Source organism: Macrobrachium nipponense, chromosome 4 (genome assembly GCF_015104395.2).
Source record: "Macrobrachium nipponense isolate FS-2020 chromosome 4, ASM1510439v2, whole genome shotgun sequence".
In the NCBI taxonomy this organism is placed as follows: domain Eukaryota; kingdom Metazoa; phylum Arthropoda; class Malacostraca; order Decapoda; family Palaemonidae; genus Macrobrachium; species Macrobrachium nipponense.
In genome coordinates this window covers 22,165,291-22,400,290 of record NC_061100.1, presented here as the reverse complement: position 1 = coordinate 22,400,290, position 235,000 = coordinate 22,165,291, and the positions used below count along the sequence as shown (strand labels likewise).

Here is a 235,000-nt window from a genome sequence, read left to right as displayed (position 1 = left end):
TCTTCTGCATGAGTCCTGGAGCTACTTCAGCCTCTAGTTTTTTCTAGATTCCTTTTCAGGGATCTTGGGATCGTTCCTAGTGCTCCTATGATTATGGGTACGATTTCCACTGGCATATCCCATATCCTTCTTATTTCTATTTTCAGAATCTTGATACTTTATCCCATTTTTTCCCCTCTCTTTCTCTTCCAACCTCTGGTGTCCCATGGTATTGCGACATCAATGAGTGATACTTTCTTCTTGACTTTGTCAATCAACGTCACGTCTGGTCTGTTTGCACGTATCACCCTATCCGTTCTGATACCATAGTCCCAGAGGATCTTTGCCTGATCGTTTTCTATCACTCCTTCAGGTTGGTGCTCTGTACCACTTATTTTACTGCAATGGTAGCTGATGTTTCTTGCACAGGCTCCAGTGGAGGGCTTTTGCCACTGAATCATGCATCTTTTTGTACTGGTTCTGTGCAAGTGCCGGGCTATTCAGCTTTGCTATGTGGTTTATGGTTTCATTTTTTCGTATTGCACTTCCTACATATGGGAGAGATGTTATTTCTGTCTATCGTTCTTTGAACATATCTGGTTCTTAGGGCCTGATCTTGTGCCGCTGTTATCATTCCTTCAGTTTCCTTCTTTAGCTCTCCCCTCTGTAGCCATTGCCAATTGTCATCGCTGGCTAGTTCTTTAGTCTGTCTCTTGTATTGTCCGTGCATTGGTTTGTTGTGCCAGTCCTCTGTTCTGTCTGTCTTTCTCCTGTCTCTGTATATTTCTGGGTCTTCGTCTACTTTTATTAGTCCTTCTTCCCATGCACTCTTTAGCCACTCGTCTTCACTGGTTTTCAGATATTGCCCCAGTGCTCTGTTCTCGATGTTGACGCAGTCCTCTATACTTGTTATGTATAGTCTGTCAGTATTTGCTCTTGGGTGTTGTGCTTTGTGTATTGTTATATGTTTCCTGGTTTTCTGATCTATGCTGCGGAGTTCAGCCTTCGTCCATTCCACTATTCCTGCGCTGTATCTGATTACTGGCACTGCCCATGTGTTTATGGCTTTTATCATATTTCCGGTGTTGAGTTTTGACTTGAGTATCGCCTTGAGTCTCTGCATATATTCTTTCCTGATCGTGTCCTTCATCTCTTGGTGTTTTATCCCCTCCCCTCCTTCCATTATTCCCAGGTATTTTGTATCCTGTCTCATCCATGTGTTTGATGTTGCTCCCATCTGGTAGCTTTATCCCTTCAGTTCTCGTTACTTTGCCTTTTTGTATGTTGACTAAGGCGCATTTTTCTATTCCAAACTCCATCCTGATGTCCCCAGATACAATCCTTACAGTCTGGATTAGGGTATCTATTTCCTTGATGCTCTTACCATACAGCTTGATGTCGTCCATGAACATCAGATGGTTGATTCTGTTGCCTCTTTTCTTGAGTTGGTACCCGGCATCCATCATCTGTAGTACTTTTGTCATGGGAATCATGGCTACTACGAAGAGTAGTGGGGACAGTGAGTCGCCCTGGAAGATCCCTCTCCTGATATTAACCTCTGCTAGTCTTATTCCAGAGCTTGTAAGTATTGTATTCCAGTTGCGCATTGTATTTTTGAGGAAGCTGATGGTGCTTTCCTCTGCCCATATATTTTCAGGCATTCTATTATGCCATGTGTGTGGTATCATGTCGAAGGCTTTCTTATAGTCTATCCATACCATGCTTAGGTTGGTTTTCCTTCTCCTACTGTTCTTCATTACCATTTTGTCTATCAGGAGCTGGTCTTTTGTGCCCCTACACTTCCTTCTGCAGCCTTTCTGTTGGTGGGGGATGGTGTTTGTCTCCTCGAGGTAGTTGTATAGCCTTTCACTGATGATACCTGTTAGTAACTTCCATATTATTGGTAAGCAGGTGATAGGCCTGTAGTTACTGGCTATGTTTCCCTTACTCTTGTCTTTTTGTACTAAGGATGTTCTTCCTGTGGTCATCCATTTTGTTGGGTGCTTGGTGATTTGAGATACAATGCTGGAGTTGTTCTGCTATTCGTGGGTGTAGGGCTTTGAAGTTTTTGAGCCAGTATCCATGGACTTCATCGGGACCTGGGGCTTTCCAGTTTGGCATTTTCTTTTGTTGGTGTCTGACTGTGTCTGTCGTGATCTCTGTGAATCTTTGTTTTATTCTCCCTGTTTCTTCTTCCTTGACTTCCTTGACTTATTATTATTATTATTATTATTATTATTATTATTATTATTATTATTATTATTATTATTATTATTATTATTATTAAAAATACTCATATTAGCATGAGTCATAAAATTGTAAAAATTATCCACAGGTGTGTAAGTGTACAAATATATTGAAGAATTAAACTCTACAGAGTTTTAGTTTTGAATATATTATTATTATTATTTTTTTTTTGCTCTATCACGGTCCTTTAATTCGACTGGGTGGTATTCATAGTGTGGGGTTCCGGATTGCATCCTGCCTCCTTAGGAGTTCATCACTTTTCTTACTATGTGCGCCGTTTCTAGGATCACACTCTTCTGCATCAGTCCTGGAGCTACTTCAGCCTCTAGTTTTTCTAGATTCCTTTTCAGGGATCTTGGGATCGTGCCTAGTGCTCCTATGATTATGGGTACAATTTCCACTGGCTTATCCCATATCCTTTTTATTTCTTATTTTCAGATCTTGATACTTATCCATTTTTCCCTCTCTTTCTCTTCAACTCTGGTGTCCCATGGTATTGCGACATCAATGAGTGATACTTTCTTCTTGACTTTGTCAATCAACCTCACGTCTGGTCTATTTGCACGTATCACCCTATCTGTTCTGATACCATAGTCCCAGAGGATCTTTGCGTGATCGTTTTCTATCACTCCCTCAGGTTGGTGCTCGTACCACTTATTACTGCAAGGTAGCTGATGTTTCTTGCACAGGCTCCAGTGGAGGGCTTTTGCCACTGAATCATGTTTCTTTTTGTATTGGTTCTGTGCAAGTGCCGGGCATTCGCTTGCTATGTGGTTTATGGTTTCATTTTTCGTATTGCACTTCCTACATATGGGAGAGATGTTATTTCCGTCTATCGTTCTTTGAACATATCTGGTTCTTAGGGCCTGATCTTGTGCCGCTGTTATCATTCCTTCAGTTTCCTTCTTTAGCTCTCCCCTCTGTAGCCATTGCCATGTGTCATCGCTGGCTAGTTCTTTAGTCTGTCTCATGTATTGTCCGTGCATTGGTTTGTTGTGCCAGTCCTCTGTTCTGTTTGTCATTCTCCTGTCTCTGTATATTTCTGGGTCTTCGTCTACTTTTATTAGTCCTTCTTCCCATGCACTCTTTAGCCACTCGTCTTCACTGGTTTTCAGATATTGCCCCAGTGCTCTGTTCTCGATGTTGACGCAGTCCTCTATACTTGTTATGTATAGTCTGTCAGTATTTGCTCTTGGGTGTTGTGCTTTGTGTATTGTTATATGTTTCCTGGTTTTCTGATCTATGCTGCGGAGTTCAGCCTTCGTCCATTCCACTATTCCTGCGCTGTATCTGATTACTGGCACTGCCCATGTGTTTATGGCTTTTACCATATTTCCGGTGTTGAGTTTTGACTTGAGTATCACCCCCCCCCCTTGATCTCTGCATATATTCTTTCCTGATCGTGTCCTCATCTCTTGGTGTTTTTATATCCCCTCCTTCCATTATTCCCAGGTATTTGTATCCCGTCTTATCTATGTGTTTGATGTTGCTCCCATCTGGTAGCTTTATCCCCTCAGTTCTCGTTACTTTGCCTGATTATTATTATTATTATTATTATTTATTATTATTATTTAATTATTATTATTTTATTTATTATGATTATTATTATTATTATTATATTATTATTATTATTATTATTATTATTATTATTATTATTATTATTATTATTATTATATTATTATTAAAAGTTCTCATATTAGCATGAGTCATAAAAAAAATAATCCACAGGTGTGTAAGTGTTCAAATATTCTTAAGAGTAAAACTGCAGAGTTTTAGTTTTGAATATATTATTATTATTATTATTATTATTATTATTATTATTATTATTATTATTATTATTATTATATTATTATTATTATTATTATTATTATTATTATTATTGGTTTGAAAATACACAGCCCCATACCTTCGTATTTCATCTACTTTTCTCCAATAACTTTAACAATTTTTTTTACTCAAAGTTCATCATCATCTTAAGATTAGATGAAAAATGTAAAATGTAAGAATAAAATAAAAATAATTAATTGGGGATGATAGACGAAATAGAAAGTAGATAACAGACACCCGCCAGCACCCCACCCGCCTAAAATACACCAGTCAAAAAAAAAAAAAAAAAATATAATGAATAACGAATCTGTCTACGTCGTATGTAAATTCAGGATGCTGTTCACTTGTTGGCAACTATACTCTGTTTTTTTTCCATCTGTCCATCCGCCTGTGGTGTTTTAGTATGGTAAACACTGCGTCCCGGGCTTTGGATAGTTACATTCAGCTTATATTCAACAATTATAATAATATCCTATTTCGAATATTAACGGTGTAATTCGAATACAGTAAATTATTAAAACACCTTTCAGTTGCAAATGTACACCCAGATATCCTTTTATTTACCTAAAACTTACACATAGCGTAACTGTCTAAAGCCCGGTACGCAGTGTTACCATACAAAACACCACAGGCGGGTGGACAGATTGGAAAAAACAGAGTATAATTACTTTGTTCGTTTAATCTGACCCTTTTAACCCTTGGCTCTTCCATTTCTTCTTACGTAACTCATATTAATCCCCTTTTTTTTATCAACTTTCTTTGACTCTCTTCGTGAACCCACAGCCAAAAGGACTTGGGTAATGTTTATATATACATTGATATAAAGTACAGTGGACTTCTCTTTTGCAGTAGGATTGGGTGACATGTAATTGTGTCTTCTTCAGTTATTATTTTTTTTTTATTGTTGTTGTTGTTGTTATTGTTGAAGTAACCCACGATGATGTCAGTGGAAAAATATATTTAAAATGAATCTTAAATGAGAGCTTTCGAGAACCTGCTTGATTCGCCTACTGATATAGATAGATATATATGAATATAGAGAATATTATAGATAGAGATATATTATATACATATTATTTATATATATAATAATAATATTATAGATATATATATATATATAGTTATATATATATATACTCTATATATATATATATATAGATATATATATATATATATATATATATACTAACATATCTATAATATAATATATAAATATATATATATATATATATATATATATATATATATATATAGTATATATATATATATAATATATATATATATATATATATATTTTATACTTATATCATATATCATCTTCTATACACACACACACACACACACATATATATATATATATATAATATATATATATATATATATATATATATATATATATTTTACATTGACACCATTGTGGATTTCTTCGCCGTTTTAATGACATGCGATTATTATTATTATTATTATTTTTTTTTTTTTTTTTTTTTTTTTTTTTTTTTTTTTTTTTTTTTTTTTTTTTTTTTTTTTTTTTTTTTTTTTTTTTTGCTCTATCACAGTCCTCCAATTCGACTGGGTGGTATTTATAGTGTGGGGTTCCGGTTGCATCCTGCCTCCTTAGGAGTCCATCACTTTTCTTACTATGTGTGCCGTTTCTAGATCACACTCTTCTGCATGAGGCCCGGAGCTACTTCAGCCCTCTAGTTTTTCCAGATTTCTTTCAGGGATTCTTGGGAATCGTGCCTAGTGCTCCTATGATTATGGGTACGATTTCCACACCGGGCATATCCCATAGTCCTTCTTATTTCTATTTTCAGATCTTGATACTTTATCCATTTTTTCCCTCTCTTTTCTCTTCAACTCTGGTGGGGTCCCATGGTATTGCGACATCAATGAGTGATACTTTCTTATTTTGACTTTGTCAATCAACGTCACGTCTGGTCTGTTTGCACGTATCACCCTATCCGTTCTGATACCATAGTCCCAGAGGATCTTTGCGTGATCGTTTTCTATCACTCCTTCAGGTTGGTGCTCGTACCACTTATTACTGCAAGGTAGCTGATGTTTCTTGCACCGGCTAGGCAGTGGAGGGCTTTGGCCACTGAATCATGCCTCTTTTTGTACTGGTTCTGTGCAAGTGCCGGGCATTCACTTGCTATGTGGTTTATGGTTTTCATTTTTCGTATTGCACTTCCTACATATGGAGAGATGTTATTTCCGTCTATCATACTTTGAACATATCTGGTTCTTAGGGCCTGATCTTGTGCCGCTGTTATCATTCCTTCAGTTTCCTTCTTTAGCTCTCCCCTCTGTAGCCATTGCCAATTGTCATCGCTGGCTAGTTCTTTAGTCTGTCTCATGTATTGTCCGTGCATTGGTTTGTTGTGCCAGTCCTCTGTTCTTTCTGTCTCTTCTCCTAGTCTCTGTATATTTCTGGGTCTTCGTCTACTTTTATTAGTCCTTCTTCCCATGCACTCTTTAGCCCACTCGTCTTCACTGGTTTCAGGTATTGCCCCAGTGCTCTGTTTTCGATGTTGACGCAGTCCTCTATACTAGTAGTCCTCCTCCCTCCTTCCTTTCGTGTTATGTATAGTCTGTCCGTATTTGCTCTTGGGTGTAGTGCTTTGTGTATTGTCATTTGTTTCCTGGTTTTCTGATCTATGCTGCGGAGTTCTGCCTTCGTCCATTCCACTATTCCTGCGCTGTATCTGATTACTGGCACTGCCCTTGTGTTTATGGCTTTTATCATATTTCGGCGTTGAGTTTTTTGACTTGAGTATCGCCTTGAGTCTCTGCATATATTCTTTCCTGATCGTGTCCTTCATCTCTTGGTGTTTTATATCCTCCTCCTTCCATTATTCCCAGGTATTTGTTTGTATCCTGTCTCATCTATGTGTTTGATGTTGCTCCCACTACTGGTAGCATTTATCCCTTCAGTTCTCGTTACTTCTGCCTTTTTTGTATGTTGACTAAGGCGCATTTTTCTATTCCAAACTCCATCCTGATGTCCCCAGATACAATCCTTACAGTCTGGATTAGGGTATCTATTTCCTTGATGCTCTTACCATACAGCTTGATGTCGTCCATGAACATCAGTATGTGATTCTGTTTGCCTCTTTTCTTGAGTTGGTACCCGGACATCCATCTTCCGTAGTACTTTTGTCATGGGAATCATGGCTTACTACGAAGAGTAGTGGGGACAGTGAGTCGCCCTGGAAGATCCCTCTCCTGATATTAACCTTGCTAGTCTTATTCCAGAGCTTGTAAGTATTGTATTCCAGTTGCGCATTGTATTTTTGAGGAAGCTGATGGTATTTTCCTCTGCCCCATATATTTTCAGGCATTCTATTAGCCATGTGTGTGGTATCATGTCGAAGGCTTTCTTATAGTCTATCCATTATTATTATTATTATTATTATTATTATTATTATTATTATTATTATTATGCGTCTTTCATCTTTTCCTTGCATACTCATGACAGTTTAATTTGATAATCATTAAATTATCAGCTTCGTATTTACATGCCTAAAAGAATTCATCAAGTTCTGTAGAATATATTCGAGAAGAAATTGAAATGGTTTTCCTCGTAGGGGCTTATACACTAAGATTGAGAAATTTGGACTTGATGGTACCATTAGAACAAAGGTTGAACTAGGTTATCCTTTCCAAGAAGTTCCATATCCTGAAGTTAGCAGACCAGCTTCAAGGTTGATTGATGTTGAGTAGCTGCCTATAGAAGATTCACATCAACCGTGCATCTGATGTCTAGGCCAGTCCCTCACGACGCTCCTGATTGGCTGTTGATAAGCCAACCACAGGGCTGGAAACTCTCAGTCTCTCTCGAGAGAGTTCACATAGGCAGGATGATGTATGTTCCACCTCTCCTGAGGGATACTTTTGAAAGACGTGTATCCCTCAGGAGAGGTGGAGCATACATCCTGCCTATGTGAGCTTTCGAGAGAAACTGAGAGCTTCCAGCCCTGTGATTGGCTTATCAACAGCCAATCAGGAGCGTCGTAAGGGACTGGCCTAGATATCAGATGCACGGGTGATGTGAATCTACTATAGCAACTGTGACAGCATATTGTTCATAATTATGCTTTGGTGATGATGTGGTTATTGATACATTTCATTAATACCACTGCAGAATGGTGATGATGAAATTATAGCAATTCCCTTTTAGTAGGCGGATGAATAATACTCATCTGTTCCAATAACGATTATCATCGAAATAATAATAAACAAAACAAAATGCAAAGTTAAGACAGAGTGGGAAAAACAAATGTTTTCGTTTTAAGCAAGTTCAGTCTCATTTAGAGTAAGTATAGCATTTGTTTATTTCTTATTTAACAAAGTACTGGTTTTAAGCCTCGGTCAATAATACTCATCTGTTCCAATAACGATTATCATCGAAATAATAATAAACAAAACAAAATGCAAAGTTAAGACAGAGTGGGAAAAAAAATGTTTTCGTTTTAAGCAAGTTCAGTCTCATTTAGAGTAAGTATAGCATTTGTTTATTTCTTATTTACAAAGGAACTGGTTTTAGCCTCGGTTCAGAATAACTTTCATAAAGAACTACAGAAACCGAAATACGAGGTTAAGGCTAATTAATTCATGCGTGGGAGCCGTTACAGAGAAGCTTCCCTTCGATTACTACTACCACTACTAGTGTCCCACTTACTTTCACTCTATTATTTCATCCCTTCGACCTCGACGCTAATCGCATCTGTTAACCTAGAAAGCTACGTTGCCAGGTTATAAACTTACAAAGCAATGCAAAGCAACGCTGCCAGGTTGTTATAAACCTACAAAGCAACGTCGCCAGGTTGTTATAAACGTACTAAACAACGTTACCAGGTTATAAACGTACAAAGCAACGTTGCCAAGTTGTTGTAAACTTAAAAACAACGTTGCCATGTTGTTGTAAACTCAAAAGCAACGTTGCCAGGTTGCTATCAACCTACTAAGCAACTTTGCCAGCTTATAAACGTACAAAGCAACGTTGCCAGGTTATAAACTCAAAAGCAACGTTGCCAGGTTGCTATCAACCTACTAAGCAACTTTGCCAGCTTATAAACGTACAAAGCAACGTTGCCAGGTTATAAACCTACAAAAGCAACGCTGCCAAGATTGATATGCAAGACAAACGAGAATAGACAATAATAGCTCACAGAGAACGATGCAATTGGACGAATAATGAGAGAAACTAAAGACCACGAGAGAGAGAGAGAGAGAGAGAGAGAGAGAGAGAGAGAGAGAGAGAGAGAGAGAGAGAGAGACTTGTGGCAATCAACCGGACCCCACGTAGCGAAAATCGTCTTGTCCTGAATGCCAAAAGGGTGATCTTTTCATTCATTGTCGCTCAACGGGAGCGAGGAGCAGCTAGCTCTCTTGAATATGGAATGGCGATTTGGATGATGGCAAGAATGCTGATGATAATGATGATGATGAAGGGGAGGAGGAGGAGGAGGAGAGGGAGATGGTGATACCAAGGTGCATACAGCCATACCTTAGGACGAATAGAATAACAACTTGCAGGCAGCTTTTTCAGGCTGGGATACTCATAAAACAAGCTTGGAATGAAGCAGGTGGAGTTCATTGTGATATGAATGCAATCTAATATTGAATTTGACTTTATTTTATAATAATTATTAATTATTTTACGAGAGCCTGTTCTACTTATAAAGAGTAAGAGCAAAGCTTAGCATACAGTAGGAGGAGTTCACTATGATATGAATGCAATCCAGTATTGAATTTGACTTTATTTTATAATAATTATGAATTTATAATAGATCCTGTCTTACTTCTAAAGGGTAAGAGCAAAGGGGGTTATCTTAATAGATCAGGGATAACAGAGGCACGAGTAGAATTCCCCAGGAGTATCAAGAAGAACCCAGTAAGACCTAAAGTCTTTGATGTCCATAACTGATCAAACATTAAATAAACAATACGATCTGTTATAACTGACGATATATAGCGTAGAAAAAAAACAACCCAACTGAACGAACAAAACAGACAGAGAACTAAAAATAAATAAATAAAAATAAATAAAACTTAAGGTCATTTAGAAGACAACCTCCGACAACGAGATATTCTGGCAAGAATCTGAAAGAGAATTAAGTTCCTTCAAGTCGAACGTATATGGAGGAGGAGGGGGAGGTGGTTGCCAGGTTACTCGTTTATAAAGTCGACGACAGATGTCAAACGAATGTGGGGCCGAAGAAAGAATGTGTGTAGGTATACTTTGACTCTGTGTGTAGGTACAGTGTGACTGTCCCTCTGTTCGAGGTCTTAATAGATTATTGCTTTGAGAAGGACCGACGGCAGCATCGGCCAACTGTGATCGTTATATTTTTTGGCATCGGACACAGTTTATGAGACTAGTATTCTCGGTGATGCGCGGGTGGCGGACGCATCGTTGTTCTGGTTAATTTCGGCTGTCATAAGAGAAGAGTGGGGTGCGGGGGAGGAAGGGGGAAATAAGGAAGTGTTAGGTATGGTTACTGGTTACCCGTTCAAGTACTGACCACGTTTGAATTCTCTTGCAAGTTTCTGTAATTATTTCGTGTTCGATTGTTTTTTTTTTTTTCAATACATGACCCTTCAAAAATGAAGCCATGACCCCAGTACATTATACAAATAATTTAAGCAGAATATTATTTACATTCCAAACGCCCCCCCCACCACCTAACCCCCCTTAAACCCCCCCCCAACAAAAAAAAAATTATAAGCTTACTCCTTATCCCATCCTTTACCTGAGATTGGAATCAATATGACTGAACAAACCATAATGACAGATTTTTCTTTATATATATATATATATATATATATAATATATATATATATATATATATATATATATATATATATATAAATTATCACTTTTCATTCATTATCTTGTCATACATTATCACTCATTAAATTCCCTTGTCATGATATATCACTTTCATTCATTTCCCTTGTCATAAATTATTCACCCTGTCATTTTGCATCAGAAATTAACACATTCAAATCATTTCTTGTTAATATATCACCTTTGTCATTCATTTGCCGTTGTCATAAATTATCACTTGCATTAATTTCCTTTGTCTCACTTTCATTCAAGTCATAAATTTATTATCCACCCTTGCATTTACCTTTGTCATTATCACTTGCATTATTTCTTTGTCATTTATCACTTGCATTAGTTTCCCTTGTCATATTTATTTCACCTTGCATAAATTATCACTTGCATTCATTTCCCTTGTCATAAATTATCACTGTCATTCATTTCCCTTGTCATAAATTATCACTGTCATTCATTTCCCTTGTCATAAATTACCAACTGGTCATTTCCATTTCCACTTGTTTTTTTTCATAAATTATCAACTTGCATTCATTTCCCCCTTGTCATAATTATCACTTGCAAAATTCAATTTCCCCCTTGTCATAAATTATCACTTTCATTCATGTTTTTTCGCCCCTTGTCATAGATTATCAAAACCTGTTCATTCATTTTCCCTTGTTCATAAAATTAATTTCACTGTTTCCCCTTTTTCATATTTCCCTTGTCATAAATTATCAAAACTTTCATTTTCATTTTACCCTTGTCCATAAATTATTTTTCACTGGTTCATTTCCATTTCCCTTTGTCACATAAATTTATCTAAAAAACTTTTCATTCCATTTCCCTTGTCATAAATAATTTGCACTTTTCCCAATACTTTCCAATTTCCCTTGTCATATACTTCTGACATGATGTAATTCTATTACTCACCAGTAATAGGGTTTCCTGTGTACAGGCTGACACGTCCGTCTCCTATCGTTGCTGAAATTAAATTAAAAAAATCATTTATAATCAGAATACTTTTGCAAACTTTCTTTTAATAGTACATCTATCGGCATGCTAGGCTACCATTCGTTATTTTATAGTCAACTTTTTTTAATAGTAATACATCAGTAGGCTAAAATATAATTCGTTATTTTATACAGTAAACGTTTTTTTTAATAGTACATATATCAGTAAGCTATTATATCTTCAGATATTTTTTCTGCTTACTGTATATATTCATACCAACATTATTTTCATTTCATATTGTATTGTTCAAGGAATTATTAGTTCTATAACATGATTCAGAAATGTTTTGGTAACGAAAGTTACGAGAAATTTAGTAAAATAAATAGCATACAATTCAGATGTTTATTCATTTTCGTGTATACTTTTAGAGGACATATTTATCCCAAAGACTGCTCAAGTCACATCTTTGATAGAATAAAGATGCTCTCTAGTCAGCGCCAACTGTGGCTTAAGAAAAAAAAGCTGATTAAAGATAAACAGCAGCTTTTGTTTACAAATTCCACAATATTCCCCCTTCTTTTGCATTGAATTACATCATTTCAAACATTAATATCTAAGGTGAGATTTAAACCTCCGTAGGTATTGCTATCTTGAAATTTAAAAAAATAATTATAGACGAAACTAAAAATACATATTTGTGATTATTTTGGTAGTTATAGATATTGTGTTTTCTTAATGAAACTCATTTATCTCTGGCGCTAAGACTTACTTTTTTATTATTCCTTACATCATTCAGTACATGCTGTTTTTTAAAGACAGAGAGAGAGAGAAGAGAGAGAAGAAAGAAGAGAGACGAGAGAGAGAGAGAGAGAGAGAGAGAGAGAGAGAGAGAGAGATTTTACTCATGAATACTAACGTCAGAATAGGTCATATTAATGATAATGTATTGATTTATAATGAGTCGTATACTTACTGTTACTTTCTTCTTCATTATCATCAGCGTCATCACCGTAATGATAATAAAAATAATAGTAATAATCGAAATTATTATTATTATTATTATTATTATTATTATTATTATTATTATTATTATTATTATTATTATCACAAAACAAGTGCTCTCAAGTGAAAGCAGTCACGATATTATTGTTTCCTGTTCTCGTCCACCAATTTTTTGCTGCATCAACTGTTAATTGAGAGAGAGAGAGAGAGAGAGAGAGAGAGAGAGAGAGAGAGAGAGAGAGAGAGAGAGAGAGAGAGAGAGATTCTGCCACAATGTGAGGACGTTGACATCACCCCAAAGTTCCTGTCCCAGAAGATTTTTAAAAAATTCACGTATTTTTATTCATATTGAGAGGATCCCCGGGCTCTGTAAAGTCTACGGATAAAAGACATATATTTTCAGTCACTGTCGTGTCAACTGTTTTTCAAAGTAAGGAAGCGATAAGTTTCCCATTTGTTAAAATGAGGAAACAAGATGTCTGTCACATTTTAAAATGCAAACAGGGGCATCTTCCCAACGTGTAAAATGAGGAAACTCATTTTCCTTTTAAAAAATCAGGAAAATTATTGTTTTACTTTAAAAAAAGTAAGGAAAAGGAGTATTTTAACTCTGTGAACATGAGGATAAGAAGTTTCCCTTTGTCAAATGGGCAAAAAGGAGTTTTTCCTTTCGTAAAAATAAAGAAAAAGTTATTTTTCTCAATTGTGCAAATATGGAAAAGAATGTTTAACTTCCATGACGAGGAGGTAAAGTTTTTTTTTTTTCCTTCTCATGAAACCTTGGTCAATAAATGAAGAACACAGAGAGGTGTTTTTTCCATCATAAAAGTGAGAAGTTCCAACTTTCCATTTCGTCTCTATGACCTCATAGGTCCCAGCGCTTGGCCTTTGGTCGGAATTTTACGTTCCCATTCCAGTTCCATCTCAGTCGTAATAAAGTTATCGCCAGTTTACGTCCTTCATTTAATGCCAAATCTCTCCCAAGCAACCCCCACCCCCCACTTCAATTAAACTCCAGACAGCACCTCCTTACGCGTGCTTAGGGCGTCCCCAAGGACATAATATGACCCCGGTGGGCAAATAACCAAGATGTATGCTAGTATTGCACCAGACCCGGTTATTTTGCCATGCCCTAGGTCAGGTTAGGTTATGTCAGTTTAGTTCAAACTTGACCTGTAAGTAATTTGGGTGTGGGAAACATAATGAGACGATTTTCGAGAAAATTCTTTGGTCAGTTTTTAAGAAATGGTGTCCCATTTTTGTTACGGTTCGGGAATATATATATGCGCTTGGGGCAAAGTTAATCTAATGGTTTATTAGTTAACACACGGCGACCTCGAGAACAGATGATACCTCTTACAGGGAGAGAAATCCGGGCGGTTTAATGATAATAATTTTCGTTACAAATCTCGTTAATTTTTTTTTTATTTATTCGTTCCACTCGGAGACGGGGTATTCATTCTCTCGTTAGCTGAGAGATTCGCTTGTTTTCTTCTTATTCAATGTTTGACGATCAGTTGAAAAGTTGCAATTGTATTTAGGGGGAGTTTTTTTTGTGTTTTTTTCCAAGGTCAGTTCGATGCAGTGAATTTGTTTTTATATTTTTTAATTGGCCATTATTTGGATATCACTGTTTTTTTTCTTATCGGTGTGACATTCATTCCATGATTATTGCGTATTCAGCACCTACACATACGTACATATTACATATATATATATATATAATATATATATATATATATATATATATATAATTAATATAATATATTTCTATATATACATATAATACATATATATATATAGATATATATAATATATATATAATATCTATATATATGTATATTATATATGTTAATTCGTACATTCATATACACACTGATTTTGCGGAGAATTTCAGTAATCAACTGAAACCATCATAATTAATAATTTGGCCACCATTGTGAAGTACATGGTGTCCATAAAGTCCCAGTACCATTACAAGTATTTATTGCTCGGAAACCAGTTTTTTGTTGAGTGTTCTACATTTCCTCAAGTTTCCATTCAAAACACTTCGTTCTGCAGAAAAACTGCATTACTCTATGGTATATGGTTTCTGAGTAATAAATAATTGTAATGGTACTGGGACTTTATGGACACCCTGTATAACTCACTTGCGAGGGCTGTATTTCATTACTACCCTGAAACATGCTTATCTAATTGTCTATTTATTGACTTGGTGATTACTTTGTTCTTTTCTAATAACTAATCTCGTCCCTCTGTAATAATAATAATAATAATAATAATAATAATAATAATAATAATAATAATAATAATAATAATAATAATAATAATACATTCTTTGGAAGTTTGAATTTCAAGTCAGTGACCCCTTGGTGGGCTTGTTCCACATGGATAGGGTTCATCTTATGAATAATAATAATAATAATAATAATAATAATAATAATAATAATAATATGACTGCCTTCCTTACCAGGAGTAAGGGATCGCGTTGGCATAAGGCCAGCTAAATCTACAACACAGCACTTATTTTATCATTAATTTTTTTTTACCTTATTCACCTTATTTTATGTGGAGCAGATATCTGCCGAGAAAATATATTGGATGAAAAAACATTGCGAGAATTCTGTGTATAGATTTTAAAGCAATTTCTATATTTCTCTCCTTAAATAAGGAGAACTCTGTTGAGACCGAACGTGTGTAGCTACTTCGTACGTTAAGATAATCGTCGAACGATTTTCCCACAATTATAAAAAAAAAAATGAAAATAAAAATTATGACCACATCTCGGTCGGTTAGCCAAAGGTCGGCAACTCTCACACGCCGCTTAGACCTGAATAAACAAAGCAGTTTCTTCTTCTTCTTCTACTTCTTCTTCCGCTTTTTTAGTCTGTATGATCCTTTCCTAGTCTTGGTTGCGTCGTTGTAAGTTGCTCTAAAACACACACACACACACACACAATATAATTACGTAAATTCTTTATTGAGGACAGGTTGAAAACATTCAAGAGTATTTTAAGAAAACGTATTATAGATAAAAAATAATAAACATGAACTGGATATAACCGAGTTGATTCTATAAATATAAATAAATTGATTAATAGATAGATAGATAGATAGATAGATGAATGGATAAATAAATAAAACTAAACAGATTGATAGATCTACGTAAGTGGCCTTAGGTTTAGAATTAGATGCAGTTAACTCGAATAATCGTAACGGCATGGATAAGGTCAAAGTGAAGACTCATATTTTTAGTCCCCACCTACCATACACACCCGCAAAAAAAAAAAAAAAAAAAAAAAAAAAACTGGGCGCACCGCTTACAATATCTGAGTAGGTATATGAAACAGGTTTATAAAGCCGATGAGTATTTGTTTTTAGTAAAGGTTTGTTCATTGTTATTCATCAGTTGGAGGGTAGGCGATTCATTGATGTGGATATTTATCTGGAGCTATTTCGTTATAGGGGAAACCGTTTTTTTGTTTTTTTTTTTTTTTTGTTTGTGGGGGGTGGGGGGGGGGGTGGGGGGGGGGGGGCGACGGGGGACATAGGGCATCCCGTTAAAGTATCTCGTGTGGGTATCATTTTGAAAATGTGATGAATTTAGTAAATATATATATATATATATATATATATATATATATATATATATGTGTGTGTGTGTGTGTGTGTGTGTGTATGTTGTATATATATATATATATATGTATACATATATCTATATGATATAGAAATATATATATATATATATATATATATATATATACACAAATATATACACATATGCATACATACATACATATATACATATGTATATACATATATATATATATATATATATATATATATATATATATATATATTTATATATATATATATATATATATATATATATATATATATATATATATATTTATATATATACACTTGTATCATGCCCACGTAGCGTCTAAAATGATTTTTAGAAAATACGAAAGAAGCAGCTATCAACCACAAAATAAAGTAGGAAATGACAAAGAAAAACAAGAACAGTGAAGGTAAAATAGAATTCCAAAGCCTGGTAGTAAGGGGAAAAGACGACCACCAAGCAGGAAACACACACACACACACACACACAAAATCCCCAACACACAAAAAGGCATTGCAGACGACAAAGGATCCAATTAATTGAGACAAATGGGACATCTCCAGCATCTCCCAGATTTCCCACAGCAGATGATGTGCCCCAAGGGCTCCCTTGAATGACCCAGGGGTATAAACACGGCCTTCACCTTGAACTTGAAATTGCTGTTTATTGTGTCTCCTTCTCTTTTACGCTTCATTTCTTGTCTGATCGGGATTCCCTTGTTCGGTGGTCACCTTTGAGACGAATAACGTCAGTTGAAAGTCTCTCTCTCTCTCTCTCTCTCTCTCTCTCTCTCTCTCTCTCTCTCTCTCTCTCTCTCTCTCTCTCTCGCCAAATTCCGTCTTCGTAGATATGTACGAATTGCTTCAGATTTGGAGATCTTGAATTTCTCTCTCTCTCTCTCTCTCTCTCTCTCTCTCTCTCTCTCCACAAGCACGAGGGGCAGGTGATAAAGGAGACCTCTAAAATATAGTGAAGGAATCCCTTTCTAAAGATCTTTACATACTATTATTATTATTATTATTATTATTATTATTATTATTATTATTATTCGTTGTTGCTTAGACTGGCGAGCAACGCACCAAAGGGCATGGTAAAATTCGGAGAGGTGCTCTGACCGTACTCAAGAGCTCGCAACACCACGATAAAAGGAGATGGACTCTGTGAGCAAGAAGCCCGTGCTGGCACAAGGCCAGCTTAATCTTAAACAACAAACAATCACTGGAATTCAGTCCCTCGAGTTATCGCTTGATAATGTCCTGTCGATCAGGAGGAAACGTCGCGTTAGAGAGAGAGAGAGAGAAGAGAGAGAGAGAGAGAGAGAGAGAGAGAGAGAGAATTGTATAAGTAATAATAAATCGAATGACTCAACCGAATATTATTATTATTATTATTATTATTATTATTATTTATTATTATTATTATTATTATTATTATTATTATTATTATTATTATTAGTTTCCTTCGTTACTGAGTTTGATCAGTTTTGCTTACTTGATTGATAACACAATTATGTACCATATATATATATATATATATATATATATATATATATATATATATATATATATATACTATATTATATATATATATATATATTATATATATATATATATATATATTAATAAAGGTTTTACCACAGAGGAAAATGAAGGGCGAGAGAGCCAAGAAACTTTCGGTCTAACACGACCCTTTACTTAGTTGTGCCTAAGTAAAGGGTCGTGTTAGACCGAAAGTTCTTGCTCTCTCGCCTTTCATTTTCCTCCGTGGAAAAACCTTTATTTATTTTATAGCATCACGTTTTATATATACTAAATGATCAAGTTATTCATATATATATATATATATATATATATATATATATATATATATATATATATATATATATTGTAATGACTATTGTTAATGACTCTATCCATGCTTACCTTGCTGGGTAATGACACATCCTGTAATGAGGACGAACCAGGTAAACACTTCATTCGCACTCATTTCGAGTCCTGAAAAGAAAAAAATTGTTTTAGTGAATGATATTTGTGTGTATGAATATATATAATGTCATAGGATTCTCGTAAACAAATCGTTTCATATATTGCTCCCTCCAATGATTGTCCTCTATTCAACATGAAAATGTAAGATCAGCTGAGACGATTAACCGAATTGTATCATGGCTTGCGTAAGATCTTAGCTCTTCTCGGTTCTTACATATAAGAAAAAAAGGACGCTGAGGAAATGGTGTTGGTCTTTAGAATCTAGAAGCATTTAAAGGTTGTTCATAATTGCTGTTCTTACTGACTCAATATCTGGCGTATATATATCTATATTTAAAGTTTTTTCATGATCGCTCTTCTTACTGAGCCAATATCTGTCGAATATATATCTATAAAACAAGAAGACGTTTACTGCCGTCTTTCCATTGTAAGTGGTAAGTCTTTGTACACAGTATTGCACGTTTTCAATGCCAGTTGACCAACGCATCAGAGTGTAAAGGTTCGGCCAATTTGCATAAAAGTTTGGCCGTTGCCAGAGTCGCGTGTCGAATATCAAAATTTTTAATTATGCTCCTATTGCTTGTACATTGCATAAGTTTACTCTTGTCACGTCATTCACTGACCAAATCCCTGGGGTGTATGCATTGTGTTATGGGTTAATTCTCAAGTTAAAACAGCCATTTAGTAGATAGCTTGTGGACGGAAAATAAGATGAAATATATTGAAATAAACGGAGATAAAAGAACCACTTGGCGACCTTAAATTACGCACACAGTTCTGACTATATATTTTAATTCTGATTCAGTCACTAAACCGTATTTATCTTATTTGCGTCTGCTTCCATAACAAGCGTTTGAAAACAGCACCAAGTTCCCTTTATCTACAGAAGACATCTCAAGTCAGACAGATATACCGAGAGAACTGCTTGTTCATTTACCAAAACAATGAGTTTCAGCAAGACCTATTACTACTTTTTTCACAGATAGCACAAACCATGCATGTATTAAAAGAATATTCACTTTAAAATCGTCAGGACTTTGTTTTTATTATTCTTTCATTTATTATTATTGATCGCAATTACGCGTAACAAAGTAGATTATTTTAGGTGACGATGGCTACAGCCGTTGCGACGACAGGTTAAAGAACTAAATCAGTCAATCGGTTAGACAAAAGCATTTGCACATTTAATGTCCAGTATGATTCAATCTCTTTAATTTTCAACATGTGAGCAAAAATTTGGGAATTGTAAGAAACCACAAAACAAAAAGTCATAACATAGCGTTGTATTGATGAGTGTTTCTATTTTATACAAATAATTCTAATCAATCCTTTTGGAAACTATAGAAATGTACGTATGTCTGCAACAGGTGAAAGGTGCTATATCTTCCGTTAGCTTTAATAAGCGCAGAGGCTACTGAGTAGCCCAGGCCCAAAGAGAGAGAGAGAGAGAGAGAGAGAGAAGAGGAATTGAACTTCCTTCTCCTCACATAGTAGCAGGTTCAAAAGTCGCGGAAAACAGAGAGGCGTGGATACGAATTACAAAAAGCTCTCGGAAATATCATGTACTGTTATTTCTTTGTCTTCCGAGGCTAATCGTTGTGGCTCCGAGGGGCCAGCCCGCCTCAGGCGCCGTTGGTAGGACTCAGGGCTGTTTTACCACGACGAGGACCGCCCCAGGAGGAGGAGAAGGAGAAGGACAGGGACTCCCCGGTATCCTTTAGGATCTATTGCAGGATTTTGAAGCAAAGGATTTTTTGGGGTGGGGTGGGGTAGGGCCTTGAAGACGGCAATTAGCCAAATTGTTTTTGATGAATTTCTGCGCGTTTTATGTTTGTTTCGCGGTTAACTTATATTAATGTTCTGTTATATTTAGCATTTATGATTCATCACTAAATAGCAATTCAGATTGTTTAGGTATCTCCTTGACATTTCTCTTTTGAGGGCTGTCCTATTATCCTATAGCCACTGAGATTTGCTAATCACGCGTATTCAGTGGTACAGAAGTAATCTGAGGCCTTGAGGCTGCCAGGACTATATTTTCAGTGTTCCTAAAGGTGCCGCCGAAAAATATTTTGATAAATAAAGTGATTAAAGTCACACAAACGAACGAAATTACATTTTCCTCATATTTCCATCACGCCATTGCCTTACAGTATGTATACATAAACAACTAAAAGAAATCAAATCAGTTCTCAACCCTGAGAAGTGTCGAAAATCTGTCGGCGTCTTTGTTACTCAATTGGCAAGTAGTCTCCTTATCAGCCGTTGGGCTCATCCCAGAACGGTAAACAGGATATGCTCTGTGACAGAAATAACCGGCCGGGGGGGGGGGGGGGGGGGGGGGGGGGGGGTGTTGGGCGTTTGGGCGTGGCTGATTGAATGAGTGACACTTAGTTGTCACTGGAATAAGCCTTGACTCAAAAAATGAACAAGAAAAAAGTTGGCAATTAGTTTAGAAATGACTAAGGCGTCATTTTGGTTAGGCTATTTCTGTAGCCACTGATACACTTGAATCTATTTCAATCCTTTTTTATTTTAATGCTAAAATTGTGGCTTTTTGCTGAAGGGGATTGTAAGTATTTAGGACAAGGAAGAAACGCAAATGAAAATAAAAAGCCAAAAGAGGACCAGTGAACAACGAATGATTTGGCGCCAGACCTACCGTGGCTACTGGCGCCGAGTATGCAAAGAGAAGTAGGAAATTTAATTCTATTATCTATACTTCCTGTATAAGTTTCCTGCAATGATACCAGGCAGTTTTCTCTTCCTTTCTCTTTCATTATCTAAAAACACGGTTCGTCCAATACTCGAGATTTTTAACTCATCTTTTTTTTTATCAGTTCCCTTATCAGTCGCTTTCTCATTGTTTCATTTGTATTGGCGTATCTCTGATGTCATCTTTATCATATCAATAATGAAGTTAATGACGACTTAATCTGCCCAATAAAAAAACATATCCGCGTATCTCGAGTCAATGATAATAAAGTCCTTTACAGATGATAACATCCATAATCTTGCATCATATTCAGCATATGCTGCACATTCAAGGTAACCACTTAATTTGCCGAATAAAAATACATATATAATAATAAAACTACCTGAAGGCAAACTAACCTGGGCTACGAGCGTTCTCCCCCAACCTCAAGGTAAGTCTGGAAAAGCCTGGAAAACTCATCGAGCATTCCAGGTGGGTTCCACCTTTTGTCCTTCTCCAGCCGTGTGCGCATGGAGTGACCGCGTAATTGTTCGTTATTGCTTAAGTTTTTGGGTGGAATTAAACGGTAGAGAGAGTGTATTGACAAAGGAGCATCGCTGGAAAAAAGGATATACTGGAATTATTCTCATTTTCTCTCTTTTATTCCACTCTCTTTCTAGTTTGGGTTCAATATGTCATGATTAACGATCTGAAGACTGTCTAGAAATATTTCTCTCTCTCTCTCTCTCTCTCTCTCTCTCTCTCTCTCTCTCTCTCTCTCTCTCTCTCTCTCTCATGGGTATGTATACACATTAAGTTTGATTTTGGAATGAATACGAACAGAGGACTGTCTATAAGCATTTCTCTCTCTCTCTCTCTCTCTCTCTCTCTCTCTCTCTCTCTCTCTCTCTCTCTCTCTCTCTCTCTCTCTCGATTCAAGAGCCAAAAGCAAGAATGAGAAATTATCGTCTAGAGGTGAGGGAGAATCTGTTATTTGCAGTTCTAATGATCAAAGTTATTAACACCTTTCCTGTGAGGCTGTTCATGTTCTCTCTCTCTCTCTCTCTCTCTCTCTCTCTCTCTCTCTCTCTCTCTCTCTCTCGGATAGGTAAAAGCATCAGGTTTCACAAACACAAGGGACGAACCAGACTCATTATATTATCATTCTTGAGCGTTTTGTAATTTTACAAGGCGAGTAAATAAACAAATAAATTTGTAAACAGACAAATAAATAAATAAATGTATATGTATGTATACGGGTTAACGTTTTTCTTTATTTCTAAGATAGTAAATCAAATTAATTTTCCAAATGTGTTTCTCAACTACCGTATTCATTGCCTAAGGCATACCACTGAATTCTTACAAGGAAAAGAGAACTGGAGTATTTCAACACTTAAAAACTTTTGCATTAAATAGTATGGTAACGGAATTTTATAGGAAATTATATCCGTCTGTCTTGTATAGATTCGGTGGTAATATGTAGAACACACGCACAGATTTGTTCACAATCCACTGAAGTATGTAGAAGTATATGCAACGGAGTGCCGTTTTGCACATACGATTTGTTGCATGTTCAGATAGCTAAGGACGTCGGCATATTGGTTCTCAACAGAACACGCCCAACTTAATACAGACACACAAACACATACACACACACACACACACTTTATATATGTCTTGACACTGATGAAAAAATGCTTGAAGATCTTGTTACGTTTTTCATCGGTAATTTTTGAAATATCAAAAAAAAATCACATTTATGAGCCTACACGGCCAAATTTTAACAGGTTCTGATTTAATTGCAATTGTTCAATTTTCTTATTCTCTCCGACGGTTAGATTGTAGCTTTCCATACTGACTAAAGATTGTATGGTACTTATTTTTATAGATCATAGTACTGTTTAAGTGTCCTTGACATTTCATGCAGAACTGACTTGTAATTCTATTAGGATTGTTCTTTTAGCGTAGCTAATGTTTATTTATATGAGAGAGAGAGAGAGAGAGAGAGAGAGAGAGAGAGAGAGAGAGAGAGAGAGAGAGAGAGTGAGAAAATAATATCCTGATTAGACGCTTTGGAACTATGTCACATCCTACGATCACATTGTAATTAGCAAAGTTCACATTCTTTTAAAATCTTCCTCGATCCTTCACATTCCTCCACAGTTTTTAACAATCGTTCACAATCTTTCAAAAGCTCTCACAATCCTTCAAAATATCTCACAATCTTTGACAGTCCTTCAAAATCTCTCACAATCTTTCACAATCTCTCGCAAACCTTCAAAATTTCTCATAACCCTTTACAATTTTACACCACAATCCTTCACAATCTCTCGCAAACCTTCAAAATCTCTCATAATCCTTCACAATTTTACATCACAAAATATCTCATAATCTTTTGCAATTCTACATCACAATCCTTCACGACCTTTCACAACCCTCGCAATCTCTCGCAAACCTTCACAATCTTCCACAGCACATCAACATCCCTTACAATCCATAATCTTTCACAATCGTCCTTTAACAAACCCTCACAATCCTTCACAATTCCTCACAATCCTTCACAACCTTTCGCAGTTCCTCACAATCCTTCACAATCTTTCACAGTCTCTCACAATCCCTCACAATCTTTCGTCACAATAACATCCCGTTCCTGATGACCTCGCGTCATGCACAATCCATCGTAATTAATCCTTTTATCGCAGTTCATCCGAACGCAGATGTCACGGAGAGGGGGGAAGGGGGGACGGGGGAGGAAGAGGAGGAGGAGGATGAGGAGGAGGGTGACATCCGTGATGTCATCCTGGGTTGCAAATCTGCAATGAACGTTGCACAATGGCTGCCTCATTTGATGACGGCTGAGTCGAGGCGGTGATTCTGTTTTCCTTAGACTAGCTATATCGGCTCTGTAGCTACTACTACTACTACTACTACTACTACTACTACTACTACTACTACTACTACTACTATTATTATTATTATTATTAATGTTATTATTATTTTCGTAAATGTTTTCCTACTTGAACACACGTTAAGATTTTCCAGTAGTTTCATGTACTTTTGGACGCGTTAGGTGGGAATATATAGACATTCTCAATAATAATAATAATAATAATAATAATAATAATAATAATAATAATAATAATAATAATAATAATAATAATATTGGGACTATGGTATCAGAACAGATAGGATGGTGCGTGCAAATAGACCAGACGTGACGTTGATTGACAAAATCAAGAAGAAAGTATCACTCATTGATGTCGCAATACCATGGGGCACCAGAGTTGAAGAGAAAGAAAGGGAAAAAATGGATAAGTATCAAGACCTGAAAATAGAAATAAAAAGGGTATAGGATATGCCCGTGGAAATTGTACCCATAATCATAGGAACACTAGGCACGATCCCAAGATCCCTGAAAAGGAATCTGGAAAAACTAGAGGCTGAAGTAGCTCCAGGACTCATGCAGAAGAGTGTGATCCTAGAAACGACGCACATAGTAAGAAAAGTGATGGACTCCTAAGGAGGCAGGATGCAACCCGGAACCCCACACTATAATTGGAGGACTGTGATAGACAGATAATAATAATAAATGTTATTATTTTTTTATTATTATTATTATTATCTCTGTGATAGACAAAGATAATAATAATAATAATAGTAAAATTGCCATATCTAGATATCTCAACTTTCTAGAGAAATATGTGTTTTCTGAATGCCAAAGGTGGTACAGTAATGACATTTATCTATCTAAAAATCTAGCAACTAGTAACGAGAAACTGCATGTAGTAGTCACTCTGAATAATAATAAAATTAATAATAATAATAATAATAAATAATTAATAATAATAATAATAATAATAATAATAATAATAATAATAATAATAATATCTGTAGATATTTTAACTTCTTAGCAAGATGTTTGTCCTGAGTGCCAGAGATGGCATATATATATAGATATATACTATATATATATATATATATATATATATAATATATATATATATATATATACATATACATATATATATATGTATATGAAGTATAATTATCCAAAATTCTAGTAACTAAGAAACGGATTTTTCCTGTTGAGCTGTTTTTTCAGTGTGTGAGTGTGTGTGTTTGAGTGTTTCTACGTCATTCAACGGCTAAATGCACCATTTGAGAGCGTGCTTGCTTGCGAGACAGCGATTATTATTGTTTATGATATAGAAATGCCGTGGTTTGCTGTCTTGATAATGCAACTCTACTGAAGCGATGTACGTTATGCATGTGTTTGCGCTTGAAGGATCGAACTAGATGGCTAGATTTACAATCTGCACATTGAGAGAGAGAGAGAGAGAGAGAGAGAGAGAGAGAGAGAGAGAGAGAGAGAGAGAGAGAGAGGATAACGATTTGTAGATAGTGATAAGTCATGAGAATTTTCAGAGCACTGAAACTTGCGTGTATATGTATAAATATATATATATATATATATATATATATATATATATATATATATATATATATATGTATGTATATATGTAAATAAATTCTTCTGTTAAAACAGGATACGTCTCAAGTATAAAAGGCCCATTAAAACACCGGTTTAAAGCTAGCCCACCGAAATATAGTCCTTAGTTTTAAACCAGAGTGTTTTAATGGGCCTTTTATACTTGAGATATATATATAATATGCAGTACTTTGATAAATTCTTAGACGTACAACTATTTCCAAATCAGTATTCTCACTCTCTCTCTCTCTCTCTCTCTCTCTCTCTCTCTCTCTCTCTCTCTGGGACGATATTCAACAGGTAGCTGCTGCTCAATAGAGCCAGATAGCAGGAGGCGTTCCTGCCAGCAACCGCGTATCAACAGGTAGGAAGGAAGACTACTTGAATATCCGCTGCCAAGTATCGGGAGACACATTATCTCCTTCGCGAGCGACAAAATCTCGCTGGATTCGATTTTTGTTGTATTCAATTCATCTCCACGTTTGTTTATTTAAAGACGCTCACTGTAAATTCTCAGAGTAATCACAGCGTAATGGATGGGTGACATTAACTACGTCTAACAATTTCGTAATAGCAATGTAGATAATATAGTTTTATAATATTTTTTCACGTCGAAAAATCTCGAATTGATGCTTTTATACGACAAGTGACGTAAATTCGGATGTTGTATTTGAACACGTCGACACATTTATTGCCAGCTGTACTCGTAACTATACGAGCCCTTACCTCACTTATAAAGTTCCTCTCCCGTCAACTGCGTGGCCCCCAGGATCACTTAGCGGCACCACTTACAGAGTAACACTAACGTCGCTACTCGCTGCGTTTGAGTCTCCTCCTCCAATCCTCCGTTGGGGCAGAGGCACGATGGGTCACGTGACCGCCGGGTCTCATGACGTCACTATGACAGCCTGGCAGTTGCCGCTTAGCCTTTTTGGTATTATTTTTCTTTGCCATTCCCTTCTTAGATGCAAAAGGTTATAATGGGATAAGTCGGTTCGCTCCAGTTTCATCTGTTACCGATTTCGTGATGTGACATTGTCCTTTGTTTATGGTTGTGCTTGAAGGTATATATAAATATCTGTTAAGGCTTACGACAGGGCTTACGCATGATGCTGCGTCATGATCGTCGAATTTATTATTCGTTTTTTGGGCATATGTACTGTTTATCTAGTTCTCCCCAGCAGCTGTCTCTTTTAACCTTTTGACATACGAAAACTCGAAGCTGTTTTTGGCCCATTGCGATCAAATTTGACGCATCACGTAACCGAGATCTGTTAGTCATTTGTTCAACAGGAAGCAACAGCATGTTTCCTATTCCAGCCCAATTCACCTGAACGTTTTCCTATTCCAGACGTAGTAGGTAGTTCCTGGATTTCCCTTGCGTCCTGGAACCAAGGCGCTGTGACGTCAGCTAAATAGGACAATTTCCGGCCTTGATTTTCATCGATGGAACCTTACTGGACTTGAAAAATTGGGAGTATAGAATAAAATTTACCTTAGAAAATTAACGATGATAGAAAGGAAAGCAACTGAATTCCCCTAATATCTATTTTATATTTATTTTTTGTAATTTATCTTTTTCCTAATAAGTGACCTCTTCTTTTTGTATTCCATTTTGCCTTCTGTTATTTCTTTCAAACGAACACCACATTTGTTTAATAATAATAATAATAATAATAATAATAATAATAATAATAATAATAATAATAATAATAATAATAAGGAAAACCAACAAAGATTCCATTGCACCAAGAAAAAAGACAGGGACGAAAAAGACGCGATAGAGAGAGAGAGAGAGAGAGAGAGAGAAGATGAAAAAGCAAAAGCAAAAACTCAAACAATGCCCTTTGTCAAGAAGTGATAATACCCAAAGCCTATCATTTCCCAGCCAAGGGGACACAAACACACACACATACACACAAACACACACACACAGAGGAATGACAGCAATCGTCCCTCTCGGCTAATCATTCAAGGTCACCCTCGACGAAGTGTCCCTTCTCCGTCTCATTCGCCCCAGTTTCATTCGACAGTTTCCTGGGTAGCCCAGGGGCGTAGGAGGGGAGGACGAAAGTCGTTTTTGAAAGGCTCGAGCGAGGCTCAGAGACATCCTGTCTGGGCATAAGGTGGGAGAGAGAGAGAGAGAGAGAGAGATATGACCCCATCAGCATTGCGTCGAACCCCAGCGAGACTGCCACAATTGAGGGCCACTTGTCCCTTTGAAATCAATACTAGGGAGTATATAAGTTGTTTATGGATGACGGGCGTCACAGTTACGAGGGTCACTGACGAATACAACGAGAGGGGAAGGTTTACAAGAAAAATAATGAAATGGGAGTATTTTGGATGTTCCAGAAACTGACAGTAGGGGGATAAAGTTATCATATTTGGCTTGCCTACAAATCTTATTTATATTTTGCTCTTTTGGAAAGCTTATTTAAATTAATTTTTATCGTACGTAATTATTATTATTATTATTATTATTATTATTATTATTATTATTATTATTATTATTATTATTATTATTATTATTATTATTGTTGTTGTTGTTGTTGTTGTTGTTGTTGTGTATTAAAGAATATTGTTTATGTTTTCGCCTTTTCCCTCTTCTTTCTCTGTCTTTTATTATTATTATTATTATTATTATTATTATTATTATTATTATTATTATTATTATTATTATTATTATTATTATTATTATTATTATTATTATTATACCTTCTCCTCTTCCTCCTCCTCCTCCTCATTTTTATCACTTATGTTATTATTCGTACCATCGTACCACTAGGATAGTATCCCACAGTTTTTTTTTCCTAAAACAGGGTCATGAGGCCAGCGCCCTCATCCCAAAAAAATCAGTGCTTAACACTCGCAAAAGACTCTTTAGTAGTTTGGTGTGAGCAGCAGCGGGTTACAACGTGGCCAGAGAGGCAATACCTATTTTAATACTCTCTCTGATGCGTGGAGCTTACGTATAAATACATCTGTCATGTATGAATACACGCGTATCTACGGTACATAAGCGGGTATTTGGCATACGCTCACGTACATACACACAACTGTAAGTGGAAATACAGGCTTATTTACAATACATTATCGCGAATTTGTAACGCATTCACGTCCATACGCTCAGCTAAGTGGATATACCCGCCTATCTACAATACGTAAGCGTATATTTGTCATACGCTCACATACATACACGCAAATCTGATTGGATGAAAAAAATCCACATAATTTGCAGGTCGCTATATAGATTGTCATTTTTTTTATCACTCCCAGACAAAGGAATAGTTAAGAATCGCTTTCAATTTACAGCCCTTTGTTCAAATCACACTTCTTTGACGCGTGTTCCCCACGCCTCGAGTGTGTATGTACATTGTGTGTGTATATACTTTCCAGCAGGTGTGTCCTTAACCTTAATCTTCAGCCACGGAGCAAAAACATTCGAGGGGGCACGCCCGTGTGGGCGGCGATTTTGGAGCATTCCGTTGTGACCTTGCTTTTCCTCAAGGGACGGCGCCTCGGGAATCCTCGGGTCAATCTGGCGTTAGAAAAGTCTTCGAAGAAAAGCTCCATTTGAACCCGGCGTCAGTTACATTCGAATGGCGTCAAAAGATTTATCAAGAAAGGTCTGGCCATGCGTCGCACAGCTTCTAAAAATTCCAACCTGTCATTAGACAGTGACTCGGAGATATAACCTCGCTCTTGGGTCGTAATAAGTATAATTGGGTCTTGGTCTCTAATTCCGCCTGGTGTTAAAATGGGCGTGTCCAGCCACAACGTCCAGATTTCCTTCCTAACGACGTATATACTACATCTGTTTCAGGGTCCGCAATGTGCTCATACTGACGTCATACTTCTATACGTTTTATCAAAGGTAAACCGGTTTACGTTGCTAATAGAACACTTGACAGATATAGTGTCTGTCAGCAAATACAAAAATAAACAGGTAAAAAACCGCGCCAATCGAGTTTTCTGTATGAGCCACGACCCATGAGGCTTTCAGCAACGACCCAGTGGTGGCCTGTCATATAGCGTTGCCAGACGCATGATTATGGCTAACTTTACCCTTAAATAAAAGTAAAACTAATGAGGTTAGAGGGCTGCAATTTGGTATGTTTGATGACTGGAGGGTGGATGATCAACATGCCAATTTGCAGCCCTCTAGCCTCGGTAGTTTTTTTGAGATCTTGAAATTTTCTATGAGACCATATTTTTGAAAATATCCCTGACCTCACTTTGCCAATCTTATGAACTTTCTCATTAAATTTCACCTTACATCAATATCAAAACACTTACTCCCGCGGAAGGTAACAGAAATTGAAGCGGATTAATAATAACAAAAAAGCTACTTTACTTATGATTCATGATTATTAAAAGTTGGGTGGAGTAACTGAGGGCGGGGGGACTATGGTCATTTCAAGTATTGCGGGTCTGATTCATGGAACTTGAGGACACTTGTGGACCAGTTCTCTAATATGCAACAGAAAAAGACGCCTGAGCAGAAGTTACACCAGCAATTCATAGACCTTGCATCTAATGGGCTAACAAAATTCCTTTTAAAAACAACAAAAATAATTTACGATAAACTCGGTGACATACGTTTGCGAAATTTTCAGGCAAAACCTCAAACCATTTCTAACCAGGCGCGTCAGCCGCTTGGTTGGTATGGTATTGGCGTCCCACCTAGGTGGTCGCGGGTTCGATTGTCGGCCATTCCATTAAGGAGTGTGAGAGAGGTATTTCTGGTGATAGAAGTTCACTCTCGACGTGATTCGGAAGTCACGTAAAGCCGTTGGTCCCGTTGCTGAATAACCACTGGTTCCATGCAACGTAAAAACACCATACAAACAAACAAAAAATATTTCTAACCAGATATGGCAGTCCTTCGTCAGCTGGTCGGTCACTTACATATCGCAAAAAAAAAAAGGATGATTCACCCGTCTGGGACTTGTTATAAACAGGTATTATTCATGTGCGTTGTTCTTACAGGAAATTCTTATCAGCATCGGCGGTCGATTTCTTCCTACATGACCTGGCATCTTGCAAGGCAAGCATCCTGCAACTGAGGTCTTCACCCGTACGTATAGAAACAGGCCATGAGTATTCCCGAGAATAAAAGTCGACAGTCGGGTTTTTCGATTAAGTCATCACATCCGTTCTACTCTAGCTCTCTCTTTCTCTTTTTCTCTTTTATTCCTTCTTCTTGTATGAAGTTATGCCTATTGTCGTCACGGTCTCTTGCTTATAAGAGCATCCCTAAATAAATATGTATATATAGATATATATATATATATATATATATATATATATATATATATATATATATATATAATTATAAATCATTAACTAATGGAAAACAAAAGGTTAAATATTCTTGGACGAGGTTCAGGTATTCGATACTGAAGAAAAGGTGCACTCTTTGCCTTCATTCTTAAGTGTAGGCGTGTTTTTTTTTTTTTTTTTTTTTTTTTTAACTAGTGATATACCAGTTCTCAGGGTCGGAGTTGGGAGCCGTCAGCTGAAGGTGACAAATAAATTTCGTAAGTGTGAATGAAAGTCGAATTGAATTGAAGAGTGTGTATGTATGTATGTATGTATGTATGTATGTATGTATGTATGTATGTATGTATGTATGTATGTATGTATGTATAAACGCCAATGTACTTTTAGCTTGGCTCCAGAAATAATTTAAATCTGTCTCTACAAGTCTTTTAGGATGAAATATTTGGCCCCATGACCTTTTTCACCTCAGCTGCAACCCACACCACTGGACTAACAACTACAGTCTGTATAATTTAGCTACATAGGTACGACGAGACACAGCGGATCCATCATGAAAAATGCTGAATACACTTCTCCCCTACTGGGATCAATCTCGTTTCAAGAAGAAGAAGAACAGCAACAATAACAACGGTGGATGTTTACCTTGGAGGATGCTAGGTCATGCCAGAAGAAGTCGTCCATACTGTAGATAAGAATTTCCTGCAAGAACAACGCACGCGAGTGAGTGCCAGGTGAGAGAAGGTATTGAATATTCACAGATGAATTAAGATCAACGTTTTAGGCAAAGAGCAGGGCAAAAATAACGGAAAATGGCATACGACAAGCAGGGAAGCGGTTGACTTTGTTGTTCAACTGGGCGAATGGAACACAACCACAAGTCTGTCATTACGTAGTACAACAATTCTATGGCTGCAGACAATTGGTATTAGGGAAGACAACGCTGGTCCCTGGTACCCTACACTATACTCCAAGACACTACACACACACACACACACACACACACACACACACACACACGTTATGCAGTTAGCAAAATATATAGTTCTCCCCATTAATTTTAGTCACGACGCCGCCAGCTAGCTTTAATTACTCAAATTAATCTTTCCCAAAGTCTTATGAGGAACTAAATGTTTTAGGGACAGAATAGAACCAGTTTCAGCATTTTCGCTCTCTGCGCGAAGAGAACGAGGAGGCAATCTATTTCTCGTCTAGCCATCTGCAAAGAACTAAATCACATTTGTACAACGTTAAATAAATTTTGTACTTATTTTTTCTTCATCTATTTCTTTGATATAATCAATTACTAAAATATTGATAAGAATTATTGATAAAAAGAGGAAGCAGTTTCAACATATTGGAAATATATGTATATATATTTTGCGACCTACTTCCTTCCTGGTCCTGTTAAATTCATCATTGGATTACGTTTTATTCTCGTGATCTGGCTGACATGGATGACCTTGACAGTTCAGAATGGCATGAAAGAACCCACTCGGGCATCTAATAAGTTGTTATTCCTTCTTCTTCTTCTTCTTCTTCTTCTTCTTCTTCTTATGTCTGACTAAGCAAGAATCCTGTCTGCGTTTTCTATGTTTGGGAATTCGCTTCTATTCGGCGAGTTCGTCCGTCAGCTATCATCGCGATCTCTTTATGAAATGACTCTTTAAATGAACAGAAATATGTATACATCCTCTATTTCTTTTGCCAACTAGTAGAACAGAAAACAAAACTACAGACTGGCCTCTGTTCGTTCGTCATAACAGTGAAGAACTCGAACGCTAGATAGTTGGTGATCTATAAGCATGCAATATGTATGCAATGACACGCACGCATGCACACTTGTTACTGGCACGGGAGCAGTCAGCTGTGTAAACTCGTATGCACATAAAGACGTACATAGATGTAGGTATATGTTGTTAAATGGGCACACACATACATACATACTGGATACATGCACATGCAAATAGACCATAAAGGCATGTCGTAGTGTGTGTGCGTTTAAGTTCATTTTCATATTTGAATATATATGTACAAGCATGTGCATATAAATGCTAATTTTGTGTGCACATTTGTACTACTTTTGAATGTGAACGCGAAAGTGCACACACACACACACACACACATTTTCTATTAAATCGTTTTTTTATATACTTGACGTGTTCCTGCAAAATTAATGGTAAGACACCAAGAGAAATCATTGGAAGTCATTATGATCAAACTAAACCTATAATAAAGAAAATGGGGAATATAGAAAACGAATCTGTTACGGTTAAGAAATGGAAAACTATAAGAACATGTAATTTTTCATAGACTGCCCATTCATGTCCACGTATTTTTTTTAATGCATTCAGCAGGCTTTAGTTGAATTTCATTGAGTGGTGAAAAATTATCTATGAGGAGTAATTTTCGGTCAACGTACTCTATTTATCACGAAAAAGTCAGGAGTTTCATGTATATGCATGTATATATGACAATAACTTGGTCACGAAAGGCATTACCTTTGCTTATGTATTTATGTATGTACGTATGTATATGTATATATGAGGAATGATAATGGACCATCGTAAAATGCAATTGAACTTGAAAGGAGGAAGACTTATAATTATGTATTTGCTAGCAATATTAGCCTACCAGATTCATCCATATCAAACTGTATACCTGTGAAATGAAGGAATCTGGTAAATACTAGCAAATACATACTTATAAGTCTTTCTCTTTTCAAGTTCGATTGCGTTTTACGATCGTCCATTGTCGTCCCTCATATACAAATATACCACACATATCCACAGGTGAAAAATAATAGACAGGTTGTAGGTCCTGACCGGTTTCGACTTTATTTTCAAGCCATTGACAAAGGACTGATGTATAGTATTAGAATTCACAAGTATATATACTACAGAGACAGTACTTACGAACATACACACAACCTTTTGAGACTGCAGATCCACCCACAAGCAGGTGTCAAGGTAGGAGTGGCTGTCAAAAATCATTTGGCTAAAATTTACAATAAATTCTCAAGGGATACTACCGATTAGGGTACTCACCAGACAACAAGTCTACACCTGACAGATGTCAGGGAGGCGGGGTTGGACATCTCATTACCACTACTGCCCCCTTACTGTGTTTACAAATATAATAATCCTAGTTCCGTACATTTCTAATGCCTACCTTAAAATTTAAACAGTTTACAAATTTCTTTTGATATTAAAGGATCAAGTTTATACATTCCTTGACTGATGTTCATATTATTATTGTAACTTTATTTTATAAAACTAGATTCAATGATATTCCTTTCCATTGCATTATTAGAACACACCAGCTTTTTTGCCCCTTCCCAGTTAATAGCATGATTGTTCTCACTAACATGTACAAAAATACCACTATTTCCCAGTGCATATCTCACACATTGTTAATGTTGTTCTATTCTTTTTTCCAGTGCTTTCCCTGTTTGACCAATTTGTAAACTGTTTAAATTTTAAGGTAGGCATTAGAAATAACGGAACTAGGATATTTGTAAACACAGTAAGGGGGCAGTAGTGGTAATGAGATGTCCAACCCCGCCTCCCTGACACCTGTCAGGTGTGGACTTGTCTGGTGGGTACCCTAATCGGTAGTATCCATTGAGAATTTATTGTAAATTTTAGCCAAATGATTTTTGAAAGCCACTCCTACCTTGACACCTGCTCGTGGGTGGATCTGCAGTCTCAAACGGTTGTGTGTATGTTCGTCAGTACTGTCTCTTTAGTATATATACTTGTGAATTCTAATACTATATATCAGTCCTTAGTCAGTGACTTGTAAATAAAGCCGAAACCGGTCAGGACCTACACCCAGTCTATTATTTTTCACCTGTGGATATGTGTGATAAACGAATCACGTGCTAAAGTGATTATAATCATACAAATATACATATATTCATACATGCATACATATTAGAAACACCAATGAAACTCCTGGCTAGATGGCCATTTTCGTGCTGAAAATTGTACGTCGCCAGAAAATTATTCTATAAAATAATTTTATAAGCAGTCAATAAAATTCACGTAAAGCCTCGTGAATGCATCGTCATAAAATATTAATTAAGAACGTGACGAGTAAGGTACAGTATATAAAAATTTATATGTTATTATAGTCTACCATTTATTAACTGTAACAATTTCGTTTTCTATGTTTCCCATTTTCTTTATTATGTTTAATATGGTTATATGGCTACCAATTCCTTATCTTGAAGCACAGTTAAATATTCACTTATTAAAGAAGTTTTAGGGAGGGCCTGTTACCATGCTGTACGAGCTGCATAAGAAAATAATTAATCATTTGCTTTAGTAATAAGACACAAACTAATGAACCAAACAAAAACTTCTTTCAGTTTTCTTCTGAAGATTGAAAAAGAAACCCACAAATTCAATTTGTAACTTGTTTACTTCTAAGTATTTACATTTAGTTGAGTGTGGAGTAAAACTAAATGTAAATACTTAGAAGTAAACAAGTTACAAATTGAATTTGTGGGTTTCTTTTTCACACAAACTAATGATATCCAACCTAAGAAACATGAAAAGTTTGAAATGATACAAACTAAAAATCCGGCTAACTTTGGTATCAATAATCTATGAAATCTGTTTCGCGTAAATTTGCTTTGAAGAAAATTGTGTAAATAGTAATGGAATGCGAGCTAAATTGGAAGCAATGAACACTAAGAATTGTGCATGTAAATGACGTAATACGTTTTGTAAAGCTCGACATTTCACTCTCTCTCTCTCTCTCTCTCTCTCTCTCTCTCTCTCTCTCTCTCTCTCTCTCTCTGTTTATATATATATATATATAGATATATATATATATATATATATAATATATATATACATATATTATATATATATAATATATATATAAATGTATATATATAATAATAATATATATATATATATATATATATAATATATATATATATATATATATATATTTATATATATATATTATATATACACTTATATATACACACACACCTTCAGTTTATTTTCATATCTGTTTATTCGTGTATAGGTAACGTTGAGGACCATAGGCTTCGTAACACCAACTTACAAAATTGATCTAATCAGTCAATCATTCTCTACTCGCCCCCACCCCCCACAAAAAAAAACAAAAAACAATGAAAACAAACAAGAAACTTTCTCTTAGAAGTCTCATGCCATCTTATAGTATTGGATCTAACATTTCCTTCGACATTTTTAGAATGTACGAGTTCTTTGTAAAGTATAACCATTTTAAAACCATTTTTCATAGTTCAAAATACAAATGAATATCAAGATAATCATATACAATTTAATTTTACACAAAAATAAACCTGTTAATATATTTATGATAAGGAAAATAGTGAATGGTTATGGGGTAATGGGGCGAGGCAATGCCCTTACAACGGCGCCTCTTAGTCGTATGAGTATTTGTTATTTGTTAAGCTCTTTCATTCTTTTTTTCCTATTTTTTGTCCACATCTGATTTAAGGTATCTTTTCTTATTTTGATTATGTTCTTCTTTAAACAGGAATTGTCCAATAATATCACTTGCATAGTGACTAAGACGCTTTCGAACACCCGTAAGAAAAGCGTTTGTGCTACGTAATGCGACTGATATACGTAAGTTCCCGAAGAGTTTCGTCATCCATCCACCGGTCACTCACATATCTTACCTCATTTCCCTCCTACCCCGTTTATCTACCAGTGCCCAGTTTACGAAATTGACCCTGCAGAGGCCCGCCGTGTCCAAGATGGCCACTTTATTGAAATTAAACGCGGCCAGGGGCCTGAGAATAGGGAATTTAGTTCCCGAAAATGGCAAGTGGCTGCTGACCCCGATCTCCTCCGTCTGTTCCAGAGGTCTTAATACCTCTCCGAAGGACAGCAGCGTCCAGGCACAGGTAGCTATAATTTGGCTATTTGTCCGTTTAATGTTTGTTTTCAGGCAGAATTTATGTTCTGTAGGCTTGCAGGTTACGGGCTGTTGAATGTATAGGCTAGGTGTAATAACCAGGCCAAGTCCGTAGATAGGTATCCTTTTACGAATCGGGGACCCTCCCTGGGTAAGGCTAGGTTAGGTAAGGTGGGGTCCTCCCCCACCCTACCCCACCTTGCAAGGCCGAGAGACGTTAATCAATCTTGGGACGCTTTTAAGCGGAAATTCTTCGTAAGATCTAGCCTAGCCTAGCATCTAGGGTAAACAACCAAATGACCACTTTTTTTCTGCTCTATTTTTAATTGGTGACACAACGATACAATTACATCTTTAAGCGTTCCATTCAAAAGATTGAAACTTAATCTTTAGATAAGTATGCTTAAAGATGTACGTAATTGAGTGAAATGGTGGCTATTTGGTCGTTTACCATATGTCTAGTTTTCAGTAATTTGTGAGGTAATGTGAAGATTACTCCCCCGCTCCTCAGGTTGAAGGAAGATCTAGGTAATAACCCCGCGTAGGGTATTTCTTTGAAAATAATAGTTTCCTAAAGTATTTGGGTTGCTTAGTATTAAGAATTAACCATTAATTTTGGGGGTCAACTGTAATTAACCCCCAGGGGCTAGTACTAAACATGGCAAAATACATTTGACACCCCGATCCCTAGTGGGTGTCATACTCACAAGAACGTTCCTTGCAGTTCGTATGGAATTGTTGCCTAGAATTACCGGATTTAGGGGCACTTTTAAGCTGAAATTCTTTGTTTTCAGTAATATGTGAGGTAAAGTGAAGACTAATTCCCCTCATCTCAAGTTGAGTAACTACCAGTTTATGAGCCAAATGAGCACCTTGTTTAGTATCTGCCCTGGCAGTTCTAAGCAATTACTCCACGCAGACTGCAAGGAAATGTCCTGCGAAAACGACAGCCACCAGGAAATGGGGCATCAAATGTATTTCGCTGTGTTTATTACTGCCCCCCTCAGGGTTAATTACAGGCAACCCCCCAAAAACAACAGTTAATACTTAATAAACAACCCAAATACCAAAGGCAACTACCTCAGCCCCTTAGGGATGAACGTGAAAACATAGCAAAAGATGGTAAATACCACATGTAGAAACAGTAGACATAAACATCAACCAAAGACGGTAAGTATTATGGTTGGAGACAGGTGGGAGTAAGGCCATGGTAATAGTTTTCATTTTTATCAATTTTAATGGGCCGTACCTTTATCTTGTAAGGTATATATGATCTTTAGGCTAGTTGCTAGCCTAGGGCATATCTGATGATGCAGTTCTTCTGTCAAGTATTTAGAATAAACTTTGAGTATTTCTGAAAAAAAAAAAAAGTGGTTCTTCATGTATAGTAGGAATTTATTTTTTTTTTTTCTCTCTCTTTTAGCATGTAATTTTTTTATTGACATTTTTCAAGCTGCTAATATTTTAAGTCAGCTTTGAAATGTGGCTTTTTTATCAATTGTACTTGGCCTATACTTATTTTTATTTCCAGTTCTTGATTGTCCCCCAACTATCAGTTTCCATTTGTAACTTAAAAAATAAAAGAATTTCAATTTATCGAATTTTAAACATTTTTGTGGTGCTTTTCAATAAATTTAGGTTGAAGGGGTCAGGGGAAGTGAATCCACGTAAATACCTGGCACCCTAAATTATGTTAGGTTATGATACTCCTTTGCAATTTGCTCAGTGACTTATTTGCAAGTTCTGGCAGGCACAAGAGAAGGTGTCCACGAACACCTGTTCAGTCTGGGTTAGAGCTTATGAAGTCAGGGTCAATGCCTTCTCCATGACATTCAGGAGGAACTTTCAAGTTCAGTATTCTACCAAAGGGATGCCATAATAAGCCCTTAGATCTCTACTTAGAACCTATGGTTGATCTGTTAAAGGTTGCGTAGCTTAGCTATCCAAGTTCCACATGAGCAGAAAGCATCTTTCTTGAGGTAGGTACACGAGTTGAGTAAATACTGTAGTAGAACACCAAGTGACTTGCTTTTCTTTCCCTTTTCCCTTTGTGAATCAACTGTTGAGCTGAGCACAATCGGAATGGATTTGGATGTAGGCAAATTATGTAAGAGTATTATATCTAAGAGCTTCAGCTCAAAATATGTCTCCCTTATCCCCATATGTTGGTATGAGTTAGGTAGTATTCATGGTATGTCTGTGTCAGACTGTTTTTCTTCATCACCAATGAAGATTTTAAATAACTCAGATGTTGAGAGATAATGGTAAAAATTCCATTGTCAGTTTTCACATTGATTTTGATAGTGTATTAAACCAAGGTATTTTGTTTTTTTAGAGCCCAGGGGTAAGGTATTTACTCTTAATTATTATCTTATCTGCTGATATTTGCTGTCATTGAGGCAATGTCCTCGGACTTTGGTTTTTCTTATCAGTGATTCAGAGTTCTATGACTCTGGTGTTTACCATTTTGCATAAATGGAGAAGGAAAGTTATACAGTGAATGGGATGAGCATCCATCACAAGATAAACTGTTGCTTGTAAATTTCACATACAGTAGTTGTCCTTATCTTTATAGGAAAAGATAACCTCATTAAAATAATAGTCATGTGAACTGCAGTGAAGGCTTAGCATAATATTTATTGATCTTCATTATGTAAATAAATCAGATTTTAGTCCTCTGTACTGAACATATTGCAGTGACTGTTCATGAGCTTGTGAATGGGATCGAGCAGGTTTTGCTATACAAGCTGGCAAACCAAATAGAAATTTAATTGTAAATTTAATTTTGTTCATGAAACTTACCTGTCAGATATATATATAGCTGTATTCTCCGACGTCCGACAGAATTTCAAAACTCCCGGCACACGCAGTGGGCGGCCAGGTGGTTAGTACCCATTCCCGCCGCTGGAGGCGGATATCAGGAATCATTCCCATTTTCTATTCAGATTTTTCTCTGTCGCCGGTCGGTAAACAACTGTGTACAGACCTCCGCCTAGGATTTTGAAACTTCTTGTGCTAACTTGAGTATTCTGATTGACTTTTGGTTTTGATTTGGCTTGTTGGCTTGGCATACGTGATAGTGGATTTGATTTGGATTTGGCTTTGACTTTTCTTTGGTTACGATGTCTGGATCTAGCTCTGCTAGCTTCAGGGTGTGTAAGGTACATGAATGTAAGGTGAGGTTGCCGAAAGCTTCGGTAGACCCTTATTCAGTGTGCTCGAAATGTCGTAGTCATGTATGTATGTTGAATGATAGATGCATCGAGTGTGAGCAATTGACTGAAATTGAATGGAAGGCATATGATTCTTACGTGAGAAAGCTTGAGCGTGATAGAATCAGGAGGTCTTCCTCTAGGAGTGCTTCTGTGAATAGAAGTCAAGGTAGAATTGTATCTCCATTAAATCCTCCTGTAGATGTAATTCAACCTAATCCTGTTGTATTGCCTCCGAACAATCAGGAAGTGTCTGCAGAAGGAAGCGTATTATTTACGATCATGGAGTCGATTCGCGCCTTGGAATCTAAAGTGATTGCTCTACAGTCAAATGTGAATTGTGATAAAAGTGTTAGTGCATCTAGTGTTGTGGAAGGGGGGTCAGATCGGTCCATAATGCCTATAGGCCTAGGCCCCTGCCGGACTCCCAGGCCTTAGGGAGAGGGCAAGCCGAAAGCCGAAGGAGGGTTACGGGATCTAATGACCGGTCTGACGTCCCTTCGGCAGAAACTGAGGACGAATCTCAGGCTGCCGGTGTTCGTGCACGGGCACGGATACTTAAAGAGTGCTTCTCTTCTTCCGAGACTTCCTCTCCTCGCTGAGGTTGGGACGCTCGGAAGACCTCTCAGGGGGAGAGCGGCAGGGGCGCAAGGTGTCGCACAGGCGGCCGTCGCCCTTGTCGCCCTCTTAAGAGAGGTTTCAGAGAAGAGGACGCTTCACGTCCTTCTGATCATTACGTAGATTCATCACCTGAAGATTTTGAAGCTTTTCCGCCACAGAAAAGGAACAAGACTTCATCAGGGGAGGACTCTTTCGAGCGTCCAAGTCGCTCTAAGCATGTTCCTGAGTTGAAGGAAAGGGCATCCCCTCACCCATCTTCCTCGCACAGGATGAGTCCTTCTCCTGATTGAGAACTTTCCCCATCAAGGAAAATGCTTTGGGAAATGCAGAGACAGTTAGCTTCCTATTTTGAGAGAAAGGAGGCAGAAACTAGTCATCGAAGGAAGGATAGGTGGCTGCCTGTTAAGAGGACTAGGCAGTCCCCGGCTCCTCCTCCGCGTTTTTCGGCCTTTGAGTCTCCTCCTAGTAGCCGACGCATTAGAGAACGTGATTACGTTCCTCATGAAAGGGCGTCTAGGAGAGACGAATTTGACAGAGACGTGAGTTGTCGCACAGGCGGCCGGCGTCTTTGTCAAAAGGCCGAGAACGCTCAAGGATCCATATCGGAAGTTCAAGCTTTGCATGTTGATGATCACGCTCGGCGTCTTAAGCAACGAAGCGCTTACCAGGACGCTCGAGAAGACGCTTTTCAAGACGCGCGGAACGCTCGCCAAGACGCTCCAGCTGACGCTGTTCAGGACGCACGGCGTCCTACACATCATGACGCTCGAGCTGACGCTGTTCAGGACGCTCTGCAGGACGCTTCTCAGAACGCGCGGCGCCTTGCATATCGGGACGCTTGCCAGGACGATCAACAGTTGAGTCCGAAGCGTCAGGATGTTTCTCATGTTGAAGTGTCGAAGTCATCGCGATCTTTGAAGGGCGCTGATGACCGAGAGAAGGATTCGTCTAGTGATCTCTGCCCTACGGATGATGACGAACCAAATGCGTCAGCGTCGTCAGACTATAAGACGTTGACGGATTTACTTAAGAAATTGTTCCCAGATAATTTTCAAGCGCCCGTTCCTTGCTCTCCACCTTCACAATTTGCCTCATCGAAGGCCAGGAAAGCTCCTGGCTTCGTTAAGATGGCCACTTCGCTCTCTGCGAAGAGAGCGTTTAAGAGAGTCCAGGATTGGATGGATTCAAGGAAGGTTAAAGGGAAGACTTCGTTTGCACTTCCTCCATCTAGGCTGAAAGGGAGAGCTGGGATCTGGTACGAAACAGGAGAAGAAGCAGGATTGAAAGCACCGTCTTCTTCTCAAGGAGATTTTGCCAATTTGGTGGACGCTCCAAGGAGGTCTTATTTGTCATCGGCTAAGGTTTCCTGGACAATGACGGAGACAGATCATCACCTCAAGGGGTTATTTAAGACGCTAGAGGTGTTTAACTTTTTAGATTGGTGCCTCAGGGCTTTGGATGTACAATCGAGGAGTCAAGACTCGATTTCGCTGGAAGAGCTTTCGAGTGTATTAGCTTGTATGGATAGAGCAGTAAGGGATGGCTCTGATGAGTTAGCATCTCATTTTGCTACAGGTCTGCTAAAGAAGAGAGCTCTCTATTGTAGCTTTGCGGCGAAAGCAGTTTCTCCCGCTCAGAAAGCGGAGTTATTATTCGCCCCCTTCTCTACGCACCTATTTCCGCAGTCCATGATTAAGGATCTGTCGGTAAACTTGCAAGAAAAAGCAACAAGGGACCTCTTGACTCAATCTTCCAGACGACCTACTCCTCAGGCTTCTACTTCAACAGCTCCAGCACCCAAGAAGAAATTTAAGCCCTTTCGTGGAGCACCTTCCTCTAGAGGTTCTTCGAGAGGAAGGGGGTCCTTCAGAGGTAAGATCTCTTCTATCAAGAAGGGAAAAAATTGACGTTTCTGCCCTTCAGGCACCTGTAGGTGCGAGACTCACCTTATTTGCTCAGGCATGGAGGACGATAGGGGCGGACACCTGGACCCTAGATGTAATCGAGAGAGGATACAAGATCCCTTTCCTCTCTGCGCCTCCTTTGAGCACGAAGCCGATAGACCTGTCGCCCGCATATCAGTCAGAGAAGCAACAGATCTTACTCGACCTTCTAGATCAAATGTTGGAAAAGAAGGCCGTAGAGGAAGTCCTGATGCTGGATTCCCCAGGCTTCTACAACAGGTTATTCCTGGTTCTGAAGCAGTCTGGGGGATGGAGACCTGTCCTAGACGTCAGCAGACTGAACATTTTTGTAAAGAGAGAAAAATTCAGGATGGAAACTTCTCAGTCTGTGCTAGGGGCCTTGAGACCAGGGGATTGGATGGTGTCATTGGACCTTCAAGACGCTTATTTCCACGTCCCGATCCATCCCCAATCAAGGAAGTTCCTGAGGTTCGTCTTAAAAGGGCAGGTCTTCCAGTTCAGGGCTCTGTGCTTCGGTCTGAGTACGGCGCCGATGGTTTTTACTTTCCTCATGTGGAATGTGGCGAAATGGCTTCACCTATCGAAGATAAGAGTCTTGTTCTACCTGGACGACTGGCTAATCAAGTCGTCTTCGAAGTTAAGGTGCCTGGAGGACCTTCAGACGACATTACAGCTGACGAAGGCCCTGGGCCTTATAGTAAATTACGAGAAGTCCCATCTGATCCCCACGCAGTCCATCGTGTATCTGGGGATTCAGATGGATTCAGCGGCTTTTCAAGCTTTTCCATCAAAGGAACGTCAGCAGAGATGCTTAGAGAAAGTGTCAGCCTTCTTAGGGAAAGAAACATGCTCGGCAAAGGAATGGATGAGTCTGCTGGGAACCATTTCTTCGCTGGAGAAGTTTGTTTCCATGGGGAGGTTGCGCCTCAGGCCACTCCAGTTTTTTATGGCAGAAAACTGGAAAGACAAAAAGAATCTAGACTCGACTTTTATTATCTCAAAAGCGGTCAAGGATCAACTGAAGTGGTGGCAAGATCCGACCAAACTCTTGGAAGGAATGTCCCTTAAGCTTTTGAGCCCCGACCTAGTGTTGTTCTCAGACGCCTCCATGGTGGGCTGGGAGCAACACTAGGAAAAGGAGGAAGTGTCAGGCCTCTGGAGAGGGGAACAGAGGTCCTGGCACATAAAAAACAAACTTAAAAGAGTTGGAGGCTATTCGGTTGGCTCTTCAGTTCTTCGAAGAACGATTGGTGGGCCGAGTTGTCCAGATCAACTCGGACAACACTACGGCTCTCGCTTACATCAAAAAGCAGGGGGGGACACACTCTCGATCACTGTTCATGATAGCGAGAGACATCCTTCTATGGGCGAAAGCTCGAAACATAGTGATCCTAACAAGGTTCATTTCAGGAATTCAAAATGTTCGAGCGGATCTTTTAAGCCGTCAACATCAGATGCTTCCCACAGAATGGACCCTACATCTAGAAGTTTGTCAAGAGCTATGGAAGTTGTGGGGACGGCCGCTAGTCGACCTCTTCGCAACCTCGAAAACTAAGAGGCTTCCGATTTATTGCTCTCCAGTTCTCGATCCGGAAGCAATAGCGGTAGATGCCATCCTATGGGACTGGACGGGGATGGATGTGTACGCCTTTCCCCCCCCCGTTCAAACTCTTAGGAGAGGTAACAAGGAAGTTTGCGGCGTCGCCAGGAGCGAGAATGACTCTGATCGCCCCCTTTTGGCCCTCAAGCGATTGGTTCACGGAGGTCATGTCTCTTCTGGTAGACTTCCCGAGAACCCTGCCAGAGAGAGTCGATCTTCTCAAACAGCCCCACTTCGAGAGGTACCACGGAAACCTCTCCGCTCTGAGTCTGACTGCGTTCAGACTATCAAGAAGTTGGCCAGAGCGAGAGGTTTTACAAGATCAGTGGCAGAGGCTATTGCCAATGCGAGAAGAGCTTCCTCTCGAGCAGTTTATCAGTCGAAGTGGGCTGTCTTCAGGAGATGGTGTAGGAAGAAAGATATTTCCTCCTCCACGACCTCTGTGAACCAAATCGCTGAGTTTCTCCTGCATTTGAGAAATGTGGACAAACTAGCAGTGCCCACAATAAAAGGATACAAGAGTATGTTGTCAGCTGTCTTCCGTCACAGAGGATTAGACCTGACAAATGATAAAGATCTTCACGATCTTTTGAGATCGTTTGAGACAACCAAAGTACTACAACCGAAGGTTCCATCATGGAACCTTGTGATGTAGTTCTAAGGTTCTTGATGTCGGCTCCCTTTGAACCTCTGCATGCTGCCTCATTGAGAGACAACTACTAGAAAGGCGATTTTCCTAACTGCTCTTGCCACGGCAAAGAGGGTTAGTGAAATTCAGGCAATTAGTAAAGATGTGGGTTTCAGAGGACACAGTGCAGTGTGCTCCTTGGATCCTAATTTCTTAGCGAAGAATGAGAACCCATCTAACCCCTGGCCAAAAACCTTTGAAATCAAGGGGTTAGCAGAGTTCATCGGACAAGAGCCAGAGAGAGTCCTGTGCCCTGTCAGGGCTCTCAAATTTTACATGCAAAAGACCAAAGATTGTCGGGGTCCTTCTGAGAACTTATGGTGTTCTGTTAAGAGACCCGACTTTCCTATGTCGAAGAATGCACTGGCATTCTTTTTACGAAGCACCATCAGGGAGGCCCATGCGTCCTGCTCGGAGGTGATATGAAGCTTTTGAAAATAAAAGCCCATGAAGTGAGAGCTGTTGCAACTTCAATGGCATTTCGAAAGATATGGCACTTAATGATATCATTAGCGCTACTTTTTTTGGCGAAGCAACTCTGTGTTTGCTTCACATTACCTGCGGGATGTGAAGACGGCATATGAGAACTGCGAGTCGCTTGGACCATACATATCCGCAGAAATGGTGTTGGGGGCAGGGAGCAGCACAAATACTATCCTATAGAAAAGGGGTAGGTGTGCTTTTTAATTTTGGTGTTGGTTTATGGTTGAAGGGTTAGTAGCTTGAGGCGCTTTCCCTTTCTTTAGCCTAGAAGTTTTGGGACTAACTTCGATAGGTTAGGTCAGGTGGTGGTTTTTAGCTTCGTTGCCCTCACAGTATGGTCAATATGGTCTAGTCACATTGTGGTCATGCCCCCGTTGACAGATCATCTAGAGCGCACCAACTACACAGGTCACTACCTTGTTGGCAACTCTAGTAAAGCAAAAGCAGACTTCGGTGACAGTAATCAAGAAGTCAGCTATGCTAACAGGTAAGGAATCAAGATGTCAATCATCTGCACTTGAGGTGTTTCCTAATCCTTCTATTCTGTCCCTTCCCACCTCCAATGGTGGGATTCAGCTATATATATATCTGACAGGTAAGTTTCATGAACAAAATGTTATTGTTATGATACAATAAAGTTTGTTCATACTTACCTGGCAGATATATATAATTAAAGTACCCACCCACCTCCCCTCAGGGGACAGTGGTATGAAAAATCTGAATAGAAAATGGGAATGATTCCTGATATCCGCCTCCCAGCGGCGGGAATGGGTACTAACCACCTGGCCGCCCAAACTTTATTGTATCATAACAATAACATTTTTGTGTGAATAAAGTCATTGTGGATAGGAGGGAATACTTTTTCTTAGTTTGAGAGTAGCAGACAATCTCTTAAATGCTTGCATTATAATATGAATTTACAACTCCATATATCTTATTCAGTTTTTCCTCTTGACACGAGTATAATTGTTGGGATGCTGGCTTAAGCAGGGAGTTATGTATTCAGTAAAAATTTAAATGTGGGTCCATAACAGGTAACAAATGCTTGCATATTGGGTGAAATCGTGATATAGATCAGCGACATTTTTGTGGGTTTGGTTGGAAGGTTGCTAAGCTCTGGCAGATGTTGGTGATCTCCAAAAGTTGCATAAATAAGATTTATGAAAATATGAAAACTATATTGGAAATTTTCTATTAAAAAGGATTAAAGAAAGTTCCAAAATGCTATTGTTCCGATACGTAATACAAACCATCGGTCCTTTAACAATAGGAAGTAGCTAGCGGCAGCTGGAACGGTCGTAAGCTTCGAACAAGGGGAGAACGGTAGTTAACTGCTTGTCCGACAGTCGCGCGCCGCGCGACTGGGAGGTAAACAAATCACTTTTGCTTTCGGCCGCGGGTGTGAAGGACGTGTTCGTCATCGCTCTCTGCCCGCTTCATCGTCGTATGCTTTGTTTATATTGTGTTTTCTACTAATGGTTTGTTTAACTTGAAAATGAAACTGTAAGTACACTGTTTTCATTTTCATTACTTAATTATGGACCAACATGGAGCTATCGCCGTAGATGCGGCGATTTCCTCTCTTTTCATGAATTGAACCCTTGAATTATGTCTCGGTGCCGAGGGCGGGCGCGCTCGCGCCGAGTCATGTATTTTGGGCGAAAGTGTGTAATTTGTTAAATGTAAGTACTCTTTTCATTATATTTTTGCCCTGTGCGTTCGTTACCGAGAGTGTGATTGCGCTCGGCACGAGCCTTTTATTTTGTATAATAGAATGCAATGAAAGTGGATTCGCAATTGCAATATTCTTTCATTTTCATTTATTTATTTGCATGAATTTAATTTGGATCAATTTTCGTTCTTACCCGGGAATTGATCCTTACGTTTTTATGTGAAAGTGAAATCGTGCAGTATTCTGTTTCATTTTCATATATATTTTATGATAGCATCATATTATTTTGGATCAAGTTCCTTTCCGTTCTTACGCGGCCCGGGAATTGATCTTTTCTTTTCCCCTTTTAAGTTCTATGAAGTGAATCGCAAGGGCAGTATTCTGTTTCATTTTCATATTACTTTTCACTGCTGTGCGGGGGTAGGGGAAGCGAAGGTCTGCCAGGGAGTCGTCGGAAAGCTCTCCCGCCCCGACTCCCTTGGTATCGGCCGATTCTTCCGTCTTCCTTCCTGCCCCCCGCTCAGCTTCTTCGTTGTATTTTATTTGGGGTCTTCCTTGCGTTCGGGGTGGGGCATGTCTTCCCCCCGTTTGTGAGGGAACCCCTCTTACTAATCTATCTATGTTACCGCAGGTGCTACATCCGTGGGAGACGGACCTTGGACAGGTATGGAGCCGCCGCGGCAGGGCGTGCCTAGCATCCACGGGCTGCTGCAGCGTTTAGCGAGGTCTGGGGCGGTCTCCACCTACTACTACCACGGCCGCTTATGCTGCTCCCCCCTCCTGGTCTACACTCCCCATGCTGTGTCGGTGACGCCGTCTGCCGCTACTAGGGCCGCCGCCGTACTGAGGGGGTGTTGCCGCCGCCGCCTGTTTTCTTCGTGTTGCCTGCCCCAGACTTCCGCTGTTCCAGCAGCTCGCCCCTGGACCGGCCGCCAGTACCCAGGTTCCGCTGGCTGCCGATGATTCTATGAGGCGATCGCTGGGCCTGCCGTACCTGCCGCTGATGTGATTCCCGCTGTTGGCTTGGCTGTCCCTTCTGGGTCTACCGCTGCCGCTGTTCCTGCCGCTCCTGAGCTGGTTGCTGTTCCTGTCCATGCTGGTCCTGCCCACGGTGTGTCTTCCCCAGTCCCAGGTCCTTCCGGACAGGTGCAGTCGGGCCGTGTTGCTTCGGCAATAGCCCCGGCTCCGGCCTGGATGGAGGACCTGACGACTGTCCTGCGTGAGCTGACGAGGAAGAGGAGAAGAGGAAGCTGTCATCTTCGTCTTCATCATCTGCTGCTGCCTGCCTCTTCCCCTTCGACTTCTAAGGCCCTATAAGCTGAAGAAGAAGAAGGCTGCCTTCCCCCCTAAGAAGTCTCCAATTCTGGGAACTTCTAAGGGCCCGTCCCACCCCGGTGGGGACGGGGGGTCCTTCTGCTGGTCCTCCTGCTCCTTCGGGAGCGGGGCCCGTCCGCCCCTCCGTAAGGGGAAGAGATAGACGGGGACCAGAGGAGGTATCGGGGGGGGGGGTTTAGCTCTGGTACTTCCTCTCCGTGGTGCTAGCGGCGATGCCGCTACGCCAGGTTCGGCTCGGAAAAAAAAAAAAAAAAAAAAAAATCTCTCTCGTTCCCGCGAGAGATCCGAGTGTACGTTCTCCCTCGGGAGACCGTGCAGCCAAGTTTCGGCGCCAGAGTTCACTCGGCGCCAAGACGCGGCACGGAGCAGAAGGCTGGTGAGAGACGCTCGGGTGACTCTTGCCAGGCCAGCGGCCGCTTTTGCAGCGACCAGCTGGTAACCCGGGTTTTCCCCCCTAAGAAGACTCCTTCGGGATCTTATAGGGCCCGTCTCGCTCAGGCGAGTCGGGGAGCTCTTCTGCTGGTCCTCCTGTTCCTTCGGGAACGGGGCCCGTCTCTTCCTCTGCAAAGAAGAAGACGACGGGGACCAGAGGTGTACCAGCCTCGGCTGGTACGTCCTCACCTGGTGTTAGCGGTCCTGCCGCTAAATCAGTTCCGTCTCGGCCGCTTCTCGTTCGCGAGAAGTACCAAGTGGACGCTCTTCCACGGGAGACCGTCCAGCCAAAGTTTTGACGCCCGAGCTCGCTCGCCGTCAAGACCCACCGCGCGCGGAGCAGAAGACTGGCGAGAGTCGTGCACACGACTCTCGCCAGGCCAGTGGACGCTCTCGCAGCGACCAACTGGCTGCTCGGGTTGACGTGACGGTCGCTGACCAGCCACGGGTTGAGGCGAGGAAGGGGTCCCCGCGGCCGTCGACCAGCCACGGCTGGTACCAGCGGCTCGACGCGCCGAGAGGACGATGGCCGGTCTCGCCGCGACAGAGAGCCTAAGCAGGTCACCTGGACCGCCGCTCCCATAGGGAGAACCGGGCGGAGGACAGTAACCAGCAACAGCTCGCCTGACGCTAGAGATCAGCGTCAACGTTCTCAGCCGAGCCTCTAGCCCCAGGCGAGCGGCAAGGCTAGGCCTGCTGCTCGATCGCCACCGCGGGTTGACGATCAGCAGCAGCCCTCCAAGCACGCTGGTCCTGCCAGCGAGCTAGGGGGGAGCGTCAGGTCTGCCTCTCCTGTACCTTCAACCTCCTCGGGCTACACCGGGAGGAGCGAGGTACCTACGACTGATCACGAGAGGTGCACCGCTCGCGATCCCGCTATGACGCCGTATGGACCAGGCACGGGTCTAGGACCGACCAGGACATACGCGCAAGTAGCTGGAGACGACCGTCAGGGGCCTGCCGCTGTTCCTCCTTCTAAAGGAGGAGTATCTCGGGATCTTTCTTCTTGTTGGAGGGACTGGACGGTCCTACTCCGCAAGACGCGGTTTTACACCCGAGATAGAGGAAGTTCCAGAAGTCATTAAGCTGATTCGTCAGCATAAAGACCTTGCGGAAGGATTGCCGCTCCCACCAGCAGAGCCCACGTCTCTGCTCGAGTCGTTTTGGGGCCCGAGAGGGAAACCCAAACCGACGGTGGGTCTGCCGCGATCGGAGCTTGCCGATTCTGTCTCGAACCAGAGTCTCTCGTCTCCGGACAAGAAGGCTCTCTCGTTCTATTTGGCCGGTCGATCAAGCTACTTCCACCTCCTCTACTGCGACAGCGGCGTTTCTACAGTGTCTTCGGACACGTATTTAAATACTCCTTCGGTCCTCCTGAGAGGTTTCGACCTCGACGAGGACTGGAATGAGTCGGAGGACGGTATCGGCTCTCTCCTGCTCAGGTGTCGATCAGCCCCACCCAGACGACGTTCACAGTGGCGGCAGACCCTTGACTACAGTGAGAGTTCTTAACCCTCCGCGGGAAAACGTTTTCTCCTGACGATTCGTTTTCCCAGACTCTGAGAAGCCATCGCCGCGAGGCGATGGCTGTTCCTACTCTTCTCCAACTGCTAGTTCCACTGGGAAGGCGAGCGAGTATCCAATTCCTCCCCCATTCCCTCCCTCTCCTTACGGCTACGGGAGAGAGGAGGGATCCTACAGAGATTTCTCTGTAGGATCCCAACGTTCGTGGGACTGCGCTACCGGGGGGACCTTCGGGTCCTACCTGACGTAAGCCCGGTCGTTGAGGAGGAATCCTGCCCCATTCTCGATTTCTACGGGAATCGAGAGGACCACCAGCCGATATCGTTTGACGAATTCGGTGGGGTTTCGCAGACTGCTTAGAATTCTACGGAATTTCTAGCGCATTCAGAGTGTTCGAGTTTTTTTACGATCTCCAAACACTTACGCGAGACCCACGGTCCAAAGTGAGCGAGACGAGAATCCCCCCGATATGTTACACGATAATCGGGAACCTCGCCCTATGCTCGAATTCCTGGAATTTCTAGCATTGGGAAGAAGACTGCTGCAGAAAGAAACTATCTCACAGTAGGCGACCAACCTGGAATAGAGGAGATCGGACGGGAATATCCAGTTTGGCTTGAACTATCGTCTTAGTATTCTCGTTCACCATTGAAAGCTTTCCTTGAGGAAGACTTCTCCTTCACTCTCTTTGAAGAGAACGAAGGTGGTCGATCTCCAATCCTTATTTTTGTTTTTTTTCTTGAAGGAAAGAATTTAGGATGGAGATCGTTGTTCAGAATCCTACAAATATACTACGTTATATTCACCTCGCGACATGATTCTACTAAGCAGTTGAATGGTCCGAGGGTAGGCCGCATATCCTAGTTAATCTACGGATTGCGACTTATAAGAGAAGTATCTAATTGAACTGCAACTCGGGGTTGCCTGCAACCTCCAGGAGTTTTCAGTTTCAATTTTATATACTTAGGTGTCACGACAACACCATTTCAACTTTTATATTTACCGAAATTCGTTTCGCCTAAATATAATTACTCGAGCATATCTTTTATGCTCGGTAGTAGTTTTTTTCTAGCCGATAATGCATTCCTTCGTGGAATAATGGATTAACCTGGCAACTCAGGATACGAGTCAGTGAGAGCTCAGGCTCAACTTACTGCGTATTGAAACTGCCTGATAGCAGCTCAGTATCAGCTGGGCCTCCGAGATTCACGGTCATGTATGTCTCTCTCTCCCCTGCTTTGATTGACTACCGAACCGTATCTCTGCCCAACAATCATGGACTTAGGTCTCTGATTAACGGGGATTCTCGCAATAATGAAGGACCATCTACTGCTGTGACGCTAGATTCCATCGCCTTCGACATTGCGAGAATTTTCAACAGAGATATCTCTTGGACTCTTTCATCTTTCTGTTTACCGCACGGTAACAGAAGTCTGTACAAGTCTCCCGCTGCATCGCACTGCAATAATGCGAATGATTTTGCAGACATCTGAGTTTGTCTTCAAAATATCTCGTATTCGTAGGTGTACAATTGTTCATTGTTCAACCCGAATTACTAGATGTGTCAGAAGACATCGCCTACTCTCCGACCTGACAGCTCTACTTCCAAATGTTCAGCCCATGAGAAGCAGTTCTTCAGGCGGCTTTCCCCTGTGTTTTTCATTACTGAAGAACGCCCCGCTTTCATTGCAACTACGACTTCTCACCGGACAGCAATGAAATAGCGGTTAGACGTTTTCAGTCATTTGTAAGCACAGGCTATGAATCTTGAGAATCCTTCTCTCGATTCATCTGTGAAGACGTAGGTTGCATTCAATATCTACCTTCGTCTTCAACTGTACATAGTGTTGTTTCTCCTTAGCTGAGATTCAACAACCATGAGATGTTTTACCTTCAGGGACCTCGGTTGGGCACATGCCTTAAGAGAATCATCACCTCGCTGTCCGGCATTGGTGACAAACAAATACATTATTTGTTTGGTCTCTCGGCATAACCCTTTAAAGGCGAAGGTCACGTGACTTACTCGGATGCTTTGACAACTTGCCTCCTACCGAACGCAGTCAGTCGGCAGCTGTCAGAGCGCCCGAGTCAGTTACGAACTACGCTGTTGACTTAGTTCGGTTGTTACAAAGCAACCATTACTTCGTTTTAAGAGCTTGGTCACAGTACCATACCATTGACACCCACCATGGAGTGTCGGTGTCCTATCCACTACCGAGAACTTCGCTGCATGGGGATAGGAGGATGCGAGAGACTTCGTGGCAAACGGATAGACCAGTATGGGTACTGGACATCACCGAAGTAGAGAAGAGGGATAGGTCATGCGACTATTTCCTTCTTTTCCTCTGAGGAACTGATGACTTCTCCTGCGAAGTCAAGCATCCAGGGGATGGGGATCCGTGACGCTCGATTTCGTACCGAACTTCGTAGCGAAGACTCAGAACCCTTCGGTCCCTGACGATTGGTTCGAGTCGTTCACAATCCCTCCCTAATGGACTTCAGCCGCCTTCGATGCGAAGGAGATGCTGCCTTGTCCGCAAGAACTTCTCCGTGGCGCAGGTACTGAAGGCAGGGGTCGGGGTGGTCCAACCAGACCACATGCCCTTCCTTCTACCTTCGGGGATATTGCCCACAGGTCCTTGGATCTTTTTCCTTGGGACCCGTGGTGGCTGCTCAACACGTTGTGTAGCGAACCCAGACCCTCGCAGGCTGAACAGCATCGAGTCCTGGTGTGACCGTAAGATGGATGAGTGAATGAGAGGTGTGACTGGCTCCTCTTCCCATCTTTTTCTTCCCCTCTACCTGTGGTTAGAGGGACACGGTCGGCACCCTGCTGGATAAGGACAAGATGCAGGTGAGCTACTCAACAGAGCCCCATCCTATCCCTTTCACTAGGGATAGGAGCGTATATCCACCACTTCCTCCAACAAGGGGGAGGAAGTGGATGCCAGCTTGAGACAAAACCATACTTTATGTTGCCTCTTGCAAACAGGAACAAGTTCTTGCTTGCTGGTACGAAGAGATACGCTTGCCTCTCTCTTAGTACTCGGCCCAGAGGTCTGACCATTGATCCTGCGGTGCACACCCCGATCAATCGGACAGAGGCTTGGATCCCTCCCTCGCTCTTATGACCAGGGAGGCATTCCAGGGATGGACGAACACCAGTCTGTTCATCAAAAGACTCAGATTCCTCCCACCAAGAAGTGAGTCTTCCTATTGTTAAAGGACCGATGGTTTGTATTACGTATCGGAACAAATGACAATTTGTCGAAAATTGCATTTTTCCTAACTATACAAACCTGAGGTCCTTTACATATAGTCCCTCCTCATGCCACCCCTCACTCTGCGTATTTTGCATGGGCCAAAAGCAAAAGTGATTTGTTTACCTCCCGCGCGACTGTCGGACAAGCAGTTAACTACCGTTCTCCCCTTGTTCGAAGCTTACGACCGTTCCAGCTGCCGCTAGCTACTTCCTATTGTTAAAGGACCTCAGGTTTGTATAGTTAGGAAAAATGCAATTTTCGACAAATTGTCATTTTAGTACTTGATTTTAATGTTTGCCCAGCACGCCAACGATATAGTAAATACAATATGTAAAAATATTTCAGCTCAATAAGCAAATGCACCATTATTACCTGTGTCACCATGACTATCGTACAGGCAGTCCTCGGTTAATGACGACCCAGTTTTATGGCGCTTTCTAGCCCCATAAAATCGGCGATTGATGACGCCATAAGGGGCCAAGTTTTGGTTATCGCTGCTATAAGGTGCCGATAATAGTGTTATGGCACCATAACAAGGCTACCTAACAGAGGCGCCATCAACCACTAATTGGTTACGTATAAGCGCCATAAATCTTTGCGTTTCTGTTAATGCCGGTTTTCGCTTCTCAGCACCCAGCCAATAACCGGGGACTGCCTGTATACAGTAACACACCTTTTTTAACCTTGACTGGAAACTTGGAACTGTGATATAACCATCTCTATACCAAAGATGCATTTGCATTCATTATTGTGTATGAGTGATACTGCAGCCTGTAACATTTTAATTTTTTTGTATTTTGAGAAAATCTACATTGCTGAGTTGTAAAGTATGTCATAAGTTGGGGAAGAATTATTCTTTTAATCTGTTAATGTGGATTTGAGGTCTCCTTTTTTTTTTTATAGGTACAAGAAATAGACGATACTAAGCACACTATTTCCAAGAAGCCTTCAAAACCACCGTTCCTGAAGAATGTCTTCCTCGGAAAGTAAGTGCCCTTTGAGCTTGTCCACAGGTTTAAGCATTGACAACTGCTACCATTGGTGAAGCAGGTAATAAAATGGTGTTCAGAGCAAGCAGTAATCCTAAAAATGTGCATGACTTGTTTTTATTAGGAGCAGGTAATCTTACTCCTCTGAGAAGCAGTTGTCTCCATTCATGGTGTTCCGTAGGTGGCAGAGTATACTGTATTATGTATACGTACCTTAGTACTATTATAGATGATCTCTGAAAGATAGTCATTATCATTGGTAACCATAGTACTGGTAATACCAGTATAATTAAACTTATTTGGCCAAAGAATATTCAAAGATTTTCTTTTCTCAAGAGTATATGTTGTTTATCAAATACTTACTATAATTTTTTATGACCATTTGTTGGCACACCTGCATTACCGTTCTTTGTACTTGTTCTGATTACATACATAGTGACACAAAGTCAGTGTGCCTGATGTTTTTGGTATATTCAGATTGGATTATATTAGCCTTGTTTAATATCGGCGTTCCTGCCTGTAGTAATTTGTTTTTTCAAAATAATGACTTCCCGCTGAGAGTTCTCATTTTGTAACTTAGATGTTGTAGATTATGATAGCTCTCAGCTTACCATGCACAAATGTCTGGTTTATGGGTTTTTCCTGAAAGGCTATGACTAAGGAATTTCTTTTAAAGTAAGGCAAACAAACAGTGTCATTGGACTCTTAAATGTATTTTGTAACATTTCAAGTTTGTGGGACCATTCCTTGCATTTTGCTCACCTTGTTGGTGATATTTAATTTTGAATAATAATGTACTGATTTATGTATTGATGTCAAATACAGGGGTTCCCCTGTATTCGGGGGGGATGCATAACACACACACACACACACACCCTGCTAATGGTAGGAACCCCTATAAAAATGCTTAAAACCTCCTTTGTTCCGACACGGCATACAAACCTTCGGTCCTTTTACAATAGGAAGGTACTAGCGGCAGCTGGATAGGTCGTAAGCTTTCGAACAAGGGGTTCGGTAGTTAACTGCTTGTCCGACAGGCGCGCGCGCGCGACTGGGAGGTAAACAAACCACTTTTGCTTTCGGCCTGCTGGCGTGTGGACGTGTATCATCGCTCTCTGCCCGCTTCATCGTCGTTGCTTTCGCATGGTTGTGTTTTTCTTTTTCTATTTATCTAGTGAAACTGAATTGTAAGTACAATAATTTCATATTTATTTCCATTGAATTCAATTGTGAATTAAAGGATCTTGGTTTCACCACGCCCTCCGATTACCCGAGTGCCGGGACTGAAGGGCGTAAGTGCGGGAATTCATTTTCCCGAGGAAATGATCCTTCGTAATTGTGTTATGCTCCCCCCGGTTGACCGAGGGCGGGAGAGCGCTCGCTCCGAGAGTATATTTTGGTTGGAAATGTGTAGATGAAAATCGTAAGTAAGTGCTCTTTTCATTTATATTTTTGTTCTTTTTTTTTTAACCTGTATGCATCCGTTGCCGAGCGAATGCGCTCGGCACGAAAACTTATTCTGTATGGAAGTGGAATCGCAAGTACAGTATTCTTTTTTCATTTTCATATATATTATTTTGATTGTAGCAATACTCATTTTGGATCAGTTTCCGAGCTTACCCGGAAATTGATCCTTTCCCCTTTTTATTTGAATGAAGTGAAATCGCAAGTGCAGTTCTTTTTCATTTTCATATTTTATTGAGATTGCATTGTTTACTTGGATCAATGTTTCCGCTATTTCCCGGGAATTGATCCTTCCCCTTTTTATTTGTATGAAGTGAAATCGCAAGCGCAGTATTCTTTTTCATTTTCATATATTTTGATTGCATCAATTCATTATGGATCAAGGTTTCCATTCATAATCGGGAATGGATCCTTTTACCCTTGCGCTCGGTACCGAGGGCGCAAATGCGCTCGATCCGAGCCCTTATTCATTGTGAAGTGAATCGTAATGCAAGATTCTTTTTTCATTTATTCCTTTTATATTGATTGCATCAATATTATTTGGTTCAAGTTCCGCTCAGTCAGGGAATTGATCCTTATGCCCTTGCATCGGGCAGAGGGCACGATTGCTCTCGGGCTCTTATTATTATTGTTGGGTACATGGGTGCTGTGCGGGGGTGGGGAACGAGACCCCCCCCCCCCCCGCTCCCCCCCCCCCCCCCCCAGCTCAGCTCCCACAGATGCCCTTCCCCTTGGGGGGGGGAGGTTATCTGCGTTCTTCTCCTCGCCCGATCCGTCGAGCGCGGAGAGGGCGCTCGGTGCCCGATGTACAATTGTATTCGGGGTCTTCCACTCGTTCGGAGAGGGCTCACCCCCCCGCGCGAGGGGACTTCCCCCCCACTAATCGCTACTACTGTTATTTCCGCAGGTGCTACTGCCACGAGGGTGGACCTTGGTGAGGTATGGGCGTCCTTCCATTTGCAGGGCGTGCTAGTGTCCAGGGGCTGCGGTTCTGTCTGGGCCTACTGCGGTCACCCATGGAGTGGTGACCACGCTCCAGGTGACGACGTCCCTCCTCACCTGGTGTACTCGCCTCACGTGGTAACAGTCTTGCCTACAGCCGCTGTGAAGTGCCGTTCGCCGTACCGAGAGGGGGGCGTGCCGCCGCCGCTCGTGGTTGCCGCGCTGCCGCGACCACACTTCCGCTGCCCTAGAGCTCGCCCCTGGACCTGCCGCCGGTACCAGGATGTTGCTGGCTGCTGCTCCACTTCCTGTGTTTCTGGTGCTGCCTGCCGTACCTGCCGATTCTGGGCTGACTGTCCATGCAGTTGCTGCGCTGGCTGTCCCTGCCGTTGCTGCGCTGGCTGTCCCTGCCGTTGCTGCGCTGGCTGTCCCCACCGATGCTGCTGGCTGTGCCTCTGTTCCTGAGATGCCCATACCTGCTGACGTCGTCCCTGTTCGTGGTGGTACTACCCCAGACTTTGGTCTGTCTGTACAGGTGCGTCACCGGGCCCTGTGGCTTCGGCTACAGCAGCCCCGGCTCCGCCCTGGATAGCAGATCTTACGTCTGTCCTGAGGAAGCTGACGAAGAAGAGGAGGAAGGTGTCGTCGTCGTCGTCTTCATCTTCTTCATCGTCGTCGGCTGCCGCCTCTTCCCCTTCGACTTCTAAGGCTTCACAGCCGAGGAAGAAGAAGGTTGCCTCCTCCCTCCTAAGAAGTCTCCCTCGGGAGCTTCTCGGGACCCGTCTCACCTCGGTGGGACGGGAGGGTTCCTTCCGCTGGTCCTCCTGCTCCTTCGGGAGCGGGGCCCCGTCTCTTCTTCCGCAAGGAAGAAGACTACGGGGACCAGAGGGGTACCGGCTAACACCGGTATCTTCCTCGCCTGGTGTCAGTGGTTCTGCCACTGCATCAGGGTCCGTCTCGGCCTCTCGTTCGCGGGAGGTACCGAGTGTACGGTCGCCTACCAGCGACCGTGCAGCCAGGAACCAGACCTCTGAGTCCGCTCAGCGTCAGGTTCACGGCACGGGCGGAAGACTGGTGGGGACAGCCGCTCACGCGACTCTCACCAGACCAGCTCTCGCTCTCGCGGCGACGACAGCTGGCTACCCGGGGACGTGGACGGTCCACGACGGCCACGAGCTGAGGCTGGGGAAGAGGTCCATACCGTTCGCCGGTGCCAGCCACGGCTGGAAACCAGCGACGTGACGTGCCGTGAGGACAAGCACCGGTCTCACTGTGACAGTGGAGCCTGCAGGTCGCCTGACCGTCGCTCTCACAGAGAGCGATCGGGTACGGCAACCAGCACAGCTCTTCTGACACTCGAGATCGGGGCCGCTGGCTCAGTCCAGCCGCTCCACAGCGAGACGGTTCGACCAGGCCTGCAGCTCGATCGCCACCGCGGGTTGACGATCGCCTGCAGCCCTCCAAGCCTGCTGGTTCTGCCAGCGAGCGAGAGGGAGCGTCAGGTCTGCCTCTCCCGTACCTTCAACCAACCTCCTCGGGTTACACCGGGAGGAGCGAGGTATTCAGGAGTGATCGTGAGGGGTGCGCCCCTCATGATCCCACCACGACGCCCTACGTGCCAGGCACGTTTCTTGGACCACGGCCAGGATGTATGCGCAAGTGGATGGAGAAGACCGAGAGGGCTGTCGCTGTTCCCCTTCTTAGGAGGAAGGTTCTCGGAATATGCTCTTGTTCGAAGGGCTTAACGGTCCCACTCTGCAAGATGCTGTGACTTCCAAGATCCAGAGGAACTTTGCCGAGGTTATGGCGCTGATTCGTCAGCACAACGACCTCGGGGAAGGATCGCCGCTCCCACCAGCAGAGCCACGTCTCGGCTCGAGTCGACCCAAATCGACGGTGGGTCTGCCGCGATCGGAGCTTGCCGACTGTGTTGAACCAGGTAGTCTCTCGTCTCCGGACAAGAAGGCTCTCTCAGTTCTGGCCGGTCGAACAAGCTACTTCACCTCCTCTACTGCGACAGAGGCGTTTCTACGTGTCTTCGGACACCGTATTTGAATACCCCTTCGGTCCTCCTGAGGTTTCGACCTCGACGAGGACTGGAATGAGTCGGAGGACGGTATCGGCTCTCTCCTGTCAGGTGTCGATCAGCCCCACCAGACGACGTTCACAGTGGCGGCAGACCCTTACCTACAGTATGAGTTCGTAACCCTCCTCGGGAAAACGTTTTCTCCTGACGATATGTTTTCCCAGGCTCTGAGAGGCCATGCCGTAAGGCGATGGCTGCTCCTTTTTCTTCTCCAACTGCTAGTTCCGCTGGGAAGGCGAGCCAGTATCCAATTCCTCCCCCATTCCCTCTCTCCTTACGGCTACGAGGGAAAGGGGAGGGATCCTACAGAGATTTCTCTGTAAGATCCCACGTTAGGGGCTGCGCTACCGGGGGGACCTTCGGGTCCTACCTGACGTAAGCCCCGGTCGTTGAGGAGGGATCCTGCCCCTTTCTCGATTTCTACGGGAATCGGGAGGATCACCAGCCGATATCGTTTGACGAATTCGGTGGGGGGTTTCGCAGAGTGCTTAGAATTCTACGGAATTTCTAGCGCACTCAGAGTGTTCGAGTTTTTTTACGATCTCCAAACACTTAGGCGAGACCACGGTCCAAATTGAGGCGAGAATCCCCGATAATTGTTACACGATAATCGGAACCTCACTTATGCTCGAATTCCTGTAATTTCTAGCATTTGGAAGAAGACTGCTGCTGAAAGAAGAGTATCTCACAGTAGGCGATTAACCTGGAATAGAGAAGAACGGACGGGAACTTCCAGTTTGGCTTGAACTATCGTCTTCGGTATTCTGTTCACCATTGAAGCTTTCCTTTGGGAAAGACTTCTCCTTCACTCTCTTGACTAGAGAACGAAGGCGGTCGATCTCAATCCTTATTCTCATTCCTCGAGAGGAAAAGAATTTAGGATGGAGGTCGTGGTACAGAACCTACAAATATACTACGTATATTACCCTCGCGACATGATTCTTTTAACAGTTGAATTGTCCGGGGGGTAGGCACATACCGTAGTTAACTCTACGGTTTGTGACCGAGACGAATTGTATCTTAATTGAACTGCAACTCGGGGTTGCCTGCAACCTCCCAGCAGTTATCAGTTTCGATTTTAGATACTTGGTATTGTCATGACAACACCAAATCAGCTTTTGTATTTACCAAAATCCGTTTCGGTTAAATATAATTGCTCGAGTGTATTCTTTATGCTCGATGGTTCTAGCCGAACGCATTCCTTCGTGGAATAATGGATTACCTGGCAACTCAGGATGACGAGTCACCGAGAGCTACTGCGTATTGAACTGCCTGATAGCGGCTCGGTATCAGCTAGGTCTCGGAGATGCACGGTCGGTTACGTCTCTCTCTCCCCTGGTTTGATTGACTACCGAACCGTATCTCTGCCCAACAATCATGGACTTAGGTCTCTGATTACGGGGATTCTCGCAATAATGAAGGAACATCTACTGCTGTGACGCTCGATTTCATCGCCTTCGACATTGCGAGAATTTTCAACAGAGATATCTCTTGGACTCTTTCATCTTTCTGTTTACCGCACGGTAACAGAAGTCTGTACTAGTCACCCGCTGCATCGCACCGCGATAATGCGAGTGATTTTTGCAGACATCTGAGTTTGTCTTCAAAATATCTCGTATTCGTAGGTGTGCAATTATTCATTGCTCGCCCCCGAAGTAACAGATAGTCAGAAGACATCGCCTACTCTCCGACCTGACAGCTCTACTTCCAAATGTTCAGCCCATGAGAAGCAGTTCTTCAGGCAGTATTTCCCTGTCTTCATTACTGAAAAGCGCTCCGCTTTTATTGCAACTACGATCCTCACCGGACAGCAATGAATAGCGGTTAGCGTTCTCAGTCTTTGTAGCACAGGTTCAGAATCTTGAGAATCCTTCTCTCGGTTCAGCTGTGAAGACGTAGGTTGCATTTTCTGTACACCTTCGTCTTCAACGACACATAGTGTTGTTTCTCCTTAGCCGAGAATCAACTATACTATGAGATATCTTGCCATCAGGGACCTCGGTCTCTAGAAGGCAATTGACTTTCGCCTGTTGGGCACATGCCTTAAGAGAGTCATCACCTTGCCTTCTGGCATCGGTGACGAACAAATTATTTGTTTAGTCTCTTGGCATAACCCTTTTAAGGCGAAGGTCACGTGACTTGCTCGGGTGCTTGGACAACTTGCCTCCTACCGAACGCAGTCAGTCGGCAGCTGTCAGAGCGCCCAAGTCTGTTACGAATTTCGCTGTGGACTTAGTTCGGTTGTTCCATAACAGTCCTTTTTCTTCGTCCTAACGGCTTGTCACAGTACCCATACATCGACACCCACCATTGAGTGTCGGTGTCCTATCCACTACCGAGAAGAACAACTTCGCTGCAGACGGATAGACCAGTATGGTTACAGGACATCACCGAAGTCGAGAAGAGAGATAGGTCATACGACCATTCCCTTCTTTTCCTCTGAGGTAATTGCATGACTTTTCCTGCGAAGTCAAGCATCCAGGGGATGGGGATTCGTGACGCTCGATTTCGTACCGAATTCGTAGCGAAGACTCTGAACCCTTCGGTTCTTGACGATCGGTTAGAGTCCTTCACAATCCCCTCCCTAATGGACTTCACCGCCTTCGATGCGAAGGAGATGCTGCTTTGTCCTGTGAAAGCGCGACCGCGCTCGAAGAAACTCGACATCCCAGGCTGAGTGTTGAAGACTCTTCGTCAGCACCAAGATGACCTAAAAGTACACTCCCTCGAGTTACACAAGAACTTCTCCGTGGCGCAGGTACTGAAGGCAGGGGTCTGGTACAACCAGACCACTGGCACCTCCTTTTACCTTTTGGATATTGCCCACAGGTCCTTGGATCGTTTTCCTTAGGACCCGTGGTGGCTGCTCAACACGTTGTGTAGCTAACCCAGACCCTAGCAGGCTGAACAGCATCGAGTCCTGGTGTGACTGTAAGAATAGATAAGTGAATGAGAGAGTGACTGGCTTCTCTTCCTATCTTTTTCTCCCTCTCTACCTGTGGGTAGAGGGATACGGTTATCACCTTGCTGGATAAGGACGAGATGCCGGTGAGCTACTCGACAGAGCCCCATCCTATCCCTTTCACTAGGGATGGGAGCGAATATCCACCACTTCCTCCTACAAGGGGGGGGAAGTGGATGCCAACAAGAGACAAACCATAACTTTATGTTGCCTCTTGCAAATAGGAACTTGTTCTTGTTTGCTGGTACGAAGAGATACGCTTGCCTCTCTCTTAGTACTTGGTCCAGAGGTCTGACCATTGATCCTGCGGTGTACACCCCGATCAATCGGGGGGGGAAACCAAAAAAGTAGGGGGGGGGGGCCCCCTTGGATATCCCTCCCTCGCGCTCTTACGACCAGGGAGGCATTCCAAGGTTGGGCGAACACCAGTCTGTTCACAAAAGACTCAGATTCCTCCCACCAAGAAGTGAGTCTTCCTATTGTAAAAGGACCGAAGGTTTGTATGCCGTGTCGGAACAAATGACAATTTGTCCAAAATTGCATTTTTCCTAACTATACAAACCTGAGGTCCTTTTACACATAGTCCCACCTCATGCCACCCCTCACTCTGCAGTTTTTGCTTGGGCCAAAAGCAAAAGTGATTTGTTTACCTCCCAGTCGCGCGCGCGCGCCTGTCGGACAAGCAGTTAACTACCGAACCCCTTGTTCGAAAGCTTACGACCTATCCAGCTGCCGCTAGTACCTTCCTATTGTAAAAGGACCTCAGGTTTGTATAGTTAGGAAAAATGCAATTTTGGACAAATTGTCATATTTTGTTAGTTAAAACTCTAGAAGATCCTTCAAAAAATTTTTATACATCGTTTTTTTTTATAGTTTTATCACAAAAAGTTCATTTTATGATGAAATTGATGAATAAAACAGGAATTTGTGGATATTTCTCTTAGAAAAATACCGCAATTAGGCGAATTTTCCAGGAATAATGAGGGGAAATGTTCCAGAGAGAAATCCGCGAATGCGTGAGTCCGCAAATACGGGGGTTCCACTGTATTCATAAGATAGTCTCTCAGATCTGCAGTGTTTATTAAGTGTAATTATTTGAGATGAATCTTACCTACTGTTAAATTTAGCTATATCTCCCTGCCGATTAGGCGAGTCGGCATTCAAACAAAAAAGTCGAATGGCTGCCCGGATGACTGTCTTGTTTACCTGTTCTCCACCAGGTGTGTTTCGAATGTTTTAGCTCGTGTCAGAATTCTCCTTGCCGCTATTGCGGCTAGGCGATTGTTGGTATTCTATGAAGTTTGGCAGTTATACACCTGTTTACGGTATACGTATTGTAATTTCATTTTCCTAGGATATCTTCCACCGGAAGTAAAACCAATAACATCAGGCTATGTAGGAATGTTTTGGTGTAACCAGGATGGTGAAATTGGAAGTTTATCAACATTCCTTTGTACTGGCAGGGGTACAGGGTGTGAAGAATGTAGGGAATTATTCTGAGAAATTTATGCCTGAATATGTCAGTTATAGGAAGACTGGAACTAACAGATTGCGAAAGCAATCAGTTAGTTCAGGGCTTAATCCTGTCAGGCTATCCCTACTCAGATTAGGCATTTTAGTAGGCTAGTATTGACTTCCATTGTAACTCCGCCTTCTACTCCCCATTCGGTTCAGGAAAAGAGTAACGAGAAGTTAGAACATTAACCTATTTTTAGTTCTAATACAATTTGAACTTAGTTCGTGACGGGAACGTTCCGAATCCCTCCAGTGTGCACTCATTTTCGTGTTCCCTGTTAGAAGTACGTAAGGTGTTGGTGCCCTCGTCTGTACATAGCCCAAGCCTAGGACTGCCCTGCGACAGTTGGAAACGTCCGCTGCCAGGGAACCGGGTCAGTTCTCAGGACGATGGGATTCTGTGCTCTCCAATACCTACTTCGCCCTTTTCATGGTCTGAATCTCGTTTAAAGCATTCGCCAAAGGACCGTTAAAGAGTTCACATAAGAACAGTTTCGGTAAGCGTTAATGCTCGCTCCGTAGGCGCATTCTGTTGTCTTCAATGCCTAGTCTGAGGTGTTAGCATGCATAGGCTTAATAATATATGATATAGGTGTAAACATTTTATTGAGATGATAATATATCTGTAGCAAGTTTTACACGTTTAGATATGTCGACTCGGTTGACTGTTTATCTCTCAGATTTGGTTATTCTAAATTCTTGTATGCTAGCATATTCCTTTTTCTTCGTAATGCTTGTGTTTGTTCTTTGCGTGCTTCCTCTTCGGCTATTGGGAAATCTCTTACTACTGCCTCGATTAATGTTCCTCTTTCTTTCAAGTCTACACTGTCTGTAGTATCTACAGTTCTCGACGAGTTAGATATTCTAGCTTCAGAGATTTCTAACATAGTTTCATATAGGAATGCTTTCAAGTATGTACGATCGCTTTCGGATTAGGCGGGAGCGTTGTTGTAACTTCTTTCCCACCGCCTCCCACTTTTGGCGCCTCGTTCTCTCTCTCCCTCTGTCGACTCGTGCGGACTGCGGACCAGGGTTCCCAGAAGTACGATAATTATCGTACGACTACAATAATTTGACCCTCTGTACAATAAAAGATTATTAATCAAAATACGATAATTTGAAGAGGTTTGGTATGATAATTTGGTCTGATACATATGGGAACCCTGCTGTGGACGTTGTAGACTCGTGTGAACGCAGTTGAATCGTACTGAGCGGGAACTTGGCCGAGTCTCGAGTCACTTAAACTGTCTTGCTCTCATTGAGTCGTGGTGGATTCGTTATAGCACTTAGCTACTGTCACCTCTCATTGATAAGTGTCGCTTTTTGTCGCCAAGGGTTGCGGAGAAAGAGCAATCCTTTAGCTCCTTGTTTACCTCCTGTCGGCAGCTGTCTCCTTCCGTTGCCCGCTGACGGAAGAAGAGTTTGAATGGAATTGGAGGAACTCGTTTTGGGCCGGTCAGCGTTTGTTGCCACATTACGCCTTCCTGTATTCTCATTTTGTTGAGGATAGAGACCACATAGAGAAAATATCTTGATTGTCTTAAGTATTTTGGCGCGCACTAAATATTGGAGAAGAGAACCAACGCTTTCTCCAATTTAAGAGCATTTCATAACTTTTCTTGTCCTCGGACACAATCTCCCTTTGTGTCTGCCTTGGCTTGTCGTCTTGTCTTTTAAATTCGCGGAGAGCCGAAGGCCGCCTTTTGCTGTACAATGCTTATTGGTCCTTTAATCGTCTTTAATAGGAGGTTCGCTTTCTTTCTCTTTCCTGTGGGGAAATGAACTCGAGATGGATTTTTAGTCTAACTTGAGTTTTTATCTTCTATTTACCTTGTCTCGTCTCTGTGACTTCTTTGAGAGGTGGAGACACCAACCCAGCGGGAGTTTTTAGCGAGGAAACAAGTAACTAAAACAAGTAACTCATTTCTGATGCTGCAGGGTAATGTCCTCATGCTTATACTCACTGTTTGGAAGTGAGAACACTTTCGCTTCCTGTCTGATTATGCAGTTCGGGATTATCTATTGGTAGTCTTATTTTATACCTTTCGGGGATAAGTGCAGATTCAGGTTCTGGGATATGGACAGTTGCAGCCTCCTAACATGGAGAGACTTGGGACCAGTATGTTATATGGTGGAGACGGTGAAGGGCAGTTGTGATTCTTTGTGATTGTCCTCCACTGGTTTATTCTCCTTCTTATAGCTTCCCTTGTCTGCAGCAGAGATCTCTCATAAGTATCTTTTAGTAGGAGATTGTATATAAAGAGAATGATGGTCCAAGGGTAATTCTTTAGGAAGACACCCATAAGTGATTGGAGATTTTCTTGGACATTTGGAGACTGAATAACAGTAAGTGTCTGCCCATATACTTGTTGGTTTTCTAGCATGGTTTTAGTACCTTTCCAAAGAATGGTCAGACTTGTGGTACACATGCAGAATGTATTCATTCCACTTACCATACATCCACAGTCATGCAAGTTCCTTCAAAGGGTTTTTACTAGAAGGTATTGCTGTTCTGTGCACTTTGTTTGGGTTAGTGTGCAGCCCTCTATAAGTTATGTCAGGGACTTGTTGCCCATTGGTAGATGGTGTCAACTTTAGGAGCAAGACACTTCTACTGAATCAGTTATTTAAGTTAGCCTACTCTGCCAACAGTATTCCAAAGGCCAAGGACCTGTTGCTTCTTCTGGCCCAATTTCTATGCACTATATTGTTAATTCTTTATATCCCCATTCTTATCTAGTGATGTGGGGATGATATTTAATTATGCAGGCTTGTCGGTCAAGATGAATAGGCATGTGCTGCTTGAAGATTTTAGACCGGAAAGAAACTTCCTATATGGTAAGGGCTTTTCCTCATTAGGAAACATGGCCTTATGGGTTATTTTCAGATAATCATGCTCAATTAATGTATGGTTTCAGCATAAGAATTACGACTTACAAAGAACTTTCATTAAATTTTGTAAGCAATCCAGAACCAACTCTGGCTCCAGGACTGTAGGAGGGACACTTTAACCATGAATCGTCCATTTGGTTCTTAAACCTAAAGTCCAAGTTTTGGTCTTTTCCCTCTGTCATGCAACACAGAGTTTAACTAGTGTCATTAACCTTTCATGCAACATAGAATGGTCAACTACACCTGGTAAAACTTTTTAGATGTCAGGGCAGTGGAAAGACATCAGGATGCTTAGCAGGTTTATTCCAAGTCAGAAACAAAGTTTTTGTGGGAAGTTTGCTGCTTTGAGTGAAATGAAACAATATATTGGTTTGATCATCCATTCTGTGGAAGGACATTGTTTTAGCAATTGGGGATTCAGGAAGAACAACTGCCTACAAGGGCCCTGACATCCATAAGTTTCGCACTTGGGTGGATTTAAGGAACACTCATTTAGCTTCCTAGCATGTAGATGAACAGGGACAGCCGAGTGATTACTACTACTTTGTTGGCCCTCAGACTTGAGCAGTAGATGTTTCCTTAAATTTTGTCTAATTCAGACTCATATGCCTGCCCTTTGTATCTACTCTTGAATTCTATTGAGCAATTTCATGTTCAAGAATTGCTTAGTCTCCTGTAGAGCCCTTGTAACCTCAGGGCAAAACTTTTCAGAATTTCCAATGCTCTTGGTAGATGTCTCATTCTTCTGTTGAAAAGAAATCAACTCTACTACACAATTCCATACAGTTCCATTGACGTAGGCATCTCCTTAACTACCTGGAGAGGTTAGAATGTCCCCTCCCAATAATAAGATTTTCAAGTTATCATAGGATCTGTCCTTAATTTAAAACTGCCATGGCCTGGGGTCAGAAGCAGTGGTCTGTGTGTTGCTGAGGGTACCATCCTGGAGGAATTTTCAGCACCTGGAACCTTGTAGACATCAATGTTTTCTGTTTAGAGGAGATAAGACTTTTCACTGTCTACTTCCAAAGTTATCGTTCCATACATACTTTCCTCAGTACTATTGCATCAAGTACTTTTAGATCTTGCTGAGGACCAGCACTGTAAGGTGTTGAGATTGAAGCCCCTTCATCTCTATATCAGTCTCTCTCTGGAGTTTAGATGCGGGTCTAAACTTTATCTGAATTTACTGTAAAACCTTTTATTTAGCAGTGGTTAATAAGTAAATTTGCTGTCAGCACCCTTCTTTGAGCTGGTGTAAGGGAATGCTATTTTAGCTTTCTGCCTTAGAGCTGAGGGTGATGTTAAGGCTATGCTTTACAGTTCCCTGTAAAAGAGGAACTTCTGTATCCCGCTGGGCATTTAAATTTAAAGGTTAAACTTAGAACATTTTTATCATCCTTTTAGAGACCTTGAACATCTTTGTCAAAGGTAAATGCTGGAAGAGGCAAAATTAACCATTGGTTTTGTGGTTTTAAGAAAAACAGATGTTGTGTTCAAAGGTTAGTGTGGAAGAGGCAAAAATCAACCTTTTGTTTTGTGGTTTTAGAAAACCTAGAATGTATTTGTGAAGGTTAAGCCTGGAAGAGGCAAAGTTAACCTTTTGTGTTGGGATTTTTAGAAACTTATAATGCCTTTGCCAATGGTTAAACCCAAGGCAAAGTTAACTTTTGTTTTGTGGTTTTAGAAAACCTAGAATGTATTTGTGAAGGTTAAGCCTGGAAGAGGCAAAGTTAACCTTTTGTGTTATGATTTTTAGAAATGTCAAGGAACACAAGGTCCTCTGACATAATGGATAGGCTAGTGTATGAGAACTAGCTCCATATCTTCTACCTTATTGAAGTTAAACATTCGTAATGTGAGCAGTTGCAACTTCATTTAGTGTTAAGTCAATTTGTCGCTCCAGAATAGGATTGATGTGTCACAGTAGAAGTACAATTCAGTTTTTGCCCTATCACTACCTTAAGTATACAGAATTGTGTTTGAAAACGGTAAAGCCCTTAATCTGCTACTAGTAGTGGGTAGTCTTTTCCTGAACTGAAAAAGAGCAATTCTTAGGCTCTTTTGTTTAAATCCTGGGGTTTTAATATTTTAGGGAGCGTGAAGGTACAAATTTTGTATAGGAGTGTACCTTTATATTGCAAAGGTATTCATTTTAAGTGACTCGTTTGATAGGGCTTTTGGACCCAGGCACAGGGGTCCCTCATACCGCTTGCGTTTCATGCTGGCTGAATCAAGCGGTTTTCTCCGCAAGGCTACTCTTTGCTGCATACGTATGAGAGCCTTGCTCCCTGAATGGAATCCAACTTCTGGTGGTAGTAAAATCCACCAAGGATTCCAGATCAGGTGAGAATGTTTTGGGTTTCATATAAGAAACCTTCAGCTCAAATGGCTGAGCGGAATTTTGTCTAGCTGCACTACCCACCATCCTCTTTGTAATGTGGGAATCAGCTAAATTTAACAGTAGGTAGATTCATCTCAAATAATGTAAATTTTCATAATAAAATTTATTATTTGGATACTTACCTACTGTTAAATTAGACCCACCCAGCCTCCCCACAACTTAGTGGGCTGTCAAGGAGAATTCTGACACAAGCTAAAACATTCGAAACACACCTGGTGGAGAACAGGTAAACAAGACAGTCATTCGACTCTTTTGTTTGAATGCCGACTCGCCTAATCGGCAGGGAGATATAGCTAAATTTAACAGTAGGTAAGTATCCAAATAATAAATTTTATTATGAAAATTTATATTTTTATTCTTGTAACAAAAAAGTTTTGATGTACATCATTCAGATTTATCCAAGAGTGATTATATTGTATCTTACCATTGTATATTCCTATTGCAGGTTTGACAAGGACATGCTTGTGTTTCCAGAAGTTCTTGACAAGGAACGGCATGAATTGCTACACGAAATGCTCGTTCCCATCGATCGATTCTTTGCCGAACAAGGTTAGTTCTATTTTTTCAGTTTTGTTTCTTGAAATTACTTATAGGTAATGAACATGCTTATATAAAGTAACTGAAGCATTACACGGTAATATACTTCCTTGAAAATTAAATAAAGGACCCACGGAAGTAATTTTGATCCATGATTTAATTAAAATGCAACTGTAGCCCTACTTAAATGTTGGTTTTGTTATTAGATTTTTAAACATTTGAAGTATTGTAGTAACATCATGTGCTTCTCTTTGAGTATCTGAATTGATATCATAAGTATGTAAGGAGGTTTGATGAGACCAGTGATCTCTGTTGAACAAATAAAGTAAAATTGCTATCAGTTTTTATAATGGGGAAATCCAACAGAAGTATTAGTAGACAAAAATATACAAGTACGTACATATTTTTATTTGTCAAGTCATTGTTTCTCTTTGGAACTAAGGCTAGCAGTTTTAGAATCTTAACTTGATGGTCTGATCTAATGACCATACATTAAATATATTAATAAGTTTTTATTAATTACCTTTTTTACTTTTATACTTACTGTTTCCTAATTTCCACTTTGCATTCCAATAGTTGATGGAACGAAGATTGACCGAGAAGCCAAGATACCACAAGAGACATTAGATGGCTTGAAAGAATTAGGACTCTATGGAATGCAGATACCAGAAGAATATGGGGGTTTGGGGCTAGGGGCCACCGAGTATGCAAGGCTGAATGAAATAATTGCCTTGGATGGAAGTGTAGGAGTGACATTGGCAGCTCATCAAGCCATTGGATTAAAGGTATGTTAATTAATATAACCCTTTGCTAATTGACAAAAGGTAAATTTTAGTATCGTACAGTTTCGTACATAAAAGCAAGTTCTTTGCTGTATTTTTCACGTGCATAATTTAGTGGCTCTGGGAGGGGTTATTCAAAACTTAATCATCTCTCATGTACTGATAGTTGTGATTATTTGTTTTAGTAACAGATCAGAGCTTCACTGGGAAAATTATTTTTTTGTAAAAAGTAATTAATGCTTTATTCATATCTAGAGCGGTTTCACATTCACTAAACTTGAGTTTTTAAACTGATGATCTTACAGTCAAAGCATTGATATTTTTTTGTATCTGTTTATAGATCAGTACTGTACAATATTTTTATCGATTGTTTCTATTTTTTGTATGAAAATTTAGTAAATTTTCTTTGAGGATTTTTTTTTAGATAATAATATAACTCAGATAAGACGATACGATTGACCTTTTGTTTTCAGGGCATCCTCTTGTATGGCACAGATGAACAAAAAGAGAAATATTTACCAAGATTAGCGAGCGGTGAATGGACAGCTGCTTTCTGTCTCACTGAGCCTTCCAGTGGCTCAGATGCAGGATCTATCCAGACTCGGGCTACGTTATCCGATGATGGGAAAACTTACTACTTGAATGGAGGAAAAATATGGATCTCTAATGGTGGCACTGCAGAACTGATGACTGTCTTTGCTAGAACTGAGGTGGGTATGGTAATGACTGGCCTACTCAACAAAATTTGAATTTGTTTTCTTTTATTTTCAAATCCTCCATTTGGTCTCTTCCCCGTTTCATTGTAGATTCTAGGAAATTTAAGTCGGTGATTATCCTTTATCTACTTTTCACTATTTTTAATAATAAGTCATGTTCTTTTGCAGGTGAAAGATTATGATGGTAAAGTTAAAGATAAGATCAGTGCCTTCATTGTGGAAAGGGGCTTTGGTGGAGTTACAAATGGACCTCCAGAGGATAAAATGGGCATAAGGGGATCGAACACATGCGAGGTATGTTATCTGTTTTATAGAAAGATTTAGGATGTTATGATTGGCATTTGGTAATTTTTTGTGGCTTGATAATTATTTAACATAAGTTGAATGTAACAAGATCGTGCCCATTTATGGGATTGTGAATTGTGGTTACCCTAGAATTATGCCCTTTTTTATTTCAAAATATTTTGTTTTTGTACTTTGGCTTCTTATTTTGCAGCACTGGAGTACAGTAAAGTTTTGCCTTATCTTTTGCACATAGCTATTTGATCAAGGTTTTGAGTTGATGCTAGATAATCCTTAAATTACTGTAAAGAAAAGAAAAGCCCTCCTTTAGTATATTGTATGTTGTGCGAATGAAAGTTGTGGTCATATTTGAGCCTAAAGGAATTGACCATTTCCAGGTTTATTTTGATAACACTCCAGTTCCTATAGAGAATGTCATTGGTGAAGTTGGTGGAGGTTTTAAGGTTGCCATGAATATCCTGAACTCTGGACGTTTTTCAATGGGTAGTTCTGGTGCGGGTAAGTTTTTTTATTGTTTTTTTTTATGTTCTTTGTTAAATTGCCATTTTAATGGTAAATGTGACAGTTTATATATTGTGTAGAGACTGGGTAAAAGAAGCGTAGTCCTACAAGAAAGGTTTTTTGATGGGCTTCGTCCCTTGAATGATGAGACCCATCTCATAGAATAAAGCAGGTTGAATCATTTCGAGTTGAGCCCACAAAGCTCAATGCCAGGCCCTTGTGAATCTTGAATATCAGGAGAAGTGACAAACAATTCTGCTAAGTTTTCAAGAGGGGATAACTGTTATTGGTGACTGAATTGCTGCAACAAAGAATATTAATAATGAAGATAATTTGGAATGCAGCATATATAGGTTTTCTTGGGCTATAGTGTGACATAACTTATTTTTAAACAATTACTCTTAGTCTTTTTGCAAATCATTGAGATGATGTCTCAAGTTGTGTATTATTGAAAGTGGTTTTCTTAAATTTCCGTGTTGTTTTGCAGGTATCTTGAGGAAAGTGTTGGGTTGGGCATTAGAGCATGCTACAACTCGAAAACAGTTTGGACTGAGCTTAACCGAATTTGGCCTTATAAAGGAAAAGATTGGACGTCTAGCAGTTTGCATTTATGCCATGGAATCCATGGCTTATTTGACTGCTGGAACACTAGATGGCTACGAAAATCCAGACTGCTCAGTTGAGGCTGCAGTTGTAAAGGTAAATAAGGAATTTGTGCTTGGTTTTTTACCACAGAATTACTGGTTGAAAGATAAGTTTACATTCCACTTTTGAAAAATTATGCATTTTTAGAGTGATAGATCACTGGACTTTTTCTTTCCTGGGAGGGAAGAGTTTATTTCACATGTATTTACAATGAAAATCTTTCTTTGTGTTTATAATGCTAGCTGACAAAGGTGATAGTTTTTATTGTTGTTAAGTAAAGGAACAACTTTATGCTTTGAAATAGTAAGAATTGCCCTATCAGTGTTTTAACATATTATTTTGAGCCCTAATACATAGTATCTCTCATTTAGGAAGATAAAAATTTTATTGATTTTCATGAAACCGATGTCTTTAATCATTTCAAAAATTATGCAAGAAGTGCTGAATTGTGCAGGATTGCTGCCCAAATTGAAGATGATAAAGATACTAAGAAGCAACTAAAGATGATTGCTGAGAATAACCAAAACCTATGAGAGGATTTTGTCTTTGTTTTCAAAAAGATTCTACTCTTCAGTAATTTTATCTTATCCTGGAATTGGTCCTGTGTTTCATATATAGGGATCTGACTAATGCCCCATAGGACCTAGGCTGCTAAGCTATGGAATACAATAGTACAGTCTTAACAGTACAACTCATTAGTGTTTGAAAGTCTCCATACTCTGTACTCCTGTTTAGCAGACAGATCAGCGGTAACATGGTGTTTGTTGGCCACTGGGTGATCTGAGGGAATATCTATGTCACACTGCCCTAAAAGTAGTTGGTATTCTTTCTTCCTGTGTGGAGTAACTTGAGTTACTCTACCGCAGACAACACAATAGGCTGTGTAATAATTGTGGACTGTATTGAGAAAAAAAAACTTTTTTTTGAAAAATTATATTTGGCTTTATAAGAAATTTGTTTTATTGTAATTACCTTAATTATAACTGACAGCAAATGACAAACCATGCAAATGTCAATTAAATAAATCTGGTCAGAGCCTTTTATCTTCACTTTGGTTATTAAATTTTAAGATGTTAATACTTAAGTATGTACTGTCTTATATGTTTGTGTAGATGGATGTATGCTTGCTTGTAGTTAATAGATGTTTGTGTGTACTGGATCATTATTAGTAAATTAAAATATCTTCCAGGTCAGTCCTGAAAGTGTCCAAAAATGTTAGCATAGTTGTCTGGTTACATTAATGATAGTAATAATAATATATAAATATTTTTTTAGGTGTTCAGTTCAGAGGGAGTATGGCAATGGGGATCAGAGTGTTTGCAGATGATGGGCGGTCTTGGTTATATGAAAGCATTTCCATTTGAGAGATACCTAAGGGATGCTCGCATCCTGCTCATCTTTGAAGGCACCAATGAGATTCTTCGTATGTTCATTGCGTTGAATGGTAAGTTTTGCTTTTTGGAGAATTGTTGCTTATAGCTGCTTGATGATTTTTAAAAAATTCCGTGAATTAAGTAATTTTCTATCATTATGAATTCATGCATCATTTTGTGATAATATTTTCTCTGTGTTGCCTTGATTGTTTTACAATGTGTTATATACCAAAATGATCGCAATTTAGTGTACAATACACGAAACAAAAATTAACTCGTTAGCTTTAACCGTTTTGCTCACAGCGCGGTTTGTATACAATTATATATGAAATTTTTTTTGCGCTGTCATATATCCCAATATTTATATATGATGATGATATTTTTTTTCATTTCTGATGGTTGCATACTAAACTTCAGGCAATGACAAAAAAGGAGCCAAAAATGAACTCTTAACCTTGAAAACTAAGCGTGCTGCGATTTTTTGAAAAAAACATTTTTTCCACTTCGACGCTCACTCGCGAATGCCGCCGGCATACGGGAGACGATTTTTAAAATACCGCTTCGGCGTTTAAGGGTTAAGTAGGTTACCACATTGTATGTCAAGGCAAGGGGTCTCGATTAAAATTATATCTTTTAAGATTTCCTAAAGTATTGTTAATAATCTAATTCAGATATCTTAGCTAGGCATATACTAGTTACTTGAGCACCTACTCAATGAATATCACAGATGTGATGTAGGTAGACACTTCCCTTTATTTTTTGTATAGTCTCGATGATTGTGATTTGATCTCAGGAATTTGTTCAGTAGAATGATGATCTTAAATTACTTAAATTTGTGTAATTCCATCTCCAACAGGAAATAATGATAGCCATGTAACCAATTATTATCTGCTTAATCAGTTGACACCTAAACCATGTCTTCTAATTTGAGAGCTCCTGATTTGTTAAAGCTTTCATGACAAATTTTTCTTGAAGGTCTTCAGCATGCAGGAGCGGAGTTGCGTGAGGTGGTAAAGAAACTTCGCAATCCTTTGTTGAATCCAGGATTTGCCATTGGCAAAGGTATAGAAAGAATGAGAAACAGCCAAGGAAACCCCAAGTTAGATCTGAACTTACAAGGACACCTACATCCCACTCTTAAGCATGGAGCAGATCTTTTAGAGTTTAGTGTCAAGAGGTTCCAATATGCTGTTGAAAATGTTCTTTCAAGACATGGTAGGTCTTCTGTAATCTGTGATACTACAGATAAATTAAGTTTTTCATATGGTACTTATTATTAACAACTGATGTCCACTAAAGAGACTATGATTTTCTTTTTTATAACTTTTGAGTCTTTCTTTGGCTTATATCACAATTGATGTTCGCTAAAGAGTATGGTGACACCAAGAGTATGCCGAGACTAGGATTGTATCATCATTGAAGTAAGGGTTGTATGAACTGATTTATAAAAGTATGAAGTATGATTAAATTTTAAGATAATCTTTAGCATCGTTATATTTCTCAGAATCATTATATTTCTCAGAATTATTCCTCAACATGGCTTCAATAATTTTTGGCAAAAAATTAGAATAAGAAAATAAAGTATCCGAAATGCTATTGGCTCATAGGAATAATCTGTCTCACTCTAATAGCATACATACATATTGTAGTATTATCTATCTTTCATAATATATATCAAAATTTAAAATATGTCAAAACTTAAAACGTATCGATTCAAGTTCACACTAGAACATAAACCTGTGGCTTTATTTTTTGACTTGTTATTATAGTGCTTGATAATAGTGTATCCTTTATCAATCATAATCACAAAGGGTAAACCTCTGTTGCTCATTCATATATAGATGGCCTTTCCACTGAACTGACAGATTAGTGTACATGTTAATATGGATTAGTACATCAGAAAAAAGTAGTCATTTGACTGTTTTAAAAAATTTTAATGACCCTACAATAATTTGTGCTGTGTTTCACAGGGAAAAATGTAGTAAATCCAGGGAACCAAGTAGAGTTGGCTCGCCTTGCTGATTGTGCCATTGATATATATGGAATGACAGCTGTTCTAGGACGTTCATCTCGGTCGTACTGTATTGGAGTAAAGAATGCAGAGCATGAGGTAAGATAAATTTCAGTTTGAAATTTTAGGATGTTTATTTTATTATTCTCATATCTCTTGACATTTAATTGGTTGACAAGAGTGTAAATTAACTGTTTAAAAAGTACTGTGGAGTAGCTTCGCATTGGTGCCAAAGACTCTGGAGTAAAAGTTTCAGGTTAGTCATATAGGAAAGTAGAAAATGAAGTAGAGAGGATGAATTATGTCATGTACTGTGCTATATGATGTATCAACTGTAAGTGCTTGAAAAGATGAAAAAGCAGAATGGGGAGAGGATTGGGAATAAATGCAAGCAAAACAAAGCATGTGGCAACAGGAAGGAAAGCAAAGGAAAAAGTCATTAAAGTGACCCTGTGGATGCTGAGCAAATGATGTGTGGGTGAACTTGGTACTGTCAGTGATGATGTTAAGGATTACAAGTACTTCGAGGGGGGAGTCACATCCTTGCTGTGAAGATGGAGAAACACCTCTCTCACTATCAGAAGACGCCACACTGACTGGAACACATTCACGTACTGGAAGGGGAGAGTCACGTCCGTGCTGGGAAGATGGAGAAACACCACTCTCACTCTCAGAAGATGCCACAAGTCTCGAATTCTCCAACGGGAGGGAAGGAGAATGAAAAGGTGATGGAGGTTTTGCCCTACGATGCTTCGTACTTGAAACTGGGACACCTCCTACCAAACATGTAGTCCATTCAATCAATCAGCCCCCTGGCCAAAACAATCTTTCATAACTTTGGATGATCGGAATGCTGGGGGGAGAGTAAAATGGCCTTTGCTGATGTACAGTCCTGTTCAAGTGCAGGATTGTCATCAGTTTATCATTTTCATTTCATTTCTCCATCTAGCCATACTTTCATTTCAGCGCTGAATGATCTTATAGGTCCCAGTGCTTGGGCTATGCCCTAAATTTCATAATCCATCCATCCAATCAATCAACTCTAGGAAGAACACCTCTGATGGGTTGACAGCCGACCGCGATGGTGTCATGGACAATGGTGGAAGTTATGTCACTGCAACATACAGAGGAGAGATGTCACAGGCAGAGAAGTATTGAGAATAACGTCACAGCATTCAGACTGGAAACCCAAGTCAAAGGTCTCTGTGACAGCAAGGATGGCATAAAAAGGCCTTCTGCCACCTCCTACAGCAACGCAACCAGAGGGCCTCCTCCCCAGGACATGCACAAGTGACGGATAACTAAGAATCTCCAAGAAAATCCATCGCTGAAGGAATGGGACGAGAGATCGGCCCTCAGTCAAACACAGCAACGTCAAAACATGGAGTCAGCAGCAGCCATGACGTTACAGGCCCGTTTTTGATGTCACACAGCAGATTACTGTTACAAAGAGAGAGAACATTGTGTGTAGTGCAGAAAAATGTTAAAACAAACATAACTACAATTATATCATATGGCAAATGGGTACCAAGTCGAACATCATTGGAGACGATATTCAAAGGAGTCTGTAAGGTTGGTATCCCCGCATTACTACTCCGTATTGTTGGCAAGCAAGAAATACACCACCAACAGTACTGACTGCCTCCAAAGTCTCTCTTCACAGCCCAAACACAAATAAAGTGGCATCTCTGTTAGAAGGAAGCGAAGCAGAGGAGCTCCCAAATTCTGAGCGAGCTGCTGTTGCCAGACTTTTAAGGGAGAATGAGGGCTGACAACTGAAGAGCCTGTAAAGGAACATGTACGCAACATGCTCTCTCCCTCCGGAAAGATTTTTATCCTGCGAGAGGGGAAAAAGAATCATATTTATGTGAGGATGGAAGGAAAGATGGGAGTGAGCCGTACAACCCATGCCTCTCTCCCACCAAAATGACGGAAGGAGATGAGACGACAATCACGACTGGCAAGCAGACGGGAAGATCGCAATCGTACATCATTAAAATTCGTGTTGAAGAAGTGTGGGAATGTACTTAATAGCTAGACAGCCGAATCCTAGTATTGAAAACCTTGTCTGCAACATGAACCCCTACATTTTGAACATCCCGAAACAAATTTTGAAAGACTAAAACATTATTACATTCCCAGAAAATGTGTAAGAAGATAAAATGAAAAGATTGTTTTATATATATATAAAAAAAAGGTTAATACGAATGTTTTTAAATTATCTTCAAAAACAAGAGTAAAATACCAAAGAACAAAAAGGAGCTGGGCCGTCTCTCCCTGAAGAGGCAATATCCCCATGGGAGCTGAATAAATATGAAACAATGCACAGGCTTCTGTAAAAGAACTGGTTTGGGCGGTTTAAGAAAGACTGGTGTGTCACAAGCCTGGTCAGTGACCAACGTCCACCTCGTATACACACGAGTTGCCAGATGCCACAGATTCCTTGCTTTACAATCTTTGATAGTTTTTAACCTGTTTCCAGCTGGCACTAGAAGATTAGCCTATTGTTGAGAGCGAGGGTTTGTTCCATGTATGAACAATCCTTGTTTCCCCTCAATGGGAACCTCTCATGCTCTGGATATGTGTGGTAAAGAGGGGTGACAAGCATCTCCCAGCATCATTGTTAGACTTATTATGAGGGGGGTTAGGTTTCATGAGATAAGGTACGAGATCTCCTTTGTCCACTGGAGCTTCTATGAAAGCACTATCTGGAAGACCTTGTATCAAAGCTATGTTCCATGCATTGCAATGACCATAGACTTCCTGTAAGAACTTTTAGGCTTACCCTTCCTCCTCCTTCATCTGTGTGAGGAAGTAGTGTTTTGTGAAGAGGAAAACCGTGACAAAATACAATTGCCTTGTGGAGCAAATTCCCCCAGCTAAGAAGTTGAATGCCTCTTTTATCTTCCCAAACCTTATCCCATTGAGATGCTCAATTTACGTATAACACAAGAGAAGAGCAGATAAGACCTGGCCTTGACAGAACAAAGTCTATGTGGGTTTACAGACCGAGACATGAAGTGGCCACAAGGTTGCCCCAGACCCTCAATTTACGTATAACACAAGAGAAGAGCAGATAAGACCTGGCCTTGACAGAACAAAGTCTATGTGGGTTTACAGACCGAGACATGAAGTGGCCACAAGGTTGCCCCAGACCCCCAAATATATGTTGCCCTGGTTTCTTCTCATTAGATAAACATGGCAAGAGATAACACTACAAAATATAATCCAAAATAAATAAATCTTGCAGAAAAAATAAACATGAATGTAAACTCAGGTGAAAGCTGTAGCTCTTCAGACAGTGCTCTTGAAAGATTAAGTGACTGTATATGCGCAGCTAGTGTGGAACCCCCTGCTTTCTCAGTAGCTTCATCTTATGGATAACCTTGTAATAGAGTTCATTCATCCATTCAGATATGCATGAAAGATATATTGTTACGAGGCATCAGTTTGTGTACATAAGAAAAATATAAATTGGGTTAAAATATTTGGTATATTCATAATGTTTTGAAAATCTGCATGGCAGAGTGAGAAAGTAGACACTGTCTAGTTTTTCACTCTATGAAAGCAGAACAGATAGAAAGTAAGACACTGTTTTTATGCAGTGGGGGATTAAAGGACTGCAAAGGACCATTGACAACTTTCATTTGGTTTGCTTTGCTAGTGATTTTATTATTGTGAAGATTAAGTAGTTGAAGGAGATCAACAAATTCAATTTTCTGAAGGATATGTTCTTGAATAGAATGGAAATTGGATAAAGGAAAAAGTTAAACAGCTAAGTGATCAGTTACCCCAGTGATTGGAGAAAAAGTGAAAGGTAGAGAGTAATTCTGTTCGGACAAGGGATGTTGCATAGGGTCTTTAGTGCTTGCACGCTGCAATAGATAGCTCTTATTTGAGAACTTGACAAACATTGCTAACTCTTACTTTAATGACTCTACTTAAAATAAAACTTTCAACTTTTACTTGCTAACACAGTCTTTGAGTCTTTGCAGAGAAACATTGCCAATTTTACGTGAGCTTTCCCTAACTGCTAAAGAACAAGAAATTAATGCTAGGTTTGTAAAGCTTATGGTATCATGTAACTATTAAATTTACAATGATGTTTACCTTGCAGCTGGCTTTGGCCCAGACCTTCTGCCATGAAGCAGCAAACAGAATCAAGGTTCGTGTGAAGGAAATAGAAGATGGCCCCAACTTCAACAATGACAGTGTTTACATGAAAATTGCTGAAACAGTTATTGAAAATAAAGGCTATGCAGCAGAACATCCACTAACTCGTGTGTTTTGGTGAAACATTTGGTACACTGTGCCATGTATGTAAAGGTAATCTGTTCAATGCAATTAAATTAAGGTTGTTATCTAGTTTAGTATTTTAAGGTGCTTAAATGTTTGCAATCTGAGCATTAATATTCTGTACATAACTTCTGTGAAAAGAATATTCCACAGTATTATTCTCTTGCTCAGTAAGCTGCTTCTTTTAGTTCTTGTCTTGCTTTTGCAACCAATTATTTAATTATTTGGACCTATTGTCATATACAAGACATTTTCACCTTCAAATACTTGTACAAGATGCAAATTTTACCTCAAGCCCTCTTAATGTGATGTTCATAATGTACATATTTATATTACATTTTACAAATTCATATATATTTTTTTAATGTCTTACCTGGCAATATTGATGATTAAATCACTGCACAAACTGCATTAACCACTATATTTGTTGAGAGTAAAGGTAGCAGTTATTGATAGCGAGAATATCACTTTTGAAGTTTTCTTGAGATTGTAGCCTTATTATATGTGAGATTGTAGCCTTATTATATGTCCAAACTGGCATCAGACTTGCAAAGATCTTGGGGTTTGATTTTAGTTTATAAAGAACAAGTGTATAAATTATCTTGTGTGTGTATATATATATACAGGTGTTTAATATTCAGTTTTGTTTACTTAGTAACTACACGATTATTTTTTCTCATTCTTGAAAATGTGGCATTGTTTGTATCTGAATGTTTTTTACATTAGGTAGTATTCTTATATTATATTCAGTTTGTAACAAGTTAAGTAACAATCAGCGAATCATAAACCTTTGTTTCAGTTTCATTGATTGCATTATAGTATACAGGCACTCTCCGGTAACAATGGTTTTCAGTTCCTGGTCGAGCACTGATAGCCAAAAATCGTTAACATCACGGTTATTATGGTAATAAATGGCGCTTACAATGCCATAAGCACTGGTAAACTGCTTACTGTTGCCGAAAATCTGATTGACGACGTCGTTAGCCAAGCGTCGTAAAACCAAAATGCTGTTAACCGATGCCACCATTAAGCGGATGATAAAAAATGTGTAGAAAATAGGTTAATGAGTTACAGATAATGTAAGTTTGAAATAAAAATAAAAATGGATCGTTTCTTTATCAGTAAACATTCATAAAATGATTTTATCTAACTTTATTCCAAATGTGATTAAGAATCACATGAGAATAGTCAAAGTGTGTTTCATTAGATACAAATCTCTATATGCTTAATATGACAAATTTTAAAATCAATTTGCATTTTTCATAGCTAGCAAACCTTCAGTCTTAACAATAGGATAATCTTATCTTCCTAAGTAGGTTAACAGACCAATGAGTCAAAATACTTCAGCTCTATAGGGCTGGCCTAAAGTACTTGTCTTGAATGATTAAATTTATAGTTTTTTGTAATAACTTGCAGGTCTTTAAAAATTTAATAACTGAATAAATTGAAAGTAGGGAGGATTGTAAATTTGACTTTATTGGGCAATAATAATAAAAAGGGCTTCAATATGTCGTCTCAAATCACTGAAAGTAAATTTCTGAGGTGGCATTTTTCTGATGATATGGAGGCAGTATTGCACTTTGGCTGTAAGAAGGTTTTCTTTGATAGAATTCATTTGCTCAGGTGAATTTGCAGTAAATCCTCTTCCCGTATAAATTTCAAATTGTGAACCTTTGTGAAGTGTTCTAGTACAGTGTTGTTCAAATCATATAAGCAAACAATCTGGCCACTATGTTGAGAATTCTACCCCAAACATCAAACCAACCCTCAGACCTGGATTAGGTCCTAGGGACATTATCAGGTGGTTTTAAGGCTACCACTGGCTTAGAACTGAACCCCAATCCCATCAATAACATCCCTTGTTGATAATCGAGACGACAACAAAGGAAACTGAAAAGGCTGAACAGCAGGATAACGGACAAGAAAACAGACAAAGGCAGTACAGATGATAGTTTCCAAGGCACATCTGGGGAGATACCAATAGTTGTACTAAGATGTGGTGGTTAGGTGTCGGACACCAAGATGGGAGAGTGCTCTAGGTATTGAACAATTTTTATTTTTGGAGAAGAGGGTAAGAAAAATTCCTGGCTCTTAGTTTACTTAAAAAGCAGGGACCCAAGGGCAAGTGAGACTGCCCCACAAATTCCAGGCTATTTTTCATCAGTTCCATATCGAACCTGAGCCTCGCTCCAACAAGGTTACCTGATGAAGGTAGTACATACTCCCTAAAGGGGTTGGTGCAAATGAAGACCACAAATGTTAGCACATATAAGTGATGAGGTTGTCAATAAATAGACCCAATTTGAACAATATTACATTGTCCTAGCTTGTCCATTAAAACTAACATGGTCCTAGTCCTACTATATATATATTTGATAATGAATAACCATGAAGTTGCCCAAAATCAAATGAATCAGTAGTAGTGAAGTAACTCTGTACTTATTATGGATGTGACAAAAGCCATCTTAACAATGTGGACTGAAGAAAAAAGCTTTATGTTGATCAATTTACATCACCTAAGGCAAATGCAATAGGTTCTCAGAGTTTGATGGCATTGTTGGCATATCTGAGAAAACTTTTCTTTCAGATTTTTATCTCTGAAACATATGTACTATTAGATAAGTGTGCATCTTGAGGAGGCATGTCTCCCAAAAAGAGGCATCTGTCGGGACTGCATCAGTCAGCACCCTGATTGTCACATTCATATTTCATAGCCCATCTCCCAATTTGTCAGTCTATGGTCTTGATTACTGCTTCCTTAATTGTACTGTGCTGAATTTTGCTAGGAAATGGTACAGATACTTCTAACATCCTTAAAAACGTAGTAGTAACTGCGGTGCACTTACCAGAGTCTAGTTCAGTAGTCTTGACACTTCCCACACCAAAATAATAAGAGCTCTGAAGGGAGTTACATCATTTCAAAGTTCTGCTTAATGGATTCCTCCACACAACCTAAAATACAGGTAATATGAATATAGTTCTCTTTCAAAGACATGTATTACAAAATGGTCAAAAGTAAAAACAATGAAGTTGCAAATGGTTTGAAAATAAAAACAAAGGTACAAAAGGTTAAAAAATTAATTGATGCTACATAAGGTTTAAAAATAAAATAAATTGATGCTACATATGGTTTAAAGATGAAAAATGGAAGCTCTACAAAAGGTTGAAAAATAAACACAACTGCCTTAGAAATAAAAACAAAGCTACCAAAGCTGTTAAAATGAAAAGTTATAGCTACAAAAGATTTAACTCTGCCGCTTAGTGTACTTAACCCTTAAACGCCGAATGGACGTATTAAACGTCGAGTCAAAATGTCCCCCGTATGCCGAAATATTTGCATATAAATCACGATAAATAGAAAAAAAACCATGTTCGGTCAACTTTGACTCTACCGAAATGGTCAAAAAACGCAATTGTAAGCTAAAACTCTTATATTTTAGTAATATTCAGTCATTTACCTTCATTTTGCAACAAATTGGAAGTCTCTAGCACATTATTTCGATTTATGGTGAATTTATGAAAAAAAACTTTCCTTCCCTCCGCGCACGGATTCTCCGCCATAAATCTCCGAATTGCGTACATCGCATTCTCGGAAAATTTTCTCCGTTTCATATTAGGCATTTCATAGAGTTTTATATATGAAAATGTGCGCAATTTCATGTAGAATAAAAGGAAAAATATTTGAAGGTTGTAGCTTTTCTAATTTCCGAATTAATTGCATATAAAAAAAAAATTTTTAAAAAAATGTCTACATTTGGTCAACTTTAACTCGTCCGAAATGGTCGAAAACTGCAATTGTAAGCTAAAACTCTTACAGTATCGTAATATTCCATCATTTAACTTCATCGTGAAACAAATTCGAAGTCTCTATAACAATATTTAGATTTATAGTGAATTTAAAAAAAAAATATTTTTTATGTCCGCGCGCTACGAATTCATGCATCATTTTGTGATAATATTTTCTCTGTGTTGCTTTTATCGTTTTACAATGTGTTATATACCAAAAAGATCGCAATTTAGTTTACATTACACCGAAAAAAAAGTAACTTGTTACCTTTAACCTTTTTGCGCACAGCGCGATTTGAATACAATTATATATGAAATTTAGTTTTTGCACTATCATATATCGCATTATTTATATATGATAATGATAATTTTTATCATTTCTGATGGTTGCATACTAAACTTCAGGCAATGACAAAAAAATGAGCCAAAAATGAACTCTTAATCTTCAAAACTAAGCGCGCTGTGATTTTTTGAAAAAATTATTTTTTCCGCTTCCGCGCTCATTCCAAACCGGCCCCGGCATTCGGGAGAGGCGTTGATTTTTACCACTTCGGCGTTTAAGGGTTAATTCAGCAAATGTCAAAAAAAAAAAAAATTCACAAACCAGTAGATAAGATGATCATTATTTTCACCAAGTTTTCATGATATCTCGTTACATCTTTTTCTGCAAGAAATTTCTTCTCTAGTACTTCATTTATCTATTTTCTGAAAGAGAGAGGGAGACTGGATGCCATTTATATTAGGGAAAACGTGATACTACTATATCATTCATACTTTCATATATTCCTTGGTATAATTACAACTATGGCATTGAAAAAACTATGAAATTTATCTCGGTAATATAATTTATCGCAAATGGTTTTTTTTTGGCAAGAGGAAAGCGAAAAGTTTTCTCGTATCTCGTAATTCCTACCCATCATTCCTCCTTGTTTTACATTAAGCTGAACTTATGCCAGCACAGGCTCTTGCTCATAAAGCAGCCCTTAAAATACCACCCACAAAGTTATTTTTGGGACATTTCACACTATTGTATAGAGCAATCATTTCAATTAAAATTTAAGAAAAATAAAGCTGCTTACCTTGAGTAAAAGTATGAGTTTTCTGCATTATCGCATAGGTAACTGACACTTTTCTTGTGGAAAATATGACTATGTATACTTTGTAATTAATTTTATATTTTCCTTGCTATAATTAAATATTTTTGCATTTCAGTAAATAGGTAATTCTATCTCAGTACATTGTGGATATACAACAATAACTTTATTGCAAATGTGTTTTTGGTGAAAATGCAAAATTTTCACATATCCCATAATTTCTACTCATTATTTCACCAACAGAAGACATTTAGGCGGATTTATGTATCATTGTATACAATGGAGCCCCTGTATTTGCAGGGGATGCATACCAGACCTCCCAGCGAATCGCTAGAGTACGAGAATACAGGCAGTCCCCAGGTTACGACGGGCTTGGCTTACGACGTTCCAAGGTCAAGGCGCTTTTCAATTATATTCATCAGAAATTATTTCCAGGGTTACGACGCCTACAACGCTGATCTGGCAGATGAAATATGACACCAAAAATGCAAAATAATCAACATTTGAATGTTTCTTTGATGAAAAATGCAATAAGAATGCAGTTTACATAGTTTTCAATGCACCCAAAGCATTAAAAGTAAGGTTTTCTTAGGATTTTTTACGATGGTCTGGCTTACGACGATTTTCGGGTTACAATGCGTCTCAAGAACGGAACCCTCGTTGTAACCCGGGGGACAGCCTGTACTTTGAATCCGATAAATAACTTAAAACTGCTTATTTTGTTCGTTCAAACTCAAGGAAAACTCTAAAAATGGTTTTATAATAGATTTATCACAAAAAGTGCATTTAATCATGAAATTGATATGAAAACACAGTAATTTGGCTATTTCTCAGAAAAATACAGCGAATATGCAAATATCCCATGAATAATGGGTATTATTACGTATATAGGGCCTTGAGAGAAGCTAGATACGTAAACGGAAATAATTGAGGGATTTCAAGAGGGAATTGCTTGAACTTACCGTAAACTGATAGTTATTAATCTCTTTCTTTAGAGGGAAGGTCGCCAGAAAACTCAGCTCGTTACTTTAAAACTATTTATTTACAAAAAGGCCCGTGCTGGCCTGGAGAAAAGTTAAATGATATTGGCCCCCACGTTGGGGCTTATAGTCTCATCCAATTCAAGCTGATTTTCATTCACTTGGGTTAATGCACACTTGCGGCAGAGAGACGGCACGTGACTCATGGAATCTGGAAAAGAATCCCAGATTAAACGAGATAAAAGGAAAAATGACTTCTTGCTTTGATTAAGGCTGATTAATTCTCTAACATTGGGGAAGGTAAACTCGAATGGTTCACTGAGGTATGCACGAAAACTAGGTCTTTAACAAGTCACAAAGGGGAGCACGTGGCCCGATGAGGACAAAGGGCTTCTGATGTAGAAGGGGTAAAAATAAGAATTGAAAATGAATTTAGCAAGAGTCGTATGGTAGTAAAAGGTGCTGGGTTGAAGTTTACACTTTCAGACGTACCTTTATGCAATATTTAGTGTATCCTTGTAGAAGAATGCGGTCCGACCTCTGTTCAGGTCTGGGGTTCGTGACCACCAGTGCGTCGTGGGTAGGCCTAATTTTGGGAGGCTGGCAATTTGACCTCTGTCCGAGATCACGTCTCGCAGCCGACTGAGAGCGATACTGCTTGTTTTCGAATCACGGGGCTTCCAAAAACCGCCTCGAGCATTGCCTGAAAGGTGGTAAACACAACGCCAGCAAATTGGGAAGGAAAATAGGTCTTATTGTAGAAGTCCCTAAAATCCATCTCGAAGCCTAGCTACTCTTGTGACCTGCCTCTCTTACCCTAAGCTTCCGTCAGACCAGAAATATCATTCCTACGACATACCCACTCTCCCAACAACAGTAGCTTCAGGAGACGGCATGGCTGCTACTTTTATAATTAAATATAACTAAAACTCTGCTGGGAAGGCGAGGCGTTCTATAGACGTAGCAGCTCCCCCTGTTAAGAAGGCATTCACTCCCTTTCGGGCGTGAAGGTCTTGGCTTAAATAAGTTGATCGCCTCGACAACCCAGTTCTCCTACTCTAACTTGAAGTTTTTTGAGCAGCGATACGGCCGACTACAATGGCCTACCTAACTTATAGGCAAAGATGCTAAGTGTACTAACTTAATATAGTGATGTAGTCTAGCCTAATAAATAACTACAGGTTGTCTTGTGACGACAGTCTACTCTACCCCTAGATAAGGTTACTTGAAAATTCTACTTGCTACTAACCTAATGCCCTGGTACTAAATCATTAGCCTAACCTACTCAATACATTTAAATGAAGACGCAATCATTCCAGAGTGTGGTACGCACAGCAGCAGTTCAGCGACGGAATTGTTAAAATACATAATGAGAGGTAATGATGCGTTGGGGATGATGAGTGGTTAATTTACCAGGAGGGAAATGCAATGAGGTAATTATGACATTTACATGAGTGTTAGTATCACAATGGCTAGGGGTTAGAGGGTTAGTTCTACTGGCAGAGATCAGGCTGGCTACCTTCTCTGGGTAGGTGCCAGGATCACTCTGCAATTGAATGCGACCCTGTACCTCGGGCACAGGTGTCAAAGAGAGCATGTGGCTCTTTTGTGTTAGTTTGTTAATGATTGGTTACGTCCCTTCTTCTTCTTATTCCTCCAGGACCTGGCTATACCAGTCCTAGGAGTAGACGGAGGCACCGACTCTGGGGAAAGGCCAGAAACGCTGGCAGGAGCAGAGGCAGTGGTAGCCTGAGGGATTGCAGGAGAACACCCTACTTCGGTCTCTGCAGCAACCGTCGTAGAGGTGGAACCTACTGCAGGGGAGGCCCTCACTCCGGCTGCTGCGACAACCGTCGTTAGGGGAAAACTCCAGGCTGACTCCTGGTCGGGCAGTTCCTGGTTTTCCAGAGGAGGTACAAAGGTAAGGTCTGCCGGAGGTTCATCCTCGGGCGACAGAGGTAAGGATGAAGAAGAAGGAACTAGTGATTGGCCATGGGCTGTGGTAAGCTCCATGCCTGTTGGAGGATCTCCTGTAGGAGGATCCTTGATAAGGTTAGGCGCCGGCGCTAGCTCGGGGCCAGGCGCAGAGGTCAAGTTCGGTGGTGGCTCTACGTCCAGGCTGGACGGAGCTTGGCACTGCCCAGTGCTGCCAAGTGGCACTGGCAGAGAGTTGAGGTTGACTGGACCTGTGACGGGTACCGGAGGTGCAATACCTCTCAGCGTGCCCTTGGAAATGGGAGACAGAGGCTCCTGTCTCTTTTGGAAGGCTAAGCCTTGTGGAAAGTGGACATTGTCCGCTGCTGGTAGTCGGCTAGGGCACCTAGGCCAATTCGTGGAGTGCCCTATTACGTTGCAGGTTTTGCAACGGAACTGTGAATGGTCAATCTCCCTCCCTTGGTAACGGGGGAGACTGTTGGTGGACGTACTTCCTGGAGGAAGTAGAATTTCGGTGACTCCTTGCTTTGGAGTGAATTGACATGGGGTTAGGACCCCTAGGCTTTTTGCATTGTGAGGGAGACTTCATGTCTTGCCCTAGGAGGAGGTCGTAACCTCCTGGGATGTAGCTTGCAACTGCAAGAGTACATTCTTTGGAGAAGTGAGGTCTGGTGACCCTCAATTGGACGGTCGGAAGGATCAGTTTAATGTGATTGATACCTTCAATGGTGATCAATCGACGTCTATCAACGTTAGCCCCTCGGGGAATTCTGTCTTCCCGTATCAGGGAGACTTGAGCGCCAGAGTCGTCGTAGGCTCTGACGTGGCTTGGCTGATAATGACTTTGGAGGGGTGCGACGGTTATAGGGCCCTTAGCTGGGGGTCCTAGAGAAGAAGGATTAGTAATGGCCATTGCGACGGCAGGAATATTGTGGTTCGCGCACCCTCCGTAGTTGGCAGACATGTGACCCTTGCGGCCACAGTCTCGGCAGAACTTGTTCCAGAACCTCTTCCGTGGCACTGGATGATAAGGCCGAGATGGCCCCACAGGTTGCGAATCTGCGGAGTCACCAAGGCTGGCAGTGTGCTCTGGCACAGGTGAAGAGTCCTCTCTGGCAGTGATGTGACGTGGGGAGGTTAAGGGAACCTCCGTTGAATCACCCTCGGAAGCAATTTCGGGGTTAACTGGTGGGCTTACCTCTTCCAAAAGGGAGGAGGTAGGCGGTAAAAAGGTAAAAGGCTGGCAGGATGCGGCAGGAATTTCTATCTCCGGCACTGGATCAGGACCAGGCTCACAAATAGAAAGGATGTCAGGCTGACCAGAGACGGCGGGACTAAGAGAGACAGTGGGTGCAGGGCTGGAAGCTGGCAGAGTGGCTTGAGCTAGGATACTCTCCTTACGGGCCTTCTCCCGCTTGATGTCGAGTTCCTTCTCCTTGAGAGCGAGCTCATGCTTTCGCTCCTCTTCCCTTGCCTTCCTTTCTGCTTCTCTTTCTTTTCTCTCTGCTTCTCCGGCTTTTCTCTGGTTTTCCCTTTCTTCCTTTTCTTGCAGGCGCGCGGCAGCCTGCTGCGTCTTTATCCACTGGTCAAGGGCTGGTCCAGTGTAACCAGCCTCCCTGCCCAGAGTTATGAGGGCTCCGAGCTTCTCTAGCTCTCTGGCAAAGAAGTCACGGGAAGCAGGGGAAGACATTTCCCTTAGGCTGCAGTAGAGGCTCTGATGAAAATGAAAATAATGGCCAGGAAGGGTACGGAATGGAATAGGAGTGCCTACTGTGGAAAGTGGCACTCACTTGGAAAGGTGTTCTGCGACGTGGTAGAGAAAAAGTCTGAGAAGACTGGGTGCTCTGTGGCACTTGGGAAGTGTCCCGTAAGTTGGTGGCACTTCTGGATTGGCACCTTCTAAAGAGGTGAAAAAATCAAATGGAGTGTACATCGTACGTCACACTTAAGGGCGTTCCTAAGTTGGGAGACGCTGGAATGGGCTACCTGTAGGTCCAATACAGGAGCACGGCACTTATGAGGAGGCGTTCCTTGGTTCAGTGATCCAAAATGGTGGATACTCTATAATGAATGACGTTCCGTTGGACGGACAGCAGGTATAGGGCTACCTGTACGTCTGTACAGGTGCGCGGCACTTATGAGAGGCGTTCCTTGGGCAGCACTAGTAGTGCTGTGGATTGCGGCACTTTGGGGAGGCGTTCCCTTAGGATGGTCCGAAAGATCACTGATCCTCGTACACGGACATTAATGAATTGGGCGTTCCGTAAGGACGGACACGCAGGTTTGTCAGCACTTAGGGCTGGTATTGCGGCACTTCTGGGAGGCGTTCCCTTGTTGAGTGTTCCGAAGGATCACTGACCCTTGTACACGGACACACTAATTATTTGGGCGTTCCGTAAGGACGGACACGCAGGTTTAATGGCTACCTGTACGGCCTGTACAGGTGCAATGGCACTTATGGAGGCTGGAGCACTGGTATCGTGCTGGTGTGTCCTGGACACTACATGCAGTATACTTAAATATACTGAAGTGAAATGGCACTGCTCATGGCAGAGGGTAATAGTGGAGGAGAGAAAGTAAAAGGTGGGAGTACTTCAGCAGCCAGTCGATGGACAGTGTCAAGAATTAGTGGCACTGTGAAATGGTAAGACCTGACGTGCACTGGTGGTGGCCAGTCCTAACCTGGTAACGACTTCCCTGTCTGGAAGTAATGAATTTGCGTGGCACACTGTGCGAACTGTGCTTGCGGTATACGCAAGTCTTTTGTGATAAAAAATGAACAAGACCACTCGGGCAACGACAGGTAATGATAATTGAAAATGCTCAGTCCCTCGCTGAAGTACTCGGTAAATGAAATAAATAAAGGTTTGCAAACTGCAATGGACACATGCGCGTACGTATCACGCTGTGTAAATGAAAGACACAAGAGACTAACATAATGTTAATTCGGCATGCTATAATTAATGGTAAGATGTAGTACTCTTGGCTTCGTGAATACTGGGTTCTGGTTTTCTCTCTCTCTCTCTCTCTCTCGGAGAGGGTGAAAAATGATATATGAATGAACTCCCTTATATTTGAATTGAACTACTAATGTTAGTTTAATATGACGCAACTTGCGTTAAATGATTTACTTATGTTAACGTTTTTAATGAAAGAATTGCTTTTGATAACGTTTTATGAAAATGATAACGCGCGCGGTGAACGATGTTTACGTTAATGTTAGCGGCTTGCGCTTATGAAATGATTTGCGTTTCAATATGAAATTTACAAAGACGCGTTTTACGTTAACAATTCTTGCAACTGACTCTACTTTTAAGATTTACGTTAACTTTACGTAAGGACAAGTGAAAAATTACGGTAAGGATTTGAAAACGATGTTAGCAAAGAATTGTAAATGAGGTTACGTTAAGTGAAATGAAATTTTCGCTCAGCGCGCGAGTGAGCGATGCGAGGTGAGACACGTGAGGCGAGAAGAGCGGGTTAGCACCACGGTGTGCTAGCAGTGATGGCGAATCAGCTGATTCTCTGTAAATGCGAGGCGATTTACAACACGAACGTTTAGTTTCTTATTCAAGGCGAATTACGTTAATTTCTCTGGCAGGACGATAGATACTAGTACCGAGATCGATATTATTTACGTTAAAACTTCGAGACTTACGTTACTTTGCTTAAATTGTTTAGATAATGTTGAAAGAGGAAACAAACATGGCTGCCGCTGTGAATGAGACGAAGGTTGGTTGAGACCGCGCAGGCGCGAGAATGCTCTAAGCTGAATTTAAGCTGAGAGGTAGCGGTTACCAACACTTGGAATGAAAACTAAGTTAAGAATGGATTCCCTAACATATCACAGACAAAAGAATTGTACACTTCTTTTGCCGTAACTATTAGTAAAACACCCCTAACTAGCTAGGCTTTCTAATACAGCAATAAACCCTGGCAAAGCACTTCCTAGTTTGATCTGGTCCTTTCTGGCATCTATCTGCACACGTGTTAGTGCTCGTTCGACAACAATGCGATTTACAAAATAGAATTCGCTCGGCGCTCTGGCCGTTTCAATATAATAATATTTCTACCTTCACATTTGTTTAACACACTTCTACAATAAAAAATACTTAAACGTACCTTAATCTAACATAGGTTATAGAATAATCATATTAATGAATGGAATACCTTACCGTGAGTCAGTGTGTCTTCTTTCCCTGCAAGTGTGCTTGATTTACTCTTTGTAAAATAATTTACAGTTTACGTTTTACAACGGATAACGCGATTTACAAGCTTTTTTTTTTTTTTTTTAAGCAAGCTAGGTTCATATCCTCGGCGAAGGTCGACAATGTTACGTATATAGGGCCTTGAGAGAAGCTAGATACGTAAACGGAAATAATTGAGGGATTTCAAGAGGGAATTGCTTGAACTTACCGTAAACTGATAGTTATTAATCTCTTTCTTTAGAGGGAAGGTCGCCAGAAAACTCAGCTCGTTACTTTAAAACTATTTATTTACAAAAAGGCCCGTGCTGGCCTGGAGAAAAGTTAAATGATATTGGCCCCCACGTTGGGGCTTATAGTCTCATCCAATTCAAGCTGATTTTCATTCACTTGGGTTAATGCACACTTGCGGCAGAGAGACGGCACGTGACTCATGGAATCTGGAAAAGAATCCCAGATTAAACGAGATAAAAGGAAAAATGACTTCTTGCTTTGATTAAGGCTGATTAATTCTCTAACATTGGGGAAGGTAAACTCGAATGGTTCACTGAGGTATGCACGAAAACTAGGTCTTTAACAAGTCACAAAGGGGAGCACGTGGCCCGATGAGGACAAAGGGCTTCTGATGTAGAAGGGGTAAAAATAAGAATTGAAAATGAATTTAGCAAGAGTCGTATGGTAGTAAAAGGTGCTGGGTTGAAGTTTACACTTTCAGACGTACCTTTATGCAATATTTAGTGTATCCTTGTAGAAGAATGCGGTCCGACCTCTGTTCAGGTCTGGGGTTCGTGTCCACCAGTGCGTCGTGGGTAGGCCTAATTTTGGGAGGCTGGCAATTTGACCTCTGTCCGAGATCAGTCTCGCAGCCGACTGAGAGCGATACTGCTTGTTTTCGAATCACGGGGCTTCCAAAAACCGCCTCGAGCATTGCCTGAAAGGTGGTAAACACAACGCCAGCAAATTGGGAAGGAAAATAGGTCTTATTGTAGAAGTCCCTAAAATCCATCTCGAAGCCTAGCTACTCTTGTGACCTGCCTCTCTTACCCTAAGCTTCCGTCAGACCGGAAATATCATTCCTACGACATACCCACTCTCCCAACAACAGTAGCTTCAGGAGACGGCATGGCTGCTACTTTTATAATTAAATATAACTAAAACTCTGCTGGGAAGGCGAGGCGTTCTATAGACGTAGCAGTATACAAGCAGTCCCTGAGTTACGATGGGGGTTCCGTTCTTGAGACGCGTCGTAAGCCGAAAATCGTCGCAACATCGTCAAAAATCCTAAGAAAACCTTACTCTTAATGCTTTGGGTGCATTCAGAACTATGTAAACTGCATTCTTATTGCATTTTTCATCAAAATAACCTTCAAATATTGATTATTTTGCATTTTTGGTGCCATATTTCTTCTGCCAGATCAGCGTTGTAGGGGCCGTAACCCTGGAAATAATTTCCGATGAATATAATTGGAAAGCGCCTTAACCACGGAACGTAGTAAGCTGAACCCGTCGTAAAAGTAAACCTTAGTTTTACCAGACCACAGAGCTGATTAACAATTAGATATTTTTTATGTGGCTAGGAACCAATTGGTCACCTAGCAACGGGACCTACAGCTTATTGTGGGATCCGAACCACACTATGTCGAGAAATTAATTTTTCTCACCAGAAATAAATTCCTCTGATTCCGCGTTGGCCGAGCCGGGATTCGAACTTCGGACCACCAGATTGGCAGCCGAGCGCGAAGCCACTCGTCCAGCAAGGAACTGAACCCGTCGTAACCCGGGGACTGCCTGTAGTTGGACAGTAATCTGTGAATATGTGAATCTGCAAATCTCAAGAACACAAATACCAGGGAGTCCACTGTAGAGCAATCATTCAGTTGCAGAATGAAACAAAACTGAGCATTTTACCTTGAAAACTGTCAAAGCTACACATCTTTGAACAAAGAAATATAAAAATTTTGTGCCCCTATCGCGTATGACTGGCACTTTGCTTACAGAAAGTGCAGTGCTACTTTTTCATTTTTCATATTTCCCTTGCTGCAATTATAACTTTGTGCATTGCAATAACTAGGTAATTTACCTGTGTGCTGCAGAGAAAAAACGAAGACTTAATCACAATTATTTTTTGCATTCTTTTTGAGGGGAAAAGTGCAAAATTTTCTTCTCATAATTTCCACTCATTATTTCACCTGCATAAAAGTTATTTTGGGAGATTTTTTGTGGCACTGTGTTATTCAGCTGAAAGTGAAAAAATTGAGCAGTCTACCTTGAAAATTATCAAAGGTTAACTCTTTGAACAAAAAGGGCATAAACGTTTTTACACCTAAAGCTCAAGTAACTGCGACAGCCCATACACATAATTGTTTAGTATAGGGTTCATAACCAAAAGGGTTAAAAAGGAAAAATTGAAGCTACAAAAGCATAAAAACACCATACAAACAAACAAACAAAAGGTTTAAAAAAATTACACATTTAAAAATAAAAAATAGTGGCTAAAAAAATTTAATATAAAATGAAAACTTCAGAAGACAAAAATAAAAAATGAACATAACCAAAGGTTTAATAATAGAAAGGGAAGCTATAAAAGTTTTAGAAAGGTCGACCTCGGTAATCGCAAGGGATGTGTACCACATCCCTCACAAATACATACTTTGAACCCTTCTAAAATGGCTTACAACTGCCTAGTATTTTGAAAGTTCAAAACACCACAAAAAACCTCTAAAAATGCATATGCACAAGTATTTTAATAGTTTTATCACAAAAAATGCATTTAAGTCACGAAAATGATATGAAAATTAAGTAATTTGTGAATATTTCTCTATGAACATACTGTGGATAGGTGAATTTTCCACAAATAATGTGTATATATACAGTGATATATATGTTCCATAAACACAACTCTGAACTGCGAGACCGTGAATAGTCGGGATTGACCGTAAAAGAAAATGAAGCTACAATAGGTTTAAAAATAAAAAATCAAGCTATAAACAATTTAAAAATAAAAAGAAGAGAAGCTATAAAGTTTAAAAATAAAAAATTTAAGCTACAAAAGATTCAAAAATAAATAAAATGGAAGCTACAATAATTTCTCAATAAAAATTTGAAGCTATAAATGGTTTATATAAAAACTAAGCCACAAAAGGTTTAAAAAATGGAGGCTACAAAAAAAAAATGGAAGCTACAAAAGGTTTTAAATTAAAAAAACTCAAGTGCCAAATTTGTTAAAATAAAAAATGATGTTTGACAACAAAATGTTAAAAAATGAAAAATATTCAAGCTACAAAAGATTTTTAAAAAAGTTTAAGCTACAAAAGGTTTATAAAAAAATGGAAGCTAAAAAAGATTTCAAAATAAAAAAATTGAGCTGCAAAAGGTTTAAAAAAAAATGTAAGCTACAAAAGGTTTAACAATAAACAAATTGAAGCTACAAAAGGTTTAAAACGAAAAAAAAGAAGTAAGCTACAAAAGGTTTAAAAATAAAAACTCAGAAGGAACGGGAGAGCAGCCATTTTCTACGAAGTCATTCTTCATGAAATTATACAGAATACAGTACTACATACTTGGGACAAGAAAAGTCACTGAAAACTTATTGCATTTATTTTACATACTGAAAGTCAAATTCTTATATAAATGAGGTGCTTTCATTAAATTTCATTTCATGAGATTTAGGATGTAATAGTACTACATCCCTATTTTCCACGGAGGAATTTACATGACAAAAACGGAGAAATAGTGTATATTTTGTATGGCACATAATGAAGATGGTAAGTTCTAACTTTATTTACTTAATTAAAAATTTATCACTGTATGTATAAATTAAAGCATTTAGTATCTAATTTTATTATTACCATAAGTTTAAAATTAGTCATAACAGACAACAGCACACAGTATAATTCAAGTAAAAACCAGTCTGGAAAAAATCTTAAACCTTGATGTATGATATTTTTTATTGATGATTTACTTAATATCTTCAGAGAAAAATGGGTCACTAGCCTAGTTTCTCTTTTTTCTAGTCTGGCCACAGTAACTAGGGACTAAATTTGTCAGGTGCAATTTACTTTATTTCTGAAGTTATACTAAAATTTTGTCAAGAAAATATTTTTGCCAAGGGGTTCTCTCATAGTTATGCAAAACCAAACTGTTAAGTATTTAAAGATGCCCAAATGGGAAACCTTAAAATCAAATCATAAGGAACACATTTAAGATTCTGCCACAAGTTTTCTTTCTTGAGCCATTTCGTCCCCCAATATAAATTATTGTATAGTTCCCTTCATTATTCTGCTTGGACTACAGTAGTACTGTCACTCAAATTTTACCAAAAACGTTTAATGAGTTACTCAAGTTTTAAAACTCATTAAACTGGATGCTGCCGGTTGTGACTTTTACCGCTGACACAGTCACAAACTTGTAAATATGAAGTCCATTAAACAGCAGTCTTTTTCAACCAAATATGTAGCCATAAATTGTGGGTTCACAAGTTAGCTTTTCACACATGTTGTCTTGTATGGTTGGGATAAAATCTGCACATTAACCATAGTGGCAGAGAAGTGTATACTACAGTTTAGCCTCAAGTTTCCAAAAAAAAATTTAAAAGGTTTTTCTCTTTAAACTTATTAACATATATAAAATATAAAGACACTGGTAAAAATTCAGCTTTTTTAAAGACAAAACTACAGTACGTACTACTATTGAGAGGTCAGACTTTTTGTCTATGCAACAAGCACCTCCTTAGGTCTCTTCTTTAGGTTTCATTATATCTCTACTGACTTTAGGCAGCCAATCAGACAATTACATTATTTGTGTTATGTGCACAATTTCATGATAACACAAAAATTTATGAACAAACAAAATTTATGGTTGATCAAAGCCTAGGTAAAAGTGCAAAAGATTCGTGCATGTTTCTTCCACAGATTGTGGCCTGCTTAAAAGCATGTCAAAGACATGCTATATTTCAGCAGGGATGCATCCTAACCTATCCTAGGGTGTCATGACCCCCAACTTAGCAAAGGGGGTTTCCTGAACACACATCAGGTCATCCACAAGAAATGAACCATACATATGTGTGTGTGTATTTTACCCTTTGCAAAGGTAGATTTTACAGTGCAAATCAAGAACTACAAAAATACAGCATACTAACTAAATTTTTTCATCTGTCAACATTTTTTAGAAAAAAAAAAAAAAATTTGATTTTCATAGTTATGATTATTAAATCTGTTAGTGATGAAAAATTACTATTATGACTGTAATTATTCCATGTCTTTTTATTATTGTCAATATAATTGCTGCTCAGTTATGAGTATCATGCTCTGAATATTCTACATGATGCTATTATATGTAATTTTACGCTGGTCTTCTATAAAACTATTAATGCTGGATAATTTTTTTTCTGTAGATTCATTGTACTACCCTCTTCAAAATGATATCACTATTATCATTAGAGTTTCAGAAGTTTGTATATAGCATCTCCATTTTACATTTCATTAATATGTGCATAGTCGATGTACTATTTATGAGTATAGTAAACACTTCACAGCAATAAAATGGGCTCCTCTGAAATTTCTACTTACTATAAAGTATGTAATTCTATATATCTGGTTCTTCAATACTTTGCAATGTCCTAATCATATTACGGAACACGATACCACATAAACATCATACCAACACATTAGTTTTCTGTTCCAAAATTCATTCAGAGCAAGTTGATAAACTTTGTTCTTCATTTTTGTATTATTTTATATCCATGTGTGTAATGCTGGTTTCATTAAGTAAAATATGAGTCCACCACATTAATACTGAAATGCTATTCTCTTTATTCAAATTAGTAAGGCAAAAACAGTGACATTTTGATTACTGAACTTTCATTAATGTTCCATTAACTCAAGATCATAACTCTGATTCTAATCATATTTTTATTTAAAATGTTATATGCGATTTTAAAATATATCATAAGGTGAGCCTGACTTGCATAATTGTTGAGGATTAAGAAACCGTTAGGAAAGATAAATGCATTAAATTATTACATACAGTACCTTAAAAATTAATCAATAATATGTTGGAATGTGTGGAGAATAAAGAATGTACAAGAACCTTACCATCCTCAGTAATGTACAGTAGACAATCGAGTAGCAGGGTGGAGGAAATAATTACTAAACACCTCACAAAAATTCACACATTGTGACACTGGAATTGTAAATTTAACGTAAGCATTTTATAATAGGATGAAATCTTGTGTGACCTCCAATATACATACAGTATACATATAAAATATACATGTATACATGTTGGAGAAAATTGAAAGAACTTCAACTTTTAGCATTCAAATGGGTCAGACTCAATTGAAACATGAACTAATCTAGTCATGCATATAAGATGGGTTAAACTGTAAGTAGCAATTTTCACTGCTTAACAATATTGATAACCTATAGAAGATTTATCACATAACTTCTGAAAATTATTTTCTGTGAATAATAAAAACTAAGGTTTCTTTAATTATTTACACAAACACAATCACAAATTAAATTGCTTTCTATATAAATACAGAACCAAGAGAAAATCTTGCTAATTCCTCTTCATTGACAATTATATTAAATGTATGTTTACTACTGTAGTTGTTTTTCTCCCATTAAATTCCGATGACATAAAAAAATGATCCCTTACAATAACAAAAAGCCACAGCCCTATTGAATTTTGCATCCCTTCGCAGTTTTAATAAGTGGGAGTACAATTCACAACCTAAGTAGCCAATGGCTATTCAAGTGTACAAACACTTCAGTATTGGTACAATTCTAGAGTGGGTGGCAGGATTTAAGGAGATTGGACTGTACGTGAAGGGATCCGAGTGAGGCTTTCGAGCATATCACAGACTAGAATCTGCCCAGAACTGAGCATATCAAGTTACCGGGCTCCAATGCAGTATTCTAAGTAACTTTAACAAAATGCCTAGCGAACTACATGAGCTTTTTCCTCGTTTTAATCACTGCACCTGGAGAAAAAACATTACTCTATAAAAGTTCACAGACAGAAATGGGCCAATACACTACAATGATAAAAAAAGGACTACAATCACCATGAAATAAAGGTGAAGTACTGAATGACACTAAACACCAAAATGAGTTCAACGATAAGATCAGAAATCCAAATTCAACATCTAAAGTACTGCACCTGGAATAACAGACCTGGTTTCTTATCCTGCATGGAATTTATGAGAGGAAGAGTTATAATTGAAATAGTTTTCTCATATCTGACAAATCAGAATATTCAAATACCTAATAATTCAGATTGGACACAATACAATCTATGATTATCAAACTTCATTCAACTGAGAATATGAAAAAAGGTACATACAGACAAATACCTTTTGCTGACATGTAAACTGCACAATAAACTTCTGAAAAAATAATGCTTACAATGTACTTGCTGAGCTTTCATCATTTAAATGTATAGAGAGACTACAATACTTTATGTATTTTTAGATACAAAAAATGGCCTGAATTTAAACTCAAATATATTAACTTAGTTTGCATAGAGAAGGAAATTCCTGTTTGAAAACTGTTACAGGGGCACTGGACTACTGTCTTTGAAGTTTCTGAGCTATCTGATGGAGGGAACAGGACTGGCAACTCGGTAGGCAAAATGTGAGGCCACATTTTTCTTTTATTCGGCTGAAGATACCAAGACAGGTAAGGTAAGATTAAGAAGCAGCAGTAGCAGTCCTATGCTATAGATGTGTTGGGTGAGGAATCAATCACTCCGACTCCCAAATTCATAAATCTACATGGATGAAATAAATTGACAAAGAATCCTAGAGTAAAATTAAAATATGCTGAAATTCAGTCTGAAGAAAATGTTGGCCTAAAGTAGTGTTTTTAAGAGATTTTGTACGTAAAGAGTAAACAGGGAGTAGAGTTGGATACTGCAAGGATACAAATGTGGCAATTACTATTACTGCAAAAAGCAATAAATATTAAGGAATGGAATAGGCATCTGATGAGGTCATAATTAACATTATAAAGGGTGGTGGAGATTGTTTACTAACATTATAAAGGGTGGTGGAGATTGTTTACTTAAGTGGTAAGGTGATAGATTGGATCAACATGATTATAGAGGCATCATACCACTTACCGTACCTATGAAGGTACATATATGGTAGGGTTTGGATTCTGGACGTAAGACAGATAAAAAGGAATTACAGGGAAAGAGAAATGGAGCTTCACTTAAAAAGGATGGAAAGGGATCAAGTGTTTATGTATTATGAAACAGCTCTGTGGTATTTGAGAGTAGAGAGAAGCCATTTGTGTGTTGCACGTATATGTGGACCTAGATAGAGCTTCATTGTGACATAAAGCAAAATGACAAAGCCCCAAGGCCTGGAAGATTGGCAGAATGTGGTCATGAAGTCTGACTGTTGGGAACCCCTCCAATGAAAGGAACATGGAATACATAATATGCATCCTAAACTAAAACCATTTGGGTAAACCAATAAATTTCTTCACTCCCTTTTTCACTGCTTCATCAGACAACCTAGATGAAGAGGCAATGAAATGAGTAGAAAGAATTCCGAACCTTTTACTAACGGTCACAGAATATTCTAAAAGACAGAAAGCTTTGTGCTTTGGAAGTGATCACCGACATGGAGTTTGTACAGCTAAAGATCAGTGATATTTTGCATAATCATGAAGCCCATCTAACAAAAAAAAAAAAAAAAAAGGAACCTTCAGCTCAAATAATCAGATTTTGAGAGAATTTCCTAAGCTACATCACTCAACAGCTTTTAAAGGCTGCTCCTGGAAGAGAGACAAAAATTGAGGGGACTGGTAATGATACAAGAGAATTACTGACACTATAACTGCTTCCTTGGTACCACTAATATTCATAATACATAACTGCCAGAAGCTATGTTGTTACAACCAAGGATTGGTGTGGTTTAGCTAAGGAGCCTAATGTCATTTATCCTCAAAAATTCAATTGTCCTGAAATACTTTCCAATTCTGACAAAATACTACATGAAGATCAAAATGATACTCAAATAGTGACATCATTATTTTCTAATAACTGCCAAACTACTTTGCACAATCATGATAAATTTGACAAATTTTCCCTGAGTTTTTAAATAAATGCTGTTTGGTCCTTGCTGTTTACAAGTTCTAAGTCAGGCTATTTTTAAAACAAACCAACTACGTACACGTCCCCTGAAATTTCTCGCAGCGTTACTAGAATGCAACATGCTTGTTCTCCCACCCCTCATGTTTAATATCCTTTACACCACTGGTATGTCAGCTTGAGAATGAACATTACATTCTCTATGTTCTGAAATTAACAGGAATGTGCTTACAATTTACAAAAAGACATTTTGAGCCAAAAGCAAGCTAAAATATAGGGTTTTATGCTTCTCAAATATAGTTGTGAAAATACACACACAAACCCACTTCTAACTGTTGCATATTCAGTAGTTATTCTTTAGCTATGTTTATTAAGATTGATTTCCAAGAATATCTATATTTTGCAGACTCTTCAGTCTTGACAGTATGCTAAGTCCATGGCAGAACTCTTTCCTTTCCTTTATGCACCGATCCATAATAAAAATTATTGCTAAGCACTCTTGCAAAATTATACATTAAAATCTTAACTTGAATTTAAGGGCTATTCGAAAAAAATTTCCTGGTCCATTATAAAAAAAAAAATAATTTTTACTTTAAACTAATAAAAACACATCACATTGACAGCAAAAATACCCAAATGGGGATAAACAAATAAAAATATATGGAAAATATTCACAGCCTAAAATTTTGTTGAAAGATACCTCTTTTGATTATGGAAGAAGAATGCAATACTGTAATACCTATCAAGCCTCAAATAATCTGCACAAGAGGACCTCTAATTTGAAATCTCTGATTTTTTGTAATGCATCAGAAACTTGTTAGTCTAATGAACAAATCAAGTAGAAGTTTCCAGACAAAAGCTCAGCAAGTTTGTCAGCACTAAACATCAGTATTCCTTGTTCTCATATACACAATACAGTTTTCTGGTTATTAAATGGTAATCAGTATCAACTGCACACTAACATAATACAGTTAAAGGTTACAATCCTCCAGATTAATCATGCATCATGTAATAACACTCAACTAAATTTAACACATTTTTCATTAGTCTAAAACGATACGCCATAACCTTTAGCAGTACATACAGTTAACTGGAAGTTGTTTCATTACTAGTGATTACTGCATACTGAAGTTCCGAGCTTCATTTCAAAACCCTATATGCTTACTTTGTTGCTTTTGGGATCAATGAGTTTTGTGACTCATCAGTGCACAGGCACTAAAATGATACAACCCTACAAAAGGTCAAATTCAGAGTACAGGATCTTTTGTGAATAATGGACGTCACTCTTACAGGTCAAACATACGCAGCTCAGATAAAACAATGCTCTTCAAGATCCCATGACTGATTTCTACGGTATAAATTTTTGCCTTGTCATCCAAACAGCCTTCTCCTATTCCTCTTGAAATGGCTTTGCTCAATTCATAATTTTACCTATTTTTGCAAACAATATTAAATCTTCCTTCATGTCCAAGGAATTTGCAATTGGTAACAATGCAAAGCATTTTTATAGGAATATGTGAATATGCCAGAGCTGTCACTCTGTTCTGTTTTAACAATGACCGAAAACTAAATTCTGCATTTCTTATTCCCCGAAAACAAATGGGCTGTCAATTAAGTTACATACCATAATGAGCCAAATAAGGCACCTTGGTAACTCATGGATTTTCAACTTGAGTGCCTTGATTTCACTGGCACACTACTCTCTCTCCCTATCTACTCACTGAGGTTTTGTAATTTGAAGTTACTTTCAATTGCTAACAAAGTATTTTCCATACATACTGATCACCAATCAACTTAATTTAAAATTATTGTCACAAACTAATATTTTTGATGCATAGTTTTACTTTTAGGTTAGAGCACTTTGCATACCTATGGATGCTACTACCATCTGGGTACTGAGGTTCCCCTCAAAACATGCTATTTTTAATTAGATTGCAACTGGAAAAGGAAAGAAATCCTTGGTTGTCAACCATCGAAACTACTTATTTCAGGTTGACATGACCAAATGTGCAACCTCCCCCCAGAAATTCTTAAATCACTCCCATCAAAGTGAAGTTGAAGCATTTTAAAACCAGATACAATCCAGATACATCACTGACATGAATACATAAATGCCACACCCTCTATATCTTATCACAGTTTTAACACACTACACTGAAGATCATAAAATGTGACTTGGAGATCCTGACTCCAGATAAATACAATCACAATACATGCACTGTACTAACTTTATACCAAACAGGATATTGATTAGATAAGGAAAACTAAAGAGCACAGCCAAAACAACAGTCCTCATTCATTAAGTAGCAAAGGATATCTGTAACGCAGTATGGGAAAGGCTGATCATATCCTGATTTCTTTAATCAAATGACTCTTGTTTCCCAAAAACTATTTCCAAGCTATATATGAAACTCTCATGACTAATACGATAATGTTCACTACTGTACCTATTTAAAAAAAAAAGCCAAGGATTAACTTAGGGAAGGCTTGGAGAGATTTTGCTTAAGATATAAAAATTTAAAAAAAAATAAAAATTATATTTCCCTAAGGCAACAAAGTAAGCACACAGTACATTTAAAAATACTTTTCCCATATGATCAACAGTTTACTGTCTACAGACATGAAACAATTACAATACAAGTATTCTGAGATTTCTCTATCCCAACTTCTACAGACTCACCATTTTCAGTCTAACATGATCATTTTGTTATTTGTTACTGATAAAACCTATATTAATGATAATATCACACTTTGGCTAAAGATCATTTACATGACTCTATACTACAGAGGAAATGTTTATAGTGTGTCCAATGACACTAACTGCATTGCTCAAGAAATGGAACAGAAATATAAAGCAGCTACAAAAATAAAAATAAAATATGTTCTGAATACATAATAAATGTTACTATCCTCTGTAAATATACACCATAATTCACAATACCTTAAGACTAAATAATTCTTTAATGAAAAGTTGGGAATGTAATGATATAAAAAAATGTATATACCTTGAACTAGTAATGGCAAAACTCAGGAGGCAGGACACCTTTAAGAACTGAAATACTGCTTATTCATTTTCTACTATGTTGCGATTCATCAAAATTAATTTTCAAACATTCATGCCACATGAATAACAAACACTGCATTGGTTCAGAGGAGTAAAAAGATAAAAGTTTTCTTCTGTGTAAATATTGTATAAATATTATACAATAAAAGAAAAATCAATGAAAAGAGAAGAGAAGCATAAATGAAATCGTCACTTCGTATTCTTGGTAAAACTACCATTCAGTCCATTTTGACCGTTAACAAAAATATATCCTTACTAAAAGATCAACTAGCTTAACAGAATGATATGTCATATTGAAAGACTACTTAGTGCACTGCTAAACTATATTTGTTTGAAAACATATAGAATACCTACTACCTATATAATTTCATGAAATACATAATACTGTACAAACTGAATTAGAGACTTTGGTTACATCAAAAATCCACAGAAAAGATCCAATTTAACAGAATGAAAATAGAAAACATGGAATCACAATTAGCACAGTTAAAGTATTGCAGTATTTCAGTACTTATATATTTAATGAGTTTTTGCCTCATTTAACTTTTACCACCATTAATATAGCATAGTGCTTTGCACACCAGTGAAGATTTAAATGCATGCACGGCAACAGGCTGTAACCTATCAGTGCCTTTGCAACATGAAAATCTTATGCATATACAGGAATGTGTATACATTTTTGCATGTGCATGAGTTTTTTTAAGTTGCATACATGTGCACTTATAAAAATTGAGAAACTATGATACAAAAGAATAGGACACCATAACAACCAGTGTCTTATACTGAAGAGTAATATGCAATACAAGAAAGCTTAGAAATTCAACAACTCTACTACTTGTACCACAGACCAGAAACATTACAGGAGATTGTTCTGTCCATTGGCATTGAATCATATTGGAAAAAATTAACAAGCACAGTCATTGGCATGTCAAAATTACAAGTACTGACTTGAATTCACACCAGAAGAATTCAACTTAGTATGATTCAGCAATGTAAAATACGGATGAGTACATCATCATAATATCCAGCCAAGTTTATTCTTTTCATTATGAAGAGTCTATGTTTTATATAGTCTACTGAAGAGACTGAACTGCATTTAAGATAATCTCCAGACTCAAAAAAGTTTCATTAATAAGGTTGTCTCCTGAAAATTTGGTGCATTTGCATGTGGCATAAGGAAGTACCCTTCCCTAAACATTTCAACTTGAATAATATTCTTTGACTGTGTTCTACATTTCAGCAAACAGTTCTAGAGACTTAACAATTTGAATAATGAAGAATATGACACTGTCCTAAACATTGCTATGTTTTGCATAATGCAATCCCCAGTATGAAAAAGCAGGTTGAGAATGAAACAAGATAAGACTTGCAATTTAGCAGCAACCTTGGTATTTGATTTAGCAAATGATATATGAAGGGAGCAAATTGGTTCACTTGAATCAATATTTGCTGCAATTCTCTCACTTTCACTATTATACCTTTTGCATGAAAGGGATAACCACCTCCAGTGCACCATGCAGTAGGCAGTACTTGCCCTCTTGTGTGTTCCTTGTTCTCATCCAAGCAAACTCAACATTTTTAACTCAAAGTCTTGCTCCTATTTCATCCCTAATTTAATAACTATTTGAAATACTTTGTGGAGAGAAATAAGATACAATGACTGACCACACTGTGACCCCTTGATGCTGTCATCAGATTCCCAAGGTCTCCTACTAGACTTATAGCACTGAAATTTAGGTTGAGGTTGCTAATCCCACACACATGTTCAAGGGAGACTGTGTCCTAATAGTATCTAAGAATACCCATATGTTTTGGCAACCTCTCTCCCCACTACTCATTCCTCCATTCAGAGATATCCTAGTTCCACAAAAGATCTTTAGAATGGTCTCAGGAGCCTATGTGCCAATAGCAGAAAGCACCCTCCACTGACAATCCATCCAAGCACCGACTAACCCCAACGCTATCTAAGCTCAATGATCACAAGACCAGTGGCACAACAAAAGCACCACTGCTGGAAGCCCTTGCAATGCCTGTTCTTCCTTATCCACAAAGTACAATGCCTGTTCTTCCTTATCCACAAAATAGAGGTGGTAACTCTTATTGATTTTTCTTCACCTAACATGATACCTCCTCCATGCACCTTCACCTGACTTAGACTAAGACAAAAGAAGGCCAGGTACAGAACCAATACCTCTACTAAGTGAAAGAAAGAAATTCTCTAAATCCTTAATGAAGCCCAGGAGTCTGGTCTACAGAAAAGGCAACGAGGTCACAACAGGGTCAGATGTTGATAGCAGAAACACATCCTAGGGACTTCTGATTTTTCAGCCACCAGTGAAAACAAATAATGATGGTCCTGAACAGCTTCCTTAACTACCAAAGGATGGCTACCAACGAGAAAGGAAACCAATGAATGTCAGACACTGGTAGCACACAAAGATCTCCCACTACCGTCAAAACTGGTGCTAGTTCATATGAATTCATTGTGTTAGTATTGAGTACCAAAAAGTTAAGAGTTTAAAGAATGGAATGAGTTTAGAAAATCATAAATTATTTAACACATAACTAAAAAATGCCAGCAGACAAAACCCCAACCCAACACTACTCCTGTGAGAACCATTTAGTAGTGTGATACACAAAGAGATAAAATATACATAGTACTGTATATCATATAAGCATCCTGAAAGTATTAGATGTTAAATGTGTTGCAGAAAATGACAAGAGTGAAGAGATATTTGACAAGAGTGAAGAGATAATTAAATTAAAACACCTTTAGACTACCAAAAGCCCACAAAATGTGTTCACTTTCCTGTGGATGGCCTTACAGCCCTCTGAAAATTTGATATATCAATCTGTATAAAAGTTTCCATTTCTTGACAATTATCATTATTTTTCTAGCATACAGTAACTTGAAATGGAGTTACATTTTTAACACACGTGTGTGGAAACAAAAGATTTGTTTTTAAATGAGGTAAAACAGGAGCAAGATAAGAGAGGCTAAATAGCTGGGTAGAAAGATGTCAAAATGGAAGAGATGAAAACTACTATGAGGTTTTAAGCAAATCAGCTTCAAAGAAATTTTAGTGCTGTGTGTTAGAAGTTAAATTTTACTATAATTCGCTCAACCTCCTGTGCACGCAAAATACATACATTCTGTAATAACATCTAACTACTTTGGTAGCTACTACATATCAATCTGCAATTCCACTGTTATCAGACTTCTTTGACAAATAAAATAGTAATGAAACATTTATAAATCAGTGTTTCTACCTGTAGTACATATAAAACACAATTTTCATGTGCAGATGGCAAAACTAATATTTAATGCCCAGCCCTCAAAATACAATAGCCGGGCAAGTTTCCATAAAAAGTGATGAGAGCTGGAGATAAGATCCACAACATTACAAAGTTGGAAGTGACTGAACATTGCACAGCATGATATTCGTGCTTTTAAAATGTTGTGAACTGCATTTCACTACGACATCAAAAAGATATTCAATGCTGTCCTAAAATCTTTTAAACAATTAACCAGCTGCAAATTTATTACTGTGAGAAGGTACAGTATACATATTCCATACATATTAGGTTCATGAAGTGCATAATGATACAAAAAACTACTTTTCATGCCTCTACAATCATCTTATTTATACAACATATATAAACAATTCCTGCAAGAGTTTATGCAAAATGCACTATTCAGTGGGCACTCTACAAAAGCATTTTATCACTTCTTAAGGTAATTATAATATTCTAAGAAATTTACCTTATGTGAAGTAAAGGCCACTGATGATAAGACAAAATTCTATTAAAACAATCTGTAAACGGGTGGCTTTAGTACATAGTATTACTATTATGTGATCTTTTGAAAGCATAATTAACTTTCTGATACAAACCCATTCTTTGAAAAAATTAAAATAAAAGCATATTTCGTGTGTCCATGCAAGTATCAGACACCCCATTCTGATAGGAGAAAAATGAAGTTAACGGCTACATTTACGTTTTGTACACAAACCTGGAAGCTAAATGAATTTTGCTCTACTTTGCCAAAGTAAAGATGGCCACTTCCAGAAGAGAAGTTCCCTAATTCAGTACCTCCATTAGCCTTTTCAATCCTCGAGGGTGATTTTAAACCCAAAAATTCTTACATAAAACTGAACTGGGATTTCTCTGCATTAACATTTATGGGTGGGATCTTTTAGTCTTTAAACATTTTTCTAATACCAGATGTATGATACACGTATTAACCCCCATGAACACTTGTAGATGCCATTTTTATATTATCAACTGTGTTGTAAGAAGCCGGCTCTATTACCTGATAAATATTTTCTTCTGTTTTTGCAATTTACACTGCAGAAACTATATCAGCTGATGTTTGATACTGAAATTGAGTTTACTTACATTGCTTTCGAGTTTGTTAGTCCTTTCCCAGCCTTTGTTTTTTAGTGCAATTATATTTTTTTTTTATGTGAGTGCTAATTGTCCCACAAGGATACTGAAAAAAGCAAAGAAATGTGCTTTTTCACAGTCTAAAGATGCCATTAATATGAAAAGGTTGTTTGAAACTTAGCTGTGCAAAAGTTGAATTGTATGACTGGTAATGGGGATAAAATAATCCCAATTCAATTTCAAGGACAAATGTGTCCCAGTTTAAACAAACTAAGAGGAACTTCTGAATATCCAAAGGCTGAAGATATATGTTCATTTATGGTCTAATGATACCAGTAATATGAAGAGGTAGTTAAAAATTAAAAATTAGGCAGTGCAAAAATGTCAGACTGGAAGAGTTAACTCTTGAGGTATGCCACCAAATCAGCATTGTCAGAAATATCATACAAAGATCATAATCTAACAAATGCATGAGACAAAAAGACCAATTTTCTATTAAAATTTTACTTATTATTGTTATAAAAACACAAAATTCTTTAACCACTGAAAGCTAGAGAATTTTGCATTGTCATGAAAACACCTTGCAAATAATATGCACAGGAAAATTTTTTCGTTTCTCAAAAATGAAGATGAAACTCTGCTCAAAATCAGAAGGGAATATGCTTGCATACCCTGAAAAACCCCCTTCACTTCAAGGTGGTTGATGTAGTGCTCTCTGTCTTGCGACATCCACATCATTAAAACCTACTAACCCAAGAGATGGACACCTCATTCCTGGTTAGAAGCATCCATAAACCAAAATTTATAGTCAGTGTAGGAACCCTATTTGGGGATATGGTGGTACTGCTACCACCAATGGAGATCTTTCTGCCAATCTCTTGAAATGGCCACAAGATTACATATCTGGCTGGGTTATAGCTAACCAATGGCACAGAGCAATCATAAAGATAAAATTCTTGAAAGCTCGTCAACTGCAAACCAAGCAGCCAACACACACAAAAATTACAACTAGCCACTGGAACCAGGAGGGATCAGATGCACACGTGCTAACCTAACTACAGCAAAATTACTTTTTCTCCTTTAGCAGAATTCAAGTGTCTAGGATTCACATGGAGGCATGAACTATACTTTAGAAAAATAATAGGTTTGCTGTATGACAAAGAATAATTTTGTTACTTTTACGACTCATCTCCAAGTTAATTTTTAACCACGGCAAAACACTGTTTTCTCATAAATCATGATAACAACACACTGATCTATGACAAAGTTATTAACTTCTTCCCATATCTGTTTCCTGTGTTGCATATTTATACAGTAATAAAAAGTTAGTTAAGGCTATTGACTAGTGTGAGAATCACATTATGTAATGTAAAATACATGATATAAAATAAATGACTAGAAATTCCACAAATGAAACATTTGTGCATAAGAAATGCAAAACTGTTCACAAACAAAAACCTACTAGTATAATATTTAGGTAAGAGCACATGTATCATCATACATATGTAAAACATCTTGCATAGCTCCTCCAAGGCAAATGACCCAATCTAGGAAACATGAACAATGCAAGGAAGATTTAAAGTGTTATCGATGTACGCCTACTACTGCCAAATCAGAATTGTTAGTTATTGGTGGTAATGTTCAGTGTTAAGAACCATGCGGCAAAACATCAGCTAACTGGTTCTCTTGACTTAAAACTATCCTAGCATCAAATCCTCATTTTTCAATGTACTACTGTAGTATCAGTCCATATAGATCACAAGATGTCTCCAGTACTTACCCTGTTCAATCCAGTTTTTCTACCTAGTTTTTCATGACTACTTATGAAAAATAAAAAATATAAATCTTATTAAGTTAGGGGTTTGTTTCCTAAAGTAATACTTTTCCTGTAATCAATAAAAACAAAAATAAATTATATTCAGCTTGCACTTTTACTTCATAATGACACTTAAAATGAGATTGCAGTAATTAAATAATAATAATAATAATAATAATAATAATAATAATAATATAATAATAATAATAATAATAATAATAATAATAATAATAATAATAATAATAATAATAATAATAATTTTAATCATCATCTTCCATTAAGTTATGACTAAGCTTTTATTTAGTAATACAGAAGTTAAAATTCCAATGTTCATTTGGTGCTAACATTTTTAAGTTCATTGCATATGCCTACAGTAAGGTAAAATACAGAAATGTGTAAATTGCTTAGCTTACATGTTACTCTGACCTGAAAAAATATGCTGCCTTGTAATATGAATACTTTCTTCAAGATTTAAAATTTTCGAACCAAAGTTATTTCACTACCCACACAGTAGTGAAATCACATTTTTACGACGAGATTCCAAGAAAAGAATGTGACTGTCTGGCAATTTCAGCATGTGGTGCATTTGCCAGAAACTTCATTACCAATGATCTTAACTGAAAAAAAAGAATATTTTATTCTTAACACAAATTTGCTTTAAATCTGAAAATGCTATTAAACAACGCATTACAAAATTATGAACACTTTAACAGTGGCAATAAGTACTTATCAAAAAAGCAAGCAAGCTATGGTAAATGCTATAAATGGGTTAAATATTATTCTCCACTAGAAAGTAATGACTTAATACAGAATGTAATTTAAAACAACTTGAATGACTCAACTTGATTTGTATCCGAAATGGTTACACACACTACCCTACACACGAACGTGTTAAGTTCTAAACAGCCGTTCGTAACATGAATTGTTCGTCAGTTGGTCGTCATGTCTATTTATGTACAATAGGATATAAAGAATACAGTTCTATATGTTTTTTTCATCCTAAAACTCAGGACACTGTAGAGTCAGTACGTATTGTATTCTATAGAGTTCTTTATTAATAAAAATAATACATAAAACTTAAATAAATTGTGATGATAGTACAGTTGTTTTTCTTCATCCAAGGAGGAAGCAGTAAATGGAAGTGGGCAGGCTCTTGAGGTTGAAGGCACTGGTTTAAAGAGTTGGTCTAAGGAAGTTTGCACCATTTTTCTTTTCTTTTCATCGTATATGTGATGATAACATTGGATACCATCTCTCTATAATAGAAAACCCCTCAGACATCAATTTCGTTCCAAAATTCTTTGGGGGAGAGGTTTTTCTTGTTCTTCCTCATGTTCTTCTGTTCTTTGGATTTCTTCCAGTTCCATTAAATCTTCATTCCTTAACTCCTCTGAGACTCATACAACCCTTTCAAGTACTCTTCCCTCAAGTCAAGCTGTAGGTTTTCACTTACATATATATGTCAATGAGATTGTTAAAAATTCCATTTGACTCCTCTTCCTGTTACAGTAGACACCCCATATTCATGAGGGATGGGTACCAGACAGCCCCATGTATAGCTAAAATCTGCAAATAATTAAATCCAATCTAAAAATGCTTAGAACTGCCTATATTGATAGTTAAAAAAAAAAAAAAAAAAAAAAAAAAAAAAAAAAAAAAAAAAAAAAAAAAAACTAAAAATGCTTATACCCTAATTTTTTAACAGTTTTATCACTGAAAGTGCATTTAGTCATGAAAATTATATGAAAATAGAGTAATTTGTGAATATTGAGTCTGCAAATAGCAGGGATCAACTGTAAATCCTTTGCTTTGACATCATTGACAAACTGTGGACATAAAGCCCTCAAGGTTCCATTCATGTTGATCTCGCGTATTTCATGCCATGCGACATCAATATTCTTGATGCAATTATAAATGCTGTATCCCTTCCAAAAGTCACTTAAGGTCACACAAGGGTCATTCACTTCCCTCAGTGTTTGCCTTAAGTGCGCCGAGTGTAATATTTCTTGAAATTGGCTATACGTAATCCCTTGGTCCATCAGCTGAAGGAGTGAAGTTGAGTTAGGAGTTAAATAAACAATTTTTACATCCGAATGGAAATCTTCTAAGTGCAGTGGGTGCCCAGGGACACTATCCAAAATTAAGAGAAGCTTGAAAAGAATCCCATTCTCGCAGCAGTACAGCCTGACTTCGGGAACAAAGTTCTTGGACATCCAGATTTTGGGCTGGGAGCTTTTTGTGATGTTTTTGAGTGCCTGTAGATTCGCAGTACAGTACACTATTGAAGTCTCTCAATGCGTAGCCTATCCTTCACTGCCTTATGTCCTTTCATCGTATTTTCTTCACAGCTGACGTATTATATTTTATCTGGCATTTTTTCCCATAAGAGTCCTGTCTCATCAATATTAAATACTTGCCGAGGGTCATAACATTCCTTAATAATGATTTTCTTGAACATCTCAGGAAATTTTTTGACTGCTGCTTTAGTCAGTACTCACTACCTCACAACTAATGGACACATGATGAAAGTTAGCACTTTTTTTGACACAATGAAACCATTCATGACTTGCAGCAAATGTTTCATCTTCAGCGCTTACGCTAGCCTTAGCCTTCAAGTCATCAAAAAGTCTAAAAGCCTTTTCCTGCATAAGCACAAGGCTAAGCATTGCAGAATTGTGTCTCTGATGTTCCATCCAGTTACCCAAAAGTTTGTCCATTTCTTCTACCAGCCTCCCCATTCTCTTGCTTATAATTGTTGACTGCACAGGCACTGCATTTTTTACATTTTCCATAATTCACTCTTTGTTCTTAAAGTTTGTGTAACACTTGGACGATTTATATTACAGTGAAAACCCCATATTCGCTGGGGATGTACCAGACTGCCCGCACGAATAGCTAGAATCCGTGAATACTTACAACCCCTCTAAAAACACTAATAACTGCTTATTTTGATAGTTCAAACTCGAGAAAAACCCTCTCAAAATGCTTACAACTGAATATTATAATACGGGCAGTCCCCGGGTTACGACGGGTTTGGCTTGCGACGTTCCGAGGTTAAGGCGCTTTTCAATTATATTAATAAAAAATCATTTCCAGGGTTACGACACCCACAACGCTCATCTGGCAGAAGAAATATGACACCAAAAATACAAAATAATCAATATTTGAAGGCTTTTTTGATGAAAATGCTATAAGATTGCAGTTTACACAGTTTTGAATGCTCCCAAAGCATTTAAAGTAAGGTTTTCTTAGGATTTTTGACGATGTTCCGGCTTACGATAATTTTCAGGTTACGGGTTACAACACGTCTCAAGAACGGAACCCCTGTCATAACTCGGGGACTGCCTGTAGTTTTATCACAAAATTGCATTAAGTCACGAAAATGACATGAAAATACAGTAATTTGTGTGAATATAGTATTTCTCAATGAAAAATACAGCAAATAGGCGAATTTCCCACAAATAATGGGTAGATATGATCCAAAGAGAAATCCCCGAATAAGTGAGTCTGCGAATCTCAAGAATGCAAATACTGGGGGTCCACTGTAAACTGGCGTGCCACCTCCATTTTTTCACCACTACCTAATAGCTCTATAATCGCCACCTTAGTTTCCAATGAGATATCTTGCTGCTTTTCACTACTGCCACTATCTTTACTGGCCTTACACTTGCCATTAGCCATGATAGGAAAAGGATGGGCTTGATAAGATCACACGAATAGCTCGGAGCATAACAGATTACATCTTACCAATAGCATAAGTCCTAGAGTCTGGGGTGGCGGATTGGCATGGAATATGGTGCTGTACAGCATGAATAGCAGCAAAATATGATACTTTTATAACAAAATAAGATTTTACATATAAGTACTCACCAAGCAATTAAATATGGCTGCTAGCTTCCCACCAGGGCAGTTAAAAATTCAAATTTTGCGGCGGCACCAACATCACAAATGTAGGTGAACAGTACCTGCCCACTTTCGGGAACGAGAGGTACAAAACTGCAGAGTGCTACAATTTGTTTGCGCCGCCATGTCCATCTGTGGGGAGGAGGGAAGGGCTCTGATTATGTAATTGCTTGATAAGTACTATATGTAAAATCTTATTTTATTTTACATTTTAATTTTTACAAATGGGACTTGCCAAACAATTACATATACTAGCCAATTCCATATTAAAGAATGTGGGAATCATGGACAAAATCTAAATTAAGACAAAGAAATGTAATTACTCAAAATGAACAGTTGCAAGCATTGTACCTTGCCTGGTAAGAGAATGCTGCAGGGGATTGCTGCCTCTGGTTGGTGTCTCTTCAAAGGTCGGGAGACTGAAGTGTGTCGCCGATGATGCTTCCTGTCTGGAGGGGAGTCCACCGAGTCTGACGACAGAGTGTTAGCACCAAAAAAGATGCCTTTCCAGTGGTGCTCTGTCAATGCCTGGGTTCACTCAACACTCGAGGGGGGGGGGGGGGGGGGGGGGGGGGGGGGGGGGGGGGGGGGGGGGGGGGGGGGGGGCAACTGCTCGTGGGCAAATTCCAACAGCCTCCCTAGGACCTCTGGTATGTCTCCTCCCCAGTGTGGGGGACAGGGATCTTCATCTAGGAGCACCAGCAGGACCTACAGCCAACTCCTTGGAAAGAATCTCACTATCACTAGGCACAGCACCGGCACTCGGAGCACTGAGAGACGATCTCTCTACAAAAGACATACAAGAGTTACCTAATTCAGTTACTGCATTAGCAAGAAATTCAAATTTCTTGTCAAACTCTGACTCACGACTGGCTACGGTGTCAGGATTAAAAGCATGGGAGACTGGTATCGGAGTTTGAGGTAAAGGAGTAGGAGGGCTAAGGATTGGGGATGTGATAGGAGGCTGAGAAGAAACTATTACCTCTTCTGCTACTTTAGGAGAAGCCTCTACAGAAGCCACACTTTCAGCTCTAAGAGCTGCCTTTCTTTTCTAATCTCTATTAAGGGAACCGCCTCAGTTGGGAGGCCTGAAATACGACAACTTTGAGGTCGGTGGGCGAAATCGAGTTTTACTAATTTCTGGTAACATTAATGTGTGCCACAGCCAGACGTAAAATATTAGTGCTCTAGCTAACCTGTAAGTGGGTCAAAAATGATTTTTTGTGCATGTATCTGCAATGAAAATATCACAAAAAATACTGTGTTTTGATATCCTTTCGTTCCGTTGCGTTTTACATAAATTTTCCATAGGTAATCATATTTGTTGTACGACATTTTTCCCATCCTACGCTTTCTGAAGCGGAGAGGCAAGAGGAGCAGCTGCACAAACACATCAGTAACCCGCATACCTCTGATGTAACCACACCGTTCACCTCTGAGCCGGAGTTGTCAAGTACTCTTTATATCTAAGTCGTTTTTTCTTGTTTATTCATCAAAATGCCAAGGAAGAAGCAGTCAAGAAAGCGTACATTAGCTAGAGAAAGGTTGAAAAAAGGACTTAGAAAGATAACAAGAAAGAACACAAAGATGAAGCATGTGCATTCATCACCTCCCAGGCCTAGCTGGCAACAATGAGTGGGGTCGTACCTCATGATACCCACCCCCTTGGGGGGTTTAATATCACTTTTTATAGTGGGGGGACCAGATACCATAGAAGTATGCTGTTAGAATAAGAAAATCAAGCTTAAGTAAATTTTTATATTGATGCCTATGCGGTTTTCACTGAGAATTTCATTACGCAAACTTTAACACGCAATATCTCAAAACTATGTTTTTCAGTATATGGATCGCTTTAAAACCCTAAGGTTTTTTATTTGTTGTCCTATTTTCAAAATTCAAATACCATTGAAATCCTTGATAAATTCTACATCTAAAGAATTGGAAGAATTTTCAAATTATTCCAATTTCTATTTTTCATGAATTTTTGAATTAAGTAATTAAATAAAAAAAATGAAATTGTTAAGATACAATAAAGTTTTACACATACTTACCTGGCAGATATATACTTAGCTGACGTCAGAGACATTAGCTAAGTATATATCTGCCGGGAAAGTTGCATGTGTAAAAATAATTCTTTTTTATATCAATGAATTTTTTTATTTGATTTATTTTTCTTTTTAATCTTTCTCAATTCATTGGATAGAGCAACTCTTTGTGAGTATTAATTGCTTTAGTTATTAAAATTTAGTTATAACTAGGGAAGCCTTAGGGTTTTAAAGCAATGCATCTAAAAATCGGGAAAAAAATTAATATAAAAAAACGAACGGATAGAAATTTATGAAACTTTTTGTAGTAACTTTCCATTAGGTGACTTATAAATGGGTAGCAAAACATAATTACTCCAGGCAATATTTCGATACCCTCCCCCCAAAAAAAGAGGCGGTCCCCTTAAACTGATCAAGATGTGACTTTAAAGCTTTCCATTTACTATCTTCCCAACCCTTACATTCTGGACATGTTAGCTTTTTCAAACACTCCAGTCCACTACACTTGACACAATTGGTATGTGAGTCATAAGAAAGTTTTGTTAACCTTGTCTTACACCCCTCAACACAGTATCTAATATTTAATGAGCTGCAGTCCAATTGCTAATTAAGTAAAACCACCACAAAATTGATAGAATATGGCAACAAAAGTCTGGAAATATCAAAAAAAGACACAGATGACTGACAAAAAACTACTGATGTTACATGGGAGCCGGCAGAAAACGAATTGTAGTTCTCAGTAGTTTTGTACCCATCGTTCCCAATAGTGGGTGGGTCCTGTTCACCTACACTAGCAATGGTGGCGCCACCGGAAAATCTGAACTTTGACTTCTGTGGTAGGAAGCTAGCAGCTATATACAATTGCTTGGTAAGTACCATACGTAAAATTTGTAGCTAAGCAGAATAGGTGCACAGTTCAAAATTTGAACTTTTGAGTGGGCAAGGGGAGTGCTGTGAACAAAATTTAAGATCTTGCTTCTTCGTAACTCTGAATGTTCATAACTTGAATGGTCGTAAGGAGGATAGTGTCTGTACTACTTCCTCTTTTGCAAGACTTAAATTTTAATGCAGTTAAGGTAAAAAAAAATATTCTGAGAATGACTTAAGAGGCTTCAGCTACACTTTTTTTCTCCACAATTTTTAAGAAGGCTGCTTAAAATGTAGTATATTCTTTGCACCTTGTTTTGACTAAAATCCTATTGTAATAGTATGAATACTCTTTCAAAAAAAGGACAAAATATGGTTGTTTTCTAAGTTTCCATTACTACTACTGTGCAGATAAAAATACTTACATTAACTCACAACCATTCAAAGTTCTTCACAGCCTAGTCAACTTATGGCTTTAAAATATCTGGTTTCCCCGATGTAGGCTGTACTTCTGGGTACAAAATGCTTAGTATGAAATGTGAGACATCATAATTTGTCCAGTATGCAGTGTGCGAGGTAACAGCAGAGATATAGCTACTTTCCATGCTGCCTTCCCGCAAAACAAAGTCAGTTCGTTCTGCCAAACCTGAAAAAAATATTAGTGTAGTAAACTAAAAAGTTCAAGAATTAAAATCTAATACGAAGCACCAGTATAAAGTTTTTATAATCTTAATAGTGCTGGATAACAAAACATCAAATTCCATGCCCATGGAAAATGAATTATACTTTATCATGTTTATTCATGTCCATGTACTTACTAATTTAAGTCTGAATGCCTTCAATAACTGATGGTGATGATGATCTTTCATATATTGTATTAACCAAAGCCACACCGCCTTCAGTAACACTTGATGATGATTACACTTTTGATAATAAAATTAGGTTACACAGTCAATTACAAGGACCATGAGTCCATTAATCCTGAAATAATGACTTGACACAAATTATGGAGTCTAATCATTAGTTAATGATCTGAAGTAATGCAAAGCATACCTCCTTTATCTTGCAATGCTGAACTGGGATCCTGAGTAGCAAAACCTGCATCTGGTCTTTTGCTTCCTTTCATCAAGCCCCACCAACTCCAAGTAGTACTTGAAGCCCCTACTGAAGAAGATAAATTTTTAAAAATCTTGAAATAAGTTCCGGGTGGAATTATCAAGTAATCTGACCTGACCACTGTGTGAAAATATTGAGCTCTCATAAGGCTGGACTGAGCACAATGTGAAAGACTTTTTAATATAAAAAAAAACCTTAAATGCAATCTTAAAACAAAAAAATTTCAACAGGAATATTTTATATATAATTCAAGTCTACAGCTACAACCAAAAAAACTACTCACCACCTTTTACAGGTGTACTGGGAACAGATGAGACAGGAGTATTACTTTCTGAATCTGGTTTGCCCTTCTCTCCATCCTTTTCTCTAGGAACAATTAGGGGTTCAAGAGGCATTTCATGATAGGGAACTTTTTCAGTTGCATTGTAAGAGTGGACAAGAAGTGGTGCAATATTGAAGTACTGTGGACAAAGAAGTGGCTCAATCCTAGAAAAAAACAAGAGTATTTTAAATTCACTGCTTTGTTTACAATGATATTCATAATTAAGCACACTATTTAAAATTTTGCCATTGGCTACCATCACCTTAAGACAGATAATTGAGAAGAGATGGGAGTATGCAAAGCCAATATTCTGTGCTTTTATAGACTTGGAGAAAGCATATGATTCAGTATGGAGAGATGGAATGTGGAGAGTGGCAGAACACTATGGTATACCACTGAAAGTGATAAGGATACTAAAGAACTGGTACCAAGGAGTCTGCGGCTGTGTAGGACAGCAAAGTGACTGGTTCCCAGTTGGAAGTGGGCTAAGACAGGGATGTGTTATGTCACCCACCTTGTTTAATGTATATATTGACCATATAATGAGAAGAGTGATGGAGAATGAAAACAGAGGGGCTAGTATTGGTGGAGAAGTTTTTATGGATTTGGACTTTGCTGATGATATTGCGTTGGTTGCTGATACGTGGCTGGTGCTGGTAGGTATGGTAATGAGGATGGAGACAGAGACACAGTTTTTTGGCTTGAACATCAGCACAAAGAAGAGCGAGATCATGGTTGTGAGTAAGGATGATGATTGGGTGCACATGGAGGATATGACAATCAGACGACAGGAACTCAAGCAAGTTGAGAAGTTTGTTTCCTTGGGAAGTGTGGTAACAGCAGACGGGAGGCAAATTGAAGATATACAAAGAAGAAAACTTGGAGCAGCAAGAGCTTTTGAGGTTCTGAGAAAAAACATTTGGTCAAGGCATGAAATCAGCTTGAGAACTAAGATGAGAATATTCAATGCAGTAGTACTACCAATCCTGATGTATGGCTTGTCCACCTGGGCACTGACCAGAACAGAGGAGAAAAGGTTGGATGCTTTTGAGATGACGCTGCTGAGAAGGATACTTGGCATTAAATGGGATGATTATGTTAGAAATGAAGACATCAGGGTGAGATTGAGGCAAAGGCCAGTCAGTACCAGGTTGAAGAGGGGAAGGCTGAAATGGTTTGGACATGTTGAGAGGATGGATGGGAATAGAGACCCCAAGAGAGCACTGAGAGCAGTACAAATAGGAAGAAGACCGCTGGGTAGACCAAGAATGAGGTGGATAGACATAATTGTCAGGGATCTTGAGGATGAAATCCAAAACTTAGAGGAAGCAAGGGAAATGGCTCGGGATAGAGAGAGATGGAGAGGAACTGTATCAGCCTTATGCCACTGGCCAGTGGCGGGAAGATAAAGTAAGTAAGTAAGTAAAGTACCATCTATATCAGTAAAGAATGTACACATATTACCTTTACGCTGAAAACAGAGGCCTGATTGATAACAATTCACAGCTTAACCAAGCCAGCGAGCTTAAAAATATGCCAATGACGCACTCAAAATGATTCAAGTTTAATTCAAAGAATACATAATAATATACTGCACAGTGCACTTCACATTTCAAATACACAGGAACAAAAATTACTGGAATAAAAAAAAAAAAGTTCTGAAAAAATGTAAAAGTTTCTGTAATTACAATATATTTCAATTATTAGTAAGAGTTTAACCAACCCCTTTCAGTGCTGGCCTGTTAATTTTCCAAAACAATTTTGTACTGTATGAGCTTTACCTGCTGGTAGGCTAAAATAAAAAATCTAAAACATTACTGTACTTTAACAGAAGTGAATATTGGGATCAAAATGAACAAAATTAATATACTGAATAATATACTGAATAAAGGGATACAAAGCCCAACTATTTTACTTATGTTACACAATGCACTGAGGAAGTAGTATATTTATCTACATTCTGTGCTGTACACAGAACAGAGGTTCCACTGAGAAAATGGATAATAACTAACACTGGTAGTTATGTGAAAATGAACCTTGATTTTCCAAGAGGCTTGAAAATTGAAAAAGGCAACTTTGCTTCAATACCTGCAGTTGCTGGGATCTATAAAGAACAAATTGAAAAAACTAATCACTGGGAGAAGCCTATGAGTTACAAATGCAATGGGACTTTGGTTGAACAGCAGAGGTAAAAAAATTGGACTAAAGTGTACGTACACAAATAATTCATAAATCCAACATAAGATCAATAATTCTATACTGTACTAGTAATCCCTGTGACATCAGCACCTGGAGTTGTATCCACTTCCAAGAAGGTATTGATTTGCATTTCTACTGAAAATTAGAAGAGGAACTGCTCAAACTGACAAGAAAAAGCTTAAGCTGGATCTCAGCATTTCATAGAAGACAGAATATCTACCTAACTATTAGGAGAAATGGAACAGCCTTTTTGCAAGGGACTCAAACAACAAATTGTGTTTAAGGCTGCAGAGTTCATCGATGGTTCACAGGTCAGCCTTTATGGTAAGTGACATAATCTGATATGTAACCAAGGACCCAGAATATAGCCTGAGAGGGGCTACTGTAAAGTCCCTAGGGTTGGGACTGTGTTCCAGCCCTCTCTTACATTGCCATCTCTTGTGGTGGTATGAATTCACTATTAGAGAATTATTTACTTCTGAAAGAAGACTAACCAGTCTATTTCTCAGTGATGGTCTAAATTATACATAACAGAAACTACTGCAAAAAGCAATTTTGTTGTAAAGATAAAGAACCCAAAAAGTTGAAGAAATCTAAACATAAGAACATGACCCTTTCAAAGGTAAAACTACATCATCTCTGTAGATCTGAAAACATATATTTTAGTAGTGTGTGTGTGATATACTGTAATGTTTGAATTTATTTATTCATATCTCAGCACTAAGTACAGGTGCAATCCAAAATGATATTGTTAAGATACAATAAAGTTTGTTCATACTTACCTGGCAGATATATATATATAGCTGTATTTTCCGAAGTCCGACAGAATTTGAAAAACTTTCGACACACGCAGTGGGAGTCAGGTGGTTAGTACCCATTCCCACCGCTGGGAGGCGGGTAACAGGAACCATTCCCATTTTCTATTCATATTTTTTATTTCCACTGTCTCCTGAGGGGAGGTGGGTGGGTACTTAAAATATATATATCTGCCAGGTAAGTATGAACAAACTTTATTGTATCATAACAATATCATTTTGTTCACGAAACTTACCTGTCATATATATATATAGCTTAATCCCACCTTTGGTGGTGGGAAGAGACAGAATAGAATTTTTAGGAAACATATACATGCAGATAATTGATATCTTGGTTCCTCACCTGTTAGCATAGCTGACTTCGTGGTTACTGTCACCCAAGTCTGCTTCTGCTTTACTAGAGTTGCCAGCGAGATAGAGACCTATATAGCTGGTGCGCTCTAGATGATCTGTCAACGGGGGCGAGACCACGATGTGACTAGACCATTGACCATACCATGAGGGCAACGAAGTAATAAAAACACCACCTGGCCTAGTCTACCAAAGGAAAGTCCCACTATACTAGACTAAAGGAAGGGAGATCCGCCTCAGGCGGTCGACCCCACAACCAAAAAACACACAATATTAAAAAACTCACCTAACCACTAAAGGATAGGATGAGTGCTACCTCCTGCCCCCAAAACAGTGTCTGCAGCAACGTATGGTCCCAGCGAGTAGCAATGTTCGTATGTTGCTTTCACCTCCTGCAGGTAGTGTGAAGCGAACACCGAATTGCTTCGCCAGTATGTGGCACTCAAAATGTCACTAAGTGCCATATTTTTGTGAAAAGCTACCGAGGTCGCGATCCTCACCTCGTGGGCGTTCACTTTTAAAAGCTTCATATCACTATCACTGCATGTGGCATGAGCTTCCTTAATAGTGTTCCTCAAGAAGAACGTAAGCGCGTTCTTTGACATGGGAAGATCTGGCTTCTTGACAGAGCACCACAAGTTACCAGAAGGGCCTCTGCAGTCCTTAGTCTTTTCTAAATAGAATTTGAGAGCCCTGACAGAGCACAGGACTCTCTCTGGTTCACGTCCCATGATTTCTGTCAAACCCTTGATTTCAAATGTCTTTGGCCAAGGGTTGGAAGGGTTTTCGTTCTTTGCCAAGAACGTAGGGCTCAAAGAACATACAGCATCGTGATCCTTAAACCCAATATGCTTGCTTATAGCCTGGATCTCGCTAACTCTTCGCCATCGCCAGAGCAGTTAGGAAAAGGGGTTTTCTCGTCAGGTTTCTAAGCGAAGGTGAGTGAAGCAGTTCAAATTGGCTGGACATAAGGAACTTAAGAACTAAGTCTAAGTTCCAAGATGGTACTTTTGGTTGAGGAACCTTCAAAGTCTCAAAAGACCTGAGGAGATCATGAAGGTCTCTGTTATTGGCCAAATCCAGCAATCTATGCCTAAAGACTACGGAAAGCACACTCCTGTAGCCCTTTATCGTAGGCACTGCTAATTTAATTTCCTCTCTCAAGTAAAGAAGGAAGTCCGCTATCTGGCTCACAGAGGTTGAGGTGGAGGAAATGCCCTTCTTCCTGCACCAACTTCTGAAAACAGCCCACTTGGATTGGTACACTGCAAGAGAGGAAGGTCTCCTTGCAGTGGTGATCGCCCTTGCCACAGATCTTGAAAAATTATATTGTTATTGTACAATAAAGTTTCATACATACTTACCTGGCAGATATATACGATTGTATGGCCCACCCAGCCTCCCCTCAGGAGACAGGTGGAAGAGAAAATCTGGCTCAAAATGGTAATAGTTCCTATTCCTGCCACCCAGTGGCAGGCGGCGGGATCACCTGACCTACCTGTAGTGTGTGCCGCGAAATTTGAATTTCTGTCTGGGACGACGGAGTCTTTAGCTAAGTATATATCTGCCAGGTAAGTATGTATGAAACTTTATTGTACAATAACAATATCATTTTCATACATTCAACTTCCCTGTCAGATATATACTTAGCTGATTGGCACCTTTGGCGGAGGGCAAGAGACAGCTAATTACTGACCTGATAGGTAAACAACATATGTTGTAGGTAATACAAGTTAATTAACAATACCCTAGTTCCTACCTGTTTAGGCGGAAGATTTCATAGCTTGTGCTTAGAAGTCTGCTTCGCCTCAAAAGCTTCAGCGAGGGTGTGCCCTATGGCTGAGAACTCTTGAAAGGACTGTCAATGGGGTCTTATCCACTTACTCAACAGAACCTAATGGCAATTGTCACTGGAGTCTTATTCACTTACATGACAATATACCTATGCCTCTTGGCATATAAAGGAGTAAAATACTGATCCCGATCACCCGATCCCAACCGTGGATTAGTATATATGATTGAAAGGCGTTATCCCCAAACACCTTTCAAACAACCTAAAAACTTAACACCAACTAATTTTAAAATCACACTATATAAAATACAAGGACAAAAATTAATATTAAGGATCAGTCTTCTCTCCTTTCCCCAGCACTGTATCCGCTGATACATAAGGTCCTAGAGAGAAGCATCTCTCATATGTTACCCTCACATCTTTCAAGTAATGTGAGGCGAACACTGAGTTACATCTCCAATACGTGGCCGCTAAGATGTTCTTCATTGACATGTTCTTGTTGAACGACAATGATGTAGCGACTGCACGTACTTCGTGTGCTTTTACCCTTAAGGTCTTATATGCTTCACTATCACAACTCATGTGGGCTTCAGTTATAATGTTTCTAACAAAAAATGCTAAGGCATTTTTTGACATCGCTCTTTTAGGGTCTTTAACCGCACACCATAAACTTTGATTGCAACCCTGCAACTGCTTCTTCTTCTGCAGGTAAAACTTCAAAGTTCTCACAGGGCATAATGTTCTTTCCATTTCATTCCCAACTAATTGAGAAAGCCCTTTTACTTCGAAAGTCCTAGGCCAAGGTCTTGAGGGGTTTTCATTTTTAGCTAAAAATAAAGGCTTAAAGGACAATACAGCCGAATCCTTCTTAAAACCCACTCTCGAGTCAAGCGCTTGCAGCTCACTCACTCTTTTCGCAGTGGCGAGAGCTATTAAGAAAATGATATTGTTATAATACAATAAAGTTTCATACATACTTACCTGGCAGATATATACTTAGGGACGACGGAGTCTTAGCTAAGTATATATCTGACAGGTAAGTTCATTGTATGAAAATACATTTTCTAGTTAAGTCCCGGAAAGTAGCTTTATCGGGAGGTTCGAATCTCTCAGACATAAGATATTTGAGAACCACATCCAGATTCCAACTAGGGGTGAGAGAAGTTCTTAATTTTGTAGTTTCAAATGATCTAATTAAGTCATGCAGATCTTTGTCATTCTCTATGTTCAGGCCCCTATTCCTGAACACAGCTGATAACAAGCTCCTATAACCTTTAATGGTTGACACTGCCAGATGAGATTCTTCTCGTAAAAACAAAAGAAAATCAGCGATTTCGGTCACAGAGGTATCGGAGGAGGACAGCTTCTTCGCCTTACACCATCTACGGAAAACTTCCCACTTCGATTGGTATATCCGCATGGTTGAGGACCTTCTTGCTCCAGCAATTGCTTTTGCCGCTTTGCGAGAAAAGCCTCTCGCTCTGACCAATCTTTCGATAGTCGAAAGGCAGTCAGAGCGAGAGCGTGGATATTCTTGTGGTACCTCTCGAAGTGGGGTTGTTTGAGCAGATCTGTCCTTTCGGGAAGAGATCTGGGGAAGTCCACTATCCATTCCTGTACCTCTGTGAACCATTCTCTTGCAGGCCAATAAGGAGCGATCAATGTCATCCTCATTCCTTCCAAGGATACGAACTTTCTCATTACTTCCCCCAGCATCTTGAATGGGGGAAACACATAAGCGTCTATGCCCCTCCAATCCATGAGCATGGCATCTATGGATAGGGCTCTGGGATCGTCCCCTAACGAACAAAAGTTCTCCATCCTTCTGGATAGGAATGTTGCAAATAGGTCTACTTGAGGCTTCCCCCAAAGAGACCATAGTTGCTGGCAGACTTGCGAATGAAGGGTCCATTCTGTTGGAAGGACCTGGTTCTTTCTGCTTAATCTGTCCACTCTTATGTTCTTTCCTCCTTGAACGAACCTCGTCAGGAGTCGTATCCCTCTTTCTTCCGTCCAGATCAACAGATCCCTTGCTAGTTGGTAAAGGGAGAAAGAGTGTGTCCCCCCTTGTTTTTTTATATATGCCAGAGCCGTGGTGTTGTCCGAGTTGACTTGGACCACCACGCCTCTGACTTCGTTCTCGAAAAATTGCAGTGCCAAGTGTACTGCTAAGAGTTCCTTTGCATTTATGTGCCAGGCCTTCTGTTCTTCTGTCCAACTGCCTGACACCTCCTTCGTCCCTAGTGTTGCTCCCCACCCCGTGTCCGAAGCGTCTGAGAACAACACTAGGGGAGGGTTCTGAAGAGACAAGGACACTCCTTCGTTCCTTCTCAGCGGTTCTAACCACCATCGTAAGTGGTTTTTGATACTCTCTCCTATGGGAAAGGTATCCAAAAGATCTCCCTTTCTTCTGTTCCAACTCCTTCTTAGATGGAACTGCAAGGGTCTCATGTTCAGCCTCCCTAGAGAGATGAACTGCTCCAGCGAGGAAAGGGTGCCCAGAAGACTGAGCCATTCCCTCGTTGAGCTTCGTTCCTTCTCTAGGAAGACCGAGATTTTTTCCAACCCTTTCGAAATTCTTTCCTGGGATGGATACGCTCGAAAACCCCGAGAATCCATCCGAATCCCCAGATAGACGATAGTCTGACTGGGGATCTTGTGAGATTTCTCGAGGTTTACGAGCAATCCGAGAGATCTGATCAATTGAAGAGTTATCTCTAAGTCCTCCAAGCACTTTTGTTTTGTGTGTGCTCTTATAAGCCAGTCATCTAAGTAAAGAGATAACCTCACCCCCTCTAGATGCAGCCATCTTGCTACATTCCTCATCAACGCTGTAAACACCTGAGGAGCCGTCGAGAGGCCGAAACACAAAGCCCTGAACTGATAAATCCTTCCCTGTACCATGAACCGAAGATATTTCTTCGACGAATGATGCAGGGGGACGTGAAAGTACGCATCTTGTAGGTCGAGGGAGACCATCCAATCTCCTGGACGGAGAGCAGAGAGAACCGAATTGGATGTCTCCATGGAGAACTTTGTCTTCTCCACGAAGCGATTCAATGCACTCACGTCCAGGACCGGCCTCCACCCCCCCGAGGCTTTCGGCACCAAAAATAGGCGATTGTAAAAACCCCGGGAGTGCGAATCCTATACTATCTCGATGGCCTCCTTCTCCAACATTTGCTGAACCAACCCAAGAAGGGTCTCTCTCTTTACAGGGTCTTAGTATCTCGCTGACAGCTCCCTCGGTGTCATCGTCAATGGAGGTCTGTTTTTGAAGGGGATGAGGTATCCTTTCCTTAGAACTTGTAGGGACCAAGAATCTGCTTTCCTTGAAGCCCATGCTTCTGAGAATTTCAGAAGCCTGGCCCCTACTGATGTTTGGAGGACTGGAACCTCATTTAGCGTTCTTCCTCGGAACTCTGATGGAAGATCTTCCTCTTTTCTCTCCTCCTCTCTTCCTTGGGGCTCGGCTAAAAGTTCTACCTCGAAAGGGCTGTTGGGCAGGTCTTGGCTCCCTCTTCGAGACAGAAGCAGCTGGTCTAGGCTTCTTGGCAGAGTGTACCAGCCCTCTGTACTGGAGAGACTGCTTTGGTAAGAAATAAACCAAAGACAGACCTCTTCTTCAATACTCCTGTCCCGAACAGGGATGCCACTTCAGCCGATCCATCCTGCACTGCTTTATCCATACATGCCAAAACACTATGCAAGACTTCTGGTTCCAAAAACTGAGGGTCTTGCGTCTTCTTGGCCAAAGCCCCAAGGGACCAATCTAGGAAGTTAAAAACTTCCAAGACATGGAATATTCCCTTGAGGAGATGGTCCATTTCTGACATTGTCCAGCTTGTTTTGGCCGATGGAAGTGCATGTCTCCTTGCCGAATCCACCAAGGTCGAGAAGACCGCTTCAGCAGATGAGGGAAGAGAAAGTCCCGTAGATTCTCCTGTGCTATACCAAATCCCTCTCCTTCCTGATAGCCTGGAAGGGGGACAGGTAAACACAGTCTTTCCCGCCTCCTCCTTGGTTTTAAGCCAATTTCCGACCGACTGCAAAGCCCTCTTCATTGATATGGTCGGTTGCATCTTCAAGAAAGAGAAAGACTTTGCAGCCTTCGTACTCGAAAATAAAGACCGAGGAGAAGGAGGGGCAGCAGGACTCAGAGACTCTCCAAATTCTTTTAACAAGAGGGCTGTTAATGTCTTATAATCTGTAAGACCTGCCCCCTTGTTTTCTTCAGAGTCCGAGACATCTTCCAATTCTGGTTGAGTTCTATTTGGAGATGAGTGTGCGACCGGAGGACTCCTCTCTCGGGAATGTAAAGGGCTTGTAGCAACACCGACTGCAACCTGACAAGGGCTACGGCCGCCTGTGCGGCACCTTGAGTCCCTGCCAGGAGAAGGCCGATGTTGTTCTTTTACACTAAGGCCTTCCTGACAAGGACGACGGTCGCCTGTGCGACACCTTTCGTCCTTACCAGGAGAAGTCCTTAAATGTCTTTCCCTTTTCCCATGATCAATTCCTTCCCGACAGGGGCTACGATCGCCTGTGCGACACCTAGAGACCCTGTCAGGGGAAAATTGATCTTGAGAAAAATCCCACAGAGGAGCCTCCAAGTCCGCTTCAAATTCCGATAACTCGTCCGAATCATATCCTGGATTGCATAAATCCTTGCGCCTACCTGTCATATGATGGATGTCAGGCGCTCGATATTAGGAAACAGGCTTAGGCTCTTCAGGCGCTTTATGCCTGGCTTCAGGCGCCTCAGGCACTCCAGGCGCTTTGTTTCTTATTTCAGGCGTTCTAGGCGCTTTGCGTCTTGTTTCAGGATCCTCAGGCTTTCCAGGCGCCTTGCGCCTCCATTCAGGCGCTTTGCGCCTTGTTTCAGGCGCCTCAGGCTCTCCAGGCGCTCTACTTCTCCTTTCAGACGCTCCAGGCTCTCCAGGAGTTTTACATTTTCTTTCAGCCGCTTCAGGCTCTTCAGGCGCCTTGCGCCTCATTTCCGGTATTTGAGGAGCTTTACCCCTCATTTCAGGCGCTCCAGGCGCTTTGCGCCTCGCTCCAGAAGTTTCAGGAGCTTCAGCCACTTTGCGCCTTACTTCAGGCGCTTTGCGCCTCATTTCAGGAGTTCGTCCGATTTCGGAAGTTTCAAATTTCCGACTCGATTCAGACGCCTCAGGCGCTTTCCTTCTAGTAGGAGATTTATGTAGATATCTATATGTATCTTCTCGCCTTGACGGCGTTTTGCGCCTGACAGTAGCCTGACGTCTGGCTGGCGCCAGGCTCCTGGCAGGCGCCTCGTCCGAGCTCTCAGAGAGTTCTAAAGGATGGGATCTTTTAATTGGAAGAAATCTATCCTTCCTTCTAGGAGGATCCGATTTAAGAATTCCTACATGTGAAGATATCTGTTTTTGCATATCCTCCAAAATCTTCGTAGATACATCCTTCTTTCCATTCTCCGACGAAGGAGAAGGAGCTTCTGAATAAACCTCCTTCCTTCTTTTTTCCGGAGGATATTCTTCCAGAAATTCTTCAGGGCTTGAATAAAATGATGGAGACTTCCAAGATCTCTTCGAAGGTTTTGACAATCTATCTGAACTCCATCCTTTTTTAGATGATGAATCAGACGAAGAAAAACACTGCTTAAGGACGTCTTTCCAACGACTATCCTTGGCAGCCCGGGACGTAACTACAGGGTCTGCCGAGGGGACGCCTGACCGGTGGGGATTCTCTGAAACCTCCCTGCGGCTTTCGACATTTCTTCTCCACTGGGCTTGGGAGCTTGAAAGAGGTCTAGGCCTGGGAGCGAGACAGAGCCGATCAGACGCACCCTCCACTTCACTGGGAACACTTTCACTGAACTTACCTTCCAGTTCCTTAATTTTTTGCTCCATATGCTTAAGCGAAGCTTTCAGACTCGCAATTTCGGATGTTGAGCTTGCCGAGTCAGATAATCGGGAAGGTAAAGCTGTATGGGAGGAAACAATTGGGTTAGCAATAGGCAATAGTCCGCTAACTGGCTCGTTAGAGACCGACCTACTTACACTTTTGGAAGAAGCTTTTCTAGCCATGTCTCTTTCCAACTTTCTTAAGTAGGAATCAAGCAACTTCCATTCCTCCTCATTCAAATCCTTGCACTCATCACATGTATTCAATTGCGAGCATACATTCCCTCTACAATTTTTACAAGTGGTGTGAGGATCCACCGAAGCTTTCGGTATTCTCACATAACAACTCTCATTCACACACACACTGAACGAAATCGAAACGTCAGACATAATGAGAAATTCCAAAACCAAAATCCAAAAACAGTCCACAATAGCGTATGCCACACCAAAGATCCAATACGTCACCAAATAGCAGTCCAAAAGATCAACGGCGTAATGAAATTCGAAAATCAAGTCAGAAGGAACTAGCAAACGATGTTACTAGTACCAGCGACTGAGAAAATCTGGCTCAAAATGGTAATAGTTCCTATTCCTGCCACCCAGCGGCAGGCGGCGGGATCACCTGACCTACCTGTAGTGTGTGCCGCAAAATTTGAATTTCTGTCGGGGACGACGGAGTCTATAGCTAAGTATATATCTGACAGGGGAAGTTGAATGTATGAAAACCCCTCGCTCTGGCCAACTTCTGGATAGTCTGAACGCAGTCAGACTCAGAGCGGGAAGGTTTTTGTGGTACCTCGGTACCTCTCGAAGTGGGGCTGTTTGAGTAGATCTGTCCTTGGGGGCAGAGTCCTCAGGAAGTCTACCAAGAAGGACATTACCTCTATGAACCAGTCGGTCGCCGGCCAGAAGGGGGCGATTAGGGTCATCCTCACTCCCTCTGATGCCGCGAATTTCCTCATTACCTCCCCGAGTATCTTGAACGGGGGAAAGGCGTACAGGTCTAGTCCCGACCAGTCCCAAAGAAGGGCGTCTACTGCTACTGCTCCTGGGTCCAGAACCGGAGAGCAGTACAGCGGAAGTCTCTTTGTTCTGGAAGTTGCGAATATGTCCACGAGAGGACATCCCCACAACTTCCACAGCCTCTGGCATACGTCCTGATAGAGGGTCCATTCCGTCGGCAGCAGTTGACCTTGCCGACTGAGAAGGTCTGCTCGTACGTTTTCCACTCCTGATACGAATCTCGTCAGGATAGTGACGTCGTGTGCCCTCGCCCACAACAGGATTTCCCTCGCAAGGATGAACAGAGACCAAGAGTGGGTTCCTCCCTGTTTCTTGAGGTATGCCAGGGCTGTGGTGTTGTCCGAGTTGATCTGCACCACCTTGCTGAAGACTTCTTCCTGAAAGAACTGGAGCACAAGATAAATTGCTGCAAGTTCCTTGAGATTTATGTGCCAGGACACCTGTTCCCCTCTCCAGGGGCCTGACACTTCCTTCCCCCCTAGTGTCGCTCCCCACCCCGTGGAAGACGCGTCGGTGAACAACACTAGGTCGGGGCTCTGAAGCTTGAGAGAAAGTCCTTCTGCAAGCTTCCGCGGATCTGACCACCATCTTAGGTGTTCTTTCACCTCTTCCGATAACAACAAGATCACTTCAAGGTCGTTCTCGTGCTTCCAGTTGTTCGACAGGAAGAACCGAAGTGGTCTGAGGTGCAACCTCCCTAGGGAAACAAACTTCTCCAGTGAGGAAATGGTCCCCAGCAGACTCATCCATTCCCTCACCGAGCATGATTCTTTCCCCAGAAAGGCTGACACTTTGCTTAGGCATTGTAGTTGTCGCCCCTGGGACGGAAAAGCCCGGAAAGCCACTGAGTCCATCTGAATCCCCAGATAGACTATGGACTGTGAAGGGGTCACATTTGACTTTTCGAGGTTTACCAGAAGACCCAGGGACTTCGTTAAAGACAAGGTTGTGTGAAGGTCCTCCAGACACCGGTCTTTCGAGGAGGCTCGAATGAGCCAGTCGTCCAGGTAGAGAGATCCTGATCTTCGCAAGATGAAGCCACCTCGCAATGTTCTTCATCAGGAGGGAGAACACCATCGGAGCCGTGCTTAGACCGAAGCAGAGTGCCCTGAATTGGAATACCTTCCCCTTCAGGACAAACCGCAGGTACTTCCTTGATTGGGGATGGATGGGGACGTGAAAATACGCGTCCTGGAGATCTAGTGACACCATCCAATCCCCCGGTCTTAAAGCGCCAAGCACTGACTGAGGCGTCTCCATCATGAACCTCTGCTTGATGACAAAGAGGTTTAGGCTGCTGACATCTAGTACCGGTCGCCATCCTCTCGACTGCTTTGGCACCAGGAACAGTCGGTTGTAAAAACCCGGGGAATCCAGGTCGAAGACCTGATCCACTGCTTGTTTTACGATCATCTGATCGAGCAGATTGTAAAGCACTTGTTGCTTCTCCCCTCGATAAGAGGGTGACATATCCCTGGGTGTCGAAGACAGAGGGGGTGATCTTAGGAATGGGATCCGATAACCTTTCCTTACGATGTCCAAAGACCATTTGTCGGCACCTCTCTCTTCCCAGGCTTGCGCAAACAGCTGAAGCCTGGCTCCTACCGGCAACTGAAGGACTTCCAGATCATTTCTTGCTCTTCAAAAGAGCGGGGGCTCTGCCTCTGGAAGTGCCTCTTCCTCGAGGGGCTGGTCTCGAGGAAGATCCACCTCGAAAGGGCTTCGATTTCTTAGGAATCGAAACTCCTGAAGACGAAGGGCCCGCAGGTCTCCTAGATGATTGGGCGAGTAGATCCTGAGTAGCTTTCTCTTGAAGACTGGTTGCGAGGTCCTTAACCATAGCCTGAGGGAAGAGATGGTCCGAAAAAGGAGCGAAGAGCAACTCTGCCTTTTGAGAGGGAGAGACAGATTTTGCCGTGAAATTACAAAACAGGGATCTCTTCTTTAAGAGTCCTGTGCAAAAATGTGCTGTCAACTCCTCTGAACCATCTCTGACGGCCTTGTCCATGCATGACATTACACTGGACAGCTCCCCAGGCTAATCGAATTGGTACTCCTAGACTTGGCATCCAGCACTCCAAGACACCAATCTAGGAAGTTAAAGACCTCTAATGTTCGAAAGAGGCCTTTAAGGTGGTAGTCCATTTCCGTTGTCGACCAAGATACTTTCGACGAGGACAGGAGGGACCTCCTCGAGGCATCCACAATGCTCGCAAAGTCTCCCTGAGCAGAAGAGGGAAGTCTAATGCCGACGTCCTCTTCCGTCTCGTACCACATGCCGCTTTTCCGCTAAGTCTTGAAGGCGGAAGAGCAAATGAGGTCTTTCCCTGGGCCTTCCTTCTCTCCATCCAGTCGTGGACCTTACGCAACGCCCTCTTAGTCAAAAGGGACTTCTTCATCCTCACAAAGCCCGAGACCTTGTTAGCCTTGGAAGATGAAAGTTGAGAGGGGGGAGAGCGAGGAGCTTCAAGATGAAAAGTGTCCCCGAACTCAGACTGAAGAAGGCGAGTCAAGACCTGGTAGTCTGAAGAGACAGGAGCCAGCGGTTGTTCATCATCAGCTTCAACCGAAGCGTCACTCACTTCCCCTTCTGTTACAGGAGAAGTAGGAGGAAGCATAGCAGATGCTAGACTTTCAGGTCTAAGTTTCAAAGCGGAACGTCGTTGCGAAGTAGAAGGCACAGCGGACTCTTGAGCAGGCAAAGAAGAGACGGGAACACTGTGTGTCTCTTGAAGACGCGAAGAAACTTGAAGAGAATCCTCTAAAACGGGTGGGTGGCGACGAGCTACTACATCCGCGTCCACCTGAGCGTCAGCTGGCGCGAGCCTGGCGTCCACTGGCGCGTGATAGGCATCCACTCGCGCGCGTCTGGCGTCCGCTGACGCGCGCTTGGCGTCTACTGGTGCGCGCTTGGCGTCCACTGGCGCGTGCTCGACGTCTACTGAAGCGTGCTCGGCATCCACTGGCGCGCGCTTGGCGTCCACAGGTGCACTTTTGGTTGTCGCTGGCGCTCGCCTGGCGTCCGACCAAGCGTCAAGATCATGCTGCACTTGCACCGAAGCGTCCAAACACACGTCGCACTCTTGACAGGTAGCAAGCTTACGAGGGGGTAATACCACTTCACGCAAAGAGCGCAAAACAAACTCATCGCGTCCTCTAGAGAGCCGCTGGGGAGCTGCACGAACTCTAGAAGGAGACGAAAAGGGAGAGAGAGACGAGCGAGAAGGAGAGGGAGACTGTCTAGACCTCTTCACTGGCAGCATGTCATCCTTCCTGCGACGACGTGGATGCGTCTCTCTCTTAGAAAGAACATCAGCAAGTTGCTGCTGCAACAAGCGAAGAATCTTCTCGGTAGGAGAAGACTCCCTATCAGGAGAGGGGCTGATCCTGCGAGAAGGCGAGGGGCGGCCTTCTTCCTTCTCACTGGAACCGCCTCTTCATGCACTCTGGAGCGACTGGGGCACTTGAAAGAGTCATCGTCCGATGACGCTTTACTCCTCTTCTGCGGCGGGAAGGCTGCGAAGACGCTGTCAGGCGAAGATCGTCGCTCGGGAGAAAATCCTGGACGTGAAGCGTCCCGAACACAAACGCTCCTTTTCAATGGGCGTGAAACTGACTAAGAGCTCCACCCCTTACGCGGGGAGGAAGCCTCCGACGAAGAAAAGCACTCCTTGAGGAGGCGTGCACGCGCAATCCTTAGCAGTCTGGGTAGCGTCAACAGTAACTGCCGAAGGCACGTCAGATCGGTGGGGGTTCCCCGTAACCCTCCTTCGGCTTTCGACATGCTCTCTCCCTGAAACCTGGGAGTCCAGCAGAGGTCCTGGCCTAGAGGCGAAATGGGGCCGATCTGACGCACCCTCCACTACACAAGGGGCACTTTCACTGCGCTTAGCACCTTCACTTTTGCTTTCTAAAGCAAACACTTTCGATTCTAAATTATGAATTGATTCTAAGATTAAAGTAAGGGCATTAACCCTCCACAGACTGTTTCAGGGCCTGAAGGCAACACTACAGGGTTAGAAGTAGCAACTACAGTAGGAGGGTTAGTAGGAGAAACATTAACTTCCTGACATTTACCTGAAACGCTCCTGGAGGAAGACCTCCTTAACCTATCACGCTCAAGCTTTCGAAGATAGGTCTCATACGCCTTCCACTCAGAATCCGAAAGACATGCACACTCCTTGCAGCGATCCTCATACACACAATCATGCTCCCTGCAACTCTTACACAATGTATGCGGGTCTACTGATGCTTTCAGTAGCCTACCTCTACATTCACTCCTAGTGCAAAACCTGGCGCTAGCCGAACTAGTCCCAGACATCTTAGATTAAAGAGAAATCAAGCCAAAATCAATTAAATCCACAAATAACGTGTGCCTAGCCACCGATCCAAAGTCAAGATAACCAAACAATCAATAAGGATACTTAAGTAGCCAAAGTTTCCTAAATCCAAGACGGAGGTGCTGCAAACAGTTGTTTACAACACCGGCGACAGAAAAAATATGAATAGAAAATGGGAATGGTTCATGATACCCGCTTCCCAGTGGCGAGAATGGGTACTAACCACCTGACTCCCACTGCGTGTGTCGTAAGTTTTTTAAATTCTGTCGGACTTCGGAAAATACAGCTATATATATATATCTGACAGGTAAGTTTCATGAACAAAATATATAGTAATTGGGTATCTAGTCTTAAGCTTAATTAGGGCACAATGAGAAATAATCTAGTACTACATATAATCCCTAGTTCCACGCTGGACGAGTGGTTTTCGAGCTGGGCTGCCAATCCGGTGGTCCCAGGTTCGATTCCCGGCTCGGTCAACGCGGAATCAGAGAAATTTATTTCTGGTGATAGAAGTTCAATTCTCGATATAGTGTGGTTCGGATCCCACAATAAGCTGTAGGTCCCGTTGCTAGGTAACCAATTGGTTCCTAGCCACGTAAAAATATCTAATCCTTCGGGCCAGCCCTAGGAGAGCTGTTAATCAGCTCAGTGGTCTGGTAAAAATGAAATTTTCATTATTAAAATGAAGTTTTATTGTATACTTACCGAACAATTATAGAGCCGTGATTTCCACGAGCGGCAGGATACTAAATTCAAATTTAGCGCGTCGGCGTCGCCAACACTGGTGGTGATGACGTCATCTCCCTCCACTCGCGGGAGAACCAGGTACAACTGCCCAGGTGAATCCAATTCTTTCTGCCCGTCCGTCCACCTAAGGGGAGGAGGGTGGGTATAATCATAATTGTTCGGTAAGTATACAATAAAACTTCATTTTAATAATGAAAATTTCATTTTTATTGTAGTGTCTTACCGAACAATTATAGAGCTGATTACACATTTATGGGAAGGTGGGATTCAGTGGACCACTAGTATTTTTAAATGGTTACATTTATTGCAATACCAGTAAACACTCAAGGTGTCTGTTGTACCTTACCTTGTAAGAGAGCTACAGCAGACTGTTACTGCCTCTGGTCGGTGCTCTTCTTACTATTGTAGAGGAATTGGAATTTGCCCAAAGTTAGCCTCTACAGGAGTGGAATCCTTCCGTAGTTCAAGCGAGTCAAGGCTGACTGACGGAGGATAGTAACAACAAAGATTGCCCTTGCCCTGGGCTAAGACCAGAAATTCAATCATACAAAACATTTGTCACCAACACCAGATTTAAAAACATATATACCCAACCATTGTAAAATCTGACCTAACAGACTGGTGAGTATCCCAGGTACTCAGTACCCCCAGCTTCCCTTGAACTCGACAACCTATTCAAGGTGAAAAGTTAGCATAGAGGTGACGACCCCTGTGCCGTTTCTCCCAACACCATGCCAGAAACCGCCACCGGACCTAACGTTTTACAATTCTCGAAAACCGTTTCTATCTCTTTGAGATAATGACTCGCAAAAACCGAATTCGATCTCCAGAACGTCCTCTGAAGAATCGAAGCTAAAGATAAATTCTTTCTGAATGCTAAAGAAGTTGCCACTGCTCTAACCTCGTGAGCTTTAACTCTCAGAACGGAAAGATTGTCGTTCTCGGACTGCGAGTGAGCTTCCCTGATAAGCTCTCTAATAAAGAACGATATAGCATTCTTAGAAAGAGGACGAGAGGGATTTTGAACCGAGGTCCAGAGCTTAGAAGATTGTCCTCTGATACCCTTAGTGGCAAACAGATACTGCTTAATAGCCTGACTGGACATAAGAGCCTTTCTTCCTCCTCATGTCCAACCAAATCAGATAAGTTCCTTACCACAAAATTCCTCGGCCAAGGATTAGAAGGATTCTCATTTTTGGCTAGAAAGGTCAAAGATACCGAAAATACAGCATTGCCTTGAGAGAAACCGACTCTTTTGTCTATAGCGTGCAATTCGCTGACACGCTTAGCAGAAGCTAGTGCAATAAGAAAGAGTGCCTTCTTAGTCAAGTTCCTGAGTGAAGCCGACTTCAAAGGCTCAAACGGTGGCCCCATGAGGAACTTAAGCACCACATCTAAGTTCCAAGCCACTGTATCTTGCGGGAGCTTAGTGGTTTCGAAAGACCTAATGAGGTCCGACAGATCTGAATTGGAGGAAATATCCAAACCTCGATGTCGAAAAACCGAAGAGAGCATGGCTCTATATCCTCTGATCGTCGAAGGAGCAGTTTCTTAGAGCTCCTAAGAAATAGAAGAAAATCTGCTATTTCTGTTAAAGAGGTCGCAGAAGTAGAGACTTTAGCACTTCTACACCACTCTCTGAAGATTCTCCACTTCCCTTGATAGAGTTTGTTAGAAGACTCTCTCCTACAACGAGCGATAGCTTCTGCAGCTCTTCTTGAAAATCCTTTCGCTCTGACAAGATTCCGGACAGTCTGAACCCCCCTGTCAGAGCTAGAGCGGACAAGTTTTGGTGGAACCTCTTGAAGTGAGGTTGTTTGAGAAGCCACTTCTCTGGAGGAAGAAGTCTGGGGAAGTCTACTAACAACTGGAGAAGGTCCGGGAACCACTCTTTCCTGGGCCAAAAGGGAGCGATTAACGTTACATTGCTGTGCGACATGAACTTGTTCAGCACCTCTCTTATTAGACCGAACGGAGGGAATGCATAAGCTTCCAGACCCGACCAATCCAACAGCATTGCGTCCACCGACCAAGCTAGAGGATCTGGGACTGGAGAACAAAAGAGAGGAAGACGGTTGTTCCTCGATGTCGCGAACAGGTCTATTGACGGTCGTCCCCAAAGGCGCCAAAGTTTCTGACAAATCTTGTTGTCCAAAGTCCACTCCAGAGGTAACACTTGCTGTTGACGACTTAACTCGTCCGCCAGGACGTTCATCTTTCCCGGAACAAATCTCGGGACTAGCTGAACCTTCGCTTCGTTTGACCACAGGAGGAGATCCTTGGCTACTTCGTACAGAGAGAAAGACTGAGTCCCCCCCTGTTTCCGCACGTACGAGAGAGCCGTGGAGTTGTCGGAATGCACTGCCACTACTCGGCCTTCTACTAAGCTCCGGAAACTGTCTGAGCCCTAAGAAAATTGCTAACAGTTCCTTTACATTTATGTGGAACTTCTTCTCCTTCTCCGACCAAGCTCCTGAAGTCCGTTGATTTCCCAGTAGGGCTCCCCAACCTGTGTCCGATGCGTCGGAAAAGAACTGTAGGTTCGGGAGGATGGGTCGTAAATCTAACCCTTCTTCCAACCTTGCTCGAGAGAGCCACCACCTTAGGTCCTCTTTTATTTGATCTGTGACAGGAAAGGTAATCGAGTCTGGTTGTGTCTTCCTGCACCAAGAGGCTCTCAGGAAAAACTGCAGAGGTCTCATGTGCAGTCTTCCCAACGTCACAAATTTCTCCACTGACGTCAATTTGCCCAGGAGCCTCATCCATGATTGGCAGAAACTTACCTTTTTGTCCAAGAACTCCTGAACTGTCTCCAGACAGCCTTGAACCCTCTTCGGGGACAGAAAAGCCCGAAAAACTTGAGCATTCAGAATCATCCCCAAATAAAGGATGCTCTGAGATGGAACCAACTGGGACTTCTGTTTGTTGACCAGAATTCCTAACTTTCTGGCAAGATCCAGAGTTGTTCCAAGGTCCTTCATGCACCGACTCTCTGATTCCGACCGGAGAAGCCAATCGTCCAGATAGAGGGAGATTCTTACTCCTAATATGTGTAGCCAGCTTCCTATCGGGGATAGAACCCTGGTGAAAACTTGAGGAGCGGTCGCTAGTCCGAAGCAAAGCGCCCGAAACTGAAACACCTTGCCTTCGAACATGAACCTCAGGTACTTCCGAGATTCGCGATGTATCGGAATGTGAAAATAAGCGTCTTGCATGTCCAGAGAGACCATCCAATCCCCGTCTGATGGACTCCAGAACCGACCGAGTGGTCTCCATATGAAATTTTGTTTTCTGGACATGCAAGTTCAGGCGCTCACATCCAAAACCGGCCTCCAGCCCCCTGATGACTTGGGAACTACAAAAAGGCGATTGTAAAAGCCTGGAGGAAAATCCCCTTCTATCTGTTCTATCGCTTCTTTGAGAACAAGCGCTTCCACTTCTGCGGCTAGCGCCAGAAATTTGTCTGAGCCCGGAGAGTATGCCTGGAATGGAATTGGCACAGGTGAGAGCGAGGGAGGTGAAACGAGAGGAATACGATAGCCGAACTTGAGTACTTGCACTACCCAGGCTTCTGCTCCTCTGTTTTCCCATTCCTCCCAAAACAGAGCCAGCCTGGCTCCCACTGGTGCATGAAGAACCGAGCTTTCATTTGGAAGGTTTGTTAACCTTGGCCGAGGCCTTAGACTGAGGTCGCAAATTCGATTCGGCGCCAAAGAAGCGCTTGGGTTTTCTCCCTCGAAAAGGCGCTTGGGCCAGAGGAGAAACCGAAGGAACAGTCTCCACAGGAGCTTTAGGTCTCTTAGTAGACTGTGCCAGTAAAATCCGAAGTAGATTTCTTATCTAGCGCAGACGAAATTGACAACACTACATCGTCTGGAAAGAGGTTATCTTTCACAAAAGGAGCAAACAAGAGAGCAGACTTCTGTTGGGACGTAACCCTTTTAGAAGCAAAGGAGCACCAAAGTTGCCTTTTCTTAAGGGTACCAAAGGCGATGAGCGAAGCTAACTCATCACATCCATCCCTAATGGATTTGTCCGCACAGGACAGAACACCAATCCAATCCTCCGCTAACTCCTGGGAAAGAGAAGGACAGTCTTCGATCTTGGCCGCTAAAGCGCCAATAGTCCAATCAAGGAAGCTAAAGACTTCCAAAAGTTTAAATTGATTCTTTACAACGTGGTCCAACTCAGGCGCTGTAAAGAAAACTTTCGCTGCGGCGAAAGCAGATCTTCTAGAGGAGTCTATTAAACTGGAGAAGTCTCCCTGGGAGGAGGCAAAAACTCCCAGAGAAGGAGCTTCCCCAGTTACATAAAACCTATACCTCTTACGAAGCAACTTAGAGGGAGGGTAAGCAAAAAGAGCCTTCCCTAAGTCTCTTTTCATAGACATCCATTTCTCCGTCTCTTTCAACGAATGTCTAACCGCTTTAGATAGAACAAGTTTTGGGAGGAGAGGGTCTGAAGTTTTCCTCCTCATCAAAAAAGTCGAAGTTGGGGAGCGCGGAGCCGCTTTCTCAAAATAATCTGGATAAGATACCAGAAGAAATCTAAGGAGACGTGAATAACACGAGAGGTGATGTGAATCCTCCTCCTCTACTTCTTCTTCATTCTCCGATACCGCCGAAGAAGTAGACGGAACTACAACCGGATCTGAAGGTTTCGAACCACCCTTGGACTCATTCATCCAGTTGGTTAACATCTCTAACTGCTTGCGCAAAGGCGCCAGAGACGAATCAAAAACAGTTAACGTAGGCTTGGAAGAGCCTAAATGTTCAGCAGGAGGCGGAAAAACTACTTGCGCCTCGCTCGGAGCCGCCGAAATTCGAGGCGAAACAGGCGCATCAGGCGTAACAGACGAAAAAGCGCCTAAAGAAACACCCTTAGAACTGCTAGCTACAGCGCTAAAACCACAATCTCTACTAGTAGATGGAGCCGAAAAAGGCACAGATTGAGGCGACAAACGAGCCGCTAACGTCCGCGGCGCAACCCTACTCTCAGGCTCCTTATACCGCTTGACTGGAGGAGGCGAAGAATCGGCGCCTGAACGCCTCTTTAAGGGACGCGAAACGGGCGAATCTCGCCAAGAGCGCCGCGCGACCGGAGACGAATCGCTTGAATCATTCGAAAGGCGTCTGACCGCAACACCTTTCCAACGCTTAACCGAGCCCTGTTGAGGCGCAACAGGCTCAACAAGAGAGGCGCCTGTCTGTGGGCAAATCCCGATCGACTCCCTTGGACTTCCGGTATGTCTTCTCCCCGGTGCGGGGAGCTGGACAGTGACCTTTGTCTAGGAGACGTGTCAGGACAGACAGACGCACCCTCAACTACACTCTTACCTGAGGTCGCTTTCTCCAAAAACGTCTTAACTGAATTACCAAGTTGCAAAACCGTATTCGCTAGTACCGAAAATTTCTGATCTAACCTCGATTCCAGACTGGCAATGGTGTCGGAAGAAACTACACGGGAAGCCGGAGAAGTGGGATTAGTAGGAGGAATAGGAGGTGTAGTTAAAGGAGACATAACAATTTGAGGAGAAACAGAAGGAACAGATGCATCGCAAGACGAAGCAGAGCTAAGTCTACTTTCCCTAAGCGCTGCTTTTCTAATTCTGTCTTTAGCTAATTTCTCCGAGTATGAACTAAAAAACTTCCATTGAGAATCAGTCCAATCACTACACTCGTTACATGTTCGATCTGCTGAACAAACCTGTCCCCTACACTTAACACATTTAGTGTGAGAATCATATTCTAACTTGGATAATCTAGTTTTACATCCTGAGATGCAAAACCTAACTCCCGACGGACTAGAATCCGACATGGCAACGCCTAAATAAAAAGCAAAATAACAACAACGCCAAAAAAGAGTACTTCACCAATTCCGAAGATCAATTCCACCAGAAAAAAAGCGAAGCAAAGTCATCCAACCGCACCGACCACCGATGTTCACCGGACGCCGGCAGGAAAAGAATTGAATTCACCTGGGCAGTTGTACCTGGTTCTCCCGCGAGTGGAGGGAGATGACGTCATCACCACCAGTGTTGGCGACGCCGACGCGCTAAATTTGAATTTAGTATCCTGCCGCTCGTGGAAATCACGGCTCTATAATTGTTCGGTAAGACACTACAATAAAACTAAGATATACTTAACATATAATCCCTATTGACATAATGCATGTACTAATAGTAAATCAGTCACTAAAAATCATATCTGATAAAAATAAATATCCTATATGGTAATTTTATAAAACAGATAAAATAGATCAATCATATGCCATATATCACATAAATGTGTGCCACATGTGATGTAAATAAATAAAACCACTCTGTCACCTTTATTCTCCCCAACTAAGCTTTAATTCTCCCAACATCTCCAATGGGCATTTAATGAGGTATGAAAACTTGTCCACCCTATTTGTGTGTGTTTTATAAATGAAGTTGATCTCACTGAGCATATACGTAATTCAATTTTTTTGTAACCAGACACGTATTAATAAAGAATAAATTTAACACATGTACTAGAAGTAAATGTTACTATGACAGCCTTTTGCAGGTTAAAGCACTTACCTTTGTGCTCTTTTAGATGCTTATTTATACACAAAAAGGAGAGAAAAGTATACTCATTACCTATAAGCCACAGGATCTGCAGGATGAAAGATATTGAGCAAACGTTTGCAGAGCCTCGGGGGAATAAGGTCTGGAAATTCGCCATCTGCATTTTTGGTGCGTAAGGCTAGAAAGACGGCGAGTGGGGATCCAAGGCAAAAGAAGTTTTCAATCTGAAACCAGCCAAGGAAACTGCAATTAAAGTTTGAATTTCAGTCAGTGAGCGAACTAAGCAATAAAATTTGGGTCTACTGAAGTTCTTTATAAAAGCAAATTTAATACCAGTAAGGATAATCTCCCAAGATACTTTGATACTGTATACTTCTGGTACCAAAGGTGATGGGCCACTGGAGGCCAGCAATCAATCTTTCCATCTTGAATCATTTTGTCAGGAAGACAAGGTTCACAATGGGGAGACTGCGGACGGTGTTGGCAGCAGCGAGGGACAACGACTTTTTACTGTCAATAGACCTGAAGGATGCTTACTTCCAGATTCCTATTTACCCTTCATCCAGAAAGGTGTACTGACAGCGCTACCCCTCTACGAGGGTGAAGACTCAAGTATGAGAGTTTAGACACCCTCATTCCACTTCCATCACTGATCTATCTTGTGTGGTGCCTATTCCTGGCCCAGATCCTAAGAGACTTCCAACATCAGTTACACATTTTCCTCCCTAACAGTATTCATACAAAATCTGGTACCTGAGTCCTGGCATATTCGTCCCTTCCTTCTTCTGAGATGGATATAGTTAGATGCTGATCACACTTGTTCTTTCCCACCGTTATCCCTACATTAAGGGGTCGGTTGCCTGATACGCCTTCTCCACTGCCTTCTATCAAAGGCATCATCCTCCACCAAACATCTCTCCATATCTTCTATCACTTTATCTCATCATCTAATCCTCTGTCTCCCTCTCAATCTTCTTCTTCTAACAGGTTCCTCCCAAGCACTCTCCACTCCCCCCCCCCCCCCCCCCCCCCCCCCCCCTCATCATCCATCCTTAACACATGCCCATACTACCTCAATTGTGCCTCTCTTATCACCTCTGTAATCTTTACTAAGCCTGCCCTTCTTCTTTTGTCATTTTCCAATCTCTCAAACAGCAATATTCCCATAATCCACCTCAGCATTCTCATATCTGTTCTCTCAAGCTTTACTTCCTCTTTTCTTCTTGCAGCCCTTTATTAAAACCAATAGCATTTAACATCAACTAGAAAACGTGTTCTCATCATTAGAGCTGCTTGTTTCGTGAACAATTGGTCATCACAGATTATGCAGTTAACAACCAATTTATTTTAGACCTACAGTAAAATTACTTCCTACTCTCAGATTAATATCCAGATACAGGTGCAAAATAAAATCAATTTCTTGAAATTTCAGCAACATACTGTGCACAAGAATATCACTATTTATTAGTACAGGCAGTTCTATTATTTAAGTAACTTCAATTACATAGGATACTAACTTGTAATACTTATAATAGTACTATTTCCATGCAAATATCTTGATACAAACAACTTTCTCACCTTGAAATTGAGAGAGGGTTGAGAATGATTACTTTCATATGATTTGATCAATTTTCTTAATTCTTCTTTCAAACATTCTTTTGATCTAGATGTGGCGTCTTCTTTTTTATCAATGCATTCAACCTGTTTAGAGTGGAAATAATAGAAATAACCATCAGAATATTGATAAAGAATAAGATGAAGAATAATTTCACACCCAAACAACTCATCTTCATAAAATTTTTTGAGTTATAGGACAAACTGGAATAAAGGACCAATGAAAATATTGTCCAAAACAAGTTTGTGAAACATTTTCATATAAACTAGTAAATGGAGTCTGTAATACAGGTATTTACTTTTTTCTCTAGGCTATTTTTTTTTTCAAAACACTGATGCAATACTTTGGATTTGTTACAATGAAGCTCCTAGCCAATGTTATCAAGATCAATGCTTGGAAAGATGTTTGTGTTTATTTCAATTACTTATGAGGTCTGTGTTTTTCTTTTTGAAGGAATAAAGGCATCAGCTGATTACCAGCCTCTTCATGAGTTCTATCCAGTTCCTGAGTCTCAGCGTAACTAGAAGGAAGTACAGCATAGACTTTTGAAGAGAGTAACTATGATTGAGAAGCAGACGTGGAATTCTACCAAAGACCTGGATTGATTATGCTTAATGTTGAGTCTGCATAGACCAAAGATAAATTACAAAGAGAAATTAAGAACATAGACTCATAGACCAAAGAGAAATTACAAAGAGAAATTAATAACATAGACTCATAGACCAAAGAGAAATTACAAAGAGAAATTAAGAACATAAGAGATTGGAGAAATTGAAACAGGTTGATTCTATTACTGTACCAGTATTATGAAGTGTAGTTGAAAGACTGCAATGTTTACCATGCAAGATGAGCCTAACACAACATATGACTTTCACTTGTTGAGTTGGCAGTGAAGCAAACTACGAAAGAACTAGTACTATATACAAAAATAGAATGTCAAAAGAATAAAAATGTAAACTAAGAAATGATGGAAATATGGAAAGGTATACAAAAGGAAACAGTAGTAGTGTGAGGTGTGAAATCTTGAAAGGAACTGGAGAAAGATGTTCAAGGGACAATGTAAGAGAAGACAAACTCTGGTTGATGATAGGCATAGAGAAGAGGATGGAGAGATATAAATTAAGAGGAGGAAAGCCGAGAGGCAGGAGAGAAGGGTAAAGATGATCTAGTGAGGAATGGATTATCCAGAGAGTAATTCTAGATTGTGTAAAAACTATAGGAGTGCTGAGAGAGAGAAAGGAAAAAGATTTATGGAGAAAAATGCAAATTAGATTAAAAGACTAAGGTCACAAATAAAATGGAGGAAAAGAATAAGAGAGATAACACAAGAACCCTGAGCTGCACAATACTCCTTTCCTTCCCAGTTGAAATTAAACACCTAAAATGACAACTTCAAATAATGTTAAATGAATTACTTACCAACGCCTGCACCATCTGCTGGTCAAACTGCTGAGCTGGATTCCATCCAATGACAATATCATACGTGATAACACAGCCAAGAGAATGAGCCACAATGGAGACCTTACCTCCATTAGCTTCGAAATATGGATTTCGTTGTGTGAACATTGTGTAAAGCCTATTCATTTCCCCTGCCAAGCCTTTGATTACCTGAAATCATGAAAATTTCAATGATCACTTTCCTGGAATAGACAGAAATACATAAAACTATGTATACAAAAAAAATTTATACAACACAATATTTCCTTACATGAGAATTTCAAAAAAGCAATCCACAGCATATACATCAGTTTACAAAAGATTAACGTATTGCACCAAGGGGCCACAAGGTTGAATAAATTTACATTTGGTTATTCATTAGGATCTACTACCTGACAAAGGACCAAATGGATAGAAGAGAACATTGAACAGTCATCAACTCTTACTCTTTTTCCACCACAGATTATGTACTAGGTCAATCATGCAGTTGGGAAACTACTTCAACGCAATAGTAACTGGTTCTTATGCAAATAAAATATTCTTAATAAAAGTAAAAAAAAAAAAAAAATAACAGACACTCAACAGTTAAGTAAACACAGACCAAATGGAATAATTGGCAAGTAAAATAAGAAAGCTTCTAGTTTAGGTTTGGTAAAACCACAACTGTACAGTATTTGCATAAAAACACCTTCAATCCACTATCACTACAACCTCATCAAAGGTCACATGATTCAGATTGTTCTAAAAAGCTAACAATCTGAAACAATATGAAAGTAAGAGTTTGAAATCAGAGTTTAAATACAAGACTTAATGGATATTTACTTTTCTGGTACATAAAAAAATAATAAACGTCTTACAAATTATTTCACATGTTCACTACCAAACAATGGAGTTCCAAACAATATGCAATAATGTTCTTTAAAATATATATTAGCAATTAAAAGCAGAAGTTGACCATTTTCATCATTTGATAAAACGGCAGTGGCAATTTAGTATTTCATTTTCGGTGATAATGCTTATGAGGTAAAAACTGTCAGCTTGTATAAGTCACAACATGCAAATAAGCCAAGGTGTAATAAATGTTTCACCTAAACATCATTTCTTCAAAAAGAGTTAACTAAGATCTTCTGATTCATTGTTCAAAACAGACCATCACTTATGTGTACTTCATATGCAGCACTGAAAAAGAATAAACAGAGCCTAATTAAAAAAAGAACAAGTTTCAGTTACTTACTTCTTCTCTGTACAGTGGGCTATTATAATACATGATGTCCATAAATGAAGCATTAAGCATCTGTCTAATGTTGAGAATCTTATGAGGGGTAATAGATTCGATGACTCCAGCGTCCAACACTAAAGATGACCGCCATTCCACAGGAAAGAATTCAATCGTCTGACCACTCTGTGCAATAGAGGGGTAATACTTCTGCTTCAAAAAACCAATGTTTTCTCGCAACCTGTCAAAAAAGAGATTATATGTAATGGGATACATATCAGCATACTACACAGTATTTCACTTATAATTAAAAAGCAGCAAATTAAATTTACAAAAAAAACATGCATCTGCATACACTCTAAAACAAATTTATATTTGTACAGCAACAAAAACTAATATTGTATACTATAGGTAATATATTACAAACAAAACTTTTTAACAAACGACCCACAGCCTCATTTATGGATCATCACGGATCTTAAAATATATAAACAAATGGTGTTTTTTTTATACAGTGAAGATAAGCATTAAAAATTTTGTGTTTCACAAACATAGAGACCCTTTGGTTTCAATAACTTTGTAACTATAAAAAAAATTGCAGCACTACCTTGTTTTGATGAACAAGTTTAATAAGAGAATGCATTTTATATGTTAAGTTCCACTCTAAAGTATTGGATCGCTACAAAGTATATAATTCACTTTGCACCACTAGATAGCTCTGGTGTATGCCATCTGTCATACTTGATTTATCCTTAGCTGGTTCCAGTAAAAATCCCCAGGTGGCCACTGGATGACCACATATTGTGGATCCACAACTATTCAGCTGTCAATCTGAGGTGACAAGAGGGAACACTGGTAGTAAAATGACAAAATTTCTAATCAATTTGCATTTTTCATAGCTAACAAAACTGAGGTCTTAACAATAGGATAATCTTCTTGCGCCAGCTGGAAACCAGTTAAAAATCAAAGATTGTAAAGCAAGGAATCTGTGGCATCTGGAAACTCATGCTTATAAGAGGTGGAAGCTGGTCACCGACCAGGCATAGAACACTGTGATGCATCAGTCTTTCTTTGACTGCCTTGGAGAGCAGTCGCTTGCTCTCCTTCTTTCCAAGCCGGTTACTTTGTTTGTCCGTGATTTCTTTGTTTCGGTGTTTGTGTGTGTGTGCCTTGTTGATTTTCATGGAGTTCTCCAATTCTTCTCGGCCTTGTCAACGCATGTGCCTGGGCATTCAGGGACCATTATTAATCCCCTTTGCCAAGTCTTTTTTTTAATTACATTTCATTTTGACTACAATGGAACACCCGTGTTCACATTCTCGAGATGTGCGGATTTCTCTTTGAACCATACCTACCCATTATTCACTGGAAATTCACATATTCACGGTATTTTTCATTAAGAAATATTCACAAATTACTGTATCTTTATATCATTTTTGTCTCTAAATGCACTTTTTGTGATGAAACTATAATAATACTCAGTTATAAGCATTTTCAGAGGGTTTTCCTAGTGTTTGAACCATCAAAATAGGCAGCCATAAACGTTTTTAGAGGGGTTAAAAGTATTCGTGGATTCTAGACATTCGAAAGGGAAGCGGGGGGTTTGGTACACATCCCCCCAATGCAGGTGGGGAAGGGAGGGGTTGGTACGCATCCCCCCGAATGCGGGTGGGGCAGGGGGGTTCACTGTATAGTAGAACCCAATTCCTCAACCATATTAGAACTTGACATAGTAATCGGATTCTGACACAAAAGTTAGAGTACATTTTACATCAGAGCTCAAACAGAAAATCCGACCCGATGAAAAATATGATTTTCGTAATAAAAAAAAAAAAAAATTTTGGTCAGTCATCGCTAGTTGGCGTTGTTGGTGGTGCTGTTGTTTAAAGCTAGCTCACTCAGCTGCTATTGTTTTGAGCAAGTACATGCTTGTTCAGGAATATTTCCTTAGTTTTTGTGGCTTTCTGTACTGTATTCTAATTCAATCATGGGTCCCAAGACAGCCACTGCAGACAAACAGAAGAGGAAAACAGTAAGAACCACAATTGAACTTATGGAGATTATTGAAAAGTATGGAGGCATTGGTGTGACTGATTCTGCATTTTATTTTCAATATTTTATTAACAGTATTTATACTTTAATAATAAGGCTTATTTTTCAATGTTTTATTATTAGCAACAAGTTTTGTGCCTACCCAGGACAATATATACTACGCATACCTAGCCTAGCCTATGACGCTCAATTAACCATCAGTAATAAGGCCGCATTGGATGTAGTACACCTGTATTTTTTTTAATTTAAAAATAAAAAATGACGTCTAATAAGACATGTTATTTACCTCTGAACTTATTTAATTGTAATTTTTTGTATAAAAAGTCAAGGTTAGAAGGTTAGGGTAATAGCAGGTGGTAAAGAACAGATTAATTATTTTTCAGTTATTTCTCATGGGAAAAAATTTATTCGGATCTCAACTGAATTGCAACTCGACCCTTCTTCGGAAACGGAATAACGCCAAGGTCCGGGGTTCCTGTATTTCAAATAATAGCACATAAATGAAGATTAACGCAATTATAAGAGAAATCAAAACGTGAGTGTAGGGGTACTGTATCAGTGAGCATAATAATAATAAATGAAATAACTAAAAGATTACAAAAATGAAATTCATGAAAAAGAACAAGATTGTTTATCAGTTGTTTTCTACTCAAACATTTCTTCTAAACCCTTATCATTGAGTTTCAAATTTCTTGGCAGTAAAAACTTTATAGAGTACTATTACTCTTCCTTTATTACAGAACACTAGCAATACCAGATATAATGCGTAAGTGTCTGAGTAAACTCTGAACTGCCAGTCTTACCTATTGAACATATTTCACTGTATTTTAGAAGTAAAAAGAAAAAGCATGGTATTAAGCACTGTGTTGACGCTTGCCCAGTAGGATCTTGTGCAGTATTTCTGGAATACTTGGAAACAATATCCTCATCAAAAATAATGTCAAAGGATAGATTTGTTCAGTGTGGCTTACAATGAACAGTGCTAAACTGCATCAGACGGTAAGTTCAAACTTTTTAAAATATTTCACTTGAAGTGAAGGAACTTACTAGATTGGGTGGTTGTTAAGAACATTTTCTATCTGCAATGACAAAAACAGAAACAGAAAATGGCTTTTATATATAAAGAATAAATTTCAAGAGCTTATTCCCCAACGCACCACTACAGACTGATGCCGTTATGCATAATGAATCTTTCCATTTAGTGCAAATGGACAGATGTTCCACACTGCTAAGCAAAAGCAGATCAATTTAAGAATGGTTAAGAAATACGATGAAAATCCTCCAGAGTATCTTAGCAAGGATAAAGGGACTTATCTGAGAACTTGTAAGAAAAGAATGTACAATTCAGAGTATCTTACAAAGAGTGAACTGCTAAAAAGGTGAAAAGATTTCGACAAATTAACGCTCCGAAACACAATTAACAAGATAATAGTATTAGAAAAAGGTCATTATGTCAAAGGTACCCCAAAAAATCATTGCCAATATAAGGCAATAATCACATGTGGGTGAGAGTTAAAAACTATACTGATAAAAAGCAAATCCAAATTGTTATTACTAAATTCTTTAGAGACTCTGGCATACACTACCAGAAAATTTGTAACAAGGCTTCAAACATATGGAAATACTATTACAACACAAGAGAATATTTCTGTACACCATTTTACCGACTCATTTGCAACAAATTACTCTCACTGATGAGGAATACCATTCACTAATTAGCTGGCAGAATGAACCCTGTTCACAAAGACAGACCCTTATACATACCCACCACCATCATAAAAATCCCAAGAAAACTTCATTCCGAAGATGTTTGTTATAACTACAGAAGAACCCCCACTCAAAAAAAAAAAAAAAAAAAAAAAAAAAAAAAAACATGATCTGAGCTGAAATTTATGAAAGTGAGCATGTGCATATTATATGTTAGTGGAATGTATTTGATACTACATACTTGCATTAAACATATACAAAAATCAAGAAGAAATCAGCACTGAAAAGGAGGCAACTCCTGATGAGAAATTTCACACTGGATAACTAGCACTTCACTTACGTCTAATCAGTAACTTGGGATGTTATTTGCCACCTTAACCTGGAATTAAGGTACAAATAGACATATGTTTTGCAGTTTGTATGGAATTATACCAGAGAGCATAGCATTACTAATGTAAAATTCCACAAACTGGTGGATGCCCAGAAAGTTGCAAGGTCGCAGAGTATATAATGGAAGTAACTGTGGAATAGTGATTGGAATGAGAATTCCCTCAGAGCCTGCAAGACAGAATCACAATAAGATGGGAATCATAGTTGCAAAATCATTTAAGCAATCTAAACAGCCAATCAGACAGCATATAGTACACATCACACAAGCAAGAGGAGAGAAAAGAGATAGCCACCACTGTTAATAATTCACCTCAAATATGGTAAACAGTCAAATGGTCAGTAAAACCAGCACATGCCAGATGATTTGTTCCATGAAAGAAGGTCCCTCAAGCCAGCAGTCTGCCAGGATAATGGCACATGCCAGGAGAGAAAGTAAGAATCCAAGATAAAGGCAAATGGAAACCTCACATTGGTTGGTGGTAGCAGACAGACAAACCTCGTACTCTGTTGTCACAGAGACTGACTGGGATGATACCAGATGTTTACCAGAGTACAAAACCCTTTTGGCTGACAAGAATGCTGAAAGAAAAATTAAGTCTGTCATAACTAATGGTAACCAGTACTATATGTAACTAGTAGACATAAAAAATACGAGAATACAAGAACCAGATGGAAAAATAAAACTGGCATAAGAAAGAGACAGCTACAATATGAGTATTATAATTTAAATAAAGTTCACAAATTGCAGTGCATATGATAAGTAAGCAGACTAATAAAAATATGTGACTATTGTACATAAAATACTATGGCAGAATATATGCAAACAAAGAATAAAGCAAAGTTAAAAAATGTAAATATATGAAAATAAGGGAAAAGCAAAATGGAAGCTCTGAATAAAATGATCATAAAGTAACTTAAGAAACCTTAAAACAGCTGGTAAAATACTGTATACTATACAGTAGTACTATTCATATCTAGCAAACAATCAAACTTCCTGAATTACAAGTAGTTAGGGTTAAAAAAAATTTAAACAGTGTAAACAGGAATAATGAAGAATCATGGTCTGAATACTATTTGGTTGTTCACCATTTATATTAAATGTAAAACAAAACATGCATGCTTTAAAAAATCAGCTAATAACTACAGAAAAAATAAAAATGATATTGTCATGTTACAATAAAGTTTTATACATACTTACCTGACAGATATATACTTAGCTATAGACTCCGTCGTCTCCGACAGAATTTCAAATTTCGCGGCACACGCTACAGGTAGGTCAGGTGATCTACCGCCCTGCCCTGGGTGGCAGGACTAGGAACCATCCCCGTTTTCTAATCAGAATTCTTCTCTTCCACCTGTCTCCTGCGGGGAGGCTGGGTGGGCCATTAATCGTATATATCTGTCAGGTAAGTATGTATAAAACTTTATTGTAACATGACAATATCATTTTTATACATTCAACTTCCCTGCCAGATATATACTTAGCTGATTAGCACCCATTGGTGGTGGGTAAGAGACAGCTAACAACTGAAATAGACAGGTAAACAACATATGTTGTAGGTATTAATAAACCTTGGTTCCTACCTTATTAGGCTGAAGACTTCGCGGCTACTGCCTTGGAGTCTGCTTAGCCTCGAGAGCCTCAGCGAGATATTGATCTATGGCTAAGAGTTCTTGTGGGTCTGCCAATGGGGTCTTATCCACTTACTCGGCAGAGCCTAAAGGCCTTTGTCATTGGGTGCTATTCCACTAACATGACAATACACCTTGTTCAAGGAGCACAAAACCGATCCCGATCACCTGATCCTAACATCCATGTTAGTTCTAAGATTGTAAGGAGTTATCCCCGAACTCCTTACAAACAACCAAAAACTCGAAACCTAATTACACTTTCATTACAAAATATACAAAAAAAATTTTGTACTCCCCTACTAGTCATACATACCCTTGATCCCCTACCAGCAATGACACTCTGCTCCCGTGCGACAGTAGTGAGCTTGCTAATAGAAAACCAAGCACATATCTGACAAGAGGGTTTATGTACGATAAAAACACAAAATTAAGGATCAGTCTTTGCTCCAAGACCCAGTACTGTATCTGCTGATACAAAAGGACCTAGCGAGAAGCACTTCTCATAGGTCACTCTCACATCCTTCAGATAATGAGATGCAAACACTGAATTGCACCTCCAATATGTAGTCTCAATGATATTCTTTTTTAGAGACATATTCTTTTGGAACGCCAAGGACGTTGCTACTGCCCTCACTTCATGAGTCTTGACCTTTAGAAGACCGAAGGATTCCTCCGAGCAGTTCTTGTGAGCGTCCGTAATAACGCTTCTCACAAAGAAAGCCAAGGCGTTCTTGGACATGAGTCTTTTGGGGTTCTTCACCGCACACCAAAGACCTTGTTGACAAGCTCCCATCTGTCTCTTCCTCTCTAAATAGTATTTAAGAGCTCTCACTGGACAGAGAGATCTCTCTATCTCTCTGCCTACCAGGTTAGATAGGCCTTTTACCTCAAAACTTCTGGGCCAAGGTTTTTGACGGGTTTTCGTTCTTTGCCAGAAACATTGTCTGGAGAACAGATGGCAGCATCTCCTTTGAACCCCACCGTGGAATCAGAGCGTGTAATTCGCTCGTCCTCTTGGCTGTAGCGAGAGCCACCAGGAACAAGCATTTCTAGTGACGTCGCGGAAGGACGCCAGATGTAAAGGCTCGAATTTATCCGATGAAAGGAATTTCAGGACCACGTCTAGATTCCAACTAGGTGTTCTAGGAGTAGCTGCTTTCGAAGTCTCAAAAGATCTAATTAGATCGTGTAGATCTTTGTCGTTAGCAATGTCCAGGCCTCGATTCCTGAATACTGAAGACAGCATGCTTCTGTATCCTTTTATTGTCGAGACAGATAGGTGTGATTCCTCTCTCAGAAAGAGGAGGAAATCGGCAATATTCACTATAGAGGTACTGGAGGAGGACAGCTTCTGACCCTTACACCACCTCCTAAAGACTTCCCACTTTGACTGGTATACTCTTCTCGTCGAAGCTCTGCGGGCTCTAGCAATAGAGCCCGCAGCCTTGCGAGAAAAGCCTCTCGCTCTGACAAGTCTTTCGATAGTCGAAAGGCAGTCAGAGCGAGACCTGGGAGGTTGTGATGAAACCTCTCGAAGTGGGGTTGTCTGAGTAGATCGTGTCTGTTTGGAAGCGATCTGGGGAAGTCCACTATCCACTCCAGTACCTCCGTGAACCATTCCTGGGCTGGCCAAAATGGGGCTATGAGTGTCAACTTCGTGCTCTTCGAAGCTACGAACTTCCTGAGCACTTCCCCCAGGATTTTGAACGGGGGAAAGGCGTATGCGTCCACACCCGACCAATCCATGAGAAACGCGTCTATTGCGAAGGCTCTCGGATCTTCCACTAGAGAGCAAAAGATCTCTATTCTTTTGGAGAGGAACGTCGCAAACAGGTCTATGTGAGGTCTCCCCCACAGGGACCAAAGACTTCGACACACTTCTTCGTGTAGAGTCCATTCTGTGGGAAGGACCTGATTTCTCCTGCTCAGTCTGTCCGCTCTCACATTCTTGATCCCTTGAACAAACCTTGTGAGGAGAGATATGCCTCTTTCTTCCGTCCAGGTTAACAGGTTTCTTGTCAACTGATAGAGGGAGAAAGAGTGCGTGCCTCCTTGCTTGCGTATGTAAGCCAGAGCCGTGGTGTTGTCCGAGTTTATCTGTATCACCCCGTCTCTGACTATCTCTTCGAAGAACTTTAAGGCTAGGTGTATGGCCACAAGTTCCTTGCAATTGATGTGCCAGGACACCTGTTCCTTTGTCCAGGTGCCTGACACCTCCCTTGCTCCTAGCGTCGCTCCCCATCCCGACTCCGAAGCGTCGGTAAATAACACTTGGTCTGGGTTCTGCAGAGCAAGCGATACGCCTTCGTTCTTTTGAAGTGGAGGGATCCACCACTTCAGATGATCTTTTACATCTTGTGGAAGTTGGAAGATGTCCGAGAGTTGACCCGTCTTCCAACTCCACACCTCTTTGAGGAAAAACTGAAGAGGGCGAAGGTGAAGTCTCCCTAGCGAGAAGAACTTTTCCAATGAGGACAGGGTCCCTAAAAGGCTCAGGTAATCCCTCGCTGAGCTGTTCTTTCTCTCTAAGAAGCTCGAGATTCTCGACAAACCTCGAGCGATTCTTTCTCGCGAAGGATATACCCGAAAACCCCGAGAATCCATCTGAATCCCCAGATAGACCAAGTTCTGGCTGGGGATCAGTTGTGACTTCTCGAGGTTGACGAGCAACCTAGCGAATCTATCATGTTCCTTGTTACTTCTAAGTCCTCCAAGCACTGAATCTTCGACTTGGCCCTGATCAGCCAGTCGTCCAAGTAGAGGGAGATGTTTATCCCCTCTAGGTGAAGCCATCTTGCTACATTCGCCATCAGGTTGGTGAATACTTGTGGGGCTGTAGACAGACCGAAGCACAGAGCCCTGAACTGAAAGATCTTGTCTCCTATTACAAAGCGAAGATATTTCTTTGACAAATGGTGAATGGGAACGTGGAAATATGCGTCTTGCAGGTCCAGAGAGACCATCCAATCTCCTGGACGAAGAGCCGACATTACAGAGGCGGACGTTTCCATGCGAAACTTCTTTTTCTGTACGAAGCGATTCAGAGCGCTTATGTCCAGAACTGGCCTCCACCCCCCGATGCCTTTGGTACTAGAAAAAGGCGATTGTAAAATCCCGGGGAGTGTGGATCCTGCACAAGTTCGATGGCCTCTTTTTCCCACATTTGCTCCACCATTTGAAGGAGAGTCTTTCTCATTAACGGGTCTCTGTACCTCGCTGACAGTTCCCGAGGCGTAGATGTTAGGGGCGGGCTGTCGTCGAAGGGGATTACATATCCCTTCTTCAGGACCGACACTGACCAAGGGTCGGCTCCCCTTTTTGCCCATACTCCTGCAAAGTTCAGGAGTCTGGCGCCCACTGGTGCTTGGAGGAGCAACAAGTCACTTTGATTTCTTGAAGGGCCTAAATGAAGACCTTCCTCTCTTTCAGAGCTCTTCTTTCTGGCAGGGGGACGAGCCGCTGCACCTCCACGAAAGGGCTGCTGAGGAGGACGAGATTCCTTCTTAACCGTCGACACTACAGGGCGTCCTTTCTTGGACGTTTGCGTTAGTAGGTCTTGTGTCGCCTTCTCAGTTAGCGAGCGAGATATATCCTTCACTAACTGAGAAGGAAACAGATGATCTGATAGAGGGGCGAACAGTAAGGCAGTCCTCTGGCTCGGAGAAACCCCTTTCGATAATAGGGATCCATAAACTGATCTCTTTTTCAGGAGACCAGCACCAAAAAGGGAAGCCACTTCACCCGAACCGTCCTGTACTGCCTTGTCCATGCAGGACAGGACGCTATGGAGAATTTCTGGGTTTTTCAGAAACTCCGGATCCTTAGATTTGTTGGCCAGAACTCCGAGTGACCAATCCAGAAAATTGAACACCTCTAAAGTGACAAAAAGTCCCTTTAGAAAGTGGTTCAACTCTGAAGTGCTCCACGTCGCTCTGACCGATCCTAAGGAGTGACGTCTAGAGGCCTCCACTAAATTGGAAAAGTCGGCATCTGCAGAGGCAGGTAGAGAAAGACCCATAGTCTCTCCTGTCCCATACCAAATACCTCTCTTCCCGTGCAATCTGGAAGGAGGCATGCAGAATACCGTCTTTCCTAACTCCTTCTTCTTGTCCATCCAAGAATCTAAAGAATGGAGTGCCTTCTTCATAGATATCGCAGGCTTCATTTTTAAAAAGGCCGACGATTTTGCCGTAGCTGAGCTCGAAAAGAGCGAACTAGGAGAAGGAGGAGCCGCCGGACTAAGAGAATCTCCAAACTCTTGAAGTAGTAATGAGGCTAAGACTTTATAACTAGAAAGTCCCTCATTGGCAGGAGGTTCGTCATCAGACAACTCGTCTAACCCTCGATCAGACGAAGGAGAAAGTTCACGTTTGGAGGGAGAGTCCTTCCAAGACCTCCTATGTTCTGAAGGAGAGGAGCTCCTATTTGGAGAAGAGTCATAACCTCCAGGAACGAGTCCCGAACGACTCCTTGTTTCTCCTGACTCTTGCCTCCACTTCCTGCTCCTGCTCCTGATCCTGCCTCCTGGGACTCCTGAACTCCCTGCCTCCTGAATCCTCCGGACTCCTTGGCCTCCTGAACTCCGGACTACCTGCCTCCTGGGACTCACCGGGACTCCTGAACCTTGCCTGAACTCACCTGGACTCCTGACCTCCTTGGCACTCCTGGGCTCCTGCCTCCTTCGCTCCTGCCTCCTGCCTCCTGCCTCTGCCTCCGGGCTCCTGCCTGGCTCCTGCCTCCTGCTCTTGCCTCCGGGCTCCTTTTTGCCACCTGGCTCCTGCCTCTTGCCGGATGCCTCTACACTCCTGGCTCTGGGCTCCTGCCTCCTGGTTGACTCCTCACTCCTGGCTCTTGGCTCCTGCCTCCTGGGTGACTCCTCACTCCTGGCCGGTGCCAGACGTCTGATCGTTTCATCCAGGTTCGTACCGGAAACCTCACCTCGAGTAGGAGTATCGATCCTGGAGGCAGATACCTCCATACGTCTGGAGGATCTTTTAATAGGAAGGGAAGTGTCTTTCCTTCTAGGGGGCTCCTTTGACAGGACTCCTACAAACGACGAAATCTGTTCCTGCATCGCCATCATGAACCTCTTTGTAGCCTCCTCTTTATCCTCTTCGGGAGGAGGGGAAGGAGGAGGGGAGGAGTCCATAGCCTCCACCTCCTGCCTCCTTCTCACTCTAGTTGAAAGAATGGCTCTTCTTGCCTTCTTCACTCCCGATGGAGACTCCTCAGGGAAGTTTTCAGGGCTCAAGTCAATATTCGGAGCCTTCCAACTCCTCTTGAGAGGCCGAGATCCGGATCGAATCTGAATCTCTCCAATCACGTCTCGGTGATGAAGATCCCGACGACGAGAAACACTCACGTAGGACGCTTTTACAATAGCGGTCCTTGGCAGTCTGGGGTGTCACAGAAACCGCCGAAGGGACACCTGATCGGTGGGGATTCTCCACAACCTCCTTTCGGCTTTCGACATTCCTTCTCCTCTGGGCATGTGAGCTTGGAAGAGGTCTAGACCTAGGAGCGTTGCTGAGCCGACCAGATGCCCCCTCCACTACACTGGGGACACTCATATCACTGTCCACTGAAAAATCACTAGCCTTACCTTGTATGGCAGCCATTTTGTTTTCCCTCAACTTGAAGGCTGCTTTTAGATCCGCAAGTTCTTTTGCTGGATCTACAGGTTCTGCAATAGGAGAAGGGGCTGCAATGGAAGGAGAAGTAGCAATACTTACCCTTGGGGAAGATCCCAAGCTTGGAATTAGTTCAGATCTAGAACTACTTAAACTTCTATGAGAAGCCTTCCTCACTCTTTCTCTTTCTAACTTTTTTAAATAATTAGTTAGATTCTTCCATTCGTTCTCACTCAAGTTCTCACATTCCTTACAAGTATTAGTAAAAGAACATTCATACTCCCTGCACCTCTTGCATACCGTGTGAGGGTCTACCGAAGCTTTCGGCAACCTCACCTTACAGCCTACATTCACACAACGTCTCACAACCATACCAGAGTCAGACATTATTAAAGAAAATTCCAAAATCAAGTCCACAAAACAGTCCACAAAAGCGTATGCCAATCCAACAATCCAGATACGTCACCAAAAGTCGGTCAAGAAGATCAATTGCCGGTGAAAAAAGAAAAACCAATCGAGAGGAACCAACAACAATGTTGATGGTCCGGGCGACAGAAGAATTCTGATTAGAAAACGGGGATGGTTCCTAGTCCTGCCACCCAGGGCAGGGCGGTAGATCACCTGACCTACCTGTAGCGTGTGCCGCGAAATTTGAAATTCTGTCGGAGACGACGGAGTCTATAGCTAAGTATATATCTGGCAGGGAAGTTGAATGTATAAAACAATATAATCCTGTTCAATAAATCAAATCCACATAACAAATGGTTACCTATCAAACTGGAATCAGGAGAAAATTTTGCAATGTTTATAAATGAACATAAAAGAAAATTAAATATTTTAGATGAAAGGAATTTACTTCTGTAATTTTTTCCTCTCAGTTACTATTATCCAAACTGCCAAGCATTAACTAGAATCATATACTATTAGTACTAATTAATTACTTCCAATTTATAACTAGGCTTCTTTCTTCAGTGTACGATGTTCATACAGCATGAGTAAGATTTTAAATCCAAAGAGTGAGAAGATAGGAACATAATGAACTAATGTTTTCCACTGAAAAAATCCCATTTTTCTGTAGTTTCACCTGTTCGGTAGTTCTTCTCACAAGCACTGTTTTCTTTTCATTGTTGCTGATGATTCCAATAGGAATATAACTATAATTTAGGTAATCTTCATAGCTGGAATAAAAAAAAAAATCTCCCTCTAAACCTAGTGTACTATTATTTAGGTAATCTTCATGGTACTGGAAATTACAAACAAAAAAAAATCTCCCTCTAACCAATGTTCTGGAATTTCAACTCAGTGGCAATATGGAATCAATAATAAAAAAATTAAGGTTTCGGATAGATTTGTGTAAAAGCTTATAACCTTGGCCTCCTAAGGTGAAGTGAAGCACTAAAGCACTAGCTGAAACCCTGAACATGGCAGCAACATTGGTCACTGAGGAGACTATTTCCGAGGTTGAATTTCCAATTCACTCCTCTTGGCTCCTGTGGTTGGATTTCAAGTCCCCACTTCAAAATATCAGTGAAAATAGGGCCTCATTCATTAGTGGCTTCTCTGCGCTGCTAGTCGTTGAACATTTGGACACAGTAGATCACTCAGACTTAAAAACTTTTATAACAAAGTCATCGATTAAATATATAAAAATATGGCTCTATTAGTGAAACTATATACTTCAGTTTTCATTTCACAGACAATTTTTTTACCAGCAACACAAATTTCTCTATAGCTTATTATTCACCGCCTCCTCCATCTTAAGGTTTCATCCTGTGTGCTCTGCTAAAAAAATCTACAGGATTCTTGCAACCTTAAAGACCAAGGCTTCATCCTGTGTGCTTTGCTAAAAAGATCTACAGGTTTCTTGCAACCTTAAAGACCAAAACCATATTTTGCCCATTATGTAACCTAGCACCTTTATCAAAGGAATAAAGCTCTAACATTCAACATAATGCCAATATTTTTTATCGATTTTTTATCTACCATTCAATTTCAAGCGATCTTCTTTCTTTGGAATCAGTTGTGAATTGCTTCATCAACTTCTAAATCTTGGACATGAAAGGATTCTCTTACTGTCTTCATTAACACATTTGATATTCTTCCCAACCAATGGAATAATAAATGATTCACATAGCAAGTACTCCAAGTACTACTTCATTTTCAAAAAAGTCACTAGCCACAAATGAGCTGCTAATGCCCTGAAACTGAACTATCTCATTGTAATTTCAGATCCCCTGCCGGTACCTCAATAATTGTTACTTTGATCCTGAACAGTTTATTTATCTGCTGACAAGCAAGATTAAAGTTGCATCAAAAATAAAGTAAGCGTGGCCTGCATTTGTAGAAAAGTACTTGCATAACTGGCTCTTACATAATGCTGTTCTATGAAGGAAGTCCCTTTCATATAAATATTCATCGCATTTTTTTTCTGTACAGGTAACTGAATACTGTCTCTTACTTGGTGGTAAATTTTCAATAAGACACGCACCAAGACAACCAGCTTCTTAAAAAGCTCCATGCAGAATTCTTGTACTATTTTTTTTTTTGCATGCAAAAGTAAGAACTAAGAAATTTGTGCTAAGTAACAATAACAGCTGCAAGAAAAATGTGTTGGAACTACATCAAAGGTCTGTGGATACTAAGGTATACATGTACAGTGTTTCATTTATGTAAAAGTAGAATATTTAAAAAGTCATCTTCTCAACTTACACAGTGCAGTTTTTGATAATGCGACCCCTCTCCATCTTCTGACCAATGCCATGAATAACAAATACAATGTGATTGATATCTGGTGGCTTATCACTTGCAGTGGCATCTATACTATATCCCCTGTGTAGTTTATATCCAGCTGAAAATCAAGCAATGTGCTTAAGCAACACAAACACAAATAAATCATGGAAACAATTAGTATTACAAATAATAATAAAGCACCGTCAAGCAATACAGTACATTTTTGTAACAAGAATAGACAAATTTAAAATAATAGTAATTTTTTGTCATGAGTACAATTCACCCATTATGTCTATACCAAATCTAAATGTGACGCATGGCACTGTACCACAAGTTTTATGCCAGCCCCGCTGGTTTTTCTCTAAAAATGGGTGGGGGTAGCCAAGGATGCCAAAATTTCTGCCTATTTTAATCCTCAAGCTAGTAGGTAACTCGAGTTAATCCCATGAACTTGGCTTGACCATTATTTATCTAACTATCACAATCTATAATGCTTTTTAATTGTCAACTTACTAGAAAGTCTGAAACAAGTTAAATTATCTAAAAAAGAAGCAATTTCAAAAACAATTTAGGAAAGGAAAACCATGTACAGTACTGGCAGTCGGACAATAAACACCTTGGTCTACACAATGTATAATTATAAATACCTTTAGTATACCATACAAACATTTCCAACTTCATCAACTTTATGGATCTTAAAAGATGAAAAACCCCTTTGAATATGCCCAGACCATGCTCCAGTGCCCTATAAGGTGTCCTGCTCATTCTTCTATTGAAAAGTGTGAGGAAGGGAGGAGGGCACCTAATAATTAGTTTTACTAAACTTTTTCCATTGTGGTGTATATCTTAAGGATCCAAAGTTGGAAGAATGACAGCATTCCCCTAGCTTGAAATGTCTTCTGCAGACTCTTATTCAGCAAACTGATCAGTGATCTACCAACCACCGGCTGCCTTCAGGAAAAAAAATTTAAGTATTCCATAAGCCCAATAATCATTTGCTTGCTTCCTGATCACTAACTGCACCTAAGCATCTGCAACTGTGAACTTCTCCAGGTTCACTAAGCATCCTAAAGTTTATTATATGCAAACTTCGAGAGGGCATTAGCTTCCAGTAAGAGAGGAGCAGTGGGAAGAGCAGGAATCCCTGTAACACATGGTCCACTGAAAGAGCATATCTAAGCACAGCAGCAGCAGATGGGGTGCTTAGTGATAACAGTCTCAGAAAAAAAGAACTCGGAACATCTTCCACTCTTGGGGAACAAGCCAGCAAGCTTTCTGGCATTGTAGTTTTAGGTAGAAATAATGCCAGCAGGCCTCCAGCAAAAAGTTCAGAGCATCAGGAAAAGCAAGCTCTGCTGGTGAAGATTTTGGCAAACATGGAACAGAAGAAGTTAAGAGATGTTAAGGAAACAAACAGCACAAGTGAGAGCTGTCAAGGGAATCAACAGCAGCTGAAGCAGGGGTTGCATTGTTGAAGAAGCTGGAGGCACAACATAAATTGTTCAATAAGGTATAATCCCTTAGAAGTTGATGTAAGATAAAGCGCAGATGACACAGAACAAGAAAAAGGTCATACAGCATGAGGGGAACTAAAAAATTATCTGCTCTAGGTTACAATTACCAACAATCATCCTATTCACAATAGCAAAGGGCTATATAAAACAAGGATTTGTAGGTGCTTTGGAAAGCACCACTAAATTAAAGAACACATTTTATCCATAGGAAAACAGAAAAAAAAAATATAGCCATGACTAAAACTCAAGACCTAAGTAAAACTGGTTTAAACTAGTATCCTCATGACAAAGAAACTATCTTTTCATAATAACTATCTGATAAGCTGGGTAAAAAAAATCTGTGTTTTATGGTCTGATTTCCTCATGAATGACTCTTCAACTTTATTATTGCTTTATATGAACATACAATAAAACCAACACAGTTCATACCATAGTAAAACATTTATAATATCATACATACTCTTCTGGAAACCCAGTTTCTTTCCAACTGAACGCATCAATCGTGACGAGGTCCCATCAGACGACATGTACACCTCTGAGGCACTAAACCAGTCAACTTGCCCTTCAGCAATTGTCATGGAATGAACAACTGAAAAAGAAAACATGAAAATAATTAAAGAAAATACTTTTTAAAAGTTCATCAAATTCTCCTTTATCAACATTTTCCTAACACTACCATTCTGTCATTCTTCACCGTCTCTCGGCATTTGCACACTAACAAATACAGCAGTTCTACACATGTATTGTCACAGATCATCAAATATCAGATTTGCAGTCACAATGGCTTTCAAAGAACAAAATATGAACATTGTCTTTAAAAGAAATAACAGAAGTGACAATAATGACACTATTATTAATAAATAAATAAATAAATCAATTAATTGGTATAGTATAACCATTACATGGCAAAATGCAGGCAATAACACTTATTATTATTCATTTTGCTGACTGATAATGAGCAACAACGAAAGATGCCACAGGTCTTCTTATAATCTTCATTTTAATATTGGAAACCTGCTTGTGTAAAACTGATTTTCAAGGTGTTAAGAGCTAATAATCTTTTGAAATCCTTTTAATAAGTGGAGGATTCTTCAAAACCAAACCAACCAGTTAAATAGGGTAGACTGACTTTTTACTGATTCCAATAAGTAAGGATTATCTATATTTTCAACCTGCATATGTTCAGGCACAGGCATATAAGAAAGACTAATGTTATCTTCACTAATGTAGTTAACAAATATGAAGTTGAGAAAGATGAACACATGACATCCACCTCTTTGAAGGGAGTTCCCTTGTAGGAATTCGTCTGATGTAATGTACTCTCCTACAGTCAGCTGGCTACTTTCCAACATGAAGACTTTTGTGAATTTCTTGGCACCTCACATAACTCTCCCTGGATGATCTTCAAGATTTCTTCAAATATTTCTTCAAATAACTAGGCAACAAAAAAGGTGACAACTTGAGAAGCCTGATTTCACCAGGATTCTTTCAAGTTGTCACCTTTTTTTACTGTCCTAATATTTCTTAACTCTTTCATACCCGCTTAGTTTGGAGCACTGTGTCCCCAGATATCCGAGGTGTCTGGGAGCGCTCGACAGTGCGAAAAAATTATTTTGAAAATTCAGCAAAAATATAAATTTTATGCCAACAACGTTCATTTTGCTGTCCTTTTTTTCTAAATGTTAGTATTTTATGGTGGAATAGTCAGAATAAGAGTCCCAGCCCTCTAAATACGAAAAAATGTGAGTTATTTAACAAAAAAAACAAAAAAATCTTTACTTTTTTTATATTTTCGTTCCTAACCCAAAAACTATGAAAGTCAGGCGAATTAATTATTTTTAATGAGAAAGTCAATAAAATTCCCTAAATATCGACATATAAATCAATGGAAAACGAATAAGTCCAGCCTGTGAAAACATTGATAGAAAAGAGGATAAGAAACAGCGCTCCGCCCGGCGCATAGTGAGAATTATCGCTATAATTTTTTTTTTTTTTTAAGAGCCCTATCTCGGTTATTTTTCATTGAAATTCCTTTGTAAATATACGAAAATGTAGAGGAAACGTTGAAGAATAAATGGAAGGTCAAGAAAAATGGCTTTGGATACGGCAACAGTTTCATTTTGACGTTATAAATTGATTGAAACGAAAAAAAAATTTAATGTTGTCAACATTTATTGCTAGAATAACAATTTTTTGAAGAGCCCTATCTCTGTTATTTTTCATAGAAATTACTTTGTAAATATACAAAAATGTAGAGGAAAAGTTGAAGAATAAAGGGAGAAATAAGAAAAATGGCTTTGGGGTCACTGAGAGGGAAGTGTAGGTGCAATCAGCTGATTTCATTGTGAGAATTTTACTACGCCAGGGATTTGAGCTTGCGCAGTACAGAAACTACTTTGCTGGCGTATTGATACCCGAGATACACGGTCCAAGGTATGATCTAGCCTATGGAAATCGCTACTTGTCCGAAAATAAAAAAAAAATGCCCCTACAACACGTGCGAAAAATTTCGGTAAATTTTACGTACCGCTACGTCAGTTGGATAGATAGAGGATAGAGTATTTTTACGTACTATTACGTCAGTTGGACATGAAAGGGTTAACTTCATAACTTTAGGTGTTGATGCCTGAGCAAAATAACCATCAAAGTTAAGTTCCCGCAAGAACAGAAGATGATTTTTGCCCCTCGCTTCATAATAGGGTAACACACACTCCTCTCTACCAATCAGTTTGCTCCAGTTAAGGTGCTACGACCCAAACTGTCATATCAGCTACTCTACTAGAAATCTGCAAAGTTCTACCATATAATCTTCATTGCCATTAAATTCTACTATCCATCACCTTACTCCTTTCATATCACAGTTAGCCTGGCTATCACTACATACCTAGTTCTTGCTATCCTCCTGTAATATCCTAAAGTAAGAGACACTGAGGAAAGGACATAGGTAATTTGGGTCGCATAGACGCTCGACTTTCTATTGTATAGCATCATTTTTTTTAAGAAACCGAACTTAAGGAATAACATACCTAACTATACATTTTCTTCAAAGACAATAAATATTTTTACAGTACAAGAATAACATTGATGTTTCTTGTCATGAGAAATGTTCTGTAAAAAAATTATCAATCTTGATTTTCCCAAAAGGATGTATATTTTTTATAACTCCCTTAATTCGTTGCTGGTTAGCCAATTTGGAACACACTATACTGTACGTACTGCCAAAACATTAAAAAATAAATAAATTATAAAAGTCATAAACAGGAAAATTTTTTAAAAAGCAATAGTATAAATCTTTCAGCTAAAGCACTGTAAAAAGGAATTTTTCATAAACCTAATTTTTTCATTATAAATCCATTACTTTTACAGACTACTGAGGTGTTTACGTATATTCCAGACAGATCCTTTAAAAAAAAAACTCCATACAGCTGAGAAAAACTCATGTGCAACTAGTCTGGAAGAGCAAAAGGGCTTAATCTTGTATTAAAAATGGGCACTCTTTGTAGAGATAAAAAAACTGCCTTTGAACAAAAATTATCATTTGTTTCACAATAAGCCCATATTTTCTGCATAATCTGAATTGCAACTAAGGTGGGGAGGTTTCTGAGCTGCTGATGGCAGACTGGACGATCATTTTCAAGTGGACTAAACTACAATTAGGGAAAAGTTCTAACCCAAGAATGCACTGAAAAAGCTGATAACAAACAGTGATTTAACAGACATACTGGAACCCTGTCAGTAGAACCGAAGGTAGTGATTATTGTCGTCTCCACAGGAAAGCATTCAGAAAATGATCCTAGATGATACTAAAACTTTCTCCAAAATGGGCACAACATGGCCTGCAGTGACTATTGGACCAACAGAGATTTCTGGTTAACTGGCTTCTCTAGGAAACAGGGACTTCACCAATATCAAACTGCTTCAAAATTTCATCTGCGAGGCTCCTTCCGAAAGTCCTCATAGGTAACCTGTTCTAACCAAAATTTAATAGTATGCCGAGGAACAGGTTTTTTTATCCTATCTGCTGGCAGGAAACACGGTGATACACCACCTCTCTAGTTCATGGTTCTTTACAGATACTCTCTGACAGACCTGACCAGTTACAATTGAATGTTGTTCTAGTTGTACCCATATTGATCAAGAGACGGAATAGAATTATCATCATTATTCAGATGATGAACACTATTCATACAGAACAAGCCCGCAGGAGCCATTGACTTGAAATTCAAGCTTCCAAAGAATATGGTGCTCATCAGAAAATAAGAGAAAATAAGGGAAATACAGTCAAGAGATCTCAGCTATTAAAAGAAAATTTAAACCAATAAATTAATACATAGATAAAAATGTATCAAAAAGCATGAAGAATAGTATTGGGAGTCATAATGCATTGCATTAGTGTAATTTTCATTTGAATGCTTTCCTCACCCTGTGTTGAATATGGTCTGCTGGTCATCGTAAGCTCACTTACTTGTATTAATAAACCATGGCTGGTCATGTCTTGAAGATGACCTTTCTAGGGACATACCTTATTAAAACAGCCATCAGAATTTAATTTAACTTCTTGGGATAAGGACCTAATACAGCATCTGCCTGACAAGTTTCAATAATGCAGTCCCAATTCGCTCTAGATTCCAGCCAGACCTTTTCCCCAATGGTGGCATTAGGAATACGTATAGTAATTGACACAGCCGGAACATCTGTGAATATGAGGTCTAATCTATTCCCTGGAACATTTGTGAATATGAGGTCTAATCTATTACCAGATATATGCATGGGTTCTTCAAATAGCTGGACAAAGCCAGAGGATAAACAGAACTCAAGAGCAGACCGGCCATCTTCATATGTGGAATTTGAATGAATTTAGCCACTTACTGTGTTTTGCATTACAGTCTCCACAAATTACAAATGAAGCTTTTGAATCCTGAGACTGAGCCAAACTAATCCTTTCCAAGAGACATTCATATATAGAATCAGCATTATCTGGATTACAGTAAACAGCAAATACACAAACATTGTAGAACTTACTGAATTTTAAAACAAAGAACTTCATAGCAACTACACTCCAAATTTTTCTGACGATAAATAGGTGTTTGGACTTGGCATATATACAGCCATACCTGGCCCATGTGGGATGTTGGAAGAAATAAAAAGGGCCATTAAACTCTGGGATTAAAAACTCAACCTTTGACTTGTTACTACTCATGCGAGTCTCACATTAGAACATCAAATAGTAGTTACAGGCACAACTCTGGAGATCAAGAAAAGAAAAGAATGATTCAGTGGGTTTAGAGATAGAGTTCGGATCTTTGTGACAAAATCTGTTGCAGCAGAAAAACCAATACACATCAACAAAATCCTTTGAGTAACCATTCTGGAGAGCATATAGATTTCACAGACTCAATTAGCTGTGATCAAATATAACAATTTGTCGAAAATTGTATTTTTCCTAACTATACAAACCTGAGGTCCTTTACAATAGGAATGTAACTTGCAGTAGCTGGAACAGGTCGTAAGCTTCAAACAAGGGAGTTCGGTAGTTAACTGCTTGTCCGACAGTCAGTGCACCGCACGACTGGGAGGTGAAGAATCACTTTGCTTTAGGCCCAGAAAAACAAAGTGAGGGGTGGCATGAGGTGGGACTATGTGTAAAGGACCTCAGGTTTGTATAGTTAGGAAAAATACAATTTTCGACAAATTGTTATTTGTTCCGATACGAATACAAACCATCGGTCCTTTACAATAGGAAGACTCACTTCTTGGTGGGTGGAATCTGAGTCTAAGAACAGACTGGTGTTCGTCCAACCTTGGTTCCCTCCCTGGTCGTAAGAGCAGAGGGAGGGATCCTAGCCTCTGCCCAATGATCGGGGTATGTACCGCAGGATCAATGGTCAGACCTCTGGACCCAAGTAATAAGAGGGAGGCAAGCGTACCTCTTAAAACTAGCAAGCAAGAACTTGTTCCTATTGCAAGAGGCAATATGAAGTCATGGGTTTGTCTCTTGTTGGCTTCCACTTCCCCCCCCCTTGTCGGGGGAAGTGGTGGATAATCGCTCCTATCCCTAATGAAAGGGGCTTGGTCGAGTAGCTTACCTGCATCGCTTCCTGTTCCAGCGTAGTGACGACCACGTCCCTCTGCCCACAGGTAGAGGAGGAGAGAAAGATGGGGAAGAGAAGCCAGTCACACTCTCATTCACTTATCCATTCATGCAGTCACACAAGGATGCGATTCTGTTCTGTCCGCTCGGGTGCTGGGTAAGCTACACAACATGTTGAGCAGCCACCAAGGGTCCCAAGGAATAAGTGTCCAAGGACCTGTGGGCTATATCCCGAAGGTAGAAGGAGGTGAAGGTGGTCTGGTTGGACCAGACCCCTGCCTTCAGGACCTGCGCCACGGAGAAGTTCTTGCGGAACGCAAGGGAAGGACCAATACCTCTGACTTCGTGGGCTCTCGGACGAAGGGTACGGATGTCGTTGCTACCATCAGCTTCGTACGCCCTCCTGATCACCTCACGCAGCCAGAAAGAAAGAGTATTCTTGGATACTTCTTTCTTGGTCACCCCAGTGCTAACGAAGAGGCATCGACACTCAGGCCTGAGGTGCCGAGTTCTCTTCAGATAGCGCCGTAGCGCCCTCACAGGACAGTGCAGCATCTCATCCACATCGTTGTCGGTGAAGTCCATTAGGGAGGGGATTGTGAAAGACTCGAACCGGTCGTCAAGGACCGAAGGATTCTGATTAGATTAGATTAGATTATAAAATTTTTGGCTCATAGCCAAGCGCCGGAGCCGGGGGGCCATTCAGCGCATATATATCTTAAGAATAAAAGTCAATGTCGCACAAAAAAACACACAGAACCAATTAAACATACAAATCATTTATTCATAAAAACCAAACAAGAAACCTAAAACAACTAAGAGAAAATTAAAATTCATAAAAAAGACCAATATTTTTTTAAAATGTCATAATTTGCTCTGCCTGAGCACCTTCACCTAAAATATCAGCAAGAGTCTTATTTGCCAGCAAACAAGCTCTACGTTTGTTTTCAAAATGTGGGCATTCCACCAAAATATGCACCACAGTCAAATCCACATGACAGGTGGAACAGCGATGAACCTGCCTATCCGCTCCACTCATCATTAGATACCCGTGAGTATATTTAGTGTGGCCAATACGTAATCTAGCTAAAACTATCTCAGACCTTCTATCCATCCGGCTATGAGGCCAAGGATGAATAGAAGGCCTAATCGACTTTAATTTGAGATTATTATCTAAAGTAGACCAGTGGGCCTGCCACTGGTCTCTACAATAAAATCGAATGGTACTTTTAAAATCGGAAACAGGGACGCCCATGTTAGAAATGTGCCTAAGCCTAGTTGCAGCCTTAGCAGCAGCGTCGGCTCGCTCATTCCCAACAATCCCAACATGGGATGGATCCCAACAAAACCTAACAGAAAATCCTCTTCTATTAATTAAAAGATAAAACCAATCTTGTACTTCTTGCACTAAAGGGTTGCAAGAGACTAGGCTTTTAAGAGAAGATAAAACACTTAAAGAGTCGGTAAAAATGGTAAAAACCTTGTTAGTACAAGAACTATAAAAAATATATTTAAGAGCAGTCAAAACTGCCAGCAGTTCAGCTATAAAAACAGAGGAATTAGATGGAAGCTTCTTTTTAATAATATTATCACTAGTCACTACAGAGCAACCAACACCATCAGAACCCCTCGAACCATCAGTATAGATATGATGAGAATCACCGTGTTCAAAAGCATGGTACAAAAAACTTGCCCTCAACTGATCACCAGAACTGATGCTCCTGCTGTCCCTAATTGGGCAGATTTCTAAGTGTGGCCTATTCCAAGGAGGAAATTTTGAGGGCGAAATTTCAGCTACTGCAGGGGGTAGTAATCCCACCTCCCTGGCAGAGCTTGCTAGTCGGACCTCAAGCGGCTTTGGCAGTCTCGGTCTATTTGGGGCTCTATCAGTTGGTTCTCTAACATACTTATAATTAGGGTTTAGCTTTGATGTAAGTACTCTTGATATGACTCTCAAGCCTAATTCCTCCCTACGGATAAATAGTGGGGGAAAACCTGACTCAACATATAGGCTTTCTACTGGAGAAGTTCTATAGGCTCCCGTACAAATACGTAAAGCCAAATTATGGACAACATCTAATTTCTGCAGTGTTGTCTTGCATGCACAACCATAAACTTGACAACCATAATCAATTTTGCTTAGGCATAAAATCTGGTACATCCTCAAAAGGGTGATTCGATCTGCCCCCCAATTAAAATTAGACACAACTTTAAGAATATTAAGACGAAGCTTCACGTTACATACAACATCATTAACATGTTGAGTAAAAGTTAATTTCTTATCAAATGTAACACCTAGATACTTAATGCTATCTTCATAAGGTAAAATCGAATCATTTAAAAACAGCGTAGGGATCTCTTCCACACTTCTTAATCGGCAAAATCGAATAGCTTTGGTTTTTTCTGGTGAAAATTTGAAACCTTTAGCACTGGCCCATAATGTTGAAGCATTAATAGCAGTCTGGATCTTTCGACAAGCTTCGACGGCTGTAGACTTGCTACAGATTATTGCATAATCATCAGCAAAGGCCAGACCATGCACCCCGACAGGAACTTGTTCTAGTAGGCCGTTGACAGCTACATTAAAGAGTGTTGGACTAAGGACGCTTCCCTGAGGTAATCCTTCTTCTTGAGGGTAAGCAGAAGAAATATAAGAGCCCACTCTTACTTTCAGGTAACGTTCTGATAAAAAATCTTTCAGACAATAGAACAAATTACCCACAACACCCCACTCTACAAGTTGCAAAAGGATACCCCCTCGCCAGGTAGTGTCGTAGGCTTTTTCTAGGTCAAAGAACACTGCAACATTCTGGTTTTGCACAGCAAAAGCATTCTGTATCTCCCGAGTAAGGAACATCAAAGGGTCAGAAGTACTTCTATTTTTCCTAAAGCCAAACTGCCGATTAGATAAAAGATTCTTTGAATCCAAATACCACACAAGTCGAGCATTGACCATCCTCTCATAAATCTTGCTAACACAACTAGTTAGAGCAATTGGCCTATAATTCTTAGGAAGGAAGGAATCTTTAAAAGGTTTTAAAACAGGTACAATAATCGATATCTTCCAAGACTCTGGTGAAGTTCCTGAAAGCCAAAACTGTTTAAAATGTCTAAAAGAAATTCTTTTGTATTTCTAGGCAGATTAAAAATCATTGAGTACAGTATATCATCTTCCCCAGGAGATGTTGGGGAAGACAACGAGACTGCATGATCTAATTCTTTCATGGTGAAAGGAAGATTATATGTCTCTAAATTTAAACTAACAGCAGGAACAACCGTGGTACCGACCCTAATATTCCTGAATGCAGGAGAGTTATGTAGGGCACTAGATATACTGGAGAAATGCTTACCAAAGGTTTCTGCAACTTCTCCAGAATCAGATATGAGGAAGCCATCAATTTTCAATATAGGCAAGGGAGGTGGAGAAAATTTCCCTTGCAGCTTTCGGATTCTGTTCCAGACAAACGACATAGGGGAATCATATTTTAATTCACTTATATATCTGATAAACGATTCCCTCTTTGCCTGCTTAAATGTTTTCTTTTGCTTAGCAAGAGCTCTTTTATAGATAATTTTATTGACCAAGCAAGGAAATTTACGATATCTCTTGTAGCAAGTTCTAGTTATCTTTCGGCTCAAGGCGCATGAATCGCTCCACCAAGGTACTAGAGGACGCCGAGGCTTACCAGAAGTTCGAGGAATAGACAGCATGGCACCACACAGCAATATACTGATTAAATACTCATAAGCAGATGTTGGGCTCTGAAAATCTTTTATCTCTTGATCAACTTCAGTAGATTTTTTGAATAATCCCCAGTCAGCCTCCCCTACCTTCCATTTTGGTAAACATGGAGATGGAATATTTTTCATAAACTTTAAGTGAATGGACCAATGATCACTGCCATGATCATTCTGGTCTACTACCCACTGATAATCTAACCTCAAAGACGAAGAGCAGATAGTGAGGTCAATGGCTGAATCAGTATTATGAAAAACATCATGTCTTGTAGGGGAACCATCATTCCTTAAAGTGATGTCATTTAAGTCAAGCAGCTGTTCTATTATTAAACCCCACCGGTCGCAGTTTGGCTCTCTCCAGAGGGTGTGCTTGGCATTAAAATCCCCCATCAGAATGAAGGGTTTAGGAAGCTGGTCTATTAACGTCTGTAGATCGGTTAATTCTAGCTGACGGGGATTACCCTGCGCATCCTGTAATCTATTTTCCAATGATGGATCAAGGTATAGAGAACAAATTGTGATCCATTTATAATTGAAAATTTGAACTGCACAAGCCTGCAACACAGTGTTCAATTGAACAACTCTGAGCACGTACACCTATCAGGGGTGGAGACCTATGAAATGAATAATTAAAACCCACGTTGGGAGTGCGCTCTCCCAACTTTGTCTCTTGTAGACACATCGCAGATAGATTATGTTCCTTAAACAGAACCCGAACTTGCTCTCTATTTGGTATAAAGCCACGGATGTTCCATTGCATGAGAGCCATTATTTAGAAGATGGGATCTTAAAATTTTCTACCAATTTAGGAATCTGAGTCCTGGTGAGAGAGATCTTATCAGTTTTACCAGAACTACTTGATCTAGATCTGGGTGATATAGATCTTTTAGATGATGGGCCTTCACTTGCCCTTCCAGTTTTGCTTTTATTTTTCCTATGATGGCCGAGTGACCGAGAATGAGGCGAAGAGGGAGAAAGGGCCCTCTTCTGACGAATAAAGAGGGCCTCTATCTCCTCACCGTCATCTCCACGGTGCACTGTAATGACAGGATCAGGTGAGGGCTCAATGTCAGGCAATGTCCCTGTCAGAGAGAAGTCGTCAACAAATTGAGATATGGCTTGAACCCTTGAACCAACAGGGTCCCCTGGCTTGACCAGTCTCTCTACAACATGAGGAGCCCCGCCAGAGGGGCCATGAGAAGCCCCACTAGGGGGGCCGTGGGGAGCCCCACCAGGGGGGGCGTGGGAAACCCCACCAAGGGGGGCATGGGGAGCCCCAACAGGGGGGGCAGGGGGAGCCCCACCAGAGAGGGCATGGGAAACCCCATTAGGGGACCCCCGGGGAGCACCACCTGAAGGGGCACCAGAAGCAGCAATATCCGGCTGTTGTGCCTTCAAGGCATCTGAATAAGTTTTCCTTCCCAACAGCTTCTTGGCCTGTCCCACACTGATGTGTTCAGCAATAGATTTAAGTAATGCCTCCTGTTCTTTTTTAAATTCACTGCATTTCTTATCTCGGGCTCGATGTTCACCCTTACAGTTCACACAAGTTACCGGTTCAGAACATTCCTCGTGCTCAGGCTTGCCACACGATTCACAAAGTTTATTTCTGGTGCAAACATTTGAGGAGTGTCCAAAGCCAAAACATTTAAAGCACTGGAGCACTCTCGGTCTATAAGGACGAACTTTCATAATTTCATTGTCAAGAACAATTTCAGATGGCAAAAAAGGACTTACAAATGTTAAAATAATCATAGACGAGCAGGGCACCTTGAAGACCTTCCAAACCACGTCTGGACACATCTCCAAAATTTCCTCTTCATCCATTTCATGTAAATCTTCATTGAAGATGACACCCTTTGCATAACTAAAATTATAGTGAGTTTTACCTCTTTTATCATACCTTCGGGATCAAGCTTTAAATTTGGGAGCATTACTGATTGAACATTGGTCTTGGCATGAACTAAAAAACTATTACGCCCAAAGCGAGTTACTTCTGGGCTCCCAACATTGCCGATCTTCTGGCTTACCAACCTTTTCACCTTGAAGAGGTTGCCTCTCTCACCATGTGTTGTAATAATCAACCACTTAGCTGGGTCTGGTGATCTGGAGGTTTTACTTATTTTACTCGAATCTTTGGTTTCAGTTGGTGGTCTATATATCTCAAGATACCTAGGGACCTCTTCTGCCTCTACAAGTTCAACACTCATAGAGTCTGACCTAAACTCTCTGTAGGCTCTGTGAGCTTCCGATTCGTTGTTGAAAAATATCCAAAATTCAAAACAACCATAATTTTTGCCAAGTCTATTCCGTAATTCTTTTACGTTCCCAAATTTACAAAATTCATTAAATAAGGTTTCATAATTCCAGTCTAAAGGGACTGGTTTTACATACAAAATGTTTGTAACAAGGAGCTCATTTGAAAAAGGCTCCAAAGTCACAATAGAAGAATTACCAGAATTTTCCTTGTCCTTATCCTTGCCCAAGTCGTCAACAGAAGGTTTTAGTGTCTCCATAAGACGTACAATTGATGATTTGTCCAGGTAGCCCCCCACCCACCATGGAGCCACACTTAGAGGACAGTGTTATCCCATACAGGGCTGCCCTAGGGGTACCACCCAGATATACCCCCCACCCTCAGTGCTTAAGGCGTCATGATGTCCGTCGAGATCAGACCCAGCACTAAGAGAAGGGTTTGACATCTAAACTTTCCCCTCGCTCGACCACGTTAGGTACTCGAGTTCTACGGGTGAGGGGGCATGCCAACCATCCTCACCCTCCATCAAATCCAATGAACAAGTCCAAATCATGTCCAAAACCAATCCAAGTCATCAACATAAAATCCGAGCCTTATAGGAGGAGGAAGCAGAAGGAAGAAAAGTTTTAGTAAAAGGAAAAGGGCCGACTCATTAGTTCCGAAGGATTCCGAGTCTTCACTACGAAGTTCGGGACGAAATAGAGCGTCACAGATCCCCATCCCCTGGAGTGCTTGACGTTGAAGGAAAGACCATGCAGTTCCCCTACTCTCTTCGCCGATGCCAGGGCCAGCAAGAAGAGGGTCTTGAGGGTCAGATCCCTGTCTGACGACTCTCGGAGTGGCTCGAAGGGACTTCGAGTCAGACTCCTAAGGACGAGTCACGTCCCACCCTGGGGCCTGAGTTCCCTGGGCAAGACCTCTCAAAGCTCCTCATAAGCAGGGAGATCTCGAACGAATTTGAGATATCCAACCCCCTAAGTTTCAGGACTAGGGCCAGAGAGGCTCTGTACCCTTTGACTGTGGGGACGGAGAGGAGCTTGTCTCGGTGAAGAAATACGAGGAAATCCGCTACCTGCTGAAGAGTGGCTCTGAGAGGAGATAGACCCTGTCTATGACACCAACCAGAGAAGACGGCCCACTTTCCCTGGTACACAGCTGCAGAGGACTGTCTGACGTACTCAGCCATCTCTGTTGCTGCTCGGCGAGAAAAGCCTCTCACTCGCAAGAGATGGTGGATAACAGCCAGCCGTGAAGATATAGAGACTGGACTGACTGGTGGTACCGTTCCACGTGTAGCTGGACAAGAAGGTTGTGCCAAGGGGGAATCTCTCTCGATGCTTCTGCAAGCAGAGCCAGCAGGTCCGGGTATCAAATGGCCTGGGGCCATTTGGGAGCCACCAGGATCATCCGGAGATTCGAGGTGACCAGCACTCGGCTGATCACCTTGTGAATCAGGCAGAACGGGGTAAAGGCGTAGGCGAAGAGGTTGTCCCATGGGTGTTGAAGAGTGTCCTCTGCAGTTGCCCATGGGTCCGGCACGGCTGAGAAGAAAACCTGAAGTTTTCTGTTGTGCCAGGTGGCGAACAGATCCACTACTGGATGCCCCCACAGGTTGAAGAGCCTTTCCGCCACGTCTGGGTGTAGAGACCATTCGGTCCCTATCACCTGATCCCGATGGCTGAGCTTGTCTGATACTACATTCCTCTTGCCTGGAATGTAGCGGGCTGACAGCTCTACCAACATGGCCCACTCATGCACCTGCTACATCAACTGGTGCAACAGGAGGGACAATAGGCCCCCCTGTTTGATGACGTATGCCACTACTGTGGTGTTGTCGCACATCAACACCACCGAGTGTCACATCAAGCGGTCCTGGATCTCTTGGAGAGCGAGGAACGCTGTCTTGAGCTCCAGGACGTTGATGTGAAGATGCTTGTCGTGACGATCCCACACTCCTGCAGCCAGCAACTCCTCCAGGTGTGCGCCCCATCCCTCGGTTGACGCGTCCGAAAACAGCAACATCATAAGAGGCACTCCTCTTAAGAGGTTCCTGTCGTCCAGCCACCAGGCTAGGTCCTGCCTCACCTCTTCCGTGAGGGACACGGGGAAGTAAGGTGGGTCTGTTGCCTGTGACCAACTCTCCTTTAGTCTCCACTGAAGAGACCGCAGGTGAAGACGCCCGTGAGGGACTAACTTCTCGAGTGACGACAGGTGGCCGATCACGACTTGCCACTGCTGAGCTGACTGTTCTTGCCGAGACAGGAACTGGTAGGCTGCTTCCCTGAATCTGCTGATCCGTGAGTCTGCGGGAAGACTCGCCCTGCTACCGTGTCGATCAGCATACCCAGGTACTTCATCCTCTGCTTGGGCTTGAGATCGGACTTCTCGAAGTTCACCACGATCCCCAGATTGCGGCAGAACTCGAGAAGTCGATCCCTGTCCTGTAGCAACTGTGAGCGGGAGCTAGCCAGGACCAACCAGTCGTCGAGATACCTCAGAAGACGTATCCCGGACGAGTGGGCCCAAGCAGACACCAGAGTGAACACTTGCGTGAACACCTGTGGGGCAGTTGAGAGACCGAAGCAAAGTGCCCTGAATTGGTACACCGTCCCGTCGAGGATGAAGCGGAGGTACTTCCTGGATGATTGATGGACGGGTATCTGGAAATACGTGTCCTTCAAGTCCAGCGAAAGCATGAAGTTGTTCTCCCTGATGGAGTCGAGCACGGAACGTACCGTCTCCATCATGAACCGAGACTGGCGAACGAATTGGTTCAGGGGAGAGAGATCTATCACCGGGCGCCAGCCCCCTGAAGACTTCTCCACCAGGAAAAGACGGCTGTAGAAGCCCGGTGAACGATCCCTGACGATCTCCACAGCTCCCTTGCTCAGCATGGCTTGGACTTCCTGCCGAAGGGCTACGTCCTTTGATGTTCCAGGTACGTAGGTCTGAAGGTGAGGGGTGGCCGAGACTCGAAGGGTAGTAGATACCCCTCCCGAAGGACGTCTAATATCCAGGTTCTCCGCTCCGTAGCGCTGCCATGTTGCCCAATGGCTTGCCAGGCAACCCCCCCACTTCCGGCAGCAGGTGAGGGGGAACGCTGTCCCTAGTGTTTCCCGCCTCTCTTCGACTTCTTCCCCACTCCCCCTCAAGGGAGGGCTGGGAGGAGGGCTGAGGACGACCGCCCCTGGAAGAAGTCGAAGGCAGAGTCTTTCCTTTGGGCTTCGACGATGCAATCGTCTTGGCCACAGAGGAAGCGCTAACCAAGCTCTTGGGCTTGGCCGCAGTCGTTCGAGGCTGCCCAGACACCTTCGAGACTGCCTGGTGTACTAGACGGTCACTGTCATCAGTGCGCCGTCGTTCCACTGCAGCGTCCACCATCTCTCCTAGGAAGAGAGAGGAGGAACTCCACACCAGTCCGTTGCAAAGACCCAGTGCCGCCTCACGCCCAGCTGCCCTGGTCACTCGGGTGAAGACTGCGTCTCTACGCCAAAGTACTAGGTTGGCCCACAGGTTTGCCGTCTGGTGGGCTAGGTAGGAGATGGCTCTACCTCCAGACTGACACAGCCTCCCAAAAGCCGGGTCACCCTCGGGAGTAATATTTCCCGAGGTGGCTGCGACCTTAGACACTGTGAGGGACCACACGTCTAACCAGGAGGCTGCCTGGAATGCCGCCATGGCGGTGGATTCCAGTGCAAGTGCCTCTTGCTGCGAGAACCACAAGTTCTCCGACAGGAGCTGCTGCAGAGACACCCCTGGAGTTAGCCTAGCTAGCTCCGGGTTAACCTGTTTGGGCGGCATAGGATCCTCTGAAGGCACGTAGAATCTTCTCTGTCACAGTAGAGGCGGGGGAAGTATCTTGGAATACCTGCCGGACTTCAGCGAACCCTCCTGTCCAGAGACGAGTGAGTCCACCTGGCCCAGCACCAAGTCAGCCAGAGCTGATCGCGGCAGACCCACCATCGTCTTGGGTTCCTTCTTAGGACCCCAGAACAACTCGAGCCGGGACATGGGCTCAGAAGGTGGGAGTGGCGATCCTTCCCCGAGGTCGTTGTGCTGACGAATCAGTGCAATAACCTCTGCAAACGACCTCTGGATCTCAGGAGTGACTGCGTCTTGTGGAGTAGGACCGTCCAGTCCCTCCAACAAGAACGCCTCTCAAGACCCTCCTCCTTCAGAAGGAGGAACAGCAACAGACCCCTCCTGGTCTCCTCCTGCCACTTGCGCATACGACCTGGTCGGTCCTAAGACCGTGCCTGGTTCGTAGGGCATCGTGGTGGGACCACGAGGAGCGCGCTCCTAATGATCACTCCGGATCGCCTCGCTCTTTCCGGCGCAACCCGAGGAAGTTGAAGGGATCGGAGAGGAAGACCTGACGTTCCCCCCTCACTCACCGGTAGAACCGGTGTGCTTGGGGGGCTGCACGCGATCGCCAACCCGCGGTGGCGATCGAGCTGCAGGCCTGGTTGCGCGGCTTTCCTGGGGAGAGCGGCTGGACTGAGAACAGCAGCTCCGGTCCCGTGCGTCAAGAGGAGCTGCTGCTGGTCCCCCTTCCCGCCCGGTCCCGATGGGAGCGGCGGTCAGGGGACCTGCAGAGATCACTGTCGCGGTGGGAGCGGTGCCTGTCCTCACGGCGCGTCAAACCGCTGGAACCAGCCGAGGCTGGTTCCTGTGATTGAGGGGACCTCTTCCTAGCCTCAGCCCATTGCGTCAACCCTGGTTACCTGCGGATCGCTACGAAAGCGATCACTGGCCTGGCGGGAGTCACCTGAGCGACTCTCCCCAGTCTTCCTATCCGTGCCTCGGTCCTGGCGCCGAGCGAACTCGGAAGCCTGAGCCTTGGCTGTACGGTCACCTGTGGGTGACCGTACACTCAGTACCTCTCGCGAACGAGAGGCCAAGCCGGAACCTGGTGTAGCGGCAGAACCCCTAGCACCAGGTGAGGAAGTACCGGTGTTAGCCGGTACCCCTCTGGTCCCCGTCTTCTTCTTCCTTGCAGAAGGAGAGACGGGCCCCGCCCCCTCCTCTACGCTCGACGGTTCAGGCGAAGAGAAGGAACGAGAAAACCCCCCGAAGGGGAAGGAGTCATACGCGGAAGCTGAGATGGCTGCAGGAAGGAAGACGACATGTCTGTGACCAAGGGCGTCGCCGGAGAACCCTCTGAAGACTCCCTGGAAGGTTTACATCGCTTCCTCCTACCCTCATAGAGCACCCACTGCTCCTCCGACCAAGAATTACACAAATCACAGGGCTCGGCCCGAGAGCATTCGCGCCCTCGGCACCGAGCACACAATTCATGAGGATCCACTTCTGGAAAAAGCGGAAGGCCCCATACTTACAGCCCTCCACGCCAGGGCAAACTCTGCGGCTGATGGGGGGGCGTGAGGACGTCTCCAGCTCACGGGAATCCATTATAAATGTCAATAATAAAATACTAAGCACACGTACTTACACTATTTTACCATACACACAAAGCAAACCAAGATTGAGAAGATACAAAGCGTACGACGATAGCGGGCAGAGAGGCGAACAACACGTCTGTCTCCGTCGGCGGCCGAAAGTAAAGTAGTTCTTCACTTCCCAGTCACGCGGTGCGCTGACTGTCGGACAAGCAGTTAACTACAGAACTCCCTTGTTCGAAGCTTATGACCTGTTCCAGCTGCCGCAAGTTACATTCCTATTGTAAAGGACTGATGGTTTGTATTCGTATTGGAACAAACGTACAATTAAAAAAGTTGTAAGTATAAGCTATGCCTTAACATTTTATTTTCACAGGCATAAAGGGTGCTTCCTATTCAAAGTGCTGACACATGCTTTATCAGGGAACTAGCTTCCTTTCCTCTTGTGAGCAGTGATGTATATGCCAAATTCAAAATTTTGACAGTACGGTACTACTTTTCTTCTTTGAACGTATGTCTGGAATTTGCATAAATACATAAATAGAAATAGGATAAGTAAAGTACCATTTTCTTGGAAAATATGTCTGAATTTGTATAAGTAATGAGTTTGTGATGAAACAAACAAATATTTCAGCAACAAACCTTGTTTAGTAGCATCATCAATTCGTTGATTTGCAAGATGTTGGCCACGAAAATTGAGCAAATGCTCGTATTCGATTCTGTCTGCCAGTGTTTCTTCGACTGGGCCCCAGGCACCTTCATAAAACCACGTTCCCCTAGATATAACAAAAACTTCACCTGAAAGGCAAAAATTAATTAGTGTGTTTCTTAGGCTGCAGATCAACATGAGAGAGTTATTAACAGTGTCTTATTTACTGTATAACCTTAATATAAAGAACAGTATTCCAAATCCTCCCTTTTCTTCCTATTCACAACTTTCAACCTGAAGCCACTGTAACTGATTTCCTTTAAGTCATGCATGTATGTACTGTATGTGACAACTATCACTGGAAGCAGACATTCAATATGACAACAAAAACAGGTAAATATTCATTTCATCCTGAACTGACAAGTCTAACAAAATTTTGAAGCCTAAATTTTTCTTTCTAATTTTTGTGTCTGTGTCTCTTTACATACACCATTTTTCACCAGCCTCTAGGATAGTTACTAAGAATATTCAACATTTTCTGTAGTTACTTGATAGGGAAAGGAAGACGGTTCCTTTTGAAAAGTGGTATTTTATTCTGAAAGACTGGAGGATTAAAAAAGTAGCGAAGTAATTCATAATTTACCTTACGCATCAAACTGCACAGTCATAATTAATTCATAATTTACCTTACGCATCAAACTGCACAGTCATAATTAATTCATAATTTACCTTACGCATCAAACTGCACAGTCATAAACAATACATGTATGTATTCCATTTATCATATTGTACCATAAAACCTATGTGAGAACAAGTAGATAAATCACAATATTTGCCAGTTAGATAGCTCATATGAAAATAAAAGGATAAATTCATATTAATACTAGTTAAATCGCCAAGATCCTAATGTGAAAAAACTCTTCAGAGTTAAGTTATGAATTAAATTTGATTGAATATAGAATTTAGGCCAAAGGCCAAGCACTGAGACCTATGATGTAATTCAGCACTAGAACAGAAATGGACAATAAAAGGTTTGGAAGGTGAAACAGGAGCAAAACCTAACAATTGCACTATGAATCAATTGTTAGGAGAGGGAGGAAAGTAAGATGGAAGAAAGACTATGAAAGGAGGTAGCCCATACAGTAAAATGAACGAAAGGGGGTGGCAGCTAGGGGCCAAAGGCACACTGCAGAACCCTAGTAATACCTACAGTGCATTGCATGAGGTGCACTGGTGACACTATGACTCTTCGGGGGTAAGTTATGAAGTAGAATACTGTATAGAAAATACCTGAAAACAATGGGAACACACACTGTGTAACAGTACATTTGAAAGTAATTCTTAATACCGGAGATAATCATGGGGAAGCAAGGATTAAGTAACCATAGGATCACATAACAAATCTCTGCTTAAAAATGATGAATAGATAAATCTTGGAACTGCAAATAAGGGGGAATACTGTTTATTTTGTAACTTTCAAGAGAAGTATAAAGGTAAAATTGTAGTTCAGTTTTCATCCACAGCAAAGAAAATGCAAAGTCAAACTATAATTTCTGTACAAATATGGATAAAGTACTGTATACAAGGAACATGGGAAAAATTGGTTATAACAGAAACTAGATATGGACATGAGAAACTAGATTCAGAAACTGGCAAGAACATATGGCTTCATACAAATGACAGATTCAGGTAAAAATGAATGCATTCAAAGAGATATTAGAGGGACCAACATAACTTACAGAGAGGTGTTTGTTTTGTAACTGCCTGCCACCAACAAGGCAAATATTCTACAATATGCACTGCCCCCACGGATTGTTTATGTTTAAGAGACCTGTAGTTTATTCCTCGACCAGACACCAACCTTCAGCCTGCTTTGACATCAAAATTATGATATGTCCATCAGACAAAAAGCACAGAAATTACAAAATCCCAACCACAGCCTACTTTTTCTGCCTGGTAAATCATTGTTACTTCACTACAATGCTTCCTTTGCTGGCTCATAGCTTTTTGGTATATTTTCCTGTTTTGGATGACCTTAATAGATTTATCTACAGGTTCTGACTAGGAGTAAACTATCCAACAATGAGTTTAAATTGTGGGTATACATACCTTAAATGAATATAACAATCAGTTGGTAACAAAAAATCAATATAAAAAATGGTCAAAACAAGAAAATACCCGATAAAAACCATAATTTAGCCATTCTGAAGCAGAATGAATTGAGAGAACAGGTCTATGAACTAGGTATATAACTATTGATGGAAATCACATGGAAACATTCTATCTAACCTAACCTACTGTGTCTTGTCCTAACTGGTCAAGTAATTAACTCTTCCATGACACAGCAGTAAAAAAAATACAGATGTAACAAATTCACAATAACAAAAATTTTATAATACAAGAGTAACACCATTTAGTGGACAAAACAAAATGAATCGTATGACTATACTACTAGTTGAACAAACACCAGACTGTTAGGCACCCACCATACGGAATAAGCATACCTTGCCAATAAATGCTTTCACATTTTCGATGCTTCACATCTACTTCATAAAGGCCACCACGGACAACAATCCTTTCCACAACTCCTGACTTCTCTGACTCCTTTGGTGAGGAATGTTCACTTCCACTAATAAATGATTCTTTTTTTGATCCCTCTGGCGATGTACCCGTATCTTGAAGGAGGTCCCGATACTTCCATTCTATACGTAGAGAGTCGTAGCCTATGAACGGAGTCCATTTCTTATCTGCTTCTACCTTATAAAACCAACGAACCATTTCAGGGCCCAGATCCTCAACAGTTACATCACCGTATGGGGTTGGTGCCCGTCCTAGTGGAGTTCCTTGGTAATTCGGGTCTAAACTGTCCAATGAATTGCTGTAACTGCCATTATATTGATAATCACCATAGTAATAATCCTGATATGCATTGGGATCAGTACTATCGATATAATCAACACTAAAGTGAAAATTTTGATCTTGAGAAAAAGGCTGGAGTTGATTGTAGCCCGTATTTCCAAACTGTTGATGCTGCATAGAGGAATACCCCATATTGTACTGCATTTGATCAAGGTATTGCACACTGTTTTGCATTTGTGGTTCTGGCAATAGCTGACCATTCATGAGAGATGATCCATACTGACTGGAGGAGCTTCCATAGCCCACTTGCTGGGTCTGTTGGTCAGCTTTAAGCATTGTCTGGTACCCCATATTTTGACCTTCTGTCGAATTCCAACTTGAACCTAACTGTGCCCCACTTAGCCTGGACTGAATAGGAGACTGCTGTGATAACAAAGGAGAAACTCCTCTGTCCTGCACTTGCAATGATGACCCAGAGACGGATGACATCAACTGTGCCCCATCTAGCTGGCTCAACAGAGATGATCTTGACCCTAAACTATTTTGATTTTCTGTAACTCCACTAAAAAGCCCCTCACTCAATCTGGGAGACCCTGACAAATTCAACTGGGCCCCTGTTAAGGAGGGTGCATTCAACTGAGACGCCCCAAACGATGACCCTAACTGAGCTCCCCCTAATGCTGATCGTATTGGAGACGACGACTGCGAGGGCACGGGTGTGATATGTGGTGTTTGGAGTGTGGCAGTGCCCAAATTGCTCGGGGAAAGTTGACGCTGGACTGAGCAGGATAACTGGGGACTGCCGAGCAGCGATTGGTTCTTGGCATTCACGAACTGCGAATTCAACTGATCTTGGGGTGTCTGTTGCAGCATCTGATGCATGGGGGCAGAAGAAGGGTCTTGCACCTGAGTGGACGAGGAGTATAGGCCCGGAGAAGAAGCATTGTAAAACGACTTGCCATACGACGAGGAGTCCAAAGCAGCCTGGCCCTGACCATACACAGTATGGGGCAAACTACCCTCATTACTAGTGGCTAACTGCTGACGAGGAAGCGCCGATTGGTTCAGGCTCAACTGGGACAGCTGTTGGTGTAATGTGTTCGGGTACTGTGGGTGGCGTTGTGCCCCGCTGGAGTAATCCATAGTGCTGTACCATCACTCACTCACAACCGCAACTGAATCGCACCCACACACTCTGGCCCCGTTGACGCACTCTCGCCTCCTCGTCCTCGCGAGTGATCAATGCCGTCGTCAGCTGACTACTGATGTGTCAAATGCCGCAGTCATGTAGTTGCTCATTTTGTTAATATGTGCAACTTTGTCTGTTAAATTCTTTTAGTTGCCTCGGGAGTAACAGGTTGGCATTTATTCTTGAAAGTAGAAATAATATGCGCTTTCAGCTCGCGAATGTTTGATATTCGTACCAGAAGAACATTTTTCAACGTTAGCTGTACGAATATGTCCTAAGAAAGCTGATGTGTTTTGCATTTTGTTAATATGATAAATTGATTACTTTTATTTGCATAAACAGCATAGTTTTCGCTAATAACATTTATTGGAGATTTGTTATCAAAAGTATTTCATATATCGATTACTTTATACTTACGATCCCTAACATCAGAGTACAAAACAATTATATTCAGCATCCTTCAAATTCCTCTTCTGTAATTTGATTTTTAAACGAGTTTCTCGACGCGACTTTTTTATGTACCATATTTTGATCATACTTAGTCACGCTTATCGTGTATAATTACATGCAGATCGCTTATGCCCACGACCATCGCATGCATATGTTTTCAGATTGGTAGACAGTTACGTACTGTGAACCTGCTTTCAGTTTCAGGTTCTGTCCAACTTATAACAAGCAGGAATCAAACGGCCCAATATGGCAACTGTATTGTAAATCAATTCACAGTCGAAAAAAATGGGATAAATCCATGCACTTGAACAAAATTTACAAAGATCAGCGTTTACATTAATCTACATGTCACAAGCACCTTCATGAAGCACTGTATTCAAATCAATTATTTTATCGAGTATACAGGGGATAACTGCCTCTGGGAGGTCTTACCAAGGTAACCTCACTTGACCTTGGCTGTTATCAAATAAAATTTTTACACGACGGCCTTCCAGACAACACTAGGCCAGACATATAGCTCAGTCATTATGTAGAATCAGCTATTTTTTAGACACCATGATAGAATTCTAACCGTTTCTTTTTACTGAAAAATTTATGTATTTCAGTTTTCCCGTTGCCGTGTACGTGAAAATAAAGTTAAATGTCTTGTAATAAAGATCTTAGTTTACATGGCTTTTTCTCATTTCACATTGACGTTTACATTAATATCCCAGAATGTGCACGTTTTCGAAAAGCAGTAACATAAGAGGGCAATTTAACTTAAATCAAGGTGAAGCAAAAATGTAAGTTATAAAAATTATTTTAATTTACAATTAAATTGAAAATTTTATGACAATTAACAATAATAACTCCATACACATAATACATACAAATAAAATGCTCACTAACGTGCATTTTTATATAGCATGACAATCACGTCAGTTACTACTAAAGAAAAATAAGATTTGGTATGGGTCCTGTCTGGTTTCTGCTTTATTTCTAAGCCACTGACATAGTCCTTCATTAAGCTACGATCTAGCCCACACCTAATATTTTATTTTTCTCTGTGGTATGAATGATATAAATCATGTGTCAGAATGATTATTTCATATACTAGCAAATTACAGGGAGGAGCGGGGGTGGGAGGTTAGGATGAAACCCCTTTATAAACCATCTTAGGGGTCCCCACCATAACCCTGCCAAGTTTCATGCCCATCGGACCAGCCGTTTGGCCGTGATTGAATGACAGACGGATGGGCAGACATAACGACCATTATAGTAAGATGTATGTGTGTGTGATCGTCATGGTTTTACAAGTATAATTTTACATTCACAGACATAATATACCCCAAAATCACTATATTAGGGTATTTAATTTAACATACAGCATAGAACATCTGTTGGTTGGCAAACTCTTTCATCAAGGTCGACAGCAACTATTGTCGTAACATAAATTGGTAAAAATAAAGGCTAACTACGGCACCCATCCTGTTCAGTAACTAGTAGTACCAGTTTACGTGCAAAATGAGTCCGTTTTTCGGTACCAGTCCCTTGGGATGAAAGTAAATTCATAAGCAAGAGACAGCAAATACTATGATGATAAAAAAAGACAAATATAAAGAAAATCATAAACACAAAGTCGGCGACTTTTCGTAATTGGTAGTCAGGTCTCGGTACCAAACAAGGGACCACTGAGGTAATTTGGCAATTTTTACATATCTTGCTTCGTCTTAATAAACACCATATTATTTGAAAGCTTAAATTTCAAGTCAATGCCCCCCTTTTGTAGGGTTGTTCCATATGAATAGGTTTTGTCTTCTGTATAATAATAATACAAGAGTATCGCGAACTACGGTGAACAACAAATAATTGATTAAGTTTACCTTTCTAAAAGAGTAAAGAAAATGTAGTTTGGGAATTACTATAAAAAACGAGACTTGGTGGGTTATGTTTAAGGATAAACTTATGAAATATGTAATTTCCATTAGGTGAGCACCATAGATCCACTGGCGATTTCATAAATCGTTTTTGCAATGACAATGGGTTTCCTACAGTCATAATTAGGAAAAGATTTAACAGTTAAATAAAAAAGCCAATGACGTTTAATTGAAAATTCTGAGTAGTGAACCCCCCCCCCCAAATACCAAAATATTTGTCTTCTTGGGTGATATTCATATAGATCTTCCGACCTCAAAGCAATGTTGGAGTGTTGAGTTCTATTATAGAAAACGTCTCTCACTTTAGTGTTTCCTGTAACGAATGAGCTAATATATTACCTCTCTATCCTGTGCTTTCATTCTCAATGTTATTGTTATTGACTTATTTATTTCGCAGATGGTTATACCATTACAAGCATTTAAAGAAGACTCAATATGCTGCTTGAAAATATTACTGGAACCGAAACCCAAAATTCTTCAGGGTATTCTTGAAGGTGGCATTGTACCAATTCGAATTGACGTAAAGTAGTTCCCCGCACAGGTCGTAATGTCGACCGGTATCTGCGTCTTTGTAGCCACGGGGCTGGCGATTAGGCCAGTAGGCCACCAGACGGAAACCTCTTTCCTGGATGAAAAGGGAAGAAGAAGAATGTTAAAATCAGTCATTTGAAAGTTTGGCCCCAGGCCTGAGCAAATTTTGTATACGTGTATACATTGAATTTACTCATGTCCTCTTTGGTAGATAAACAGTTGTCTTACTAAACTCACCTCTATAGCTCTGAGTATCCTGTATCTTTTCTGGATGTAAGGCAGTTGCTTTTTGGTTGGCAGTTTCCCCAGGGCTTCGGCATGTACTTCCATGGCGATCTGGGAGAGAAGGAGAGAAAAGCAATCGTGAGGTTTAGTCCGAAATCAGCAGAGTTGCTCTCGGGGCTGTAAGGACGTTACCAGAATTTGGCAATGTCTTGAGAAGGCCAGACTAGCAGGAAGACCCCTTCAGCTTGTTATATTACAATTTGTTTATTATTATCAAGTACATTTCTATTCCTTTGCTAGCACTATCACTACTACTGTAAAAGCTACTGCTATTAGTTGTTACTGTTATATTCATTAACTGATTTGAATTCGAAAAAAAGCTATTGTTCGACGCTTGTTTCATATCAATAAGCTTTGACAATTTCATGAAATACTAGTATGCCTCTCCTGTCAATATTATTATTATTATTATTATTATTATTATTATTATTATTATTATTATTATTATTATTATTATTATTATTATTATTATTATTAACTAATGAATACAAACATCTATCAGAGAGAAAAGAACTTACGTAAGGACAAGGTGAAAAGTTGTCATATACACACATAAATATATACTAACTGCATTAACGTCAATCAACATTACATTACGAGTGTTATCATCATTATCATCAGTCAGGGAAACCCCAAGCATTCAAGTAATTAGGAGGGTTTTCAGTCCATCGAACTGGGTCTAATCACTTTGGTAACTGGATCCGTCTCATTACATTGGAATCTCCTTTTTTTTTTCCACTAACTGTGCCACGCTGTCGAACTTATCAGTTCCAGAGGTTCTTTTATTCCTCACACCACTGGACTGTGGAACAATCTCCCTTAGGATGTTGTGCGATTGGAACTTAAAGGTTCAATCGAAGATCCACTGCATTACTACCTTAAAACATAATAATCTCGCACTTAACTACTTTATCTATACTTCCATCTGTTTATTTTTTAATTTATCTTTCTCTCTGTTCTGCTAACTGATCTCTTCTTTTTGTTCTCTTCTGTAACTTCTTTCAAATGAGCGCCATATTCTTTGGAACCTCGAATTTCAAGTCAGTGGCCCCTGCAGCTTTTATCCATATAAGCAAAGATCCTCTGGGACTATGGTATCAGACTATGGTACCAGCCAACAGACCAGACCTGACGTTGATTGATCAAATCAAGAAGGAAGTATCACTCACTGATGTCGCAATGCCTTGGGACACCACGGTAATTACCGTTCCATATCCTTGTTTCGCTTCACCCAGTGCACTTGTTTTTTTCAATTTCTTTTTCCAGTCAAGTTACCGTTGTCGTCTGTAAACCTTCCATTCTTCCTCGACTCTGCTGCTAATTTCTTGATCTTCTCACAATTTAATTGCCTCTCGATTTCTTTATTTTCTCTTACGACGATTCTCCACCGACAGATTTTACCGGAATGTCAAAGTTTACCTCGGCTTTCCTTTGAAATCTTCAACTGCTACTTCAGTGCATTATTGGCTAAGGAACGTTCTAAAACCAAACAGAACAAAATCTCTCCTCTCTCTCTCTCTCTCTCTCTCTCTCTCTCTCTCTCTCTCTCTCTCTCTCTCTCTCTCTCTCTCTCTCTCTCTCTCTCGTATGCGTAAGCTGATCCGAGACTCACCTGTCCTACTGCATCTAAAATGGGCTGCTTCACCAAATGTTTGAAGACTGCCCACTCGTCGTCCTCGATATCTAGCTAAAAAAAAACAAATGTATATATATATATATATATATATATAATATATACATATATATATATATATATCATATATATATATATAGATAATATATATATATATATATATATATATATATATATATATATACTATATAATATATATAGATATATATATATATATCTATATATATATATATATATATATATATATATATATATGTATATATTGCATATATATTATATTTATATATAAATATATATATATATAATATATTATATATATATATATACATGACTGGTAAAAATGTTCTGTAACAACAGAATTCCATCTAATAAAAGGAGCCCATAAAAACACCAAAATGTAGAGAGAAAAGTACTATATTTCAGAGACTGCTGTCTCTCTCTTCAGGTATATGAATGAGAAAAGTTTACAGAAAAGGTGGTATTTATACCAAGAGATCCGTCCACAAGTAAGCCAATTTAGGTCACCCCCGCTGATAATCTTCCTTTAATCTTCTTAAGCGTTGGTTGAATGAAAACTTCGTCGACGACATCTGAAATCCACGCGCCTTTTGAGATGTTCATTACCTGCTTCTCTTTTATTAAGGCCGATTCCATCATTTGACTCTTGTACCGGCAGTTGCTGCTATAAATTACACGTGACAAATTCCAGTTTATTCTATGGTTATGTTCATTTATATGGTTGAAAATAGCCGAGTTCTGTTGTCCATACCTAACTGACCGTTTGTGTTGTATTAATCTCTGGGGAAGTGATTTACCTGTAAATCCGATGTAAGATTGGTCACAGTCCTGGCATGGGATCTCATAGACCCCAGAGTCTTTGGGAGATGTCTTTTGTTGGACGTTAATCAGGGATTTTGCTAAGGTGTTTGGGTAGGTAAATGCAAAAGGGTTGGATTTCCCAAGGGTGTGGGTTACTCTCTTAATCGTCTCCAGGTGACGAATTTTTATTTTATTGTTGGGTGTGTCTCTGGTCTTGTCTTTAGGGGGTCGGTAGAAAATTACGTTTGCTTTTTGAAAAACTGACGAAAAATCCCCTCCAGAACGTTCCCACAGAATTTTTTCGGAAAGTAAGATTAATTGGCCAAGACAAAAAGAGTATTGAACTATTAGAGAAATTTATAGTAATTAATCCTAAATTACCCTACTTTTATGGCCTTCCCAAAACTCATAAAGACAATCTTCCATTCAGACCCATTGTTTCATGCGCCGGAGCTTTCAATTACAAAATTTCTAAATGGTTAGCTGGCCTCCTTTCTCCTCTTTTAGGCACTTTTCTCCCAGTCACATTAAACATTCGGAAGATTTTTGTCCCCATATAATTGAGAAAGCAATTCAAAAAGCAAACGTAATTTTCTACCGACCCCCTAAAGACAAGACCAGAGACACACCCAACAATAAAATAAAAATTCGTCACCTGGAGACGATTAAGAGAGTAACCCACACCCTTGGGAAATCCAACCCTTTTGCATTTACCTACCCAAACACCTTAGCAAAATCCCTGATTAACGTCCAACAAAAGACATCTCCCAAAGACTCTGGGGTCTATGAGATCCCATGCCAGGACTGTGACCAATCTTACATCGGATTTACAGGTAAATCACTTCCCCAGAGATTAATACAACACAAACGGTCAGTTAGGTATGGACAACAGAACTCGGCTATTTTCAACCATATAAATGAACATAACCATAGAATAAACTGGAATTTGTCACGTGTAATTTATAGCAGCAACTGCCGGTACAAGAGTCAAATGATGGAATCGGCCTTAATAAAAGAGAAGCAGGTAATGAACACCTCAAAAGGCGCGTGGATTTCAGATGTCGTCGACGAAGTTTTCATTCAACCAACGCTTAAGAAGATTAAAGGAAGATTATCAGCGGGGGTGACCTAAATTGGCTTACTTGTGGACGGATCTCTTGGTATAAATACCACCTTTTCTGTAAACTTTTCTCATTCATATACCTGAAGAGAGAGACAGCAGTCTCTGAAATATAGTACTTTTCTCTCTACATTTTGGTGTTTTTATGGGCTCCGTTTATTAGATATATATATATAATTATATTATATATATATATATATATATATATATATATATATCTATATATATATAATATATTATACACACCTTTATTAAGTTTATTTGATTCAGCACCGGTAGATCGAGCACTGGGACTTTTTGTAAGAGGGGGGGGGGGAAAGAAAGATGAAATAAAAAGAATATGAACGGAGATGCTGTAAGAGGAATGAAAGGGTCCAACGGACACTGCAAAGAACCTTCAGTCATGCTCACAGGACATCGCGTGAGGCGCACTGATGGCACGAACCCCATATGGGATAAAAACGGCAAGATTAAACGTGATTACTGTAGTCTTTTCCTCAAAAAGCATCAAATATCATGGATGGAAAGCTTGCTCAAAACAACCTCTCTCTCTCTCTCTCTCTCTCTCTCTCTCTCTCTCTCTCTCTCTCTCTCTCTCTCTCTCTCTCTCTGGTCTGTTCTCGGAACTTTGTATGTTAATAACTATTTTATTCATGAATAGAACTAGAATTTGGGTTATGCTGAAGTGTCGACTGGTAAAGTCAAAACTAGACGTACAATAGTAACTTTCTGAAGTGCAAAACGATCACTGAAGAAATCTGGGTCAAAGTTTTAATTTCCGGTGAGCTTGATAAATAAATTGCCAATATGTAAAGACTGACTTAGAAAAGAGTGATAGAAAATGTCAGATTCTGGGAAAGGTGATTTGATTAAGGATTCCGGATACTGGGTTTGTCAAGAGGTTATTAGCTTTTTGTTATGAAATGATCTATTTAAACAATTATTTCTATAATGTCACATCTAAGACCAATTTCCTAAATGAATTTAGTCATGTGATTATTTCCACAATTATTTTGGTGTAAGAATTGACTGCATTCAATTTCATACATAAATCATTTCTGCAACTAGTGCATCTAGAAATTAATTCTGTACGAGTTTGTTTGTTTGTTCAAGAAATGAGTTTTATTAAGGAAATTTCTCATCAGGGAAATATTGGATTCCTTAAGCAATTTGTCCGATTGATAAGATTTTCCTTAAGTAGCCACAATTATATATACAGGTCCAGCCAAATATCCGAAAGACCTAAATCTTACTATGATGTAAGCACTCTATTTTAAGAAGCCTATGTGTCTTTGCTGGACAAAAACAGAAGAACAGCCTAAATGATAGTAGCTTTGAGAAAACTGACAATAAGTGAACAAAATCTGACAAATGATAGAAATAATGAAGAGATAATGTTAGAGAAAGACAAATGAAAAAACTATTCAAGTAGTATGCCTAATAATAAATAAATAGATATCTGTAGATACAAGTCCTCGTGCCGAGTCATCCCACTCATACCTTCAGGACGTGTATAGGCCTAAACATCAGCTCGTAGTCGACTAAGAGCCCGTCTATCGAGTTCACTGGGAGGGACTGGTTGATGTCAGTGTAGAAATTATCGCGCCGCGTCTCGGCCAGTCCTACCTGTGACAACGGAAGCGTAAAAAAATGACAAATTTCCTAAGACAATTTGTATTTCTCATAGCTACAAACCTGAGGTCTCAACAACAGGATCATTTTCTAGTGCCTAGCAGGATCCGGTTAAATCACAGATGAAAAACCAAGGAATCTTGCGAGATCTGGCAACGCGAGCGTATATCATACCACAAACTTCAGAATATTTTAGTTTAACCAGACCATTGATCTGATTCACAGCTCTCCTAGGGCTGGCCCGAAGGATTAGATATTTTTACGTGGCTAGGAATCAATTGGTTGCCTAGCAACTGGACCTACAGCTTATTGTCGGATCCGAACCACATTATAATTAGGAGAAATGAATTTCTAATCACCAGAAACAAATTCCTCTGCTTCCACGTTGGCAGAGCGGGGAATCGAACTCGGGACTACCAAATCGGTAGGCGGGCATGTAACCCACTCGTCCAACGAGGAACTACGTATCGCCAACAAGCTGATAACAAGTCAGTGACCATACGTGGAGTACCTACAAGTATGAATCTTCAGCTAATGCTGAATAATTGAATAAAGCACTGACAACTTATTGCATACATACCACAAACAAGTTGATAACAAGTGGTTGGAACGAACCTTTTGGCAAAAAGCTGGATAAATCGTATGAAGCATTTGTTAAAACTACCAACATGTTGTTGACTTGTATTCAACAAGTTTGTGACATGTTGGTGATGGGGTACCAAAATTTAAAACGCGTATTACTGTAATGCAGACTTACCCTAAACTTCAAAGAAATGAGTCATACCTTGTGGAAACGAACGTGGTTCTTCTCCTCTAGAAGTTGGACGGGCGAGAAATCTAGAATGTCGAACAGGTGGACTTCGCAGGGCAGATCAGCCACGGCTCTGTCGAAGGTCGTGTCGAAATTGACGCCGAAGGACAGCGTTAGGCATTTGTCAGGGAGGCCACCACCGGGGAGTAACTCGAGCTGTGGGTCCATGCATAGCGCCTGGTGATTTAAGAAAGGAATTATAAACGTATGGGAAAGTTATACTCCATTTAGGTGTTGCCAAGCTTATAAGTTTTGAGTTGGTGTAATATCTTAACTGGGGGTAAACTTTGTAGAGTAATATTAACCAAAGGATAATTCTGTACGAAAGGTTCGTGGGGTGCCGTGTTCTATGGGTAAGAGCCCGTGGTGTTGGCATAAGGCCAGCTTAATCTCAAACAACAACGGGTGCCGTGTTTAGTACCAGTCCCTCGGTGGTGAATGTAAAAACATAAACAAAGGACGGTATATTTCTCAAACTATATCGGTAAAATTCTTAAATTATCTTGGCAAATTCCTCAACTTATCTCGGGACATTTTTCAAATAAACTCGGTAAAATTCTCAAATTATCTCAGTATATTTCTCAAATCATCTCAGTACATTTTTCAAAGTATCTCGGTAAAATTCTCAAATTATCTCGGTAAAATTCTCAGATTATCTCGGCAAATTCCTCAAATTATCTCGGAACATTTCTCAAATCATCCTTGCAAATTCCTCAAATTATCTCGGTATATTTCTCAAATGATCTCGGTACATTTCTCAAATGATCTCAGTAAATTCCTCAAATGATCTCGGCAAATTCCTCAAATGATCTCACCCGTACTGTATCATATACACCCTTCTCTATATTATTCAGTAAAAAAAAAAATTTTCTTATAAACCATGTTCTTCTATAGAATCGCCAACAAAAGCGACAGAATTCTGTATTTTTTTTAATTCATTGGAACATTCAAGAGAGAGGCGGCGTATTTGGAAGACCTTGCCAGTTGCACCTCGTGCTTCCTGCATTCATGTTTGCCCTCATCAAGGAAAAAAGTTTATTAGGAATGGAATATAAGACTTAGGCCAAAAGGCCTATAGGGGTGGCACGGTGGGGCGACAAAACCCCCACTTACAAAATCACCCTCATATACCAGAATTTTCTCTTCGAGTCACAGTCCACTCTCCTGGAATTTTCAAGACCCATTCAAGGTTCTTGATCCTTAGGGCGTCCTTCTTGGCGCTTTCTTTCAGCATAATATCTTTTAACTGTATTTATATTTCCAATGGCAAGTCTTCCTTCTTGATTCACACTCTCCAACGAATCCGCTACAACGAGACCAGTATTTCCTCTAGTTGATTTCGGCTGTTGATAGAGAGTTACGCATTTTTGCTACTTCCACTGATCCTTCATCTCGCTCATGATTATGCTCTATACTTGACATGACGTCCGATATCTCTAAATTTGTTGTTATTTTTCCATTACATCCAAACGCTGATCTTCTAGAACATTCCCATCTCTTCGTAGTATCACTGGTGGATTTTTCAATATACATATAACATTTATAATACAGTTTCTCTCCACCTTTATTATTACAGGTGATTTCCATGATGGGTAAACAAATAAAGAAAAGTTAATCTACTCTCAACCTAAAGCTCCTTGTAATCATTGTAAATAACTACTAAAAGATAATTATCAATACAAATATTTACAGATAGTTTGCTAGTTAGCAGTTACTAATAAAGTAACATGGTTTTCTTGTAACCACTGTAAATAACTATCGAATAACGATAGGTAATTTGTTAGTGGGGGTTTTGTCATGTGGGAATTTTGTCGTGTGGGGATTTTGTCGTGTGGGAGTTTTGTCGGTGGGGGTTTTGTCAGGCATTCGGAACCTGAGTTTATCCAGCTCAGAGAGGAACATTGAGAGTGAAAAGGTTTGAGAGGTGTAACAGGAGGAAAATCTCACAGTTACAAGGAGTTACAAGGATTAGGATGTCTCACAGACTTGTTAGTCCATCCGAGGAGACATCGTGTGCTCACTTATCTGTAGGAACAGGTTTTACTGTGCATTCACAGTGTCCTAATGATTTTGTCTAGCTTTCTTTTAAACTCTTCCACACTGTTGCTGTTTACAACTTCTGGTTGCAGTTTATTCCACGTGTCACGTTGGAAAGTAAGATGGAAGAACGTGAATATGAACGGATGTCCTGTAAAAACAAAAATGAAAGGGGTTGCAGCTATAGGGCCAAAGGGACGCCGTGAGGAACCTCAAGTGATACCTACAGTGCATCGCGTGAGGTGCACTGACGGCACTATCATTCTATGGGGATAAGAGTATATATTAGGCATTTACACGTGAAAGAGACTACACGACAGGACCCATACGAGTCAAGGACAACAACTGAATGTTTAAAAGAGAGACAACTTGCTCACTTTATGCCCGTCGAGGAAAGTGCTGGCGCGGTCGCAAGTGGGGGATCCTCCGACCATAACCAGCTTCCTGCAGGACATCTGGGGCGTCTCCAGGTGATCAAAGTAGTCCCGAACATCTCTCAGGCGGGATTCCTTCCCCGAAGGCCACGTCCTATGAGCGGCGACCTCCCTCGACGCTGGAAGGATGTGAATCTCTTCCGAAGGGGCCATTGGAGCTCTGTGGTTAATAGCAAGGTTGTAATTATTACATGGGATTTATGGCTCCGCGAAAGATTTATTTATTTTTTTTTTTTTTGTTATTTAGGAAGCAAGGGACAAATATATGTTTAAAAAGGATATGGGAATTATGAAAATTGTAGTAAAGATATCAATGTATATTCTAAGGAAATTTCACAGCGCTAGCGGACAAAACTTTTAGTAGGATTTGGAGGCAATAGAACACATTTCCATTATCAAAATTACAACTGTAGATACTTCAGAATTTAGATGAAAGCGGACATCAAACTCTGCTGCAAGGGTAACTTTTCCATTTCTTAATGATCCCTGTCAATTTTGGGGATTGTATGGTCTCCGATTTTTAAAAAATTGTTCTTACTAGGCGACAATTTTGGACGCACTGTTATAATGTTAAAATATGCACTGAAAGATATTGCTTAGTTTTGTTTGTGGTGTTTATTTGTTCTTCTGTTTTTCAATAGACAGATAACTTAGTCAGAAATTCTGCAGGACCCATTCAAATTCAGCCCGTGTCTCGATAATCCATTTGTTTCCTGCCTCGTGTCAGTGATGACTCTCATTAAAAAATCACCTACAGCACTGTATATATTTCAAATGTTACACTTAATCGGATTAAAATTTAATTTGTTTGTTTTTTCTTTCCTCTGTTTATTAACCACCAAATGATACCTTCTTTCAAAAATGTGAACGCTTCCTTATTTATTTTTGGATTTAATTTTTTTTATGAGAACCAATATTACGTAAATATTAGCGCATCTATGCCTGGGGTGCGCTCTTTATCTTTGAACGTGAAAGAGAAATGTTCAGTGGATTCTCTCTATGATTTGTGTGTGTGTGTGTGTGTGTGTGTATGTGTGTGTATGTATATGTATATATATATATATATATAGATATATATATAATATATATATATATATTATATGTATGTTGTTATGTATGTAGTATGTATGTATGTATGTATGTATATATATATATATATATATATATATATATATATATATATATATATATAAATATATATATGTGTGTGTGTGTGTGTGTGTGTGTGTGTGTGTATGTATATGGATATATATAATATATATATAATAATATATATCTATATATATATATATATTTATGTATGTATGTATGTATGTATGTATGTATGTATGTATGTTATATATATATATATATATATATGATATTATATTCTCTAAATATATATCTATTATTGTGTGCGTGTGTGTGTATGCTCCAAGCACTCAGTGTCAACACTCACCTCATCTCATAATCAAACTCCTCGACGAAACGGAGACGCATCCTTCCAGATCCATCGCCGCAGATTCCAAGCGTTGAGCATCCTACAGGAATCCTCAATTCTGAGAGCCAACCCTCAGTCACGGGGTATCCTTCGTATCGCAGGATTTCGCTCGCGTGAGTTGCGAAGGACTGTGGGACTTCGTCGTAGGATATCTGGTTAGTTTCTCCGTTATGGAGCCGAGTGTATAGGATAACCGTCGCTGACAGGACTACTACCAGCAGTTTCCAGTGGCGAACTGTTGATGAGAGTCTTCGGGAATACTTGCGGAGACACGTAAACATAATCATAGATCTCAAATGTCAGTGAGACAGATCATAGATATTAAATTATCAGATAGACGACAGTTGGAGAATCGTGTAGAGACGAAAGGCTTCGTTTTAGATCATATTTCAATTACTTATTTTTCATTTTTTTTTAAGTAAGTGACACTTCACTTCAGTTTTATCTGTTCTGTGAGAAAGGGCGGATCTTTTTATAATATATATATATCTATATATATATATAGATATATTATATAAATATATAATATATATATATATATATGAAATTATAAGTGAACCTTGAACAAGCAGCTTAAAATGATAACTCTGCATCTACTTTGTTGTCCTCTCTCTCTCTCTCTCTCTGACACACACACTCGTTTGTTACGGGCTGCCCTAAAGCAAGAGCCCGTGCCAGCTCACGGTTGGCTTAACCTAAAACAAACGAACAAACTCACGCAAACACCCACAGATACAAACATACGCACCCACACACACATCCAGATGATTACATACACCCATAAATACACATACATACATACACAAACACAAACACTACACACAAACAGTTTGATTTGCGAACTCAACTTCAGATATAAAACACAACCTGATGCCAGTTACAATAAAAAGGTGAAGGACTTGTTATTGTTGTTGAAGATTAACCTGGTATTATATAGCCAATAGTGATCTATGGTCCGGAAGTAGCCCGGAAAGCACGCCGAAATCCGGAATCTCCATAAAATGTCACTTTACTGTGCACAAATCTCAGTTCCAAGAAATACTGCGAAATCCGGAATCTCCATGAAATGTCACTTCAATGTATACACGTATCTCAACTCCGTAAAACACCGTGCACTCCGGAATCTCCATAAAAAAAAAATGCCATTAAAAAAAACACAACACAGTCGCACATCAAAGGGCACAATCAAGGCTTGGGCACAATCAATGTCTCTATAGACCTCGGGCACAATCAAGGTCTCTATGGACCTTGGGCACAAACAAGGTCTCTATAGACCTTGGGCACAAGAATGTCTATAGACATTGGGCACAAGAATGTCTATAGACATTGGGCACAATCAACGTCTATAGACCTTGGGCACAAACAAGGTCTCTATAGACCTTGGGCACAACAACGTCTATAGACCTTGGGCACAATCAACGTCTATAGAACTTGAGCACAAACAAGGTCTCTATAGACCTTGGGCACAATCAATGTCTCTATAGGTCTTGGGCACACCTTGGGCACAATCACAATATGGAACCGCTTACCGATATACGTCAATAACTTCGCAACCATCCCAACCCCCTATGCTTTAAAAGCCATTTCACGCTTAAGAGACGAAAATGCGTCGATGTCTAAGAATCCTCTCAACGTAGAAGGCTGTAGTGAGAGCTTGCAGGAAAGAATAATCGAAATTTGACAGGTGACTCGGCGAGTAGGAGCATTGTACCACTCGACTGATATTATTGACTGGGATTTTTCCTCGTGTTCAATGCACGGGACGAGATGTCAATGGTGGATGTGGTCTGAGGTTAATTTATACAGACAGGCACACACACACATATATAATATAAGTCATATCACATTTCCGTGATTCATATACATATATCGAGCTACAATGTCCTTTAATATCTAATTCGCTCTACCTCGGAATTAATATATTTTCATATATGCTTAACCGAAGGGGAATTTTTTCTCGATAATAGATTTGCCTGGACCAGGGCGCGAACCTATGGATCCTTTCAAACCCAGGAACGTCAGTGAAGCGTTACCTACTACACCACCGCGAGAGGCTAAAAGTTCATGTCGCCTCTCACCCTCATATACCTTTCGCGCGCGAAAGGTATATGAGGGTGAGAGGCGACATGAACTTTTAGCCTCTCGCGGTGGTGTAGTAGGTAACGCTTCACTGACGTTCCTGGGTTTGAAAGGATCCATAGGTTCGCGCCCTGGTCCAGGCAAATCTATTATCGAGAAAAAAATTCCCCTTCGGTTAAGCTTATATGAAAATATATTAATTCCGAGGTAGAGCGAATTAGATATTAAAGGACATTGTAGCTCGATATATATATACATATATAATATATATATATATATATATATATATATGTGTGTGTGTGTGTGCTTGGGAAAGCGTGCGTGTCATTGCTTACACAATGCAGAAAAAATGCGAAATCAGTTGAATTTCGTCGTTAGAATACTTCAGCAGATGGATTCTGTCGCCTTGACATTTTCCGTCAATACCGTCATTCGACATAATTTGGAATAAGTAGTATTTTTTTTTTCTTCTTCTTCTTCTTCTTCTTCCTCGGTCATATTTGCTTGTATACGAATGAAGATGCTTGCGTTCTCAAGGTTACTAACACTTAACAATTCTCATCTTATACTTTAATAATTTATCTATATTTTTATCTATTTATTTATTATTTTATTCATTTACTTACTCTTTTTCTTCTCAAATAAGTGATCTCTCTTTAGCTGGATTTCATCTTATCTTTAGTAACTTCTTTCAAATGAACACCATGTTAATCTATGCTAATTTATGGAAAAATATAGATTTCTTTTAACAACATTTTTGGAGTTATTTTCTTAAGGAAAGGCGATTTTTTTGCTATTTTATATCGTTAATCTGTGTACAGTTGCCGATTCTCATAATGATGTATGCAGAAGTAGTTGATAATTCCATTATCAGAAGATTTTAGCATGAAAAAATTTGTATTATAGAATTTTACCCCAGAATCGAAGTTGGTCTGAAACACTGAATGTTCTTCTGTACTTAGATTTTTCACCCCCATTCTGCTAAACACAGCCGACTGGTTCTAAGCTACTATTCAGAAAATAGCTAAGTGAAATTTTAACCCGAATGAATTTTCGGTAGTGTTGTCCGGGAAGAATCAGCCACTGGTCAATGTCGTATTTACTGCATTAGGATTATGTTGGCCTTATGCCATCACGGGGTTTGCTCTCTGCAGTAAATGGATGATCGAGTTCCTGTTCTGGCACTGGTCACTGTTGTAGTTACTGCATAGGATTATGTTGGCCTTATGCCATCACGGGGTCTGTCCTTTGCAGTAAATGGATGACCTGAGTTCCTGTTCTGGCACTGGTCACTGTTGTAGTCACCGTTCTTATAGATTTAGTGGCTTTATGCCATCGCGGGGTCTGTCGTCTGCAGTATAGGTGTACTATGGCCCGAGTTCCTATTCTGGCACTGATCACTATTGTAGTCGCTGTTCTTATAGATTTAGTTGGCCTTATGTCTTCTGCTGTAGATGTATGCCCTGAGTTCCTGTTCTGACACTGATGGCCTTATGCCATTGCGGGGTCTGTCTTCTGCAGTAGATGTATGCCCTGAGTTCCTGTTCTGACACTGATGGCCTTATGCCATTGCGGGGTCTGTCTTCTGCAGTAGATGTATGCCCTGAGTTCCTATTCTGGCACTGATGACTTGTAGTAACAGCTGTAGATTAAGCTGGCCTTATGCCATCACGGGGTCTGCCCTATGCAGTAAATGGATGATCGAGTTCCTGTTCTGCTGAGAATGTTCTGCTCACTGCCCGTTCAGGAACTTGGAGAGTCTCTGTCGCAACGAATAACTCGAAGTAACTCAAGCCAGTGGGAGAGGTCGCTGCAATGCTGCAGGTTCTCGCAGACCATTTCATCGAAGCTCCTTTGATTATACGTAATAAGGCAAAGAATTCACAGGCTTCTGAGGGAATAACTATCTCATTCGAAAACATCACTCTCTGGTGACCTTAATTGGAAAAATGAAGTCCGCAGTTGTACGTAATATATTGCTATACACAGGAAGCTTTCGCCAACATGATCAGTTGGCATCATCAGCCTGAATATCATAGAAATAATATTACATATATGAAAAAGGAAGTTATAAAACAGCTTGTTATGCTTTCAGGTGACTCCAGAATTGCTCGGTAGTCTAATGGCAATTATCTGGGAACGCCGTGGCTCAGTATAGGCTGGTATATGGTCGTTTGTCTTACTGCTTGTTAGGTCTCCAAAAGGGGTGAATTTGGTGGGTCTTCGGTTGTTCCTCCTCCTCCTCTTCTTCTACTTCTTCTGACTGAGATGTAACATTCTTGCTGTTAGAGACTTCGTGAACTTGAAAAATATTTTCCAATTAAGATCACCTGCTCAGACTTCAAATACCTATGTTTCTCTGAAGTATTCTTGTGACATCTTGAACAGCTTTGGGTTGAAGAGATGCCCAAGTGCCCTTGGAAGTGCCATATGCCATTATCGCTCGTCTGACAATTGTCTATTCATTGCGCTCTTGAGCTTTTTAAGTAAAACAAATCCGTGCTTACACTTTGGTTAAAATTTGTAGCTTGAATAACGACAATACGAGGGGATTAAGTTCTATATTATATAATATTCAATTATATTTTGATATTGTACATTAAAAACGGAAAATATGGCTGATTACATTGAAATATATACAATTGAGAGAGAGAGAGAGAGAGAGAGAGAGAGAGAGAGAGAGAGAGAGAGAGAGAGAGAGAGAGAGAGAGAGAGGCTTAATGAACTAATTTTACCAGGACAGGAATATAGTTACAAGTTAGGTTCTTGAGGGAATAAATTATTATCATTATTATTATTTTTATTAATTATTACTTTCTTACAGGCTCGAAGCTAAAGAAAGCTTTCAGAATATATATATTATATATATATATATATATATATATATATATATATATATATATATATAACCGCAGTAACAGCGATAATAGTATCAGTAGTAGTAGCTGAGGCACTTAAGGGTGTGCCGTTGTAAACATGGCATATGCTTTCCCTCTCGGCGAAGGTCACGTGACCTTCCTTCCACGAAGCGCGCGAGCGACCTTGCCCGCTAGCATGTGATATTTTCGCACTTGCTTTCGTGTAAGGAATGCAGCCGATAACGGGGTGGAGGGAGGGGGTGGGTGTGACAGACAGACAGACGTGTGCACGCATGCCATGTGGTCCTATCTCGATACCCATGGCCAGCCAGAGGGAGGAGGAATTCCCGCCATTTTCCAAATGGCGGAGCGCGTTAACTGACGGTGCCTCTTCTCGCCCCCTTTGACCGTTCGTGAATGGCATCCGCGCCGCCAAGTAGTTCTATGCTGTGACTGCAATGACGGCTTGTTTTTCCACATTAAATATATATTTTTTAAGAATAAAAAATATGGTGTTTTGGTATGCAAAACGCGTTTTTGAGCGACGTGATTGCAACCGCATGGTGACGCGTCAGTCAGCGAGATAATCGGTTATTGTAGTATGTTATGGAGATAGTACGAGCATTTCTGTATGATATTACATAGTCATTGGTGTCAGTAAACTGATGTTACGATTGATTCTTTTTGTTTTTTGTTTTCCAAAATAATTTTTTTTGGAGAATTTTAATGTTTTTTGTTTTTGTTTAGTGTTTTATGAGGAAGGAGTATCACTCGTAGAAACGTATTGGTTATGGTGATTCATATTACACCTTATTAGACTAATAAGCCAAATTTATATTGACAAGATTTCACTTTTATTTTTCTTTTACTGAACACAAATCTTTGAAAACGTTACCTGCTTCAGCTCTTTTCTTTCCATTACATTTTAATTCTGTCCATCCATCCGTCCTTTTCTATATTTTCCTCTGTCTCCTCATTCTAGGCTTAACACTTTTTTTTTTTTGTCAATCTACTGTTTAAGGACCTCCGTTATGGCACTGCCATCAGGAACAAGTCGGCCGCTTACCCATTTTTAATCAAAATACGATAGAGAGCAATTTTGTTACTGGGAAAGGTAAAATTGACGCTCATTTTGATGAACTCGAGGAGCTTATTATACCTGCTATATTATACCTGTTATACCTTAAGCCTTTACAGCATATTCATCCTTTTAGTGGTACCCTCATCTCCTGAAGTGCTGGTGTTTTCATGTCGACAGCAGAGCTAAAAATCTAGTTTTTCGCATATACCTCATGGCACTTACTTTACCCACCTAGGCAGCGGGTCGGGTTGGTTGGCTTTTGGTAGGCCAAAACTTTTGGGGAGTATATATCCCGAGGGAGTTCGGTGTCATCAAAGTGTCTCTAAAGGAAACTGGAAGGGGGTAGGGGGTGTTAAGTGTCACGTTTTGGTAAGCTTTATTACCGAAACGTCCAAAAACTTCCTCAGCCCTGATGACCTCGAGGTTCTCTTCTGATTTATCTCTCAAAAAAGATGTCTTCGACATATAAATCGAACGTGGGGCTTTAGAAATTCGGGCAAAGCACCTTTCCTCTCTCTTCGATGCTCATGTCAAAATTCTTCGACAGGAAACCTTAGGGCTGTTGTAAGTGATGCAATAGGCCTACTACAGGTGACTATTATAAGTGATGCAGTAGGCCTACTACAGGTGACTGTTGTAAGTGATGCAGTAGGCCTACTAAAAGTGGGTGTTGTAAGTGATGCAGTAGGCCTACTACAAGTGGCTATTGTAAGTGATGCAGTAGGCCTACTACAAGTGGCTGTTGTAAGTGATGCAATAGGCATACGGGTGGCTGTTGTAAGTGGTGCAGTAGGCCTACTACAAGTGGCTGTTGTAAGTGATGCAAAGTGCCCCTCTTGTCGCATGATTCCAAGAAGGATTTGAAGGCTCCGTAGGATCATCTAACTTGGCTGGGAGTGATAGGATCTCCATATGCCTCAACATAGTCCTAGGATATTTTTGGTTGAATTTGAGGTAGCAGTACAGAATATAGAAATGGATAAATAACAGTCGAATATGAATGGGCGAAAAGGACAAGGAAACCAAGAAAGCTAAAACAGAGCCAAATGTTGATCACTAGTGAAAATATCAATAAGTGTGTGATAAGGTGGTCTGGTCAGGCTGAGAGAATGGAAAAGGATGGGTTAGTTAAAACGGCTACTACATATTTCGAGATGTTTTGGAAATAAGAAGAAGAGACAGACCTACACAATTCTGATCTGATGGGAGGCAAAAGTGTTAGAAATGAAGGCCATTAATTACTCAGTTCCCATAAGAGTGTCTTTAGGTTTGAGGTCAATGGTAATATATATATATATATATATATATATATATATATATATATATATATATATATATATATAAAGGTTTTTTTTGCCACAAAGGAAAAAAATGAAAAAGCGAGATAGCCGAGTACTTCCGGTCCTATTCGGACCCTCAGTAAAGGGTCCGAATAGGACCGAAAGTACTCGGCTATCTCGCTTTTTCATTTTTTTCCTTCGTGGCAAAAAAAAACCTTTATTTATACATAGCATCACGTTTTATATACTTCGTGATCAAGTTATTCATATTCATATATATATATTCTATATATATATTATATATATAATATATTATATTATATATATAGATATATATATATATATATTATATATATATGTGTGTGTGTGTGTGTGTGTGTGTGAGTGAGTGCGTGTGTGTGTGCAAAGTTATACGACACAGTGCAGATGAGATTCGACAATAAATGCAGTACTAAGTAGGCGTACTGCCAATAGCTTGCTGGTTTATAATAACAATTCTGTAATAAAAGGACATAAGCATTTAAACAATACGTAACCTTAGGCTACCTCTACCATAGAACCAATCACAAATGAATACCACCCCATGGCATAGGTGGCTATCGATAAATAGCCATATAGTACTATTCCCCAGGCGTGGAAGCGCGCCCGCCATAAAATTGTCAGTTGTTCTAAGTACTTCGCGTGTCGGAGGAGTTGGGGTTGTGGGGGGGTGGTGGGAGGGGGGGAGGGGTGGTGGCGGATGGGCGCTACTAGCATAACAGATAGCCTGGTGGCGTAATGACAGCCTTACTTGCACTAAGTACAGACCAGTAACAGTATACATATGCGGCCCAAATCTGACATTGGGGATTCGGGGTAATTCTGATATTGTGTTCTCACGAATCTTCGCCGGCCAAGGTCGGTTGGCGGCGGGAGGTCTTCACTTGTTTCGAGGTCGAGGGAAAGAGGAAAAGAGAGTTCTATATGGGTCTATAAGATGAAGGAAATATGGCCTCAGGGAGGACATAACTAAACTGAGATGTAATTCTAGGTCATGGAAGAAGAAGAAGATGATAAAAGTTATCGTTAATCCTCTTAGTACTATAGTGGGTTAAGTGAAAAGGACTTTTATAGGTCTAGGATGCGGGAAACAGCTGCAGGAAGGACATTACTAAACTGAGATGTAATTCTGGGTCAGGGAAGGAGAAGAAGAAGAAGGAGGAGGAGAAGAAGAAGAGGAAGAAGAAGAAGAAGAAGAAGAAGAAGAAAAATATAAATGTTACCGTTAATCCTCTTAGTACTAGAGAGTAAAATGAAAAGAACATTTATAGGTCTAAGATGCAGGAAATATAGCCTCAGGGAGGACATAACTAAACTGAGATGTAATTCTGGGTCAGGGTAGAAGAAGAAGAAGAAGAAGAAAAAGATAAAAGTTACCGATAAACCTCCTAGTACTAGAGGGTAAAATGAAAAGAACTTTTTATAGGGCTGAACTGAGATATAATTCTGGGCCAGGGAAGAAGAAGGAGGAGGAGGAGGAGGAGGAGAAGAGAAGAAGGAGGAGGAGAAGAAGAAGAAGATAAAGTTTACCGATAAACCTCTTAGTAGTAGGAGGGTAAAATGAAAAGGAGTTTTATAGGTCTATAGGAAGGGGGATATAGGGTGGACGTAACCAAACTAAGATGCAATTCGGGTTCAGAGAAGACGAAGAAGAAGAAAATAAAAGACTATAGTACTGGAGTTCAGAACTTCCTCAGAACGCTGACAAAGGATGCTCAGAAATCTGTATATATGTGATATTTTCTTATTGATAGTACTATATAAGCTCTCGAGTTTAAAAGCTAGTTACGGAAAATGGTTAAGTTTTCTCTTACTCGGGGAATAAGCCTATATATATATATATATATATATATATATATATATATATATATATATATATATATATACACACACACACACACACAAATATATATATATATATATATATATATATATATATATATATATATATATATATATATATATATATATTATCTCAAGGTAAAAAATGTTATTACCACCACCTGCTAAAAAACGAACGCTGTGAATATAATGTTCTAAATGACTCAGAAGTGACATGCAGACAGTCACGTGTGGGTGAACTTTTAATGATTAAAAACGCGACTGTCAGTCAAAAATATTATAATGAGGAAAACATTAAAACGGAGATATTTTAATCTGGATATCGTGACAGCCTTGGTCATTCGCGAAGACAGAATGCATATGAGAGAGAAAGAGAGTTACAGGAGCCGACGACGTCTTGCTGAAGTCGCCAAAGAGTCGCTGAAAGAGTCGTTCAAGACTCGCTGAAAAAGTCGCCAAAGAGTCGCTCAAGACTCCCACAAAGATTCGCTAAATAGTCGCCGAAAAGTCGCTCAAGACTCACTCAAGGAGTCGTTCAAGACTCACCAAATAGAGTCGCTAAGGATTCGCACGAAGACTCGCCAAATATTCGCCGAAGATTCGCTCTAAAGAGTCGCTCAAAGACTCACCCAAAGAGTCGCTAAAGATTCGCACGAAGACTCGCCAAAAAATCGTTTGAAGAGTCGCCAAATATTCGTCGAAGAGTCGTTCAAGGTTCGCTAGAGTCTACCAAGGTTCGCTCTAATGAGTCGCCAAATATTCGCCGAAGATTCGCTCAAAGTTCGTTCTGAAGAATTGCTGATGGTTCGCTAAAAGAGTCGCCAAAGAATAGTTAAAGATTCGCCAAAAGAATCGTTAAAGATTCGCTCAAGACCCGCTAAAGAGTCGCCGAAGACTTTGTCTAAACTTAATCGAGTTGAAATTGCTCGTCACCTAATTAGGCAACTTTAGCAGTTGAAGTCAATGATAGAAACACAGGATTGAGTGAAATAATAAACCGCCGACTATTACTACTACTACTACTACCAACATCTGAGTCTTCATTCATAAAGTATATGGGCGGCGTGTCTAGTAAAATACGTCTTACGACAGTATCAGTGAGTGGGAAGGCCTTCAGTAATGACGTTTTAGTAACCTCTATTCACGAGCTTGCTAGATTTAGCAAAGTTTCCCTTTAAATCTCTTTGATTTACTCTATTAAGTGCCTTAATTATCAACATTAAACATCACTGCATATTTTTCCCGATTAGGCAGTGGCTTCAAATAGCTAATTCCAAAATAGCAGATGCTTTAGTAAGATTTGATCGACGAATATCAATTAGACACGGCCTTGAAATGTACCAGTAGTTAGGAAGGGTCGCTATATTAAGTCGCTGAAGGTTCCTGGAATAATATAATGAATACTTCCCAATCTAACATTTTATTGTTGAATAATCCGCGCTTTGATTATTTTACTAGTTCCTGAGCATCTGATGACCACTGGGTGGGGCGATTGTGGTGGTATAAGGCTATAGCTGGATTTAAATCAACCAGCGATCCTAACCTTTTGAAGTTATGATATTTTAAGGATAGGCTTGTGTACGTGATGGTTATTCGACTGTGGTAGGTCGGAACTATGGGTGGGTGAAGGTCTATAGGGCTAACAATTTCACGCACATATAATATACGTATCTATATCATACATACATTCAAAGAAACATCCACAAGCAGAAGTTCGTTGCAAACAAGCAGCCATGAAACAACGACTCAAATTAGCATGACGGCGAAGAAAAACAAAGTGAGACCTCAGCCAACGACTTGAGGAACACCAATCCACTTAAGTCCATTTCTCTTTTGTTCTCGACCTTAATCCCAGTCTTTAGCAGTGCACCGGCTGCCTCAATTCTACTCTATTAAAATCATAATTCGTCCACGCGAAGGTCACAGATCCCTTCCCCAAAGTTTGATCAGAGAATGACTACTGATTACGTAGTCAATCTTCTTACAAGGATGGTGGGGGGGGGGGGGGAAGGGATGGGGAAATGGGGAAAGGGGTGTTTTCTTGACCTCCAACTCTGGACTAGATATGTAAATATATGTGTCAGGTGTTTGGCGGATGTACATGAATTATTTCTGGAGGAATTCGACTGACGAGTCATCCCGTGATGATTACACTTTTGGTTTTCATAATTCCGGCTTAATCAACAGTTGCATGGACGGATTGGAATAAAGTTCAGTGTGGGTTTGTTCCAGCCAGAGGGTGGACGTGTTACACTCTCTCTCTCTCTCTCTCTCTCTCTCCTGAATACCAGATTTTACTTTCGTAAACAATTTCAGAAAGCTATGAGGATTGTTGCAGATGTGGGCGTCTCTCTCTCTCTATCTCTCTCCTCATTTCCAGATTTCACTGCAATAAACAATCTCAGAAAGCAATGAGACAGAACTTCAGTAATAATAATAATATATGAGTTGTGTCATGTAAACACTCACCTCTTTCTCTCTCTCTCTCTCTCTCTCTCTTTCTCTCATTTTCAATATCAATTCCAGAAAGCAATGAGGCAGTACTTCGGTAATCAGAACAGATGAATTGTGGTATATAAGCACTCACCTCTCTCTCTCTCTCTCTCTCTCTCTCTCTCTCTCTCTCTCTCTCTCTCTCTTAACCTCACATGGGTGAAATCAATCAAAATATTGATTTCAATTCTTCAGATTTTCCTTCGGTAAAATGAATCACGGAATGAAATCAAACATAATTTCTTGGGATAATTTCAATTCTAGTTGTCTATAAATCTATAAATCTGAATATCTATATATCTATAAATTTATCTATCTATCTGGGTCCTTAAATTTATCTACCTATATGATTATCTTTATTTGTCTACTTGGCTATCCACCTGTCAATCTATCTATTTATCTATAAATTTACCTACATATCTACCTACCTACCTATCTATTATATCTATAAATTTATCTCTCTCTCTAGCTACATAAATTTACCTGTCTATCATTTTCTCTTTAAATTAATCTATCTGTCTATATGAAAACTTATCCAAATTATCTATCTATTCACCTATCTAGCTATCTATAATTTTACCTATCATTTTGTCTTTGAATTTATCTATCCATCTATCCACCTATCTATATAAATTCATATATTATCTATCTGTTCGTCAATCATTATATCTATCTTCATGCAGTCTCCTCGTGGAGTTGTGTCAAGATAATGAACAAATATTAGTTATAATGAGTCCTTTAGATTTTTGGGTGGTCACGATCGCAGTGGGTCATTTTTTCGTAGTGGCCCAATGCGTCCCCCTCCCACCCCCCACAACAAATCCCCAGTTCATAAAAAAAACACGGACTTTTAATCAAAATAGAAATTTTATACTTGACCTGTATTAGAATTCTGACGAGACTTTATTTATTTTTTTTTTCTTTTTCTGAAAAGAAACTACTGTGCCGGCTTCGTCTGTCTGTCCGTAGTTTTTCTATCCGCAATTTTTCTGTCGGCATTTTTCTCTCCGCACTCTTTCTGTTCGCATTTTTTTTTTTTGGACAGCACTAACTTACTTTTTAATCCATAAAAATGGACTGAGGACTATTTCTATATCAGTCAAGATAATCTTCTATTTTGTCAATTTCGTTTTCAAAATCAGCTGACTTAAAATGATTCGTTTCCAAGTACAGAACCAGAATTCTTGAATTCTTTATTAACATTCCCATCATTATCCAAGTCAGCTCTTAAGGGAATATCTTTATCTTTCGACTGGCCTGGGCCATATGCACAGATAATATTTCATTCACATTATGTTTAAGTAACTTCCGAGGTAAATGGAATCCGATATTATGGGTTATTTGAGGGTTAGTATGAACTAAAGTTAATATGACTTTTTTCTAAAAGTTTCATTTTGTAAAAAAAAAAAAAAAAAAGTTTCTTAAAAAATATATTTTTTTTTTGGCTTGCATCTTAGAAGCGAAACTGGTAATAGAAGCTCTCTCTCTCTCTCTCTCTCTCTCTCTCTCTCTCCTCTCTCTCTCTCTCTCTGCAGTGACACATATAGACTCGTGAATTAAGATATGTTTCAACAAGTTTACCTCTCTTCAGCAGTATAGTTACAAGAGCTAAAAAAGTTTCGTATGAGAGGTACTCGAAAAAAACTTTATATAAACCTCTGTCAGCAGTTTTTATTTTCCTTCATTCTTTCTTTTCTTTTATACATCCCTGGTCATCACATTCATTGCGTAATATACATTTTGTGTGTGTGTGTAAGCTACTAGGATTGTGAACGCGCCCGTAGGAGATGCAAAAATCAATCTTTCATGTTCCATAATTCAGTACACGGAAAAGGTTGGATATCATTGTACTATTTAGAGAATTCAATACAGAAGATGACATTTGCCTTAGATTATTTGTAACTGAATCTTGAGCAAAAGACGACATCTTTCTTAACCTAATTGTCATTAAATCTTGAACAAAAGATGACTTCTTTTATTTAACCTATTTGTAATTAAATCTTGAACAAAAGATGACATCTTTCTTAACCTATTTGTAATTAAATCTTGAACAAAAGATGACTTCTTTTTCAACCTATTTGTAATTAAATCTTGAAAGACAGAACTATAAAAAAAAAAAACACCCGTAACCAGCGAAGGAAGATGAGGATTTGATAAAGATAAAAAAAATAGGTAAAGAAATCTTAACCTATTTGTCATTAAATCTTGAATGGGGAACTATATTAAAAAAATCCAGTAACCAGCGAAGGAAAATAAGGAATTGATACAGATAAAAATATGTGGTAAATAAATCTCAGCCTCTATGTAATTAAATGTTGAATGAGGAACTATATATATAAAAAAATACACCAATTACCAGCAAAGGAAGACAAGGAATTGATAAAGATAAAAAATAGGTAAAGAAATCTCGGCCTCTATGTAATTAAATCTTGAATGACGGAACTATTAATAAATCCAGTAACCAGGGAAGGAAGACAAGGTATTGATATAGATAAAAAAAAACCAGGTACATAAATCTTAACGTATTTGTAATTAAATCTTAAATGAGGAACTATAAAAAAACACCAATAAGGAGCGAGGGAAGATAAGGAATTGATAAAGATAAAAATACAGGTAAATAAGTCTTAAACATATAAGTAATTAAATCTTGAAAGCCGGAACTATTTAAAAAAAAATAGTAACCAGCAGCGAAGGAAGATATGAAATTGATATAGATAAAAAAAAAAAAACTGACAAATAAAGGAATCAGGTCAGAGCGAACGGACTCATCAAACCCGGCATTTGATCCGTCACTTGGCGGCATATTCAATACTATTTTGCAAGAAGCGTTATTGATCGTGAGAAAAAGCACATTCACTTTCGTATGGGGTTATCCGGATTATTCATGTTATATACATCATGTGAAGACGGAGGAGCCTATTTATAATGAATTTCCCACGACAACGAGGCAGCAAATACTATACAATAAGTCCTCCCCCCACCACAACAAACTTCCCAGAACGCCTTGTCCAACCATCCCCCACCCAACCCCCACCCAAACTCCCAGAACACCTGGGCAAGTGTAAAAGCGACTGATTGACTCCCAGGTGAAAGTGCTTGCAAGCAAGTCCTTCAGAGGAGGAGGAGGAGGGGGAGGAGGAGGAGGAGGAGAGGAGGAGGAGGAGGAGGAGGAGGAGGAGGAGAGGAGGCGAGGAGGGAGGAGGAGGAGGAGGAGGAGGAGGAGGAGGAGGAAGGAGGAGGAGGAGGAGGATGGAGAAAGAGGAGGAGGAGCGCTTGCAATCAAAGTGACACCAGTAAGCGTCAGGATGGATCAGCAACTTAAAAAAAAAGTAAATAAAAAGAGGAAACTCTTACGAGTTATTGTTTCAGGTGATCATTGGAGTGGCGCCCTACATATTCGGCAATCATATTGTCACGGCCATTATTGTCAGCATTTCTTGTTTATTATTTTTTCTCTTCTCTCATTCTTCTTCTTCTTCTTCAGTAAATTGTATAAGAAGCATCATGCAAAGCGCTGTTGACTCCGTGAAACTGGCGCTATAAAAGTACATAGCTATTTTTATTACGTCTTATACTTTTGTCGAACTATGAAGGAATTTTAGCAGTCGAAATTATTCCTTCGGTATCTTCAGTCGTCCGTGAAATAATCGGCTCCTTCTGACCTCGTGATTTGACTTCAAAAACCCATCTCGATCCGACAAAAAAAAAAAAAAAAAAAAAAAAAAATGTTTTGCATATGTTATGAGATACCCAAAAGATATTTCTTAAAAATTTCCTGTCTGCAAGAACTTCTCCAGATTCCTTCGGGTGTATGAGAATAAAGTTCTTATGACTGCTTTCATGAATTGGAAAATTCGTTTTTTGAATTCATTCGCTTCTAAAATGATTGGAGATTACGTGACATTCTTTATATTTTTTCAGTTCTTTATCCCTTGGTGTTATGTATGACTGTTCTTTAATATTATCGAGGATATTTCAGGATGAGGACCACTAGTAAAAAAGAGAGGAGAAGGCTAACAGAGAGAGAGACAGAGAGAGAGAGAGAGAGAGAGAGAGAGAGAGAGAGAGAGAGAGAGCTACAATGCACAGTTTTTCGTCAACAAAATTATTTTTGTAAAGTCTAAGGACAACTTAATTTTGACTGTGAAGTCGCAGAATTTTTTTTTATTCATAATTGTTATTATTATTTTATCATATTAATATGTTATTATTTCCTCCGTTTAAATACATTTGGAAACATTGTCAACAATTGTCCAAACTGGAGATACGGTCTCTGGCTACAAATTAAATCCGTCGAGCTCTTCTTCCAAATCACACTGTAGAATTTAGGACTCTGATCTACAGAGAAAACCCAACAAAAAGAATGACCTCTGAACCTTTCTCTCGGGACAGACATGAGAATGGGTCATAAGAAGACCCTAGAACGAGATCCTCAATCTAACTCCTGTGGCGATGCAGCCATATAGAATAAAACAAAAAATAGAATGTAGGCCAGAGGCCAAGCTTTGGGACCTACGAGGTCATTCAGCGCCGAAACGGAAATTGCAGTTGCACTATGAATTAACTGTTAGGAGATGTTGGATAGTAAGATGGAGAAGGAGAATATGAACGGAGGGACAGTGAAAGGAATGAAAGGGCCTGCAGCTAAGGGCAGAAGGGACTCTTCAAAAACCTTAAGTAATACCTACAGCGCAATGCATAAGGTGCACTGACGGCACTAGCCCCTGCGGGGAAAAGGGGGAAAAGGTCCCACCTGACCTGACTATAACTGTGTGACTCACGAATCCGTTCTGCTTTATGATAAGCGGAGGGAACAAAGTTAAAGAGGACATTCAATTCAAGTATATAGCAAAGGATATACTACTAAATACACCATCAGATCTGTGATGCTTTTTCAAAGGCGTTTTAGTCGCTTCCATTACGAATTTTAAATACCAATACATTCTAGATAGCACTTCGAAATCGTGATTGATTGTAATTCTGTCTGCTTGTTCGTGAGGCATTATGGCAACTTGATACGATTCAGGCGAACGTCTTGGAGACCGAATGAAATATAATATTATATATATATATAGATATAATATATAGATATATATAATATATATATATCTATATATATATATATATTAATATATGCATGTATATAAAATTTACATACACATACAGAACTATATTTACATATATTTACATAAATACTATATACACAGGTGGCATTGACGAGGCAAATGATTGATGTACCGCCAGATCAATTGCAATCAATCAATAACCTTGAAAATGCCACTTGTTCAAACTTGTAATGATGGAAGAAAATAGTATTCCCTTCGTTTTCCTACCCTGTGAAGACACACACACACTTGTATGTCACTCTTTTGAGATGATGATGTAATATTAGCTCCACGATTTTTCCACACCCTGACTGAGTTACAAGGAATTACAAGGATTAGAATGTCTCAAAGACTTGTTACAAGTCCATCCGAGGAGGCATCGTGTGCTCAGTTATCTATAGGAGCAGGTTTTACTGTGCATTCCCAGTGTCCTAATGATTTTGTCTAGCTTTCTTTTAAACTCCTCCACACTGTTGCTGTTTACAACTTCTGGTGGCAGTTTATTCCACGTGTCACATATCATGTATGTAAAGAAGTTCCCACTATGGGATGCTAGTTTCCATCCATTATTTCTTGTCTGGTTTTCGTTTAACGTAAATAGGTTACTGTCTACTTTTGTGATGCCTTTCAGTATTTTAAATGTTTCTACTGAGACCTACTGTAATCGACTAACTACCAGGTACTACAGGTTCACTGGCTTGGGTAACGGAGGCAAGATGGGTGTAAATTTAGTGGGTCGTGCCTAAATCGTCACACCAAAGATTTACGTGGACGCAGTATATTGCAAAACTACTTTCAAACTCACGAAGCAATAATGTCATCGTTAAGAAGCAACTGTTCAAAACATCCCTGCTCACATATAGCAGAAGTATGAAACTACTTGCGAGCCATCAAAACACTCTTAATTGGCATGAATTTGGCAAAAATTCCATAAAAATTGACTTACCTAACCTAACCTAACTTTATTTTACCCTAACCTTAAAGTGCCAAAAAAAGGCAAAATTTCTAGAAAATCGCAAATTGCAAGCATAATAATATGCAGGGCCACCAGGAGCCTTTATGTTGATTTATAACAAATATAAATAGACTGAGGTACCAGAGGACGTGTTGTAAATGAATAACATCTTTAAATATTGTTACAGGATTTTGAGGAAACGTCGAGTAGATAATAATAATAATAATAATAATAATAATAATAATAATAATAATAATAATAATAATAATAATAATAATAATAATAATAATAATAACTTTTATTTTCAGGTCAAGGCCATATACATGGATTATACAAAGTACAGACAGTATCATACACAATCTAAATACATGAGATAACATGAAAAAAAATATGAATAGTCGCCAATATCCACACAGTTGCCGAAGTGGTATAAAAGATCGAGACTTGATTTAGGTCTGTGGATAAAAGGAGAGGAATGGAATAGCATATAGGATTTAGGCCAAAGGTCAAGCGCTGGGACCTACGAGGTTATTCAGCGCTAAAAGGGAAATGGAGGGCAGAAAGGTTTTAATTGTGTAATAAGAGGAAGACCTCAAAACAGTTGCACTATGAAACAGAACGAAAAGTACCCACCAGCCACAACAGACAGATGGGATGATTTATCCAGGTGCAACTGAAATCTGCTGCAACTGGGGGGGGGGGGGGGGTGGGGGGGGGGGGGGGGGGTGGGGGGGGGGGGGGGGGGGGGGGAGGGGGGAAAGTGCCAAAGTTTGTGTCTGGGAGAAAACCGAACTGGGTCTCTGCACAGAGAGATGCGGTCAGGGTCAAACGCTGTTAGGGGTTCGTGCCTGATGCAGATTTCGACACCAAAAGTCTCTGGACAGAGGGATAGATAACTGCACACAGCCAGAAGAAGAGGTGACAGAAAGGCTCTGTTCTGTAGCAGAGATGCGAGGAGAACGTGCCTCATTCAGTTGGAGTTAGGAAACTGAATCTGTGGACGGAGGGCGAGGTGACTGGGGTACGTGCTTTAGTTAAGGGGGCACCTGGTGTCCATGGATGGGGGCTCTTAGTAACTAGGGTCCATGGCATGGTAAAAAAAAATGTCGGAGGTTCTAGATGAACGGAAAACTGATCAGAATACACGGTTGTCCTTGGCATGCTGTTGATCTCATAGATGACCTGGGTGACTGGGATGTATGTATGGGAGAAGAATGACTGGAATTTAACTGGTTTATCTTGAAGACAGGCAACAAGAGGCTGTTTTGAGGGGATGGGACCTATTATCCACATTACAGAAGATCTGCAACTGTCGCTTATGGGCAGGTAGGAATAATGACAAGAGGTTGCAAGTAGAAAAATAGATGTTTGGAGTCTGTGGTAGGAACAACAGGCCTCTGAGAATCCTGTGGGTGAAGCAGTGACCAGGCAAAGAGGTGCCTTTGGTCTACAAGACTAGAAGTAGGAGAAGAGGTATCAGCAGCCGGGGGTGGGAGGGTCCCCGGCCAGGAGGAGAGGGAAGGGAGTAGGAAGGACTCCCTGCTAGATGTGATGATGTACCACAAAGATGAGGTTGCAAAATCAGCCCAGTCAACGGTGAACTCGCGAGGTATGTTCGTAAGCAGAACCATTACCCATCCATTTGTGTTTACTCAAGCGCGGCCCGTGTCACCTCCATTTCCTTAATCACCACAGAAATATTTTCCTGGCCATGGGAAGCTCCGGTTTACGAGTTTCGCTTCGAAATTAAAGGCAAAACTGAAACAATGGGAGCCAGCACATCACCCGATAGCTGCAGCAGAATTTGACGGATTTCCGACACTTATTTCATTTCGGCTTTTTTTTACATTCCTGTTCTGTGAGCTCGATCGAAAAGGATTATTAAAAGATTCAAGAGCCATTGGATATGTTTGACTTTCATTCACTTTTTGGGGCGTTTCCATAATGCCCAGACATAAAACATGAAAGCCTTATGCATTTTTACGATTACGCAGTCATTTTGACAATAACAGAATGTGCAGTAGAATCTCTCTCTCTCTCTCTCTCTCTCCTCTCTTCATTCTGATTCTTAATTTTATTGTTTTATAACACTCTTGATAAACGGACAATAACGTGATGTAACTAAATAATGCGTCTGTCTTCAACCAAATCAGCATTTATTCATTTTTTCTTAATCTGAATATCTGTATCTTATCATTGTATGGATGCTGACTGTCAGTATCATTATAGCTTGCAAAGGTGCTGAATATCAGTATTATGATTATTGTATAGAGGATGATATCACTATCATTGCATAGATGCAGAATACAAGTATAATTATTATTGTATAGATGCCGTCTAACATGGCAGTTTTTCTTAAAAAAAAAGAGAGAAGTCTATAGAAGGTATATTATAGGAGCTCATAGAAGCTATTAATAACATACTTGGATAGCGAGCGGGCTCCTGCCATCTATGTATACAACGACGCAAAACTCAATCAGTCTGTATTTGCAAATGAAATGCATGCAACTGCATGCAGAATGTGCTTTCGAATTGCCTATTTAGAAATCAACAAACATCTATACATGATACTTTTGTCAATCGAGGTCACAGAACCGCCATTTGTGAAAACAAATGACGCGTGGATGTATAGAGAAAAAAAATAATATATAAAAAAAAACGAGCGACTCACATTATTGATTTGTCGTGAGAAAACGACCCCAGTCAGTCGTGAAATTAAGGTGAAGGTGTTCTGTCTAAAAAAAAAGAAAGAAAAAAAATACATTGTAATCATCCCCGTGTTGTATGGGAACTTATTTCATGCAGTAGGCTCTACAAAGGTGACTGTAGAAAGCAGTCTTTTTCGAGAGAGAGAGAGAGAGAGAGAGAGAGAGAGAGAGAGAGAGAGAGAGCAATCCGCCCGATGTTTGCAGGTTTATGACTCCGGAAAACAGTTTGTTTTCTTTTTTTTACCAATAAACTCTCATTCATGTGTCTAAATGAGTACGCACCTTTAAGTATCAATATTTATAACTATAATAGAATATAAACTAGCATTAGCTTTAAATGTTTACGACAAGAGGCTAGATTCGGCGTATTAATAAAGACTCGAGTGCACCTCTATCAGGTCTTGCCTAAACAGAATATTGTGTATAAGTAGGTAAACGCAATTATATATATGTATATTATATATATTATATATAACATTGTGCATAATTAAACAAACAATACACACACACACACACACATATATATAATAGGAGCGAGCAGAGAGATGAACCCACCAAAAACCAGGCGGCCGCGGGGGGGGCAAGGTTGGGATGAATATTAGAATTATCTATATTATAATAGTAGTTATATATATATATAGATATATATATATATTTATATATATATAATTCATATATATAGATGAGGAGAAGAGGAGAAGAGAGAAGAGAGAGAGAGAGAGACGAGAGAGAGAAGAAGAGAGGAGAGAGAGAGAGAGAGAGATAAAACTATTACAATAATTATTCGTGCACCCACACAACACGATCCATATCAGTAATTCAATACAGGGTAATTAAATTACTTTAAGAGCAAATATACGTGGTTTCACTTTACGTATAAATTACACAAACATTACACACATATGAACACTGTCATAAATAAAATAAAAAAAATAAATAAAAATCCAAAGCATTACCGACCGAATTCCGTTTCACCAAAACGGATCACAACGAATACTACACACTTCACCGTACATACAACCGAATTCCGACCTTCATTCTCGCTTAAGCGAGTAAACAAAACGCCCACCGTAGCCAATTCCCCGTTCTGCAGTGTTACCATACTCACGCATCCTCCGGATGACGCAATCGAGAAGACGCGCGAAAAGGTTGGGGGGAAATTGGGGGGGGGGGGGAATTATGGATCAGGGGTCGACTGATGATGATGGGGAATTAATTGGGGAATTGTTCGAGCTGTTAGCAGGAAGTGTTAGCGAAAGTGAAAATGAGGAAGAAAGCTTTCGACGTCTCATGAGGGAAGAAGGGTCACTGGGTTTCCGAGTCGTTGGTAATATTACCGTGTTATGTTGCCGTCGCGTTGGACCTTAAATACAGGTATAAAGCCTTAATGCAGTTCTCGTAAAACGGGACTAAATTTAACTTTTTTTTATATTATTTTCTCATTTAAGTCTGTACTACTTTCTCTTGCATTCCCTTCTCTTTACTTCTTAGCTACTCATTGTTTGGCCCAATACCAATGGCATCACCTCTCTCTCTCTCTCTCTCTCTCTCTCTCTCTCTCTCTCTCTCTCTCTCTCTCTCTCTCTGTATATTGTAGCAATCATTATAGCTGTCATAAAGAGTTTCGGTTCATTAAATCACATGTGCAAATCATGATTTAAATCTGAGATAAACGAGATGGTATGCATGAAATTACTAGGTAGGTAGAGAGAGAGAGAGAGAGAGAGAGAGAGAGAGGATCTACTCTCCAGATATTATTATTATTATTATTCAGAAGATAAACTCTATTCATGTGGAAACAAAAAAGAAGATGAGCCCTATTCATATGGAACAAGCCCACCAAAGGGGCCACTGACTTGGAATTCAAGCTTCTAACGAAGAAATAACAGAAGGTAACAGGAAATATAGAGAGAAGAGACCAGCAATTAGAGAGGAAAGAAAACATTAATCAACAAATTAAAAATAAACAAATCAAAATGTTGGTAATTTATAAAAGTACAAGATGTGTTTCCGGCTTTAGTAAGACTAGTTCTGTTTGTGTAAATCAAATGAGTTGAACAGGTTTTTAAGGAGAGTAACAGTTTGTTTACGCATTTAGCAATGATTTTCCAAAGTTCATTTCCTCATTTATTCTTATTAATTTACTAGTTTAATCACTTTTTTTATGCTAACTTGCCTGGTAGGTACTTAGGCACCCCAAAACATTTTAACACGTCACTCGCTTTTTATAAATAATAATAATAACAATAATAATAATAATAATAATAATAATAATAATAATAATAATAATAATAATAATAATAATAATAATAATAACAATAATAATAGAGAAGAATCTCTACAAGTGTAACGCTGCTGAAGTAGCCTTTACTTATAATAATAATAATAATAATAATAATAATAATAATAATAATAATAATAATAATAATAAAATAATAATAATAATAATTCTGCCATTTTATTGAACAGATTGTACTTAAAAGAGGGTCTTCTTCCAAAATAATAATAATAACTGTTATTATTATTATTATCATTATTATTACTATAATTTAAAAATTAATGTCTTCCTTGTAGGCACTATATAAAGCGACTGTCGTTCGCTGGAATTGATTCAACACCTAGCAATACTTCGGAAATCTCACTATCTGAGCTACCATGCAGAGACAGAGAGAGAGAAGCGTATCCCGCAAATCTCAATAATATTTTCAGAACGCCGTCAGATGCTAAAAGCCTCAATTCGTTTTGCGCCTGCGCAGTCATTATACGACATTACCACGCCTTAAACACACTGATTTCCGCTATCGTGCAATTACGTACTAGTTCTCGATCACTATGCTTTGACCAGCGATCAGAACCGGATAGGAAGTCGGTCGCTAATTTAATGAGGGAGTGGTGATTCCTCTCCCGTGACGGACAGGCGTTCAGTTAATTTCCGAAGCGAGAATGATATAGTCTGCGTATTATTTTATATAGTAGTCAATCCTTTATTCGTTTCTTAACATTTTATTTTAGTTCTGATTTCCGAAGCGAGAATGATATATTCTGCGTGTTATTTTATAGAGTATTAAATCCTTTATTCGTTTTTTAACATTTTATTTCTAATATCCGAAGCGAGAATGATATAGCCTGCGTATTATTTTATATAATATTAAATCCCTTATTCGTTTTTTGAAAATTGTATTTAATTTATGATTTCCGAAGCGAAAATTATATATTCTGCGTATTATTTTATATAATATTAAATCCTTTATTCGTTTTTTTAAATTTTATTTTATTTCTGATTACCGAGGCGAGCATTACGTATTCTGTGTATTACTTTATATAGTATTAAACCCTTTAATCGTTTTTTAAAATTGTATTCTATTTTTTGTTTACAGAAGCGAGAATTATATAGTCTGCGTATTATTTTGTATTGTATTAAATACTTTATTTGTTTTTTAACATTTAATTTTATTTCTGATCAACGAAACGGGAATTATATATTCTGGATATTATTTTATATATTAAAACATTTATTCATTTAAAAAAGTTATTTTTTTTACTTCTGATTTCCGAAGTGAGAATTATATATACTATACAGTGTTTTATATATCATATTATTTTATTTCTTCTAATTGTCTAGGGCGCTCGTGGCTTGCAAGATTAAGATAATGTCTTTTATAATATATATATATATATATAATATATATATATATATATATATATATATATATGTGTGTGTGTGTGTGTGTGTGTGTGTGCGTGCGTGTGTGTATATATATATATTATGTGTATAATTATCAGGTTATCATTACAGCGATTTAATATAGCTCCTATTATGTCGACGTTATTTTGACGTTATTATAAAAAAATATACGTTAATATAAATCCTGTTTCCTTATATTTCTTTGAAATTTTCAATCTATTCATAAGTTCATATTTGACTCGAAGCGAAAGTGTTCTAACGGGAAGGTTGTTCGCACTTCTGGCTAAATTTCGTCGAATTTACTGGACGTCAAGTATAAAGTGGCATACAAAGTTATTCGTAATTTTTCCCCTTATCATTCTTTGGTTTCTCTTGAACAACGAATCGTTATGTTGCTTTTCTCTTGAGCATTTTCTTGTGCTAAGGATGACGTCAGTACTTTCACCGTTTTCCATAATAATAATAATAATAATAATAATAATAATAATAATAATAATAATAATAATAATAATAATAATAATAATAATAATAGGAATTCGAACCTCTGCCAAATGTTTATACTTGTATAAGACGTGAAAATATTGATTTATTTACCAATACTATTAAATATTTACCTACCATGTCCTACTATATATATATATATATATATATATATATATATATATATATATATAATATATATATATATGCATATATATACATATATATACATGTATATATATATATATATTATATAATATATGTATACACACATAAATGTGTGTGTATGTACATATGTACGTACAACCAAATGCCTTTCCAGTCCGCAAACGAGAGAGAGAGAGAGAGAGAGAGAGAGAGAGAGAGAGAGACGACGCATAAGCGAGGTTATTACGAAGGTATACAGCATAGTAATGACAGCAATTCCCCCGGTGACACAGAGAAATTCCGGTAGCCAATTGTTTCTGCTCTTCCAGAAAGTCATGCTTATAGTTAGTACGGTCGTGCCGTGAGCATTCCGTTTCTTTTACATACGAACTGGTGGAATACCCCAAGGTGAGACGCTTGGGCCTCGTCTGATATCGAAGTGAATCGTTGGTAGGAATTGTTATTGGAATATGAAATCTAGGGCAAAGGCAAAGCGTGAATCGTTGGTAGGAATTGCAATATAAAATCTAGGCCAAATACCAAGCGCTGGTACGTACCAGGGATGGGAAATGCCTTCAACGCTGGTCCACCAGGCTCGATTTGTTGGTTTAGATTAAGCTGGCCTTATGCCAGTACGGCTCTTGTTTTCATTATTTGGAGCTCTCTCATAATTCCTTCTAATTATGTTTCACAGTCACCAGAATTGAGGCTAAGCAATTATCCGTATGTACTGAATGTTAATGCTTTGAAAAAAACAGGGAAGAATTCTTCACGCATAAAAAAGGCACAGTATTGTCACATCATATACGGAATAAAAACAGTTAACTGCATCATTGTGAAGATATATTTTATTGATGTATAGATTTATTTATGTTGCTCTGCTGTTTTTTTTCTAATTAACAAACAATAAATAATCGACAGACGACTCGGTCCCTTTATCCACAATGTCGCAAAATTTACGTTCAAAATTTTTAGTGGTTTTCATCAGCTGTCCTTGAAAAGCCACCGATCATAGAAAAAAAATGAGCACCTTCGTGATGGCAACACGAGTATTACCATTCCGTCTCTTAATTTCCAGAAGTATGATGGTGCCTTTGAGCGCAATGCCGGACTGCAAACAATCTACATTTATCTCTTCATTTTTTTTTATTTTCTTCTTCTGTTTCACGTGGAGACCTCATCTTAGAATCTTGTCTTCTGCTGTTTTTATTTGTTTTCTCTCCTTTCATATCACGTGGAAATCTCACTTCACGTGGAAATCTCACTTCACGTGGAAATCTCATTTCAAGTGGAAGTCTCAACGTGGAAATGTCACTCCATGTGGAACTCTCAACGTGAAAATCTCATTTCACGTAGAAATCTCACTTCACGTGGAAATCTAATTTCACGTGACAATCTCAATTCACGTGGATATCTAATATCAAGTGGAAATTTCACTTCACGTGGAAATGTCAACGTGAAAATCTCACTTCTTGTGGAAATCTCATTTCACGTGACAATCTCAATTCACGTGGAAATCTAAATTCAAGTGGACATCTCACTTCACGTGGAAATATCAACGTGAAAATCTCAATTCACGTGGAAATCTCAACGTGGAGATCTCACTTCACGTGGGAATCTCACCTTCAAATCGTGCAAATGAGATTAAGAGATGAACGATTAAAAAAAAAAACTGACGCAAGACGAAGGCTTCCTAATTATGCGTCCGAAGCAGCGTCATCAAGTTGTCATTTTACGTCATTATCTCCTCGAGACTTTAAAAATGACGCCCGCTATTATGGGCTCCTTATCAATTCCCAAAAGCTCATTCTAAATTACGATTTAGTTATGGGATCTTATAATCTTCTGCGTAAGGGTGCTCACGAAACGAATAGATAAAAGACACAAGTTTTGAAGTAATTTGAGGTTACGTTTTGTTTTTTTTTTTTTTTTTTTTTTTTAGGTAATTATGGGTTGTTCATAGAGCATAGTAGTCTTGCATTGATAAGGTATGAACAGCGTATGGGAGTAGGGTGTTCTTATTAATAAATAAATAAATAAATAAATAAATATGTAAATAAATAAATGAATAAAGAACGAATAAATAAATAGATGAATAATTACATGAATAAGTAAACATACATACACACACACACACACACACACACACACACATATATATATATATATATATATATATATATATATATATATATATATATATATATATATGTATTATAAAAGGAGCCCATAAAAAAACGCCAAAATATAGAGATAAAATACTATATTTCAGAGACTGCTGTCTCCCTCTTCATTCATCTACCTGAAGAGGGAGACAGCAGTCTCTGAAATATAGTATTTTCTCTCTATATTTTGGCGTTTTTATGGGAGGCTTCCTTTTATTAGATGGAATTCTGTTGATAAACAAGAACATTGTAAATGAATATATATAATATAATTATATAATATATATATATATATATATATATATATATATTCATTTAAAGTTTCAGACCTGTTTGTAATAGACATTGATTTGTTCAAGCTAATGATATAGTATCGTATTGGAAACAGAAGGAGAAGAAGGAAAACAACAACAACATTACCAACACCAACAGAGTCAAATATAAGAGAAATACACCTTTCATTGAATTCACTTCAAAACTTATCAGGTTGTTTTGATAAGAAAGCAAGCTCTACTCAACTATCTTTTTATGATTCGTTTTAAAATCACCTATTTTCTGTCTGACAGGACAGTTTTTTTATTTTATTTACTTATTTATATATTTCTTCCATTGGCTGTTAATATTCGCTGTGCAAATTACGATTCCCGTGAGAAGAATTGTCTCTGTAAGATCTCCGTGACGGAGAAACTTGATTGGGAATTGCCTTGATTCCATGACTTGGAATCTCTCTCTCTCTCTCTCTCTCTCTGCGTTCTACGACGAAATTAGGTCGTATAGGAATGACATAATTACGCTAGGCTGAAAGATACCATTCTTGCAAGAAGCAACCTTGTTGGACGACATACATTAACGAGCTCGATGGCGCGCACTACGCTGCGTTGGAACGCGGCGCTGCCCGTCATGTCTCCCCTCTGCCATCCCAATTCCCTACCTACCTACTTACCTAACCCGGCCCCACCCGGGGCGGACAAACAGGTTTGCAGGAGGAGGGTGTAAATGTCATGTCTCTCCATACCCAACCCGATCTCCTAGCTACCCTGCCCTATGAATGTTTTCGAAAGTAAAATCAATTGTTAAAAATTCATACAATTTTCCACATTTTACAGATAAATATCAAGTGATTTACCGTGAAGTTCATAATCATTCTTCTTGTACATAGAAAGAGAGGAAATAACTGTAAAAAAAAACTAGTTACAGATTTCATTATTTATATATATTATATATCCCTCTTGCAACGAAGTGAGAGGGAGATTTGATCTCCGCTGTTATATATAGATTTAATGATCTCCTCGCTGTCATAAATGACCCAGATTTAATTCCGGATATCATTCTGCGACAGAGTAAGGCTGCGTTTACAACAAGCGAATCGAGTTGATTCAATTCATGAAGAATCAGCACGATTCATGATTCGTCTTGATTTGCCACTATAATTTCAATGGAACCGTTTAACCCCAAGCGAATCGAGTCATGAAGATTCAACACGATTCATGACTCGTCTTCATTCGCACAATGATTTCAATGCAACCGTTGAACACCAAATGAATCGCGTCGTGACGAATCAACACGGTTCGTGATTCGTCTTCATTTGCCACTCCAATTTCAACGCAGCCGTTTAACATGAAGCGAATCGAGTCGTGAAGAATCAACATGATTCATGACTCACCTTGAATCGCCACAATGATTTCAACATAACTGTTCAACACCAAGCGAATCGAGTCATGAAGAATCAACACGACTCATGATTTGTCTTGATTCGCCAATCTAATTTCAATGTAACCGTTTAACACCATGTGAATCGAGTCGTGAAGAATCAACATGATTCATGTCTTGATTCGCCATTCTAATTTCAACGTAGCCGTTTAACACCAAGCGAATGGAGTCATGAAGAATCAACACGATTCATGACTCGTCTTGATTCTCCATGAATTGAATCGATTCGAATCGCTGGGTGTAAACGCAGCGTCAAACAGAGAGCACATATTCGCATATTCCCGAATCCCACCACCCTCCCTCGCTGGGAACAGCGGCCGCCGGTTGCTGTTGCCAGAACAATTGCATATTAATATTGGCACGATTATGCATCATTTATGGGATGGAAATGAACAACGGTGGCGGTGGGGAACTGGCCGTTGTAAATATACATAGTTCTCCCTGCATATTTATGCGTGGAAATCTATACATGGCGTCATTATTAATGTAGTTAGTACTACATCCCAGCGCGTTTTCAATTGCTCGCTCGCTTGGGTGAATGCACGAAAGGTTGTGTGATATATATATATATATATATATATATATATATACTATATATATATATATATATATATATGTAATACTATATATATATATACAGGGTGTGTGTCCCAGAAACTCCCAGTACCATTCTGAGCGATAAATACTTGTAATGGTACGAAACTTTATGAACACCCTGTGTATATATATATTATATATATATATATATATATATATATATATATATATATATATATATATAGTGTAGTAGTCATCGACACAAAACCACAATGTGTGAAACATGGATCAAATTCAGACACATATCAGGATCGAACCCAGGTCTTTCAGTTGAAATGCGAGGGCCCTACCAACTGAACCACGCACGTACCGATGTTACTAAAAAAGCTATGTATATATGTATGTTTATATTTACATATATACTAGATATATATTATATAATATATATATATATATATATATGTATATGTGTGTATGTATGTATGTATTTGCCGATCCACTTGAAGCGTCTACTACATAGAAGATAACAATGCGCAATTTGCTGTATCTCTCCAACTCCTCAAGGCAAAAGCTTTGAAGGTAAAACCGAAACTTCCTGTTATGCTGCTCCGTTTAATTCTCCTTATGCCAACAATTGTTCCAGCCGTTAACTCGCTGCTACCATCAGGGCATCAGTGACACCACAAAGAAAAGCCAACGTTTATATCATAGCTGCTGCGAGCATACAATAAATAATTAAACATTCACCTCACACCTCAGAATCACAATTGGAAACTAACAAAGACTATAAAGAAATAATTAAACATTAACCTGACACCTCAGAATCACAATTGCAAACAAACAAAGAAGAAAGGGTCTTTACGAGACACGCTTCTCAGGAGGGAGCTTAGTTGGAGGCCACTTGGGTGATCAGCAATGGCTACTGCGATGTGATACTCTTTGCTCCATTAATCAACAGCTGCCCATACTTATCCTCTAGGTGAATAATTGCAGTATCTCTATTCAGGTCATCTAGAAACAGTTAACTGTTTCGTAGTTAAGATGAATAGTCACCTCCTAAGGTGCGTTATCAGGCAGCCAATACGGCGTCCATCAAGGGGCTTGCTTGTCTCTTCAACTCTTTACGCCCAATGGGGCAGTGCTGTTTCTCATCACAAGGGCGGCTATATCTTGCTGGGGGCAACTGAAGACTCAGTAATGCTCTATCACAGGGTATACCGTCAGTGTTACCCCGGAGGTGATGATTCTCTAAAGGGCGTCTGTTCCTGTCTGTAGCACATCTCATTGACAGCTTTGTGGTAAGCAGTCATTGCTGTTTAGCAGCTTTTTAAAACAAATTCTCTGTTCTGTTTTGCTGGCCCGATGGACCGAATTAAGGCCAGTAGGAGGACGTCACAAATTATCTAAGGATGATGAAGATAATGATAATTTCGTTTGATATCAAAGGAAATCAAATAAATAACTTGATGATTGGTTGTGTAATGTATAGGTATATTTTACGTCGTTCCTTTAAACGGTAGTTGCCCATTCAAAGGTAAATCTCGTGGTTCCCTCAGGGTTCGACTTCTTGTTTTTCTGGTCAGTGCCACAAAAATATAATTGAATTTGACAGCTTCACTGCCTCTGACGAGAGAAAAATCTTAACACTTTCACTAAAAGTTCTCCTTTTCTGAAAGCCATATAAAACACTGGTAACGACAGATTCAAGCCATCGACGATTTTCTATTTTGAATCAAAGCCTAAAACTGAATTCAAAGCCTAAACCTTATCTAACATATATCATCCCTCTTCGGTACAATTGAGGAGAAGCGTTCATCTCAGAAACTCACTGAGGAAACCACAAATCACAAACAGAAAGAACCTCAGACCCTGAATATCCTGTCAATATATATAAAAAAGGTAACTGTAACAGTCCATCTTTCTTGGCTAACCATTATGTTGTCTTCCCGGGTTATCTTTCAGAGTTATTCTGGAACAAGCAAGATGACTTGACAAATAATGTATCCGCATTTTTCCCTTACACTGACCTAGGAAACACCTGAATTATGGAATTTCTTTGTAACCTCAGCCTGTGGAATAATTCCGTATGTATTTGTTAAAGGTTCTTTTATCTTATGGTGTATTATTATTATTATTATTATTATTATTATTATTATTATTATTATTATTATTATTATTATTATTATTATTATTATTATTATTATTATTATTATTTTTGTATGCTGGAAACAGACCTTCTTCAAACACGTTTTATTGAAAATAATGGCAGAATTCACAGAATTGATTTTATATAAAATTCTTTCAATTCTCCTTATGATTTGTCTTTCTGGCACGAATGTATTATAAAGCAGCTGTCCAATATTCATCGTGCTGTAGGTCGTCAACGGAATTTCGGGCAGGTAGTTTTCTTGTGGAAATCATAAGGAGAATTTAAAGAATTTTATATAAAATCAATTCTGTGAATTCTGCCATTATTTTTAATATAATATATTATTTTTAATTATTAGTTTTATTTTTTTTGGGGGGGAGACAAGACCCTCTTTTAAACAAATTCTGTTGAATAAAATGACAGAATTCAGCCAATTAATCTTATATATTATCTTTTCTAATTTTCTTATGACTCGCTTTTCTGGCTCAGCGATACTTCGCAATAATTGGCCAATATCCATATTGGGGATAATGCTGAAAGTGGTATTTTATTTAGAACAGGATTTATTAAAGCTGGTATTATCAGTATACTGGTATTATCAGAATACTGGTGTATGGAAGGAACGCCTTTCCATATACCAGTATTCTGATAATACCAGTACACTAATAATACCAGTTTTAATAAATCCTGTTTCAAATAAAATACCACTTTCAGCATTATCCTCAATATGAATATTAGCCAATTATTGCGAAGTATCGCTGAGCCAGAAAAGCGAGTAATAAGAAAATTAGAAAAGATAATATATAACATTAATTTGCTGAATTCTGCCATTTTATTCAGCATTATATTATTATTATTATTATTATTATTATTATTATTATTATTATTATTATTATTATTATTATTAAGGACTTGCCAATGGAATTCAGTCACTCAGCAGTCATCGCTGGAAAATGTCCTGTATATCTGGACAAAACGTCGCGAGACAGAGAGCATTGTATAAGTAATAATAAACGCCAAAATTGACTCAACCGAATTTTACCATGCCCTTTGGTGCGTTGCCCGCCAGTCTATGGCAACAGAAAGCTGTCATCAGAAAAATAGAGAAGACTCTTTACAAGATTAATAGTGCTGAAGCAGCAACCAGTATTATTATTATTATTATTATTATTCAGAAGATGAACACCATTCATATGGAAGAAGCCCACATCAGGGACCACTGGCTTGAAATTCAATATTCCAAAGAATATTACAGTGTTCATTTGGAAGAAGTAACGGAAGGTAACAGGATATACAGAGAGAAGTGATCAGGTATTAGAAAACATAACATAAATCTACAAATTAATAAGTAAACAGATAAAAAAGTAGGTAAATTATAAAATACATGGAAAATTATATGAGGTCAGTCAGTTCTGAAACGGAAATTGACAGTAAATAGTTATGAAGGGTGTAACAGGCGGAAAACCTCAAAGAGAACATGAACGGAGGTACAGTAAAAGGAACGAAAAGGGTTGCAACTAGGGGCCGAAGGGACTCTGCAAAGAACCTCAAGTAATGCATACAGAGCACTGCATGAGGTGTACTGACGCAGGGTCTATATCTATCTATCCGATGTCAGGTAACCACTCAGTAACTCCCTCCCAAAATGCGGTTGTTTTTGGAGACGAAAATGTCACCGAGATCTACGGAACCTGGTAGTAGAGTGAAGGTTCCCGAGGTATTTTTATCGGTATATTTAGGATGTATGGAGTATGTAAATTGCCTCTGGTGTGAGATTTATCGCTGGAACCTCGAGCTGAAGCCTTGGAATTATTCATGCAAGAGCTTCCAACTTCGGTTGGGTAAGCGAGAGCATTGAAAATTCAAATTGGCTTTACTGGGGTTGTTGTGACTTGCCTTTGTATCCAATTATATATATTTAATTAAACAAGTTAAAACATTCTTGTGTTTGCAGTATCAAAACACTTTCAGGTAACTTAACTACCTAGTAAGTTTCTTCTTAGGGATATTTTTCTATATCATTGGTTTGCCTTCTCTCTCTCTCTCTCTCTCTCTCTCTCTCTCCTCTCTCTCTCTCTCTCTCTCTCTCTCTCTCTCTCTCTCTCTCTCTCTCTCTCTCTCTCTCTCTCTCTCTCTCTCTCAAAATGTAAATAGAAATGCGGATATGTTTATTTGTCTGTCATAACAAACTCAAAAGATTAATACAGTCAATCTTCTAAGTCTTTTCCTCATTCTGTCTACGTCTGTACTTCTGTCGTTGAGAGGAAAATAACGGAAGGTGTATACACACACATGCACACACACATATGTATATATATGATATATATATATATATATATATATATATATATATATATATATATATATATCAGGAGCCCATAAAGACGCCCAAAATATAGAAAGTAAGAAGTACTATATTTCAGAGACTGCTGTGTCTCTCTCTCTCTCTCTGTCTTCAGGTAGGTAATGAATGAGAAAAATGACAGAAAAGAGACTCATCCACAGGTAGCCGTTTTACTAGGTCACCCCCGCTGATAATTTCTCCTTAATCTTCTTAATTAAGCGTTGGTTGTAACAGAACATTTTTACCAGTCAAACACACACACACACACACGCACACACACACACATATATATATATATATATATATATATATATATATATATATAATATATATATATATATATATATATATATATATATATATATTCTTAGCTATACAGGGTGTCCATAAAGTCCCAGTACCATCCTGAGCAATAAACACTTGCAATGGTACTGGGAATTTACGGACACCCTGTATAAAATTTCAATCCTCTCTCTTTTGATGACCTAATCGAGATTAGGACAACCACTTATTATTGCATACGTTCTCGAAAAGTCGCGCAGCAACGCATCCTGGCGATTTCATAATACGAAACCCCGAAATCCAAGAAGATATAAGAATGTGAGGGAGAGAATGAAAATGGTAAAACCGACGAGAACTTGGGCCGGGCTATTGTTCTGTGCTACAGGTCCCATTCCTCGTAAGTCCCTTCGAGGTGAAATACGTGAATATAGGAAATGACAGATTCCAAAGTCAGTATTGGAATGACATCTATAATCCACGTCTTCTCGTCCCTCGTTATGACGCAATGCTACCATTTTTTGTTTTTCAAGGAGGTTAATCTATAGTTGTTGGGGGCTAAGTTCCAAGGGGAAAAAAGTCATCCTGAGGTTTACCGTCGTGGTTTTATGTTGCTATTGTTGTTGTTATTGTTCTTGGTGGTGGTGCAATGACGCTTTCTGCTGAATCACCATCACGTGAGACCCACATTCTTAAAAGGTGGCATTGTAGGGGGGTGTACCGAAAATATGGTGATAATGGTACGAAATTCTCCATCAGTGAGAGTCGAAAATTTCGTCCCTGGCAATCAAGTTAATTTTAACACATTTTTCAAACCTATTTTCGTTTAGAACTTGGTAACGTATTTACGAACCGGCCAACCTCACCCTCTCACCCCCACCTGACCTAATACACGTCCCCCCACACCCCCCCCCCCACCCCCACCCCTACCCACTTCCCAGTCAGGAATAAAAGTACTGAAAAACTTCCCCCTAAAAAAAAGTTCTTTTTAACAATCCCATTTCTGCTCTAAATTACTTATAAAAAGACGCTCGTATTTTAGTAGTTTATTTATAGTTTTATACGTTTACTCATAAATTTTTAAATTTATCTTCTTTGCTTTCTGATAACTGATCTCTTCTCTCTGTATTTCCTAATATCTTCTGGAACTTCTTCCGAATGAACACCATAACCATTGAAATATTGAATTTCAAGTCAATCTCCCCTGGAGGTTTGTGCCATACGAACAGGGGTTTATCTACTGAATAATAATAATAATAATAATAATAATAATAATAATAATAATAATAATAATAATAATAATAATAATAATAATAATAATAATCCAGATACAAAGGCTATTGAAAGATGATAAATAAAGACAGATCTAACTAATCCCAGGTTGATTCTGAATAATGAAAAAACTAAAGTTTATTCATACAATCACCTGTATACGATTTGGCAAAGAGGCAAAAAAAAAATTAAGCAACTAGAAAGAAAATACAGACACAAAGAAGAAGCAATATCAGAATATATAAATAGAGAATCTTACAGCACACACTTTTACCAGATATATATTATATATATATCCACTTGTAATAGCCACAGTGACCTCACAAAATCTTGATTTCACAAGTTTTTTTTTTTTTTTTTTTTTTTTTTTTCTTCTTTTTTTTAGCATTTGCTCGTCACTGTAAACCATCGACTTCCAAAATGAAAACCAGGCGAAGAAACCCCGACTTCTACCGAGGAGATTCAAATCTCCCGTTTAGGATATTGTAGAATCTGATTCGGTTAGTAATCGTTCGAAACGGTAAGCGTTCGGATTTTACTCTTGCGTCGAGGGGCTTAAGGGTTAAAATGGCTTGCTGACGGCGTTTCCTTTTCTTTTTTTTTTGGTTTCAGATGTCGCTTGTTGAATCGCTTTATTTGGGATTCCGTTGGTGTTATAAAGGAGATAGTAGGCTGAAGTTTTATATATATATATATATATATATATATATATATATATATATATATATATATATATATCGTCTAAATAAGCATGTGCAAATACACATCGATCAATACACACACGACCACGGCTCAAACCTCAACAAAAAATAATAATAATAATAATAATAATAATAATAATAATAATAATAATAATAATAATAATAATAATAATAATAAAAAATTGAATTTTAAGTGTTTTCTGCTTTTGTAAAAAAATCACACGAAACTGGATGTGGTGTGACCCTCTCTCTCTCTCTCTCTCATCTCTTCGCTCTCTCTCTCTCTCTCTCTACGCAAGCATTATACAGCGATGACTTGTCACATCACAACATACGATCTCCGTGATTGACAGGTCTCTCTCTCTCTCTCTCTCTCTCGTCAATTCTTGGCGGTGATTTATTCCGAAAGGAATTTTTGAGAGATGTAAGATGTCATTTACGATTCAGTTTGACGGTATTATTATTATTACCATCATTATTACTCAGGAGACGAACCCTATTCATTTGGAAAAAGCTGACTTGAAATTCAAGCTTCCAAAAGAATATATTATTATTATTATTATTATTATTATTATTATTATTATTATTATTATTATTATTATTATTATTATTATTATTATTATTATTGACTTCAAATTCCAAGCTTCCAAGTAAGGAAGAAGTAAGAGGAGGTGAAGTAATGATAATAATGATGATTATAGCTGTAATTAGAAGAGAGAGATTAGGAATTGACGTTTTAAAAGTGATAGGAACACTAGACAGATAGATAGATAGACAGGCACACAGACAAAGACAATGATGACTCTCAAAATTATCTGTCATTTCCAGAATGCCGTCAATCATTCAAAAGTAGAATATGGATTTAAAAAAAGCGAAAACCAGAAAAATAAAAATGAATCGAAGAGAGAGAGAGAGAGAGAGAGAGAGAGAGAGAGAGAGAGAGAGAGAGAGGAGAAAGAGAGAGAGAGGTAAATATTCTTGTACAAACAAAACAGTTGTTGTCTTGTGAGAAAAATAAAATTATATATATATATATATATATATATATATATATATATATATATATAGAGAGAGAGAGAGAGAGAGAGAGAGAGAGAGAAAGAATAAATATTCTTGTACAAACAAAACAGTTGTTGCCTTGTGAGAAAAATAAAATTATATAGATAAAGAGAGAGAGAGAGAGAGAGAGAGATTCGTTCCTCTATGGCAAGGTGAAGAACGGAGAGTCGAAATGATCACTGTAATCAAAGGCTGGAACTCCAGGCTTCTGCTCCAGACACACTCTCCCCCTTCCCCGCCCCCGTCCAAGTCTGCGACAAGGACAGCAAGACTTCCCAAAATGCAGTAACGGTCCAGCTAAGGCTGTGATCTCCGTCTCTCTGTCACACATGAGAATCCCACCACTGCAGATTCAGGAGGGGCGTTCCTCCCTCTCAGCAGCCTCTCCTGGCTTTTGGATCCATATACCTGCGGGCGCCGCCGAACGAAAGGAAAAGGGCTTCTTTTGG

The 235,000-nt window shown here is 39.9% G+C and overlaps 4 protein-coding genes across 7 annotated transcripts in view; 1 reads left to right on the top strand and 3 right to left on the bottom strand.

Moving 5' to 3' along the window:
* The window catches only part of LOC135210773 (uncharacterized), a 109,575-nt gene extending 83,075 nt beyond the window's left edge, over window positions 1–26,500 (bottom strand). Inside the window, exons 1-3 of the mRNA XM_064243624.1 lie at window positions 26,353–26,500; window positions 18,380–18,451; window positions 11,810–11,860 (exon numbers count right to left, since the gene is read on the bottom strand). Of these exons, the coding sequence (XP_064099694.1) occupies window positions 11,810–11,860; window positions 18,380–18,443 (115 nt within the window). The 5' untranslated portion in view covers window positions 18,444–18,451; window positions 26,353–26,500. The remainder of the gene's footprint in view (window positions 1–11,809; window positions 11,861–18,379; window positions 18,452–26,352) is intronic.
* Window positions 26,501–36,520: 10,020 nt separating this feature from the next.
* LOC135210772 (complex I assembly factor ACAD9, mitochondrial-like) lies at window positions 36,521–81,114 on the top strand. Its single transcript, XM_064243623.1, has 12 exons — window positions 36,521–36,823; window positions 54,493–54,575; window positions 69,289–69,392; window positions 69,957–70,165; window positions 70,636–70,872; window positions 71,047–71,172; window positions 71,559–71,679; window positions 72,170–72,381; window positions 73,603–73,771; window positions 74,676–74,915; window positions 75,671–75,810; window positions 79,829–81,114. The coding sequence occupies exons 1-12, from the start codon at window positions 36,674–36,676 to the stop codon at window positions 80,003–80,005; spliced, it is 1,968 nt and encodes a 655-aa protein (XP_064099693.1). The 5' UTR covers window positions 36,521–36,673; the 3' UTR covers window positions 80,006–81,114.
* Window positions 75,779–184,498, bottom strand: LOC135210770 (phospholipase DDHD1-like). 4 transcript variants are annotated; one of them, XR_010313574.1, is made up of 14 exons: window positions 182,892–184,498; window positions 180,381–180,536; window positions 162,714–162,842; window positions 160,719–160,857; window positions 146,617–146,839; window positions 145,365–145,553; window positions 143,909–144,031; window positions 142,403–142,554; window positions 118,587–118,789; window positions 118,241–118,351; window positions 117,613–117,833; window positions 84,398–84,498; window positions 82,854–82,959; window positions 75,779–77,151 (listed from the first exon to the last, which is right to left on the bottom strand). XR_010313574.1 is itself a non-coding variant. In XM_064243622.1 (12 exons), exons 1-11 carry the CDS (start codon window positions 184,387–184,389, stop codon window positions 117,655–117,657), a joined length of 3,099 nt encoding a protein of 1,032 aa, XP_064099692.1. In that variant the 5' UTR covers window positions 184,390–184,498; the 3' UTR covers window positions 110,590–110,989; window positions 117,613–117,654. The 4 variants fall into 4 exon arrangements, 3 of the variants coding, with proteins under 3 accessions (XP_064099692.1, XP_064099690.1, XP_064099691.1); XM_064243622.1 differs by lacking the exons at window positions 75,779–77,151; window positions 82,854–82,959; window positions 84,398–84,498 and adding an exon at window positions 110,590–110,989 and having other exon boundaries at window positions 118,241–118,348; XM_064243620.1 differs by lacking the exons at window positions 75,779–77,151; window positions 82,854–82,959; window positions 84,398–84,498 and adding an exon at window positions 110,591–110,989.
* A 1,239-nt stretch (window positions 184,499–185,737) lies between these two features.
* Window positions 185,738–199,204, bottom strand: LOC135211299 (uncharacterized). The gene is made up of 8 exons (XM_064244617.1): window positions 199,113–199,204; window positions 197,542–198,033; window positions 196,047–196,263; window positions 193,606–193,809; window positions 192,690–192,815; window positions 189,230–189,304; window positions 187,570–187,668; window positions 185,738–187,426 (listed from the first exon to the last, which is right to left on the bottom strand). The coding sequence occupies exons 2-8, from the start codon at window positions 197,868–197,870 to the stop codon at window positions 187,253–187,255; spliced, it is 1,224 nt and encodes a 407-aa protein (XP_064100687.1). The 5' UTR covers window positions 197,871–198,033; window positions 199,113–199,204; the 3' UTR covers window positions 185,738–187,252.
* Between the last annotated feature and the right edge of the window lie 35,796 nt (window positions 199,205–235,000).

What these genes read in the sequence shown, in the direction of transcription:
- LOC135210772 (XM_064243623.1), top strand. Translation starts at nt 36,674, where the DNA reads ATGGCCACTTTATTGAAATTAAACGCGGCCAGGGGCCTGAGAATAGGG. An exon ending in AAGAATGTCTTCCTCGGAAA is followed by an intron (nt 54,576 to 69,288) that starts GTAAGTGCCCTT and finishes TTCCTATTGCAG; the next exon opens with GTTTGACAAGGACATGCTTG. An exon ending in TAAAGAATGCAGAGCATGAG is followed by an intron (nt 75,811 to 79,828) that starts GTAAGATAAATT and finishes TTTACCTTGCAG; the next exon opens with CTGGCTTTGGCCCAGACCTT.
- LOC135210770 (XM_064243620.1), bottom strand. Translation starts at nt 184,389, where the DNA reads ATGGATTACTCCAGCGGGGCACAACGCCACCCACAGTACCCGAACACA. An exon ending in GCCCACTGTACAGAGAAGAA is followed by an intron (nt 145,554 to 146,616) that starts GTAAGTAACTGA and finishes TCATGATTTCAG; the next exon opens with GTAATCAAAGGCTTGGCAGG. An exon ending in AACCCTCTCTCAATTTCAAG is followed by an intron (nt 142,555 to 143,908) that starts GTGAGAAAGTTG and finishes GGCTGGTTTCAG; the next exon opens with ATTGAAAACTTCTTTTGCCT.
- LOC135211299 (XM_064244617.1), bottom strand. Translation starts at nt 197,870, where the DNA reads ATGATTATGTTTACGTGTCTCCGCAAGTATTCCCGAAGACTCTCATCA. An exon ending in ACCACGTTCGTTTCCACAAG is followed by an intron (nt 192,816 to 193,605) that starts GTATGACTCATT and finishes CCGTTGTCACAG; the next exon opens with GTAGGACTGGCCGAGACGCG. An exon ending in GGCCTATACACGTCCTGAAG is followed by an intron (nt 189,305 to 192,689) that starts GTATGAGTGGGA and finishes GTTTTTTTTTAG; the next exon opens with CTAGATATCGAGGACGACGA.